The sequence below is a fragment of the Saccopteryx leptura genome, chromosome 1, assembly GCF_036850995.1.
Source record: "Saccopteryx leptura isolate mSacLep1 chromosome 1, mSacLep1_pri_phased_curated, whole genome shotgun sequence".
Classification (NCBI taxonomy): domain Eukaryota; kingdom Metazoa; phylum Chordata; class Mammalia; order Chiroptera; family Emballonuridae; genus Saccopteryx; species Saccopteryx leptura.
The window spans coordinates 249,382,342-249,604,068 of NC_089503.1; the positions used below are offsets into that span (position 1 = coordinate 249,382,342).

The 221,727-nt window shown below is 42.5% G+C and overlaps 2 protein-coding genes across 5 annotated transcripts; one reads left to right on the plus strand and one right to left on the minus strand.

Moving 5' to 3' along the window:
• Window positions 1-44,138: 44,138 nt before the first annotated feature.
• On the plus strand, window positions 44,139-136,580 carry ADGRE1 (adhesion G protein-coupled receptor E1). Of its 4 annotated transcripts, none has more exons than XM_066361003.1 (17): window positions 44,139-44,250; window positions 83,102-83,190; window positions 100,150-100,200; window positions 101,728-101,850; window positions 105,128-105,280; window positions 106,580-106,620; window positions 107,244-107,379; window positions 108,289-108,396; window positions 108,604-108,785; window positions 109,340-109,507; window positions 112,799-112,993; window positions 125,596-125,825; window positions 127,982-128,048; window positions 129,010-129,101; window positions 130,763-130,943; window positions 133,355-133,450; window positions 135,662-136,580. In XM_066361003.1, exons 2-17 carry the CDS (start codon window positions 83,160-83,162, stop codon window positions 135,770-135,772), a joined length of 1,965 nt encoding a protein of 654 aa, XP_066217100.1. In that variant the 5' UTR covers window positions 44,139-44,250; window positions 83,102-83,159; the 3' UTR covers window positions 135,773-136,580. The 4 variants fall into 4 exon arrangements, with proteins under 4 accessions (XP_066217100.1, XP_066217101.1, XP_066217102.1 ...); XM_066361004.1 differs by lacking the exon at window positions 135,662-136,580 and adding an exon at window positions 134,231-134,355; XM_066361005.1 differs by lacking the exon at window positions 101,728-101,850.
• Window positions 136,581-143,790: 7,210 nt separating this feature from the next.
• On the minus strand, window positions 143,791-209,116 carry CFAP92 (cilia and flagella associated protein 92 (putative); the record flags this gene model as incomplete). The annotated part of the gene is made up of 14 exons (XM_066360206.1): window positions 209,102-209,116; window positions 208,207-208,491; window positions 196,190-196,377; window positions 195,353-195,557; window positions 190,694-190,825; window positions 186,298-186,444; window positions 181,618-181,802; window positions 167,975-168,879; window positions 154,761-154,955; window positions 152,491-152,788; window positions 148,830-148,994; window positions 148,027-148,239; window positions 147,791-147,954; window positions 143,791-143,893 (listed from the first exon to the last, which is right to left on the minus strand). Coding segments are annotated over exons 2-14 (3,150 nt in total), but the record flags the coding sequence as incomplete, so codon positions are not given.
• Window positions 209,117-221,727: the final 12,611 nt, after the last annotated feature.

Here is a 221,727-nt window from a genome sequence, read left to right on the forward strand (position 1 = left end):
GCTTGATGTTGTCTGCCTCCAGTTTTTAATTGTGTTATTCCTAGGTCTTCTTGGGTTGGCATCAGCTGTTATTTGTAATCCACTTTCGGATTTGGGCCACTTTGAAGTCTTGATTTGTTTGTTTTCTTAACAGGTGATTGTCTTGTTTGCTGATCTCAGCAGGGGGCTTATTTGAAACTGTATCCTGGAATGCGGTGGGTGTAATCTGAGACTCTGAAGTCCTCTTCTGCCAGTTAATCTCTCTGGGGGCAGGTTGCTTTCTCAGCTTCAGAAGGGGGAGGTGTATCTCAGATCTCCATGGAGACCTGAGTTACTGCCCCTCCCCCCCACTTCTTGTTTTCAGCTGTGTCTTGTTGCACTTATTGGAGCTGGAGAGATGTCTGGAGATCTGTGACCTGGAAGTACTTTGTATTTTGTTTGGTGGAAGGATCAGCCCCTCCCCCAGCTATGGCCATCTTCAGCACTGAATGAATTAGCTTTTCAGGTTGTTCCCTGCATTCCTCTGCCCCTCACCGTCTGTCTCTCTCTCTCTCTCACCTTTCTTTTTGGAAGACAAGCTGGCCCTTTCAACACACCTCATTTCCTAGTCACCAGGCAAGTGGCTGTGAGCAGTATTTACTGCTCTTTTCCTTGGAGTGAGATCTCTTCTAGGCTCTCAGCCTCACCGCCCCCCCCCCATTCCTGTAAGCAGGGGAGATTCAGGCACTCCCTACCAGGTTTGTTGTGGCTTCTTCTTTGCTCCTTGGTTTTTGAGAGCTGTTCTTGTAGTCCAGATTTGGTTTTTCATGCTGATTGTTTATAAATTAGTTTATAATCCAGTTTGGTGGTATGAGCTGGGAGTCTGTGGGTCTGCTTACTCCGCTGCCATCTTCAGGTCTCTCTTTTTTTCTTAAGTGAGAGGAGAGGAGATGAGATAGAGAGACAGACTCTTTCATGCACCCTGACCAGGATCCACCTGGCAACCCCTGTCTGGGGCCCATGCTTGAATCAACCACACTATTTTTAGCACCTGAGGCTGATGTGCTCAGACCAACTAAACTATCCATAGCACCTAGGGCCGATGCTTGTACCAATTGAGCCACTGGCTGAGGGAGGGGAAGAGGAAGTGAAGGAGAGAGGGAGGGGAAGAGAAGCAGATGGTCGTTTCTCTTGTGTGCCCTGACTGGGAATCACACCTGGGACATCCATATGCTGGGCTGACACTTTATCCACTGAGCCAACCAGCCAGAGCCTATTGCCATTATCAAGATCAAACAACTAAGGCAGGCACAGAGAGGTAGAGTGATTTGCCCAAGGTCATGCAGCTGAAAAATGACAGAGCCAGAATTTAAAGTGACAGATCAGAACCTGTGTTCTTAGCACCTACTCTTTGCTGCTTTTCCAAAGGCAGTGTGCTAGGTGCCCTGGAGAGTTATAAAATAACTGGTGACGGTTCCCTGTTCTAACCACTGACACAGGCAGCTGGGGCCACAGGTCCTGGCATTGCTGCCCACCAGAAGTGGATGTGGCTACCATTGCTGAAGCATCCAGCAAGGATTCTTCTCCATTTTGTTTTTTTGTATCTCAGGTACTACTTTAAAGTCTGGGATAAGAGCACTGACTGGCTGAACCTAGGTTACCTGGCCTATCACATGACACCATACATAGCTGCAAGGGAAATGGGAGGAGCAAACATCTGGCTTCTAACTCCAAAAGAGGGACAAAGGTTTCTCCTTACCAACCTCCATGACTGATACCGCAAAGAATCCCCAAAATGTAGAAAGGGACTTCAAATGCCAAGTGACAAAAGAAGTGACAAATTCCTTTTACTGAATTACTTAGAGTAATTCTGTGAAATAGGCATTACCACCAGCCCCATCTCATAGCTGAGAAAACTGAGGCTACTTATGGGTAAATCACAACAGTTATAACCAGCATTGCAACCCAGGCAATCCTGTGTTACAACAGTCCATACATTTTCCATGGCATTACCCAGAACTGCAACCCCAGAGCTCCGCTCACTTTGAATGTTCGAGTTGTACAACTTGTCAGCCCCAATCCATCTCCCATCCCTAGAAATCTGACAGTTTCTGTCCATCAACTTGACGTTATGAATCAGAACACCTTGAAATTCAAGCAGGAAGCTTGTTATTTGAGGAAGTGTATTATATACCCATTCACCTTACCACGTTCTTTCCTGGGCTCCACCTTTGTTGTTGGCATGTGGAACCTACTAATAAAAGAACCTGTATACATCATTTTCCCATTGCTCCAGGTATCTCTCACCATGTAAGAAACTATCGCAGAACTTAGTGGCTGAATACAGCAACCATTGTGTTATATCAAATTGCATGATTCTATGGGTCGGCAATATAGGTGATTCTTTTGTTCTACGTGGTGCCGACAAAGATCACTCAGGAGCATTCAGCTACCATGTGTTTTGGTCCAGAGGGTCCATGCTCATGTCTGGTGCCTCGCTGCACATGGCTGGAAGGCTGAGCTTCTCTGAGGTCCCCCAGCGGAAGCTCCAACATGTGACTTCTCCAGCATGGTAACCTCAGGCTACTCGAACTTCTTACGTGGCAGCTCAGGTCTCCAAACACGAGGGTTCCAGCACAGAAGATGAATGCTGATGATGTTTAATGACCCAGCCTTAGAAGTCAGAATGTCACTTCCTCCAGACTCCACTGGGTGAAGCAGTCCCAGCCCATCCAGATCCATTCAGATCCAAATGAAAAAAACAGAGATCTCCCTCCACCTCCCATCTCAGTGGCAGAACTAAGAATTCACCATCTTGCCTTAAACCACTGGTTTTCAACTGCTGGTTTCTGGATCAGTGCTGTTCTGCCAGAAATTTCATGCCAATTCATGAAAGAGTTAATCACGCTGATGTAGGCGGTTGAAAACCACTGTTTTGAACCACCAATCTTCTACCTAGAGAGGCCCGATCTACCACCTGGCCTGTCCCTCTAAGCAAGGAGAAACAATTTCTGATCTCTGTGTTGACAAAGAAAAACAGAGTTGGGTCCTTACTCAGAGAACATACTGCTCTGTGACCTGCTTGTACCCAGACAGTGAGGGCATCCACCGGCACAAGCCGGAGCTGGGAGAGTCCTCAGACCTCAGGTCTTCAAGATGGACATTGTTGCAACTGAATTTTCCCCTCCTGCTCCTTCTCAGACCCTGACCTTTTAACTTGGAGTTACCCATCCTTCCCTGTTCAGCCCAAATCTCCCACTCTCTGTCTCAGGACTGAACAAACTCTCTTACTTGAAGACAATAGAAGACTTTACTATCTTTTCCTTCCTCCGGTGGGTCACTGTCTGCATGAGTCTGGATTACCCTAATGTGTTGTTACAGTAAACCCGGTAGGGCTGGGCTTGGCTCAGTTGCAGAAAACACTACAATTATGTAGAGCATGCCAAACTGAAAAAATCCTGGGGACACTCAGCAGTAGAGTGTTGCTGGGTGTGTGGAAATCCTGGGTTCGATTCCCAGTCAGGGCACACAGGAGAAGCACCCATTTGCTTCTCCATCCCTTCCCTGCCCTTCCCTCCTCTTTCTCTCTCTCTTTCCATCCTGCAGCATGGCTCGAATGGTAGAGCAAATGGCCCTGGGCATTGAGGATGGCTCCATGGCCTCACCTCAGGCTCTAAGAAGAGCTTAGTTGCTGAGCAACAGAGCAGCAGCACCAGATGGGCAGAGCATCACCAGGTAGGGGCTTTCCCAGATGGATCACGATTGGGGCACATGTGGGAGTCTGTCTCTCTGCCTCCCCGCCTCTCATTTTAAAAAAAAAATCCTGGGTTAATCAATTTCTTTTCTCCTCTGTTTTTTGTTGAATTCAAGAGGGGTTGGCATATTAATTAGCAAGGCCTTCAGGTAAAACATGGGCGCGTTGGAGGTAAGGAAGGCAGGCCCTGGACTCCGCAGTCACAATGACGTAACAGCTATTTCATTACAAGGCACCACGTTTGCCACCAGCCCATGGACACAGTGTGGACCTCCCATTGCTCTCATGGGAAAACGCTTACATTCAGAAAGTTTCCCCACTTTCTTTTTCTGAAGTCAGGATGCCCTGAAGACCTCAGGTTTCTCTATAGCACTAACAGAAGAATTGAGTCTGTGTTGTTCAATTACAGTAGCCATTTGCCTCATGTGGCTACTTAAATTAAAAGTAGTTAAAAATTTACCATTTAGTTTCTTGGCCCCATTAGAAACTTTTCCAGGGCTCAGTAGCAACACTGTGGCTAGTGGCTCCTGTCCTGGCCAGCACAGAGAGTGAATATTCCATTGTGACAGAAAGTCCCATTGTGGAATGCCGCTATCAACAAGCTCACAAAACCTCCTATTTTTCCTTTGGGAGCAATAGGAAGAGAAGTCAGGATGGCTCAATATGATCCATTGCTTCTACTGGGAAGAAAAGCCCGACTTTGTTTCTGTGGTGACGCTGCTGGTGCTCCCTGCCCAGCACCCATCATTTTCCTTCTGTGAGGCAACCCTCTCCTCACTACACACTGGCACATGCTCAGGTGGGGCTGATCCTTCTGCCCAGCCCCATGGCCCGGCCCAGCACTAAGCCTGACCAATAACAACATTCCTTTCGCTTGGCCATGATAATAGGTTCAGTCATGTTGGTCCAACAGGAGTAAACTCTCGGACTTTGGCTGGGATTGGTTGGGGTTGCCAAGGAGGTAGGATATAGGAAGGGAGCTGCTGGAAGCCATCATATGTGATCCTGGAGAGTTAGCCTGAGAATAACTCCTTTGCAGAAGAAAGCAGAGCAGAGACAGAGGGGGAAGAGAGTCCTGGTAACAATTTGACTTTTTGGGTCCAGCTGTGTTTGTTGACTGACCAAACCTGAATGTTCCAGTCTCATGAAGCTATTACCTTTAATCACTAGCACCTTGTGGTGCTAATGATTCTTCCACACTCTTGCTTAGGTTTGTTTGAACTTGAACGGGTTTATGTCACTCACCACCACAAGAATTCTGATTAATGATTATGTTTTGAGAATGGCAACCCATGTACAAAGGAAAAGGAGGTTATTTTTTTCTCTACCAACACATGTCTGTTCTCAAACTATTACTAAGATCCACTTTATGTGATAAAAAGGTATCAATTCCAGATGGGTCTCCTTGCTCCTGCCTGGCTCCAGGTAGCCCTACCTGGCTCATGCAGCTCCCTGAGCCTGGGGAGCCAGTTCACTGGACTTAGACTACACCAAGCAGATTCTGTATCTTGAGAACCGGGATAAAGTTGAAACAAAGACTGACTGAGTTGCTGATGGAGCCATATCAATGGGAGCACTAGACTGACAGGCCAAAGGACCCTGAAGTTGCTCCACCCTCACCCGGTCTGAGGCCTGTGACCTTTAAATAAACCACCTATATTTTATGTATGTATGTATTTTTAAAAGAGAGGAAGGGAGATAGAGAGACAAACTCCCACGTGTGTCCTGACCAGGCTCCACCTAGCATTGCCTGTCTGGGGCCGATGCTTGAATCAACCGAGCTATCCTCAGTGCCTGAGGCTGATGCACTCAGATCAAATGAGCTATCCTCAGTGCCCGGGGTGATGCTTGAACCAACCAAGCCACTGGCTACTGGAGGAGAAGAGAGAGAGAAGGGAGAGAGGAAGGGGGAGAGAAGCAGATGGTAGCTTCTCTTGTGATCCTTGACTGGGAGTAGAACCTGGGATGTCCATATGCCTGACTGACACTCTATCCACTGAGCCAACTGGCCAGGGCCAATAAACCACCTTTAATTTGAGCTAGTTCAAGTTCAAGTAGGTGTCTATTCCTGACAATCATATATGCCTAATTAAGAGAGTATCAAAAGTTTGCAAGGTGTTTTATTTGGATCAGGAAATTCTCTCTCCAAGAATTTATTCCCAGAAAATAATCAAAGTTTATAAATCAAGATTTTGAAGATTTCTTCTTTGTGCTTGTTTGCTTTGTTTTAATTCTGATATTTGGTGATAGACATTGCTCTTACTGTGTAACACTACAGCTTTCTCCTCTCCCATATAAAATAGTCAAGTGATGATGTCATATTAAAACAGTATTAAACCTTCAATTGAATTTAAATTCTGGGGCTACCAAGCAAGGAATTTCACTCTTAAAATAATTGGATGAACAGCACTCTTGGAAGGAGGGTCTTCTCCACCTCCCTTCCGTGCCCACTCCTATCACACCATGTGATTTGGGAGGAAGGTTGCCTGCAGCGAGACTCTAAAGTTCAAATCCCTGCTCCACCACTCACTAAGTGTGTAATTTGGGGGAAAGTTGCAGGACCTACATAGGCCTCAGTTTCCCCACCTGGAAAATGATGGTAATAAATGCATGTACAGCAGGAGTTACCAGAGGCTTTGATGAGTCGATGCAGATGAAAGTCCCAGCACCGTGTTGGCATAAGCCAGGGCTCCACAAACAGCATTATTGCCACTGAAAATAGAGGGATGGTTAAGAAAATGGAATTCTCATATGATCCAGTAATTCTACCGCTACATACATACCCAAAAGAATTAAAAACAGGGACTCAAACAGATACTTGTATGACAATGTACATTGCAACATTATTCACAATGGCCAAAAAGTGGAATCAACCCAATGTCCACTAACTGATGATGGATAAACAAAATGTGGCATATTCTTTCAGTGAGATATTAGTCAGTCCTAGAAAGGAAAGAAGTATTGACGCCTGCTACAATGTGGATGAATCATGAAAACATGAGCTCAGTGAAGGAAGCAGGACACAAAGGTCATGTATAATATGATTCCATTTATGTGAAATGTCTAGAATTGGCAAATTCAGAGTCAGAAAGATTAGAAGTTATTAGGGACTTGGGGGAGGGGGAATGGAGGGAAGTATTGCTTAATGTAGCGATTTTCAAATGGCATATGCCACAAGAAATTTTAAAATAGGTAATACCTGACTGTTGTGGACCGTAAATGGCAAAAAGCCACTGTAGATTCGAGGCTTAGCAAAAGGCTAAGTTCTCCTCCCTCCATCTCCATATTTGGCTTTGATGCTGAGTATTTGCACCCACTCACTTGCTTTCTTGGGTTGCTGGAAGCAATACACAGGCCCTTCCTCTGACTCTTTGTTTGTTTCAGATGTTTGTAAATTTCACTAATGTATTCTGTTTTTGCCTTGGGAGAGTTCCTGTCTTAGCCTTGGATGTGCAACTTTGTATCAGGGTCCTTGATTTGCATAGGTCTATATAATAAAGCGAACTGGGGCTATGAGGCACTCAGATACTGCCAGGCAGTTTGAGGAGTCCTCTCGGTTCCATCCGTTTTGTGTTGACAAAGGGTGTTTCCTTAATTCCGCACTGTTATTTGGAGCCATGCTGGTCCGCGGCACCTGACTATTTAGTCACAGGCACTGACCTTTCCCCCCTTAGCTTGTCAAATTAAAAAAATGGCAACACAAAAATAGCCATCCAGTGTGAATGCCCTGTCTTGAATCATAAATATAAGGTCATATAATAGAGTTGCATCTTATTGGCCATGTCCCATAATAAAGTTGCATCTGATTGGTTAATTCTTGGTACCAGAAATCCTTATATACAAGTATAGGCACCTGAACTTTTAGAAAGTCACTTTGGAGCAAAAAGGGTAGGTAACTATTAAGATTATTTGTAAATCAATCAAAATTTTATCTATTCTTTTGGTCAGATTGGCAAAAGCTATAATGTAGATATTTTTTGGAGTGCACTGCAGAATTTTATTAGTTAATTTCTGTGTGCCATGAGATGAAAAAGGTTGAAAATCACTGGCCTAGAAAGAAGTGAGTTTTCCTGGGACAGAAGGTTGGATCTGAATCTTTGAGGGATAACTTCATATTTACACTGTTGGGAAAGCAGCAAAACATGCTGTAGGTGGAGGGGGCTCTAACCAGCGGATTTCGCTGTGCTCTGAAGGCTCTTCCACTTCTTTAATCCCTTCCAGGGGCCTCCATGTGGGCTGTTGAGTCAGTACCCTGTATCTTCTGGAAGAGAAATATTTAATCCAAAAGAATGACTCTCTAATGGTGGCATTTCAATGATGTCAAACATGGGACAGATTTTTTTTTAAAACACCAGTTTATTGAGGTATAACAGACATATAGAACACTATGCCTATTGAATGTACACATCGCAATGAGTTTGGGAATATGTACCATATTTCCCTGTGTATAAGATGCTTTTATTAATAAGACACACCTTAATTTTGGGGCCCAAAATTTGAAAAAAAATTATTACATAAAGTTATTGAACTCAAGTTTTATTCATCATAAAATTCATACAACTCCTCATCACTATCAAAATCCCATCCATTAACTTGTCCTCATCGGTGTCTGATGATGAATCATTGTCAACAATGAGTATGAAAACAAGCCTGAAAAAACGGGAAATGCAAGTAAAAAAACTATAACTGCTGTATAAGATGCACCCAGTTTTTAGACCCCAAATTTTTTGAAAAAAGGTGCATTTTATACATGAGGAAATAAGGTATTTACTTGTGAAACTATCACTACCATCAAGGCCATAGTATATGCATCAGCTCCCAAAGTTTTATCCTGTGGTGGGTTTTCATGTAGGGCCACATCATACTTTATGGGGACTAGTGACGCCGTTTCCCCTATGTCTTGAGACTTGGGGGCTCAGGCTCCTTGAGATCTTTCCCCGTGGTGTCTCCGTAGCACCCATCTGAGGCTGTATGCTGCCCTCTAGTGGCCATCGCTGATTTGGCTTGCACCAGAGCATTTTGTTTAGAATGTTCCTGAAAAGACCAGAATGTAAGTGGGCGCTTGAAGTCAAGCTTACAAGTTTGAGCTTTAAAGTGAAGGAGACTGGGAACCATAGAATCAGTGGATCTTGGCGCAGCATTTGGCACCTTTCATGGTGTAAATACACCCACCATGGCTGATTTCAACTCATTGGTATCATCGCCACCTCTGTGTCCAGTCTCCCTCATTTCCACCTTACTTGGGAAAAGCACAGCCAACATCAGATTGCCTGGCACCAGCTGAATCCTTAGGATGGCCCCCAGTGCCTTATACAATTTGTATCTCCCTTCCTGTCTTGCACCGCCCCGCCCCAAAGCAGGAAGGGGCAGGAGAAAAAACTGAGTCAAGCTGCTCCTGTATGTGTCCTGACCAGGGATGGAACTGGCAGCCTCTGAGCTCCGGGGTGATGCTCCAATCGACTGAACTACCCAGCCAAGGCTTAATTTTTTTTTCAGAGACAGGGAGAGGCAAGGAGAGAGAAGATAGGGGGAAGGGAAGCATTCATTTGTTGTTCCATTTAGTCGTGCATTCTTTGGGGGCTTCCCAGATGTGCCCTGACCAGTGATGGAACCCACAAACCTGTCGCTTTGGGACAACACTCTTAACCAACTTAGCTAACCACCTGGGGTTACTTTTTAAAACCCCTTTATTGAGGTAGAGGAATGAGCGTGGTGAGATCAAGAAACAGTAATAAGGTCAGAGTGGCCCGGAGTGGAGTGAGCGAGGAGAGAAGCAGGAAGTAGGATCAGCAGGAACGGGCCATGGTGAAAACCCTCGTGCTCTAACTGTAATGGGAAGCCAGTGCTTGTGGGTACAGCTGTGTCCTGTGCACAGGTGCCTGACTGAGGCGATAAGTGAGGGCTGAAACTCATTCTGAGCTAAGCCAGACACGTTGGGATGGGGCTGCATATGCCAGGGTGGGGAGGGCCCATTTTCTAATTCTCACAAAGGCTGTGTAGTTCAACAGTGGCTACCATGGGAAGTTAGAGTTAATAACTTCATTATTTTTCTGCTGTGGTAAAATACACACAACATAAACTTTACCTTTTTTACTTTTATTTCTTGCGTGTGTGAGAGAGACAGACACAGAGAGAGGCAGTGAGAAGGAGGGAGAGACAGGAAAGGAGAGAGATGAGAAGCATCAGCTTGTAGTTATGGCACTTTAGTTATTCATTGATTGCTTCTTATATGTGCCTTGACCAGGGGGCTCAAGCCAAGCCAGTGACCCCTTGCTCAAGCCAGCGGCCTTGAGTTTCAAGGCAGAGACCTTTGGGCTCAAGCTGGCGACCCTGCAGTCAAACCAGGGACCTCAGGGTCAAACTGGGGACCTCGGGGTTTGGAACCTGATAACTCAGCGTCTCATGTTGATGCTCTATCCACCGTGCCACTCCCATCAGGCCCTTTTTACTACTTTTAAGTCTATAGTTCAGTAACATTAAGTACACTTATGTTACTTGCTATTTTCTAGTTGTTGTTGTTTTAATAATCGCCATCCTAATTGGTGTGAAGTTGTACCTCATTGCAACCATCCCCACCGTCCATCTCCAGAACTTTCTCATCTTCCCAAACTGAACCTCTGTCCCTATTAAAAACCAACTCCCCTTCCCTCTGCCCCAGCTCCTGGCTCCCACCGTCTGCTTTCTGTCTCTATGGATCTGACTCCTCTAGGGACCTCCTATAGGGACTCACACAGTATTTGTCCTCTCGTGTCTCATTTATTTCACTGAGCGTCATGTCCTCCAGGCTCCTCTCATGTCTCATTTATTTCACTGAGCGTCATGTCCTCCAGGCTCCTCTCATGTCTCATTTATTTCACTGAGCGTCATGTCCTCCAGGCTCACTCACGTTGCAGCAGATGTCAGAATTTCCTTCGTTTTTAAGGCTGGATAGTATTCCACTGCATGGATGGACCACATTTTGTTTATCTCTTCATGGACACTTAACTTGGGTTGTTTCTACTTTTTGGTTATTGTGAAAAATGCTGTTTTGAATGTGGGTGTGCAGATTGCTGTTTGAGTTCCTGTTTTCAATTCTTTGGGGTATGTACCCAGAAGTGGAATTTCTAGGTCATATGATAACTCTGTCTTGAGGAACTGTCATATTGTTTTCCACAGTGGCTCTACCACTTTACATTCCCATCAGCAATGCACAGGGGTTCTGATTTCTCCACATCCTTGCCAACACTTGCTATTTTCTAGTTGTTGTTGTTTTAATAATCGCCATCCTAATTGGTGTGAAGTTGTATCTCATTGTGGCTTTGATTTGCATTTTCCTAAATGATTAGTGATGTTTAGCACCTTTTCATGGATTGGAGGGTTTTGTGAGAGGACTCAGATTCAAAAGTGAAAGTGGTTGAAGTGGCATTAGAGTCAGGTGTCTGATCTATGGTTTCCAGGTGTGACCTTTGAAGACGGGGTGCAGAGTGTTTATACTTATGGATTCCTTCCCCTTCTCTGTCCTCCCATGACGTTCCCTGTGTCTTGTATTTGGGAGCTTTAATTCACCTTGGGTCTCACCCTTGTGGCCCTTTCTCTGCAGTAGAGATAAAAAGTAACAAACAGAACTGGGAAACTTTTGCTTTCTTAACTGTCTGTAACTTGGACCACAGCATCTCCCAGTGATGGGGCTGCCTTCTTCTGCTTCTTGCGCTCAGAGTTTGGGAAAGGCTCTTGTTTTCTCCATCAATTCTTGTTGGCCCAGCTTGCTGTAGGCTGTGGTCATTCTGAAGCCTCCTCTGGGTTCTTGTCACCCTGATGTCTTGGTCCTAGGTGTCTTCTTCTCCTGCTTGTTTTTTTCTCTACCTCCTGGCCAGTCTTTTAAAATCTATTTTGTGACTCTCGCTCTGATTCTGTCTTCATCTTTCAATGCTCTGCTTTAGAATTTCCTCTTTCCGCAAACACTCCGGGTGTTTTAGTTGGGATGGGTAGTGCTGGCTGCTGTTATAATCAATGCTCCAACCCCAAAGGCTTAAATGTCAGGCACTTATTTCTTATTCACTCAGTCATCTAATGTGGGTATTCTTGGTTGGGTGGCTCTCCTGGTAGCTTTCCCCCATTTCATGCCTTTGTCATCCCTAGACCTCCCCAGATGTTCTCTGTGCAGAGAGAAAGTGGAGGTTTGGAAGATGGCAGCATGTTTCACGGGAGGTGCTGGACGCGGGCCCACCGCTTCCGCTTGGTCCCTATTGGCTGGCTCTCAGCCACGTGGCCACGCTGCTGCACAGGGGGCTGGGGAGTGGACTACGCTGCAGAGCTCCAAGGAAGAGGGAACGTCTGTGAACAGCCACGGGTCTCTGGCCCACTGAGAGATCAGAGCCACATCACAGCTGCCATGTCTCTATGTGTGCCCTTCCCATTTTCTCTCTCTGTCACATTTCTGAGTCAAGATCTGAGGTGGGTTAAGGGTGGCTGTCTGCTGGCTGGGGAGAGGGGGCCTGAGTCCAGGAGCCAGGGGAGGAGAGAAGCTTAACCAGCATTCTGTTAACAATCAATGTCGATCCCATTGGACATTGGTGACAAGCATTTCAGCCAATCACTTAGGCAAAGAATGGGAATTTGGGGTATGTCTTGGCCTTGTTGTAGGTACACAAGGGGACATCTGTGAGTCTTAGATATATGGGAAACAGAATTTGCCTTTTAACCATTTTAAAACACAGTTCAGTGGCATGTAGTACATTCACCATGCTGTGCAACCACCACCTCTGTCTTCTAGTTCCAGGACATTTCCATCACCCCAAAGGAAACTTCATGCCAATTAACAGTTGCTCCCCATTTCTTTTCTTCACCCAGTCTCTGAAAACCACTTTTCTTTATAGATTTACTTATTCTGGATATTTTATATAAGTTGAATCATAATATGTGAACTTTTGTGTCTGGCTTCTCTCACTGAGCATCATGTGTTTAGGTTAATCCATGTAGTAGTGAGTGTCAGAGCTTCACTCCTCTTCATGGCTGAGTAATATTCCACCAGGGGCACACTGTGTGTATCCATTCATCCATTGATGGACATTTGGGTTCTTCCTACTCTTTAGTTATTGAGAATAGTGCTTCTATGAATGGTTTTTACATTTTTAAATGGTGGAAGAAAATCAGAAAAAGAATAATATTTCATGACATGTGAAAAGTTTATGAAATTCAAATTTTGGTGTCCACAGATCAAGTTTTAATGACACTCAGCCACTCCCAGTTGTATCATCTGTGGCTGTTTTACACTACCGCATAATGACAGAATTGCCACAAAGACTCTATGCCTTGTAGGGTCAAAGATATCTGCTCCTGGCCCGTCACAGAAAAAGTGACAGACCTTTGAGCTAAAGGGTCACAACGCTGGGTTGGCTCTGCTTGGATGATATCATAAAGCTTTATTATTGACTTTTATTGTTATGTTCTCCCAGATTTGGAGGCTGCAACCTAATTGAGAGAACACTATTATAATATCCTGTAGAAATAACGTATGTTTGTGCATGTAGTGTATCGTAATCAGGACAGTAGCTGATATGTAGTTACTGGGCACTTGTTTGTCTGCTAAGCACTTTCCACACTTTGCATCACGTGGTCCACATAATTATGTAACTATGAAGTTTTTAGTAAGTGAGAAAACTGAGGATCACAGAGGCTCTCACATCCTGAGGTCATATATTACACAGCCAGGGCTGGAATGTGAATGACACAAGCTGAGTTGCGTTTCCCCAAATGCGTATGTTGAAGCCCTCACCCCCAGGACCTCAGAATGGGACTGTATTTGGAGATTGGGTTCTTAAAGAGGTGGTCAGGATAAAATGAGGTCATTAGGGTAGGCCCCCCCGTCCAGTATGACTGGTGTCTTTAAATGAGGAGATGAGGACACAGACACTCACAGAGGGAGGACCATGTGGGGACACAGGAGAACACAGCTGTCTACATGCCAAGGAGAGAGGCCTCAGCAGAAACCAACCCTGATGGCACCTTGATCTTGGACTCCCAGCTTCCAGAACTGTGAGACAATACATTTCTATTGTTGAAGCCATCGAGATTGTGGTATTTTGCATGATAGCCCCAGCCAAAAAACCACAATGACCCTAGTACTCCCTGCTGGACAAGCCAGTTCTCTAAGCTCACAGAGTCGTGTATTGTCCCTTGCTGGTACTGTGTCCTTCTGAGGTCCCTCCCCATCCAGAACCTCCCTCTTTCTCAGAGGCCGAGGCCTGAAAGCCCATTTTCTTTCTTTTCTAGATTCTGGCGCCTGTTGCGGGGCCCTGTGTTTGTGTCCCGAGTACCAGTGCCTGGCCGAGGGTAGCAGATGTGATGATGGGTTCTTTTCTTCTTGAAGTTTCTGCACTTGCACATCCTCTTCTGGTTCCACGCTGGAGGCCCAGGGGAACAGCCCCTTCTTGTTTCTTTTGCCCCTTGTCAGGTACAGGGATAATTAAAGCCATTCAGGGAACTGCGTTTCTACAGCAATGTGCAGAGGGCAAGGATGTGCGGCCCTGCTGCGCATGCTGGGACTCCTTCCGAGAGTCAAAAAGCAAATCATGACATGGCAAGCCATAGAGACTCACAGAGCACGTCCAGGCTCTGATCATCAATGAGAAAGGCTTTCCGAGAAATTGGGAAATTGTACCAGTTTTGTTATTTCATTTATTATTATTATTATTATTTCGAGGAGAAGAGAGACAGAGAGACACATCAACTTGGTGTTCCACTTAGTTGCTTCTCATGTGTGCTCTGACCAGGGATCAAACCCGTAACCTCGGTGCACCAAGATGATGTGAACCACCTAAGCAGGGCTTGTAGGGACTCTATATTTTGGAGCCAATCTTATCAACTTTGTCACAGGGTGGTATTTTTGTGCAGCACACTGCTTCCTCTCACAGTAAAAACTTATGAGTGTTGACCACCTCTGCCACACTCAGCACACAAAACATTTCCATCATCCCCGTAAATTTTCTCAAGCCCTTCTGTGATCCATCCCTCCCTCACTCCTGGCCTGGGCAACCGCTGGGACTTGCCTCTTGCTTCCTCTGGACTTCCACCCAGGCAGCTTTTCCCTTTGTTGACTTGCTTTGTACCGTTTCATCGTAATAAATCATAGCCGTGACTTGCGAGGACGACTCAGTGCTGAGTTCTGTGAGTGTCCTGGTTGTATCCTTGGACCTGGGGATGGTCCTGGAGCACTGTAGACAAACCACCTCTGTTTGCTGAAGTCTCAGGAGGCCGGCTGGGGTAACTAGGAGTCCTCTGAGAAGGAAGTGGCCCTGCTCCTCAGTAACTGCTGCCCTCCCAGGACCCTGCCCCTTCTCTCCAATAGGTGGGCCGCTGCTGCTGTCTCCACCTCCTCAAACCCCTGGTCTTCTTTCTTGATACAAGGGAGGCTCGGTAGGTCTGGAGATTTATCAGTTTCTCTTCCTTTCTTCTTATTTGTTTTTTTCATTTTCTAGCATAGAGCAGCCAACACAATTCCTTCCTTGTCCCCAGGACACTCCCAGTCTTTGGTAGGAAACAGACATTCAAGCAAGTATAGATCATACCAAGTGTTAGAGGGAAGAATGCAGAGAAGTTCCCTAACTTTGGAGTGGGGTCAAGGAAAGCTTCCTGTTGGATGTTATATTTACACTGGAAGGCTCCCTGGTGGAGGTGATATTTATACTGGAAAGCTTCCTGCATAAGATGATATTTACATGGGAAGGATGCACAGGATTTAAGGTGAGCACCCATGTCAGACTAGGGGTCCAGAGACAGCTAAGTGTTTAATGGCTGGGAGCGGTTCTTAGGCCATGGCCCACTATCCTCCAGCCATGAGGATTCTTGTGCACGAGGTTAGTTGAGAGAGGATGTTTAGCAGAAAAGAGTGAGGGAAACAGGGTAGAACAGAGGCAGGAGCTCAGCCTGATTCCACAGGCAGCCTGGTGCCTGAATAACACCACCAAGTTGATCTCCCCTTGGGGTGAGGGATGCCTTTTGTCCCTCTGTGACCATGTGTTACTGGCTGTGGGCTAGGTCTGAGGGCTTGTGAGGCAATTGGACTGGAGGAGTTCTTTGGAGAAGGGCAGGCTGTGATCCGATAGCAGGGTGGATGTTCCAGCTGCATTAGTGGCTGGACGGGGCATCAGCAGTGCCCACAACAGGGACTTTGGTTAGTCTAGGAGAACTGGGGTTTGGGGGGTGGGTGGGGGTGGGGAGCAATGAGTCTAGAGGAGGAGACCACTGTAAGACTAAGCAGGGTCTTGAGTGTTGTATTAATGAGTCTGGACTCCATCCCAAGGTAATAGGGAGCCATGGGAGGACTTAGAACATAGGAGGGACAGGGTCAGGTTGGGTACAACTGCTCTGGAGTTCCCCCACATCCAGTGTAAGAATGCATGATGTATGTCTCTGGGGCTCCTCCAAGCTGACTTCCTCAACTGGAGCATCCCCAGACTTCTCCTCTGCCAGGGAAGTCCCAAGGGGATGAGGCTTCCACAAACAACTGTGCGCCTTCCCCTGCCGCGTTCTTTCCCATCTTCTCCTTTCTGCCTGCCCTCGTTCCTGCAGGATCTCTGCCGACCTGCTTTTATAGCCTTGCTCACCTCTCATGGGTTTGAAGAGTCACTGACATTTGTGTCCTCAATCACTGACCAAGACCCCAGACCCCCATCTGTGCTAAGCAAAATAATGAGGCTCCCACACCCCAAGTTGTCCACATCCTAATTCCCAGACCTGTGAATATGTGACCTTCCATGGCGAAAGGGACTTTGCAGGTGAGATTCAGTTAAGGGGCTTGAGATGGGAAAATTACGCTGGGTTATCCATGTGAGTCTAATGTAATAAAAAGAATATTTTTATTATATATATTATATTATATATAATTTATTATATTATATTATATATAATTTATTATATTATATATAATGTATTATATATAATTTATTATATATTATATTATATATGTTATAAATAATATATATATAACAAAAGTGAGATTGAGAGAGAGAGAACGAGTGAGAGCTGGACAAGATCAGGGATGAATTCTCCCCTAGAGCCTCTGGAAGGATGCAGCCTGCTGACGTTTGACTTCAACCCCAGAAGACTCATTTGGGACTCTGCCCTCCAGAACTGTAATATTATAAATTTGTGTTGTTTCAAGCCTCTAAGCTGGTGGTTTCTCCTCTGAGTAGCCACGATCATTTAGCATGGTGGATACTAATAATGACAATAATAACTAATATTAGTGAGCAGTTAATTTATGCCAGGCAAGGTTTAATGACTTTTATCACATTAAGGCTCAAACCTTCTGAAATTATTATTATTCTCGTTTTACTGGTCGGGGAAAATGCTTTGGTGTGTTGGTTGTCTCTTGCTGTGTAATAATTACTGTAAAAACTTAACAGCTTTTTCTTATCGTTTCTGAGGGTCAGGAATCTGGAAGAGGGCGTTGCTGGATGGTTCTGGATCAGGGTCCCTGATGAGGTGGCAGTCAAGCTGTTGTCTGGAGGTCTCAGTCCCTGAATGTGGGCTTCTCCATAGCACTGTGTGTGGTCACAGCATAGTGACTGGCTCTGCTCCCCCCGCCACGAATGATCCTGAAAAGAGAGGGCAAGGAGGAAACCACCATGACTTTTATCACCTCAGATGTCCCGGGTATCACACAGATGTCACACGCTGTCGCATGCTCCTTACCCTGCTCACTAGAAGCAAGTCAGTAAGCCCAGCACACACTGCAGGAGAATTTAAGCTCCCACTCTTGAAGGGAGGAAGATCAAAGAATTTGGGGACATACATTCAAATCACCACATTGGACTGTCTGCCTCTAGGGTCCACACCCCTGGATGCACTGAGCAAGGGTTAGAGAAGAAAGCCAAAGCCCCAGACACCCCACCTTGTTGACAGTATTACCCCACGTACTGTCCCCTCTGCAGTGATGCCTTGGAATAGAGCCTATTGTTACCTCCATTCTCCAGATGAAGAAACTGAGGCCCAGAGAGGCACGTCCCCTCCCAAGGTCACTTTGGGAATACCTCGCAGAGTCAGAATTTGATCCCAGCTCCTATCACTGTAACGGCCAACACGTGGAGCCTACACTGTGTCAGACACACCCAGTCCTCAGATGCTCACGTCAGCCCTGTGAAGTAGATCTTAGTGTTATCAGACCTATTTTAAAGATGGGCATGTTGTGACATAGAGAGATTAAGAACTTGCCCCAGGCCCCATGTGACTAGCAAATAGTGGAGCTGGAATCTGAACCCCACCCCAGGGGGGCGATCTGGTTCCAGAGTCTGTGTTTCCCCTCCAGTGTTTCTCTTAAACATCGCACAGCTGTTTATACTCCTTCATGGTGCGATTTGCTGTGTCTTCACACTGGCTCTTAATTGCAGCTTCACGGGGCAGGTCTGTAGATGTACAATCAGGGGACCGTGGATGCATCTACTTCACTGATCATAACTCCAGGATGGGTGATTTGCCTTGCAGAGAGCGAAAGGGAGAAGGCAAGACCCAGTGGCACTCTTCCTTCAGGGAACTCAGGAGTCTCAGCAGATGCTCTTGGGACCTCTCAACACCCCTCAGCACACACTAGACTGACATCTGTCTCTGGAGACCATTCTGTCTGCCTGGAGGCCAGGCCTGAGGTGTCCTGGGTTGATGCAAGGTTCAATATATGACTGACAGTAGCTGGTTGACCAATACCCCATTTCCCCCGCCTCGCAGGTGGGATAACTCTGAATAGTGGGTGGGCCCTACGTGCCTTCAAGTGAGCCCAGGTTTTTACTGTGTACATTGCTTGATTACACACCCATTGAGGGCTCGTTCCCTACCCTGTCTCACTTCCTCCCTCCCCAGTTAGAGTTTTCTGGGGTCATCTGCCTGAGAAATGATTGATACTTTCACTAGAATCCTTGTCTCAGCGTCTGCTTCTAGAGGACCCTAATGAAGGCATTCCTAGACCTCCATATGAATGAGATTGTCCGTGCATGCATGTGTGTGTTGGGTTGGGGGCTGGGAAAGTGGTGAGTCTTGCTGTGCATGATGGCTGTGACTGTGGTATGATCAGATATAGTGGAGGTATGAGGGAAGATGAGATAAATTCTCTAGTCCTTGGCAGAGGGTCCTGGATTCAAATCTCTGGTTCCCCAAGCAAGCTTGGACAAGTTACATCACTCCAAACCTCAGTTTCCTCTTTATTTTATTTTTGTAAAACAGGTGAGGATTGAAATTCCTACATTACGATGTTGACATGATAATGTAATAAAATTTTGTTAGCAATGTGTCTAGCACAGTGCAGGGAACGTGATAATGGAGATGGTTGTTTTTAGTGGGTCTGGTTGTGAAGATGCCCATGAGCTTGGGGCTTGCTTCCTTGGAAGCAGATGGCGGAAGCTCAGTTAGTATCAGCTGCAATAAAGCAAGGTGATAGAAATGAAAGACATTGGTTGGTTAGGAAAGAAAGAAGAACAGAAGAGAAGGGGAGAGAGGGCGAGTGAGACCATAGTGGCCCACCAGCCAGACCAACTTCTCTTCACTGGGGAGAAAAGAGAAAATAAAGGGTGTGCCACACTGTCTCCATTAGTGGCAGCAACTCAAGAAAAAGGTCCATAGTTCCCTGGCAGCAACTAAGCAGACTGGTCCCACGCCTCCCCCTTTCTGACACCCAGTGTTTATTTGGAAAATGCAAGGATGCAGAACAGCTTCTCCTCTTTGAATGACAGAAACAGCACAATGTGGACTGTCAGCCTGCTCCTCCTCAGGGCCAGTGTGAGAGAGTGAGATAGTGTCCCTCGGACTCTGAAGGCAGCTCAGGAGAGGCTGGCCACACCCTGATCCCACGGGGAGCTCTGCAGGCTGAGTTGCGCCAGGGAGGTCCACCTGCTCAGAGGCAATGGGCCAGGCTGTATCCCTGCTTCTGTCAGTCTTCAATGCCAGCCAGCAAAACAGCTGAGGGATGGCTGTGCCAACCTGGGAAGGTGGGTGGAGGGTGGTGGCAAAGTGTGAGAACTTATGAGCTGATGTAGGTCACTCCCCAGGGAGGGACTGCGTTTTCCTCGTCATATACCCACACTTCTGCTTTCATCTCTCTCTCTCTCTCTCTCTCTCTCTCTTTTATTTTATTTTTTTGTATTTTTCTGAAGTGAGAAGTGGAAGGCAGAGAGACAGACTCCCACATGCACCTGACTGGGATCCACCGGCATGCCCACCAGGGGGCGATGCTCTGCCCATCTGGAGCTTCGCTCTGTTGCGGCTGGAGCCATTCTAGCACCTGAGGCGGAGGCCATGGAGCCATCCTCAGTGCCTGGGACAACTTTGCTCCAAAGGAGCCTTGGCTGTGGGAGGGGAAGAGAGAGACAGAGAGGAAGGAGAGGGGGAGGGGTGGAGAAGCAGATGGGCGCTTCTCCTGTGTGTCCTGGCCGGGAATTGCACCTGGGACTTTCACATGCCGGGCCAACACTCTACCGCTGAGCCAACTGGACAGGGCCTGCTTTCATCTCTTGCCAATGAAATCATTGGCATTTAAGGAACTATGGAGACCGGCTGGGTGACAGTTTGGGTCCTGGAAGGATCTCAGAAGCATTTAATGACTTCTCTCTTCTTTGCAGGTTGGCAGCCCTGGTCAACACTGGTGAACTTTGGTAAGATACTCCCCCTGATTGGAGGCAGTTAGACCTTGGGCCTGTGCCTCTGCCTTTCCGTTTTGTCATTGGGTTAATGGGTATTGTGCTGACCTCCACCTAATGGGGTAGTTGTGGGGACTCACCTCCATGTGAGGTTGTTAAGAGGGGGCTCTGGGAGTCATACTTCCTGGGTTTGAATCTTGGTTCCAGTGCTCATTGCCATGGGGACCTCAGGTGTTTTAGTAAATTTCAAGGACTTCAATTTCCATGAAAATGAAGGTAAGAGGAGCTAATCCCACAGGGTTTTGATGAGGATAAAAGAAGTTAAGATACAGGTAGTGCTGAGAATGGTACTTGGAATACAGTAAGTGTGCAATTAAATTAGCCCCTCCCCCTCTTCTTTCACTTCTCCCTCTTCCTTTCATTTCTCCTCCTCCTCCCTTTTTCTCTCCTCCTCCTCTCCGTCATTTACCTTCTCCTCTTCAGAGAAATGTAAATGACCTGGTTCTTATTGGCTGGTCTGCAGATGAACCAAAGCTGGTAGCCAATGGGGCATAGCCAGGATGACGACTAGTCTCTTGGACCCCTTCTCAGCTTAGTTCATTCTGGTGCGCCTTTGTCTAGCATTCTGACATGTGGTGTGTGTGACCTGCGGCAGGTTGAACCAATGCTCTTGGGCATCCCTTTCCGCATGTGTAAAATGTAGTCATAGAAGTACTAGAGGTAGGTTGCCTCACAGTCCTGACTTGCCCAGACTGGGTGGGGCGGGAATTCAGGATGCTAGACTTTGAGTGCTAACACCAGGAAAGTCCTGGGAAAACCAGGATGAGTTGGTCACCTCACCTTGAAGTGTTACTGTGGGACTGTAGAAAAAGCACGGAAGAGACCTATGAAATAGAAATTCTAGTTATACTTTAAAAATTGTCTTTGCCTCTCTGAGTCTCCTCTTTTGCTTAGGTCATTTAAGTGACCATCTAGTAATTTGTTTTGCTCATAACTGAGCATCATGTCTGTGTCTCAGATGGACTGTTGAAGTGGCCTTTGGCCAGGTCTCCTGGCTCCCTGCTCTCCCAGCAGTGGCCAGACAGCACCTCTGAGCACCTGAGTTGGTTTTGTCCCTCCTCTGGCTAGAACCCTCTGGCTACCCCCCTCAGGGTAGAAGCCAAAGTTCTCCCTGTGGCTCACAAGACCCTCCATAACCTGTCCCATCCTCTCCCTGACCTCACCTTCTCCCTTTCTCCCCCTTGCTCATTCTGCTCCAGCCACACAGGCCTCCTTACTGTTCCTCCAACACACCAGGCATGGTTCTGCCTCAGGACGTTTGCACATGCTGCGCCTTCTGCCTGGAATGCTCTTGCCATGCATGGACACATGGCTCCCTCCACTACCTTCTTTCTGTTTCAGCTCATGTGTCATCTTCTTAGTGACTACTCTATTTTTGACATTGTATTCCTCATCCTCACGTCTCCAGATTATCAGCTCTGAAGGTTGATAATTTTGTGTTTCTTGTTTCTCTGCTGAATCTACCAGGCCTAAGAGAGTCCTGGAATATAGTAAGGGTTGTATTAGTCAGGGTTCTCCAGAGAAATAGAACCAATAGGACAGATATGTACAAATCTCTATATGTGTACTCATATATGTAAAGATATAAGGAGTTGGCTCACATGATTACAGAGGTTATCAAGTATCAAGGTCTGCAGGGTGAGATGTAAAGATGCTGAGACAGGAAAGCATTTGGGGAACTGAGCAAAGGTGAGCATGACTGATGGGACAGGACAGGAGATGAGCTGGACAGGTTGACAAGGGTTCAGGCACAGGACACTGGGTTGCTGTTCTGGTTGGGGTTGGACTTGAGCTGTGGCAGGTAGACCTGGAGGAAGAAAGCATTGGGAAGCTCAGAGTGCAGAAACTGCAGTGGTGATGAGCCGGAAGTCTGCAAAGAGAAAGATTGGCTCTGCAGATGAAAGAGGAAGCTGGAAACGAGAAGAAAGATACAATCTGAGTGTAGGGAAGAGAAATAAACAAGACATTGGTATGAGGCAAAAAGTCTGGCTTTCAAGATCCTAATCGTGATAGTTCATCCACCATATATATATATATATATATATATATATATATATTTAAAGATTTTATTGATTTTACAGAGAGAGGAAAGAGGGCAGAGAGGGGGAGGAATGAGAAGAATCAACTCATAGTGGCTTCACTTGAGTTATTCATTGATTGCTTGTCATAGATGTCCTGACAGAGCAAGCCCAGGGTTTCAAACCGGCAACCTCGGCATTTCAAACCTATATTCTATCTACTGCACCACCACAGGCCAGGTCTCATCCCTTATGTTTTTATGGCACTTTTTCCATCCTACCAAATGATGCCTGCAATATCATTGACTCCTTTCTTTCACACCCCCTACCCAATCCATTGGCAAATCCTGTTGGTGTTACCTTCAGACTAAATCCAGAATCTCATACTTCCTGTTTCTCCCAGATCGGTAGTATCTACCATCATTGCTGACCTGGACAAGTGCAGACACCTCCTGCCTTGTCATCCTGCTTTTGGCCCTCTGCAGTTCGTCTCCCCTACCAGTGGCCAGAAGATCACATAAAACCTGTCATACTGTGCCCCTCCTCTGCTCTGCTCTAACCCTCCCATGGCTCCCATCTCTCTCCAGTAAAAAGCTGAAGCCTTACAATAGTCTCACAGATCCTGCATGACCTTGCTGTGTCACCTCTTCTGACTCTTCCCCCAGTCCCTCTGTTCCCACCACACCAGCCTCCCTGTAATTGTTTTAAATCACCAGGCACCGTCCTGCCTCAGGGCCTTTGCCCTTGCTGTTTTCTTATATAGTTTCTTTATTTTATTTTATTATTATTTTTATTTTAGTGAGAGAAGAGGAGGCAGAGAGACTGACTCTTGCATGTGCCCCACCAGATCCACCCAACAAGTCCACTAGGGGCGATGCTATGCCCATCTGTTTGTCTGTTGCTTAGCAACCGAGCCATGTTTAAGCTCCTGAGGTGAGGGCCATGGAGCCATCCTCAGAGCCCAAAGCCAACTTGCTCGAACCAATCAAGCCATGGCTGTGGGAGGGAAAGAGAGAGAGAAAAGTGAAAAGAGAAGGCATGGAGAAGCAGATGATCACTTCACCTGTGTGCCTTTACTGGGAATCAAACCTGGGACATCTACACACCTGGCCAACATTCTACCACTGAGCCAACCGGCCAGGGCCTGCTTACATAGTTTCATAGCTCACTCTCTCACCTCCCTCAGGTCTTTGCTCAGATGTGACATTCCCAGTAGGGTCTTCATGACTGAGCAATGCCAGTGTACTAGGCACTGTTCTGTGTACTCGGGACATAGCAGTAAATAAGACAGACACAAACCCCTGCTTTCTGGGAGCTCACAGTGCATCAGGACAACAGACTTGAAACAACCAATTCTAAAAGTTTTTTTTTTCTTCTTTTTTCTGAAGCTGGAAACGTGGAGAGACAGACAGACTCCCGCATGCACCCAACCGGGATCCACCCGGCACACCCACCAGGGGCAATGCTCTGCCCACCAGGGGGCGATGCTCTGCCCCTCCGGGGCGTCACTCTGCCGCACCAGAGCCACTCTAGCGCCTGGGGCAGAGGCCAAGGAGCCATCCCCAGCGCCTGGGCCATCTTTGCTCCAATGGAGCCTTGGCTGCGGGAGGGGAAGAGAGAGACAGAGAGGAAGGAGGGGGGATGGGGGGGGTGGAGAAGCAAATGGGTGCTTCTCCTATGTGCCCTGGCCGGGAATCGAACCCGGGTCCCCCGCACGCCAGGCCGACGCTCTACTGCTGAGCCAACTGGCCAGGGCCTCTAAAAGTTTTTTTATAGAACTGTCTTAAAATTGCATGAAAATTTACTCCATTTCCTGTCAGACCTACCTCTTCTTGTGTAGCAGTAGTGAAAATCATGTACTCTGGGGTTTGACAGGCCCTGGGGCTGCGACTTACCAGCCGTGTGTCTTTGGGCAAGTCACTTAACCTCTCTGAGCTAATTTCTCACATTCATACAGTGGGAATTGTATCAGTCTCCTGTTGCTGCTGTAACAAATGAGCACAAAGTTCGTGGCTTAAAGCAACAAAAACACTATCTTATAGTTCTGGAGGTCAGAAGTCCAAAATAGGTCGCTCTGGGCTGAAATGAAGGTGTTGCCAGGGCTGCATTCTGTTCGGCAGGTCCTACGGGAGAATCTCTTTTTTTGCCTTTTCCAGCTGCTGGAGCTCAATGTTATTCCTGGGCTCATGTCCCCTTCCTCCATCTTCACAGTGAGCAACAGCTGGTCAAGCCTTTCTCTCATTGCATCATTTTGACTCTGCTTCTCTTGTCTTCCTCTTCCGCTTATAAAGACAATTTGATTGCACCAACTCCTCCTTGATAACACTGGGGAACAAAATTTTTGTTGCATCCACAAAAACACTTGTTCTTACCTAATTCAAGTGAACTGATCTCAAATCTGACATTAGTTTTTCTCTGTAAGCTACAGTTTTTTTGCAATTCAAGATTTTAGGTTTTCATCTTATTGTAAAATTTTTAACATTTAGTTTAACATAATGAAGTAGAATATCTTCTTGGGCATCATCTTTGTGAAAATATAATAACTTATAGAATGCAGTAAATACACTAATACACTGAAAGATATGATTGCATCAGAATTTGTCTACAATTTCAAAATAGAACATATTAAAACACTTATTTTAATAATAACAGTTTGCGCAAAACTTATTTAAATTCTATTCAGGCAAAAATTTGCGTGTGTAGCTCTTGCGTTTGTGTACTTGTTGAGGACAATCTCATTGATGCTCCAGCAGTAGTCTGCCATTGTTTAGAGCTGTCAAGAAATAGCCATCATTCTGTTGGACTGTAAGTGATAACACCTAGCTGGCTGAGAAGACTACTGATATCATGACACTAAACAAAGTGTTTGTCTTCGGAAAAAAGTCCACAAAAATTTATTCACACTTCCTGAAATGGGATACTTTAGCTGACTGGTGAAGTACATTCTTTTCTTGAAGCCTGGAGGCTAATAACTCAGCTGCTTTCTTTGATAAATCTCTTACTAAGTCATTCAATTCGGGTTGGCTAAACTGCTGAGGGGTTAATGACTGCTTGGCATCAGAAGAAGACCCTTCAGATTCTACAACCATTTCCTCATGCATCTTATCAAAATACACTTGATCACCATGTTCACTTTCTTCATCCTCAGAAGAAATAAACAATTGAAAACTGGAACCAGGAGTGTCTCAGAATGTGGGATAGGTCGTATTGCTGAAGGAATATTAGGATATGTGATCATATGCCATTTTTTTCTTGCTGATGCCCTTTGTATGGATCAGACAGAAATAACAGTCACTGCTGTGGTCCTTAGGTTCACGCCAAACCATGGGAATACCAAAAGGCATTCCTTTGCATTTTCCTTTTGTCCAGTCATGAAGCATTTCCTCACAATTATGACACACAATATAAGAAGCCCAATTCTTGTCTTGATCACCAAGGGGAACTTGAAAATAGGCAATATATGCACGTGTCACAAATGATAAAATATTGCACCTTTGACGTTGAAGTGTGTAACAGCCACATATATAACAGAAGGTGTCCGGACTATTTTTTTTTTTTTTTTTTTCTTCTGTTTCTTTTTTTTTTTTTTTTTAAATAAATTTTTATTAATGGTAATGGGATGACATTAATAAATCAGGGTACATATATTCAAAGAAAACATGTCTAGGTTATTTTGTCATTAAATTATGTTGCATACCCCTCGCCCAAAGTCAGATTGTCCTTCGCCACCCTCTATCTAGTTCTCTGTGCCCCTCCCCCTCCCCCTAACTCTCCCCCTGTCCTCCCTCCCCCCACCCCTGGTAACCACCACACTCTTGTCCATGTCTCTTAGTCTCATTTTTATGTTCCACCAATGTATGGAATCATGTAGTTCTTGTTTTTTTCTGATTTACTTATTTCACTCCTTATAATGTTATCAAGATCCCACCATTTTGCTGTAAATGATCTGATGTCATCGTTTCTTATGGCTGAGTAGTATTCCATAGTGTATATGTGCCACATCTTCTTTATCCAGTCTTCTATTGAAGGGCTTTTTGGTTGTTTCCATGTCTTGGCCACTGTGAACAGTGCTGCAATGAACATGGGGCTACATGTGTCTTCACATATCAATGTCTCTGAGGTTTTGGGGTATATACCCAGTAGAGGGATTGCTGGGTCATAAGGTAGTTCTATTTGCAGTTTTTTGAGGAACCACCATACTTTCCTCCATAATGGTTGTACTACTTTACAGTCCCACCAACAGTGAATGAGGGTTCCTTTTTCTCCACAGCCTCTCCAACATTTGCTATTACCCGTCTTGTTGATCATAGCTAATCTAACAGGGGTGAGGTGGTATCTCATTGTAGTTTTGATTTGCATTTCCCTAATAACTAATGAAGCTGAGCATTTTTTCATATATCTGTTGGCCATTTGTATCTCTTCCTGGGAGAAGTGTCTATTCATGTCTTCTTCCCATTTTTTTATTGGATTGTTTGTTTGTTTGTTGTTGAGTTTTATGAGTTCTTTGTAAATTTTGGAAATTAGGCCCTTATCTGAGCTGTTGTTTGAAAATATCATTTCCCATTTAGTTGGCTGTCTGTTTATTTTTATATCAGTTTCTCTTGCTGAGCAAAAACTTTTTATTCTGATGTAGTCCCATTCATTTATCTTTGCCTTCACTTCTCTTGCCATTGGAGTCAAGTTCATAAAATGTTCTTTAAAACCCAGGTCCATGAGTTTAGTACCTATGTCTTCTTCTATGTACTTTATTGTTTCAGGTCTTATGTTTAGGTCTTTGATCCATTTTGAGTTAATTTTAGTACACGGGGACAGGCTGTAGTCGAGTTTCATTCTTTTGCATGTGGCTTTCCAGTTTTCCCAACACCATTTGTTGAAGAGGCTTTCTTTTCTCCATTGTGTGTTGTTGGCCCCTTTATCAAAGATTATTTGACCATATATATGTGGTTTTATTTCTGGGCTTTCTATTCTGTTCCATTGGTCTGAGTGTCTATTTTTCTGCCAATACCATGCTGTTTTGATTATTGTGGCCCTATCATATAGTTTAAAGTCAGGTATTGTAATGCCCCCTGCTTCATTCTTTTTCCTTAGGATTGTTTTGGCTATTCGGGGTTTTTTATAGTTCCATATAAATCTGATGATTTTTTGCTCCATTTCTTTAAAAAATCTCATAGGGATTTTGATGGGAATTGCATTAAATTTGTATATTGCTTTGGGTAATATGGCCATTTTGATTATATTTATTCTTCCTATCCAAGAACAAGGAATATTTTTCCATCTCATTGTATCTTTTTCGATTTCCCTTAACAATGCTTTGTAATTTTCATTATATAGGTCCTTTACATTCTTTGTTATGTTTATTCCTAGGTATTTTATTTTTTTTGTTGCAATCGTGAAGGGGATTATTTTTTTGAGTTCGTTTTCTAATATTTCATTGTTGGCATAGAGAAAGGCTATGGACTTCTGTATGTTAATTTTGTATCCTGCGACCTTACTGTATTGGTTTATTGTTTCTAATAATCTTTTTGTGGAGTCCTTCGGGTTTTCGATGTATAGGATCATATCATCAGCAAAAAGTGATACCTTTACTTCTTCTTTTCCAATATGGATGCCTTTTATTTCTTTGTCTTGTCTGATTGCTCTGGCCAGAACTTCTAGCACCACGTTAAATAAGAGTGGAGAGAGTGGACAACCCTGTCTTGTTCCTGATTTAAGGTAGAAAGTCCTCAGTTTTTTGCCGTTTAAAATGATGTTGGCTGATGGTTTATCATATATGGCCTTTATCATGTTGAGATATTTTCCTTCTATACCCATTTTGTTGAGAGTCTTAAACATAAAATTGTGTTGTATTTTATCAAAAGCCTTTTCTGCATCTATTGATAAGATCATGTGGTTTTTGTTCTTTGTTTTGTTGATATGGTGTAATACGTTAACCATTTCGCGTATGTTGAACCATCCTTGAGATTCTGGGATGAATCCCACTTGATCATGATGTATTATTTTTTTAATATGTTGTTGTATTCGGTTTGCCAGTATTTTGTTTAGTATTTTAGCATCTGTATTCATTAGAGATATTGGTCTGTAGTTTTCTTTCTTTGTGCCATCCTTGCCAGGTTTTGGTATGAGGGTTATGTTGGCCTCATAAAATGTGTTTGGAAGTATTGCTTCTTCTTCAATTTTTTGGAAGACTTTGAGTAGAATAGGAACCAAGTCTTCTTTGAATGTTTGATAGAATTCACTAGTATAACCGTCTGGGCCTGGACTTTTATTTTTGGGGAGGTTTTTAATAGTTTTTTCTATTTCCTCCCTGCTGATTGGTCTGTTTAGGCTTTCTGCTTCTTCATGACTCAGTCTAGGAAGGTTGTATTGTTCTAGGAATTTATCCATTTCTTCTAGATTGTTGTATTTGGTGGCATATAATTTTTCATAGTATTCTACAATAATTCTTTGTATATCTATGATGTCTGTGGTGATCTCTCCTCTTTCATTTTGGATTTTATTTATTTGAGTCCTGTGCCTTTTTTCCTTGGTGAGTCTTGCTAAGGGTTTGTCAATTTTGTTGATCTTTTCAAAGAACCAGCTCCTTGTTTTATTGATTTTTTCTATAGTTTTTCTGTTCTCTATTTCATTTATTTCTGCTCTGATTTTTATTATCTCCTTTCTTCGGCTGGTTTTGGGTTGTCTTTGTTCTTCTTTTTCTAGTTCCTTAAGGTGTGAAGTTAAGTGGTTTATTTCGGCTCTCTCTTGTTTGTTCATATAGGCCTGAAGTGATATGAACTTTCCTCTTATTACTGCTTTTGCTGCATCCCAGAGATTCTGATATGTCGTATTTTCATTTTCATTTGTCTGTATGTATCTTTTGATCTCTGCGCTTATTTCTTCTTTGACCCATTCATTTTTTAGAAGTATGTTGTTTAGTTTCCACATTTTTGTGGGTTTTTCCCCCTCTTTTTTACAGTTGAATTCTAGTTTCAAGGCTTTATGATCAGAAAATATGCTTGGTACAATTTCAATTTTTCTAAATTTGCTGATATTGTCTTTGTGGCCCAACATATGGTCAATTCTTGAGAATGTTCCATGTACGCTAGAGAAAAATGTATACTCTGTCGCTTTGGGATGAAGTGTCCTGTAGATGTCTATCATATCCAGGTGTTCTAGTATTTCGTTCAAGGCCACTATATCTTTATTGATTCTCTGTTTGGATGACCGATCTAGAGCCGTCAGCGGAGTATTGAGGTCTCCAAGTATGATTGTATTTTTGTTAGTTTTTGTTTTAAGGTCAATAAGTAGCTGTCTTATATATTTTGGTGCTCCTTGGTTTGGTGCATATATATTAAGGATTGTTATGTCTTCTTGATTCAGTGTCCCCTTAATCATTATGAAGTGACCATTTTTGTCTTTGAGTACTTTTTCTGTCTTGTAGTCAGCATTATCAGATATGAGTATTGCTACACCTGCTTTTTTTTGGGTGTTGTTTGCTTGGAGTATTGTTTTCCAGCCTTTCACTTTGAATTTGTTTTTATCCTTGTTGCTTAGATGTGTTTCTTGTAGGCAGCATATAGTTGGATTTTCTTTTTTAATCCATTCTGCTACTCTGTGTCTTTTTATTGGTAAGTTTAATCCATTTACATTTAGTGTAATTATTGACACTTGTGGGTTCCCTACTGCCATTTTATAAATTGCTTTCTGTTAGTTTTGTATCTAGTTTGATTCTTCTCTTTTGTTTTTCTATCATTTGTTTCTGTTTGTTTGTGTTCCATACTTCTTTCCTCTGTTGCTACCTTTTTTAAGTCATGTGTTTTTGTGGTGGTTTTTTCTAGGGTGGTTACCATTAAGTAATGAAAAGGGTACCTACCATATTCATTGTAGTACCCTATCTTATAAGTATTTCTGCACTTCATCGTCCTTTGCTACTGTTAATCTCCATTCTCTCCCCCCCTTTTTTTTTTTTCTTTGTTGTCACAGTTTAAGTTTGGTTTTATTGTGTTCTTGGTGGAGCTGTTACTTGTGGTGTTGTTTTCTTTTGTTCTTTGAATCTGGTTGGAAAACCCCCTTTAGTATTTCCTGGAGTGGGGGCTTTCTCGTGATAAATTCTCTCATCTTTTCTGTATTTGTGAATGTTTTTATATCTCCTTCATACTTGAAGGATAGCTTTGATGGGTATAGTATTCTTGGCTGAAAATTCCTCTCTTTCAGGGCTTTAAATATTGGGGTCCACTCTCTTCTAGCTTGTAGAGTTTCTGCTGAGAAATCTGATGATAATCTAATAGGCCTTCCTTTATATGTTGTACTCTTCTTTTCCCTGGCTGCCTTGAGAATTTTTTCTTTGTCATTGGTTTGTGTCATCTTTATTATGATGTGCCTTGGAGTGGGTTTGTTGGGGTTAAGAAAACTCGGTGTTCTGTTTGCTTCTTGAATTTGAGGCTTTAGTTCTTTCCACAGGCTTGGGAAGTTCTCGTCTATTATTTGTTTGAGTATATTCTCCATTCCATTTTCTTTCTCTTCTCCCTCTGATATACCTATTATTCTTATGTTATTCTTTCTGATGGAGTCAGATAATTCCTGTAGGGCTTTCTCGTTTTTTATTATTTTTGAGTCTCTTTCTTCTTCTCTCTGTTGTGCCTCAAGTTGTTTGTCTTCTATTTCACTAATCCTATCTTCAATCTGGGTTGTTCTGCTAGCTAAGCTTGTTACCTCGTTTTTCAGCTCGTGAATTGAGTTTTTCATTTCTGTTTGATTTGTTTTTATAGTTTCAATTTCCTTGGTAATATATTCTTTGTGTTCATTGAGTTGTTTTCTGATCTCCCTATATTGCCTTTCCGTGTTTTCTTGTATATCTCTGAGTATTTTTAAGATTTCTATTTTAAATTCTCTGTCATTTAGCTCCAAGGCTTCCAATATGTTAAGTCTTTTCTCCATAGATTTTTCCACATCTATTTGTGTTACCTCTCTTTCTTTTGTATCCATAATATTCGATTTCCTCTTTCTTATTGGCATCTGAGGGTGGTCTTGTTGATAGCACTAATTAGAATTAATAAAGAGTAAAAAGTAAAAAACAAAAAAACAAAAAAACAAAAAAACAAAACAAAAAAACAAAACAAAAAACAAAGGGTAAAACACCCCACAAAAAAAAGCAGTAATAATTTATTATTTCCCCCTTTTTTTTTTTTTCTTTGTTCTCCTTCCCTCCTCTCCCCTCCTCAGGGAAATATCATGCCTATAATGGAGGGCCTGGTTTGCGGTGTAGAGTTCAAGGGGGCAAAAAATAAAAATAAATAAATAAAAAAAAAAAAAAAAAAAAAAGGAAGAAAATCTTAGACAAGCATAAGTTGATCTGCCTGCGGGTGACGGTCAACCAAGAGATATAATGAGAGGGACAAGAGTGAACCAGAAAAAAGGACAAAAAAAGGAATAATCAAGAAGAAAAAATAAAAATAATAAGTAAAAATACGTTGTATTAAGTGGAGCAAAGACCAAATACAATGGAGACCTTGGGTTGGGAGGACCCAAAATGCCACAAAAACAAACCAACCAGAAAAAAACAAAAACAAAACCGAAAAAGAAAAACAAAGCCAAAAAAAAACCTTGAGTCCCAAATTAACTAATTTGTTCGTGATTGAGGATTAAATGGGAGGAAAGTAAAACGAGAAAAGAAAAAACGAATAGAAAGGAAAAAATAAGAAAAAGAGAAAAACGAAGGAAGAAATAAAAAAGGAAGAGAAAAAACCAAAATAAGGCAAAAAAAAAAACAAAAGAGGAGAGAGTGAGAATTAAGTGTCCTGGAGTATAACCCCAAAGGAGGGTGAGGATGAAGAAGAGAAATAAAATGTAACACTTATGGGTAGTGTAGTTCAAGAAAAGGGAAGCATAAGATGGGCAGAGAATAGAAGGACTGAGGTGGAGGAAATAAAGGCAATAAGATAGAAGGAACAAACAACAACAACAACAAAAAAAAACAAAACAAAACAAACAAAAAAAAAAAACAGAAAAAAACAAACAGTGGAACAAGCTGCAAAGTCTGTGGATTTTTCCTGATTTTGAGATGTCAACCTCTTCCTCCTTCTCCTCTCTCCCTCTTCCCGGTCGGCGACTCTGCACCCCAGGCCCTGCCCCTGCGCCACACCCAGGCAGGGACTTGCAATTGATGAGGTTCTACGGCAATGTCACACAATTGGCTTTAGTCTTGCTGGTAGTCAAGGCCTGCCGGCGTCTGCAGGGTCTACCGACGAGAGAGTTCGCCTTCGTGGATTCTCTCTCCCAGTCCCCCCTTCCCGAACCAGCAGCCTGGCGATCCAGCCACAAGGCTGCCACTGCTTCTGCCTGGGGAGTAAGAGGCTCAAAGAGCTGGGAAATCCCCACTCTATCCCCACTCAGTGCAAGGCTCTGGGAAGGGCTCTGACAGTCAGGGCCTCCAGTGTAATCAGGCGGGGGTGGGAGTCAATTGTTGTCAAGGTGACTGTTCAGCGCCTAGCATTCAGTTGGACCTCTCAACCCAGGCTTTCCACACTTTGTAGCCTGTTTTGGCTGGTAAGAAGAGGCACTAGTCTCTGCTTGCGACTAGTGTGCTATAGATCTTATTATCTGCCAAGTCCTTCTTGTTAGCGTTTATCCCTGAATATGGAGGCTCTATCAATCAGAAGTTGCCCCCGCCCCTTTAGCGAGAGGCACCAAAAAATATCACGCCTCTTGTCTTGGGTCGGTGAACTGAGAGAGATCTTATCAATTAGAACCGAGGGTGCGCAGATTTCACGGGTTAAGTTAATTTTAGTAATTGGGTCGCAGCTGTGCTCCCGAAGGTATTTCAGGCTGCCTGCGCGCGCCCCTCCCCCAACGCTTGATTGTTAGCTTGAATGGCTGGGTGAGGTGCCCCGCCCGCGGAGAGAATCTCCCAAGTAGGGAATACCGCCCTGGGGCCTCTCCCGCTCCCCGTGCGCGGGCCGCTGGGAACGTTAGCGGTGCTCGGTCTGCAATGCTCGGTCTGCAACCAGACCGGGAGCGCGCCAGCAGCTGCTCGCCGCTCGTTCTGCAACCGTCCCGGGCTGGCGGCGGCGGCTGGCGGGGGCGGCTGGCGGCGGCGGCTGGCAGCGGCAGCAGCGGCGGCGGCGGCTTCCGAGTGCGGGATGACTTACCACAGGCGCACTTTCTCGTGGCTTGAATGAACGTCCCTGGGGTAGCTTCCTCCACACCCTCGTCTCTCAGATTCGAGTGATAACAGTCCTATTGCTTTCAGTTTGCTCCGAAGATAAATTTTCCTGTTTCTAGTTGATAAATTTGTTGTGATTTTGGGGAGATCTGTCGGACGCGCTGCTCACGGCGCCATTTCCGTGACGTCACTCCCCGGACTATTCTTACATTTATGCCTACTTGAAGAAGCCATGATTCAATCTTAAAACAAAATAATAGGGTGTTTTTATCAGATAATAATATTTTACATTTAAAAACAACTACAATTATGTAAAAGTGATGTTTGTAAAACATTAATTGCCTGGTGGTTATGTTCAATCCAAGAGTCATTGCCCTTTAACTCCAATTTAAAAACCAATGCATGCCATTAACTGTAACAAAAAGAAATTAAAATTGTATAAAAACTAGAGCATGCACCAAAAAACGGATTTCAGATTTGGAATCATCGATGCAGAAATATGTAGAAACAGTTCTAAAACCTCATGCCACAGAAAATGAAAAAAACAAAATTGTTCCCCAGTGATTCAGGATGACCCCTTCATCTCAGGGTCAGCTGATCAGCAATCGTAATTCTGTACTGAACCTTAATACTCTCTTTTTGTGTAGCTTGATATATTCACCTGGTCCAGGGATTGGGACGTGGTCATCTTTGGGGGAACCATTATTCTGTTGACCCTGGGAATGATAGTATCAAATTAGTGTCTTCCTTAACACCTGGAGCCTGCTCCTACCTGTGACTTAGCCCCCTGGATCAGTGTGGTGGAGGTGATGATCACTGAAGAGCTAATCACACAAATAATTGAGCAAGTATAATCATGATAAATGTTACAAGGTAAAGTCAGGGAAGACTTCTTGGAGGGAGTAACACTTACACAAGACCCAAAGAATGAGTAAGAGCTGGTCAGGCAAAGCCAAGGCAAAGAGAACAGCACATGCAAAGGCCCTGTGGTGGGAAGGCTAAGAATAGAGACTGATGTGAGATGAGGTTTGAAGATGTGGTTGTATCTGATCACTGCAGGCTTTTTGGATCATGTTAAGTAATTTGGATTTTAATTCTGAGTGCAACAGGCAGAGTTATAAGGAGGGATGGGATGAATGACCAAATTTGCATTCAGAGATGATTGCAGGGGACAATGGGGGATGTAGAACCGACTGTACAATCCAGAGAAAGATCTGTATCAGCATAACCATGGAGATGGGGTAATGATATTTGGGAGGGAGAATCAGTGGGAAAAGGACTCACTGGATGTGAGGGTGAGGGCAAAACAGCGAAACTGAGGTACAGAGAGGTAAAATTGCATGTCCCAGGGATGGACTGGCTAAAATGTATCTTAGCCCTCCCCAAACCTGCTGACTCAATATCTGATACTTTAAGCTCTCTTGCAAATCCTAGAGGAGGCAGAAGCTACTGATCCGCGGGCCACACTTGTAGTAGCAAGAGTCCAGGTCAGTGACCCCCACACCCCCGTGGGCCCACATATCACTGAGGATCTTGCTAAAACGCAGATTCTGATTCAGCAGATCTGTGGTAGGGGTTGAGATTTTGCTTCCTTCAAACTTTCCTGCTGGTGCTGCTGGCCCACGGACTACTACACTTTGAGCAGGAAGGGCCTCCGGTCTTTAGGGTCCTTAATGAGCACCCTTGGTCACTGTATCAGTTTCCCAAGGCTGCTGTAACAGAACCGAGATTTATTCTCTCACAGTTCAGGGAACCAGGAGTCCAAACTCCAGGTGCTTCCTCTGAAGGTTCCAGGGGGAAAATCTATTCTCGGCCCCTCTTCCAGCTTTGAGTGTTGCTGACATTCCCTGGCTTGTAGATGCATTGCTCCATTGCTCCAATCTTTGCCTCTGTTGTCACATGAATCTCTCCCTATGTCTTTGGACCCCTCCTCCACTTCTTATAAGGACACTAATTATGTCAGATTAAAGGGCCATCTTACTCCAGTATGATCTCAACTTACATCTTAATGACATCTACAAAGACCCTATTTCCAAATAAGGCCACATTCTCAGGGACCCCAGTTTAGGACTTCAACATGTCTTTACAGGGGTCACAACTCAACACATAAGAGCTGCCTTCATGCTCTCACGCTGGCTTTCCTCGCAGCCATGCTCTGGGCTTTAACTCCACCTCTTCCTTCTATGCCGCCAAGGGGTGAATGAGTGTGTGGACACCACCACGTGCCCAGCCTATGCCACCTGCGCCAACACAGTGGAAAGTGTTTACTGCACTTGTAAACGAGGCTTCCTGTCCAGCAATGGACTGACTCAGCTCAAAGGCCCAGGAGTGGAATGCAAAGGTGAGTTCACACCCTCTCAAAACCCTCCAGCATTCAGTAGAAAATTAGGTGGAGCTGGCAGAAGTGGGTACTTGGTTTTTTTCCCCTAAACATTATTCTTTCCCTCCTTCCTTTTATCTTCCTTCCTTCCTTCCCTTCCCTCTCATTCTCCCTTCTTCTCTCTCTCTCTCTGATGAAGATGATTCCTGGTCAATAAAATTTCTAATGAGTAGACATTAGCTTTATAATGAAAATGAAAATAAAGATCATGTTATTTATCAATATCCAGAAATAACCACTGATTTTATTTTGGGGGATTCTCCACGCAGATAACAAGATTTTCTAACATTTATTGAGTGTCAGCCCCCTTGTGAAGGGCTTTAGGTGCATTTTCCCATGGAATTGAGTGTAGCTGTGGATGCTTCTCCATTGGACAGATGGAGAAACTGAGGCTTGAAGAACTGAAGTGACTTGTGTTGGGTCATGCAGTCGAACTGGAATTTAAACCAAGGTCTTTCTGACTCTAGTGGTGGTCTCTCAACCACAGTACCTATTTGCTACGCTCTAGTTGTGAGATGCTGGGGAAATGTATTTAATCTCTTTAGACCTCAATGTTTCTATTTGTAAAATGGGTGTTTAGGAGCATCTACCTTCAAGGGTAGTTGGGAAGATTAAATGCATAATGTTTGCAGTGTGCTAAGCACATATACAATCCCAAGAGCTACTATTAACATAAATAATATAAACTCAAATAATACCCAAAATGAGCTAAGTCCTTTGTCTGCATCTAATATTTAGACCCCAATTCTACTCTTGACAGTAAAGATTTTTCTGTGCCTTTGAATAACATCAGGAGTCAGGGGCCAGATAGTAAATATTTTAGAGGTTGCAGGCTGTATGATCTCTGTCATGACCATTCAGTACTCCAGCTGTGTGGCAAAAGCAGCCATAGATGATACATAAATGAATGGATGTAACTGTGTTCCAATAAAACTTTATTTACACAAACAAATGGTGAGCCAGATGTGACCTGTGGGTTATAGTTGACTGAATAAGATTATTCATTCCTATCATTGTAGCTCCCAGGGAGCCCAAACATCCTTGTTTGGGCTACAGTTCACGGGTTATTCAGTGAACTGAGTAGTGCTGGTGGGCCCTGACTTTTAAACTTGGGGTGAAATCAACATCCCTCATCTAGAAAATGATGGCTACTACAGTCAGGATTTTGTCCAGTCTATGTCTTTGAACCCCCAGTACAGTGCCTGATATAATGTGAGAATTCAAGAAATATTTGTTAAATGAAGGAACATGTTACTTTATTCCTTATGTCACTGCAGGTTTAATCATTCTGTTATTGACAGACCCTTAGGTTGTTTCTAATGTTTTACAACCTCAAGCAAAACTGGGATGAATATCACGTGATCTTATCTTGGTGGACAGCAGGCTCCAGATTTCTCTTTTGGAGAGATGAACTTTGCCAGGAGAGGGCTGTAGGAGACTTGGATCCAAGTTTTATTTGCATGGCAGGCGCAGCACAAGTGTTTATTTAAGGTGGTTTGATGAGCAGGGCTGAAGAAGCCTTGGGGTGGGCCATCTGGTGGTACCATGGCTAAACAGCTCTGTGGGTGCTTCCATGAGTAGACTCCTAGAGGTGGCTCTGCAAGGTGTTCTTGACTGGGTAATAGAACACTACAAGCTTAGTGCATAAAACAATAACAATCATTTATTTTGCTCATGAATGCATCCACATATGGTGAGGTTAGCTTGTCTCTGTTCCACAATGTCAGCAGAGTTGGCTCATGTGAGAGCCACTTTGAGGAAGGCCCATACATGTGCCTGACCAGCTGGTGCTGGCCACTGGCTGGCCGCTCCACAGTCCTGTGGGCTGCTTTGTCATGACTGGTTGGCCTTCCTCAAGGTATGGTGGCTGAGTTCTAAGAATGAGCATCTCAAGAGAACAATGCATGGCTTTTTATGACCTAATGTCATTTCCACCATGGACACAAGCATGCTCAGGTTCATGTTGTGGGACCCTAGACTTGCTGCTTGATGGAAGGAGTACCAGAATTGTCCTGCATCACAAAACTGGGAGTGTCCCTCCTTAGGTCAGGGCTGACTGTTTTGTCAGGAAACAGTGGTGACCATGTAGGGATGCCAGGATGAGGGTCCTAATGTTGGTGTTGGTAGAATAAGGCCTGGTACAGATGAAGAAGGATGATGTTATATGAAAGCTGGGAAGTTCATGGAAGGCATCCTGGAGAAGGTAGAATTTGAGCCTTAAAAGCTCTCCTGGAATATACACAAGCAAAGAGGAAAGGGGGTAGCAACACAGGTGAGAGTAAATGCTTGCCCAGGGAATAGAGCTCAAGGTGTATTTGAAGAACAGATGGATGGGATTGGAAGAAGGAGAGATGGGCGTGGGCTGTGACATTTGGAGAATACCTATAGGTGGTGGGAATTGCAGGATGTTTTAGGAAGGGAGGAGTATCACCGACTTCCTTCACGGATTTGAGATGATCTTTCTTAGGAAGCACTAGGAAGGGAGTGGGGAAGTAAGACAGCAAAGAGAAGGAACAAACACGGGGTGCATTCACAAGCAGGTTTAATACCATGGGTACCAATGGAAGACTGTGCATCACTGTTATCCCACCCCAGGGTGAGGGAGCTGTCAAATTTATCCCCAAGCCCCTCCCATCAGCCCTTTGCTGAGTGCCACTCCAGGGAAAACAAAGTCTCCAGCCTTTTAGTCTGAACGCTCTGAGGCACAGAAGCTGACGGAGGTGGATAGGGAAAGCCGGGCTTTAATTACTGGTTGTTTCTGGAAGGGTGTGGACGCCCCTTCTCAGGCTGCAAACATTATCTTGCTGTTATTTCTCGGCTTTTGGAGATACATGCAAGGGAGGGAACATGTGGTTGCTAGATGTGGTTATTTTCCTTTTTCGTGGAGGGAGAGCTACATCTGCTAAAGGAATATAGGAGTGCTGTTATTGAACGTTCTGGAATGACTGCTGTGTGCGGCAAGCTATAGGAAGAGGCGGTGCCTCTTGGTTTTCCCTCCCTTCCCCCCTTCCACCCTTCCCTTCTTCCTTCCACCTCTCTCTCCACTTTTCCCTCCCTGTCCATAACCTAGTATAGATTAAAAAAAACAAGTGTTTATGTTGTTTTCCTCAAACGATCTTTACTGGCTCTCTTTCTGAGTTCTTGACCGATCGGAGCACCGGCACAGCCCTTAATTGGCACCTAGAGCTCTACCGTGTGTGCAGGCCGAGTTTTAAAGCTGTAGAAAACCTGCCCCCTCAAAGGATATATGAGGGTGGGCAAAAGTAGGTTTATAGTGGTAATACAAATAAATAACACAATAATAAATAAATAATAATATGAGTAAACTGTTTCATGTACTCACAACTGTAAACTTACTTTTGCCCTTCCTTGTATTCTGACAAAATCTCTGTGTCCTGTTACTAGGTTGAGGTTTTGTTAACATTTCTTTTCTTTCTTTCTTTCTTTCTTTTTTTTTTTTTAGGTGAGAGGAGGGGAAATAGACAGACTCTCACATGTGTCCAGACCCGGATCCACCTGGCAACCCTATCTGGAGCTGATGCTTGAGTACAGAGCTAGTTTTAGTGCTTGAGGTTGATGTGCTCAAATGGAGCTATCCACAGTGCCTGGGCCACACTTGAACCAATAGAGCCACTGGCTGTAAGAGGAAAAGAGGGAGAGAGGGGAGAGAGAAACAGATGGTTACTTTTCCTGTGTGTCCTAACCAGGAATCGAACTGGAATGTTCATACGCCGAGCTGACGCTCTATCCACTGAGCCACCGGCTAGGGCTTGTTAACATTTCTATGGCCACATAGTCCTTTCTTAGTTTCCTGCTTTTGCCTAGTTTACCACCCATGAAGACAAAGAATGTGAAGGCCAGAAAAAAGCAGATTGGAACAAACAATACACCTTGCTTTTCTCACAGAAACAGTCTTTTTCATAAAGGGGCAGTAGAGAGCCAACCTATGTCCTTCCTCCAATATTTAAGTACGATTCTCACTGGAATCGCCAAGAAGGATATTAAAAAATAAAAACTCTGCCAGAATCAAATAAAACTATGCACAGTTTTTACATAGAGATAATAATTTTGAGCCTGACCAGGTAGTAGTGCAGTGGATAGAGGGTCGGACCTGAATACAGAGGACCCAGGTTCAAAACCCCGAGGTCGCCGGCTTGAGCATGGGCTCATCCAACTTGAGTGCAGGCTCACCAACTTGAGTATGGAGTTACTGGCTTGAGTATGGGATCATAGACATGACCCCATGGTTGCTAGCTTGAGCCCAACTGTTGCTAGCTTGAAGTCCAAGGTCACTGACTTGAGCCCAAGGTCGCTGGCTTGAGCAAGGGGTCACTTGCTCTTCTGTAGCCCCCCTACCCCAGTCAAGGCACATATGAGAAAGTAATCAATGAACAACCAAGGTGCTGTAATGAAAAATTGATGCTTCTTATCTCTCTCTCTTCCTGTCTGTCTGTCTCTATCTGTCCCTCTCTCTGACTCTATCACAAAAAAATTTGAATAATGAATTTTTTTATTTGTTTGTTGCAGAAAGAATCTGTCTACCTCCTCATAGCCCAGGTCATTCTAGCTTTTGAAAACTTGAATTCCACAGCACAAATACAGTTTTCCAAGAACCTCTGTCATAGTGCCTACTGTGGATACTCTCATAAAAGTGCTTATGAAAAGCTGCGACATACGCCACAGAAAGCCAAAGTATGACTTGTGTTATTAAACTCAACAGAAAACTCCAGACAGAGCAACAGGAGGCCAGAGGTGATTGACACTGTAAACTGAAAGGTTCAGAATCCTTGCATGACCTTTCAAGGTCAACACAGTTGCCCAGTCACTGCCTGCAATTATGCAGTGACTAGTTCATAGCAGAAAAACACCATATAAATATTTAGTAAAACAAACCTTGTGTTCATCAAGAGCTACTTTGCACTCTCCAGGCTCTATGTGAGGAGTTAGCTTTACAGAACACAAGGAGATTAAAGAGAAAAAATATTTGCTTGGCTAATTGTCCCCATTTTGTCCAAGCACTAAAACCAGCCTACCATATTTGCTAAGATGCAATGTTATCACATCATCCAATCTCTTTGTGAAGAGTGTCAACAATCTACTGTATAAAAGAAGCAATATGAAGATACATACCTGAGTGACTATGTTTGTGCTATTGCTAGGAGGAAGGAAGACAGATGTACCATTGCTAATTGGCCATTCAGAGGAAATCATAAAACTAAAGCTACTATGGAGTCATTCAGGAGATTGAAGGTAGTGATTAAAAGAGCTTTATCTAATGCAGGAGTAGTCAACCTTTTCATACCCACCGCCCACTTTTGTATCTCTGTTAGTAGTAAAATTTTCTAATCACCCACTGGTTCTAAAGTAGGGAAGTAACTTTACTTTATAAAATTTATGAAGCAGAGTTATAGCAAGTTAAAGCATATAATAATAATTACTTACCAAGTACTTTATGTCAGATTTTTGCTGTTTGGCAGAATAAATCTTTATAAAACAACTTACTATAGTTAAATCTATCTTTTTATTTATACTTTGGTTGCTTTGCTACCGCCCACCATGAAAACTGGAGCGCCCCCTACTGGGCAGTAGGGACCAGGTTGACTACCACTGATCTAATGAAAGCATACTATAAGCTCCAATTTCTTCGTTACTACTCATAAAACATTGTGAACAAAATGGAATGTTCTCCTACTAGCTAATATATTAACTTTTTACCTGAATCCCAAGGAACCTGAGTCTTGTATTTTTCAATGGTCATAACAATCAATTGCCTAAATAGGCCAGATTGTCACTGATTACAGCAAAGGATGAAATCCAACATATGCACGTGGTCTACACATTGGAAGTGGGTGGGTTTTGGAAATCTGACATAAATTTGGAGTATAATATCAATGTTTCTGGAGAATGTCATTTGTAAACCAGAATTGTATTCTCTGATGTAATGCATGGTTTATATTTTAACTATCAAGGCACATATTTAATAAAATCAGCATAGAGATATTAAATATTTCTATATACTGTGAAATATAAATATAGTAACAGGTGTCTAATTAACACCCAATACCTCACATAATTACACATTGTTTACTTGTGATGAGAACTTTTAACATGTAATCTTTTAGCAATTTTAAAATACACAATACAACATTGTTAACTATTATATAATCACCATGCTGTGCATTACATCCCCAGGTCTAATTAATTTTATAACTGGAAGTTTGTACCTTTTAAACCCCTTCACTCATTTCTCCCACGCCCACTGACAACAACCACCTATCTGTTCTCTGCGTTATGCGCTCGGGTTTTATTATTATTATTATTATTATTTTAAATCCACATATAAGTGAGGTCCTATGGTGTTTGTCTTTCTCTGTCTGACTTTTCTCAGTATAACGCCCTCAAGTTTCATCCATGTTGTTGCAAATGACAAAGCCCTTCTTTCCTTTCAACAGATAGTTATGGAAAGCAGTGTTCATACTAGTTCAGGGTATTCAGAGGTGAACAAACGTTCAAGGTCTAAATTCTCAAGCACCTCATAATCCAGTAGGAGAAGACAGACAATTGGCCAGTCAACAAACAACTAAACAAGATATTTACACTACCAATAGATGCTATAAAAAAAGCAGCAGGTTCTTCTAGAGAGGGACCAGGAGTAGGGACAGTATACTTAGTTAGGAATAGTCAGGAGTAACTTCTCAGAAGAGGTGACATTTGAGCTGAGATTTGAATGACAAATCAAGTATTTGGCTTTCTAGCTTCTAGAATGGAAGCTATTATTGGTGGAGAGTTTGAGATTGGCTCTTGAGTGTGCTAAGGATGCCTGCCATGCTAGGAATAATGACCATTAACATTTTTATGTTTATCCTTCTAGTCTTTGTTGCCATATTTATCTCTTTCTGTATTTAGAAGACCCATCCCCCTTATAGATGTGACTCCTGGAGTTATGATTGTATTAATCCTGCTGTTGATTCTGATTTCTCTCTCACAAGGTTAAAGCCCTTTCATGCTTTTCAGAAGAGGTATGGAGCAACATTCAAGGAAAGCCAAGTGCCTGCAGGAGCCTAACCTGAAGTCTTCTTTTCCTGACTTAATGCAGAAATACAGGATCCCAGAAGCCCCAGAGTATTCTGGGTAATATGAAATATGGATAGGTGGGGTGTTGAATGTACTGGTGAGAAACAAGGACAGTTTCATTTTCTGTGTTTTGCAACTCTGACTTTCCAGAGTTCTGTGGCACTAACACATCTTGGCATGATGTCATAAGCAAGATGATCTGGCTGCCATTTTGTTTGTTTTTTTAATATTTGTTGGTGCGTGGCTCCCAGCATGCCTCTCCAGCACTCATCACGTGCCTGACACAGCACAATGCTCAGTAAATGATTTGTCATCTGACTGGCTTACCCTTTGACAAGGACTCTTCCTGCTTTTAAAGAAATGGTCAGTAAAACTGTAATGACAGTCTTGGGGGACAAGTAAAACACATAGACATAGAAGCTACTTGGGCACAAACACTTGAGGTTATGCTGGAGATAAATCAGCCAGTGAAATTTCAGCAAACAGGAGTCAAACAGCGAGGTTTCAACATTGGGTGTACATTCCTTATTGTCTTTTACACGATTGATTTTGCTTGCTCCTGCACTCCTGCCTCCACCATGAGAACATGCACAGGCCAACCTGCTGGAGGGGTGTGAAAAACAAATGGAGGAAAGCTGAGTCATCCCATTATAGCAGCTGAGATTGTCTTTAACCAGCATGTAAACAGCTTGCAGCTCATGAGTAGGACCTGTGCCTGCCCAGTCCACCTGTGGACTCAAGATTGCTTTCTCATATGTGCCTTGACTGCGGGCTTTCAGCAGATGGAGTAACCCCTTGCTGAATCAGCGACCTTGGGTCCAAGCTGGTGAGCTTTTGCTCAAACCAGTTGAGCCTGTGCTCAAGCTGGCGACCTCGGGGTCTTGAACCTGGGTCCTCTACATCCCAGTCCAATGTTCTATCCACTGTGCCACTGCCTGGTCAGGCAAGTTTTATGGTTTTAAGGCAGAGTTTCAGGAGTGGTTTGCTGTTAAGCATTTCTGGGGCAATTGCTAACTGATTCAGCAACTGTACAAAGGGAAAGGTTTGAGTCTTCATTTCCTCTTAGCTATCAGGATGTGTATATCTATAGGCTTGACCAAACTTCTTTCTGACGGAGACTTGCACAAGGCTTTGTCTCTACCACAGGGTTACAGGCGGTGCTAAAATATAGTTGCTCTAAGAAACCCTATATTTCTAAGGTAATTGAATAAAGTTGTGACCTCCACAATAGGAATTTTTCTTGCTATACCATCAAACTACACTTGGTGAGTTTCTTTTTTTTTCTAATTTTTATTAATTTTTAATTTATTGTGTTTATATAGATTCAAGTGTCCCACTGAATATAACTCCCTCACCCCCACCCCTGTATCCCTTTGTATACCCCCCTTTACCCCCTCCCCTTACCTGCCTCCCCCCTTGCTTCTAGGATTTGCTGTCCTGTTATCTATATCTCTGTGTTATGTATATATAGTTTCACTAATCCCTTTACCTTCTCTGATCCCATCCCCTCATCCCCCTTTCTGACTGCTGTCCCTCTGGTCCCTGTGACCCCGCCTCTGCCTCTATTCCATTCCTCAGTTCACTCTGTTCATTAGATTCTACATATATGTGAGATCAGATGATATTTGTCTTTTCTGACTGGCTTATTTCACTTAGCATAATAATCTTCAGGTCCATCCATGCTGTCACAAAAGATAAGATTTCTTTCTTTTTTACAGCCATGTAGTATTCTATTGTGTATATGTACCTTAACTTTTTAACCTATTCATCCGCTGATGGACACTTGGATTGTTTCTGGATCTTAGCTATTGTAAACAGTGCTGCAATAAACATGGGGGTGCATATCTTCTTTTGAATCAGTGATTTTGTATTCTTAGGATATATTTCTAAAAGTTGGATAGCTGGGTCAAAAGGCAGTTCCATTTTTAATATTTTGAGGAAACTCCATACAGCTCTCCACAGTGGCTGCACCAGTCTGCATTCCCACCAGTAGTTCAGAAGGGTTCCCTTTTCTCCACACCCTATCCAGCACTTATTGTGTGTTTTGTTAATGAGTGCCATTCTGACAGGTGTGAAGTGGTATCTCATTGTGGTTTTAATTTGCATTTCTCTGATGATTAGGGACATTGAACATTTTTTCATATGCCTACTGGCCATTTGTATGTCCTTTTTGGAGAAGTGTCTATTCAGTTCTTTTGCCCATTTTTAAATTGGATTGTTTACCTTCCTGGTGTTGAATTTTAGAAGTTCTTTATAAATTTTGGTTATTAACCTCTTATCAGATGTATTGATGAATATGTTCTCCCATTGTGTGGGTTGTCTTTTTATTTTGTTCATGGTGTCTTTTGCTGTGCAAAAGCTTTTTAGTTTGATATAGTCCCATTTGTTCATCCTGTCCTTTATTTTACTTGCCTGTGGAGATAAATCAGCAAAAATATTGCTACAAGAGATATTGGAAAATTTATGCCTATGTTTTCTTCCAAGACATTTCATGACTTACATTTAAGTCTTTTATTCATTTTGAGTTTATTTTTGTGAATGGTGTAAGTTGGTGGTCTAGTTTTATTTATTTATTTATTTATTTATTTATTTATTTATTTATTTTTAAGTGACAGGTTTTTATTATTATTATTAAAAACAAAAGTCACGGATACAAGGTGGTCTCCATCTCTTGAGTCGTCGCCCTTTTTAAAGTGCTGTTACATCAAGAGGTTATAACAAATAATAGACAAAGCAAAATCCAAAAGGGACTGCAAAACGGGATATGAAGTAGGCCCAGGAGAAGGAAGCAAAATAACATACAGAATAAATAAATTAAACTCAATGCTGAACCAGGAGACTCACAGTACACTTATATCCATTGCACATAGCCACCTTGTCATTAGGAACAAGTTTCAGAAGTGGACGGATGGGAAACGCGGGACCAGCGCCAGCGAAGTCGCTACATTGTAATCACAATTGGGTGTCCGAGACTGTACAGGGGCGAAGAGAAGCCGCCTTCTTCCCTTTGTTATCCCCTTCTGTTCAGTTAACCCCAGAGGTCCAGTGCCCTGGGGTTCAACCGTGGGGCGAGTAGTATTTACATTTGGAAACAGAGACGGGGCCCTGGGTTGAGGCGCCTGGAGTGGGCGGTCATGGCCCTGGACCCCGGAGGAGGGCGGGCGGGAGGCTGTATTTACATCGCGGATCCCAATGGCTTGTTCCTCGCTCTCAGCCGCCTCGGCCGCGGTATTTACAAAAAGAGGCAGCATAGCTTGAGGGCGCGTGGGTGCAGCCGGGCCGGCCCTAGGGCAACAACGGGGGTTTGAAGGAGCAGTTGCCTGTGCAGTGGCGGGGAGTCAGCATCTTGCAGGAGAAGTGGTGCAGGGCATCGTGGGCTTCTTTTAACTTCTGCTTGATGGCAGAGCGCGCCTTCCGCTCTTGGTCGAGTTCGTTACACAGTGTGTCTCTGACAATTTGCAGCTGTTGCACCATTTCTTCTCGGTAAGCAAATTCCCTCTTCATTTGATCCTGAAAATTATCTTTGAGGCTCTGAAATTCTCGCTCCAGCTTCTTGCGGAGCTCCATTTGCTCCAGGAGCAGCTTTTGCAATTTGTCTCTGGCCAGGTTCTCGATATCTTTCTCCACTAGTTTGAGTTGCTGTTACATCCAGGGTGAGCCCATCTTCACTCGGTCTATATTTGCAGGACTTGGCTGGGAGATACTCCTTTGGTCTGGATAGGATTTCCTCGTTTCCAAATCGTCAGCAGTCAAGTGATTGTCTTCCTTATCTGGTTCTTAAGGCAATAAACCGAGTTTCAAAGAGAGGCAAAGAAACCGTGACCCAGATACAGCCAGAGCAGCCGCAGTCCTAGTTTTATTTTTTGCGTGTACCTGTCCAATTTTCCCAACACCATTTATTAAAGAGACTGTCTTTACTCCATTGTATGCTGTTACCTCCTTTGTCAAATATCAATTGACCATAAAGGTGTGGGTTTATTTCTGTGTTTTCTATTCTGTTTCATTGATCTGTATGCCTGTTCTTATGCCAGTATCAAGCTGGTTTGAGTACAATGGCCTTGTAGTATGACTTGATATCAGGAAGTGTGATACCCCCTACTTTGTTCTTCATTTTCAAGATTGCTGAGGCTATTCATGTTCTTTTTTGGTTCCATATAAATTTTTGAAATATTTGTTCTATATCTCTGAAATATGTCATTGGTATTTTAATAGGAATTGCATTGAATTTATATATTGCTTTGGGTAATATAGACATTTTAATGATGTTTATTCTTCCTATCCATGAACACAGTATGTGCTTCTACTTGTTTGTATCTTCCCTGATTTCTTTTATCAATGTTTTATAATTTTTCACATACAAGTCCTTTACCTCCTTGGTTAAATTTACTCCTTGGTACTTTTTTTGTTGTTGCAATAGTAAAGGGAATTCTTTCCTTAATTTCTCTTTCAGACAGTTTATTGTTGGTGTATAAAAATGTCACTGATTTCTGAATATTAATTTTATATCCTGCCACCTTGCTGAATTCATTTATCAGGTCCAGTAGTTTTTCTTTTTTAATTTTTTCTTTTTTTTTTAAGTTTATTATTTTTTCTTTTTTTCTTCACAGGGACAGAGAGAGAGAGAGTCAGAGAGAGGGATAGACAGGGACAGACAGACAGGAATGGAGAGAGATGAGAAGCATCAATCATTAGTTTTTCATTGCATGTTGCAACACCTTAGTTGTTCATTGATTGCTTTCTCATATGTGCCTTGACCGCGGGCCTTCAGCAGACCGAGTAACCCCTTGCTTGAGCCAGTGACCTTGGGTCTAAGCTGGTGAGCATTTTTTATTTTGCTCAAGCCAGATGAGCCCACACTCAAGCTGGCAACTTCGGAGTTTCGAACCTGGGTCCTCAGCATCCCAGTCCAATGCTCTATCCACTGCTCCACTGTCTGGTCAGGCTGGTCCAGTAGTTTTTTGACTGAGACTTTAGGGTTTTCTATGTACAATATCACATCATCAGCAAATGATAGTTTTACTTCTTCTTTTCCAATTTGGATGCTTTTTATTTCTTCTTCTTGTCTAATTGCTGTGGCTAGGACTTCCAGAACTATGTTGAATAAGAGTGGTGAAAGGGGGCATCCCTGCCTTGTTCCCAATCTTAAGGGGATTGCTTTTAAGTTTTGCCCATTGAGTATGATGTTGGCTGTGGGCCTGTCATAGATGGCCTTTATCATGTTGAGGTATGTTCCCACTTTGCTGAAGAGTTTTTATCATAAATGGGTGCTGGATATTATCAAGTGCTTTTCCTGCATCTATTGATATTATCATGTGATTTTTCTCCTTCCTTTTGTTTATGTGATGAATCACATTGATTGATTTGTGAACATTGTACCAGCCTTGGCTCCCCAGAATAAATCCCACCTGATCACGATGTATGGTTTTTTCATGTATTGCTGGATTCAGTTTGCTAATATTTTGCTGAGCATTTTAGCATCTAAGTTCATCAGGGATATTGGCCTATAGTTTTCTTTCTTTGTAGTGTCTTTACCTGGTTTTTGAATGAAGATTATGGTTGCCTTATAAAAGGAGCTTGGAAGTCTTTCTTCCTCTTAAATTTTTTGAATAAGTTGAGAAGGATAGGTATTATTTCTTCTTTGAATATTTGGTAAAACTTGCCTGTGAAACCATCTGGTCCAGGACTTTGGTTTGCTGGGCATTTTTTGATAACTGCTTCAAATTCATTTGTTGTAATTGGTCTGTTTAGGTTTTCTGATTCTTCCAGATTGAGTTTGGAAGATTATATGTTTCTAGGAATTTATCCATTTCACCTAGCTTGTCCAATTTTTTGGCATACAGTTCTTCATAGTATTTTCATACAATCCTTTGTATTTCTGTGGTGTCAGTTGTTTCTTCTCCACTTTCATTTCTAATTTTATTTATTTGAGTCCTCTCTTTTTTTTTTCTTGGTGAGTCTGGTTAAAGGTTCATCAATCTTGTTTACCTTTTCAAAGAACCAGCTCTCAGTTTCATTGATCTTCTGTATTTTTTTAAGCCTCTATGTCATTTATTTCTGCTCTGATCTTTATTATTTCCTTCCTTCTACTTCCTCTGAACTTTATTTGTTCTTTTTTCTTTTTTTAGTTCTTTTAGATGCAAGGTTAAGTTGTTTATTTGAGCTTTTTCTTGCTTCTTCAGGTATGCCTGTAAAACTATGAACTTCCCTCTCAGGACTGCTTTTGCTGTGTCCCATAAATTTTGAGTTGTTGTATGTTTATTTTCATTTGTTTCAAGGAAATTTTTTATTTCTTCCTTAATCTCATTGTAAACCCATTCATTATTTAATAACATGCTATTTAGCCACCAAGTGTTTGAATGTTTTTCAGTTTTTCTATTGTAGTTGATTTCTAGTTTCATGCCATTGTGATCAGAGAAGATGCTTGATATGATTTCAATCTTCTTAAATTTACTGAGACTTGTTTTGTGTCTGAAAATGTGGTCTATCCTAGAGATGTACCATGAGAACTTGAAAAGAATGTGTATTCTGCTGCTTTGGGGTGAAATGTTCTGAAGATATCTATTAAATCCAGTTGATCTAGTATGTCATTTAAAGCCACTGTTTCTTTGTTAATTTTCTATTTGGAGGATCTAACCATTGATGTTACTGGGGTATTAAAATCCCCTACTTTTACAGTATTGCTGTTGATCTCGCCCTTTAAATCCATCAAAATCTGCTTTATATATTTCGGTGCTCCTATATTAGGCACATAGATATTTACAATGGTTATATCCTCCTTTTGGATTGCTCCTTCTATCTTTAGGTAGTGATCTTCTTTATCCCTTATGATAGCCTTTGTTTTAAAGTTGATTTTGTCAGATATAAGTATGGGTATTTCAGCTTTTTTCTCATTTCCATTTGCATGAAATACTTTTTCCATTCCTTCACTTTTGGTCTATGCGCATCTTTTGTTCTGAGGTGTGTCTCTTGTAGACAGCATATGTATGGGTCCTGTTTTCTTACCCATGCAGCTACCCTGTCTTTTGATTGGAGCATTTAATCCATTTACATTTAATGTCATTATTGCTTTGTAGTTTTTTTTTTTGTTGTTGTTGTTTTTTTTCATTTTTCTGAAGCTGGAAACAGGGAGAGACAGTCAGACAGACTCCCGCATGCGCCCGACCGGGATCCACCCGGCACGCCCACCAGGGGCGATGCTCTGCCCATCCTGGGTGTCGCCATGTTGTGACCAGAGCCACTCTAGTGCCTGAGGCAGAGGCCACAGAGCCATCCCCAGCGCCCGGGCCATCTTTGCTCCAATGGAGCCTTGGCTGTGGGAGGGGAAGAGAGAGACAGAGAGCAAAGCGCGGCGGAGGGGTGGAGAAGCAAATGGGCGCTTCTCCTGTGTGCCCTGGCCGGGAATCGAACCCGGGTCCTCCGCACGCTAGGCCGACGCTCTACCGCTGAGCCAACTGGCCAGGGCGCTTTGTAGTTTTTTATTGCCATTTTATTCTTTAAATATACAATCTTCTTTATCTCGTTTTTTTTTTTCTTTGCTCTTTTTACACCAGATCCTTAACATTTCTTGCATTACTTGTTTGGTTGTAATGAATTCCTTGAAGTGTTTTTTTTTTTTTTTTGTCTGCAAAGCTTTTTATTTCTCCTTCAACTTTAAATGATAGATAGCCTTGCCGGATAAAGAAATCTTGGTTGTAGGTTCTTGCTTTGCATCACTTGGAATATTTCTTGCCATTCCTTCTGGCCTCAAGTGTTCCCATTGAGAAGTCAGATGTCATCCTTAGGGGGCTCCTCTGTAGGTAATTAATTGCTTTTCTCTTGCAGCTTTTAGTATTCTTTCTTTGTCTCTTAACTTTGACACTTTAATTATGATGTGTCTTTCTGTAAGCCTCCTTGGGTTCCTCTTTAATGGAACTATCTGTGTTTCTTGAACTTGTGTGACCTTTTTATTTTTTTTATCAGTTTAGGGGAATTTTCAGCTATGATTTCTTCAGATGGATTCTCTATTCCTTGTTTGTTCTCTTCTCCTTCAGGAACCCCTCTGATGTGGTTGTTGTTTCTCTTCATGTTGTCACAGAGCTCTCTTAGAGTTTCCTCAGACTTTTTTTTGCCTCTTTTCTTTTTGCTGCTCTGCTTCCATACTTTCATTTATCTTGTCCTCTAAATTGCTGATTTGATCCTCTGCTTCATCCAGCCTGCTATTAATTCCTTCTAGTGCATTCTTTATTTCTGGTATTGTATTTGCCATTTCTGACTGGTTCTTTTTTATGATTTCAATGTCCTTTTTGATGCTTGTTATCTTTTTATTTAGGTGCCCATTATGTCCATCCATTGTTGCTCTAAGATCCTTGAGCATCCTGAAAATCATTGTTTTAAACTCTGCATCTGGTATTTTGGTTACTTCCATCTCATTCAGTTCTTTTTCTGGGGATTTCTTTTGTTGATTCACTTGGGTCACATTTCTCTGTCTACCCATTTTGTCTGTGTATTAGGTAGTGCTGTTTGACTTTGAATTTTTTTTGTGTGTTTTTGTATTTTTTTTTTCTAAAGCTGGAAACGGGGAGAGACAGTCAGACAGACTCCCACATGCGCCCAACCAGGATCCACCTGGCATACCCACCAGGGGGCGATGCTCTGCCCACCAGGGGTCGATGCTCTGCCCCTCCGGGGCGTCACTCTGTTGTGACCAGAGCCACTCTAGCGCCTGGGGCAGAGGCCAAGGAGCCATCCCCAGCGCCCGGGCCATCTTTGCTCCAATGGAGCCTCGCTGCGGGAGGGGAAGAGAGAGACAGAGAGGAAGGAGAGAGTGAGGGGTGGAGAAGCAGATGGGCGCCTCTCCTGTGTGCCCTGGCCAGGAATCGAACCCGGGACTTCTGCACACCAGGCCAACACTCTACCACTGAGCCAACCGGCCAGGGCCTTTTTTTGGTATTTTTATGAAGTTGGAAACGGGGAGGCAGTCAGACAGACTTCCACATGCGCCCGACCGGGACCCACCCGGCATGCCCACCAGGGGGCGATGCTTTGCCCATCTGGGGTGTTACTCTGTTGCAATCAGAGCCATTCTAGTGCCTGAGGCAGAGGCCATGGAGCCATCCTCAGTGCCCGGGCCAACTTTGCTCCAATGGAGTCCTGGCTGTGGGAGTGGAAGAGAGAGACAGAGAGGAAGGAGAGGGGGAGGGGTGGAGAAGCAGATGGGTGTTTCTCCTGTGTGCCCTGGCCGGGAATCGAATCCGGGACTCCTGCATGCCAGGCTGACCCTCTACCACTGAGCCAACCGGCCAGGGCCTGACTTTGAAATTTTTGTGTGGTCTTTATGAAGAAGATGGGCTTGGTGGTACTGTCCTCTATGTCACTTGTTTTTCTTGTTCTAGGAATGCTTCTTGAGGGTACTGTTTTCCCTCTTGTTGTATATGAGTATTAGATGCAGTTGGTCTTTTTGTGGGTATGTTTATCCCTTCAGGCTGGCTGGCTCTAAGGGTCATCCTTGATTATATGTATTACGCACTGTGCAATATCTGTCCTGTTGGGCATATTTATTCTCCACAGTGTCTGGTGCCTACTAGACTCCACCTTTGGGTGTGCTGCTTGTGTAGGTAGTTGAGTCTAGGGTTGGTGCTGTCTGCCACCCACTACCAGTAGTGTTGGCTCTGGTTCTTCTTGGGTTGGTGTCAGCTGTTGTTTGTAACCCACTGTGGGCTGCCAGTCTGCAGCTGCTGCACTTTTCACTATATCTGCATTTTCTGTGTCTGGATACTGTGAGAGGGGCCAACCTTTGTATAAGGATCAGTTTCCTCTTGCTTAGAGATGAAAACAGCTCCATAAAAGCCCCAAGCTCTGTAAGCTTTGTCTCCACTTTTCAGCTTCTTCTCCTTCTCTTGCAGCTGCCTGATCTTCTCACAGAGTCTTCTGTAGTAAGACTGTAGTGTGGGCTCAGATTGGCCTCACCCAACCAACCCCTCTACAGGTTGCACACTTAGTGGGTTACGGCAGCTGAGGTTGTGAAAACAACATTTGTGGGACCCCTCAGTTCAGGAGTCTTTTGTTCAGGAGCTCAGTACAGGGAATGGCCCCTACTACAGAGCTTGATCCCTCAGGCACTGCTGGAAACTCAAATTTTATTTCTCCCCAATAAGGTGAACAGCAGGTTCAGACTGAGTGTGGCCGACAATCTACTCTGCAGAAGTTCTTTCAGCTGTTGAGACCCTGGTCTCAGGGAGAAAGACTGAGAGAGCCCTCTCCTGGGGCTGACTGTGCCCCTCCCAAAAGTGGCTAAGCCCCTTAACCAGATCCAACAATAGACTCACAGGGACCACACTTTAAATGTCCATACTCCAAACCTCTCTCCCTTCCCCCCTGTGGAATCTAGCCTAGCAGAATAGAATATCCAGTGCCCAGGCTGGCTGACTGTGAAGCTCTACCCTATCCAATGCACATGGGCTGCTGTGCTGGTGCTGATCACAGAGAGTGGAATTCGCCTCAGCTGGGCCTGATGTGAGGTGCTTTTCCTTAGGATACCACTCTAGCAAGGGTTGTTAGGTCCTGAATCGATGCTGTCTGCAGCTGACCCCTGGATGTGCCAGCACTGGGCCTCCCTAGCAAGATCCCAGCACAGACCATTGGGAGACACTGCCTGTGACTGGCCCTAAATCTTCTTGGAGCTACAAGCAATTAAGAGTTTGTGGCTGCCTTTACTGGGCCCAGGTGCACATGGAAATACCTAGTTGCATGCCTAGGCTGGCTTTTATCCACTCTGGTCCTGGAGGAAAGTCTGCTTAAACCGCCAAGTTTCCCTGATTCCCACCTCTTGCAGCCTCTGTCTGCTGGCTGCTTGTTAGGCTCAGCCCTGAAAAAACCTATGCTAGAGTCTAGAGGAGGGGTTGAGAACCTATGGCTTGCGAGCCAGATGTGGCTCTTTTGATGGCTGCATCTGGCTCGCAGACAAATCTTTAATAAAAAAAAATAATAACTTAAAAAATATAAAACATTCTCATGTATTACAATCCATTCATTTCCTACCGCTCATGTTCATGGTTGCGGGTGGCTGGAGCCAATCACAGCTGTCCTCCGGGACAACCCCAAATTTTTATTGGATAATGCGTAACATTCACGGGTCATTGTATAGCTCTCATGGAATTACATTTTAAAATATGTGGCGTTTATGGCTCTCTCAGCCAAAAAGTTTCTCGACCCCTGGTCTAAAGCCTGCAGCAATTCGGGGATTAGGAAGGGTGGTGGGTGTGGCTCCGCCCCTCGGCCCCTGGTGTCAGTCTGTCCAGACTTTTTTCACAGACTTCAATAGGGTGTGGCCCCAGGAGTCCAGTGGATGTGGCCTCTGAGACTCAGAGGTGCGGTCTGCCCACTCTCTGGACAGATTCAACTGAGTCTTTTGTGAGGTGGAAGCATCAGTCATAGACTCAAGAGTGTGTGGGGTGGGGTGGGGTGGGGGGAGCTTTGTTCTCAACACCAGAAAACTGAGACACTGACAGCACTCCCTGCTTCCTGGCCTCTCAGAACAACCTGTTGCCTGTCTGGGGTAGGAGAGACTCCCGAGGGCAGAGCAGCTTCTTTTCTCCAGGCAGATGCCACTCAGAGGGGATTGCTCCACCCAAGAAAGAGGGCGACTGCAGTACTAGAGTATGACTCAGCACAGGGGTTCCAGTTTTTGTCCCCCACAGTGTCTTTTCCTGAGCCTCCAACTTTACACTCTCCTCCCACAACTCTAGTCCTCTCAGCTCTCCCCGCCAGAGCCCTGGGTACGTAGCTATAAATGAGGTTTTCTGTGCGGGCCCTTTAAAACAGAGTCTGCATCTGAGAGGTGAGTCTCTTTCTCATGGACAGAAACTCGGCTCTTTTCACAGCTCAATGCTGTCTGGGTGCCTCTTCTAGGCTCTGGAGCTCTAGGCTAGGGCTCTGGTCCTGGGGCTGAGGACCTACACCTCTCAGGGCAACCCACCTTGCTGTGAGAGTCCCTCTGGGCTGCTGCTCGCTCCTGGGAGTGGGGAAGCCCTTTCCGTGTCTCTGCCCTTCCTACCAGTCTCTGTGTGGCTTCTTTGGTGATCCTTGGTTATAAATTCCTCTTAGTTTTAGTCCAAAGTTGGTTTTTCAAGATGATTGTTCTTAAATTAAGTTGTAATCCAACTTGGTCCTGTGTCGGGGTCCAGCCCCGGGGGGGGATCCAGGGGTCCCACAGGAAGAGACGGCGTCGGCGAAATCGAGTGAGAGAGCCGAATTCTTTTCTTTCTCTTTATTCTCCGGTTAGCATTTACTGCCAGGCATCTCTACCAAATGCTAGTATAGCTCCCTTTTTATACACGCACACCGAGTTACAATCACATGGTGTTAATTATTACTTTTGTTTCACTATGTTTTCATGTTTCGGGATAACAGTTAATTTACATCTATGAGTCACAAGTCAGGTAGCAAATTATTCAAAATACAAAATAACTTGAATAACGATAACAACATCAGTAAAAGCTTTTAGAGTATTAGTTCTAAAAGGCTTGCCTCTATAGAAATTAACATAACATCAAGAATAGTTTTCATCCAAAGATATGCAGAGTGCACTTGCAAGATAGCCCAGCAGCAACACAAGACATTCCATGGATTTCCCTACATTTTTAAATCTCATGAGAACATCTCATTGAGAAAGCCTAGCAATTGCCTTTAGTCAGAAGACAATTCTCTTAGTAAAACATTCTTTTCTTGCTGACTACGCTCTCATCCTAGGCCACAATGGGCCATCCTACTATACCTTACCTAAGATACTATTGTCTAATCAAATATTACTTATTTATTATATTTAAACACTAGTTAAGTTCTGACTCTATTCTTCTCAGAATATACCACTATTTGCAGATCAAAGAAGCAGGAAGAAAGGAATGTTTCTCTACTTTATCACATGAAAAGGCTAGGGAGGAAAAAATGTTAAGTGAAGGCCTAAGGGTGCTCTGTGCACAGCCACTGCTTCCTACCCATTCACAAGTCACAATCTATTCTTTTTAACATGATTAAGAAGGAATTCTCCTACAAACTTAACCCTTTATGAGGGATATCATAGCCAGCCTCTTATGTCTTATGAGCCCAGTTCAAGGGGCTTACAGGCTTTTCTGTGGAATTCACACCCTCTGTCTCATTTCCAAAGAAATCACTACGAATCTACAGGGAAAGCACGGTACTATTATCCCTGTGCCATAATTAATAGCACACACCCAGAAAAAAGGGGGGATATAAGGTCAGATTAATTTAAAAAGTTAAAGGGGGAAGTATCGTGCCTTTCCTTGCGGTGACTTTGTCAACCCGCAGCTGTTGGTCTTTACTGCGGTGACTCTATCTTCTTTTGCTGTGACTTTGTCAACCAGCAGTTGTGGATCTTCTTCTGCTGTGACCTAGTTAGCCAGCATTAGTGGATCGGCTCCCGACATCTCCCCCTTTTTTATTATTTAAATAAAGCTTTTGTATTTTCACCGCTATTTCCCTGTGATTGTTGTTTAAAAGTCGGAACATGACTGGAAGGACAAGAAGAGTGATAATTGCCACAGCTATTATTATGCCTATATCAGTAGCCAGAGAGGTCAGGCCATGCATAGAAAACATACTTTTAATGTTTTCAACAAATTGATTAGCTACTTCTGAGGCAGAGACTAAAGAGCCTGAATGTCCTAAATTTTGTATCTGCTGATGTAATTCCCTCAAATCTAAACTAATATCACTATTATTCCATACACCTAACAAATGATTCTGTACATTATTCCATGCTATGATAGACTGATTGTATTCTAAAGGAGTCACACATATCCACCTGAATCCTGCATGGCATCTAAGAGTCATTCTAGCTTTCATAGCTAACAACTCATTACATATGTGAATAAAAGCCTCTTCTAAAGCATTCACTTTCAATTCTAACTTCCTATCTATAGTCTCCTGTACTGCTAATGCAAGAGATATATTACGAGATAAACTATCCACATGATTTGCAGTGTGAACTGATTGAGCTAAAGCAGTGGTGGAAGCAGCTACAGATCCTATAATAGCAATAAGAGCAGTAATTCCCAAAATCAATTCGGCAACAAATCGCTTTCCTCGATGGTGAGCAAGCGCTTCAGAAGCAGCCTGTAGTGCATGCAACCCTGGGTCATCATACCAAGGCTGAGACAGACTAACAGGTAACATCACATAAGGTGGCTGCCGCAAAATAAACATAACTTGAGCTTTGGTGTCATAAGATAGACAGTTTGTTAAAACACAGCGAGAGCAGGAAATGCTAAGCATAGAATTATAAGTACTAACAGAAAGATTACTGTCCATTGTAGCAATCAAGAGTACATAAGGAGCCTGTACACAAGCCTGAACAAAAATATTCTGAGCAGGATAAGGGTAAGGCCTAACCAAATATGCTGGTGCAGCAGCTGCAATTAGCTGCCAAAGCTTTGTTTGATACCTGGTGGTTAATTCATCCTGATAAGTCAGCTGTGCAGGTATCCATCCAGCAGACTGCCAACGTGTGACGATTTTATTTAAAGGATTATATTTATCTGACCAACTGTAATCGTCTTTCATTTTCTGTACTAATTTTCTATAATCATATTCAGAATAAGGACTAGACCAATCTTGTACAGTGAAATTAACAGCATATGCAGTATAATTCATATAATTGTAATATGCACATTCTTGCCATGGGGGAAAACCAAATCTATTCTCCACAGACCACCAGTAAGGCTCTTGAGTTGCCTTTTTTGGAGGATAAAGTTCACATGGGTGAAATCCCTTAGGAGGCAATGTAACAGGATTATACTCATGGGTGTCAGGGCCTCCAGGCATTAAAATTGTGAGAGACCATAAGTCTCTTGTTGGGTGTCCAGGTTTATTACTTTTAGGAGAGTCAGTCAAAATAGTCTTAAGTGTAGTAGGAAAACACCCAGAAATCTTGTGAGTATTATTAAACATAAAACATATAGGTACCTTATCCGTTTTCCCATGAAATGAGAAATTTGAATTAGTTTTATGCATAATAAAAGAACTACATGATCCTCCCAAAAACTTAGTATGATTATTAAACACAGGTATATCATCTCCTCCCCAAGTAACAGGCTTAACTAATGGTGGATTTGGAATATAAGCCCAATAAGATTTGTTTTGTTCAGTAGCCTCAACATTAAGTACCTGAATTGAAAGTACAGCTAGCATAGCAATAAACATATTAACAGGGTTACCCTCTATATTTTGTTGACGACAAATTGAATCAGCTCTTTCAGACAACACCTTCAACTGGCCCCAGGTTGGTGGGTTGACAGTTCGAGTAGAGCGAGCCATCCGTTGATAGGGAGGTCGTCTAGCTTCCTGTAGTGACAATCGCTGTATCCCTCGAGTAACAGGATCATACGGAGAGCTCCTTGATGACCTCTGCTGGGAAGTCACTGATGACGCGGGTGGCACAGAAGTCTCCTCCGGACTGGATGGTGTATAAGGAGGAGGAGGAGGGAGATAAGGAGAGGGCGGCAGCGGCAGCGGAGACCTCCGGTGAGACATGGCGAATCAGCCGGTCTGGGATTCAGAGAGGCGAGTCAGCGTCCTGTGGAAATATACAAGCATACCCTCTCCCTTGAGTTAAAATTACATCTGGACCTTTCCATTGACCTGTCAATAAATCCTTCCACTTTGCCATTGGTTTAGGCTTATCCAGATCCAGATTCCAGTGTCTCAGGTGTTGTATAATCCTGTATATCAGCATTCAAAAAAAATTTTTTTAAAGTAAAAAGCATGATAAAGAAGATTTGCAGGAGTTCCAGTATATGAGTTTTCTATATTCATAAAAACATTTCTACTCCATTAATTAACAGGCAATTTAAAGAATACGTTAAAGCTGGAAAATTCTAGTGTGGCTTTCATTATTTTTCTATATTAAAAAAATCTACAACTTTGTTAGGCAAACCTACTCTGCTTCATGCTCTGTAGCGGCAGCAAGTAGCCTGAAGCTTGAAGCAGTTTAGTCAAAATCAACAATTCTTTAGGATTCATATTTCATACTATTTAAATTTAAATGAGCGCGCTTTACTTGTTTCAATTAAAATTATAAATTTGTAGGAATGATATTTTTATAATATTAGAGCCGGCATATTCAATTTTTGCATGCAAAAACTTAAAAAATTACATTTAGACAACATTAAACAAAGACCAAACACAAACAAGAATCAGACAAAGTAGACAAATCAGACAGATTAGAGAGAAACCCGGGATTTAGAGATTAGAGTATGGCCTGCTTGATTTTTACACAGGGCTATTTTGATTGGAACATTAAGGATAGAAACTAAACAGAACTCTCTCTTGAAAAGTTTCAAGAACGGCCGTTTATGAGATTTTGTTTAGCCATATTCAAACAGGTGTTCCCTTTGCCCTCTTTTCAGGCATAGAACAGGAAAGAAATAAAATGAGTTGAGAGAAAGAGGAGAACAAAAAAAAAAAAACTGTAATTTTTCCAAACTCTTAAGTCCTTCTATTTACTAAAGAAAATCAGATAATAACACAACTTTAAAACTCATCTCAGTCTTCTAATCATTCTTGACTTCTAATAGCTGCTGCAACCAGCAGCCGGAATCCCTCCATTTCAACCTCCACAAGAGGCTTGCTTCTCATATTTTGCATGGAGCCACGGGGGAGGCCCGAGTGGGGTCTGAGATGGACCGGAGTTGACAAATGGATTCAGGCTGGCCCCAATTGTTATCGGGGCCTGAGGCTGGCCCCCTTGCCAGTTTCCCTGATTGCTACTTTGATTACTTGTCAGATTTGAATTATGTGGGGGCTGCCATTCTATTCCTAAATTTGGTCCTAATGGCTGTCCGTTTTTGTGAAATTTAGAACGGCACTGCTTTGCCCAATGATATCCTTTTTGACAGCGTGGACACAAAGTCTTAGGCAATGGGACATTATTATTAGCATTATTAATTACGGGAGCTGTCCCTTGCACTCCTGGGCCTGCTTGCCCACTCTTGTTAGGGCATTGTCGGCTAAAGTGGCCCGTTTGATTACAAGTAAAGCAAGTAAGACTTCCCTTAGAGGAAGCTTCATTGACAGAAGGCATTTTTCCTTGATACATGGTCTTAATAAATTGAGGATACGTTTCTCCTTTTAAAGCTGCAGCAATAGTTACTCCCTGAACAAAAGCAGGATTTACATCCTGACAGGCTTTGATGAAATCTCCTATCGTTCCTTCTCTCCTCACTGACCGCAACATAGCCTGGCAAGTGGAATTAGCATTTTCATAAGCCAACTGTTTAATTATAATATCTCCTGCCGCCTCATTTGAAATAACTCTTCTTACTGCTTGAATCAACCGAGCAACAAACTCCTCATAAGGTTCATCACCTTTCTGTTTTACTCCTACCACAGTAACATCTCCACCAGACAAAGCTGGCAACTTTCTCCAAGCTGATATAGCACAATTATTCACTTGTATCAAAGCTGGTTTAGAAAGTTTTAACTGTTCACTAACATCAGCAAATTCTCCTTCTCCCGTAATCATTTCTCTAATCACAGGATTATGTGTCCTCCGATTCCTAACTGCCTGTTGTTTAGCTTGCTCCTCATATTCAGCTCTCCAAAGGAGATAATTTCCTCCAGATAAACAAGCTTTAGCCACTTGTTCCCAATCATAAGGAGTCATCCAATTATGAGAAACTGTTTCCATCAAAGACATAGTATAAGGAGAGGTGGGTCCATATTGACTGCAAGCCATTTTCAACTCTTTCAATAATTTATAAGAAAGCGGCTCCCATGTAGGATCCTCCTCATCAAATTCACCAGCCACAGCCACAGGGAAACATAATGCCAAATCAGTTTCCCCTTGGTCGCAAGAAGCTTGAATTGCCTTCTGCAACCCTGTTAACCCTGATGATTTTTTCTTTTCATTAACATCTGGTGATTGTACTGGTAGAGGCAAAGACATTTTAATAGCCTTATTTTCATCCTTTTTGTCAGTCTTGGAGGGATATAATATGGGCAAGACTGTTTTTGACTTCCAATCCTCATTATCCCTATTATATTTAGCTGCCTCATCTTCTAATTCAGCCTCATCTTTTGGAGATAAATGATTTTCACTATCATCCTGATGTTTACTTAATTTTAAAGAGGCCATAGCATGATTTGTAGTATCTTGAGACTGCCTTCTATTTCTAATTAACGGAGTCTCTTCTTTTGGAGGAGCAGTTGCCTTAGAAAGTCTATGCATCTCATGTTCTGGATTTAAGGCATCTTTAATCAAGCTCCATAAAGCAAATGTATCAACTGGAACCTTTTCTGGTCCATGTACCTCATAATAAAGTTTTAAATCTTCTCCAACTTGAACCCATTTCTCGAAATCAAGCGTTCCCTCATCTGGAAACCATGGAGAACATTTTTGTACGAATTTCATAAAACGAGCTACTTGTTTAGTGGAAACATTAACTCCTTTTTTAGAAAGTGTATACTTAATGACTTTTATAAAGAGTCTTCTTTCTTTAGACTCAGTATGGCCCATGACTTCTCAAAATCTTAAGTTCTGAAATTCTCCACCTATCTCACCCTGTCTTTCTTACAGGGGGGTCTGCAGCACCCTGAGTGGAGTCCTAGCCGTCCCGAGACAACGAGGGGGGATTACCTGTAGGTCCCTGTATCGGGCGCCAAATGCCGGGGTCCAGCCCCGGGGGGGGATCCAGGGGTCCCACAGGAAGAGACGGCGTCGGCGAAATCGAGTGAGAGAGCCGAATTCTTTTCTTTCTCTTTATTCTCCGGTTAGCATTTACTGCCAGGCATCTCTACCAAATGCTAGTATAGCTCCCTTTTTATACACGCACACCGAGTTACAATCACATGGTGTTAATTATTACTTTTGTTTCACTATGTTTTCATGTTTCGGGATAACAGTTAATTTACATCTATGAGTCACAAGTCAGGTAGCAAATTATTCAAAATACAAAATAACTTGAATAACGATAACAACATCAGTAAAAGCTTTTAGAGTATTAGTTCTAAAAGGCTTGCCTCTATAGAAATTAACATAACATCAAGAATAGCTTTCATCCAAAGATATGCAGAGTGCACTTGCAAGATAGCCCAGCAGCAACACAAGACATTCCATGGATTTCCCTACATTTTTAAATCTCATGAGAACATCTCATTGAGAAAGCCTAGCAATTGCCTTTAGTCAGAAGACAATTCTCTTAGTAAAACATTCTTTTCTTGCTGACTACGCTCTCATCCTAGGCCACACAATGGGCCATCCTACTATACCTTACCTAAGATACTATTGTCTAATCAAATATTATTTATTTATTATATTTAAACACTAGTTAAGTTCTGACTCTATTCTTCTCAGAATATACCACTATTTGCAGATCAAAGAAGCAGGAAGAAAGGAATGTTTCTCTACTTTATCACATGAAAAGGCTAGGGAGGAAAAAATGTTAAATGAAGGCCTAAGGGTGCTCTGTGCACAGCCACTGCTTCCTACCCATTCACAAGTCACAATCTATTCTTTTTAACATGATTAAGAAGGAATTCTCCTACAAACTTAACCCTTTATGAGGGATATCATAGCCAGCCTCTTATGTCTTATGAGCCCAGTTCAAGGGGCTTACAGGCTTTTCTGTGGAACTCACACCCTCTGTCTCATTTCCAAAGAAATCACTACGAATCTACAGGGAAAGCACGGTACTATTATCCCTGTGCCATAATTAATAGCACACACCCAGAAAAAAGGGGGGATATAAGGCCAGATTAATTTAAAAAGTTAAAGGGGGAAGTATCGTGCCTTTCCTTGCGGTGACTTTGTCAACCCGCAGCTGTTGGTCTTTACTGCGGTGACTCTATCTTCTTTTGCTGTGACTTTGTCAACCAGCAGTTGTGGATCTTCTTCTGCTGTGACCTAGTTAGCCAGCATTAGTGGATCGGCTCCCGACAGTCCTGGGGAGGTGGCAGTTGGAATGTTTGCCTACTCTGTCACCCTCTTTCTCCTGGAAGCCTGAATTTCTTTATCCCTGAGGTCTCACATGCCCCTACTAGAGGGAGAAAAATTCAAAATAAAATCTTGGCCCTGGCTGGTTGGCTCAGTGGTAGAGCATCGGCCCAGTGTGTGGATATCCGAAGTTCGATTCCCAGTCAGGGCACACAGGAGAAATGCCCATCTGCTTCTCCACCCTTCACCCTCTCACTTCTTTCTCTTTCTCTTCCCTTCCTGTAGCCATGGCTTGATTGGAGCAAGTTGGCCCCAGGCACTGAGAATGGCTTCATGGGCCTCCACCTCAGGTGCTAAGAATAGCATGGTTGTTGAGCAATGGAGCAATGCCCCATATAGGCAGAGCATCGCCCCCTAGTGGGCTTGCCAGATGGATCCCGGTTTGGGATGCATGTGTGAGTGTGTCTCTGCCTCCCCTCCTCTCACTGAATATAAATAGATAGATAGATAGATAAATAAATAAATAAATAATATCTGCATGGTTCTCAAGTTTCATAGGTAGGAATTGAAATAACTTTACACTCTTATAAGTAAAATAATTTATAGTGTCCAAAAAATACAGACCCATTCTCTCAAGTGATATTTATGGATCACCTACAATGTGCTTTTTTCTCCAAATATCAAAATAGTTGAAAAAAATTGAAAAACTGTTAAGAAAATCATTAGAAATATAGTAGTTAGAAGATAACATAAGATCTACTCACAGAAAAGATTTCAACTGAGGGTTCTAAGTCATCTGGTAGCCTCTCTGTGTTAACATTCTGTTCCATTGTACCTAAAGTTATCAGTGTGTTATTTGTAATACTCAGCATAATGGGTGATAATCAGATGTTATGGGTGATAACCAGATTTCCCATTAGTTTTTTGGCTCATTCATCTCTGTATGCTCATAATATAACAGAAGATTGGGTTCACAGACTGACTCAATAATATTTGTTGAATGAATGTGTTAAGGAAAGAGAAACAGGACACTATTGTGGTATTCTAAATCATGAAGGATGACTCTTGGTTTTTACAAATACAGTCATCGTTGCTTAACAACAGGGATATGTTCTGAGAAATGTATCATTAGGCAATTTCATCCTTGTGCAAATATCACAAGTGCACTTACACAGACCCAGATGGTATAGGACCACCATGTCTTGATTCTGCAGAGTCTTCCAAATACCTTTTTGTTTAAGTTTCCACTAACAACACTCTAGTAATTTCAGTGCAAACACTATTCTTAAAATGAGAGTATGCAACTCAGGTCAGGTTCCTGAAGGTGGAGCCTGAGACAAGGATTTTGGTGCCCATGACTTATTGAAGGAGTGCTCTGAGAAGAGAGAGTGAAATCAGCATGGGGTCGGATGAGGGCCTGGGTCCTTCCTAATCCCAGTGAGCTCTGGAGTATGCATTATAACTCGGCACCGGTCCCATTTTGAGGCAGGGGACCAGCCTTTTAAATCTTGTGTCAAGTCAGTTATTGGCTATGTGATGCCCTTGTAGAGGGGAGGTGTTAACAGGTTATGTTAAGCTGAGGCTAATTTTCTGGAGAAGGGACACACTGGCCCCAATAGGGAATTAGAATGGACATCAATAATACTGACAACTTTGCCTCATCCCCATAATCATCCAATATGAAAACAGTCTTATTGTTTGAAGCTCATTATACTGAGATTTTGAACTCCCCTAAAAAATGGTTTGAATGATGCTGCAAACTTCTTAGAGATTTGAGTAAAGCCTTCCTCTTACTAAAAGATCTTAGAGCTTGTTTACCTCTCAGCTTTATTGAGCCTAAAATGCAATGGCTTTTATTTTTGCCAAGACACCTTCAATAAAGTTCTTTCGTCTTTAATTTTTTTGAGAGAGTTTTTCCATTGATTGGAGGAGAGAGAGAGAGAGAGAGAGAGAGAAAGAGAATGAGAATATGGGGGGGGGGGGGGAGAAGCATCAATTTCTTCCACTTAGTTGTACACTCATTGATTGCCTCTCATATGTGCCCTGACTGGTAATTGAACCTGTGACCTCAGTGCATAAGGATGATGCTCTATCAACTGAGCAATTGGCCAGGGCCAAAGTGCTTTACCTTAAAAAAAAAAAGTGCCAGCAGACATTTCTTTTTCTTATTAAGTGAGAGGCAGGAAGGCAGAGGCAGACTCTGGCATGTGCTCCAACCAAGATCCACACAGCAAGTCCCCGACTGGGGGATATGCTCTGCACATCGGGGCCATTGCTCCATTGCTCAGCAATTGAGCTATTTTAGTGCCTGAGGCAAGGCCATGGAGCCATCCTCAGCACCTGGGATCAACTTGCTTGACCCTATTGAGCCATGGCTATTGGAGGGGAAGTCGGGGTGGAGGGGGAAAGAAGCAGATGGTCGCTTCTCCTGTATGCCTTGACCGGGAATTGAACCTGGGACTTCCACATGGCAGGCTGACCCTCTACTACCGAGCCAACCGGCCAGGTCACCAGGAGACATTTCTAATGCTGATCTTAGGAGGAGGATGCCTTCTCTTTTGAAAGTCTATATTTATTGATGTCGCCCCATTAAAAAAAATAAAATTATTTGAAAAAAAAAAAGTCTATAACATACAACACCTAATAGTACTTGCCATTTCCCCCTGAATATTACATCACTTTATAATCAATATTTCATATATACCACTTCTCTGACCTTACTTCATGAATAATTTGCAACATTGATAAAATTATTTATTGTGTGTGTAATTTGAAATTCTCAAGCTGCATCTGTCTGTGCTACAAATATGAGCTAGCTCAGTTTATATAGCGAAGTTTTTGACTACAGGATCTCAGAGTGTATTCTTTCCTATTCCCTATTTCTCAGGAGTTTGTAGGTGTTGTGAAGTGCCATCTGGCTCCTGCTCAGCATCTGCTTCTGCCATCTTTCTCTGCCTCCTCGTCCAGGCCCCTCACATGCCTCCCAGGCATCTGCCCAGCTCACACAGCGATCTCTATCTACAACCAGGTCAAGTCTACTGACTGCTGAGACTCATTCTGACCTGTTTTTTTTTTTTTTTTTTTTACCAGGACAGAAAGAGAATCAGAGAGAGGGATAGATAGGGACAGACAGACAGGAATGGAAAGAGATGAGAAGCATCAATCATCAGTTTTTCGTTGCGACACCTTAGTTGTTCATTGATTGCTTTCTCATATGTGCCTTGATCGTGGGCCTTCAGCAGACTAAGCAACCCCTTGCTCGAGCCAGCGACCTTGGGTCCAAGCTGGTGAGCTTTTGCTCAAACCAGATGAGCTCATGCTCAAGCTGGCGACCTCGGGGTCTCAAACCTGGGTCCTCAGCATCCCAGTCCAACGCTCTATCCACTGCACCACCGCCTGGTCAGGCCTGACATGTTTTTTAAGAGTTGGTTTGTTCCCCCACTTGGGGCTGCGTTGTCTTCTGAGCCCCTGAGCTATTGTACTTGAGCCCAGATTCCTGTCTGACTCAAACGCTATGGCATCATCTCTCATTCTCTCTGTTCACTTTAGGGGCCTCCCTGTAGACACTGAGGTCTTCTGGATAGACTATACACCCTTCTGTCTTTTCTCTTTTTTCCCTCCAGTGCAATCTTCTCAAAACCTTTATGCATGTCAACTCATACAGGTTTTGGAGGTGTTATAAGGGTGTATCCAAATCATTTGCCAGAATTGTCTAATTCTATGTCTGGTCCAACCAAAACACCCTGCAACACATGGGCAAGAAAACCCAGGAGGCTTAGAGATGTTAAGAAATTGTTGGCCCTGGCCAGTGGCTCAGTGGACAGACCATCAGCCTGGCGTGTGGGCTTCTTGGGTTTGATTTCTGGTCAGGGCACACAGGAGAAGCCACCACCTGCTTCTCCACCCCTCCCCCCTCACTTCTCTCTCTCTTCCCCTTCTGCAGCCAGTGGCTCAGTTGGTTTGAGTGTGGGGCCCCACGAGCTGAGGATAACGCGTTTGGTCTGAGAGCATCAGCCTCAGGCATACTTCAAAATTGGCCCAAGACAGAGTTGCTGGGTGAATCCTGGTCAGGGCGCCTGTGGGAGTCTGCCTCACTATCTCCTTTCTTCTCACCTAAAATAAAAAAAAGAAAAAGAAAAAAAAAAAAGAAAAATAAGAAATGGTCACAAAATCATTTATTCATCCTACAAATATTTATTAAGTATCTACTCTCTAGAAACTGCATCTATGATACTAAAAATAAACAAGACATACACTGTCTTTCCTGTCACGGAACTTACATTCTTTTTTTTTTTTTTTAATAAATTTTTATTAATGTTAATGGGATGACATTAATAAATCAGGGTACATATATTCAAAGAAAACATGTCTAGGTTATCTTGTCATTAAATTATGTTGCATACCCCTCACCCAGAGTCAGATTGTCTTCCGTCACCCTCTATCTAGTTCTCTGTGCCCCTCCCCCTCCCCCTAACTCTCTCCCTCCCTCCCTCCTGCATCCTCCCTCCCCCCACCCCTGGTAACCACCACACTCTTGTCCATGTCTCTTAGTCTTGTTTTTATGTTCCACCAATGTATGGAATCATATAGTTCTTGTTTTTTTCTGATTTACTTATTTCACTTCGTATAATGTTATCAAGATCCCACCATTTTGCTGTAAATGATCTGATGTCATCATTTCTTATGGCTGAGTAGTATTCCATAGTGTATATGTGCCACATCTTCTTTATCCAGTCTTCTGTTGAAGGGCTTTTTGGTTGTTTCCATGTCTTGGCCACTGTGAACAGTGCTGCAATGAACATGGGGCTACATGTGTCTTTACGTATCAATGTTTCTGAGGTTTTGGGGTATATACCCAGTAGAGGGATTGCTAGGTCATAAGGTAGTTCTATTTCCAGTTTTTTGAGGAACCACCATACTTTCCTCCATAATGGTTGTACTACTTTACAGTCCCACCAACAGTGGATGAGAGTTCCCTTTTCTCCGCAGCCTCTCCAACATTTGCTATTACCCGTCTTGTTGATAATAGCTAATCTAACAGGGGTGAGGTGGTATCTCATTGTAGTTTTGATTTGCATTTCTCTAATAACTAATGAAGCTGAGCATCTTTTCATATATCTGTTGGCCATTTGTATTTCTTCCTGGGAGAAGTGTCTGTTCATGTCCTCTTCCCATTTTTTTATTGGATTGTTTGTTTGTTATTGAGTTTTATGAGTTCTTTGTAAATTTTGGATATTAGGCCCTTATCTGAGCTGTTGTTTGCAAATAACATTTCCCATTTAGTTGGCTGTCTGTTTATTTTTATATCAGTTTCTCTTGCTGAGCAAAAACTTTTTATTCTGATGTAGTCCCATTCATTTATCTTTGCCTTCACTTCTCTTGCCATTGGAGTCAAGTTCATAAAATGTTCTTTAAAACCCAGGTCCATGAGTTTAGTACTTATGTCTTCTTCTATGTACTTTATTGTTTCAGGTCTTATATTTAGGTCTTTGATCCATTTTGAATTAATTTTAGTACATGGGGACAGGCTGTAGTCGAGTTTCATTCTTTTGCATGTGGCTTTCCAGTTTTCCCAACACCATTTGTTAAAGAGGCTTTCTTTTCTCCATTGTGTGTTGTTGGCCCCTTTATCAAAGATTATTTGACCATATACGTATATGTGGTTTTATTTCTGGGCTTTCTATTCTGTTCCATTGGTCTGAGTGTCTATTTTTCTGCCAATACCATGCTGTTTTGATTGTCGTGGTCCTATAATATAGTTTGAAGTCAGGTATTGTAATGCCCCCAGCTTCATTCTTTTTCCTTAGGATTGCTTTGGCTATTCGGGGGTTTTTATAGTTCCATATAAATCTGATGATTTTTTGTTCCATTTCTTTAAAAAATGTCATAGGAATTTTGATGGGAATTGCATTAAATTTATATATTGCTTTGGGTAATATGGCAATTTTAATTATATTTATTCTTCCTATCCAAGAACAAGGAATATTTTTCCATCTCATTGTGTCTTTTTCTATTTCTCTTAATAATGCCTTGTAGTTTTCATTATATAGGTCCTTTACATTCTTTGTTATGTTTATTCCTAGGTATTTTATTTTTTTTGTTGCAATCGTGAAGGGGATTATTTTTTTGAGTTCGTTTTCTAATATTTCATTGTTGGCATATAGAAAGGCTATGGACTTTTGTATGTTAATTTTGTATCCTGCGACCTTACTGTATTGGTTTATTGTTTCTAGTAGGAAATTACATTCTAATGGTGGGGCAGAGTCAATAAACAAGGAAATGAATATCTAAGTGGGTTGGATATCTTCCGTAGACCCCTCCAAATCCATTTGGTGACTGGCTTGAATGCTGACATCTCTGAGTATGACTGTGGACTTCCTTGGCTTCTGGTTTCTAAGGATTTTGGCCAATGGGAAATTCCAACAGCATAGCAGAGAAAGGGAAGAGAGTGAGGTCAGCATATTTGTTCTCTTAGTTCCTTTCCTGTGGGTCGCGGGGGCTATCTGACCCTTGATCTGCTCCATGATCTGGTGCTCCAAGTCTTAACAACTATGATTTCTTACTCCTTGTCCATTCTGATGTTTTCTCAATAGCATTGCATATAATTCCTAAGCATCTTCAGCCAACTCTCTAATTTTATTTCTACATAAAATGAAAAGAAAATTTATAAAGCTTCAGTTATGAAAACTTTGGGTTAATATACATATTTTTTTTTTTGCGTGAATTACAGTGCATCCTACTCTCCCCACCAGCAGCTTGAGTGTTGTGATAACTGCATGATTACCATAGAGATAAATCCTAAGCCTATGTTGTATGGCTTTTATGAAAAACGGCATCTAGCAAAATCCATGGGTAAGGAACAAATAGGCTTTTGCCCCAATCCAAACAGGTCAACCAGGATCTCTATTTAAGCCTGTAGGAGATCAGTATTTATTTATTATATTAAAATATTTTTTATTAAGAGAAGTCCTATAACATACAAGTAACCATTTTAACCATGTTAAAGTATACAATTCAGTGGCTTCTGGAATAGTCAAAACATTCAGCTTTGTGGAGCCATATTTTATTTACTTTAAATTAAATTTATTGGGGTAACATTGGTTAATGACATTGTATAATTTTCAGGTGTACAAGGTTATAATTTGACACCTGTGTACTGTATTGTCTACTTCCTATCCGAAGTTTAGTTTCTTTCCATTTCCACATATTCAATCCTTTTACACCCTTTGTCCTCCCCCACCCTCTTCCCCATCTGGTAACCACCATTCTGTTGTCTGTATCTATAAATTTGCTTTTGCTTGTTGGTTACTTTTCCTTTAACATTCCACATATGAGTGAAATCATATGATTCTAGTCCTTTTCCATCTGACTTATTTCACTTAGCATGATACTCTCAAGATTCACCATGTTGTTGCAAATGGCAGGCTGTATTGCAATTCATGGATGTATTTTATCTTCTTATAAATGAGTAGTATTTCATTATACATACACATCACATCTTCTTTATCCATCCATCCATCAGTGGACACTTAGGTTGTTTCCATGTCTTGGAAACAGTGGGTAATGCTGCAGTGAACATAGGGGTACATATAAATGTTTAAGAAATTGGGGGGTAAATACCCCAGAGAGGAATTACTGGGTCATGTGGAAGTTCCATTCTTAACTTTCTGAGAAACCTCCATACTGTTTTCCAGACTGACTGCACTAATTTACATTCAGTGGGCTATGTTTTAAACCACCTCAAGTACCAAGGATAGTTGGCATGAAAGGTTTGTTTGAAACAAAAGTGACTATGGCGTTGGCCAGGTTGCACAGTTGGTTAGAACATCATCCTGGTATTCCAGGGTTGTGGGTTTGATTCCCGGTGAAGATCAGGACAGATACAGGAATCCACCAGTGAATGCATAGATAGGTGGAAAAACAAGTTGATGCTTCTCTCTTTCTCCCTTTCTCTCTCTCTAAAATCAACAAATAAAATAATAAACAAAGCGAATGTGTATTCTAGGGGCAAGATTCTAGGGGATTTCCAGTGAACCAGTGAATGGGAAAGAACATTGTTATGAGCTGCTCACCTGGACCTTTTGGCATCAAGTCCAGGTTGCCATTTTGATAGGGCACAAATACTGGGCTCTACTGATTCTTGTGGCCTCTTCTCACAGGGTGGAACAACTTTGCCATATTTTCAGCCACTCCTCCTGTGGAATACCACCAATTCAAGAAATGGGAAGTTAGTTTGTTGAGAAACAATTGTTAGATGACTGGCAAAGAAGGAAGTGGCATTGACGTTTGTGTTGGGGTCCCACAGTTTGGTGGAAGATGATGTTTCCTTCTTTCTTTTGAAATGTGTCTTCCTCTTCTGTCAGTTATTAAAAAGTGTTGTCTTCTTGTTAGGATGGGTAGAGCTGGTTATAGTGCTAGGTGTGTGTATGAGTTGTCTACTTGGCAAAAAGCAGCCGGCCCAGATAAAGGATTAAGTAGACACTATTTATATAGGTGCAGGCAGTTAAAAGTGTTTGAACCCAATTCCAATGTGTGTGTGTGGGATGTTTCCATACCAGCAAGCAATTCTCCAACACCAGCTAGATGTCCTATAATTCACCTCAGGTCTGATACCATTGACCTGGAGACAATGTCAGATCCCACAGGTTAAGGGCTCAGTCCCACAAGACTGCTCCCCTCCCCCCAATTCAAATGCCAATCACAGGTCCAGGTTGTCATATGTGCTTCTGATATTCTGACTGCAGCTCAGAGGTTCCCATGAGCCTTCCTCCTGAGTTTTGTTAATTTGCTAGAGTAGCTCACAGAACTCAGAGAAATGTATTACTTATTAGATAGCCAGTTTATTATGAAAAGATATAACCCAGAAACAGCCAGATGGGAGAGATGTGTAGGGCCAGGTACAAAGGATCTGGCAAAGGAGCTTCCATGTACTATCTGGTCACCACTCTCCCCCAATCTCCACGTGTTCAGAACCCAGAAATTTTCTGAACCCTATTCTGTTGGGTTTTTTTTATGGCGGCATCATTATACAGGCATGATTGACTAAATCACTGGGTGCTGATAATTGATTCAACCTCTAGTCCCTTGCATCTTTGGGGAAATGGGGGGATACTGACAGTTCCCACCCTTTATTCTATTCCTGGTTGGTTCCCCTGGCAACCAGCCCCCATCTTTAGATAATTCCCAAAGGTCACCTCATTAACACATACTCAGTTGTGGTGGGAAGGGACTTACTATGAATTATCAGATACCAATTTCACCTTTATGGCTCTGAAGTGATATTAGGAACTGAAGACAAGACCAAATATTCTAACAGAAGATGCTCCCATTGCACTTATCACTCAGGAAATTCCAAGAGTTTTAGGAGCTCTGTGCTAGAAACAGAACAAGACCAGTCATATATTTCTTATTACAAATCACAATCTCACAGCGGGGCGGAGAGAACTGACAAAGGATGGTGGGCACCCTGGAAGTAGCAATGGTGGGTGGGGGAACTCATCAGTTCTTGGCTTAAAGGGGGGGGTAGAGAGAGGGAGCAGTAATAGAAACTCAGAAAGGGCCTTAGCCTGTGACGGAAGACTCCAATCACCTGGGAAGAGAAATATCCCCACCTTTCTCTTTCCTCCAGGTTTCTTCTCTCCGTTCACAGCTACTGTTGGTCAAACCTAGCTGAAGACTGAGCACAGGAGGGTCTGGGAGAGGCAGTCCATACAGGATAACCTTCCAGTTCAGAGCAGCGTAGAGGAGGATGGGGAGCCGTTTCTCGCACAATGGCCCAAAGTGAATTGTTACGTGCTTGATAGTGTTTGAGAGGTGGCCACACTTCTGGTCCTCAGACTGAGTATTTTGGCCCTGGGTTTGTGAGCCTGACCAGAATTCTTTGATGGTGATGGCCTCCTGCTCTACCAAGGGAAGGTGAGTACCTGCAGTCGGAAGTGGAGAGGAAGGTCAGCCACAGAGTCCTTTGCCTGACGGCTCCACTATTTGTATGTATCCCTCTTTGTGGCTTAGAATTCAAACTCTCTAAGAGAGCCAGAAGCCAGATAGATTGGTCAGTCAACATCCAATAGAGAGACCAGACTTCTCTGCTGGGCCACCTCCTATTCCAGTCAGCTGTGAATGGGAGCTGAAGTCATGTGGTACCATGCCTGAAACATATGTGTAAAAGTGCTCCTTCCAGTTTACTTTGTCAACTGAAAAATAATATCAGCTAGGTTTCATCACCAAAGAGGATTTATTCAGGAAAAAGAAAGGGTTGCAAGCCAGGTGTGGCATGGCCCGAGTGCCACGGTGTCTAGAAGGGAAAATAAAGTGAAGGAATGGGAAGCTAGAACCCTAGAGCTTTATTATAAACACAAAGTTCTTCCCACAGGGATCTCTCAGTTATGTTGTAAAAACTTCCAGAAGCCCTAGCTCCTCCTGTAGAAACCTCCTAACTGATTATGCTTGCTTAAAGTTCCAGTTATCAACTTTGTGAAGTATGTTAATAAGCCTTGGCCATGTAACAAATCAACACCAAATTTCTTTTTCTTAAAACAATGGTTGTATTATTTTGATCATGGTTTTGTGGGTTGGCTAGATATTTCTTCTGGTCTCTGATGGGTTCTTTCAAGCATTTCTGGTCAGTCGGTAGGTCAATGGGGGTTGGATGATCTAGCCTGGCCTCACTCCTACATTGTGGAGGCGAGCAGATTGGCAGCCAGAGTTCTGGATTATTGACTAGTGAGACTGTTTCTCTTCCACGTGGCTGGTCTTCCTCCAGAAGGTTAGCTCAGGCTCATTCACAGAGTGATCTCAGGGTTTCAAGTGGAGGAGGGAAAGGCAAGCCCCATGTGCATGCACTTTTCAAATCTCTGCTTGCATCCTGTTAGTTGTTTCTTTACCAAAGCCAACCATGTGGCCAAGTTTAGAGTCAGCATGGGAGGACTGCACACAAAGAAGGGACATTCTGGCATCTGTTTGTGCAAATTATGTCACAGGCAGAATTAGGCAATAAGGGCATGGAATGCTCAGAATGTCAGGAACTATTGGGCACTTCGGTTTAACATTCAGTTTTCACTTAAGCTCAGCTGACAAGGACAGGCTCAAACCCTTTTCCTTTGCCCTGCAAAAGAAACATGTTGAGTATCACATGCAGCTAACATTTTGAGTCTGACATGGAGGGGCTGAGGGCCAGCTCACCTAGACAACTATATCTAGGTGATAATTTAAATATTTTATTGCATCAGTTCTAATTTATAAAAAGAAATGGGGGCCCTGATCAGTTAGCTTAGTCAGTTAGAGCGTCTTCCCGAAATGACAAGGTTACAGGTTTGATCCCTGGTCAGGGCACACATGGGAAACAACTAATGAATGTACAGCTAAGTGGAACAACAAATGAATGCTTCCCTTCCTCCTCCTCTCTCTCTCTTTTCCTCTCTCTGTCTCTCTAAAAAAATTAATACATAAAAAAATTAATCCCTGGCTGGATAGCTGGGTTGGCTGAAGCATTGTCCCCAAGGAACAGTGGTTGATGGTTCGATCCCCAGTCAGGGCACATATAGGAAAAGCTCAATGTTCTTGTCTCTTTCTCTTTCTCTGCCTCTCTCTAAAAAATAAAATAAAATAAGAAAATAAAAGAAATGGGAAACTGAAAAAGGAAGATATTCATGTTTAGAGATAGTAAGGCAATATTTCATAAATGTAATAAAACCAAGACAAGGAGTAAATCATTAGGTGTTTATTTGGACCTGTCAAAGTAGAGGATATTTATCATGTTTTCCCATCTTAAGATTCTTCTATGTGAATGAGAAAAAATTTCAGGACATTGTGCTAATGAGACCAGTCAAGAATTTTATCAGCCAAGTAGTTAAGTATGATTATGTTGGGTGACCCTATCTCAAAGACCGAGAGTATAAGCCTACCACTTTCCCAAAGCGGTAAACTGAGGGAGAATGGGACAAAAGGAAATTGGGTAGTATGTAGATACACTGACTCTCTCCCATACTCTGGCCTTCAAGTGTCTCACTAAGTTCACAACTTAAGGAGCATCCTCAAAGCTGAATTCATGTTGGTGTCTGTGGAAGTTGGCACATTTCCACTCTGTCCATTGCCTGATTCCCCCATTGGACACCATCACCATTTCCAAGTTCATTTTCTAAGGCACTTTAATACCTCAGTAATGTACTATGTAATGGCCCTTGCATTTCGCAAACTCTCCCAACAACACCCCAACCTGCTCCACCCACAAGACCCTTTGAGAAACTGGTGCTAAAGATAATAAGCCATGTACTTCCTTTTTCTCTCTGCTCTGAGACGCTGCCTGGCTGGGTGAGAGGCGAGGGGTTTGCGCCGTGTGGGTAAGTAGGAACTGGGTCAGTGTCTTTCTGTAGGAAAAAAATAATACTGTTTCATATGTGATCTTGGGTCTAAAAAAAATGTCCTGGCACTGGAAAAATATTCAAGGAGACCTCATTACATGTCCTGTGGCTTTATTTCTTGAAAGCTGCTTTGCGGGCATCTGTCTCACGTCTATTTGCCCATCTCTGCTTGGGTGAGGAGTGGGCATTAAGTGGTAAGGTGCCTGAAATGCTTTTAATATGCTCCAAAAAGATGATGAATTATGTATTAAAGAGCTTAAGAGAAACTAAATAAGAAAGGTGCAAGACAGTCTGAAACAGGTGTTACTAAAAATGAGAAAACAAGATCTAAAAGTATGAGTGAGTTTCTTGAGGTGTAATTACCACTCTTTTTCACCCACTGCACACCTCAACCCCATAAACATACCAGCACAGTCAGTGCCGGGCTCACAGGGAAAGGCTCATCTCTTTTATTTGTAGCCAAAGTCTCTACAGGTTGGTGTTTATTTCAACCAGCTGCTTGTGACCCAGTGGTGAAGGATTGGGTCATGAAACTGAGTTAGTGGGTTTTAAAACCCACCAGCATTTTAAAAGAAACAAAAGGACTATAGTTATAAAATATTGGAGATTGAGTATAGTTAATACTGATTTGTGAAACTTGGCACAGTTCTCTTTTTTTCTCCTTCTATCTCTCTGGTGCAAAATGTATTTCCTACAGTGCGTCATGGCCAAAATTCTCTGCAGATCAGCCTTGACATGTACGTGAAATCAGCCAGACACAGAAAGACAAATACTGTATGATCTTGCATACAAGTGGAAGCTACAGTAGTCACACAAAAGCAGAGGGTAGAATGGTGGGTGCCAGGGGCTGGGGAGAGGGAAATATGGGAGAAGATGGCTAAAGAGTATAATTTTTCAATGTTAGGAGATGAGTAAGTTCTAGATCAGTGGTCGGCAAACTCACTAGTCAACAGAGCCAAATATCAGCAGTACAATGATTAAAATTTCTTTTGAGAGCCAAAATTTTAAAAATTAAACCATATAGGTAGGTACATTCCTTACTGAGGTAGCTCCCACATGTGGTATTTTGTGGAAGAGCCACACTCAAGGGGCCAAAGAACTGCAGTTTGTCGACCAGGGTTCTAGATCTACTTATACAGAATAGTGCCCATAACTAACAATACTGTATTGTGTACTTAAAATTTACTAAGAGGGTGGATCTTATGTTATGTGTTTTTGCTATGCACATATACATGCACACATACATCATGAAGGGGACAGGGGGGCACACTTGAATAGATAGATGGTGGATATGATTATGGCCTTGATGGTAATGACAGTTTCACAGGGTGTACTTTTCTCCAAACTCATCAAGGTGTGTACATTAAACATGTACAGCTTTTAACATGTCAATATACCTCAGTAGAGTAGCTTACAAAACAAACAAACAAGCAAACCTAAGTCAGCATTACTAGAGGTCTCAGAGGTTCTGGAAAACATTGTCTCCCCTGGAGTAAAGAGGGACAAATATGCAGTGACTGAAAATGATTTGACTTTGGGTGATGGGCACACAACATAATCAATAGTTCAAATGCTATTGAAATGTTTACCAGAAACCTATGTATTCTTATTGATCAATGTTCCCACATTAAATTTAATTTTCTAAATAAAATTAAAAAAATACTTTATTTAAACTTGTGGCAAATGAGATCTCAAAAGAATTGTCCTTATCCAGATAGGGTATTATTATTATTATTTTTTTTTTTTTTTTAATTTAAGTGAGAGGAAGGGAGATGGACAGAGTCCTGCTTGTGCCCTGACTGAGATCCACCTGGTGACCCTCGTCTGGGACCATGCTCGCAACTGAGCTATATTTAGTGCCTGAGGCAGAGGCTCCACAGAGCCATCCTTAGCACCTGGAGCCAGTGTGCTCAAATCAATTAAGCCACGGCTACAGGAGAAAAAGAGTGCAAGAGAGAGAAGGGAGAAAGGGAGGGAAGAAGAAGCAGATGGTCACTTCTCCTGTGTTCCCTAACTGGGAATCGAACCCAGGACTTCCACACACCAGGTTGACACTACTACCGATTCAACTGGCAAGAGCCCAAATAAGGTTTCTTTATGCTGGTAATTTCCACAGTGTATTTTAGAGTAGGTTTCTGGAAGGAGAGAGAAAAATGAACCAAAAAGGGAAACCAATGTTGAGAGAAGGGAAACCATGTTGGAAGTGAGACCAAGTATAACTCCTTGAAGACTGAGCAAAATTTAATATTCAGTCAGACAGTCTGTCTACTGGTTTTGCATTTAGGGAAAAAGTGTATTTGAATGTCTTTAGGTAAAACTCATGGTTTACTGCTCTGCACAGTCCCCATTACTTCCCCAAATGGCCTTATTTACATTCCATGTTCAGCTCCTAGGAGGCATTGGGGTTTAAGGTCTTGATGTGGAGGTTAAACAATGGCTTTGCACTCAGCCCAACTTTGTTCAAGTCTTAGTTGAGCTTTTTTAGCAGCAACACTCTTGAGTAAGTGACACAAATAATAGCATCTCTCTGAGTCTCAATTTTTTCATCTGAGAAGTGAAGTTGTGAGAAGATGTACGTCATAGAATGGCTGTGAGCTTTCAATGAGATGACAGCATCAACGCCCTTAGGCAACTCTTGGCCTGTCATAGAACTTCATGTTTTTAGGAAGTTATGATGAAAGAGTTGAGAGAAGTAGTCGCAGCAAAATTTGATTTGCATGTTGGGTTACATGTGCATAATGAGTGATGAGCCTGTTTAGGGCCATCAGGAATAAGAGATTTTTCTGGGATGGGCCTTCTCAGACCACTGCTTAGTTCCCGTGGGAGCTTCACAGGACCCTTGTTAATTCTCCTCACCACTGAGTAATGGATCAGTCCTTAACATGCAAAGTCACGGTTATAATTGGAGTCATGGAAAGAATGTGAGTGATCTCTTAGACTACCATGGTCACAACCACCACCATCACCATCACTGTCATCACCAAAACCAGTCCTTCAACTGTCGCTACTACCATGTACACCATTTTCATTCACCAATACCATTGTCATCATCATTACCATGCCAACATAAGAACGTCCAAACCCATGTAGAATTTTTATGAGTTTATGCGGGACAAACAGAGAACATGCCTGGAAGCAATATATCAGAAGACTGAGAAATGTCTTTCCCAGAATGACAGCTGGCAGTTTCTTTTATACATTTGGAATTAAGGAGGGATGTAAGCATAAGGAAGATTATATGAATATGGGAGAAAGAAAGACAGGGAAATCTCCATGATTGGATTATAGGATAGTTAACAAAATTATGAGTTCTCTTGAGGGTGGTTACACCTCCTAGGGGTCTGAGAAAGAGGCACTTTAAGGGTGTGTTAACCTAGATGCACAAGAACAATGCTTGTTTATGGCAAAGATAACCTTTATATATACCTGAGGTGTGACTACCCACCATGACCTGCCCAGTTAAGACTTTATGACCAGATCAACCTGTGAGGTTCTGGTTGGATTTGTTACAGAGCCCCTTTGTTGCCCACAGCCACCACCTCCACCTTCACTACCACCATCGCCATCGTGTCCACCCTCCCCCTGCCATCACCTTCATCGCTGTTATCAGTATCTCCTCCACTACAACCACCACCACTGCCATCACTGTGTCCTGTCCTCATCATGCTCACTTTACTCAGCATTTGCCATGTGCCAGGCAGGTGCCACATACTGTGAACGGTCATCTCACTGAACCAACATGACAGTACTATGAAGTATATGCTTTTTCTTAGCTCCATTTTACAGTTGAGACAACAGACTCAGAGGCAAAGTCACTACTTCAGAATCACTGATCTAGTGATTGCGTCTTTACAATTCAAACTCAGGTTGTCTCGGGCACTGCCAGCACCTGCAAGAGAGAACTGATCCATGGGGAGGCCCTGAAGGAGTCCAGACTCAATGACAAAGCAAAGGGTTATGCCACCACAGGAATATGAAGAAGAGATAGAGCTGCTAAGAGAAACCATATTTTAAGCCATTTTGTTTCCTCTCCTATTAAAATATTCCATGATTTTATTGTTTTCTTTTTTAAAAAAATTGATTTTATTGGAGTGACACTGTTTAACATAGTTATACAGGTTTCAGGTGCTCAGTTCAATTCTACAACATGTCTCTGTACACCATACTGCATGTTCACCACCCTTCATATTGCTAGTCAAGCCTTCGTCCATCACCATTCATCCCCCTTATCCCCTCCTTTGTACCCAGCTATTGTGGAAAGCAGTATGGCATTACCTCAAAAAATGAAAAATGGAACTACCTTATGACCCAGTGATTCTACTGGGAATTTATCTGAAGAAACCCAAAACACTAATTTGAAAGATTATATGCACCCTTATGTTCTCTGGCATGTTATTTACAATAGCTCTTGGAAGCAGTCCAAGAGCCCAACAGTAGGTGGGTAGGATATTATTTTTTTTATTGTTAAAGTAATGTGTAAAATTTATAATTACAGTTAAACAAAAGAAATGTAAAATCATTCACAATGCCATTATCTTATTAACACTTATTATTTGTTTAAATGTGATATTCTATATTTTGCTCTATTTCCTGCTGTTCTCCTAATATCACAATGTATCTCCTATATCACAATTGCTTTCCATGTTATTTTTTATTTTTTGTATTTTTTGTATTTTTCTGAAGCTGGAAACGGGGAGAGACAGTCAGACAGACTCCCGCATGCACCCGACCGGGATCCACCCGGCACGCCCACCAGGGGCGATGCTCTGCCCCTCCCGGGGCGGAGGGGATCGCTCTGCCGAGACCAGAGCCACTCTAGTGCCTGGGGCAGAGGCCAAGGAGCCATCCCCAGCACCCGGCCATCTTTGCTCCAATGGAGCCTCGGCTTCGGGAGGGGAAGAGAGAGACAGAGAGGAAAGAGGGGGGGTGGGGGTGGAGAAGCAGATGGACGCCTCTCCTGTGTGCCCTGGCCGGGAATCGAACCCGGGTCCCCCGCACGCCAGGCCGACACTCCACCACTGAGCCAACTGGCCAGGGCCTTTCCGTGTTATTTTAAATAGCCTCCTCCAACATAATTTTATTTATAATATTGAATTTTTTGCATTACACATATTTAAATGTTGCCTTTCTTTCTGCTGACATTTTATGAAACCATTTAGCACTTTTGCTATATTTTCCCCATGGTGCCTTTAACATCACTTTTGGATGGCTTAACAGATTTACAGAGCATAGCGTCTTTGCTAATGTGCACTGGAACTTTTATCCTAACCCTCAACTGCCTATGGACATGAACTTGATAACAGCACTTTTTACATTTAAAAATGATGCTCATATGGCAAACTCTGCTACATTGTGTCTTGAAAGGCTCTTTCATAGAGATGTCTAGTACTCCATTATTCTCTCTTCTAGAATAATTAGAATGGATAGAATGCAGCTATTCCAATGTACACTGCTCACAAAAATTAGGGGATATTTTATAGATTCATATTTGTTTTGAAACATCCCCTAATTTTTGTGAGCAGTATAGAAAATTAAGAGTAAGTAAAAGTTCATATACAAGTCTTCAGTTTCAACAAATGTTAGGTTATGGTGGTGGTGGGGAAGTGACTTATTTTTTCAATATGAAATACCTTCACTTGGTTCAAACTCCACATTTTGAAAGGGCAAAATGTGAACTGTCTCCTTGTTCCTGGAGTCTGGTTTCCCCAGCCCTTCCTTCCTTCCTTCCTTCCTTCCTTCCTTCCTTCCTTCCTTCCTCCCTCCCTCCCTCCCTTCCTTCCTTCCTTCCTTCCTTCCTTCCTTCCTTCCTTCCTTCCTTCCTTCCTCTCTCTTTCCTTCCCTCCCTCCCTTTCCTCTCTCTCTCTCTCTTCCTTTCTTTCTTTCCTCATTTTCTTTGACAGAGACAGAGAGGTCAGAGAGAGGGACAGATAGGAACACACAGACAGGAAGGGAGAGAGATGAGAAGCAGCAATTATTTGTTGTGGCTCTTTAGTTATTCATTAATTGCTTTCTCATATGTGCCTTGACCTGGGGGCTCCAGCAGAGCAAGTGACCCCTTTCTCTCTCTTTTTTTTTTTTTTGCATTTTTCTGAAGCTTGAAACAGGGAGGCAGTCAGACAGACTCCTGCATGCGCCCAGCCAGGATCCACCTGGCATGCCCACCAGGGGGCGATGCTCTGCCCCTCTGGGGCATTGCTCTGTTGCATCCAGAGCCATTCTAGTGCCTGAGGCAGAGGCCACAGAGCCATCCTCAGCGCCCGGGCCATCTTTGCTCCAATGGAGCCTTGGCTGTGGGAGGGGAAGAGAGAGACAGAGAGGAAGGAGAGGGGTAGGGGTGGAGAAGCAGATGGGCGCTTCTCCTGTGTGCCCTGGCCGGGAATCGAACCCGGGACTCCTGCACACCAGGCTGACGCTCTACCACTGAGCCAACCGGCCAGAGCAGACCCCTTTCTCAAGCCAGTGACCTTGGGCTCAAGCCAGCGACCCTGAGCTCAAGCTGGTGAGCCTATGCTCAAGCCAGATGAGCCCGTACTCAAGCTGGAGATTTGGGGTTTTGAACTTGGGTCCTCTGCATCCCAGTCCCATGCTCTATCTATTTGTGCCACTGCCTGGTCAGGCTGCCACTTAATTTTCAAAGGCAACGAGTGTTATGAATTTCTTAGGCAACTTGTAGGAACATTTTTTTGCCAATACAAACTCATTATGCACATATACATGCATTTGATGCACTTACATGTTTGTGCATAGGCCTGTATGACTGTGTGTGCCAAAGTGCACTCACACATATACAACTGTAGAGAGAATAGATAACATTGGTGTAAAACAGAGATCATTTCCCTGATATATAAATATATTATAAATATATTGACACATAGTTTTAACTGTGTACAATATGCTAACATTTTCCTTATTATCTCCCCTCCCCTATTACACAAATGTTAGCATACATACAGATTTCTGCCCTTTGGCATCTATCTACTTAATGGTACACCTTGAAGACAATTTTTCCTGTCCCTTTTAGTAAGGAATTTTTTAAACATATACTAATTTAGTGAAAATAACATTATGTACTCCACAGATCCTTCACCCACTCTAACAATGACCAATTTTGTTTCATCTTTACTTCCACTTACTCCCCAAACCACTAACTTCCCCAGTTAGCTTGACATAAATTCTATGTATCACATTATTTAGTACATGTCTCCAAAGAGCAATAGTCTTTAAACATAGCCCTTTTTTTAAAAAATCATACCTATAGCTTTCTTTGGAGAAGCCACCTGAATTCACAGGTGAGGAAAGTAAGAAGGAATTATATTTATGAAAAATGCACAATCATTCTTAAATGTCATCATATCTCCAGCCTTATAACCTTTTAAAAATTTATTTTTTTGATTTTGGGATCCAGTTAGGATCTGCAATTTGTTTATATGTTTCTGTCTCTTTTAATCTAGGAGCTCTATGTGTTTTTTTACTTTATATATATATATATATATTTTTTTTTTTTTTTTAAATGAAGAAACTGGATAGTTTATACTGTGTAGCTTCTCAGTCTGGATCATGTTGATTGCAACAGACTAGGATTTAAAATTCTAGCAGCCTATTCCATTGGGTGTATCTTGTGTTCTTTATGAGTTGGGTTGTAAGCATGTTCTCTATAAGCTACTCTGCTCTGATCATCCATGTAGGAGCCTGTCCTGAAAGCAATTTTCTAGATATGGAATTGTTGAGTCAAGAGATGGGTAGAAATTAAAGGGTTTTGGTGAACATCAATCATGTGGCTTCTAAACTCTGTGACCACCAGAGATTGATTTCCATGGTGCTCATTCATTCCAGGAACGCTTGCCACGCCCTGCTGGAGAGCATCTTAGACCTTTTCTGGCATCTCAGAGCAATGGGAAGCAGGGGCCTGCCCCTGCTCTCAGGTAAGTGGGACAAGGAATTCCTCACTGCTCTCCCCATGACCCTGTGTCTTAGCTTTGGTTGCTTCCCCAAATTTGGCACTTTCTGCAGAGATGCCTGCGAGTGCCTGTCCTATTAGAGACTTCTGAGTCTCTCGGTTGTTCTCCTGAAGCAGAACTGAGACAAAGACTTGGGTAAACAGATCCAAGAGGCACCGGGAGGGAGTGGGGAGTGTCAGAGGGAAGAGAGGAGAACGAACGAATGAAGAGCATTTTAGGGAGGGGTTACTGCTGCAGTAACTGTTACTCAATCCTGCTGGGGACCTTTCAGGAGTCTTTATGTAATGTGCCTTTGAAGGGCACGGAGTCGGAGCTATTTATCCTGCAGTCCTCATCTCACTGTTTGATGGCCATGCCGAATGAAACTCCCAAACATTTCTGGCTTGCCCTCCCAGGCTGAAGAAAAATGTCCTTTTACAGAGAAAGACAATGAGTTATCTGCGTGCATAGAAACCCCTCTGGGGTAGGATAAGGGAACATTTAAGCATCTGCTACACTGATGACCACCAAGAGGGTCCATGCTTGGGGTGCCTTAGCTTAGTATGTTACAATGACCTGGACCTTCTACTCTTTTTCTTTTCTTTTCTCTCTCTATCTTTTTTTTTTTTTTTTTTAGAGAGAGAGAGAGACAGAGACAGAGACAGAGAGACAGGGACAGAAAGACAGGAAGGGAGAAAGATGAGAAGCATCAACTTGTAGTTGCATCACTTTAGTTGTTCATTGATTGCTTTCTCATACAGTGTCTTGACTTGGGAGCTCCAGCTGAGCCAGTGACCTTGGACTCAAGCCAGCGACCTTAGGCTTCAAGCCAGTGGCCTTTGGTCTCAAGCAGCAGCCATGAGTTTATGTCTATGATCCCCCACTCAAGCTGATGACCCTGTGCTCAAGCTGGTGAATCCGTGCTCAAGCCAGCAACCTGAGGGTTTCGAACCTGGGTCCTCAGCGTCCCAGGTCAATGTTCTATCCACCACTGTTCCACCACCTGGTCAGACTGGACCTACCCACTCTTCAGCTCTGGGCTTTAAGGTCTTTAGGGTAATAAAAAAAGATACCATTGGATGAGTCAAATACAAGCTAGAAGTTTGTTTTTTTTTTTTTTTTTTCCTGTATTTTTCTGAAGCCAGAAACGGGGAGAGACAGTCAGACAGACTCCCGCATGCGCCCGGCACGCCCACCAGGGGGCGATGCTCTGCCCATCCGGGACGTTGCTCTGTTGCGACCAGAGCCACTCTAGCACCTGGGGCAGAGGCCAAGGAGCCATCCCCAGCGCCCGGGCCATCTTTGCTCCAGTGGAGCCTTGGCTGCGGGAGGGGAAGAGAGAGACAGAGAGGAAGGAGAGGGGGAGGGGTGGAGAAGCAGATGGGCGCTTCTCCTGTGTGCCCAGGCTGGGAATCGAACCCGGGACTTCTGCACGCCAGGCCGATGCTCTACCACTGAGCCAACCGGCCAGGGCCACAAGCTAGAAGTTTTGAAAGAAGATCTAAGTGAGCCTGTGAAGTCCAATACACTATGTCAGGAGTGAACAATTTTTTTTTTTTTTTAATTTTTCTTTTTTTTCTTTTTTTTTTTTTTATAATTTTATTTTTTTAATGGAGCGACATCAATAAATCAGGTTACATATATTCAAAGATCAACAATTCCAGGTTATCTTGTCTTTCAATTATGTTGCATACCCATCACCCAAAGTCAGATTGTCCTCTGTCACCTTCTATCTAGTTTTCTTTGTGCCCCTCCCCCTCCCCCTTTCCCTCTCCCTTTCCCCCCTGCCCCCGTAACCACCACACTCTTATCAATGTCTCTTAGTTTCACTTTTATGTCCCACCTACGTATGGAATAATGCAGTTCCTGGTTTTTTCTGATTTACTTATTTCACTTCGTATAATGTTATCAAGATCCCACCATTTTGCTGTAAATGATCCGATGTCATCATTTCTTATGGCTGAGTAGTATTCCATAGTGTATATGTGCCACATCTTCTTTATCCAGTCATCTATTGACGGGCTTTTTGGTTGTTTCCATGTCCTGGCCACTGTGAACAATGCTGCAATGAACATGGGGCTACATGTGTCTTTACGTATCAATGTCTCTGAGTTTTGGGAGTATATACCCAGTAGAGGGATTGCTGGGTCATAAGGTAGTTCTATTTTCAGTTTTTTGAGGAACCACCATACTTTCTTCCATAATGGTTGTACTACTTTACATTCCCACCAACAGTGGATGAGGGTTCCTTTTTCTCCATAGCCTCTCCAACATTTGCTATTACCTGTCTTGTTAATAATAGCTAATCTAACAGGTGTGAGGTGGTATCTCATTGCAGTTTTGATTTGCATTTCTCTAATAACTAAAGAAGATGAGCATCTTTTCATATATCTGTTGGCCATTTGTACTTCGTCCTTGGAGAAGTGTCTGTTCATGTCCTCTTCCCATTTTTTTATTGTATTGTTTGTTTGTTTGTTGTTGAGTTTTATGAGTTCTTTGTATATTTTGGATATTAGGCCCTTATCTGAGCTGTTGTTTGAAAATATCATTTCCCATTTAGTTGGCTTTCTGTTTATTTTGTTATCAGTTTCTCTTGCTGAGCAAAAACTTCTTAGTCTGATGTAGTCCCATTCATTAATTTTTGCCTTCACTTCTCTTGTCATTGGAGTCAAATTCATAAAATGCTCTTTAAAACTCAGGTCCATGAGTTTAGTACCTATGTCTTCTTCTATGTACTTTATTGTTTCAGGTCTTATGTTTAGATCTTTGATCCATTTTGAGTTAATTTTTGTACAGGGGGACAAACTGTAGTCCAGTTTCATTCTTTTGCATGTGGCTTTCCAGTTTTCCCAGCACCATTTATTGAAGAGGCTTTCTTTTCTCCATTGTATATTCTTGGCCCCTTTATCAAAAATTATTTGACTATATATATGTGGTTTTATTTCTGGACTTTCTATTCTGTTCCATTGGTCTGAGTGTCTATTTTTCTGCCAATACCATGCTGTTTTGATTGTCGTGGCCCTATAATAGAGTTTGAAGTCAGGTATTGTAATGCCCCCAGCTTCATTCTTTTTCTTTAGGATTGCTTTGGCTATTCGGGGTTTTTTATAGTTCCATATAAATCTGATGATTTTTTGCTCTATTTCTTTAAAAAATGTCATTGGAATTTTGATGGGAATTGCATTAAATTTGTATATTGCTTTGGGTAATATAGCCATCTTGATTATATTTATTATTCCTAACCAAGAACAAGGAATATTCTTCCATCTCATTATATCTTTCTCAATTTCTCTTAACAATGGTTTATAGTTTTCATTATATAAGTCCTTTACATTCTTTGTTATGTTTATTCCTAAGTATTTTATTTTTTTTGTTGCAATTGTGAAGGGGATTATTCTTTTGAGTTCGTTCTCAGTTGTTTCATTGTTGGCATATAGAAAGGCTGTTGACTTCTGTATGTTAATTTTGTATCCTGCGACCTTACTGTATTGGCTTATTGTTTCTAGTAGTCTTTTTGTGGATTCTTTGGGGTTTTTGATGTATAGGATCATATCATCTGCAAAAAGTGATACCTTTACTTCTTCTTTTCCGATATGGATGCCTTTTATTTTTTGTCTTGTCTGATTGCTCTGGCTAGAACCTCTAGTACCACATTAAATAACAGTGGAGAGAGTGGACAACCCTGTCTTGTTCCTGATTTAAGGGGGAAAGCCTTCAGTTTAGTGCCATTTAATATGATGTTAGCTGATGGTTTATCATATATGGCCTTTATCATGTTGAGATATTTTCCTTCTATACCCATTTTGTTGAGAGTCTTAAACATAAAATTGTGTTGTATTTTATCGAAAGCCTTTTCTGCATCTATTGATAAGATCATGTGGTGTTTGTTCTTTGTTTTGTTGATATGGTGTATTATGTTAACCGTTTTATGTATGTTGAACCATCCTTGAGATTCTGGGATGAATCCCACTTGATCGTGATGTATTATTTTTTTAATATGTTGTTGTATTCGATTTGCTAGTATTTTGTTTAGTATTTTAGCATCTGTATTCATTAGAGATATTGGTCTGTAGTTTTCTTTTTTTGTGCCATCCTTGCCTGGTTTTGGTATGAGGGTTATGTTGGCCTCATAAAATGTGTTTGGAAGTATTGCTTCTTCTTCAATTTTTTGGAAGACTTTCAGTAGAATAGGAACCAAGTCTTCTTTGAATGTTTGATAAAATTCGCTGGTATAGCCGTCAGGTCCTGGACTTTTATTTTTGGGGAGGTTTTTAATGGTTTTTTCTATTTCTTCTCTACTAATAGGTCTGTTTAGGCTTTCTGCTTCTTCTTGATTCAGTCTAGGAAGGTTGTATTGTTCTAGGAATTTATCCATTTCTTCTAGATTGTTGAATTTAGTGGCATAAAGTTTTTCATAGTATTCTACAATAATTCTTTGTATATCTACGGTGTCCGTGGTGATTTCTCCTCTTTCATTTTGGATTTTGTTTATATGGATTCTTTCTCTTTTTTCCTTGGTAAGTTTTGCCAAGGGTTTGTCAATTTTATTGATCTTTTCAAAGAACCAGCTCTTTGTTCTATTAATTTTTTCTATAGTTTTACTGTTCTCTATTTCATTTATTTCTGCTCTGATTTTTATTATCTCCTTTCTTCGGCTAGTTTTGGGTTGTTTTTGTTCTTCTTTTTCTAGTTCCTTAAGGTGGGAAGTTAAGTGGTTCACTTGGGCTCTCTCTTGTTTGTTCATATATGCCTGAAGTGATATGAACTTCCCTCTTATCACTGCTTTTGCTGCATCCCATAGATTCTGCTATGTCGTATTGTCATTTTCATTAGTCTGTATATATCTTTTGATCTCTGCACTTATTTCTTCTTTGACCTATTCATTTTTTAAAAGTATGTTGTTTAGTTTCCACATTTTTGTGGGATTTTTTTCCTCCTTTTTGCAGTTGAATTCTAGTTTCAAGGTTTTATGATCAGAAAATATGCTTGGTACAACTTCGATTTTTCTGAATTTGCTGATGTTGTTTTTGTGGCCCAACATATGGTCAATTCTTGAGAATGATCCATGTACACTGGAGAAAAATGTATACTCAGTCACTTTGGGATGAAATGTCCTGTAGATGTCTATTATATCCAGGTGCTCTAGTGTTTTGTTTAAACCACTATATCTTTGTTGATTCTCTGTTTGGATGACCGATCTAGAGCCATCAGCGGTGTATTGAGGTCTCCAAGTATGATTGTATTTTTGTCAGTTTTTGTTTTAAGGTCAATAAGTAGCTGTCTTATATATTTTGGTGCTCCTTGGTTTGGTGCATATATATTAAGAATTGTTATGTCTTCTTGATTCAGTGTCCCCTTAGCCATTATGAAATGGCCATTTTTGTCTCTGAGTACTTTTGTTGTCTTGTAGTCAGCATTATCAGATATGAGTATTGCTACGCCTGCTTTTTTTTGGATGTTATTTGCTTGGAGTATTGTTTTCCAGCCTTTCACTTTGAGTTTGTTTTTATCCTTGTTACTTAGATGAGTTTCCTGTAGGCAGCATACAGTTGGATTTTCTTTTTTAATCCATTCTGCTACTCTGTGTCTTTTTATTGGTGAGTTTAATTCGTTTATATTTAGTGAAATTATTGACACTTGTGAGTTCCCTATTGCCATTTTATAGATTGCTTTCTGTTAGTTTTGTGTCTTGTTTGATCCTTGTCTTTTGTTTTTTTATCTTTTGTTTTTATTTGGTTGTATTCCATACATCTTTCCACTGATGCTATCTTTTTTATCTCATGTGCTTCTGTGGTGGTTTTTTCAATGGTGGTTACCTTTAGGTAATGAAAAGGGTTCCTACCCTGTTTATTGTAGTGCACTATTTTGTGAGTACTTTTGCACTCCATCGTCCTTTGCTACTGTTAATCTCCATCCTCTCCCCCCTTTCTTTTTGTTGTTGTCACAGTTTAAATTTGGTTTTATTGTGTTCTTCTTGGAGCTTTTACTTGTGGCTTTATTTTTTTTTGTTCTTTGTATCTGATTGGAGAACCCCCTTTAGTAATTCCTGGAGAGGGGGTTTTCTGATGATAAATTCCCTCATCTTTTCTGTATCTGTGAATGTTTTTATTTCTCCTTCATATTTGAAGGATAGCTTTGATGGGTATAGTATTCGTGGCTGAAAGTTCCTCTCTTTCAGGACTTTAAATATTGGGGTCCACTCTCTTCTAGCTTGTAGAGTTTCTGCTGAGAAATCTGATGATAATCTAATGGGCCCTCCTTTATATGTTGTATTCTTCTTTTCCCTGGCTGCCTTGAGAATTTTTTCTTTGCCATTGGTTTGTGCCAATATCATTATGATGTGCCTTGGAGTAGGTTTGTTGGGGTTAAGAAAACTCAGAGTTCTGTTTGCTTCATGAATTTGAGGCTTTAGTTCTTTCCACAGGCTTGGGAAGTTCTCATCTATTATTTGTTTGAGTATGTTCTCCATTCCATTTTCTCTCTCTTCTCCCTCTGATATACCTATTATTCTTATGTTATTCTTTCTGATGGAGTCAGATAATTCTTGTAGGGCTATCTCATTTTTTTAAATTTTTGAGTCTCTTTCTTCTTCTCTCTGTTGTGCCTCAAGTTGCTTGTCTTCTATTTCACTAATCCTCTCTTCTATCTAGCCTGTTCTATTAGCCAAGCTTGTTACCTCGTTTTTCAGCTCTTGAATTGAGTTTTTCATTTCTGTTTGATTTGTTTTTATAGTTTCAATTTCCTTGGACATATATTCTTTGTGTTCATTGAGTTGTTTTCTGAGCTCCCTAAATTGCCTTTCTGTGTTTTCTTGTATATCTCTGAGTATTTTTAGGATTTCTATCTTGAATTCTCTGTCATTTAACTCCAAGGTTTCCAATATATTAAATTTTTTCTCCGTAGATTTTTCCTCTTCTATCTGTGTTACCTCTCTTTCTTTTGTATCCATGATATTCGATTTTCTCTTCCTTAATGGCATCTGAGGGTGGTTTTGTTGATAGTATTAATGAGATTTAATAAAAAATAAAAAGTTAAAAAAATAAAAAATTGAAAAAAGTTTTTTTTTTTTTTAAAATTAATAATGAAATAAAGAAAAATAAAATAAAATAAAAATTTTAAAAAAGGAAATTATTCCCCCCCTCCTTTTTTTCTCTCCTCTCCTCTCCTTTCTTGAGAAAATCTTGTGGTGAACTGTGAATTATATTGTATTTAATAGAACAAACAATACCTGTAATGGAGGGCCTGAATTGGGGAAAAGTAATAAAGGGGCAAGAAAAAAAAAAAGGGGGGGTGGGGATATGGACCCACAAAAAGCAAATAATGAAAAAATTTGGATCAAGAATAAAATGATTTGCGTTTAGGTGTTGGTTGACTAAGAGTTATGATGAGAGGAGTAAGAGGGAAACAGGAAAATGGGGGGACAAATTAAAAAATTACTATTGTATTTAGTGGAACAAGAGCTTGATAAAATGGAGAGCCAGGGATGGGAGCACTGCTAGTGAGTTAAAAAGGTGAAGTAAAAACCCCCCAAAATGCCACAAACATACGTTTGAGTCCCAGATAAAATAATTTGTTTGTTATTAAGGTTTGAATGAGAGGAGATGTAAAGGAAAAAGGAAGAAACTAATATAGAGGGAGAAAAGAAGAGAGAGAGAGGAAAAAAAGAGGGAACCACTAAAAGAAGAAAAAAGAAAAAGAGGAGAGAGAGAGAGAGAGAGAGAGAGAGTTAAGGATTTTGGAGTGCATCCCTTATAGAGAGAAAGGAAGAGGAAAGAAAAGATAATGGGAGACGTAACACTTATGGGTAGTGTAGTTCAAGGAGAGGAGAGAGTAAGACCGGTAGGGAGTTAAACGACCAAATTGGAGGAGGAAAAAAAAAAAAGAAAAAAGAAAAAAAAATCAAGGATGAAGATAAGAGAAACAAACGAACAAATATAATAAAATGGGATAGGTTATAAAGTCTGCGGATTATTCTGATTTTGAGAGGTTATCTTCTTGCTTTTTCTTTTCTCTCCCTCTTCCTGGTCGGCAACTCTGTACCCCGGGTTCTGCCCCTTTGGCACGCTCAGGTAGAGGTTTGCAGTTGATAAGTCTCTATGGCGATGTCATGTATTGTGCTTCAGTCTCGTTGGCAGTCGAGGCTCATTAGCGTTTATAGGCTCCGACAGTGAGAGAGTCCGTGTTCCAGGAGCCTCTCTCCTAGTCTTTCCTTCCTCAACCAGCAGCCTGAGAATCCAGCTATGGGGTTGCTGCTGCCTCTGCCTGGATAGTAAGAGGCTCAAAGAGCGGGCAACTCCCCACTCTTATTTCCACTCAGCACAGGGCTCTGGGTAAGGCTCAGTCAGTCAGAGCTGCTGGCATAATCGGCCGGGGCTTTCGCCTACTCAAAGACCTCTGGCTCTGTCACTCTGTCCGGTAACATGGGCGGGTCTGCGCGCGCAGACCAGGATGTTAGACCGGAAGTCTCGCCCTCTGAGTGAAACCCCCCGCCCGCACTGAAAAGTTTCAATGTTGGAATTGGCTCTCGCTCGTCCCCGTGTGCCGCTCTTTCAAGGCGCTGGGGCGGCCCGTGACTCCGCCCTCGGCCCACACAAAGGCCCCCAACTCTGCCCCTCCGTGGTACAACACGGGCTCCCACTCCGGAGGTGCTGGGAGGAGTCTCCTTCCCACTCTCCGTGCGCGCAGACCAGGATGTGAGGCCGGATTCTCGCCCTCTGAGTGAAACCTCCCGCCCGCACTGAAAAGTTCCAGTGTTGGAATTAGCTCTCGCTTCCTCCCCGTGTGCGGCTCTCCCAGGGCACTGGGGCAGCCCGGAGGCTTTCGGCCCACACAAAGGCCTCTGACTCTGCCTCTCTGTGGAGTAACACGGGCGCACCCTCCGGGGGCTTTGGAAGGAATCTCTCGCCCACTATGCGCCTACCAGGGGATCAGGTAAAATGGCTGCGCCGCTTGTCTTTCTTTTCTGGGTTTGGCGCGAGTGTTAGCTGTATTGCCCAGGTTTTCACAGGTACAGTTTTTCCTTGGCTTAGATCTCCGTGCCACAGCCTGGTTCGGCCGTTTGTGCCGCGGCCTGGATCTATTCACCCCCTTTGCCCGCCTTAGTTTCTATATTCTCAGTTTCCAGTGAAAATCGCCCTGTTTAGGTTAGTGAGGAAGGCGGAGCATTTCTTACTCCCTATTTCCTTCGGGGTTTGGTTATATATTTAGCCAATTTCTCACTCGATCATACCTTTGGGTGTATTGTGAAACATCTGGAGGCTCCAAGGATAGGTTTTTCTGTTTCTGGTTGAAGATCTTGTTGAGGTTTGGGGGAGATTTATCGGTATCGCTTCCTACTCCGCCATTACTCTGACGTCATCTTGTGAACAATTTTTTTCTGCCAAGGACAAATAATTACTATTCTCAGCTTTGTGGGCCATTTGGTCTTTGTCTTAACTCTTCAACTCTGTTTGCAAAAACAGTCACAGACTTTATGTGAACTGACCGGCATCACCACATTCCAAGAGAACCTAATTTGTAGACACAGAAATTGGAATTTCATGTGCTGTGAAATATGCTTTTTCTTGACTTTTCAAAAAAAAATACAAAACATTTAAAAACCACAAAAACCACTCAGCACAAAAATAGAGTGGTCTGGAATAGGCCCTAGGGCTACAGTTTGCTCACTAAGAATTAAGTAATATTTATTTATTTTGTGTGAAAATAAAACATTCACAGGGAAACTGATGTTTGAGAGTTTTTTGATTTTCACAAGTGGCCGTGCTATATGATTCAGCCTCATAGTGGGAATCCGTAATCCTTAAATATGGTGTTTTTGCCAGGACTCATGATATAGAGCAGAGGAGGTCAGAAGAGCAGGTGTTGACCTCATCTTGACCAGGGGATTTGTCTTGTTTTGTGATAATCCTAATGGGCCAGTTCCTTGCTCCTCCCTTTTCCATAGGATATAAATACAATTCCATAGGATTATTATTATTATTTATTAAGTGAGAAGTGGGGAGGCAGGGAGGCAGAGAGATAGACTCCTGCATGCACCTTGACCAGGATCCATCTGGCAAGCCCACTAGAGAGTGATGCTTACTCTGTTGCTCTAATGGAACTATTTCAACACCTGAGGTAAGGTAAAGCCATGGAGCCATCCTTAGCGCCTGGGGCCAAATTGCTTGAACCATTCAAGCCATGGCTGGAGGAGGGAAGGGGAGGCGGGGGGGGGGGAGAGAGAGAGGGAGGGAGAGAGAGAAAAGAAGGAGGAGGAGGAGGAAGAGGGTTGGAGAAGCAGATAGTTACCTCTCTCATGTGCTCTGACAGGGAATCGAACCTAGGACTTCCACATGTTGGGCTGATGCTCTACCACTAAGCCAACTAACTGGCCAGGGCCCTTAGGATTTTATTGTATTTAAGGTTTTCACTTTGAGGCCTTATGTTGGCTATGACAGCAGATGCCTCCAGAATTTAGGAAAGTTTTTTTAACTCAACCCCCTTGCAGTAAAAAGGATAAGGGAAAATCCTTTTGCCAGTGCCTGGTTATCCAGCCCACCTACCAGGAGGGAGTAATATTTGGAAATTTATGGCCAAGTTGTCTGCATGTCTGAGTTTTTCTCCAACTTCAATATGAAGCTCTGTCTAGCCATATTGTAGACATTTTTAGGTCATCCTCACAACATATCATCCTGAAAACATCCTTATCTGTTCCAAATTTTCCAGAGTCTTAAACTCCAGAGATTTTTTTTTTTAATTTAGTAAGAGGAGGGGAGGCAAAGACAGACTCCCTTATGTACTCCTACCAGGAATCACCCAGCAAGCCCACTGGGGGGTGATGTTCTGCACATCTGGAGCTCAGCAACAGAGCTCTTCCTAGTGCTTAAGGCAGGGGGCCATGGAGCCATCTTCAGTGCCCAGGGTCAACTCGCTCCAATCAAGCCATGGCTGCAGGAGGGGCAGAGATAGAGAGAGAACTGAGAAGGGGAGGGGTGGAGAAGCAGATGGGCATTTCTCTGTGTGCCCTGACTGGGGATTGAACCTGGAACATCTACACGCTGGGTTGATGCTCTACCACTGAGCCAACCAGCCAGGACCGACTCCTGGGATTCTAATGGTCTGTGCTATTTCACTCTCCCCTTATTCCAGAGAATGTGCTGGTTACTAAGAGGTTAGACCTGTGCTGTCCATATCATAGCCACCAGTCATGTGAACTTACTGAGCGCTCGAAATGCCAGTCAAAATGCATACTGGATTTCAAAGACTTAATATATGTAGCAAAAACCAGAAAATACTTTATGAATAATTCATTTTATATTCATTATGTGCTATAATGAATGATAACATCTTGGCTATAGTGGGTTAAATAAAATATATTATTGAAATTAATTTTACCTGGGTTTTTTTGCCTTTTTAAAATAGGTGGACCTAGAGGGTATTACAATAAGTGAAATAAATTAGACAGAGAAAGACAAATACTGTATGATCTCAATTATATGTAGAATCTATAAAAAACAAAACAAATAAATGAATGAAACAAAATAGAAATGCACCCAAAGATACAGAGAAGAAGCTCATGGTTGCCAAAGGGGAAGGGGGTAAGGGGATGAGAAATTAAAAATGAGTTTACTAGAAAATTTAAAAGGAACTATGTGGCTTGTATTATATTTCTATCAAACAGTGGGGGGTTAGAGATCTGGACTGGTCATGCTAGACTGTTGCAAACTTGGCCTTTTGGTGCTAGACTTGGACAGGAGGTTTTATGAGCTGCTGGATTTTCAGAAATTGGTACACACAGCTTGTGATATTGTGATTTATAATAAGAAATATACATTTGGTCTTCGTCCTGGTTTCTGGCACAAAGCTTCTAAACTCTTGGAATTCCCTCCGACGAGGCCATAATGTTGCCTTTTGTTGTGGTAATGAACTGACCTTTAGAGCTCACTGAAGAAGGGGGCTAGTGGAACTCTCCGTGTCTTTTTTTTTAAAATAATTTCTTATTTTTCAATTACAGTTGACATAAAATATAATGTTAGTTTCAGGTGTACAGCACAGTGATAGTACACTTGTATAACTTACAAAGCGATCACCCCCAATAAATCTAGTGCCAGCCTGACACCATACATAGTTATTACAATATTATTGACTATATAGTCTTTAAGCTATACTTTACATCCCAATGAGTATTTTGTAAGTTCCAATTTGTACTTCTTTAAAAAAAATTTTTTTTAAAGATTTTATGGGGGTGGGGGTGGAGGTAGGAACAAGAAGTGGTTGCTTCACTCTAGCTGTTCATTGTTGCTTGTCATATGTGCCTTGACCAGGCAAGCCCAGGATTTCGAACCCACAACCTCAGGGTTCCAGGTCGGTGCTCTGTGCACTGTGTCACCACAGGCTAGGCGTAATTCTTGATCCCTTCACCGTTTTCACCCAGCCCCCCACCCTCCTCTTATCTAGCCACCATTAAACTGTCCTCTGCATCTATCTGTTTGTTTCTATTTTGTTTGTTTATTTTGTTTTTTAGATTTCACATATAAGTAAAATCATATGGCATTTTTCTTTTTTTTGTCTGACTTATTTCACTCAGCATAATGTACTCTAGGTCTATCCATGTTATTGTAGATGGCAAGATTCTTTTTTATTTTTGTAACATATTCCATTGTATATATGCACCGCTTCTTTATCCATTCATCTACTGATGGGTAGTCACCTTGTTTCCATAACTCGGCTACTGTAAATAATGCCGCAGTGAACATAGATATACATATATCTTTTTAATTTAGTGTTTTGGATTTCTTTGGATAAATACCCAGAAGTGGAATTGCTGGGTTTTCCTTTGTTTCTTGTGATAGCCTTAGTTTTAAAGTCTATATTGTATGGTACAGGTAATGCTACACCAGATTTTTTTGTTGTTGTTTCCATTTTCATGAAATATCTTTTTTTCCATTTCTTTACTTTCAGTCTGTGTGTATCTTCTGATGTAAAAAAAGTCTCTTGTAGACAGCACATGTAAGGGTCCTGTTTTCTTATCCATTCAATCACCCTATGTTTTTTGGTTAAAGCATTTAATCCATTTGTGTTTATTTTATTATTATTATTTTTTTTCATTTTTCCAAAGCTGGAAATGGGGAGGCAGTCAGACTCCCGCATGCGCCCGACCGGGATCCACCTGGCATGCCCACCAGGGGGCGATGCTCTGCGCCTCTGGGGTGTTGCTCTGTTGCATCCAGAGCCATTCTAGCACCTGAGGCAGAGGCCACAGAGCCATCCTCAGCGCCCGGGCCATCTTTGCTCCAATGGAGCCTTGGCTGTGGGAGGGGAAGAGAGAGACAGAGAGGAAGGAGAGGGGGGGGTGAAGAAGCAGATGGGCACTTCTCCTGTGTGCCCTGGCTGGGAATTGAACTCGGGACTCCTGCATGCCAGGCTGACACTCCACCGCTGAGCCAACTGGCCAGAGCTAATCCATTTGTGTTTAAATAAATTGTTGGTGGATATGTTTTTATTGCTATTTTATTATTCATATTTTTTAATCTTTTTTTTCTTCTTCTTAAAGACTTCTCTTTAACACTGTGTGTGTGTGTGTGTGTGTGTGTGTGTGTGTGTGTGTGTGTTTGTGTGTGTTTCTGAAATGAGAAACGGGGAGGCAGAGAGACAGACTCTCATATGCGCCCGAACGCGATGCTCCTCCCATCTGGGGCATTGCTCTGTTGCAACCAGAGCCATTCTAGCACCTGAAGAGGAGGTCATGGAGCCCTCTTCAGTGCCCAGGGCCAACTTTTGCTCCAGTGGAGCCTCGGCTGCAGAAGGGGAAGAGAGAGAGACAGAGAGAAAGAAGAGGGAGAAGGGTGGAGAAGCTGATGGGCGCTTCTCCTGTGTGCCCTGACTGGGAATCAAATCCAGGACATTCACATGCCAGGCCGATGCTCTATCACTAAGCCAACTAGCCAGGGCCCCTTTAACATTTTTTGTAATACTGATTTGGTGATGATAAATTCCTTTTACTTTTTTTGGTCTGGGATGCTCTTTATCTCTCCTTTGATTCTAAATGATGGCCTTGTTGGGTATATTAGTCTTGGTTGTAGGTCCTTGCTTTTCATCACTTTGAGTATTTCATGACAGTCCTTTCTGGCTTGTGAAGTTTTTGTTGAGAAAATAGCTGACAGTATTATAAGAGTTCTCTTGAAGGTAACTAACTGCTTTTCTCTTACTGTCTTTAGGATTCTCTCTTTGTCTTTAACCTTTGCCATTTTAATTGTGACATATCTTGGTGTTGAACTTTTGGGTTCATCTTGTTTGGAATGTTCTGTGCTCCCTGGATTTACATGTCTACTTCCTCCACCAAGTTGGGGAAGTTTTCTGTCATTATTTCTTTAAACATGTTTTCAATTTCTTGTTTTCTCTCTTCTCCTCCAGCACGTTCGTGATGCAAACACTAGTATGCTTCCTGTTGATTCCAAGGCCCCTTAAACTATCCTTATTTTTAAAATTATTTTTCCTTTTTGCTGTTCTGATTGTTTTCTCTTACCTTGTCTTCTAAATTGCTGATTTGATCCTCTGCTTCATCTAATCTGCTGTTGATTCCCTCTAATGTATTCTTCATTTCAGTTATAGTAGTCTTCATTTCTGACTGGTTCTTTTAATATATTTTAATCTATATTTTATGTTTCCTATCACTTTAAGTTCTCATTGAGTACCTTGAGCATCCTTACAAGCAGTGTTTTGAATTCTGCATCTGGTAGATTGCTTATTACCATTTTGTTTAGTCCTGTTCTTTCATTTGGGACATGATTTTTTGTCTCCTCATTTTGGTTGCTTCCCTATGTCTTGTATGTATCAGGTAGTACTGCTCTGTCCCCTGGGATTTATAGAGTGTCCTTATGTAGAGGTGTTCTGTAGGGGTCTACTGGCATAACCTCCCTAGTCACCAAAGCTATGGGGCTCCAGGTGCATCCCTTGTGGGGGTTGTGTGCACCCTCTTATAGCTGAGCCTTGATTGCTGTTGGCATGTCAATAGAAGGGATTGGCTCCCAGGCCAATTGGTGCTGGGACCAACCATCTACAATACAAGAACTGCTGTGTAGGGGCTCACCCCAAGGAACAGAACTCATTTCAGTGGAGATCTGGTGCTCGCTGAGTCAGCACCTTGTGTGTGTGGCTTGTAGAGATGGTTGGCTGGTGCTGCACCATAATCTAAAGCTATACACTGGATGTACTGGCTCTGGAGCTTCTTGGGAGATGCAGGTCAAGGTCAGCTGCTACCTGTGACTTGCCTGGAGCTACATGATATGAGCTATAGTGATCTTTAGATGGCTGCCACTTGTGCTGGGCTTGGAGGTACCCAGGAGAAGCCAACCTACAAACCAAGTCCAGTTGCCACTAGTGTTGGGTAGAGGCTGCTTAGCAAGAGGTATGGGGTGTGCCAAATCCAGATGCTGCTTGTTTGGGGTTTGTGAAACTTTGACAGATTTTAGTAAAAAGTGTACAGCCTGAGCCAAGACAGGTTGTTTATTTGGAAAAATCACTGTAAGTGGCTTGGGTGGGTCTGAAAATTGGATGTGGCAGGGTCTCAGGGAATCACCAGGGCCAGGTAAACAGTGTTAGCCAGTTTGATGGAGACTCAGATATGGTGCCTACCTGCATCTGCAAGGGAAGGGCTCAGCAAAGGAACAATGAATGGCTTCTGCCAGCATTTCTGTCTGGGGGGAGCTGCCTCTCCAGTGCTTGCCTCAAAGCCAGACAGTTTAGTTATTCTCCACATGTTCCTGTGACCTTTCCAGCTGCTGCCTAGCCCTGGAGCTCAGAGTGAATGAGTCTGAGTGAATCCTTGTGTGGGCCCTTTAAGAGGAATGCCTGGGTCTCCACAGCCTCTGTCTCACTCAGTCATGATTCCCACTGGTTTTCACAGCCAGAAATTATGGGGACTTCTTCTCTTTCCAGCACTGAAACCCTGGGCTGGGGAGCCTGGTAAAGGGCTGGGTCTTATCACTCCTTAGTGGGGACCTTGGCAATTGAGATATCTCTCCCAATTTTTAACTGCCAAACATGGCTGTGGGATCCTGCTTTGTATCTCCACCCCTCAGACCAGTATTGATGTAGCTTCTCCCTTATATTCTTAGTTGTAGAACTTCTGTTCAGTAAGATTTCAGGTAGTTCTCAATGATGGTGGTTCTGTAGTTTACTTGTAATTTTAATGTGGTCATGGGAGGAGATGAGTAACGTGTTTACCTACACTGCCATTTGACCGTGGAACTTTCAGTTTCGCCCCCTGATTTCCAGGAATGAGGGAGGGGCTGGAAGGTGGCTCAATCACCAATGACCAATTAATTAATCAATCATGCCTATGTAATGAAACCTCCATAAAACCCGAAAGGATAGGGTTTGGAGAGCTTCTGGGCTGGCGAATAGCTGGAGGTGCTGTGAGCGTGTTGCCCAGAGAGGACACAGAAGCTCAGTACCCTCCCCCATACCTGGCTCTCTGCATCTTTTCTATCTGGCTCTTCCTGAGTTATATCTTTTTACAATAAACCAGCGATCTAGTAAGTAAAATGTTTCACTGAGTTCTGTGAGCCACTCTAGCAAATTAACTAAACCTGAGGAGGAGATCATTGGACCCTCCAGTCTACAGCCCTTAACCTGTGGAATCTGATGCTATCTTTGGGTAGACAGTGTCAGAACTGAGTTTAATTAAAATACCCAGTTGGTGCTCACAAATTGCTTGTTCAACACATGTACACATGCACATTAGAATCGGGTGTAGAGCTTCTTATAACTGCAATCAGATGTACCTCTCATACTGTAGTGATATATAATATCCTTTCAACCCTTGTGTTTATATTAATAGTTTAGCTGGAAGAACATACAGTAAAGTGAACAATGGGAGATGAAGCCTCTAACTTACCCAGGCCTCTGCCAAATAGAACCCCATGGCCTCCGCAATCTGAACTATCCCTTCTCTCTCTGTTCCAGGTCTCATTGCCTTGCTAGCTCTGTCAGGATCAGAAGCAAAGAATTCTGGAGGTGAGTCTACGATTGTCAAAGTCAAGGAAAGGAAACTGGGGTCTTTAACCTGCCTCCAGAGGAGGAAAGGGGTCCTTTTCAAGGGAGAGAATATTAATCCCTGATGCATTCTGCTTAACCCTTGAAGCTTTCAAGGACTACTCCTTCCTTATCCACCATCACCACTATCACCCTCATTTATTTAGGTCTTGTATTGCACCAGGCTCAATGCTAAGCAAACTGCACACTCCATCTCATTCAATTTTCATGACATTTCTGCAAAGAAGGTTTTGACACTCACTTGACCAATGGCCCTCTAGAGAAGTACCTGGCTCAAGGTCACACAGCTGGTGGACATTGGACTCTGCCCTTTCTTTCCCAAAAGCTTCTGTTGCAAGTCATTTTGGGTGATAGTTTGCCTTTGCTCAATGTCCTGAGATAAGGACTTGAGAAAAAATAATTTATCTGGAAGGTGATCTTAGGAGGCACCAGTTGGGAGTAGGAATTCAGGTGGGAAGGCAAGGAGCCAATACAGGGTCTATTATCCAGAGAGTTACATGTGAACTCCTGGAGCTTGATTCTATGGGGACTGTTGGACATAGTAAGAAGCATGCACCTCAAAGTTATTTTCCCCAAATCAACATTAATTATTTATTTTCCCTCTTCTAGCCTTTGGCATGCTCCATTCTACTTTCTGTCTCTATGAATTTGACTCCTCTAGGGACATCACATAAATGGAACCATAGCATTTGTCCTTTTGTGGTGAGCTTTTTTGGTTATCACAGTATCTTTGAGGTTTATCCATATTGTAGAATGTGTTGGAATTTCTTTTTTTAGGCTTAATGATACAGTATTGTGTGAATGGGCCACACTTAGTTTCTTTATTCATCCATTGATGGATACTTGGGTTACTTCAATCTTTTGGTTACTATGAATAATCTTGTTATGAACGTAAGTATACAAATATCTCTTCAAGACTCTGCTTTCAATTCTTTTGGCTATATACTCATGAATGGAATTGCTAGATCGTATGGAAATTCTAATTTTCATTTTAGAAATTGCCATACTGTTTCGCACAAGAGCTGTACCATTTTACATTTCTACCAGCAATGAATTAAGGGTACAGTTTTGTCACATCTTATTCCGTTTATTTTTTGATAATAAGAAAACTGTTTTGTTTTTTTTTAATGCACTGACTCCTGTCAGTCATTAATTGAGATGCTCCTGGGGGGAGAAAGCATTACTACCTGTCATGTGGTAAGCAAAGATGACTCTGGTGGCCCAAGAATGCCCCCAAGTAAAGAAACACAAGTGCTAGAGATATTATACTGTCAAGCAAAAGTGGTGCTGGTGGTAGAGGTTGGACATGGTTTGGATACTTGGAGCATGTGTGTTCAATAATGGGATGGGTGCAAAAAGGATGCCAGTGGAGCTATTCCTAAGAGAACACTCTTTTGACCACAATGTCTGGTAATCATAGGTGCTCAATGAATATTTCTTGAATAAGTGAATAAGCAAATGAATGAAAGGATCTTGTGTTCCTTGCAGCTTTCTGTCCTCCATGCCCTGAAAACGCCAACTGCTCCAACAGTACCCACTGTGTTTGTAAATATGGTTATCAGTCCATGTCTGGGAAGAGGCATTTCACTGAATTTTATGAGAAATGTGAAGGTAGGATGCAATCTACATTCATCTTGGAGTTTGGAAAGGGGCAGGGGCATCTTTCTATGACCCAAACCTTGGATTACATAGGGATGCTAGTGCTGCAAAGATTCAAGAATATTGCAAAATAGCCCCAAAACCCTTAGAGAAATCCCTGCCCTCCTACTATCATTCTGATGCTGGCTTGATGATCCTTTTTTTTTTCCTTAGAGAAAGGTAGAGTTCCAGGACCCTGGACTCTTAAAATCTCAAGCACTGGTGTTTTGGTTTGTTTGTCTGACAACTTCACAAAGGCAGGGATCATCTCTGTGTTGTCCATTGCTGTCTGACAGAGAATAGTGTTGTCACATAGAAGATACTCAATAAAAACACATTGGCCAAGACAACAAATACATAAATCAGTATCTTGGCACTCACTATCTACTGTAATCTGCCCCAAACTTAGTTTTCCAGTGTCACTTCTCACTACTCCCATCTCCAGCCCCAAATCCTTTTTCCTTTTACAAATTCTAAGGGTCAATTTGAATACCAAAGAAAAAGAGCACTCCTGAATATCTGGTTGGTGGAACTAAACATCTTACTGATGGAATTGTAGTGTCAATTCAGAAGGCAAAGCATACATGGTAGACTACTTAGGATTTGTTTTATTTTATTGTGGCAAAATAGACACAGCATAATATTTACTATTTTAAACATGTTTTGATGTGTCTTTCAGTGTCATTAAGTACATTCACATGGTTTTGCAACCATCACGATCATCCATCCACTGAACTTCCTCATCTTCCTAAACTGAATCTCTGTTCCCCTTAAACAGTCACTCCCCCTCTGCCCCCCTCTTTTCCCAGCTCCTGGTTTCCACCATGTACTTTTTGTTTGTTCATTTATTTTTTCTTAGGGACTTCCTATGCGTGGGGTCATACAAAACTGGTCTTATCTATTTTTTAAACTTTTTATTTTCAAATGGTTTTAGACCTAAATAAAAATGGAAAAAACAGTACAGTGAATTACGTATTTCCTTCACCCAGCTCTCCTAAGTTTCATCCAGGTCCCCTACAGTTAACCAAGGACATGACCACAGTACAACAATCAAAACCAGGGATTGATATTAACTAAATTACAGACTTTTCAAGTGACATTAGTTCTTCCCCTAATGCCATTATTTTTCTGCCCTGAGAATTATTTCAGAAACCCACACAGCCTGTAATTGTCATGATTCTTAATTGCCGCGGACCAGCTCATAATTCTGGGTCTTGAGTGAGAACAGTGAAGAATTAAGAAAACAGACTTATTAAGAAAAAAGGATGGGATCTGGAGGCCTCTTCAATGCTGATGGCAATATCTGAGTGCCCCATAGCCCCAGTTTGCTTTATTATATAGCCATATGCAAATAAAGGAAGTCCTTGATACAAAGTTACACATCTGAGGCAAAACCAGAAACTCTCCCAAGGCATAAACAGGAATCCTCCTACCATGCATAAGTGAAATCAACCAACATCTGAACAAACAAAGTGTAAGAGGAAGGGCATGTAAATTGCTTCCAGCAACTTAAAAAAGCAAGTGAAGTGGGTGCAAATACCAGCATAATAGCCAATATGGAGGTGGAGGGGGGGAGAATTTAGCCTTTTGCTAAGCCTCAAATCTACAAAGGCTTTTTGCCATTTATGGTCCACAACACAGTCTTGTCTAATCTGTAATAGATCCTCAATCTTCCCTCGTCTTCCGTGACCATTTGATAGGACACCATAACCTTTTGCATTTTGCTTTTGTAGCTTAAATATATCCTAGAAATTACTCCAAATCAACTCATAGAGATCTTCCCCATTTTCTTTTTTATAACTTTGGGATAAACCATAGTTTATTTAATCCTCTCCTAAAGTATGGGCATTTAAGCTGTTTCCTCTATTTAGGCTGTTTTTAGTATTTATGGAAGAGTGTCTTTTTTTTGTGTGTAACAGAGACAGAGAAAGAGAGAGACAAAGAGAGGGACAGATAAGGACAGACGGACAGGAAGGGAGAAAGATGAGAAGCATCAATTATTCATTGCGGCACCTTAGTTGTTCACTGATTGCTTTCTTATATGTGCCTTGACTGGGGGCTACAGCAGAGCAAGTAACCCCTTGCTCAAGTCAGCGACCTTGGGCTCAAGCCAGCAACCATGGGGTCATGTCTATGATCCCACACTCAAGCCAGTGACCCTGTGCTCAAGTTGGTGAGCCTGCGCTCAAGCCAGAGACCTTGGGGTTTTGTACCTGGGTCCTCTGTGTCCTAGTCTGATGCTCTATCCACTGTGCCACTGCCTGGTCAGGGTGTGGAGGTATGTCTTTAGGGTACAGTCCTAGAAGTGCAATGGCTGAGTCAAGAGGAAAATCCCTATGTAGCTTGATCAGATTTTCCAAATTTAATTCCAGAGAGGCTGTACTAATTTGCATTCCTACCAGCAATGTGTGAGAGAGTACCTCTCTTCCCAGTATTGTTCAGTGATTTGACATATCACCGTTACCAGATTCTAAAGTTCCATGTATATTTAGGTCTATTTCTAGACCTTTAGTCTCTTCCACTAGTTTATCTCTTCATTTTCCAGTATCTCATTGTTTTACTAAAACTTTGTAGTATGTTTTGATGTCTTGGAAGGCTACTTTCCTTCATAGTTTTTCTGGTTATTCTTGAATGAGAGTGGCAACTCATCTCACTCCATAAAACACTTGTAGATATTTTTTGTTGGGATTGTATTGAATTTATAAATTGAGGAGAACAATCATCTTTTTAAAAACTTTTCTGAAGTGAGAAGCAGGGAGGCAGAGAGACAGACTCCTGCACGTGCCTGACTGGGATCCACTCAAATGCCCACTAGGGGGTGATGCTCTGCACATCTGAGGCATTGCTCCGTTGCAACTGGAGCCATTCCAGCACCTGAGGCAGAGGCCATGGAGCCATCTTCAGCGCCTGGGCCAACTTTGCTCCAATGGAGCCTTGGCTGTGGGAAGGGAAGAGAGAAGTAGAGAGAAAGGAGAGGGAGAAGGGTGGAGAAGCAGATGGACGCTTCTCCTGTGTGCCCTGGCCGGGAATTGAACCCAGGACTTCCACATGCTAGGCTGATGCTGTACCACTGAGCCAACTGGCCAGGGCTGGAGAACAATCATCTTTATAGTATGGAGTCATTTTATGTGAGAATAGATGTTGTTCTGGGTAAAGTTATTAATGACATTGGTTAATAGAGACCCCATGGGCAAGGGAAAATGGTATAGTTTTATGAGAATAAAAAATGATATTTTCTCTTGATTCACAGATATTGATGAGTGTAAAACTGGGCTGGCAAAGTGCAGGCAGCAGTCATATTGCAGAAATGTAATCGGAAGTTACTACTGCAGCTGTTTCCTAAAATATCCTTTTTTGAACCGTGTGGCTGGTTTTTTTCAATGGAATCGTTCAGAATGTTTTGGTAAGAACCTCCAATACTCTCCACCATGAACATAGAGGGGCAGGGGAAGACTTTGTGAGTCCCACCAATGTCAGATCAGAGTAAGAGAGCAGAGATCTGTCCTGGCCCTTGTCCTTCAACCCACTGTTGTAATCTTTTCCCAGGAGATCTTATTTAAACCCAGATTATTACTTACCGCCTCTTTGTCATTGCCTTATAAATTTTTATCTCTTTTCCAAGCTTCCAAAATGGCATCTCTGAATGTCATCTTAGTTGGAAATAGGGTCTTTGCAGATATAATAAAATCAGGACAAGGTCATACAGATTAGGGGGTGCCCTAAATCCAATATGACTGGTATCCTTATAAGAAGAGGGAAATCTGGGCACAAGGACACAACACAGAGGGATGGGACGTGTAATGAGAGAAGCACAGATTGGAGTTAGGCTGCCATAAACCAAAGGACAGCCAAGGTTGCTGGCGACCACCAGACACTAGATGTAGCAAAGAAGGATATATTTTAAAACCTTCAGAGGCACCACAGCTCTGCTGACACCTTGATTTTGGACTTTTAACTTCCAGAACTGGGAGAGATTAAATTTCCATTGTTTAAGCCACTCAGTCTGTGGTACTTTGTTACAGCATCCCTGGGAAACAAATGCACTTGACCTATGGTTATTAGGTATGTAAGATATTAGTGCAGTGCTAGGCACCTAGAAGGCTTTAATAATATTAGCTACTATGCTACATAACTCTGTTCTAGAACCTTCTGAGTTCCTTAAATGAGATAATGTATATGAAGGTACTTCACATACTGTGCTTTGTAGACAATGGCAGATATTCTTACTGTTTCTATATTATTAATTTACTTAATATCCATTCCATTGGGAAGCCTTCTCTACACCCCTGATGTTCTGGGACCTCTTCTGTATATTCCCAAGTCATCTTGTTCTATTTATTAACATCTTGGACCCTTGTAATCACTTAAATGTTTGTCATTACCAGCTTACTGACTCTTAGCAGCCTGAAAACTCTAAAAGGGAATTCCCTTTGCCTCTATATCAACCTCTATCCATAAGGTTTAGCATTGTGCCTGGCTTTCAGAAGTTGCTCAATAAATACTATTGACTGAATGATTGAGCTGGAAGTCCCATCCTATTTGTCTTTTATTCTACTGTGGAAGACATTTAGGACTTCTCAGAGAGAAACTAGGATAAGATGTGGAAGCATCAGGGACCCAGCTTGGGGGTGCATGGAGAAAGTATGTGAGCCAGGGTGTGTTACCTCTCATCTTTGATTAAATGGTTACTTTTCATTCCCAGTGGACCTTGATAAGGAGACACAGTCATCACAGACCATTTGGGTGAGTAATGGGAAGCTAGGTTTGGGACATAGCAAATTTCTCCTCAAATACTTCCATGGTTCCCTATGCCTTTTAGGATACAGCAGTTCTCACTCAGGAGTTATTTTGTCTCCTGTCCATTTTTGTTTGGCACAACTACGGTGTTACCAGCATCTACTGGATGGAGGCCAGGGATGCTGCTAAACATCTTATAATGCCCAGGACAACCATTATCCCACAACCATGATCTCATCTCAAATGTCAATTGAGAAGACTAAGAAACCCGGGGAAAGGGTTTACATGTCTCAGTTGCCACTCAGAGACCTGCATCAAGTATCCAGAGCCTCATTCCCTCCCCTTGCCACTTTCCACTCCCCACCTTCTTCTGTAAGAAGCTCTTTGTAGGTTCCAGGTAGCTCATTTCTTAAGCCTTTGTGTCCTCGTAAAAACAATGAGGCTAAGTGTACACTTCTCACATGGCTGTGTATGATAAATGAGAAAAGTCATATCAGGTTGATAGCACAGAGTCTACCAGCACCTTAATAAATGTCATTGTCTTCTGGGCGTACCCAACTGCACTTACGAATATTCCTGCTTTCTGAAGTTTATGCAAGTCTACCTAAATAGCTTTATTTCTTTGGAAGACAATTCTAAAGAACAATGGAAGCAAAGAGTACATTTCAAAAACCGCTACCCAACTACTTCAAAGCACGGAATCAAGCATATGGAATGAGAGTTTTGCTTCTCCAGGAAAGCACGAAAATTCTGAGCTTGATGTAGGTAAGAGACACTGAGCATTCTCCTTGTGACCAAAAGTTTATGAGGAAGAGATCTTTTGTCAGACTTTGTGTTTCTATGACATGGAGAGAGTTCACTCGAGGGATTCTTCCCAGGTGGAGAAGATTTGCTCCACAGACTATTTCCTTGGAAATCTTTTAGGAGTGGAATTTCTTTTGCTTAAGAAATGAAGTTTCCCCTTCTCCAGCTTCAACACACATTATTTAATTATTTCTGCCCTTTAAATATTCTGTGGTAGGAGTTGAGCTTGTCTACCCTGGTTCCAGCTCTGGGGAGCATGGCTATCACCTCTGTCTCCCGGAGTTGGGTGGTCACTGTGTGTTACTCAGACCATTTTAAACATTTTATCCCCACCAGCCAGAGAAGTGGAAGGGAGTGCCATCTGGTCTACCTTGCATGCAGAAAATAAAATCACCAGTAGGGAATCTGTCACAGGAGGGGTTTCTCCAGCAAGTTCCTTAGGCTTGAGAAGTGAACCAAGCAGGACTCATTTGCTTTTTTCTTTTATTTTTTAATTAATTATTTTTGAGAGAGGTAGGTAGAGAGAGAGAGAGAGAGAGAGAGAGAGAGAGGAACATTGAGCTCCTGTATGTGCTCTGATGGGTAACTGAATCCGGCAACCTCTGAGCTCCAGGGCGATGCACCAAGCAACTGAGCATCCAGCCAGGGCTTAATTTTTATTGATTTTTAGAGAGAAAGAGAGAGGAAGGGAGATAGAGGGGAGGGGGAAGGGATGCATTTGTTGTTCCATTCAGTTATGCACTCCTCGGTTGTCTCCCATGTGTGGCCTTTCTAGGGATCGAACCTGCAACTTTGTTGTTTTGGGACAAAGTTTTTTAACCGATTGAGCTAATTGGCCAGGGCCAGCACTCACTTTCTTAATGTTTTCAGTCTATGAAACCAAGAGGTGCAATGAGACAAGTGAGAAGATTGTTCTGGAAGCTGGAAATAACACAATGGATATTGACTGCATTGATACTTTCAAAAGAACTACAAGAGGTACTGTGTCTAAAATGGACTCTCTTGTCCATCAGATTCTAGGCACTGTTGTCTCATTTCTGGTGACTGGGCCAAGGTGTGGGGAGTTACATTTTTATTTCAATCCACAAAACTGCAGATTCCCCTGTTAAGTGATTTCTAGGTTTTATTTATTTTTTATTTAAAAAAATTTTTTTTGTGTGTGTGTGGTTTTTTTTTGTTTTTCAGAGAGTGCAGTTGCATTTATCACTTACTGGTCTCTTGGGGATATTCTGAATGGATCCTTTTTCAGTGATGGAAGAGGAGCACTGGACATGAAACTGAACTCTCGTATTGTGAGTGGTACCATTGGTGTGAAGGAGAAAGTGTTTCTGTCTAAACCTGTGTTCCTGACTTTGAAACATACTCAGGTGAGCATAACTCAAGGCTGGTTCTCTATGTGTTACCTTAAATGTGTGTGTTATCAGGGTCCTGTCCAGGTTCAGAGAACCAACAAGAAATATTGAGACCTCCAAGAAAGCTACTATCACATTTAAGCCTAAAAGGGCAATGGGGGTGGGGAAGATGAGCATTATTGAGCCCAGTGAGGCTGGAGGAATGGAGGAGAGATTGCCCAGCTGGAGACAGAGATAGCCTGGAGCAAAAAAGAAGTATGGGAGAAACACCTGAGCTTCTTTGACTCTCATCCAACCATTTCTCACCAGTTCCTCTCATTGGTTCTATCAATGACAAGCAGCCTGGGTAAAGTTCATAAGGGTCAATTCCCAGGGCTCTGACATGACCATACCAGGGCAGAATCAATGAGAATATAGCCCTCACAGATGTGGTATAAAAATCTTCCCCACACGTGTTCCAAATAATGGGGTTTCCATGCAGTTCCCAACTCAGTGCATCCTTGACCAACCTATGAAGTTGAAACAGTAAAATCAGAAAATGAGTCACTTTTATGCTAATCTCTTTCTAGCCTGGTGGTATGAGAACAAAATATCTGTGTGTGTACTGGGAAGAATCAGAGGAGGGAGGCAGCTGGTCGACGGAAGGCTGTGCTCATGTGAGGAGCAATGGTTCTTATACCACATGCAAGTGCTTCCACCTCTCCAGCTTCGCTGTCCTCATGGCTCTTATTCCTAAGGTACCAAGATTCATGGTCTCCTGTGAATCTGAGATCTGGATATGTCAAGGAAGCTGGTTGGTCATCTGTTCCTTGTCTTAGAAAAAGACTCTTAAGATGTAGAATCAAGCAAAAGTAGCTTACTTGGGAAGTAGTTCCAGGAAGCACCAGTAGGGGTCTAGGGGAGTGAAATGGGAAAAAGAAGCCATGCAGAGAGCGTTATCAAGCCAGCTACCAGTATGGATAACGAGCCTACTTCCCTCTGGAGAACTCCGGAGGTCAGTGTAGTTTATTCTGACTGAGAGAGCTGAGGGTATTTATACACACCTCTCTTCAGCCATTAGTTGAAGCTACATCCAGGGGACCATAATTCTCTGATACTTCCATGGGCATGGGCAGGGTGATCTCAGGTTAGTAGAGGAAGCCCTTAGACATTGGGAATTGGGTTGTCAGCCATTTTAGTGGGAAAGTCCAAGGTAATCAGGGATCAAAAACATCTGTTCCTCTGCAAGGGAGAGTTACAGCTAAGCCTTCCTGGTCAAACCAGAAGGAGGCAACTGACTATCACCAATGATAAAGTAAAGCCTCCTGAATTTCCCAACCATGTCTAGGATAACTGAGGTTTAAAGAAATTCATCTAACTTCTTCTCTTATTTGTTTTTAGCTCCCATTTATTAATTATGTCAACTATTTTATTATATAATTAACACATGACCTCATTTTATTCATTCAACAAGTTCCTATGTGAGTGCCAACTATGTGTCAGATGTTATTTTAGACACTGGATAGACAGACAAAGCCTAATGTTTACAAAACTACTTCTGAGTGCTATGTTTTCTAATAAGATCACCAGATACATGTAGCTTTGGAGCACATGAAATGTGGCTAGTGTGACTGAAGAACAAAATTTTAATTTTATTTAACTTATTTAAATTAAGAAGCAGTGTAGAGTTCCAGTCAAGATACTGGAGTAGATGGATGCTGTGCTCATTCCATGAGCACATCAAACTTACAACTGAATTACAGAGCAACCAACCAGAGAACCATCTGAAGACTGGCTGAACAGACATCCTATAAATAAGGTTATAATGAAGAAGCCACATCGAGACTGGCAGGAAGAGAGATGTGAAATGGGCTGGCCCCAAACCTATGTGTGGTTGTCGAGAATACATAAGGATATCTTAGCTGCAGATGTCCCCACTGAAGAGTTAGGGGTCTCAACCTCACGCTGGGCTCCCCAACCCAGAGCACCAGTATTGAGAAGAGGAGCCCATAATACAACGGGTTGTGAAAATCAGCAGGGATTCTCTCCATGGGGGTCAGACAGAGGCTGCTTGAAACCCAGGTGTCCTTTTAAAGGATCCTATCACAAACTCTCGCTTGCAGGCACTTGCCTTGGGCTCTAGTGAAGGGAGGGGCTTGGGGGCCACCAGAGACATACAGGGAGAAACTGAGTTATGTGGTGTCAGGGCAAGGGCTGGAAGGATGGCAGCTTGTCTGTGTTGAGCCCACCTCATACATCCAAATCTGAATCTACATTAGCTTGGTGAATGCCAATTACCCCACCCTGGTGACTACCTGGGACCCAGTCTCACCCAACAAGTACCACTCGAGGCTCTTCGGTGGCTGAGCATTACAGGCAGCCAACAGGTGGTGGCAGATCTTGAGATGGTTTGTGCCTTTTGCTGACCCACCCCAGGTCTGGTGCTGGTTGAGGCTGGCCTAAATTCTCAGCATGATCTCTCCCACGTCTACCCAAGCCCAGCACAGGCAGCTACCAACCATGGATCATTTTGTAGCTCCTAACAGGAAGCCTGGGCTGAATGTGCATCTGAAACTGGCCTGCATCAGAGTCCCTCAAAACCAACACACCTGGTGGCCGGCTTCAGACTACAACAGAGCACCACCCGATTAGCTCCACAAAAGGCACTCCCAAAAAGTGGTCTTGGCAGGCACCTGACCTTGCTGGGGAAAACTGCATTCCATAGGATTAGCTCCAGACAACAGCTCATATGCTGTGGTCATGGCCAATCCTCACAGCCAGTGGTCCTGAGAGTCAGTTCATCCACTGACATTCCAACAACAATCAAGGCTCAACTACAACAAGAGTGCACACACAACCCTCATAAGAGACACTCTTGGAGCACGAAGCTCAGGAGAATAGAGAGACTGTACCATTGGACCCCACAGGACCCCTACTATGTAAGGCCACCCTTCCAAGACTGGGAGATGTAGAAGATCTACCTAATGCATAGAAACAAACACAGAGAGGCAGTCAAAATTGGAAGACAAAGAAATGTGAAAGGACAGAAATCCCCAGAAAAATAATTAAATAAAATGGAGGCAAGCAATTTACCAGATAGTATAGTACAGCATAGGGAATATAGTCAATCATATTGTAATAACTATGTATGGTAGCAGGTGGATACTAGAATTATTGAGGGATCACTCTATAAGTTAAAAAAGGTCTAGCTATTATGTGCACCTGAAGCTAATATAAAATAATATTGAGTGTCAGTTGTAATTGAGATATTAAAAAAAGCAGTGTAAAATATTTTCTTGTTAAACTCAACTTTATTTTTTGGTAGGATGACATTTTGCTTTCACCATTAAAAATAGAGCACCTGAATTGAGATGTGCTGTAAGTGTAAAATATACACTGGATTTCAAAGAGTGGGAAAAAGAATATCAAATATCTCATTCATAATTATTTTACACTAATTATAGTTTGAACTGATTATATTTCTGCTGTATTATATTAACTATATTCAACACATTGAACTGATATTTTGAACCATTAAATAACATCAAATTAATTTGACTTGTTTCTTTATATATTTTAAAAAGTATGGTTATTAGAAAATTTTTTTTGTTTTAAGACTTTATTTATTCACTTTAGAGAGAAGATAGAAAGAGGGAGAGAGAGAGAGAGAGATATAAGGGGGGGGGAGCAGGAAGCATTAACTCCCATATGTGCCTTGGCCAGGCAAGCCCAGGGTTTCAAACTGGTGACCTCAGCATTCTAGGTCGATGCTTCATCCACTGTGCCACCACAGGTCAGGCTGGTTACTAGAAAATTTAAATTGCACACGTGGCTCACATATTGTTATTGGACAGCTTCCATCTAGTGATTTTGGTTTTTCAACAGCCCTGTGCTCTTATGTATGTCTCCACTTTGAAGAGGTAATAGTAAGTCTCAGAGGGGTTTGGACACTCATTTGCGGGGCTGACCTGGAAAGCCCATCTAACTCCATCAGGAACACAACTGCAGAGCTGCAAACTAAAATGGGTCCCTCCTTTGGTGGCTTATAGGCAGATCCCGCCCTCGCTGTAATCACCTACATAGGACTGAGCCTGTCTCTGCTGTGCCTCCTCCTGGCAGCCCTCACCTTCCTCTTGTGCCAACCAATCCAGAACACCAGCACCTCCCTCCACCTGCAGCTCTGCATCTGCCTCTTCCTGGCCCACCTGCTCTTCCTCACGGGTATTGATCAAACTGAGCCTGAGGTAGGTCATTTAACCCAATTTCCTTGTTATCATAATCAAATCTATCATCTTGTCTTGAGGAAAAATGGGGAGAGACCAGGGGGAAAATGCAAGAGTCCTCTTCAGCTCTCCTCCTATATAATTGTGACAAGACTCATACTTTCTGAGTGGTCATTGAGCAATTGAGACATTAAGAATCAGACTGTTGTAACAAATGAACTCCAAAATGTCCTGGCTTATCACATCATTAGTTTACTTTACCTGAATGTATCAGTAGGGGGTGAGCAAACAGGTGTGAAGCATGTCTACCCTCTAACCTCAGGCTGATGGAGGTTCTTCTATGTCCCATACCCAGCTTCCAAGGTCATCCTGGGGTCCTTTTCATTTTAGTCAACTGGAAAGAGAAAAGAGCATGGCAAAGTCCCATGAGTGAAGTTTATATGGGCCACCTCAGGAAGTGGTGCATATTACTTCCTCCCATGTGCCATTGGCTAGATCTCTGTTGCATGGTCACACCTAGCTGCAAAGCACGCTGGGAAATGTAGTCTCTGGCTGGGAAGTCATTTCTTGAAGACAAATTTAATTGAAGGGTGGTGGGAGGTTTTCATTTTTGGTGGACAGTGTCTTTGCCTCACAATCTACACTTGAATATTAGCTCTTCATCCTACTTGCTATGTAGGACTTTGTTGAAGTGACTTCCCCTTTTTAAACTTCTTCTCTAAAACAAGCATCATCATAGGGCTCTGGTAAAGGACTTAGCAAGATAAAATGTAGAAAAAGTCTGGATTAATGACTCAGAGAACAATGTTAGTTTTTATTTTTGTCATGATCATCATGATCACATCCAGGAAGAATTGGTGCCAGATCTTTTCCAAGGTTTCTTTAACCCTGAGAGACTATGATCTTGCCATCAAAAGGTTATGAAAACATTGTTGTTTTCCCCCTAAAAGGCAGTAAAGTGCTATGGTTAACAGTAAGTACAATCTCTGCAAACAGTTTGGGTTTCAAATACATTTTGTTTTTCACTAGCTGTGTGATCTTGGGAGAGATTTTAACTTCTCTGGGACTCAGTTTTCACATTTATTTTTTAAATAAATTTTTATTAATTTTAATGGGGTGACATCAATAAATCAGGGTACATATGTTCAAAGAAAACATCTCCAGGTTATCTTGTCATTCAATTATGTTGCATACCCATCACCCAAAGTCAGATTGTCCTCCGTCACCTTCTATCTGGTTTTCTTTGTGCCCCTCCCCCTCCCCCTTCACCTCTCCCTCCCTCTCCCCCCCCCAACCACCCCACTCTTGTCCATGTTGCTTAGTCTCATTTTTATGTCCCACCTATGTATGGAATCATGCAGTTCTTAGTTTTTTTCTGATTTACTTATTTCACTCCATATAATGTTATCAAGATCCAACCATTTTGTTGTAAATGATCCGATGTCATCATTTCTTATGGCTGAGTAGTATTCCATAGTGTGTATGTGCCACATCTTCTTTATCCAGTCATCTATTGAAGGACTTTTTGGTTGTTTCCATGTCTTGGCCACTGTGAACAATGCTGCAATGAACATGGGGCTACACGTGTCTTTACGTATCAATGTCTCTGAGTTTTGGGGGTATATACCCAGTAGAGGGATTGCTGGGTCATAAGGTAGTTCTATTTTTAGTTTTTGAGGAACCACCATACTTTCTTCCATAATGGTTGTACTACTGTACATTCCCACCAACAGTGAATAAGGGTTCCTTTTTCTCCACAGCCTCTCCAACATTTGCTATTACCTGTTTTGTTGATAATAGCTAATCTAACAGCTGTGAGGTGGTATCTCATTGTAGTTTTGATTTGCATTTCTCTAAAAACTAATGAAGATGAGCATCTTTTCATATATCTGTTGGTCATTTGTATTTCTTCTTGGGAGAAGTGTCTGTTCGTGTCCTCTTCCCATTTTTTTATTGGATTGTTTGTTTGTTTGTTGTTGAGTTTTATGAGTTCTTTGTAAATTTTGGATATTAGGCCCTTATCTGAGCTGTTGTTTGAAAATATCATTTCCCATTTAGTTGGCTGTCTGTTTATTTTGTTGTCAGTTTCTCTTGCTGAGCAAAAACTTCTTAGTCTGATGTAGTCCCATTCATTTATCTTTGCCTTCACTTCTCTTGCCTTTGGAGTAAAAGTCATAAAATGTTCTTTAAAACCAAGGTTCATGAGTTTAGTACCTACGTTTTCTTCTATGTACTTTATTGTTTCAGGTCTTATATTTAGGTCTTTGATCCATTTTGAATTAATTTTAGTACAAGGGGACAAACTGTAGTCGAGTTTCATTCTTTTGCATGTGGCTTTCCAGTTTTCCCAGCACCATTTGTTGAAGAGGCTTTCTTTTCTCCATTGTGTGTTGTTGGCCCCTTTATTGAAAATTATTTGGCCATATACGTATATGTGGTTTTATTTCTGGACTTTCTATTCTGTTCCATTGGTCTGAGTGTCTGTTTTTCTGCCATTACCATGCTGATTTGATTGTCGTGGCTCTATAATATAGTTTGAAGTCAGGTATTGTAATGCCTCCAGCTTCATTCATTTTCCTTAGGATTGCTTTGGCTATTCGGAGATTTTTATACTTCCATATAAATTTGATGATTTTTTTGTTCCATTTCTTTAAAAAAATGTCATTGAAATTTTGATGGGAATTGCATTAAATTTGTATATTGCTTTGGGTAATATGGCCATTTATATTATATTTATTCTTCCTATCCAAGAACAAGGAATATTTTTCTATTTCATTGTATCTTTTTCAATTTCCCTTAACCATGCTTTGTAGTTTTCATTATATAGGTCCTTTACATTCTTTGTTATGTTTATTCCTAGGTATTTTATTTTATTTTTTTTAACATTTATTTATTTTTTTTTAAATTAATTTTAATGGGGTGACATTGATAAATCAGGGTACATATGTTCAGAGAAAACATCTCTAGGTTATTTTGACATTTGATCATGCTGCATTCCCATTACTCAAAGTCCAATTGTCTTCCATCACCTTCTAACTGGTTTTCTTTGGGCCCCTCTCCTACCTTAACCCCCTCCCACTTTCCCCCACCCTGTAACCCCCATACTCTTGTCCATGTCTCTGAGTCTCATTTTTATGTCCCACCTCTGTATGGAATTTTATAGTTCTTAGTTTTTTCTGATTTACTTATTTTTCTCAGTATAATGTTATCAAGGTCCATCCATGTTATTGTAAATGATCCGAGGTCATCATTTCTTATGGCTCAGTAGTATTCCATAGTATATATGTACCAAAGCTTTTTAATCCACTTGTCCACTGATGGAAACTTTGGCTGTTTCCAGATCTTTGCTATTGTGAACAATGCTGCCATAAACATGGGAGTTCATTTCTTCTTTTCAAACAGTGCTATGGTGTTCTTGGGGTATTCCTAAAAGTGGGATAGCTGGGTCAAAAAGGCAGTTCGATTTTTAATTTTTTGAGGAATTTCCATACTGTTTTCCACAGTGGCTGCACCAGTCTGCATTCCCACCAGCAGTGCAGGAGGGTTCCCTTTTCTCCACATCCTCACCAGAACTTATTCTGTGTTGTTTTGTTGATGAGCGCCATTCTGACTGGTCTGAGATGATATCTCATTGTGGTTTTAATTTGCATTTCTCTAATGATTAGTGATATTGGGCATTTTTTCATATGCCTATGGCCATCTGTATGTCCTCTTTGGAGAAGTGTCTATTCATCTCTTTTGCCCATTTTTGATTGGATTGTTTGTCTTCTTATAATTGAGTTTTACAAGTCCTTTATAAATTTTGGTTATTAACCGCTTATCAGACGTATTGTCAAATATATTCTCCCATTGTGTAGTTTGTCTTTTTATTCTATTCTTATTGTCTTTAGCTGCGCAAAAGCTTTTTAGTTTGATATAGTCCCATTTGTTTATCCTGTCTTTTATTTCACTTGCCTGTGGAGATTAATCGGCAAATAAATTGCTGTGAGAGATGTCAGAGAGCTTACTGCCTATGCTTTCTTCTAAGATGCTTATGGTTTTACGGCTTACATTTAAGTCTTTTATCCATTTGAGCTTATTTTTCTGAATGGTGTAAGTTGGTGGTCTAGTTTCATTTTTTTGCAGGTAGCTGTCCAATTTTCCCAACACCATTTGTTAAAGAGGCTGTCTTTACTCCAATGTATGCTCTTATCTCCTTTGTCAAATATCAGTTGTCCATAAAAGTGTGGGTTTATTTCTGGGTTCTCAGTTATGTTCCATTGATCTATATGCCTGTTCTTATGCCAGTACCAGCCTGTTTTGAGTACAATGGCCTTGTAGTATAACTTGATATCCGGAAGTGTGATACCTCCCACTTTATTCTTCCTTTTCAAGATTGCTGAGGCTATTTGTGTTCTCTTTTGGTTCCATATACATTTTTGGAATATGTGTTCTATATCTTAGAAGTAAGTCATTGGTATTTTAATCGATATTGCATTGAATTTATAAATTGCTTTGGATAATATAGACATTTTAATGATGTTTATTCTTCCTAGCCATGAGCACGGTATATGCTTCCACTTGTTTGTATCTTCCCTGATTTCTTTTATCAATGTTTTATAATTTTCCGAGTACAAGTCTTTAATCTCCCTGGTTAAATATATTCCTAGGTACTTTATTTTTTTGGTTGCAATGGTGAAGCGGATTGCTTCCTTAATTTCTCTTTCTGACAGTTCATTGTTAGTTTATAAAAACACCTCTGATTTCTGAGTATTAATTTTATATTCTGCCACCTTGCTGAATTCATTTATCAGGTCTGGTAGTTTTCTGACTGAGACTTTAGGGTTTTCTATATACAATGTTATATCATCTGCAAATAATGAAATTTTTACTTCTTCTTTTCCAATTTGGATGGCTTTTATTTCTTTTTCTTGTCTGGTTGCTGTGGCTAGGACGTCCAGAACTATGTTGAATAAGAGTGATGAAAGGGGGCACCCCTGCCTTGTTCCTCATCTTAAGGGAATTGCTTTTAATTTTTGCCCATTGAGTATGATGTTGGCTGTGGGTTCATCATAGATGGCCTTTATCATGTTGAGGTATGTTCCCTGTATTCCCACTTTGCTGAGAGTTTTGATCATGAATGGGTGCTGGATTTTATCAAATGCTTTTTCTGCATTTATTGAAATTATCGTGTGGTTTTTCTCCTTCCTTTTGTTTATGTGATGAATCACACTGATTGATTTGCGAATATTGTACCAGCTTTGCCTCCTCAGAATAAATCCCACTTGATCATGGTGTATGATTTTTTTCATATATTTATAGATCCAGTTTGCTAATATTTTGTTGAGGATTTTAACATGTAAATTCATCAGGGATATTGGCCTATAATTTTCTTTCTTTGTGTTGTCTTTGCCTGGTTTTGGAATCAGAAGTATACTCACCTCATAAAAGGAGCTTGGAAGTCTTTCTTTCTCTTGAATTTTTTGAAATAGCTTTAGAAGGATAGGAGTTAGTTCTTCTTTGAATATTTGGTAGAATTCACTTGTGAAGCCATCAGGCCCAGGACTTTTCTTTTTTGGGAGTTTTTTGATAACTGTTTCAATCTTATTTGTTGTAATTGGTCTGTTTAGGTTTTCTTCCTGATTAATTTTTGGAAGATTATGTTTCAAGGAATTTGTTTATTTCATCTAGGTTGTCTAGTTTTTTGGCATACAGTTCTTCATAGTATTTTCTTACAATATTTTGTATTTCTGTGGTGTCAGTTGTTATTTCTCCACTCTCATTTCTAATTTTATTTATTTGAGTCTTCTCTCTTTTTCCTTGTTGAGTCTGGTTAAAGGTTCATTGATCTTGTTTACCTTTTCAAAGAACCAGCTCCTGGTTTCATTGATCCTCTGTATTGTTTCTTTAGCCTCTATGTCATTTATTTCTGCTCTGATCTTTATTATTTCCTTCCTTTTACTAGCTCTGGGCTTTACTTGCTGTTCTTTTTCTAGTTCTTTTAGATGCAGGGTCAAGTTTTTTATTTGAGCTTTTTCTAGCTTCTTAAGGTATGACTGTAATGTTATGAACTTCTCTCTCAGGACTGCTTTTGCTGTGTCCCATAAATTTTGAGTTGATGTATGCTCGTTATCATTTGTTTCTAGGAATTTTTTATTTCTTCTTGATCTCATTGTTAACCCATTCATTATTTAATAACATGCTATTTAGTTTCTAAGTGTTTGAGTAATTCTGAGTTTTTCTGTTGTGGTTGATTTCTAATTTATGCCATTGTGTTCAGAGAAAGTGCTTGATATGATTTCAATCTTCTTAAATTTGTTGAGACCGCTTTTGTGCCCTAACATGTGGTTTATCCTAGAGAATGTACCATGAGCACTTGAAAAGAATGTATATTCTGCTGCTTTAGGGTGAAAGATATCTATTAAATCAAGTTGATCTAGTATGTCCTTTAAGTCTGTTGTTTCTTTGTTGAGAATTTTCTTTCTTGAGAATCTATCGAGTGATGTTAAACATAAAGTTGTCTTGTATTTTTTCGAATGCCTTTTCTGCATCTAGTGATAAGAGCATGTGGTTTTTGTTCTTTGTTTTGTTGATATGGTGTATTATATTAATTGTTTTACATACGTTGAACCATCCTTGAGATTCTGGGATGAATCCCACTTGATCATGATGTATTATTTATTTAATATGTTGTTGTATTCGATTTGCTAGTATTTTGTTTAGTATTTTAGCATCTGTATTCATTAGAGATATTGGCCTGTAGTTTTTTGTTGTTGTTTTTTTTGTGCTGTCCTTGCCAGGTTTCAGTATGAGGGTTATGTTGGCCTCATAAAATGTGTTTGGAAGTATTGCTTCTTCTTCAATTTTTTGGAAGACTTTGAGTAGAATAGGAACCAAGTCTTTGAATGTTTGACATAATTCACTAGTATAACTGTCTGGGCCTGGACTTTTATTTTTAGGGAGGTTTTTAATAGTTTTTTCTATTTCCTCCCTGCTAATTGGTCTGTTTAGGCTTTCTCCTTCTTCATGACTCAGTCTAGGAAGGTTGTATTGTTCTAGGAATTTATCCATTTCTTTTAGATTGTTGAATTTTGTGGTATACAGTTTTTTGTAGTATTCTACAATAATTCTTTGTATCTCTATGATGTCTGTAATGATTTCTCTTTCATTTTGGATTTTGTTTATATGAGTCCTTTTTTTTTTTTTCCTTTGGTGAGTCTTGCCAAGGATTTGTCAATTTTGTTGATCTTTTCAAAGAACCAGCTCCTTGTTTTATTAATTTTTTCTATAGTTTTTCTGTTTTCTATTTCATTTATTTCTGCTCTGATTTTTATTATTTCCTTTCTTGGTTGGTTTTGGGTTGTCTTTGTTCTTCTTTTTCTGGTTCCTTAAGGTGTGAAGTTAAATGGTTTACTTGGGCTCTGTTTTGTTTGTTCATATAGGCCTGAAGTGATATGAACTTTTCTCTTATTACTGCTTTTACTGCATCCCAGAGATTCTGATATGTCGTGTTGTCATTTTTATTTCTCTGTATATATCTTTTGATCTCTGTGCTTATTTCTTCTTTGACCCATTCATTTTTTTAAAGTATGTTGTTTAGTTTCCACATTTTTGTGGGTGTTTTTTTCCTCTTTTTTGCAGTTGAATACTACTTTCAAGGCTTTATGATTAGAAAATATGCTTGGTATAATTTCAATTTTTCTGAATTTGCCGATGTTATTTTTGTGGCCCGACATATGGGCAATTCTTGAGAATGTTCCATGTACACTAGAGAAAAATGTATACTCTGTCGCTTTGGGATGAAATGTCCTGTAGATGTCTATCATATCCAGGTGCTCTAGTGTTTTGTTTAAGGCCAATATATCTTTTTTTTTTTAATTTTTATTTTATTTTATGTATTCATTTTAGAAAGGAGAGAGAGAGAGAGAGAGAGAGAGACAAGAAAGAGAGACAGAGAGAGAGTAGGGGGGAGGAGCAGGAAGCATCAACTCCCATATGTGTAAGGCCAATATATCTTTATTGATTTTCTGTTTGGATGAACAATCTAGAGCCATCAGCGGTATATTGAGGTCTCCAAATATGATCGTATTTTTGTCAGTTTTTGTTTTTTAGGTCAATAAGTAGCTGTCTTATATATTTTGGTGCTCCTTGGTTAGGTGCATATATATTAAGAATTGTTATGTCTTCTTGATTCAGTGTCCCCCTAATCATTATGAAATGACCATTTTTGTCTCTGATTACTTTTGGTGTCTTGTAGTCAGCATTATTAGATATGAGTATTGCTATACCTGTGTTTTTTGGGATATTTTCTTGGAGTATGGTTTTCCAGCCTTTCACTTTGAATTTGTTTTTATCCTTGTTGCTTAGATGTGTTTCTTGTAGGCAGCATACACTTGGATTTTCTTTTTTAATCCATTCTGCTAGTCTGTGTCTTTTTATTGGTGAGTTTAATCCATTTACATTTAGTGTAATTATTGACACTTGTTGGTTCCCTATTGCCATTATATAAATTGCTTTCTTTTAGTTTTGTATCTTATTTGATTCTTCTCTTTTGTTTTTCTATCACTTGTTTTTGTTTGGTTGTATTCCATACTTCTTTTCTCTGTTGCTACCTTTTTTAAGTCATGTGCTTCTGTGGTGATTTTTTCAGGAGTGGTTACCATTAAGTAATGAAAAGGGTACCTTCCATGTTCATTGTAGTACACTATCTTATGAGTGCTTCTGTACTCAATCGTCCTTTGCTACTGTTAATCTCTGTCCTCCCCCCCACCTTTTTTTGTTGTTGTTGTCACAGTTTAAATTTGGTTTTATTGTGCTTTTGGTGGAGCTTTTACTTGTGGTTTTGTCTTGTTTTGTTCTTTGTATCTAGTTGGAAAACCCCCGTTAGTATTTCCTGGAGTAGGGTTTTCTGATGATAAATTCCCCCATCTTTTCTGAATCTGTGAATGTTTTTATTTCTCCTTCGTATTTGAAAGATATCTTTGATGGGTATAATATTCTTGGCTGAAAGTTCTTCTCTTTCAGAACTTTATATATTGGGGTCACTCTCTTCTAGCTTCTAGAGTTTCTGCTGAGAAATCCCATGATAATCTAATAGGCCTTCCTTTATATGTTGTATTCTTTTCTCTGGCTGCTTTGAGAATTTTTTCTTTGTCATTGGTTTGTGCCATTTTCATTATGATGTACCTTAGAGTAGGTTTGTCGGGGTTAAGAAAAGTCGGTGTTCTGTTTCCTTCTTGAATTTGAGGCTTTAGTTCTTTCCACAGGCTTGGGAAGTTCTCATCTATTATTTTTTTGAATATGTTCTCCATTCCATTTTCTGTCTCTTCTCTTTCTGATATAACTATTATTCTTATATTAGTCTTTTTGATGGAGTCAGACAATTCCTGTAGGGCTTTCTCATTTTTTAAAATTTTTGCATCTCTCTCTCTTTTTCTCTCTGTTGTGCCTCAAGTTGCTTGTCTTCTATGTCTCTAATCCTACCTTCTATCTGGCCTGTTCTATTAGCTAAGCTTGTTACCTCGTTTTTCAGTTCATGAATTGAGTTTTTCATCTCTGTTTGATTTGTTTTTATAGTTTCAATTTTCTTGGTAATATATTATTTGTGTTTGTTGAGTTGTTTTTTTGAGCTCCCTAAGTTGCCTTTCTGTGTTTTCTTGTATATCTCTGAGTATTTTTAGGATTTCTATTTTAAATTCTCTGTCATTTAGCTCCAAGTTTTCCAATATATTAAGTTTTTCCCCATAGATTTTTCCTCATCTATCTGTGCTACATCTCTGTCTTTTGTATCCATGATATTCAATTTCCTTTTCCTTAATAGCCTCTGAGGGTGATTTTGTTGATAGCATTATTGAGAATTAATAAAGAATAAAAAGTAAAAAAAAAGAAAAAGAAAAAATGGGAAAAAAGAAAATTTATTATTTCTTTTTTTCCTTCTCTCCCCTCCTCCTTGAGAAGATATCATGATAAACTGTGAATTATATTGTGCTAAATAGAACAAAAACTACCTATAATGGAGGGCCTGAGTTGGAGAGAAGTGATAAAGAGGCAAAAAAGGAGGTAGGGACCCACAAAATACAAAAAAGGAAAAAATTTGGGACAGGAATAAAATTATTTGCTTGTAAGTGATGGTAGGCTGAGAGATACAATGAGAGGGATAAGAGGAAAACAGGAAAAAGAAAAAAATTATTATTGTATTAAGTGGAGCAAACATTAGATAGAATGGAGAGCCGAGGTTGGGGGGAATGCTAATGAGTTAAAAAGTGAAGTAAAAAGCACCCAAAATGCCACAAAGAAAAAATTTGAGTCTCAAGGTGCCTTTCTATAAGCCTCCAGGCATGTCCAGTATGCCTCAGCATTCTGTGGGACCACTCTCCCCAGGCTTTTTGCACTATGTAACCTGTTTTGGCTGGGAAGAAGATGCCGTAATCGCTGCCTGTAGAACAGGATATCTTAAAAGCTGCCACGTCCTTCTTTTTTTGTTGTTTTTGTTTTTTGTTTGTATTTTTCTGAAGTTGGAAATGGGGAGGTAGTCAGACAGACTCCCGTATGCGCCCAACCGGGATCCACCCGGCATGCCCACCAGGGGGTGATGCTCTGCCCATCTGGGGCATTGCTCTGTTGCGACCAGAGCCAATCTAGTGCCTGAGGCAGAGGCCATAAAGCCATCTTCAGTGCCTGGGCCATCTTTGCTCCAATGGAGCCTCGGCTGTGGGAGGGGAAGAGAGATACAGAGAGGAAGGAGAGGGAGAGGGGTGGAGAAGCAGATGGGCGCTTCTCTTGTGTTCCCTGGCCAGGAATCAAACCCAGGACTCCTGCATGTCAGGCAGACACTCTACCACTGAGCCAACCGGCCAGGGCCTAAGTCCCTCTTTTTAATGTATAGCCCTGAGTATGAAAGCTCTGCCAATCAGAGCCACCAGCTTAATCAGGTAGAGGGGCGTGTTGATTTCTGTTCAGTTCCCCAGGTATATCTAGTTAAATTTGCCCTAGCATTCCGTGGTATTACTTTCTGCAGGCTTCTTCCTTGTTAAAAAGCCTGCAGCCTAGCCTATTTAACTACTGCATTGTTCTCTGAGGTTTGTTCTGTGGGAGTGTGTTTTTCACCCTGTATTGGCTGACAGGAAGTTGCCCCTGCCCCTACGTGCATAGCAAGAGGCACTAAAAAATATCATGCCTCTTGCCGTAGATTGCTGAACTGAGAGAAATCTTCTCAGTTAGAGCCGCGTAGGTCAGTTGGGAGGTGAGCAGACTGTGGGTTAAGCTAATTTCAGTGATTGGATCAGCAGATATTCTCCAGACAGACTGCAAGCTGCTCGCACACCCCCCCTCCCATTGCTTCCATATTTTTTTTTCCCCGGGATGTTAGCCTGAATCCTGGGTGAGGTGCCCCGCCCACCCGGAGAAGTTTGGGTGTAGGGAAGTTCGCTTTCACGCACTCCCCACACGCCACTGTTCAGGGTGCAGGGACCGCACCAAGACTCTGGTCACAGCCCACGCAAAGGCCTCTGACCCTGCCCCTCTGTCCAGGAACACAAGCACCTGCTCCCGGGCACTAGGAGGAACCTCTCACACACTACCGCGCTTGTCGACCAGGATATCGGGTCGAATGGTGGCTGCCGCTTGCCCGTCTTTGCTGGGTTCAGTGCGGGTGTTAGCTTGAGTGGGCTGAGTTGCTGCAGGCACACTCTTTCCTCGGCTTGGACATCTGTGCTGCAGCCCAGCTCCCTTCACACCCTCAGCCCTCACTCTATCTCAGTTCCAAGTGAAAGCAGCCTTTGCTCAGGTTATTGAGGACGGTGGAGAATTCCTTTCTTCATCTTATTTCCTACAGGGTTGATTATATATTTAGTCAATTTTTCACTCGATCATACCTTCGTGTTCAGTGTGTGGGACTTCTAGATGCTCCAAGGGTAGATTTTTCTGTCACTGGTTGAGAACTTGTTGAAATTTTGGTAGTGCTCCTCACAGCGCCATTTCTTTGACATCACCCTTCACATTTCAAAATGGGCAGAAGTTGGCCAACTACAGTTCTTAGGCCAACTCTGGCCCATAATCTGTTTTTGGCCCATTTTATTGGAACCATAACTGCTGATGTCCACAAGGGTAAAGAAGATGGTTTCTCAGCTCAAGAAGAAAAAGTGGATTTGCCCTCCTTTAACCTTTTTGCTCTATGCAGGCCTTTTGTAGATTGAATGATACCCACCCTTATGCATGAAGGGAATCTTCATTACTCATCTACTGATTCAATTGCTAATATCTTCCAGAAACACCTCCACAAACAGACTCAGGAATGTTTCCCCAGCTATTTGGACATTGCTTAGCCCAGTCCAGCTGACATATAAAATTAACTATCACAGTTTTTCAAAGGCCAAGAGCAGTGGGGCATTTACATACCAATACTCATTTACCATGGATTTGAGGGCTGTTCCCATGGCATTCATTCCTTGGTGCTTTTGGCCTGCTTCATGCATGGGCAAGTGGACTTCAATGGCCAGAGTCCCCAGAAAATGTGTTACCCCAGGCCAAATGTCACAGATGTTGGAACTGAAATTCTAGCCAGCATGCAGGAAATGATAAGTGCTGAGGATATACTCAGGTACAGACAACATTGGCCCCATTCCTAACTCTTGTCTCCCTTTCAGGTGCTGTGCTCCATCATTGCAGGGGCACTGCATTACCTCTATTTGGCTTCTTTCACCTGGATGCTCCTTGAAGGGCTGCACCTCTTCCTCACTGTCAGGAACCTCAAGGTGGCCAACTACACAGGCAGAATCAAGAAGAGGTTCATGTACCCTTTTGGCTATGGAATTCCAGCTCTGATTGTGGTTGTGTCTGCAATAATAGGACCCAAACATTATGGAACATATACTCAGTAAGTGTGATGAGAGTGTTTATGGTAAAATTGGTACCTGTGGCCAATACATGATCTGAAATAAAAAATCATTGCTTTAAATTTCATTTTCCAATTGTGAATTATACTTCATACCAATCCTTCCTTAAGCCGGAATTCTATTTTCTCCAGGAAATCCCTAGAGCTGTGGTTCTCAGCATCTCTGAGGTTGGATCCCTTTGAAAATTTTGATGAAATTCAGGACCTATTTCCCTCCAAAAATGTACACACACACAAAATTTTTAATACAGCTTCATGAAATTTAGGGGCAAGAGAACAAACCTATGATCCCACATTAAGAACCTGTGGGCTTTATTCTGTAGGGTTCTGAAAGAGTATGTCGACTGGATTGAGGTTAATCTTCACAATATAAAGAATAGCATCAATAGCAAGAAATCTGGAAGGTTCGTGCTATGTTGGAAATAGTGCTTTCTATCTACACAATCTCATCTCCTCCTCCGTGAGGTTGGCACTGTTTACCAGGTGATGCACAGGACATCTGCTTGTGTGTCTTAGTTTCTCAAGGTCATATCTAAAAGAAAATCAGTCAGAATTCTCAAGGCAGTGTTTTTAATAGCCATATTTTGCTGTCTCACTAAAGAAGTTTGCAAAGCACTGCAAGGTTAGTTGAAGAAGTTAGTATTTTGTCAGTGGGTTTTGAGTTAGAAAGTAGATGTGCTTGTGCTAAAACAACATGTAGGAGGCTGTCTTAAAACCAGAAAATGTCCTGTGTCCAGCTTGATCCCTATGTCCTGCTGAAATGGTTCTGGAGATGGTAGGGTAGATCAGGAGTGGGCAGGTTCAGATGGTAACTGTTTTTATTTTTGCAGGCCATGTGGTCTTTATGACAATGATTCAGTGTTGCCCTTTTGGTATAAAAGCAGCCAAGTAATAGAAAATAATGTGTAAATGAATGGGTGTGGCTGTATTTCAATAAAACTTTATTTATAAAAACAAAGGATGAACTGGATTTGGCCTGAGGGCCATAGTTTGCAACCCTTGGGATAAAATTAAGAGTGGGAGCTTTTCTGCTCACTGTGTGTTTGGCCATTGCTTGTCATTTTTGCCAATTTTATACTGCCAGGTCTGCTTTCAGAATAAGTTTGGTAGTTTTTATAGCTATAGTTAAATTATTTTTATAGTCTTTTTTTTACAGCTTTATTGAGATGTAATTGATATACAGAAAATTGTGCATGTGTAATGTATATATGTTGGTGAGTTTGGATATATGCATACACTTGAGACCATCACCCACAATCAAGGTAATAAACATATCCACACCTCCACAGGTTTCCAGGCCACACCTAAAACATTCACACTGAAGCAATCTACTGATCTCATTCTTACTCAGGTTTTACTTGTACTCTTTTGTGTGTATTTAGTTCTGTGCAATTTTATCACATGCATAAAGATGTAATCACCACCAGAAGGTTACTCTCCATATGATTCTCATTCTGTAACACTCCTGAAATGACAATTATTTTTACTCTCTTCCTTGTTATAGTAATGATTGTTATTAGGGTACCTACATTTATTGAGGCTTAACTCTGCCAGGAAATGTATCCAAAAGCTGTAGATTAAATTATCTCATTCAATATTTCCTATAAAATCTATACAAGGAATACACTGATGAAAGAAATCAAAGAAGGCTCAAATAAATGGAAAGATAGTCCATGTTCATAGACAGTAAGATGGCATATTGTGAAAAAGTTAGTTTTTGCCAACTTGATCTATAATTTCAATGCATTCAAAATCAAAATCCTAGAAAATTATTTTGTGGAAATTGACAAACTATTTCTAATGTTGATGTGGAGAGACAAAAGACCTGGGATAGTTTATACAATCTTCAAGGAGAAAAACAAAGTCACAGGATTGACCCAGTATGACTTCAAGGCTTGGTAGATAGCCACAGTAACCATTCAGTTTTTTTCAATACATTTTAGCCTTACTTTACACCTGGGGAAACTGAGGCTCAGAGCATATGGCCTGTATCAGATGAAACCCATGTCTGATTTCAACTAAAACCCAGGTTTGAACTAAACAGCTCTTGGCACTGTGCAGATCTTGGCATGGGAGTATGATTGAAATTCTTTTTCTTCTGAGAAATAAGCAACAAATTCTTATCTTTCTCTCAACAGCTGTTGGCTCAAGCTTGATAGAGGGTTCATCTGGAGCTTCATGGGGCCAGTGGCCATCATAGTTTTGGTAGGTGACCATTGATGGTTATCTTTTGATGTGCCTGCCCTTGGTTAGCTAGCATAGAGAGTGTTTCTTGTCTGTTAAAATGGAAATGAGATAAAGATAAAAAAAATATAGCCTAATGTGACCAACATCTCCTACCCCTTATTGGAAGTAATGCCTGCATGTGTCTTTCCTGACTTTTGCCTAGTTTGTTGGTTGCTTTGATATAATATAACCCTCTACCAGGCATTCTTTTAAACATTCTACATTCATTTACTTCAACAAATATTTAATAATTATTTACTCTGCATAGAGTAACATATTTTTCTGTTGGCCAGGAACTTTCCATTTACATTCATTGTCAGGGTATAGACTTAAAAAAATTAAGTGAGAGGAAGGGACATAGAAAGTCTCCCGCATGCACTCTGATTGGGATCCACCCATCAGCCCCTCTCTAGTGCTGATGCTCTGCCTATTTGGGGCCCAAGCTCACAATCGAGCTATTTTTAGCACCTGAAGTGGAGGCTCCAGGGAGCCTTCCTCAATGCTTAGGGCCAGTGCACTCAAATTAATCGAGACATGGCTGCAGGGGAGGGAAAAAGAGGAGAGAGAGAGAAGGGGGAGAGGAGGGGAGGAGAAGCAGGTGGTCACTTCTCCTGTGTGCCCTGACTGGTAATTGAACCTGAGACTTTCACACACCTGGTCGACACTCTACCACTGAGCCAATTGGCCAGGGCCTGGTATAGATATTAATAGCACATTTTCTACTTTCAAGGTGTCCTGGTTTGAATGATAAATTACCTCGATTAAGCACCAAGTGTCCCTGGTTATATACTGTGTGCTGTTTAGACCAGAGCATATGTCCATACCATCCTTCTGAAGCCTGTATCTTTTGGGAAAAGATTCTTAGGTCTACCTCTAGTTGGGTTGTGTGACATGGCCTCAAAAGAAAATTTCAAGTCAATTTTTCCTGCTGTTTCCATAGATAAACTTGGTATTCTATTTCCAAATTCTGTGGATTTTGAGAAGCAAACTTTCCTCCCTAAATAAAGAAGTTTCCACCATTCAGGACACCAGGTAAGAGGGTACCAGAGTCAGTGGTATTGAGATTTTCCTATAGGACAACCCTGCCTTGAAGAGAAAAACCCACATAAAAATGTGATATAAAATTTCCCAGTATTAGCTAAAGAGTACATGAGAGACAACTGATAGAAGTAAAAAGTATGATTTTCAGGTAATTTTATGTATTCCCTTGTCTCTTTATTCAATAAATATTCATCAGGTACCTCATCTGTGTAGCTCACTCTTAATATAAATTAATGCCAAGAGTATCAGCATTATCCTTTTGTCCTTGAGAGTCCACCCACTTTGTAGTCCGTTCTCCCTGGATGTAGAAACTCAGTTTTCATTGGTGCTGGCCTAAATTATTAAAAATATGGATGAGACAAGTAATATTAACAAGGAACTTGATAGATTCTGGGCATTTACATGATTAGTTCATGGAGTGCTCACGACTCCAAGCTCTCTGGTGGGTACTACTAATGACTCCATTTATAAGAGGAACAAATTTCTCATCTTACCCAAGAATGGGTAAGAACCTTGCATTGGTGTGTCATGTGAACAAAACTTAGAGGAATTTCTGTCCAACTTCAGACTCTGCCTTTGATCTTGACGTACATATGAGACCAACCTAACATCTCAGCCTTGGTTTCTTTGATCCTGGAGAGTCAGAGTGTCACCCTTCTTGGTGTTTCACCATACCTCTACACATGCTCATACACACACACACACACACACACACACACACACATGCATACAGATGTATATGCACACACATTCACACACATTAGCTTACCCAGACTGTGGCCATCAACAACTCCATTCAAGACACAATTTTTGGCCTGACTTGTGGTGGCACAGTGGATAAAGCATCAACCTGGAATGGTGAGGTCACTGGTTCAAAACCCTGGACTTACCTGGTCAAGGCACATATACCAGTTGATGCTTCTTGCTCCTTCCCCTTCTCTCTCTCTCTTTTTTCTCTCTCATTCCCCTTTCTAAAATGAATACATAAAATCTTAAAAAAGGACATACTTTTTGTTTAAAGAAATCCAACACTGTGTTATGTTCTGAAGTCATAATATTTTCATCATATTTTTCAGTTCAAATTTCTAGAATTCACTTTCCACAAATCTTCCAGTAAGTCTAGGTAAGAAATTTCACAGGAAAATAATTTCCAAGAGTGGGAGAAAGTGTCATTCTCAGAGACAATAATTGAAAACATGGGTTCTGCCTCATCCTCAAGCTACGTACCTTTGTGGAAGCCACTTAACCACCTGAGGTTTTTATGAAGTTTCTTTTTTTTTAAATTTAGAAATGAAATCTAATGGGGTATCATTGATCAATAAAAGTGCAGTGGTCTTAGGTAAACATTTCTATAACATCTGAACAGTTGATTGTGTTGTGTGCCCATCACCCAAAGTCAGATTATTTTCCATCACCGTATATTTGTCCCCCTGTACTCCCTCCTCCTCCCCCTGGCAACCACTTCACTTTTATTTATGTCCTTGAGTCTCAGTTTTATATCCCAGCTATGTGTGAAATCATAGAGTTTCTATCTTTTTCTGATTTACTGATGAAGTTTTAATAGGTGATGCATGTGAAGCATTGAGCACAGTGCCCAACAAGCAGTGAGTCCCTAATAAATAGTCGTAATTATTTCTCTTTCCCCTTTTCAGAGTCATGACCTTTAAAGCCATCGCTCAGCTGTTTATGCTGGGCTGCTCGTGGGGTCTTGGTTTTTTTATGGTTGATGAAGTTGGGAAGACAATCGGATCAGTCATTACCTACATGTTCACCATCATCAATGTCCTGCAGGGGGTTTTACTCTTTGTGGTACACTGTCTCCTTAATCGCCAGGTAAAGCTAATTACATAGTCTCTGAGCCTTATTGAATGGTCATTAATTTCTTGTCTTTCTCTTACCTTTTATATGTTGGGGTTGCCTTGATTTGGAGAAGAAAGTTTAGCTGTTGCTTGAGTTTGCCATGTGTGCTGGGTTTCATTTAGTCTAACATTTATCATTTGAATGAATCTCTTAAGAGATTCACCTACTCAGGTGGCCATAACAAAATAACAGAGGCTGTGTGGCTTATACCAGTGGTCCCCAACCTTTTTTGGGCCACAGACCGGTTTAATGTCAGAAAATATTTTCCCAGACCAGCCTTTAGGGTGGGATGGCTAAATCTATCACGTGACCGAGACAAGCATCAGGAGTGAGTCTTAGACGGATGTAACAGAGGAAATCTGGTCATTTTTAAAAATAAAACATCGTTCAGACTTGAATATAAATAAAACAGAAATAATGTAAGTTATTTATTCTTTCTCTGAGGACCGGTACCAAACGACCCATGAATGGGTACTGGTCTGCGGCCCGGGGGTTGGGGACCACTGGCTTAGACAATGGAAATTTATCTTCTCAGAATTCTGGAGGCTGGAATTCTGAGATCAGGGTGCCATTATGGTCAGGGTCTGGTGGGACCAATTATTTTGGCTTGCATATGACCACCTTCTTGCTGTGTTCTCATGTAGGAGAGAGAGTGGGGGGGAGGGAGCTTTCATGCCTCTTTTTATAAGGACACTAAATCTATTGGATCAGGGCTCTACCGCTATGACCTGATTTAACTTAGTTATTTGATAAAGGTCAGATCTGTAAATACAGTCACATTTCTGGGCTAGAGTTTTAACATATAGATTTTAACATATGAATTTGGGGAATGGAAGACACAAACAGTTCATAGTAGGGCATGTTATCAGTCAGGATAAGGTAGATTATGCTACAGTAACAAATAGCTCCCCTCCGCTCATTTCAGTGGCTTTACAGCAGTAAGATTTATTTCTTGCTCATGCTACCTAGTTACATTGTCTTAATTTGGGGATGTGGGCTGAAGAGGAAGCCCCTCTGTTGAACACTGGTGTTTTCATGGCAAACAAAAAGGTGATCATGGCAAAGCATAGCTTAGATCTCTTTCATTGGCCAAAGTAAGTCACACGGCCAAACCTGAATTCACCAGAGAGAGGATGAGTAATCCCTGGTATGGGGATGCACTACATGGAGGATGCTGGAATTGTTGGCAAAAGCTACCATAAACTCAGAGAGACTTCAGCTTTAATCCAAGTTTTTCCACTGAGTGGGTTGCAGTGTGACCTTGGCCATGTTGCTTCTCTCCATGAGACTCAATTTTCTCATCTGAAAATGTAGTAGTACCTACCTTATAGGAGTTGATAATTAAATCAGATAATTCAATATCAATCTCCTAGCACAGTCCCTGGCATATACCAAGTTCTCAGTGAAGGTCAATATTATAATTTTACTCTTTACATAAGATTAGGAATGATTTTCTTAGTCTTTATCCTTTGCTAAAAGCTACCGGCAATTAAGGTACAAGTGACAAAAAGACATTTTAACACTTCATTAATTTCTCTTTTGTTTCTTAGTGCCTTCTTAATGCTTGGTACTCCTTACACACAGAAGAAGTACAATACAACTTATTTTACTAAATTAATGTTGAGTATTAAATATTCAGATTATCTTTTATAACATGTTAAGGAGGCCAAAGGAAGGCAATTCATGAAATCACAATGGGTGGCTTAGTCTCAGGGCTCTGGAGTAAGAAAGACAAGATTTTTGACTGCTAACTGGATTTTGAATATGACCTTAGACAAGTCTAATTTCTTCATCTGTAATAGGGTGGGGTATAAGAAGTCCCTTCCTGATTGGATTTATGTAGGGATAAAATGATATATTGTATATAAGTGCATTAGACATCACCACCACCATCATTATTATCACCACCATCATCACCATCACCATCATCTGTGGCATAATCACCTCCACCGTCATTACCTTGCTACCATTATCATCCCCACCATTTTCATCTTTATCATCATTATCATCACTATATGACCATATTCACTTTCATTATCACTACCATCATCATCTTTACCACCCTCATTATTTTCATCCATACCCTAATTATCATTATTATCACAACCATCATAACCTTTATCACCATCATCACTTTCATCCTCATTGCCATATATAGAGTCCTCATGGTGCTTGACATTTAGTAAACACCTTTTCTTCAACTGAAGATGTCAAATTTAAATAAATCAACATGAGCGTGGCCAAGATTATACAGAAAACCAGCGAAAAAGCTGTAGAAAGCAGGACTTGGCACTTACATCTTTAGTTTCCTATTAATTTAGGGTTTTTTCTTCTGAACCAAGCTCTGGATATAACGCAAGCCTCTTTATTCCTCAAACTTCCAGGTGCGAATGGAATACAAGAAATGGTTTGGTAAGAAGCTGAAAGGGGTTGAAAGCGAAAGCACTGAGGTCTTTCGCTCTACTACCCAAACCAGATTGGTAAGACCAGCTTCTCTGCAATACTGTGAACTTGTCTGAACCCAACAGCTCATACTACTATGAACATCCTGGTTCTCTGATCTGAAAGAAAAGGGAAATTGCATTGGGTTCTCGCTTTCTGAACCTGAAGTTTCTGGTTTTTGAGACCCAAACCTGAAAAGCTATTCTTCCTTTCTCTCCTTCTCTTCCTTCCCTTACTCCTTTCCTTCCCTTTTTTATTCTCTACATAGTAGTCAGAGTGGCAATGAAATATGCAAATCAGATTATTTTACTTCCCTACTCAACACTCTGGCTTTACATCATATTTAGAATCAAATTGAACCTCTTATCATCACTTAAAATTAGCTCAACACCCTTACATAGCTGTGTTGGATCCTTTTCAGTTCCCTGAACTTGCCAGGCTCATCTCTGCCTCAGGGCCTTTGTGCCAACTGTTTCCTCCAGCCTTTTCCTTTTATCCTGCCAGCTTGTCTCATTAATGCTTACACTTCAGCTGAAATGTCACCTCCTCAGAGAAGTTTTCCCTAACCACTCATTTTGTGATAGTCTCACTCACTCTCTGTCATTACATTCTATTTTAATTCTCTGCATACATATCTCATTATTTGGTATTTATCTTAAAGACATCAAATTGATTGCTTTTCGTCAGTCTCCATCCTCTGTAAGTGAGATAGAGAGAGGGACACAGACAGGCAGGAAGGAGAAAGATGAGAATTTACAACTCATAGTTGTGCCATCTTAGTTGTTCATTGATTGCTTTTTCATATGTGCCTTGACCAGGGTGTGGTCCAGCTGAGCCAATGACCCCTTGCACAGGGCAGCAACCTTTGGACTCAAGCCAGTAACTATGGGATCATGTTTATGATCCCAGGTTCAAGCCAGTGATGCTCAAGCTGGATGAGCCTGCGCTCAAGCCAGCCACCTCGGAGTTTTGAACCTGGGTCCTCAGCATCCCAGGCCAATACTTTATTCACTGTACCACCTCCTGGTCAGGCAGCTTGCACTACTATTATTTTCCTTTTGCCTAGAGCAATGCCTGGCCCATAGACTTAATTTGATGAGTGTCTAAATTTCCTGTTTAAGGATGAGGAAACAGTAACTGGGAAAGCTCAAAGGTTTGCTTAAAGCTACTCAACCAGTTAGAAAAATTCTAACACAGGTCTGTTTTCCTCCTAAAGTTGACAACTTTTCTTGGTTGCCACTAGAATTATTGTTACTTCAGAAGAACAATTTTGGGGACCAGCTGTTCATAGAACATGCAGTTTCACATCAAGGATAATTCTACTATGTGGCTACTGTCTGTGTCCTAACATTACCCTGTTTTCCTGGTATATGCCACTGGTCACCCTTTGGTTGAAATTACCAATGGTCAAAGGATATGTTGATCTGAACTGTGTAAATGAAGTGTCCAACATACATGGTCACCAAAAACATATCACATGGTAGAATTCATAGTATAGATTCTGTGGTTACTAGATCTAAGTTTGAATCTTGATTTTTTGGGGGGTTTCTGGCTGGTAGATACTGGGCAAGTAGCTTAACCTCTCTGAGCTTCATCATCTCATCATTGAAATGTCTGATTGATTGAGGACAAAAATAATGTACACAAAAGTACTTTATGTTGAACCATGTCAACATTACCTTTATTAATTCCAAATGATCAAGATTCAACTATATATAAGAACTTGGCAATGACTGTATGCCTTTGACTTTGAACAATACATTCTAAAAAGCACACATTCAATCTTATAATCTTTAATAATCATCTGTATCATTTAAGTGATTTATCATTGTCGTGTTTAAATGGAACCAAAGCGCCTGGGTTCAAACCCCAACTATATCACTTTCAAGCTCTGTGGCCTTGCACAAGCCACTTAATGTCTGTGTGCCTCAGTTTCTTCATCTGTAAAATGGGAAGAACAGTACCCATCTCCTCATGAGAATTACATGAGGTCACATGCATTAAGTGCTTAGAATGCCACCTGGAACACGCTAAACACTGCAAATGTTTGTAAAGAGATGCAATAAGTAAAAGGCCATCTATGATGGGTTGGGGGGGAAGCTGTAGAGTCAGACGGCAGAACCTCTTTATTCAGCTTTGTACCTTAGAAATCTTAGCTTGTCAGCCCCAGGCATGCTAGACTTTTTGGTTGATTTCTGAGGTGTTCATTTCTTTTCAGCTTCTTCTCCATATTAATTTCTCCCAAATAGGAGGAACGAGGGAAATCATTGGAAACCTCTCACAGAGGAGACACTGCATCTGTCCGACTGCAGCCTGGGACTCAATATTTCACTCTCTTTTGGGGAAGAAGAGTCAACTAAGCTGCTTACGGATGGTGCCCTGTGGTGGTCACAGATGACTTGTAAAATTGCCATCGTCGGTATCTTTCTTGTGAAAAGGAGTCCTGTTGCCTTCCCTGATTTTGGTTTCTATCACCACAGACACAAAGGGACACATGGGAGAATTCTTAGACCAGAATCCAGAATTGCATGTCATGTGCAATTAAGGGCTTGAGGGATCCTTTTAAATGTCTGACAAGGGAAATAAGCAGATTTTCTTCTTCTAGCTGTTGCTGCCCCGCCCAACATGAACTGACTGGCACCTGGCTTCAGCTCACAGTGTCTCTCTCTGGATTTCTGTTGCATTTCTTGCTTGACTTAGGGGGGTGAGCACACAGTATGGTGTCCAGTAGATGTCTTGTAGGACTGTGCACCTGAAACCTGTATCATTTTGCTAACCAGTGTCGCCCCAATAAATTAAAGAAAAGATCTTACATCATTTAACAGCTGTGTAATTTAATAATTCCCATATGAATAGATATTAAAAAGGGGGTTGCATGCTTGGAGAGCAAACACACACGTCCTTGCTCAGTGCTGCATTGTCCCCAGGAAGGAGCTTGTAGCCAGGTCACCAGGACTTCCCTGTTTTTGTTTCCTGATGATGATTTTGAACCCATCCTGGTTAAAGAAAATTTTGTTTTCTTAGTGTCATCTTGAGTATGCTCTAGTTTAAGTGCTCCTAGAACAGTGTGATGTTTCAAAGTTACTGGATTTTAGGTGTGTTTTTCAGCACTAGAATGAGTAAGTGCATGGATAACTTTGTTACCCAGTATTTTAAGAACAATTTTAAATTATAACAGTAAATGTTAAAACAGCCAAGAGTCATCATAGCTCATTTGAAGAGCTTCCATGTGTAGTTTTTAGGTCGTGGACAAAGGATTGTGTCCCTTTTCTGCTCAACCAGTTCAATGTATCCACCATGTGGTAGTGATATAACCAGAGGGTACAATTCACTCCACTGCCTGGCTTTGAAATGCTGATTCCCTTGACAAGTTGAAATTTAGGGAAACTCATGTGGTTTTTAATGTCATGAAATTACAAGTTTACATGAATAAAATTTGTATAAAATTCAGGTTTTTTCTTTCTTTCTCTCTTTTTTATTGAGAGACCGAAGGTGGAGATAGACTCCCACATGCGCCCTGACCGGATCCTCCCGGCAAGCCCCCTACACATCTGGACTGCTGCTCTGTTGCTTGGCAGCCCAGTTATTTTAGCACCTGAGGCAGGCCATGGAGCCATCCTCAGTGTCCCAGGGCCAACTTTGCTCAAACCATATGAGCCATGGCTGTGGGAGGAGAAGAGAGAGAGAGAGAGATAGAAGGGGTGGTGGTGGAGAAGCAGATGGTTGCCTCTCCTGTGTGCCCTAACCAGGAATATGAATCTGAAACTTCCACACAAGGTCAATGCTCTGCCGCTGAGCCAACAGGTAAGGACCTTAAATGCAGGCTTTTTCAAGAAGATGTTTGGTACTTAGTATCCAAATTAATGGTACAAATTTACTAATCTGTTCATTAAAAAGTTATTGCTAGGAATTTATCCCAGGGATATTGTGATAAGTATGACTTGACATATAAATTCAGGGTGAAGTGATGTATTCTACCAGCCTGGACTATTGGCTACGATGGGTTGGATGGAAATAAAGGAGAATTTTGTATGCAGACATGTGACCGTAAACCTGTATGTATACTCACAAGTCCACTAGGCTGCTGCCCTTACAGGGAAGACAAGTCAGCAGGGCTTGCTCTTGCCTGCTACCAAACACTGGAAAACAGCACCAGTGTCTCTCCGTCTCTGCAGTGTGCCAGACCATTGCATGGAGCCCACGAGTCACCGTGACACTCTTCTCTGCTGAGGAAGACAAACATCCACGAGCAAGGTTTGTTCTGACACAACAGTTGGGAGCAAAGAATGGCTAAGGCCAAGAAAGACTGACCACATCCTGGATGTGGGGCAGCCCAGGGCTTTATTAGCTCTCATTGCTGCGGATGGATCATTTCTGATTGCTTATTAACTTGTCGAATGAGGAAAGGTGTGTGGCAAGCAAAAAGTGGGTCATGGTTTTCTTCATTGCCTCTTCAGATTGATGTTTTTGAACAGATTCTTGGTTGTCAGCCAAGCCCAAAATCTCCCACATGAAATAATTGGTGTTGGGTTTAAGCAGACCAGACACATTAACGAATGTTCACCAGCATGTTGCTGCCCCACTTTCCATCCCTCTGTTTCTATTCCACTGTTGTCATGGAAACAAGGTGTCCATCAGGATTGTTACAGTAATTAATAATGTATCCACAGAATGTAATAAGTAATATGAAGTCAAGTTTTTAAAACGAGGCATATTTCCAGGTGCTTTTATAAAAAAGACCTCCAAAATGTATGGGTCATATGAAAAAAACTGTGTGTGGGTCAGTGAGTTTAGTATAATACATTAGGTAGTATAATATAGAACATATGAGAAATAACTGAATACACTCTGCTAGTGGATGGCCCTTTTTTTTTTTTTTTTTAATCAGAAATTCAGACCTGAACCATTCTCTCAGACTATTTAGAAGAAGGAGTGTGCCAATGTTCTCTGAGGTTTGTGTTCCCTGGCTGAGCAAGGGGAGAGTGGTCCCATGCCAGGTCCCTGGCCATATGTGGTCTCTTTCTCTGAGGTCCCCACCGCTCCCCAAAGCCACTCCCCTGGGCTTCTGAGGCTTCGAGCCTCACCTCCACCACCTTCTCCCCACCTCCCACCTCAGAAGCTCAGAAACCCATGTGGCCTGCACAGCCCCTCCCTGCCCAGAGAGATCCTTCCAAGTCAGCACTTCTTGTCCACACACTTTTTTTTTTCTTTTAGAGAGAGGGATAGACAGGGACAGACAGACAGGAACGGAGAGATGAGAAGCATCAATCAATAGTTTTTCTTGCGCATTGCGACATCTTAGTTGTTCATTGATTGCTTTCTCATATGTGCCTTGACCGCGGGCCTTCAGCAGACCGAGTAACCCCATGCTTGAGCCAGCGACCTTGGGTCCAAGCTGGTGAGCTTTTGCTCAAACCAGATGAGCCCACGCTCAAGCTGGCGACCCCAGGGTCTCGAACCTGGGTCCTCGGCATCGTAGTCCAATGCTCTATCCACTGCGCCACCGCCTGGTCAGGCTCTTGTCTACATACTTTGACTCTGCAGGAGACCCGGGAGCAGCCCCCACTGTCCCTATCTTAGGACTGATTAACTTCTGGCTCAGTGGTGAATGTGGCTTGATCTCTGGAGCAGATGGTCCCTGGCCAACTGGGTATTGGGAGCAAAAGTTCTTTTGGTTCTACCAGGAGCCAACTCCTAGAGTTTGTACCACTCAGTGAAAGCCAGAGCCCTTGGAACCCAGCAGATTGGGGGTCCCTTAGGAGTCAGAGGCAGAACCAGTGGCCCTGGGGAGTCACAGAGTCCAGGGGAGGGAGGGTTCTGGACCCCCCATGAGGTGAAAGAAGAATACCCTCTTCCATGACAGGGCAGCACAAGGGAAGGAGGCCAGAATCAAGTGCATGGCCAGGCTTAAGTCTAGCCAATCTGTTGGCCTTTTGGGTGTTTACTGTGGGCTATGCTCAGGCTTCAGGAAGGCCCAGTGAACTGAGGGTGGCCAGGCAGGTGTGAAGGGCTCTGCTTTTATCCTGTCACTATCTCCCTGCTGCCTAGGGGACTAGTTCTCTCTTCTCCAGGGACCAGGCAAGGGCTCCATGCAGGCTGAGCTGTCAGAGCAGGTCAGGTGGGGACAAAGGGCACGTACGAACTCCTGGTACAGAACATGCAGGGCAATGGGAGGGCATGAAGGAACCGCCCATAGTAGTGGTCAGGGGACAGAATTTTCTTCCTGCTTCCATGATCCTGGGGATCCCTATCTTCTTAGGCCCTTGGTGCTAGCCTGGGCTCACCAGAACCAGCATGACTGAGTAGAAGGAACCCCGTCACTAGCTCCTAGTGACCCTCCCTTTCTTAGCTGTTCCTGACCCCTAGACTCTCCCATAGGGTGATGCCAACCCCTGCAGGGATCCTGTACCAGTCAGAGCCCTGGTTTCCAGCTAGCCCTCAACACTGGCCCCAGGATGGATCATAATGGCCGATGTTTATGGAGTGATCACTAAGTATCAGGCACTGTTCTCACACGTCATATGTGGTGGCATGCTCAGCTCTCAGTTACCCTCTGAGGTCTGTGGAGACTCAGAGAAGCCAGGTGACTGGTCCAAAGCCACACAGCATGCTTTAGGAGCAGGTCTGTCTGATTCTGGAGCTTTGGCCTTGGGTGTGGCGCTGAGCTGCCTTTCACGGAACTGGCAAAAGGCTAGAGGCAGGTGTACTCAAAGCCCCCAGGAAGGCAGGGCCAGATCATCCCCAGGGAAAACAGGGCAGATGGCCTGACACCCTGGTTCCCAGCTAGCCCTCAACTTGGCTCCAGGATGGATCATAATGTCTGATGTTTGGATTGTTTGTTTCACCTGAGGGAAAGGGAGGGCCAGCTGCTCGGGGAAGCCCTCACTGCCCTGTTCCTGTGGTCACTCCCCTGGCAGCTCCTATGTCCCGCACTGCAGGGAGCTGTGTTTTCAGAATTTGGAGGATGAGAGGTGCCCATTGCAGGGTCCAAGGCCAATGCAAGACCAATCTGTTTCTTCTTCCCCTCCCTCTCTCTCTCTCTCCCTCTCTCCCTCTCTCCCTCTCTCCCTCTCTCCCTCTCTCCTCTCCTTCTCCCTCTCCCTCTCTTGCTGCCCTTGCTCCTCATCCTGGGGCTGCAGCAATCAGAAATCACTGCTGGAGCCCGAGCACCTGTTGCCGAGCACATTTTGCAGAATGCTGAATGGGAGGATGACCGGGAAGCCGCTGTGACTCAGCTCCCTGTGGCGGGAGCACATGGGCGGCTCCTCAGAGCCCGGCTGATCTCTGGTGGGCTGAAAGGGCTCAGCCTGCAGCCAGGAGTCAGCGTGCCCAGGCCAGGGCGGGGGCACGTCGGGGCATGGCTTGGCATAGTCAGGGAGAAGAAATGGGTGCCCTAGAGCTCTGGGGCCATGTTTCTGGACAGTGAAAGCAGCAGCAGGGCCTCAGGTCAGGAGATCATGGGCTTTCTGCAGTGAGCTTAAATGGGGCAATGTGGCCACTGTTTCGGAGGCGGGTGGCTGGAGGCTTCAGGACTCCTTGGGTCAAACCATGGACCCGGGGCGGACAGGGATCTGGGAGCCTTGCACCCAGCATTGTGCTGAGTGAGCCCAGCAGGTGTAGCTTATTGGATATCTTTTTCCCAGAAGGGATGTGACCTGAGGTGTAAGGGAAGACCAGGCAGTCTGAGGGACAGCTGGTGTCCCCTGTCTCCACCCTGTCATGGTGGAGAACAGCTCAGCATGGTAGCAGGGCCGGGCCCTGGAGCCCCTGCTGTGCCCTGTGCCAGGGGGACAGGATGGGCACCACGAGCAGAGGTGCTGTGCTGAGTCCTCTCTGGCCTCCAGGATGGTGTCAGTGAGCTCAGGAACGTATATCACTTTGGCTGCACATAGAGATGTTGCTGCTCCGCTTTGGCAAGACCCGGGGATGGCAGGCCCTCCAACCTGGGGGTCTCTGAGATGACATTTTAACAAATGTCCACCTTTGGGACCAGGCCTAGAAAGATATCTTACTCACCCTGGGGGTGGGGTGGCGTGGGGAGGCAGGGCTGGCTGTGGCTGCCTGTCCCAGGAACCACTCAGGTAGGTGGATGGGGGCCCCTGCTGGGCAAACACCCTCCCGGTGAAGGAAGGCGTCTGCAGAGGCTGGGGCAACCCTGATCTCAGGACCTGGTCTGGGAGGCTCTGCTGCTGATGGTGCGGTGAGCATTGGCCTCTGCCAGTTCCTGGGACCTGGTCATGCCTGACCCTTGCCCAAATCTAGATGGAGTGGAGGAGGCACAAGACAGTTGTGAGCCAATCTTCCACAACACACAGGGAAAGGCAATATCAGACCCTTTTCCCTGAGGCATAGAATGAGGCTCGGCTATGGGTGAAGATGTGCCCGAGGCGGCACTGTGTACGAGGTGGAGCCGAGGTAACCAGCCTTCACTCTGGACCACTGTGGAGGAGTCGATGGTCTTGAAACTGGTGGCCAACCAACATCCATCTCATGATGGCATGACAGCTGTGCTGTCTTAGAACAGCCGCTTCATGGAAGCAGGGCTCCCGAACTCTGGCCAGGAGGCGCGCCCAGCCCGCCCTGCTCCTGCCCGGCCCGCACACAGGCAGCCTTCCACTGACTTTGTCCTGCTGCACTTTAATGAGGCCCAGTGGTAGGGGCATGGTCACTGGGTGGCATGGAGCAGCCCCAGGTGGCAGAGGTTGGTCACCCAGCTGTGATCTCAGAGAGGGTGAAGCACAGGGTCTGAGCAGCCGCTGACCAGGAGGCTGGCGGGTTGGCTGAGCTGTGGCCGTGGCCTGTGTGAGCGCTCCAGCTTCGATCGGAGGGTCCGGGTTGTTCAGGACAGAGGTCACTCCCTTCTGTCTTCCTGCCTGACAGAAAAGGGTGGGTTAGTGACAGGGTCCCAAACCTAGTGCCCTCACCCTGTCTGTCCCCCTCACCGTGCCAGAGGGGGTGGAGCAGTCCTAAGTGTTTGGTATGTATGTGCATTGACCCAGAGTAGCCTGTGGCCACAAGGATTATAACGTTCCTCTCACAGAGGAGACTGAGGCTCAGAGATGTTGAATACTTTGCCCTTGGGACAGCGCTAGTTGTAAGGTCGGTGGATAACAGGAAAGGTCAGACCTGCGAACTTTGGCTAGGACCGCCCACAACCAAGCCGCCAAAAGAAACTTCCCTGGAGCCCTTTGGAAAACAGCGACCATCTGCCAGCCAGTGAGATTTCACCACGTCATATTAGCTAGACCACCCTAGGGACCCTTTAAATATCTCCCACACGGATCACCACTTGTGACTTCCCTGGCCTCCATCTTTCCTTGGTGTGTGTGTGTGTGTGTGTGTGTGTGTGTGTGTGTGTGTGCGCGCTCTGTACTCAACAAAGCCTTTTACCATTCCACACTTCATGGCTCCAGCCCCTTCCTTCCTTCTCGGTGGGGAAAATTACCTTACACTAGTTTGGCTCAGAGCTGGAATTAGAACCTAAGACTGTGTGACTTCTGAGCCAGGCCTCTTGTTTCCAGCCAAGCTGCCCAGGAGTTAGTTCCTTGAAGCTTAGAGGTCAGTCACCAGGGAAGGGGCGCCCTATGGCCCAGAGATCCCAGGGCTCTCTCTGACCTCGCTTCTGACAGGTTCTTATGGCCAATATCTTCTCTATGGAAGCTTCTTCCCAAAATATCTTCACCTTATTTCAGCCAAACAAATGTGACTATGGTTGCTTGGGAGAGGGAGGAGAGGTCTGATTCTGGGTAACTGTTGATGGGGGGCTGTTTCTGGACCCTGCCTGGCTCTCTCCGTGAGGCAGGAGTACCTGCCTGCAGTGAGAGAGAGCTCTGTCAGAGCCCTGCCCAGCCCTGCTGACCTTTCTCTGGGGAAGGGTCACAAAGGAAGAGGCACTCCCCCTGCCTCCCCCGCCCCCCTGCACTGCAGCAGAAACGACTGTCTTCCTGCAGATGTCCCAGGCTGCTGCCCTAGACGTGCTCGTGCTGCTCAGCTTGTCCGGAACGCTCTTCCTCTTCCACAGCCATATGGCCATGACTCAGAATGTGCAGCTCACATTCTCCTTCTGACCCTCACAGTCCTTGCTGGTCTTAAGGCCTCATGTTATGTGTCCCCTGCAGAGACCGAAACTGCTGCCAAGAGATGGTGGAGAGGGGCAGAGGCGGATTCAACGGCAGGCGCACCGGGTGCGCCCTCGGCCCCGACTTCTGAAGGGCCCTGCAAAACCCCAGTTTTACACTTTTTTCTAATGTAAGGGCCCCAATATTTTCTTCTGCGCCCAGGGCCTCAACTGACCTTAATCCGCCTCTGGAGAGGGGCACGTAATTCTGTGCGGCTCTGGCTCTGGATGCTGGCCAGGTGCCCTCCCAGGTGCTGACCTGACTGCCAGGGTGCTGCGGAGAGTGAGGAATGGCTTCTCCTGCAACAGGCTTGAATCGCAAAGGGGTCTTTTGTTGACCATCTGAATGCCTACTCCCACAGATCTGGAGGTTTCAGGAATCAACAGTGAGCCTTTGTGGTTCAGACTGAAGCTTCTATCTACAACACACTCAGAATCACTTCCTGGGGTTCAGGGGTTAGTGGGGCCGCCCACAGGCTGACTGTTAGACAAAAATGCTCTAACTATATTTCTTTATTCTTTATTCTTTCTTTCTTTCTTTCTTTCTTTCTTTCTTTCTTTCTTTCTTTCTTTCTTTCTTTCTTTCCTCCCTCCCTCCCTCTCTCTCTTTCTCTTTCTTTTTTCTTTCTTTCTTTCTTTCTTTCTTTCTTTCTTTCTTTCTTTCTTTCTCTCTTCTCTCTCTCTTTCTTTCTTTCTTTCTTTCTTCTTTCTCTCTCTTTCTCTCTCTCTCTTTCTTTTTAGCAAGAGAGAGAGAGAAAGAGAAAGAGAGAAAGGAAGAGAGATGAGAAGCATCAACTCATAGTTGTGGCACCTTAGTTGTTCATTGATTGCTTCTCATATGTGCCTTGGCTGGTGGGCTCTGACCGAGCCAGTGACCCCTTGCTCAAGCCAGTGACCATGGGATCATGTTGTTGATCCCATGCTCAAGCTGGTGAGCCTGCAGTCAAGCTGGTGACCTCATGGTTTTGAACCTGAGACCTCAACATCCCAGGCTGATGCTCTATCCACTGTGCCACCATCAGTCAGATGCTCCAGCCATATTTCTATAATCACAATGCAAAACAATCACCCATGGTCTCTTTTTCCCTCCCAGATCGAAATGAACAGATGGAGAAGGTGTTCCAGAAGGTTGTAGAGAACAAGCGTACATCTGTGCCCACCCTGCACCAGATGTTCTGAAGCAGAAGGACAGTGGTCCCTGCTGCCATCAGACCTTGGGTCACAGCCTATTGCTGGACAATTCTCACTTATTCCAGAAGTTGTAGAACATAAGATATTCTAAGTTCAACTATTCTCAGTTTTCACCAAAGGGCTTTCTCCTGGCCTAAGGGAGCCTCTTCCAGGCTCTGACCTGTGGGCACTGCTGCCTGACATGTCCCCACATTCTGAGTAGAGACAGAGAGAGAGAGAGAGAGAGAGAGAGAGAGAGAGAGAGAGAGAGAGAGGACTTGCTGAGACCTGGGATTTGGGTATCTGCTGCTAGTTCAGGAGACTTCACAGCAGAAGCTGGGGCTTGTGCCACCACTCCCACGGCCCAAGGCTGCGGGGACCTGTTTCAGCACGGACAGCGTTCCTACTGGACCACACTTCCCCACAGAAACAGCTTGAAAGCTGTGTACATATCATTCATTCAAAGTGGGAGCAAAATGCACTTAAAACACATGCCAGGAACCATCAAACAAAGGCAATATAAAACGGCACAGTTTGTGTTTACCCCTCTAGTCACGTTTTTACTCTTTAATGGATGGTAGCATGACCCTGAGAACCACCCTTCGGTGACAGCTTCCAGTCCCTTTCGTCCTCACCCAGCGAGAAGAAGGCCCTAAAAGCTGAGGAGCAGGTGCCCAGTGCAGGGCCACAGGATGAAGGGCCCTGACTTTGATTCCTCCCGAGTGATGGGTGGAGAACCGCATTGCTTTGTATGTGACAACATATGCTTGTTCCCATCTGTACTTTTCTCTCTGCTTTCTTTGCAAGGATTGCCCTCTACTCCTGAAGCGAGGGGAGAAAGTATCTTCAGACAGTACTCACAGCTTTTGCCTTTTTCCACGCTCCCTTCTGCTGCTACTTGCTGGATGTATTGTTCCTGGCAAGTTTCAAGTTTTGGTCTGGTTCCCGAGTAGGTTGGGTCTCCCTCTAAAAAAGCCCATTGTAGGCCCTGGCCGGGTAGCTCAGTTGGTTAGAGCATTGTCCTGCTATGCCTAAGTTGCAGGTTCTATCCCCCGTCAGGGCACATACAAGAATCAACCAATGAATGCCTAAATAAATGAAACAAATCAATGTTTCTCTATCCATCTCTCTCTTTCTCTTTTTCTCTCTCTTCCTTCCTCTCTTACAAAAATCTAAATCAATAAAAAGCCCATTGTAGATGTTGCCTTGAGGTGAAAGGAGGAAGCCAGGCTCACGCCTTTTCCTCCAAGTCTTTTGAGTTGCTTTTTGCTGGAATGAGAGAAATAGGCAAAGAGGAGACAGGGTGTGGGGCCCTGAGCTGGCTCAGTGGGGTTGGCCTGCACATCTGCCAGGGTTTTGGTAGCTAATCTACAAAAGGTGAAAGTTCACAAATATTGTAACTTTTGAAATAACTTTCCAATGAAATTCAAGTTCTTAAATGTTGGCAAGGAGGCATTTTGCACAAAATGGAGAGTGTGGAGAGTACACACGCTCTCCCAGTGCAGGGTGGCGAGGGAGGCAGGAGGAGCTCCTCTGTGGAGAGAGCTCGGCAGACCTGCTCTGCGTGGGTGGCCCTCGGGGAAGGGCTTCTCTCTAAGCCTTGTGGCAGGTCAGTTCCCCGTCAGCAACAGGTTCTCGCTTCCTCCGGTCGAGTTTAAAAGGCTGAGGTCACCAGTTCAAGTCTTCCCTTTTCACGTACCTTTTCTGAGTTTCCCCAAGCGTGTCATGGGACGGATGGCCCGACCTGTGCTTGTTTCATGCTTTCAGCAAATGTGCCTGGACTACGTGAGCTGCCTGGGGAACTTGTGCTGAGAAGGCTTGTGGTGAGTCCACCAGGGCACTCTGGCCAGTGAGGCAAAGCCCAGCATTCCTGGGCTGGACCACACCAGTCACTCAGCCTGGGACAAACCAACAGGTAGCAGGACATCATCACACAACCAGGGCCTATTTTTAATTTTTATTTTTTTGAAAGAGACAGACAGAAAGGGACAGACAGTTAGGAAGGGAAAGAGATGAGAAGCATCAACTCATAGTTGCGGCACCTTAGTTATTTGTTGATTGCTTTCTTATTCTTGCCTTGACCCCGGTGGGGGGGGGGGCGGTCCAGCTGAGCCAGTGTTCCTTTGCTCAAGCCAGCAACCATCGGGTCATGTCTATGATCCCATGCTCAAGCTGGTGACCCTACGCTCAAGCTGGTGAGCGTGCACTCAAGCCAGATGAGCCCACGCTCAAGCTGGCGACCTCAGGGTTTTGAACCTGGGTCCTTAGTGTCTCAGGTCAATGCTCCATCCATTGAGCCATCACCTGGTCAGGCAACTGGAGCCTATTTAATGGAGGCAGTAAGGTCCAAGTGAGGGAACAGAGATTTCAGGAGCTTTCCAGCACTCCTCCTGCTCACGAAGCTGTCTCCAGCTGTCCTGAGGAGGATGGGGAGGGGGCGGCAAGAAGGAAAGCCATCCTGCTCATTCCATCTTGATTTCTGGGAAAGGGTCCTCTGGCAAACTCATTGCCAGAAAACTCATCTCTTTTTCTCTGAACAAACATGCTGACTCTGTTAATCAACAAGTTTGAATTCTCTATCAACCAATAAATGATTTTGAGGTCTTTCTTTACAAATGGAGGGATGGAAAGAAAGAAAGAAAAGAGGACTCAGAAGGATGATGTACCAAGACCTAGGTGTCCTCTCAGAGGGAGATGGCAGCATCTTGAGCTGGAAGGAAGTTGGAAGGTTCTCGTGAAGCCCTGCCTCCTGCTGTTGACTGGGTCTCCCCAGGCCGGTCATGGGGTAACACAGTGTTGAGGCTCAGAACACCCTTAGATCTATCTTCCAATTTCTCTTTGTATAGTTAAGAAACCAGGCACAGAGCAATGAAGGGACCTGCTCAAAGCCACATAGCAAGTTAACAGTACAGCTGGAATAGAGTTCAGGACTCCTGTGTCCCAGCCCAGCATTCAGGCTGCTGTGCCGGACCCATTCGGATCTTGCTTTCCTCTCATGAGTGTCTTGAGCAAAACGGATACACTGAAGATAGAAAGCCGCCGTGAGCTCCTGTCGACAGTGTCAGGAAGCTCAGCTCTGCAAAGGTCTCACCTGCTCCCTGTTCCTGGGTTCAGTGATGGGCAAGCAGGCAGCCTGAAGAAAGGAGGTGGCTTCTTGTACAAATCAAAGTCCTGATGGCGCCGGTCCCAGCTCCATCTCTCTCGGTCCAGCACGGGCTCCAGCACGTTAGCAAACAGTGCATTTTCTCTCCACTCCTAAATCGGGACCCATACGTTAGGAGCACGGTCTCCCTCCTACCCCACCTGACACCCTGCTCCTCCCTGTACCTCAGCCAGCTCTGTGGTGGTGCCAGTGGGCAGCAGCTTGAGGCGATGGCTGCTTTCCGTGCTCTTATGGAGACCTGTCACTTGGAACCCATCGATTGTGAGCCAGGCCTGGCGAGATTTTTCCTTGGCTTTTTTCTCCTCTTCCTTTGAATCCTGAGGCTCCACCGTGGCTGAGAGGTAATTCTGTGAATATGTGAATCTTCTCCCGGGCACCTGGATGTGAGGGGCAAACGTGTGGATGGCAGGGTGGGTGGGGCTGGAATGGTGCTGACTGAGCCTCAGGTTTCTGAGAGGGTGTCAGAAACAGCTGAGGGCATAGTGACAGTTCCTGACAATGTAAACGGGATGTTCAGATGAACTGAACTGTGCGTCGCCCTGCAAGGTTCACATTTTTGTCCCCTTTGGTAGGAGACGCCCTTTTCTAAATTCACCGTGTGCTGAAATTCTAAGCCAGGCTCTTCCTTCAGGGTGATGGCTGCTCTTCAGAAACAGCAACAAAATGTTCTCTAGAGGCGAGGCCCCTGCAGCGGTTTGCAGCTGTAAACATCTGAGCACATGCTGAGGACCCCCGGCTCACCCGTGTGTGTGGAGGACGCACACCTGGCATGGCGATGGACCCTCTCCCAGCACCTGCTCCCTTGCCTACTCCCCCCGCTGGTTGGCTCTCCTCCACACACTGGCGCTCTCCCGCTGACTGCCAGGCCGATGGTCAGAGAGGAAGGGGTTCTTGGGATTAGCTCACTACCATTATTTTGTCTGGAGTACAGCATATGCCTGTTTCCCACTCTGAGCTTTCTGCTCACCTTGGCCATCTCATGATACAGCTCCTTCTTGGCAAGCTCTGTGGAATTCAGGGTCTGAATACTATAGTTATAGATGGCATCTTTGGTAGGGGGTGAACTTCTAATCACCTCCACCACAGACTTTGGAGGCTTCTTGCTAACCTGGTGGGCTCCTGTGATATTTTTCTGAAGAAAGAGACACCAGTCATTATCCACATGAGTCCCCCTCACCACCAACTACCTGTTCATAATCCGCTCTGGGCCATGGCTTTAGAGTGGGTATTGATTCTTGAACACAGTATTCCAGCTGTACTGTTAACTTGCTATGTGGCTTTGAGCAGGTTCCTTCATTGCTCTGTGCCTGGTTTCTTAACTATATAAAGAGAAATTGGAAGATAGATCTAAGGGTGTTCTGAGCTTCAACACTGTGTTACCCCATGACTGGCCTGGGGAGACCCAGTCAACAGCAGGAGGCAGGGCTTCACGAGAACCTTCCAACTTCCTTCCAGCTCAAGATGCTACCACCTCCCTCTGTGGAGATGGCTAAAGGGCCATCTAGTGCAGCCCCTGACTATCTGCAGTAGAATTCAGTGGACCAGAAACTTGACAGTTGCCTAAGATTGTGGGAACTGGAACACACAGCACTTGGCAAGAGTTGATGGCTCAGATGGTCAGGAGTGGGTGACACTTGAGGCTTTCATGGTCCTGACAGGAGAGCTACGAACTAAAGCAGCAAGGGCTGCCATCCTTGACCATCGCCGTGTGTATAGGGGAGTGTTGCCCTCTCCTCTCCATAGCCTCAAGATGCTCTGTTGTCTTCCCTTGTGAGTAAAAACAGCAATGAGGAAAGACATAAAAGGGAAAACAGTAGGTTGCAGAGAAAGCTGGCTGGGACCCAAAAATTAGTTGGCTTTTATTATGTTGAGATACTTTCCTTCTATACCCATTTTATTGAGTGTTTTGATCATAAATAGATGTTTTGTCTTATCAAATGCTTTTTTTTCTGCATCTATTGATACGATCATTTGGTTTTTATTCTTTATTTTGCTAATGTGTTATATTACATGATCTATTTGTGTATGTTGAACCATCCTGTACCCCTAGAACTGTGATGGTGAACCTATGACACACGTGTCAGCGCTGACATGCGTAGCCATTTTTGATGGGGCCACATGCTGAGAAGGATGTTTCATCCTCGGCTCCTGCATGGCCAGGTGCAGTAGCCGAGGATAAAACATTTGCTGTAGTGTAGACACTCTATGCTGGAGGTCTGTAGGTTAAAACATTTTTGTTAAACTATAAATATCGCGAAATTGTGGTTTTTTTTCTCAAAGTGACGTGCCACCCCAGTTATGCTCAGTTTTTTGGTGAATTTTGACACACCAAGCTCAAAAGATTGCCCATCACTGCCCTCGAGTGATTAGCTGACAGTCTTATGGGAGCACCTTAGTAGGTGACTGTTTCTCTTGCTGCTTTTAATATCCTCTCCTTGTCTTTAACCTTTATTTATTTATTTATTTATTTATTTGGTATTTTTCTGAAGTTGGAAACGAGGAGGCAGTCAGACAGACTCCCGCATGTGCCCGGCCGTGATCCACCCAGCACGCCCACCAGGGGGCAATGCTCTGCCCATCTGGGGCATTGTTCTGTTGCGACCAGAGCCATTCTAGCGCCTGAGGCAGAGGCCACAGAGCCATCCTCAGCGCCCGGGCCATTTTTGCTCCAATGGAGCCTTGGCTGCGGGAGGGGAAGAGAGACAGAGAGGAAGGAGAGGGGGAGGGGTGGAGAAGCAGATGGGCGCTTCTCCTGTGTGCCCTGGCCGGGAATCGAACCCAGGACTCCCGCATGCCAGGCCGACGCTCTACCACTGAGCCAACCGGCCAGGGCCTGTCTTTAACCTTTTTAATTTTACTTATGATGTGTCTTGGTGTGGGCCTCTCTGGGTTCATCTTGTTTGGGACGCTGTACTTTCTGCACTTGTTGGTCTATTTTTTTTTCCAGGTTAGGGAAATATTCAGTCATTATTTCTTCAAATAGGTTCTCATTCCCTTGCTCACTCTCTTCTCCTTCTTGTCCTCTATGATCAAATGTTGTCCCAAAGGTCTGTTCAATTTACTCATTTTAAAAAATTCTCTTTTTTTTCTCTTTGCTGTTTCTATTGGGTGTTTTCTGCTACTTTGTTTTCCAAATCACTGACTCAAGCCTCTGAATTAGCTCATCTGTATTTAAAGCCATTTTAAAGTAGAAATGACTGAGACAATAGAAACATAATTTTCTAAAATTCTGGGACAATATTTTCAAGTGATTTCAACAAAATAAAAGAGAAATGGAGATATTAAAAAATTTTACAAGTACATTATAAAATTATGTACAACCATATTATTTTAAAATTGTCATAATCCATTGTTATATCACATTTAACAAAACTGTATAATCCATAAGAAGTATATGACTATTATATATTACAACTACATTGAGAAAGTAGGATGTGGGAGTAAGGGAAGACTGCTGATACTCTAAATATTGTTTGAATTTTTTATAGACATGTACCTAGGTCTTGCTTTGCAATTATAAGAAATTTAAGGCAAATAACAACCAGAATATACAGTACATATAAAATTTTACAGAATATGGCCCTGGCCGGTTGGCTCAGTGGTAGAGCATCAGCCCGGAGTGTGGAAGTTCCAGGTTCGATTCCCAGCCAGGGAACACAGGAGAGGTGCCCATCTGCTTCTCCATCCCACCCCCTCTCCTTCCTCTTTGTCTCTCTCTCTTCCCCTCCTGCAGCCAAAGCTCCATTGGAGCAAAGTTGGCCCGGGCACTGAGGATGGCTCCATGGCCTCTGCCTCAGGTGCTAGAATGGCTCTGGTTATAGTGGAGCAACGCCCCAGATGGGCAGAGCATCACCCCCTGGTGGGCGTGCTGGGTGGATCCTGGTTGGGAGCATGTGGGAGTCTGTCTCTCTGCCTCCCTGCTTCTCACTTCAGAAAAACACAAAAGCAAAAATACAAAAATAGAAACCTTACAGAATATGGCCCAGGATATATACAGAGAAAAATGCATACATACTTTTCTTATTAAACAAGAAAGAATAAAAATGAGTGAAAGTCCACTTAAGAAGCTGGAGAAAACATAACTTTTAAATGTCAGGAAAAAAAGCTAAAGTTAATGTGTTAGAAAAACAGAAAAAGCAGATCAATAAATTCAAGAACTAATTCTTTTAAAAAAACAACAACCTAAAAACCTAAACCCTAATGAAATGAAACAGCCTCTTTTTTTGATTTTCATAAAGAACCACCACAGACAAACCTTACACACACACACACACACACACACACACACACACACACACACACACACACACACACACAGCAGTTCTTCTGCAGAGATGAAGTCTGGAGCCAAGGTAAAGGTAATACACCTAAGAGCATTCCTTTCTACCTCTCAGACTGACAGGGCATGCCGGGGCCATGAGCGAGTGCTTCTGGTGTGCTTCAGCCCTGCACCCAGCACTTTTTGCCCATCCCATCTGGGATCCCAGGGCAGGAGATAGATACAGGCCAGAGGCAGATGTCCCATCGAGGTTTGGCCATCTGCCCTCTAGCTCCTGGGGTGTGACTGGACAACCCAGGTGTGGCAAAGGCGTGGGACCTCTCAACCGCAGAGAGGAGAGAGTGCCCACCTGGATCAGACTGTGTTTCTGGCCTTTCTTCTTCTGCAGCACAGACTTCCACCACTGCAGGTATTTCTTCTGGTGGGCAAGGATTTCGTAAGTGAGGGTGAGATACGGGCATCGAGAGCCCTCAAAATTGAAAGTGGGATGAGGTGGAATAACCAGGAGTTTAATGTTTGTGAGTTCCTCTTGTGAAATGGGTAATCCCAGCTCTTGGCTCAAGTCTTTGATCATGGCAGAGGAAGGCAGCAGGTCTTCTGTGATCACCTCCTTGAGCTTGGTGCTGTAATGGCAGATGCAGTAGATCCTAGAACACAGAAGAGCCACCCTGCTCAGTCTCAGCTCCCTTGTATGACAGATCATACCGTCCCCCTTGTACAGGAGGAAATGAAGACTGAGAGTTAATCAGCTGGTAAATGTGAGTTCCCAGGAGAAGGAAAGTGTCTGAGAGCCGCCCAGCCCATGTACTCTTCCTTGTCATCTTAGTGGCAGGAACGGGCTCTCTGTGGGTGTGCTGCTGCGGGTGAAAATGGGGAGGCTCCCACCCAGCCTGGGGAACATTGTCACCCCTCTTTGCAGGGACAGCTCAGGCTCAGGCAGTGGGGAGCTGAAGGAGACCAAAGAAAATGGGACTCAGTGGGTATGGACTCTATCCTCCTCCCTTCCCTCCTTCCTCCTCCGGAGCAACTTGGACCCAGCAGGGCTGGACAGCTGGGAGGAGGGAGAGCAGATGGGTCCCAGGCCCGAGGGCCCTGAGCTATTTGGGCAGTCACTCTTCTTGACCTTTTTCTTTGACCTCTAAGTAAATTCCGAGTGCACAGGTGAAGGACTTCTCTCAACTCCCTGCGCAGACCAGGCGCATTTTGGGTAACGGTGATCTTTGGTTTCCTGCATGAACCCAGGTCCCCCCCCCCTCTGTGGAGCTCCTGCACATTAATGGATTGTCACCTGGAACTGAGTGACAAGAGGACTGCATCTGTGCCTCTTACATGGGAGGTCTCGTTGTTTCACTGGTACCTGTTTTGCACGGTGGGCAAGAAAGGCTGACAGGTGGCATTCAGGGTGCTCCTCCCTGGCTGGCAGCACAGGGAAGGTTGACCTAACGCCTTCCCCAGGCTTGTGTGGGGCACGTGTGATGTGAAAACCAGCAGGGCACGATTTCGGGGACCAGGGCCTCGGTAGGTAATCCTGCCCAGAGAGTTTCCAGGGCCCCTGCAGCTGGAGCAGGAGCAGGTCAGGGGCTTGTGCAGCATGCAGCAGGGGACAGTCTAGCCGCTCCCATGATGTGCCGCCCCCTCCTGCTCTCAGGGCAGCCCCCTGACTGGCTCTAGGACCACTAGTCTTTTGTCCACATTAAGCCCATCTGCTCCTTGCAGCTGACCTTGGGCTCCACCAGGACATGGTGGGTGGCTTGGGTAGGACCACATTGATGACTGACAACAGGGAGGCACAGGGCACAGGCTCCCTGTGGCAAAGCCACACTCATCCTGTGCCCACACTGTGCCACCTCCCTAGCGTATAGCCTGGCCTGAGCCCTGTGGCTACAAAGCGCCCAGGGCTCATGTGGCACCCCCATTGCACTCTTCATTGTCATTCTACTCTAACAGGGCCAGCGTCTCTCAGCTCCCCCTCCCAGAGCAGGCACCGGGAAGTGCCCATTCTACACACAACAGCGGGCTCTCGGGTAAGCAGGAGCCCCGCAACCCAGCAGGAGCACACAGCTTCCCAAGGCGGGGAAGTGCCCACCCCTGAGGGCCTGGGAGGTCACCGGTGTTGGAGCAGAAGGAAGAGCACAGGCAAAGGGGTGCAAGTGGTTAGATATCCAGATCTTTGGAGAATGGTTTTCTGAAAACAGGGAGGGAGGGTGGAGCAAGGGTCAGGGGAGAAGCACACAGAAGAATACACATTGTATTGAGAGGGAAACTGCTGCTGGTCCGGTGAATCTGGTGGTTCCCCATCTCGCACTGGGAAATGGGTTGTATCCAGTTTCTCCTCACTCAGGTTGTTCTAGGGTGTTTTCCAAGTGCAGCAGATAGAGTCGCGTGACATGTGTTTGAATAAATGGTCTTTATTTCACCAATATGTTTCTCAAACTCTCTTGGACAGGCATGTGGAACAGTGGAAATGACATAGGCTCAGGGACCCCTGGATCTGCACTCCACTCAGCTACTTTGGGCATAAAGACTAGTAACCACCTGAAAGGACCACTACACTGCCCATGGTCCCCACCGTGAGGCAGGCCGGCAGCTCCCATCCCTGCAGCAGGTTGAGGTGTGTACCTGGTCAGGGCCTGGAAGGCATTCTGCATCAGGGTGTCACGGAGGTAGAGCGTCACGTGCTTCATGAGCTGTGACAGTGGCTTGCAGAGGTGCACGTGGTACAGCATGGTCTCCAGGTCTGCGTAGAGGCGGCGCTGAAACAGCAGCTGCGAGTTGTAGAGCACCTTGCATTTCCCGGGCTCTGATTTGGTAACTCTGCAAGAGAAGACCATGGAACCGGGCCTTAACACTGCTCTGCAGGCTCTCGGAACACTGTTCTACCCGGCTCATGGGGCTTTTTCTCTTTTTCCCTTTTTTTTTTTTTTTTTTTTTTAATGCTTGTTTGAAATCTTAAAGGGGAGATTGGCAGTGAAAATGCTGAAACCAGCCTCCTGTCATTTGTGTCCCACTGCCCCTCCCTGTCCTCTACCCTGGCACTCACTTTTGCATGCTGGCTCTACCGGCCTGGCAGTCTCTATACACATCCCTGCTATGCCAGCTCCTGTGTTGGGCACACATTGTTCCCACACTTTGTTTAACCTGGTGAGTCTACACGTAACCGGCACATACTGACAGTGGATCAGTGTGTTTTTCTTGGAGTTTCTTTCCTCTTTGTGATACATGTGTTTGAAAATTTTTGCCCATCCTTCCACTGTGACATATATATATTGCTCACAAAAATTAGGGGGTATTTAAAAATGAATATCAAGTGATAAAAGAAGCATTTGATTTTTTTATTATATTAAACAAGAACAAAAGCAAACAAGTCAAAGAAAGTTGTTTGATTATGCAAGTGAGATGCAAAACCAACTTTTATTTCATTGGTGAAAATGCACTATACAAAAGACTGAAAGTACTGGAGTATCTGCACATTCTCTGATCCCCTAATTTTTGTGAGGAGGGTAGGGGGGAAGGAGCGGGAAGCATCAAGTCGTAGTAGTTGCTCCTTGTATGTGTCTTGACCAGGCAAGCCCAGAGTTTATAACCGGTGACTCAGCATTCCAGGTCGATGCTTTATCCATTGTACCAACACAGGTCAGGCTACACTGGTCACTGGTGTGTGTGTGTGTGTGTGTGTGTGTGAGAGAGAGAGAGAGAGAGAGAGAGAGAGAGAGAGTGTGTGTGTGTGTGTGTGTGTGTGTGTGTGTGTGTGTATTTATTTATTTATTTATTATTAAGTGAGAGGCAGAAAGGCAGAGAGGCAGAGAGACAGACTCCTACATGCATCCTGACTGGGACTCACCTGAAAAGCCCTCTACCAGGGGATGCTCTGCCCATCTGGGAACATTGCTCTGTTGCTCAGCAACTGAGCTATTTTAGTGCCTGAGGCAAGGCCATGAAGCCATCTTCAGTGCCCAGAAACAACTTGTTCGAACCTATTGAGCCATGGCTGTGGAAGGGAAAGAGAGAGAGAAAGAAGGGGAGGGGGAAGGATGGAGAAGCAGGTGGTCATTTCTCCTGTATGCCCTGACCAGGAATCAAATCTGGGACTTCCACATGCTGGGCCAATGTTCTACCATTGAGTCAAACTGGCCAGGGCCTCCACTCACTGGTATATTTTTATTACCTCTTTTTATGTGTTCAGCGTACTAGCTCCACACATTGCAATTTTTTTTTCTGTTTGTGGCTTGTGTTTTCACAATTTTAATGGGGCCTTTGGATGAACAGAAGTAATTCACTTTATTTTATTTTTTTATTTTATGTTTTTAAATTAATTTTAATGGGGTGACATTGATAAATCAGGGTACATATGTTCTGAGAAAACATCTCTAGGTTATTTTGACATTTGATTATGCTGCATACCCATCACCCAAAGTCCAATTGTCTTCCGTCACCTTCTAACTGGTTTTCTTTGTGCCTCTCTCCTCCCCCAACCCCCTCCCTATCCTCCCCCCCTCCCCATAACCCCCACACTCTTGTCCATGTCTCTGAGTCTCATTTTTATGTCCCACCTATGTATGAAATCATATAGTTCTTAGTTTTTTTCTGATTTACTTATTTCGCTCAGTATAATGTTATCAAGTTCCATCCATGTTGTTGTAAAGGATCCGATGTCATCATTTCTTATGGCTGAGTAGTATTCCATAGTATATATGTACCAAAGATTTTTAATCCACTTGTCCACTGACGGACACTTGGGCTGTTTCCAGACCTTTGCTATTGTGAACAATGCTGCCATAAACATGGGGGTGCATTTCTTCTTTTCAAACAGTGCTATAGTATTCTTGGGGTATATTCCTAAAAGTGGCATAGCTGGGTCAAAAGGCAGTCTGATTTTTAATTTCTTGAGGAATCTCCATACTGTTTTCCACAGTGGCTGCACCAGTCTGCATTCACACCAGTAGTGCAAGAGGGTTCCCTTTTCTCCACATCCTCACCAGCACTTATTCTGTGTTGTTTTGTTGATGAGCGCCATTCTGACCGGTGTGAGGTTATATCTCATTGTGGTTTTAATTTGCATTTCTCTACTGATTAGTGATGTTGAGCATTTTTTCATATGCCTATGGCCATCTGTATGTCCTCTTTGGAGAAGTGTCTATTCATTTCTTTTGCCCGTTTTTTGATTGGATTGTTTGTCTTCCTGGTATTGAGTTTTTCAAGTTCTTTATAAATTTTGGATATTAACCGCTTATCAGACATACTGTCAAATATATTCTCCCATTGTGTAGTTTGTCATTTTATTCTGTTCTTATTGTCTTTAGCTGTGCAGAAACATTTTAGTTTGATATAGTCCCACTTGTTTATCCTGTCTTTTATTTCACTTGCCTGTGGACATAAATCGACAAATATATTGCTGCGAGAGATGTCAGAGAGCTTACTGACTATGTTTTCTTCTAAGATGCTTATGGTTTCATGCCTTACATTGAAGTCTTTTATCCATTTTGAGTTTATTTTTGTGAATGGTGTAAGTTGGTTGTCTAGTTTAATTTTCTTGCAGGTAACTGTCCAATTTTCCCAACACCATTTGTTGAAGAGGATGTCTTTACTTCAATGTATGCTCTTACCTCCTTTGTCAAATATCAGTTGTCCATAAAAGTGTGGGTTTATTTCTGGGTTCTCAGTTCTGTTCCATTAATCTATATGCCTGTTCTTATGCCGGTACCAGGCTGTTTTGAGTACAATGGCCTTGTAGTATAACTTGATATCCGGAAGTGTGATAACTCCCACTTTATTCTTTTCAAGATTGCTGAGGCTATTCATGTTCTCTTTCGGTTCCATACACATTTTTGGAATATGTGTTCTATATCTTCGAAGTAAGTCATTGGTATTTTAATCGGTATTGCATTGAATTTATAAATTGCTTTGGGTAATATGGACATTTTAATGATGTTTATTCTTCCTAACCATGAGCACGGTATATGCTTCCACTTGTTTGTATCTTCCCTGATTTCTTTTATCAATGTTTTATAATTTCTTGAGTACAAGTCTTTAATCTCCCTGGTTAAATTTATTCCTAGGTATTTTATTTTTTTGGTTGCAATGGTGAAGGGGATTGCTTCCTTAATTTCTCTTTCTGACAGTTCATTGTTAGTGTATAAAAATGCCTCTGATTTCTGAGTATTAATTTTATATCCTGCCACCTTGCTGAATTCATTTATCAGGTCTGGTAGTTTTCTGACTGAGACTTTAGGGTTTTCTATATACAATATCATATCATCTGAAAATAATGATAGTTTTACTTCTTCTTTTCGAATTTGGATGCCTTTTATTTCTTTTTCTTGTCTGATTGCTGTGGCTAGGACTTCCAGAACTATGTTGAATAAGAGTAGTGAAAGGGGGCACCCCTGCCTTGTTCCTGATCTTAAGGGGATTGCTTTTAATTTCTGCCCATTGAGTATGATGTTGGCTGTGGGTTTGTTATAGATGGCCTTTATCATGTTGAGGTATGTTCCCTGTATTCCCACTTTGCTGAGAGTTTTGATCATGAATGGGTGCTGGGTTTTATCAAATGCTTTTTCTGCATCTATTGAAATTATCATGTGGTTTTCTCCTTCCTTTTGTTTATGTGATGAATCACATTGATTGATTTGCAAATACTGTACCAGCCTTGCCTCTCAAGAATAAATCCCACTTGATCATGGTGTATGATTTTTTTTATATATTGCTGGACCTGGTTTGCTAATATTTTGTTGAGGATTTTAGCATCTAAATTTATCAGGGATATTGGCGTATCATTTTTTTTCTTTGTGTTGTCTTTGCCTGGTTTTGGAATCAGAATTACATTTGCCTTATAAAAGGAGCTTGGAAGTCTTCCTTCCTCTTGAATTTTTTGAAATAGCTTGAGAAAAATAGGAGTTAGTTCTTCTTTGAATATTTGGTAGAATTCACTTGTGAAGCCATCAGGCCCAGGACTTTTCTTTTTTGGGAGCTTTTTGATAACTGTTTCAATCTCATTTGTTGTAATCGGTGTGTTTAGGTTTTCTAATTCTTCCAGATTAATTTTTGGAAGATTATATGTTTCAAGGAATTTGTCCACTTCATCTAGGTTGTCTAGATTTTTTGTGTATAGTTCTTCATATTTCCTTACAATATTTTGTATTTCTGTGTGTCAGTTGTTATTTCTCCATTCTAATTTCTAATTTTATTTATTTGAGTCCTCTCTCTTTTTTCCTTGGTGAGTCTGGTTAAAGGTTCATCGATCTTGTTTACCTTTTCAAAGAACCAGCTTCTGGTTTCATTGATCCTCTGTATTGTTTCTTTAACCTCTTTGTCATTTATTTCTGCTCTGATCTTTATTATTTCCTTCCTTCTACTAACTCTGGGCTATACTTGCTGTTCTTTTTTATAGTTCTTTTAGATGGAAGGTCAAGTTGTTTATTTGAGCTTTTACTAGCTTCTTAAGGTATGCCTGTAATGCTATGAACTTCCCTCTCAGGACTGCTTTTGCTGTGTCCCATAAATTTTGAGTTGATGTATACTCGTTATCGTTCATTTCTAGGAATTTTTAAATTTTTTCTTTGATCTCATTGTTAACCCATTCGTTATTTAATAACATACTATTTAGTTTCCAAGTGTTTGAGTATTTTTTAATTTTTCTGTTGTGGTTGATTTCTAGTTTCATGCCATTGTGATCAGAGAAAGTGCTTGATATGATTTCAATCTTCTTAAATTTGTTGAGACCGCTTTTGTGCCCTAACATGTGGTCTATCCTAGAGAATGTACCATGAGCCCTTGAAAAGAATATATATTCTGCTGCTTTAGGGTGAAAGGTTCTGAAGATATCTATTAAATCTAGTTGATCTAGTATGTCCTTTAAGTCTGCTGTTTCTTTGTTAATTTTCTTTCTTGAGGATCTATCTAGTGATATTAGTGGGGTATTGAAATCCCCTACTATTATAGTATTGCTGTTAATCTCACCCTTTAAATCCATCAAAGTCTGCTTTATATATTTAGGTGCTCCTATGTTAGGTGCGTAGATATTTATAACGGTTATATCTTCCTGTTGGATTGCTCCCTTTATTATTATGTAGTGACCTTCTTTATCTCTTACTATAGTCTTTGTTTTAAAGTCTATTTTATCTGATATAAGTATTGCTACCCCAACTTTTTTTAAATTTCTATTTGCGTGGAATATTTTTTTCTATCCTTTTGTCTTCAGTCTATGTGCATGTTTTGTTTTAACGTGTGTCTCTTGTAGACAGCATATGTATGGGTCCTGTTTTCTTATCCATGCAGCTACCCTATGTCTTTTGATAGGATCATTTAATCCATTTACATTTAAGGTTATTATTGATATGTAATTATTGCCATTTTATTCTTTAAAACTGTATTCCTCTTTTGCTATATTCTTTTCTCCTTTGATCTGTTTACAACAGGCCCCTTAGCATTTCTTGCAGCCTTGGTTTCATTGTAGTGAATTCCGTGAGGCTTTTTTTTTTTTTTTTTTTTTGTCTGAAAAGCTTTTTATTTCTTCTTCCATTTTAAATGATAGCCTTGCTGGATAAAGTAGTCTTGGTTGTAGGCTCTTGTTCTGCATTACTTTGAATATTTCTTGCCATTCCCTTCTGGCCTCAAGTGTTTCTTTTGAGAAGTTGTAAGTTATCCTTATGGAGGCTCCTTTGTAGGTGATAGTCTTTTTTTCTCTAGCAGCTTTTAATATTTTCTCTTTATCACTTAACTTTGGTATTTTAATCATGATTTGTCTTGGTGTAGATTTCTTTGTGTTTCTCTTTAATGGATTTCTCTGTGCTTCTTGAACTTGTGAGAGTTTCTTCTGCATTAATTTAGGGAAGTTTTCAGCTATGATATGATTAAACAAAGTCTCTATCCCTTGTTCTTTCTCTTCTTCTTCAGGAACCCCTATGATGCGGATGTTATTTCTCTTCATGTTGTCACAGAGCTCTCTTAGAGTTTCCTTAGACTTTTTGAGTCTCTTTTCTTTTTTCTGCTCTGCTTCCGTGCCATTATTTATCATGTCCTCTAACTCGCTGATTTGATTTTCAGCTTCATCCATCCTGCTTTTAATTCTTTCCATTGTGTTCTTGATTTCTGATATTGTATTTGTCATTTCTGACTGATTCTTTTTTATTATTTCAATGTCCTTTTTTATATTTGCTATCTCTTTATTTAGGTGTTTGTAATGACCATCTATTGTTGTTCTAATATCTTTGAGCATCCTAGCAATCGTTATTTTAAACTCTGCATCTGGTAATTTGGTTATATCTGACTCGTTCAGATCCTTTTCTGGGGATTTCTCTTGATTCATTTGTGTTGCATTTCTCTGCCTTCTTATTCTGTCTGTGTAAAAGAAGGTTTTGGCCACTGGAGTCCACTGGGTGTGGCCTCTGTGTTCCCTACGTCTGGTCTGTCTGCAGGCCCACCACTCCCTCTGCTGTTGCTGCCTAGGTCATTTGGGGTATGGGCATTGCTGGTGCCTGCCCACTGGGGCTGTTGCTGTGGTCTACGCCTCTCCTTCATGGGAGTGGCTGTGATCATGTGCCCGGGTGTACAAGCCCCGGAGGCTTTGACTTTCGCCCTGCCCCCGTGGGTGGCATTATGCTCGGCCCTGAGGGCAGGGGTGAGCACCTTTGCTCAGCTGCAGGTCTCTGCCTGATTCCGGGCTTTTGCCCTACCCTTGCAGGAGAAGCCCGCTTGTGGGAGGGCTGCAAGCCTTGGCTCCACAGGCCTGGTGGGACTGTGTGCCCATGCTCCTTAGCGGGACTCCGCCTGTTCTGGGCTTTTGGCTCCACCCTCATGGGAGGATCCGGCTCCCAAGTCAGGCCACAAGCCTCAGTTTCATGGGTGGGGCAAGGCTGTGCTCCTGTGCCCTTGCTCAAGGGCAGGTCTCCACCCCTTCTGGGGCTCCTTCCCTTCCCCCACAGGCTGGATTACAGGCGGCCCACAGCTTGGCTTGACAAGTTTTTCACGTCCCCTCCTCCCCAGCCGGGCAAGACTGAACTTACACCTGGGCCTTAGTGGTGGCCAGCCAGCTTCCATCATTGCCGACAGAACCGCACTTCCATGTCCCGCCGCCACCTGCCCTCTGGCGAGCCCTCAGCCGTGTGGGTTGGGGTGCTGCAGCTCAGACCCTAAGACTCACTACTGTAGTCCTGAAAACTCCTTCCTTTTAAGCGACTCCGCTCCAAGTACCGCAGGAGAGCTTGTTTGGCTGGTGTCCTGCTTTCCTTTGCTGGTATTGCTGTTTCCAGAGGAAATATTTGCTTCAGATTTGGGGAGTGACTCGTCCCAGAGGTTAGGGAGGCTGTCTCTCAAAATGTTTCTCCCTGTGCCTCCTAGATTACACTCTCTTCCTGCTACTCTGGTCCTCTCCTTTCTCCCTGTTCCTGGAGCCCCGGGTGAGTGGTTGTGAGAGAGGTGTTTTGTGCGGTCCCTTTAAGAAGAATTCTGGGTCTGAGAAATCAGTCTCTTTCTCACAAACAGTATCCTGACTTGTTTCCAGCTAAATACTGTCCATATGCCTCTTCTAGGCTTTGGGGCTGCAGGCTGGGGCTTTGTTCCTGGGACTCAGGACCCTCCTCTCTCTGCTAAAGTCACTTCCCACCACGTGAGCTCTCCCGGCTGCCGTTTGCTCTGGGGAGCTGGGTAGCCCTCTCTGCGTTTCTGCTTTTCCTACCAGTCTCAGTGTGGCTTCTTCAGTGTTCTTTGGTTGAAGAGTCCTCTTAGTTTAGTCCAAAGTTGGTTTTTCCAGATGATGATTCTTAAAATTAGTTTGTAATCCACTTTGGTTCTGGGAGGTGGAAGTTGGTACATCTGCCTACTCCATCGCCATCTTGTCTCTCTTTATTTTATTTTTTTGAGGAGGGGAAATAGTGAGATATACTCCTGCATGTGCCCTGACTAGGATGCACCTGGAAACCCCTGTCTAGGGCCTATGCTTGAATCAACCAAGCTATTTTTAATGCCTGAAGCTGATGTACTCCAACTGAGCTATCCTCAGTACCTGGGGCCAGTGCTTGAACCAACTGAGCTGGTGGGAGGGAAATAGGAGAAAGGGGAAAGGAGAGAAGGGTGGAGGGAAAACGGAAAAGGGGGAGAGGGAGGGTTGGAGAAGCAGATGGTTACTTTTCCTGTGTCCCCTGACCAGGAGTCAAACCTGGGACACCCATATGCTGGGCTGATGCTCTTTCTACTGAGCAAAACTGCCAGGGCCAGAAGTTATTCATTTTAATATAGCTGAATATATCATCATTTTGCTGTATTCTTTGTACTTTTGTCTTACTCAAGGAATCTTTCTTGCCAGATCTGTGGTGGTGCAGTGGATAAAATATCGACCTGGAATGCTGAGGCCACTGGTTCAAGACCCTGGGCTTGCCTGCTCAAGGCACATATTGGAGCTGATGCTTCCTGCTCCTCCTCCCTGCTCTCTCTCTCTCTCTCTCTCTCTCTCTCTTTTCTCTCTCTCCCTCTCTTGCAGTCATTGCTTGACTGGTTCGAGTGCATAGGTCCCAAGTGCTGATGATAACTCCATGGAGCCTCCACCTCAGGCACTAAAAATACCTCAGTTGGGAGCATGGCCCCAGATGGGCAGAGTATCAGCCCCCAGCTGGGGGTTGCCAGGTAGATCCCGGTCAGGGCACATGTGGGAGTCTGTCTCTCTATCTTTCCTCCTCATGCTTGGAAAAAAAAAGTGAGCACAAATTGGCTGTTACAAAATAGTCAGGGTGATGTAAAGTATAGCACAGTTGACAATATTGCAATACTGTATATGATGTCAGGTGAACCCTCTAATTAGCGGGGGGGAGGTTACCTCATAAATTATATAAATGTCTAAACACTATGCTGCACACTTGAAATTAATATAATATTAAATGTCAACTGTAGTTAAAAATAAATTAATAATAAATAAATGAAAAATTAAAAATATGTACAATTTAGTGGTTTTAGTGTATATTCATTTACCACTTATTTTGCAATATCACACATCATATGTCAAGTGACCATTTGCATTGTGTATATTTTTGTATTTTCTGTTATATTCCATAGATCTGTTTTTATGCGCCTGATCTGATACTACACAGTCTTAGTTACTATAGTTTTATAATCAGACTTGAAATCTAGTGGTGCAAGTTCTCCCATCTTGTGCTTATTCAGGAGTGTTTTTTTTTTTAGATGTCTGCATTCTGATGTATAACTTATTTATTTAGCAAGAGATAGAAAGGGGGACAGAGAGAGAGGGACAGGCAAGGACAGACAGGAAGGGAGAGAGTTGAGAAGCACCAATTCTTCATTGAGGCACCTTAATTGTTCATCAATTGTTTTCTCATATGTGCCTTGACTGGGGGGCTCCAGCAAGTGAGTGACCCTTTGCTCAAGCCAGTGACCTTGAACTTCAAGCCAGCGACCTTTGGGTTCAAGCCAGCAACCATAGGGCCATGTCTATGACCCCACGCTCAAGCCAGTGATCTTGCGCTCAAGCTGGTGAGCCCACGTTCAAACTGGTGACCTCGAGGTTTCGAACCTGGCTCCTCATCATCCCAAGCTGACACTCTTTCCACTGTTCCACTGCCTGATCAGGCTTTGGTGTATATTTTAAAGTCAGCTTTTCAAGTTCCACACTTTAAAAAAGAAGTTAGTATTTTTAAATTGGAATTGCATTGATTCCATGGATCCAGTTGGGGATAATTGACACCTTTATAATATTGAGTGTTCTAAATTGTAAACATGGTGACTGTCTTCACTTACTTTGGTTTTCTTTTAATGTGTCTAAAAGTTATATAATATTCATGCAGAGGTCTTTTGCTCCTTTCTGTAATATTTATTCCTATCAATGTCATTTTATGATACTTTAAAATTGTTTCCTTCCTTTGTATGTAGATGGTATTTAGAAATTTGATAGATTAATACATTAATTTTTGTAATGAGAAACCTCATGGAGCTGTCTAATTTGAAAATATTTTTGGTAACTTTCTAATAAATTTTTAAACTGATCAACATAATTAAAAACATTTTAATATCTGCAACATCTCAGTAATTTTCAGCCTTTCTTCTTTTTGAATATAAGCATTTAAGACTACAAAGTTTTCTCTAAATAATGCTTTAACACCATCCCATAAATTTAGATATACTATTTTCATTATTGTTCAGTTAAAAAATGTCTAATTTCGCCCTGGCCGGTTGGCTCAGCGGTAGAGCGTCGGCCAAGTGTGTGGAGGACCCGGGTTCGATTCCCGGCCAGGGCACATAGGAGAAGCGCCCATTTGCTTCTCCACCCCTCCGCCGCGCTTTCCTCTCTGTCTCTCTCTTCCCCTCCCGCAGCCAAGGCTCCATTGGAGCAAAGATGGCCCGGGCGCTGGGCATGGCTCTGTGGCCTCTGCCTCAGGCGCTAGAGTGGCTATGGTCGCAATATGGCGACGCCCAGGATGGGCAGAGCATCGCCCCCTGGGGGGCAGAGCACCGCCCCTGGTGGGCGTGCCGGGTGGATACCGGTCGGGCGCATGCGGGAGTCTGTCTGACTGTCTCTCCCTGTTTCCAGCTTCAGAAAAATGGAAAAAAAAAAATGTCTAATTTCTATTACAGTCTCTCTTTTGACCCCTGGGTTATTTGGAAGTATTTGCTAATTTTTAAGCATTTGAATTTTTTTCTTGTTTATGATTTCTTTTTTATTTCTAGCTTAACTGAACTGGGATCAGTGAAAATATTCTGTTATTTCTGCCATTGGAAAAAAAAACTTTTCATTGAGACATAATTCATACACTGCATGACCCAAGTTAGCCAAACTGCAAAGGTTGAAGGCACCATCCCCCAAACTGCCCTGACTTCTGATAACAGCAGCAAGTTTCATGGGTTCCTAAAAGCACCCTCAGGTTTATCAATTTCTTAGAAAAAAACATGGGAAGCTGTTTTGCTCACATACCTTGTTACAGGGAAAGAATGCATCAGCCAAAGGAAGAATTACATAGAGCAGGGTTCAAGGTGGTTTCAAATACAAAGCTTCCATTGGCCTTTCCTCAGGTAGTCTGGATGTGTTGCCCTTATGCTGTTGATTAGAGACGATACGCATGGAGTACCTCTCCAAGCTTTGGTATCCAAATTTTTTATTGGGGCTTCATTACAGAAGGATCACTGATTGATTTATTGATGGCCCATGTGGCAATCTGTTTCTAGGTCAACTGACACTGTGTGATCTAAGGCTCCCCACCCCAAATCCCGTTGTTGCTCTTCCGAGCACAGCCAACTTGCACTTATAATGATTGGGGGAGGCTGCTCCCACTCTAAGATCCAGTGTGGTCAGCTCCCAACCTAAACAAACATACTCTTAAAAGGTATAACATAAATTACCTTCCAGAAGACAGGGGCAAAGGCCTGACCTCTCAGCAAAACCAAATTCTTTTTATCATAAAGGTCACCCTTTTAAACTATATAGTTAAGTGTGGTGCCATAACACTGTCTAATTCTAGAATATTTTCATCATACCCCCCAAACTGTACTCTTAACATTCACTCCCCACATCTCCCTCATGCATCCCCTGAGATCTTGGTAACCACTCTATGGATTTGACTATTCCTGACATTTCCAATGAATGGAATCATATAATATTTGACCTTTTATACCTTGCTTCCTTTACTCAGCATAATGTTTTCAAGGTTCATACATGTTGAAGTATGTGTATCAGTACTCTATTCCTTTTTCTAAAAAAAATTTTCCATTGATTTGAGAGAGAGAGAGAGAGAGAAGCATCAACTCATTGTTTCACTTAGTTGTTTCATTAGGTTTTGCACTCAAGTGTTGCCTCTCATATGTGCCCTGACAAGGGATCAAACCTGCAACCTCAGTGCACTGGGATGATGCTTTAACCAATGGCTACCTGGCTAGGGCCTTCATTCCTCTGTATGGCTGGATATTACTCCATTGTATGGATATATCACATGTTGTTCATTGGTTGATGAACGTATAGGTTGGTTTCAGTTTTTGATTACTATAAATAATGCTGTTATAAATATTCATGTGCATGTTTTTGTGTGGACATATGTTTTCGATTCTCTTGGGTAGACAACCGGCCATGAAGCCAGTTTTTCCCCAATGTCTCTAGGCCCGTCAGCACATCTAAACAGGCCACCACAGGGCTGCACTCCCTTGTTGGGTGGATAGTCTCAACCTCAAGACTTTCTGCTGTTATCAATATCCCGGTCCTGTCATATCTGAACTCTGAGAACAAACAGGGGACCTGCAGACTGAATGAGGGCAGTCCTGTTTACCCAAACTAGGACACTTGAAAATCATGAAAGGAAAAGAGAATTATTATGTTATCAAAACTAAAGAATGGAAAGACTATGAGGGGCCACTTGATGCAAGCCAGATGCCTCTAAATGTCCCCACTAAGTGGCCATCAGTGGCTCCTGCAGGCCTTCAGGGAAGAGGAATTTTCTGTAGCCTAGGCAGCCCCACTAGATTCAAAGCAATGAGCTATATCTTACCTGAGGAAGTTGAAATCTATTTCTTTGTGGTGTCTACTGCAGGGCCATAAAGCGCATTTATTTTTTGCGATTCAGTTTACTGACCCCATAACCTTGGACCAGGACCATACAAAACATTCTGCTCCTTGTTAGCCAAGTAGGCCCCTCAGAACCCTGAAGGCCGGACCCATTTTCCTCAACCAACTTCTCTTCTATATATCCATTCAGTGAAAGGCAATCAGTTCTTCTTGTTATAAAATCCAATTATAATACACCCCAAGAGAAAATGATTGAACATGTCCCTCTCGCAGAGGAGGACCAGGAACCTTGGTTTGGTTTTGACAAATCTCTCCACTCCCTCAGCATCCAGATGCCACTTACCGGCTTTGGTGGCTTTCCCATAGCTGCTTCAAGCCGTGGTCAGCCAAGCCTTCCAGAACGAGGATGTGGATCCTCCCATCCAGCAGGTGAAAGCCCGTGAGCACATCCAGGTCCTGCCTGTCCTGGATCTTTACCCGTATCTTAAAGGTTGACAGGATCTGCTGGATGTTTTCAATAGAGTAGGACTCCAGCTCGAGGGCCTTGGCATTGATCATGGTGATGTCCTGCAGCAAGTTATATAGGAGGGAGAACTTCCAGGATTCAAATACAAAAATGATGCGGCCAAACTGGCTGCCCATGAGGCCTGGATTGGGGGCTTCTCCTGCGGCCCGCAGTGGCACTGTGATGTCCACTCGCAGCTTGAGCACGGAGTTGGCCTCTAGGTAGTTGCCCATGGGCATTGGGGTGTGAAGGAGGACATCTGTAGGGACCCTAAACCCTACAACCTTCCTGCTCCTGCTGCCATGGCCATGGTGTATGGGCTTGGACTCACAGTTGTGGATGGAAACAGCCAAGTTCAAGTACCTGTGGCCGAGAAGGAGGTCAGCAAAACTTACTCGGGCCACTCCATAAGGGTCCCACATCTTGTTTTGGGGTTCAAAGGGGTTGTCCTCTGTTTCTTTGGGAGAGATGAGGGCCTGGAAGTTAAGGTACGAATCCAGAGGGTCCTCCCCAAACAGGGTGGGCTTCTGGGAATACTCCTCTGACTTTCGGTCCCGGTCATGAACTTCTACCACCATGGGAGGGCCCTCCAGGTACTCTCTCAGGTCACTGGGGTGCATGGCCCCAAGGAAGATGACATTGATGTCCTCGAAGGAGATGTGGCTTCCATGAGGCTTCCCCTCCGTTTGGTGAACTGGAGTCTTATGAAACTGGTACTTGCAGTACACAGGGTTGCAGAGCCTCTATGACAGAACAGGGAGACCACAAGTCACCGGCTGCAGTGGCCGTCACCCTGTCTCTCCTCTAAAAGAAGGCTCCCAGTACAGGGAGCTCAAATTTCAGTGCCACATGCCACCTATAGCCCCTGCCGTCTGGGTTCCCTCATCCACAAAATACCAGAGAGAGACCCTGCTCTGCGAGGTCACTCCCAAGACTGAGTGACATGTGTGAAAGCACCAGGAGGTGACTGGCACAAGAAAAGGGCTCAGAAGTACTGGTCACTATTTCTTCCTCCTAAACTGTGAGTACCATAAAGACGGGCCATGTGCCTTTTCCACATACACACTCTACTCTTAGCCATGGCTAGGCAAAGGTGGGCACAAGTAAACCAGACTGTCCAGACATATGTTGGAGGTGGGGAGGGGGCAGAGGTCGGCACAGACTCATCTTCATCAAATTAAGCAGCCAAGCAGAAAGCTGTGACAAGGGGAAGAAAGACTCGAAGAGGTTTGGGGCACACGAGGGCAGGGAATGAAATGCAGAGCGGGGCCGAGGTGGCTGCCACAGACAACAGGGAACCTGCATGTTTTTACCGAACAGGCACTCTCCCGAGAAGACATGCCAATGGCCAACAGACATGAAAAGATGCTTAAATTCACTAACTATAAGGAAAATGAAAATCAAAACCACAACGAGGTATCACCTCAACTTGTTAGAATGGTTATTGTCAAGAAGACAAGAAGTAAGTGTTGGGACAGGATGTGGAAAAAAAGGAACTCTCACAATGTAAATTGGTGCAGCCACTATGGAAAAGAGTTATGAAGATTCCATGAAAAATTAAGAATAGAGCTACCATTATCTGGCAATCCCTCATCTGGGTATCTACCTGAAATTTTTGATAATGTTTATTTGTAAAGATATATGTACCAAAAAAAAAGATATATGTATCCCTATATTCACAATAGGAATATAGGGATATATTCCAAAACATGGAAACAAGCTGTGTCCTGTGAATGATTGGATAAAGATGTGGCACATATATGCAATGGAAGATTACTCAGCCATAAGAAAAGATGAAATACTGCTATCTGTGATAGCATGGATGTATCTTGAGCATATCATACTAATCAAGATAAGTCAGATAAAGCCAAGAACCACAGGATTTCACTTTTATGTGGGACATAAAACTGAAAGCACCAAATGAACAAATAAGATAAACAAACAAAGAAAAACACGCAGACACACACAACAGTATGGCAGTTACCAGAGGGAAAGAGGGGTGGAAGGGAGGGAGTAAAGGGTAAAGGGGTCAAATATATGGTGACAGAAGATTTGACTTTGGGTGGAAAACACACAATGCAATATATAGCTGGTATATTAATGAATTGTACACTTGAAACATATAATATTATTAACCAGTGTTACCCCAATACATTTAATAAAATAAAAATAATTCAGTAGCTAAATTTGAAAACCGCAGTGAATGAACAAGACTAGGTTACCAAGTTTTACCACTTCTAGTAAGCAAAATATTGAAAGTTCTAGACAGAGCAATTAGACAAGAAAAATTAAAAGCACTCAAATTTAAAAAAAGGTAAATTCTCCCATTTCATATGAGATATGATGTTATATGTTGAAATCCTAAAGATTTCACACACAAAACTATTGTTAGAGCTAATAAATAAATTCAGCAATGCTGCAAGATAAAAAATGAACACACAAAAATCAGTTACATTTTATACACTGACAAGAAACAAGCCCAAGAGGAAATTAAAAAAAAATTCATTTAGAATCACATGAAAAAGAGTAAATTATTTAGAAATAAATTTAACAAAAGAGTGAAAGACCTGCTTACTGAAAACTACAAAATAGTCTTGAAAAAAAATGAAATACCTAAATAAATGGAATGACATCCTGTGTTAATGGATTAGAAAAATTAGTATTATAAATATGACAGCATGACCTACAGATTCAATGCAATCCCTATCAAAATCCCCAAACTATTGCTTTATGGAAATAGAAAACCCATTCTAAAATTCATACAGAACCTTAAGGGACCCCAAACAATCCTGAAAAAGAACAAAGTTGGAAGACTCTCATTTTCTGATTTCAAAACTTTCTATAAAGCTGCAGTAATTAAGATAGCATGGGAGGATCCTGTAAGAAGCGGCAAGAAGACAATGGAGTAGGCGGACATTCCGACTCCCACCTCCCAGAACCAAAGTAGATCACAACTTAATTTTAAGAATAATCATCTGGAAAAAGCAACTTTGGGTTAAACCAAGAGGAATCTATAACCAAAGATCACTGAAGAAGCCACACTGAGACTGGTAGGAAAAGCGGAAACGCTGAGAGGGCTGCCCAGTTTCTGGGAGCAAGCGGCAGCCTGGAGGGACTTACGTAGTGGAAAGTGAGTTTAGCGAAGAGGAGAGGGTCCTGGGCCTCAGGAACAAAGCCCCAGCCTGCAGTTCCAGAGCCTAGAAGAGGCGTATGGACAGAATTTAGCTGCGAAACAAGGCAGGATACTCTTTGTGAGAAAGAGACAGATTTCTCAGACCCAGGATTCATCTTAAAGGGACTACTACGCAGAAAACCTCTTTCATAACCACTCACCTGGGGCTTCAGGGGATGGGGTGAGCTGAGAGGGCTGGAGTAGCAGGAAGAGTGTAATCTAGGAGGCACAGGGAGAAACACTTTGAGGGACAGCCACCCTAATCCCTGGGCTGAGTCACTCCTCAAATCTAAAGTGAATATTTTTCCTGGAACCAGCAATACCAGCAAAGGGAAGCAGGTCACCAGCCAAACAGAATCGTTCTTGCTGCGATCAGAGCAAAGAATTGCTTAGAAGAAGGAAGCCATCAGGGATACAGTATTGAGTGCTGGGGTCTGAGCTACATCACCACCCCCACACTGCTGAGTGCTCGCTGGAGGGTGGGCGGTGGCGGGATGTGGAAGTGCAGTCCCATTGGCAGGGGCAGAAGCCAGGAGCTGCCACAACTGCAGACAGGGCGCACAAAAGTGGTCCAATCCGCGGCACCTGCCAGCCAGGCGTGCAGAGCAGTCTCGCCTGCAATCCCACCGGCAGGGACAAGGCGGAAGCCGGGGAACCGGCTGAGGCTTGTGGCTGGGGTGCAGGTGCAGCCCCACCCGCAAGGCCAAGGCTTGTGGCCCCAGTGCGTGAGCACAGTCCCACCCGCGGGGGCTGTGCAGAGGCCGGGGGTGGCCAGGGTTTGCAGCCCAAATATGTGAATGCAGTCCTGCTTGCAGGGGCAGGGCGGAGGCTGGAGGCTGGCCAAGACTTGCAGCCCAGGCACACAAACACAGTCCTGACCGCGGAGGCAAGGTGGAAGCTGTAGTGACCACAGTGGTGGGCCGGCGCTGCAAGTCTGAGGCCTTGGCAGAGGGGGTGGTGGGCCTGCAGTGTAGTGGGCCTGCAGTGCACTGTAGTGACCACAGTGGTGGGCCTGCCTGAACGCCTGAGGCAGTGGCAGAGGGGGTGGTGGGCCTGCAGACAGACAGACCACACCTAGGGAACACAAAGGCCTCACCCATTGGACTCCTGTGGCCACACCCTTCTTATACACAGACAAAATGGGAAGGCAGAGAAATGCAACCCAACTGAATCAATGAGAAATCCCCAGAAAAAGATCTGAATGAAATGTAAATAACCCAATTATAGGATGCAGAGTTTAAAATAATGATTGTTAGGATGCTCAAAGATCTTAGAGTAACAATGGATGGATATAACGAGCACCTAAATAAAGAGATAGCAAGTATCAAAAAGGACATTGAAATCATAAAAAAGAACCAGTCAAAAATGACAAATACAATATTAGAAATAAAGACCACACTCGAAGGAATTAAAAGAAGGATGGATGAAGCTGAGGATCAAATCAGTGATTTAGAGGACAAGATAAAAGAAAGCACGAAAGCAGAGCAGCAAAAAGAAAATAGGCTCAAAAAGTCTGAGAAAACTCCAAGAGAGCTCTGTGACAACATGAAGAGAAACAACATCTGCATCACAGGGGTTCCTGGAGGAGAAGAGAAAGATCAAGGGATAGAGATTCTGATTGAAGAAATCATAGATAAAAGCTTTCCTAAATTGATGAAGGAAAAAGTTACACAAGTTCAAGAAGCACAGAAAGTCCCATTAAGGATGAACCCAAAGAGGCCACACCAAGACACATCATAATTAAAATACAAAAATTTAGAGATAAAGAAAAAATACTAAAAGCTGTAAGAGAAAAGCAGTCAATTACCTACAGAGGAGCCCCCATAACGATGATATCTGACTTCTCAGAAACATTAGAGGCCAGAAGGAAATGGCAAGGAATATTTAAAGTAATGCAGAACAAGAGCCTGTACAACCAAGACTTCTCTATCCAGCAACAGCATCATTTAAAATTGAAGGAGAAGTAGAAAGCTTCCCAGACAAAAAATAAAACAAAACAACAGCCAAAAACCAAAACAACTCAAGAAATTCATTACAACAAAACCAATGCTACAAGAAATATTAAGGAGTCTCTTGTAAACAGAACAAAGGGGGAAAATCTAGTAAAAGAGGAATGTAGATATAAAGAATAAAATGGCAATAAACAACTACATATTAATAATATTCTTTCATGTAAATCAAAAGACATAGGGTAGTTGTGTGGATAAGAAAACAGGACCCGTACATATGCTGTCTACAAAAGACACATCTCAAAACAAAAGATACACATAGACTGAAAGTAAAGGGATGGAAAAAAATGTTTCATGCAAATGGAACTGAAAAAAAAAAGCTGGGGTAGCAATACTTATATCTGACAAAATGGACTTTAAAACAAAGGCTATAGTAAGGGATAAAGAAGGTCACTACATAATGATATAGGGAGCAATCCAACAGGAAGATATAACCATTATAAATATCTATGCACCAATATAGGAGCACCTAAATATATAAAGCAGATTTTGATGGACATAAAGGGAGAGATCAACAACAATACTATAATAGTAGGAGATTTTAATACCCCACTTACATCACTAGATAGATCCTCAAGAAAGAAAATTAACAAAGAAACAGCAGACTTAAAACACACACTAGATCAACTGGATTTAATATCTTCAGACCTTTCACCCTAAAGCAGCAGAATATACATTCTTTTTCAAGTATTCATGGTACATTCTCTAGGATAGTCCATATGTTAGGACACAAAACGAGTCTCAATAAATTTAAGAAGATTGAAATCATATCAAGCATCTTCTCTGATTACAATGACATGAAACTAGATATCAACTACAATAGAAAAACTAAAAAACACTCAAACACTTGGAAACTAAATAGCACGTTATTAAATAACAAACGGGTTAACAACGAGATCAAGGAAAAAATCAAAAATTTCCTTGAAACAAATGAAAACGAACATACAACAACTCAAAATTTATGGGGCACAGCAAAAGCAGTCTTGAGAAGGAAGTTCATAGCACTACAGGCATACTTTAAGAAACTAGAAAAAGCTCAAATAACAATTTAACCCTGCATCTAAAATAACTAGAGAAAGAACAGCAAGTAAAACCCAGAGGAGGTAGAAGGAAGGAAATAATAAAGATCAGAGAGGAAATAAATGACATAGAGGCTAAAAAAACAGTACAGAGGATCAATGAAACCAAGAGCTGGTTCGTTGAAAAGATAAACAAGAATGATAAACCTTTAACCAGACTAACCAAGAAAAAAAGAGAGAGGACTCAAATAAATAAAATTAGAAACGAAAGAAGAGAAATAACAACTGATACAGCAGAAATACAAAGGATTGTAAGAAAATACTATGAGTAACTGTATGCCATAAAATTAGAGAACCTAGGCAAAATGGACAAATTCCTTGAAACATATAATCTTCCAAAAATCAATATAGAAGAATCAGAAAACCTAAACAGACTGATTTTATCAAATGAGATTAAAACAGTTATCAAAAAAAATCTCAACAAACAAAAGTCTTGCTCCAGATGGCTTCACAGATGAATTTTACCAAATATTCAAAGAAAAACTAACTCCTATCCTTCTCAAGCTATTTCAAAAAATTCAAGGCCCTGGCCGGTTGGCTCAGCGGTAGAGCGTCGGCCTGGCGTGTGGGGGACCCGGGTTCGATTCCCAGCCAGGGCACATAGGAGAAGCGCCCCTTTGCTTCTCCACCCCCCCCCTCCTTCCTCTCTGTCTCTCTCTTCCCCTCCCGCAGCCAAGGCTCCATTGGAGCAAAGATGGCCTGGGTGCTGGGGATGGCTTCTTGGCCTCTGCCCCAGGTACTAGAGTGGCTCTGGTTGCGGCAGAGCGACGCCCCAGAGGGGCAGAGCATCGCCCCCTGGTGGGCAGAGCGTCGCCCCTGGTGGGCAGAGCGTCGCCCCTGGTGGGCGTGCCGGGTGGATCCCGGTCGGGCACATGCGGGAGTCTGTCTGACTGTCTCTCCCCGTTTCCAGCTTCAGAAAAATACAAAAAAAAAAAAAATTCAAGAGGGAAGACTTCCAAACTCCTTTTATGAGGCAAGCATAATACTTATTCCAAAACCAGGCGAAGACACTACAAAGAAAGAAACTATAGACCAATATCCCTGATGAACTTAGATGCTAAAATTCTCAACAAAATATTAGCAAACTGGATCCAGCAATGCATGAAAAAAATCATATCATGAGCAGGTGGGATTTATTCTGGGGAGACAAGGTTGGTACAATATTTGCAAATCACTCAATGTGATTCAACACATAAACAAAAGAAAGGATAAAAATCCCATGATAATATCAATAGATCTAGAAAAAGCATTTGATAAAATCCAGCACCCATTCATGATCAAAACTCTCAGCAAAGTGGGGATACAGGGATCATACCTCAATATGATAAAGGCCATCTATGACAAACCCAAAGTCAACACCATAATCAATGGGCAGAAATGAAAAGCAATCCCCTTAAGATCAGGAACGAAGCAGGGGTGCCCCCCTTTCAGCACTCTTATTCAACATAGTTCTGGAAGTCCTAGCCACAGCAATCAGACAAGAAGAAGAGATAAAAGTCATCCAAATTGGAAAAGAAGTAAAACTATCATTATTTGCTGATGATATAATACTGTACATAAAAAACCCTCTTAAAGTCTCAGTCAGAAAACTACTGATAAATGAATTCAGCAAGGTGGCAGGATATAAAAATCAATATTCAAAAATCAGTGGCATTTTTATACACTAACAATAAACCATCTAAAAGAGAAACTAAGAAAACAATCCCCTTCACTATTGCAACAAAAAAATAAAGTACCTAGAAGTAAATTTAACCAAAGAGGTTAAAGACTTGTACTCAGAAAATTATAAAACAATGATAAAGGAAATCAAGGAAGATACAAACAAGTAGAAGACTATTCCGTGCTCATGGTTAGGAAGAATAAACATCATTAAAATGTCTATATTACCCAAAGCAATCTATAAAATCAATGCAATTCCTATTAAAATACCAATATATCTTCTATATCTTCAAAGATAGAGAACAAATATTCCAAAAATTTATATGGAACCAAAAAGAACACAAATAGCCTCAGCAATCCTGAAAAAAGAAGAATAAAGTGGGGGGTATCACACTTCCTGATATCAAGTTATACTACAAGGCCATGTACTCAGAACAGCCTGGTACTGGCATAAGAACAGGCATACAGATCAATGGAGCAGAACAGAGAACCCAGAAATAAACCCACACCTATATAAACAATTGATATTTGACAAAGGAGGTAAGAGCATACAATGAAATAAAGACAGTCTTTTTAACAAATAATGTTGGGAAAATTGGACAAGTACTTGCAAAAAAATGAAACTGGTTCACCAACCTACACCATTCACAAAAATAAACTCAAAATGGATAAAAGACTTAAATGTAAGTCGTGAAATCATAAACATCTTGGAAGAAAACAGGCAGTAAACTCTCCGATATCTCTCATAGCAATAGTTTTGCTGATTTATTTCCAGGGGTAAGAGAAATAAAGGACAGAATGAACAAATGGAAGTATATGAAACTAAAAAGTTTTTGCACAGCAGAAGACACCATTAACACCATTAACAAAATAAAAAGACAACCCACACAATGGGAGAATATATTCGCCAATATGTCTGATAAGGGGTTAATAACCAAAATTTATAAAGAACTTGAAAAACTCAACACTAGGATGGTAAACAATCCAATCAAAAAATGGGCAAAAGAAATGAATAGACACTTCTCCAAAGAGGACACACAGATGGCCAACAGGCATATGAAAAAATGTTCAACTTCACTAATCATTTGAGAAATGCAAATTAAAACCACAATGAGATATCACCTCACACCAGTCAGAATGGTGCTCAATAACGAAACAACACATAATAAATGATGGAAAGGGTGTGGAGAAAAGGGAACCCTCCTGCACTGTTGGTGGGAGTGCAGACTGGTGCAGCCACTGTGGAAAACAGAATGGAAATTCCTCAAAAAATTAAATGTGGAAATGCCCTTTGACCCAGCTATTCCACTTTTAGGAGTATAGTCTATGAATAACAAATCACTGATTCAAAAGAAAATATGCACCCCCATGTTTATTGCAGCATTGTTTACAATAGCTAAGATCTGGAAACAGCCCAAGTGTCCTCAAATGGATGAGTAGATTAAAAAGCTTTGGTACGTATATACTATGGAATACTATGCTGCTGTGAGGAAGAAGGAAATCTTACCTTTTGTGACAACATGGATGGACCTAGAAACTATCATGCTAAGTGAAATAAACCAATCAGAAAAACAAAAATATCATATGGCCTCACTCATTTGAGGAATCCAATGAACAATGTGAACTGAGGGAAGGAATAGAGGTAGAGGTGCGATCAAAGGGACCAGAAGGAAAGCAGACAGAGGGAAAGTGGAAGAGAAGATGGGATCAGAGAAGGGAAAGAGATTAGTGAAATTATTTATACACAACTCAGCATTATAGAGAACAGGACAGCAAATCCTGGAGGGAAGGGGGGAAAGCATTGGGGGGGAGGGGGCAAAGAGAGGAGGCCGAGGGGAACACGGGGGTGAGGGGAGATATATTTGGTGGGACACTTGAATTTATGTAAACACAATAAATTAAAATCATAAATTAAAATATAGCATGGTACTATTATAGTGTAAGAATAGATATATAGAAAAGTGAAATTAAAATATGAGCCCTGCAAAAAAAACCCTTACATATGTGATTAACAGATTTTTGGCAAGGGTGCCAAGATTACTGAGTTGGTAAAAAATGGTTGTTTTAAAAAATGGTGCTGGGAAAACTGGATATCCACATGCAGAAAAATGAGGTTGGACTCTTACCTTACACTATATGTAAAAATTTATTTAAAATGACCCAGAGGCCTAAACTTAATAGCCAAAACTCTTTGAAGAAAACATGGGGCCCTGGTTGGTTGGCTCAGTAGTAAGGCATCAGCACAGCGTGTGGAAGTCCTGGGTTCAATTCCTGGTCAAGGCGCACAGGAGAAGCAACCATCTGCTTCTCCAACCCTCTCCCTTCCCCTTCTCTATCTCTCTCTTTCTCTCCCTCTCCTACTGCAGCCATGGTTCAAATGGTTTGAGCAATTTGGCCCTGGGTGCTGAGGATGGCTTCATGGCTTCACTTCAGATGCTGAAATAGCTCGGTTGCCGAGCAGCAGAGCAGCAGCCCCAGATGGGCAGAGCATCGCCTGCCCAGTAGGGGACTTGCTGGGTGGATCCCAGTCAGGGCATATACGGGAGTCTGTCTGCCTCCCTGCCTCCTGTCCTCCACAGAAAGAAAGAAAGAAAGAAAGAAAGAAAGAAAGAAAGAAAGAAAGAAAGAAAGAAAGAAAGAAAGAAAGGAAGGAAGGAAGGAAGGAAGGAAGGAAGGAAGGAAGGAAGGAAGGAAGGAAGGAAGAAAACATGGGAAGTCTTAATGACATTTGATTTGGCAATGATCTCTTGGCTATTACACTAGAAGCATAGGCAAAAGTTTTTAAAAAAATCAAATAAACTGACTTCCTTAAAATTAAAAAGTTTTGTCTTGTTGATAACAGCCATTCTAACAGGTGTGATGAGGTAATATCTCATTGTGGGTTTGATTTGCATTTTGCTAATAGCTCATGAAGTTGAGCATCTTTTTATATATCTGTTGGCCGTTTGTAGGTATTTTTGGGAGAAGTATCTGTTCAGGTCCTCTGCCTATTTTTTAATAGGATTGTTCATTTTTCAATGTCGAGTTGTATGACTTCTTTATATATTTTAGTTATTAACACCTTCTTAGAGGTATTGTTTACAGTTACTGTCTTCCATTTAGTAGGTTGCCTTTTTGTTTCGTTGGCTGTTTCTTTAGCTCTGCTGCTTTTTAGTTTGATATAGTCCCATACAGTTATTTTTGCTTTTCCTCTGCCTTTGGGTTCAAATTCATAAAATCTTCTCTAAGATCAAGTTGAGCAAAAAGTATTAGATTATATGTAACTCCACAAAGGTCTTAAAGTTGTCCCCATGAACTCCTACAACCCATTGCTGAAACTATCAAGCTATTTGTCAAAGGATCCTTATGACCATTAACATCATCCAAGTCCATATTCATTATTGTACCAATCCTGGGCCGTGGCCAGTTGGCTCAGTGCATAAAGCGTCAGCCCGGCATGTGGATGTCCTGGCATACATGAGAAGCAACCCCAATCAAGGCACACATGACAAGCAACCAAACTGGCCCTCATCCTTACTCTTAATGATATCAATTACACTGCCCATACCCTTCTTATTAATTAACATAAACCTAGGCATGTTACAATGCTCACGAAAATTAGGGGATATTTTATCACTCCATATTCATTTTGAAATATCCCCTAATTTTTGTGAGCAGTATATTTATGCTGGCCACATTGAGTCTAGCTGTTTACTCTATCTTATGACTTGGTTGAGCCTCAAATTCAAAATAGGTGCTGATCATGGCCCCCTGAGCAGTTGCACAGACAATCTCATATGAAGTAACACTTGCAATTGTCCTTTTATCAGTACTGTTACTAAAAGGTTCCTTTACATTATTAGCACTTATTATCACCCCAAAACATATTTCACTAATTCTTCCATCCTGACCTCTAAGCTATAATATGATTTATCTCAACTTTAGCTAAAATTAATCATGCCCCCTAATGAAGGTGAGTTAGAATCTGGCTTTAGTGTTTATTATTACTATTATTATTATTTTTTAAAGTAAGTGAGAGGAGGGAATGCAGAGACAGACTCCCGTACATGTCCTCACTGGGATCCACCCAGCAAGCCCCCTTCTGGGTGATGCTCTGCTCATCTGCATTGTTGCTCAGTTGCTCAGCAACCGAGCTATTCTTAGCACCCCAGGCAGAGGCCACGGAGACATCCTCAGCATGCCCAGGCCCACTTGCTCCAAAAGCCATGGCTGAGGGAGGGTAAGGAGGGAGAGACAGAGAGAATGAGAGAGAAGTGAGAGGGGTAGCGGCAGAGTAGCAGATGGTCACTTCTCCTGTGTGCCCTGGCCGGAAATCAAACTTGAGACATCCACACACCAGGTTGATGCTCTACCACTAAGCCAACCTGCCAGGGCAAAGAAAGATCTTTATGGTGATGGAATAGTGCCATATCTTGAGTGCTGTGACTCTATATATTTCAAAATAAAAATATAATATATAGATATGGGTACATCCACACTAAGACATAATTAAGCAGTTTCAGAACACAAAAAGAAGATTCTATAAGCTTTGAGAAAAGTAAAAAACACATACAAAGCACATACAAAGGTTCAACGTGAAACATAAAAAGACAGAACAATGATTTCAAGACTGAAGGAAAATTAATTTTAACATAGAATGCTATAATATATACCCAGCCAAGCTATCAGTCAAGTGTAAGGGTAAATTAAAGGCATTTTTCAGACATATGAGATCTCCAAACAAATATTTTCTATCATTTAACATTTTCTCAAGAAGCTACAGGAGGATGTGCTCCAGCAAAACCAGAGAGAAAACAAAGCAAGAGTAAGACACAGAATCCAGGGACAAGGATCCCACTGAAAGAGAGAAAAGGGAACTTGCAGATGAACAGCAGTGCTAAACCTGGCTGGTTAAAAATAACTGAGCACTGCCTGACCAGGCGGTGGCGCAGTGGGTAGAGCGTCGGACTGGGATGCGGAGGACCCAGGTTCGAGAGCCCGAGGTCACCAGCTAGAGTGTGGGCTCATCTGGTTTGAGGAAAAGCCCACCAGCTTGAACCCAAGGTCGCTGGCTCCAGCAAGAGGTTACTCGGTCTGCTGAAGGCTCACGGTCAAGGCACATATGAGAAAGCAAGCAATGAACAACTAAGGTGTTGCAATGCGCAATGAAAAACTAATGATTGATGCTTCTCATTTCTCTCTCTTCCTGTCTGTCTGTCCCTGTCTATCCTTCTCTCTGACTCACTTTCTGTCTTTGTAAAAAATAAATAAATAAATAAAAATTAAAAAAAAAATAACTGAGCACTGCTGCTGTCACAAGGAAGTCGAAGGGCTCTTTCTGAAGGGAGGAATCACTGTCTTTATTTGAAGAACACCTGTGGTGTAGAGAGAGACCTCAAGACTCAGTAGCTCTTAATCTCAGAAACCCAATCTCTTTTATTTCTTGCTGTGAAGTCTTATAGGGTGAAATGGGGATGATTAACCATCTCATGTAGGGCCACTAGGGGGAATAAAGGGTGACATGTAGTGGGGCATTGGCTGGGAAAGGGAGCTCTCAAATCAATTCATCTGGCTCATTCTTACCTCTAGTTCATGGATGGGCACAGGTTGGGATGGAAGGCAGGAAACACATTTGATCTTTATGATCAGGGGGTTTAAGTCCTGCTTTTGCTCCTCTGTCATGATAGGAACTTCCGTTTTAAAAGTCAACAAACAATCTAAAATGTTGGCAGACTTTTTACTGCCACGACTCACGACAGTTTGCCATCCTAGTGGGGAGAGGGGGATACACATGGTATTAGAATATTACTCATGACATTCCCAGGACAAGTTCAGAAGGATTAGACAAGTTGAAAAGAACCAATGATAAAATTACAAACATAAAGAACTTGAAAAAAAAAAGAATTAGGAAATACATGCAGACAGCATGTTATACACGTTTCTCAAATTGAGTTTCCGTCAGTTCTCAAAGAGAATTTAATTTTTGTAGTTTAATCTTGGCGATCAACTTATGATATAAGCAGTTTCTGAATCAAGCAGTTCCTGAATCTCCTGTAGGTTACAATAAGGAATATAGATACTTGGGTGCCAAGTGACTCTGTCTGATTTACTTGACTTTCATGTTGCAAATCTAAAAGCTCACCAGGTGATTTGGAACCACCATCCTAGACTTGTGCTGTCTAGTACAGTAGCCACTAGCTAGATGTGGTTACTTAAATTTAAATTAATTAAAATGAAATACAGTTTAAAATGCAGTTCCTTCTTCACACGAGTCACATTTCAAATGCTTAGGAGCCATGAGTGGCTATGAGCCCCTGGATTGGATAATGCAGATATAAATCATCTTTATCCCTGGAGAAAGCTTTATTGGGGAGTGCGGCTCCAGGTTATTATTTTAGAACAGAACACATTCAAGAGTGCATTAACTGCTGTGGGCCAATGAGAAAAGCGTAGATATTGATGTAGAATGTAACTGATACACTGTAGCCAAGCGTGGCCTGCCTCCCACTATGTCAGTTTTGCAACCAGAAAAAGGGCAGGTGAATTGAGCCATTGCACAACACATGGATACTACCGAGAATACTTTTCTCATAAAAGGTGTCCATTCAATTTACCAGGTGGAGACATACTAGTGCAAAAGAAAAAAATGCAAAAAGCTCCAGTTTTGTAAGCAGAGAGACGTAGGTTCAAATCCCAGGTTTGAGCCCTGGCCGGTTGGCTCAGCGGTAGAGCGTCGGCCTAGCGTGCGGAGGACCCGGGTTCGATTCCCGGCCAGGGCACATAGGAGAAGCGCCCATTTGCTTCTCCACCCCTCCGCCGCGCTTTCCTCTCTGTCTCTCTCTTCCCCTCCCGCAGCCAAGGCTCCATTGGAGCAAAGATGGCCCGGGCGCTGGGCATGGCTCTGTGGCCTCTGCCTCAGGCGCTAGAGTGGCTCTGGTCGCAATACGGCGACGCCCAGGATGGGCAGAGCATCGCCCCCTGGGGGGCAGAGCACCGCCCCTGGTGGGCGTGCCGGGTGGATCCCGGTCGGGCGCATGCGGGAGTCTGTCTGACTGTCTCTCCCTGTTTCCAGCTTCAGAAAAAAAAAAAAAATGAAAAAAAAAATGAAAAAAAAAAAAAAAAATCCCAGATTTGACTCTTAGTAGTCACCTGACTCACAACAAGTTAGTGACTTTTCGAGGCTTGGTTTACTCATGTGCAAAGTGGGCACAGATATCGCCTTTCTTAGGGTTATGCTTATGAAGGTACCAGGAACACTGCCTGGCACCTAGTACATGCTAAAAAATAAATTGGTCTTATTCTTTTCAAAATGCTTGCAAATATATTTCTAGGGCACATCAAAACCCAGTCACTCATGTTCAGAAAGAATAGGCACTTCCGAAACCCTTCCAAAACGGGTGGTGTGCCAGCCGCGCGCAGCTGTCTGCATAGGCAGTGAGCATCCTACCTGATTCTCTTCCACAGAGCCGATTCAGACGGCAGTAGCTAACTATGAGTGTGTTCTAGAAGTTTTAAGCCTTTTCATATAAAAGACTGCCCAGTTTAAAAAAAAAATCTCCAGAGCAAACATGTAGTCAAGTCATTACTCAGAAATTTAGGGAGATGTCAGCTTTAATTGGGGGTAGGGTTTCCCAAACTCAGTACTATCAACATTTGGGGACAGATAATTTTTTGTTATGGGGACATGTAGAGCAGGATCCCACTAGATGCCACTAGCATATGGCTCCCATCTCCCATCTGTGACTCCACCCACTGCCAAATGTCCTTTGGCAGGGCAGGGATTCAAGAGCCTGAGCTGAGAACCACTGTCCTAGGATAAGGGGAAGGCGCAGGGGACTGGGCATGGCGGTTTGTACCCCTCTGACAGCTAGACCAGAACACGTGGTAATGCCATTTAATCCTCAAACAAGGTTGTGTGGTGGCTATCAGCTCTGCTTTGCAGGTGGGGAAACTGAGGCCCAGAGATGGTAAGGGATCGTCCAAGGTTTCCCAGCTAATAAGTGTTGGAACTAGTGTCTAAACCAGTCCTGTGTGGCTAAGATTGGCCCTTCCCCTCTGCAATGAAAATAAGCATTTATTTCAAACACAGAATCTTTCCGGAACTTGCTGGGTTACTAGAGAATCAGTATTTACCACTAAGGCATGCAAAATCTTGGACTGTTTTGAAACTGAAGATGATTACTGAAAAGAATCCTGCTGGTCTGGGAATACAGCTTATGCTACTGCAGCAAACACAAACATACACTTGGTCTGACGGGCCAGATCTAGTCTCAGTTTGTCACCATCAGCCCTGACATCGGCGTAAGGGAGGCTCCCTTTCTGTGTTCCTTGCTGGAGGCCCACCCAGTGTCTGCCAGGAGCAGCTGCCACCTCCAGGCCAGCTGCTTCTGTGTCCTACTGCGAGCAAGGTTTCATGGTAAGCAGCTGACACACATCATCTTTTGTAATCCTAACTACAGCCCTCGGGGGGTGGGAATTACCACCCTCGATTTATGAATGAGGAAGCTGAGACTCAGAGAAAGCAGGTAACTTGCCGGTTAGTGGCTGAACCAGGATTCAAAGTCTGCTTGTCGTTGTATCTCTTGCAATAACTGTCACATTACACAATCATGACAGCACAGGTTGAAGGCAGGAGGCCCCAGCACCCCTTGGCTCCACTCTGCTGGACACAGTCGTAGCAGGCAGGCCAAGACCGTCCAGGTTTCTCCTTCCTCTCACAGCAAAATTAGGGAGCAAAGTCAGGCCCGTCACCCAGAGCTCACCCACCTAGAGGACCACTGGTTTCCAGTTGAGATTCAAGGACCATGAAGTCCCTACTCTGACGTGCGCTCCAAGCAGAGGTGTGCAGCAGCTGTGTGTGAGGCCTGGTCCTCACAGAACACAGCCCGAGAGTGGGGACGAATCTCTGAACCCGTACTGCTCTAGAAAAGATTCTGATGTGGAGAGGAAGCTAAGGCAGTCAGTCTGAGAAACCCCACTTCAGGTGAAAGCTGATTTTCAAAAATCCATTTAAAAATTAAAAATAAAAAAATTAATAGCATTTCCTCAAAATGTATCAGTATCAACCCAAGAGCCTGTGAGAATTATGATTTTCTCAGCACCTGTGGAACTTGTTACTGAATTTAATCCGTTCCATCTCAGAAAAGACCTAAGCCTAAACTTCTGAAGATTGGCCAGTAGATGGCGCACGTTCATCATGGTGGCCTGTATCTATATATGAATAGGTTTGACATTATTCTCTAAGGAGAAAAACTAAGAGGATTCCCTCTGCCAAATAACCCTTTCCAAAAAAAGTCACATTATTTTACCCAAACTATATTCTGAGCTTTCCATAATAAAAACATATGAATTTAACCTGGCCTGTGGGGGTGCAGTCAATAAAGCATCAACTTGGAACACTGAGGTTGCTGCTTCAAAAACTTTAGGCTTAAAAAAAATAAAAAAATAAAAAATAAATAAAATAAAAACTTTGGGCTTGCCTGGTCAAGGCACATATGACAATTAGTAAGTGCATAACTAAAGTGAAGCAACTGTGAGTTGGTCCTTCTCTATCCTCCCACCCATCTCTCTCCTCTCTTTGTAAAATAAAAAAATAATACCTTCAAAAACATATGGATTTAATAAATACCTATTTATTTTTTATCAAACTGTAGAAGACTTAGTTTATAACTTGTAATAGACCTTACAAAACAAAGCAATCAAACCCCTATGCTGCCATTGAGCTGTGTGACTTCAGGTAAGTTACTTAACTTTTCTGGGCTTTGACTCCACACTGAAAAAATTGGTGACAATGGTAACCACCCTGACACTATCACCACCAGCTCATTGGGAGGATCAGAATTTGTCAGGAGAAGTAAATGATGGGAGATAAATACTGGTTCCCTTTTCCTAGTTTCCTTTACTGGATGTTTTTGTAAAAATCTGTAGAATCAGGTTTATGAAAAAGCAGCATCTTAAGTATTAAAATTGTGACATTTATTATTCTCACAGGTTTCCTTAGACTTTGAAATTAGACATGGGTTCAAGTCCTGGCTTCCCACCCACTCGCTATGTAATCTTCAAAAGTGCATTTAACCCTTCTGTGCCCCCACTTCCTCCATGTAGAACAGAGACACTTACCCCCACTTTGCTAAGGTGGCTGTGAACAAAAAATTTGGTAGCACAGAGCAGGGATTTGGTCACCATGAACATCCTGTGATGGGTTTTTGGTGGCGGCACATGTGAGCGACAACAGCAGGAACTGCTGGGAAGAGGTGTGTCTACCTGCGAGGAGCGGCATCAGCGTCAGCTGCATGGAGAAGACGCCATGCTTCCAGCGGTCTGCCAGCTTGGGGTCAATTTTATCTTCCACACAATATTTCTTCCTTCTTTTCTGGTTTTCCTTTTCCCTGTCGGCTTCTTTCCATTTAACTGTGAAATCAAAAAAGGGAAATAAACAGGAAGAGGAGCTCCCCTGCAAGCTGTGACATGTGAATGCAGACAGGATGCAGAGGTTCGGGAAGGCTCGGGAAGCTCCTTGAAGGCAGTTGTTGTTCTTGTACTGCTGCTCCTTCCTGGCAACCAGAAGAGATGTTCTAACTGTGGGTAGCTGACCAGCTGCCAGTGATATGCAGGGTGAAATCGAGTGGCGTCTTGACTCCCCCACTCAAGGACATGGGCAGAGGGGGCTAAAGTTCCCATGAGCTATTGGTTCCGGGGATAAAGGCCAATGGAACAGACTAGAAAGCCCAGAACTAGATCCATACACACAAGAGGATTTAATAGATGGCAGAGATGGCAATTCAAATCAATGGGAAAGGAAGAACCAGTTAATTATTATATTGACTATCCATTTGGAGGCAAATGAAACTATTGGATACCTCATGAATATGCAAAAGGAATTACAGGCTAAAGGCTAAATAAAATCTTCAATATTATTGGAAGAATACATAGGAGATTATACTGACATCTAAATGAGGAAAGATTTCAGAAACATTATCAAAAGTACAAAATAGAAAAGAATAGTTAAACAACTGTTTTACTAAGTAAAATATTATACATATATAGAGTAAAAGGATAAGTTAGAGATCTTAGGCTGTGATGTTTATAATGGATGTAACTGACAATGTATGATTACCCAGAAGATATAAAGAAAAATAAGGCTTATTAATGATAAGAAAAATTTGAAACCCAACAGAAAAATAAGCAAAGATATAAGAATAAACAAATCATAGAAGAGTGTGATCAAATAAGCACGTGAGATGCTCTCAGTCCCACTAGGAATCAGTAATTGAACCTCTGATTGTGTCAAGGATGGGAGATGACGTGGAGAAACAGGCATTCTCAGGATTGCTGTCAGGAGGGCAGAAGGTACAACGCAGAGAGTACACTGCTCTGGCCAAGGGTGCAGTGGATGGAGTACTGTCCAGGAGCACTAAGGTTGCCAGCTCAAGCCTGGGGGCATCATCTTGACCATGAGGCCACCGGTTTGAGCTCTGGTCAGGGTGAATATGAGAAGCAGTTAATGGTGCATAACTACATAGAACAATGAGCTAATGCTTCTTTCTCTCTCTTTCCCTGCCCCCTCCAAAGAAAGAAGAAAATAAGGACCTTTTTCACATTTTGTAATGTGAGCCCCAGGCAGAAGGTCTGGTGTGTGGTGAGGATTCAGTAAAAAGCTTTGTTAATAATAAATGAATACTGTATTTCCCCATGTATAAGATGCACCTTAATTTTGGGGCCTAAAATTTGCAAAAAATGTATTACATAGAGTTATTAAACTCAAGTTTCATTCATCAGAAAATTCATACAACTCCTCATCAGAAGCGAATTAAGTTTGATTGAGGCCCCGGGTTCAGAAGAAAATATTGGGCCCTTTAAAAAAAAGAGTGAGACAAGGAAAATAAAAGTTAACCATATTTTTAAATAAATAAAAAATACTATGTACTATTAATGTTAAAATTGCACATATGGAACTAAACTTGGTGTCATTAGAAAAAAGTGTAAAGTTGGGATTTTGTGGGGCCTTTCAGAAGTCGGGGTCCAGGGCGCATGCCTTGTGCGCCTGCCGTTAAATCCGCTTCTGCTCCTCATCACTGTCAAAACTCCCATGTGTTAGCTTGTCCTCATCTGTGTCTGAGGATGAATCACCATCTTCATATATGGCTTCATCCTCAGTTCCATCTATGGCATTTGAAATGTCACACTTCTTAAATGACTCAACAACAATCTCAATCTTGATATTATCCCAGGATCTTTTCACACAGGTACAAATTTCTTCTATAGTTGGTTTCTTCATTCTTTCTGCTGGTGTCAAATTGTCCCCAGAAGACTTCACTCATTGGTTCCATTCATCTCTCATGGCAGCTTTGAAGGGTTAATGCTGACATCAAGTGGTTGGAGCTGGGATGTCAAACCTCCAGGTATGATAGCAAGTTTTGTTTTTTGCTCTGCAGCAATCTTCTTTGTGTTTTTTGTTATGTGTGCCATGAACCAATCAAGCACCCATAGGACAGGTTTGCATTAAGAGCCCACCTGGTCTCCTCCTTCTTCAAACTTTCTCAAACCAGATTTTCATCCCATCCTGATCCATCCAAACCTTGTCGTGAATGTAGACAATCACTCCTTGAGGAATGTCTTCTTTTGGCACTGTTTTGCATTTGAGAATCAGCATAGAAGCCAGCTTGGTTCTGTTGGCACAACAAACTAGAACAAATGTATAATGGCTCTTTTCATGTTCACTTGTCTTCACAGTTAGAGTTTTCACCCCCTTCTTATCAACAGTTCTGTTACTTGAGACTTCACATTGAAGGGGGACTTCATCCATATTTGCAATCTGTCCCAACTCAAACTGATGTGTCTTCCGACATTGAATGACAAAATGGTGAAATTCAAGGACCTTCTGCTCATAGCTTTCAGGCGTCTTTTGGGCAAGTCTGGTGCACGTACACATGCTTAGTCCATTCCATTTCATGAACCTGAAACACCAATTGTGCTCTCCCCTTTGAAATCAGTAACTTATTTTTCATCAGCAATTCTTCTTGCCTCATGCTGAACCATCTTTGCGGACATAGGAATTCCAATTGCCCTTTGCTCTTCAATCCACATCTTCAATTCCCTCTCTAAACTAGGCCATTCTGCTGACTTGCCTCTCATGGCCTTCTTCGGCCATGGCATTTTCAGTAGGGTTTCTTCTTCCCATAGCCAGTCTCAGATTGATTTCTCAGTTGGAGGAGGACCAAACTTATGTTCAATAGCATGATTTCCATTCACTTTTGCAAACTGGATCACTTTTAACTTGAATTCAGCACTGTACGAAAATCTTTTCTGAGCCATTTCTGGGCAGAACATGGCAAAATGTAAACTACTAACTATAATATGCCAGTAACAAGTGTGAAACAATGAGCGCAAAGACAACAAGCGTGAAAAAGCGGGAAATGCAAGTAAAACCCCCTCCTACAACCACTGTATAAGACACACTCAGTTTTTAGACTCCAAATTTTTCGAAAAAGGTGTGACTTATACATGGGGAAATATGGTAAGTGATTGAATATCCGGACTAATTATAATTATTTGGACAAATGGAAGCAAGAACGGGCCTCTGGCCCTTTATATAATACCCCACTAAGACTGAAAAAGGAAAACCACCTATTATCTATTCAACTGTCCACTTTGGCACTCTTTACATTAGAGAATACTAAAAACACTTCCAGGTTTTTAAGTTCCCACCTATACAGAATAATTAAGTATATTATAGTATTACCAGCAGATGAAATATTATTTAGTCACCACAAATAAAGTTTATAAAAAGTTTTGAAGAAAATTGGAAAATGCATGTAATGATGAATTAATCTCAGAATACAAAATTATGTCTCCAGGATAACCTCATCTACATAAAAAAAAATCTTAGGAGAAAAAAAAGGAATTTGCCATAATATGATAAACCAAAATATTACAATGCTTGTTCCTGGTGATAAAATTATAGACTATTTCCTTAGTTTGTTTTATACTTTTTTTTACATTCACTGAATTTTCCAAAAAACACATATAGAACTTCTATAATTAGAAGGTGGGGTTTTTTTTATAAGCTACAAAATAGACACAAATTAAATAAAGGAAAAGAATAAACCACACAGAGTGATTTGGGCAGAGAGCAGCGCATGCTTTGGCAGGTGAGTCCACACCTGCAGAGGTGGGAGGGAGACAGAGGGACAGCAGCGCACACCCATGACACCAGAACCATCAATTACTGTAAGGTGGGTGGATAATGCAGGATTGTCACGTGAGGAACTCAGACCCGCGAACTTTGGCTAGGACCGCCCACAAGCAAGCGCCAAAAGAGGCTTCACAGGAACCCTTTGGAAAAGAGCGACCGTCTGCCAGCCAGTGAGATTTCACCACGTCATATTAGCTCGACCACCCTAGAGACCCTTTAAATATCTCCCACGCGGTTTAATCCTTGCGACTTCCCTGGCCTCCATCTGGCCTCCATCTTTCCTCGGGGCCAGGGAACCTCGCTGGGTGGGATACGGGCTCTGTATTCAATAAAGCCTTTTGTTATTCCACACTTCGTTGCTCCGGCCCCTTCCTTCCTTCTCGGCGGGGAAAAATACTTTACAATTACCTCCTTTCCCGGCCATAGTTTCTGCTCAGCTTGTCCACAAAGGTCATCTCTACTCACCATGAAAAGACTTTAACTCTTCTCCTTCTTTTTCTGGATTTTCTGGTCCATAGTCCTGGTTCCAGTCTTCTCTGAGGTGAATGCTTTGTTCAGACAATTTTCTCTGATTTAAAACCAAATGTCTCACTTCCTCTGTAACACAGGGGAAAAAAAAGAATCATCAATTCAATCAACCAGCAACACTTACTGGATGCCTACTGCGTGACAAGCACTCTCCTGGTGCTGGAGACGGAGCAATGGAGCAGAGAGGCCAGGCTGCTGACCTGCTGTGCTTGTTGCTTCGGGGGCTGCTCCTAAATACTGGACCAGGAGACTCCAACCGCAGCTGCTCCAACCGCAGCTGGCAGTGGCTTCTTCCAAATCAGACCATCAGGTACCTGATACATGTTACTCCATTGGACCATCACACTTCACTTTAAGGAAAGCATCTCCACTTCCTCATTTCACAGATGAGGAATCTGACACATTACTTTCGCGTGGTCAGAGAGCTTGCTTTAGCCAAGCCAGGACCACACCCAGAGCTTTTTGTTCCCAGCTGTGGAGATGACCTCCTCCTGTGTGTCTTTCACTTCTGCCTGTGGGGGGCTTTGCAGGCACAGAACAGCAACGAGCCAGTGTGGGATAATTAATGGGCAGAGGAAGTGGGTGAAGGAGTAGAGATAAGGAAGCTATCAGAAAGACGTGGGGGGGGGGGGTAGAGGTAAATTTTAGCTCTATTAAATAATAAATAAGAACTTTGGAGAAAAGAGGAGGCTAAGAGCCCCTTATTTATGACCAAAGCCTGAAGGCAAGCCCTACAATGAGGAAGAGCCTAGTGTATTCAGGGACCAGGGGAAGGACAGGTATGAAGCATGAGAAAGGGGCTGTGGGAGCAAATACTAAGATGCGGTTGAGGTTAGATTCCGGAGTCAGATTTGGTCTCCGCTAAGGCACTGGGCAGCCATGAGAAGCTTCAGGGCAATGAAGTGCCAGGCTCCAGGCTGATATAGAAAGGTCATGGAACAATGAGAGAAGAGAAGAGATAGGGAAAATGTAGGATGCACAAAGAGGAGACAGCTGAGGGCAATAGAGCTTTAAGAACCACACATAGACAAGGATACCATCTAGGTGTTGGTGGAGTGGGTAGACATAGCAGGACTCACCTATGACTCGGGGAGCTTCAAGAATGATGCTGTTTTTATCCAATACTGAGAAACCAAGAGACTGAGCAGATTTTATAGAGGAGAACTGTTCATTCTTGACTGGGATTCTCCATTCAACACCAGCTGGCAGAAAGCTAACGAATTCTGGCATGTGACCTACAGTGCATCCAGGTAAATTTCCTTTCTCCTTTGTAATAAACCTCTACGGTATTTCTGCACACCCCAATAAGAAGAGTTTCTTTTCTTTTTTTTATTTAGAAATTAAATTTAATGGGGTTACATTGGTCCATAAGGACATATAGGTTTCAGGTAAACCTCTCTATAGCATTTGAACTGTTGACTACATTGTGTGTCCATCACCCAAAGTGAAATCATTTTCTATCACTCCATATAATTGTCCCTCTTTACTCCCCTCCCGTCACCCTCTCCCCTGGTAATAACTACTTCACTTTTATTTATGTCCATGGGTCTTAGTTTTATATCTCACCTATGTGTGAAATCATAGAGTTCTTAGCTTTTTCTGATTTACTTATTTCACTTAGCATGCTAGTTTCACTTAGTAAAAGAGTTTCAAGAAGAAAGTTTTTATATTAAAAAAGGGAGGACTTGCCCTGGCCGGTTGGCTCAGCGGTAGAACGTCGGCCTAGCGTGCAGAGGACCCAGGTTCGATTCCCGGCCAGGGCACACAGGAGAAGCGCCCATTTGCTTCTCCACCCCTCCACCGCGCTTTCCTCTCTGTCTGTCTCTTCCCCTCCCGCAGCCAAGGCTCCACTGGAGCAAAGATGGCCCGGGCGCTGGGATGGCTCTGTGGCCTCTGCCTCAGGTGCTAGAGTGGCTCTGGTCGCAACATGGCGATGCCCAGGATGGGCAGAGCATCGCCCCTGGTGGGCGTGCCGGGTGGATCCCGGTCGGGCGCATGTGGGAGTCTGTCTGACTGTCTCTCCCTGTTTCCAGCTTCAGAAAAATGCAAAAAAAAAAAAAAAAGGAGGACTTAAGCCAATGTGTATAATAGATTTTTTGTTAAAATTTTGTACCCACATGTAAAATAGCAGAGAAATGTTAGCAATGGCTATCTCTGGTCAGGCATCCTGTGACTTTAATTTTTTTCTTCTTTTAGCTAGCCTATTCATAAATTATTTTACAGAGTGAACACACAGTGATTTTTCCAATACATAAAAATCATTTAACTTAAGATGCAGGTGACACTAAACTTGGGACAAGGTTCAAGGAAGGGCAGGTACTCTCATTTCAAGAACACTAAGCAAAAAGCCATGGGCCCTTCCTCAAGGGCCTTCAATACCCTTCCTCTCTCATTTTTTGGCCAGCTAATTCCATTTACCCTCTCAATCTTGGTTCCCATGGCCCCTTCTCCTGGAAGCCTTCCTGATACACACGCCCAGCACCCTTGCTCCAATGTGAGCCCTCTGCAGGACAGATGTTTACCAGAAAGTCTGGCTCAGCACCTCTGGGACTGGCCCTGGGATCTGCATTTAGGCAGCACTTCAAGTACATCTAATGCAAGTGATTTAGAGCCCACACTTTGAAGACAGCCTTTTCTCTGGCACAAGTGAGAAAAGTCACCTTGAATTAGACAGGAACAGATAAACAGGAAAGTAGAAAGATGAGAAGTGTTAATTCGTTGCGGCACCTTAGTTGTTCATTGATTGCTTTCTCATATGTGCCTTGACTGGGGGTCTTCAGCTGAGGCAGTGACCCCTTGCTCAAGCCAGTGACTTTGGCCTCAAGCCAGAGCAATGGGGTCATTGTCTATGATCCCGTGCTCGAGCTGGATGAGCCTGCGCTCAAGCCGGCGACCCTGGGGTTTCAAACCTGGGTCTTCAACATCCCAGGCCAACACTCTATCCACTGCGCCTCCACCTGGTCAGGCTGAAGAAAATTTTTGATTCTCACAACCGGGAGGCTACTTCTGGCAGCTAGAGAGGAATGCTGCCAACCATCTTGCAGTGCACAAGACAGCCCTGCAACAGGAAACGATCAGAAGCCTGACCTGTGGTGATGCAGTGGATAAAGCATCAACTTGGAATGCTGCGGTTGCTGGTTTGAAACCGTGGGCTTGCCTGGTCAAGGCACATATGGGAGTTGATGCTTCCTGCTCTTCCCACCTCACTAAAAAAAAAAAAAAGACAGAAACAATCAGACCCAAAATGCCAACAGTGCCAAGAATAAGTAACCCTGGGTATAAATGAAAGATGAAAAGGTGGAAGCCCTCAGCACCCAGTGTCAGAAAGGCTCCTTAAGAGGCTAGGTTGGAATCCCAGAGAAAGAACTGATTTTCAAGTTATAAAAAACTGGATTCTGATTGTGGCACTGCCATTTACTTCAAGGATGCTTACTATAAAATAAGAATCATTGCACTCATCAGCAAGCAATAATATTATACTCCATATCTTCTCAGTTGCACACTGCTTTTACCTTTTAACATCTCTAAAAATGGGGATGCATCTTTGCAATTAATGCCATGGTATAGTTTAATTGACAGCACTTTATTACTGTTTTTAAATTCTCTATAGACAATGCACACTCTCCTTTTTTTTCTTTTTTGTTTGTGTCTGGGGGGACCATGCCCACTGCCCTGCCTTCAGGCCTCTGACCAGAAGAAGTAGGTACACGCACAAGGTCAACTGCTAGTTCAGGATAGAGAAAGGATTCAATTCAGATGCCTGACTTCAAAGCCCAGAGTCTTTAAATTCCACCCAACACTCTTTTTCAAGGGGAGTAAAAATGGAGACTTTCTGGGATTGATATGATATTGACACAAGTAAGAGTCTGGAGCAGTGGTGGTCAACCTGGTCCTTACCATCCACTAGTGGGCGTTCCAGCTTTCATGGTGGGCGGTAGCGGAGCAACCAAAGTATAAATAAAAAGATAGAATTAACTATAGTAAGTTGTTTTATAAAGAGTTATTCTGCCAAACTTAGTGAAAATCCGTCATAAAGTACTTGGTAAGTAATTATTATCATATGCTTTAACTTGCTGTAACTCTGCTTTATAAATTTTATAAAGTAAAGTTACTTCCCTACTTTATAAATCACCATTACTGTGGAACCGGTGGGCGGTTAGAAAATTTTACTACTAACAGAGATACAAAAGTGGGCGGTAGGTATAAAAAGGCTGACGACCCCTGGTCTAGAGGGTCTATGGGAAAGTGCTAACATGGTGTCTCGGCGTGGTGGACTTGGTATCCTCTAGTTTTTTCTCAGCAAACACACAATACTCATCCAGGGAGACAGACTTGGGGTAGGTGCGCATGTTAATACCGCTCAGGGACAAGAAGTCCCAAAAGGTGACAGAGGTGGAGGTGGTGGCTAATGTGTATGCACACAGACCTCAGGTGGCCCTTCTAAGCTCCAAGGCGTCCTGGATGCATGCTGATTCAGAAACCAATGTGAGCCCAGGAACACGCGATCAAGGGGACATTGGCTTTTCTCCTGTTCCCAGTGAGAAGCCACCACCACCCCTAGAAACATTTCAGATAAAACAGGAATACCCGACTTACCCAGAGATCCTTTATCTTCCGCATACGTAGCAGTCTTGAATCGGTAATACTTGACTTTTTTCGAAACCTTGTCTGTAGTGTCCCAGAGCCTCAAGGTTATTTTGTAAAAATTTATTTTCTTTAGCAATTCCTTTGTCACGTTGATGTTAAAACTTTGGGACCATGACACCCAGACTTTGTCCTCTTCCTGCCATGGCCTCACAGTCTGTGTAAAAAAGATACCAAGAGGCTTTCATTGTGGGGAGCCAGGAGGCTCAGCAGTCCAGGGGTGCCTGCTGCCGCCAGCCTCCCCCTTTTGGCAGTGAAGCTGGGTCCTGGCCGCCACCCCTCTGACTGCTGTGTCCGGCTCTCTTCCAGGTGCCAACTCCCTTAGGAAAATGGGTGTCATGAACTGGGCCCTGTCACACTTCTGGGTTCCTTGGAAAAAATGAAGTTAAAGCAATCACCTGCAAATAATGTCTTTTCCAGGGATTCTAATCCCTGACTGAGTTGGGCCAAAGGCAGGGGTGTGTGTGTGTGCATGCGTGTGTGTGTGTGCAGGCATGTGGGTGTGCACACATATGTACTCACATGCACACCAGGAAAGGAATCGCAAGAGCTATAAAAACATTTGAAACACCAAAGAAATTATTAGGCAAAATATCTAAATACAAAGTCATTTAATTGGCATTATCTGGTTAGTACAGATTCTCATTCAGTTAGGTCTGGGGTGGGTGCCAAGCTCCTAGATTTCTAACTAGTTCTGGGGGAAGCTGAGCACTTTGTGTAGTGTTAGGCTGTATGTTATATGTGGGGCTACGCATGCGCACACACAGACCCACACCCCTGCACACTTACCTTTATTCCTGAATCCAGGAACACTTTGACCACTGTTGGAAACACCACCATGTCAACTTTTTTAGGCTCTTCATCATCCGGCAGAAGGAAATACTCAACGTGGTAGAAGCGGTGACTCTTTGCAGGTTTGTCTGTTTTATGATGTTTCCTATATTTTTCAATCAAATTTGGATATTTTCCTTTATGACCTAGAAGATACAGATTTAATGAGTCTTGTTTTTACCTCGCATTGAAAGCAGATCCATTCCCCCTCTCCCCTCCAGTTCCCAGACGCTGTGGGGGGCTGCAGGTGCCACCCTGCTTGCCTGGCTTGGGGGATAAGATGCAGGCTCAGCCCTCCCAGCCCTCCCGGAGATGAGGAGGCTGCTCTGGACTCGGACTGGGCACACAGGCACAGAATTCCCGTGCCTCAGAGAGTGATTGCCTCCTTGGATTTTGTCACCTTAGGCACTTTGCCTGCCTCACCCTCGTCTCAGCAGTAAGAAGCACATAAAAGAAAAATCACAGTCCAGTATGATTTGTGTAGTATCAGCAGCAAGAGTGAGGTTCTGAAGAACAGAGGAAGAAGCAGGGGTAAACTCTGCCCAGGGTGGTAGGGGCAGCTCAGCAGAATCTTCCACAAGAAAAGAGGATAGGCATTCCAGGTAGAGGGCAGAGCCCAGCAGGGCCTCTGGGCAAAGCTGCCCAGTGTGGGGTGGACAGGGAGAAAGGATGCAGAAAGTGAGGATGGGCTTCAGCTAGAGACGAAGGCCTCCACGGCTGCCCTTGACCTTAGACTGAACTCTCCAGGCTGGGGCTTTGCACACCACAGGAAGATGTTTCAGGAGCTACGTAACTGTTTAATCCAAATTTCATTATATAAAAATATGACTACTATATTTAAAGCTATAGTTTTAAAATGTCAAGTTTTTAACCCCCAGGAGACTGCTTCTGTATGAATTTTGTGCCACCAGAGGAGTTAGCTTTCAGGCAGAGCTTGGAATAAAGTTTTACTAGCCAGTCCGTGGAAGGCATTAGACTGTCCTAAGAAGGTACAGCTCATCAGAAAGCTTACTGCATGTCACAAGTCCAAGTTCTGATTCAACCCAAGATGGGCCAGCAAGTGGACATAGAAACCCTCCCATCAATAGGAGAAAAAACTGTTACAACCCCTTTGGTGGGCAATTTGACAATATCTACGAAAAGTGTAAATGCTGACAGTAAGTTCTACAATATCATTGATAAGTTCCAGGCTTTAAATGAAACCAATTTTACCATAGGCTAATGGACAGAAACAGAAGTTTTTAGGCACCTCATCAATGTTATAATAGAATGACACTGATCAAAACAGCATTATTCAAGGACCTGCTCTACCTTACACTCAGCAATTCCAGTGCTTGAAATTCAGGCTACAGAAGTGCCCACAGACCTGAACAGAAATGTGTATACAAGCCAGGCTGATTTAGGATTGTAACAGAAAAAATTTGGAAAACAAATGTCCACCAATAAAGGGTGGGATAAATTAGAGACATACTACATAGGTGTTTCAAATAAAACATCAGCAAAGTAAAAAACTCTAAGACATTGATGACATTGTTAAATATTTTAAAAGCAAATTTTAGAATAGAATGTGTAAGATCTCATTTCTCTTACAAAATTTGTATAAATAACATTTATAAACAAATCCATAAATACTCAGATATTGAAGGGAAAAACACTGTACTTAAAATTTTATATCTAGCCAAAGCCATATTCTTGAAAGGTATTGGCATGATAAAAAAAAAAGACTGTGTAAAAAAAATAAATAGGATGACATCAGAGTAATGGTGGGGTAGGAAGCGATACCGATAAATCTCCCCCAAACCTCAACAAGATCTTCAACCAGAAACAGAAAAACCTATCCTTGGAGCCTCCAGATGTTTTGCAATACACCCAAAGGTATGATCGAGCGAAAAATTGGCTAAATATATAACCAAACCCCGAAGGAAACAGGGAGTAAGAAATGCTCCGCCTTCCTCACTAACCTAAACAGGGCGATTTTCACTGGAAACTGAGAATATAGAAACTAAGGCGGGCAAAGGGGGTGAATAGATCCAGGCCGCGGCACAAATGGCCGAACCAGGCTGTGGCACGGAGATCCAAGCCAAGGAAAAACTGTTCCTGTGACAACCCGGGCAATACAGCTAACACTCGCGCCAAACCCAGACAAAGAAAGACAAGCGGGGCAGCCATTTTACCTGATCCCCTGGTAGGTGCATAGTGGGCGAGAGATTCCTTCCAAAGCCCCTGGAGGGTGCGCCCGTGTTACTCCAAAGAGAGGCAGAGTCAGAGGCCTTTGTGTGGGCCGAAAGCCTCCGGGCTGCACCAGCGCCCGGGGAGAGCCGCACATGGGGAGGGAGCGAGAGCTAATTCCAACACTGGAACTTTTCAGTGCAGGCGGGAGGTTTCACTCAGAGAGCAAGACTCCGGCCTCACATCCTGATCTGCGTGCACAGAGAGTGGGCAGGAGACTCCTCCCAGCACCTCGGGAGTGGGAGCCCGTGTTGTCCGACGGAGGAGCAGAGTCAGGGGCCTTTGTGTGGGCCAAGGGCGGAGTCACAGGCTGCCCCAGCGCCTTGAAAAAGCTGCACACGGGGACGGAGCGAGAGCCAATTCCAACGCTGGAACTTTTCAGTGCAGGCGGGGGGTTTCACTCAGAGGGCGAAACTTCCGGTCTAACATCCTGGTCTGCGGGCGCAGACCCACCCGTGTTACCGGACAGAGTGGCAGAGCCAGAGGTCTTTGAGTAGCCGGAAGCCCCGGCTGATTATGCTAGCGGCTCTGACTGACTGAGCCTTACCCAGAGCCCTGTGCTGAGTGGGAATAGAGTGGGGAGTTGCCAGCTCTTTGAGCCTCTTACTATCCAGGCAGAGGCAGCAGCAACCCCATAGCTGGATTCTCAGGCTACTAATTGAGGAAGGAAAGACTAGGAGAGAGGCTCCAGGAACACGGACTCTCTCACTGTCGGAGCCTATAAATGCTAATGAGCCTCGACTGCCAACGAGACTGAAGCACAATACATGACATCGCCATAGAGACTTATCAACTGCAAACCTCTACCTGAGCGTGCCAAAGGGGCAGAACCCGGGGTACAGAGTCACCGACCAGGAAGAGGGAGAGAAAAGAAAAAGCAAGAAGATAACCTCTCAAAATCAGAATAATCCGCAGACTTTATAACCTATCCAATTTTATTATATTTGTTCATTTGTTTCTCTTATCTTCATCCTTGATTTTTTTTTTTTCCTCCTCCAATTTGGTCGTTTAACTCACTACTGGTCTTACTCTCTCCTCTCCTTGAACTACACTACCCATAAGTGTTACATCTCCCATTATCTTTTCTTTCCTCTTCCTTTCTCTCTATGAGGGTTACACTCCAAAACCCTTAACTCTCTCTCTCTCTCTCTCTCTCCTCTTTTTTCTTTTTTCTTCTTTTAGTGGTTCCCTCTTTTTTATCTCTCTCTCTCTTTCTTTTCTCCCTATATATTAGTTTCTTCCTTTCTCCTTTATGTCTCCTATCATTCAAACCTCAATAACAAACAAATTATTTTATCTGGGACTCAAACGTATGTTTGTGGCATTTTGGGGGGTTTTTACTTCACCTTTTTAACTCACTAGCAGTGCTCCCATCCCTGGCTCTCCATTTTATCAAGCTCTTGTTCCACTAAATACAATAGTAATTTTTTAATTTGTTCCCCCATTTTCCTGTTTCCCTCTTACTCCTCTCATCATAACTCTTAGTCAACCAACACCTAAACGCAAATCATTTTATTCTTGATCCAAATTTTTTCATTATTTGCTTTTTGTGGGTCCATACCCCCCCTTTTTATTTATTTATTTTTTTTAATTATTTTTTTTCTTGCCCCATTATTACTTTTCCCCAATTCAGGCCCTCCATTACAGGCATTGTTTGTTCTATTAAATACAATATAATTCATTCACCACAAGATTTTCTCAAGAAAGGGGAGACGAGAGGAGAGAAAAAAAGGAGGGGGGGAATAATTTCCTTTTTTAAAATTTTTATTTTATTTTATTTTTCTTTATTTCATTATTAATTTTTTTTAAAAAAACAACTTTTTTCAATTTTTTATTTTTTTAACTTTTTATTTTTTATTAAATCTCATTAATACTATCAACAAAACCACCCTCAGATGCCATTAAGGAATAGAAAATCAAATATCATGGATACAAAAGAAAGAGAGGTAACACAGATAGATGAGGAAAATTCTATGGAGAAAAAATTTAATATATTGGAAACCTTGGAGTTAAATGACAGACAATCCAAGATAGAAATCCTAAAAATACTCAGAGATATACAAGAAAACACAGAAAGGCAATTTAGGGAGCTCAGAAAACAACTCAATGAACACAAAGAATATATGTCCAAGGAAATTGAAACTATAAAAACAAATCAAACAGAGATGAAAAACTCAATTCACGAGCTGAAAAACGAGGTAACAAGCTTGGCTAATAGAACAGGCCAGATAGAAGAGAGGATTAGTGAAATAGAAGACAAGCAACTTGAGGCCCAACAGAGAGAGGAAGAAAGAGACTCAAAAATTTAAAAAAATGAGATAGCCCTACAAGAAATATCTGACTCCATCAGAAAGAATAACATAAGAATAACAGGTATATCAGAGGGAGAAGAGAGAGAAAATGGAATGGAGAACATACTCAAACAAATAATAGATGAGAACTTCCCAAGCCTGTGGAAAGAACTAAAGCCTCAAATTCATGAAGCAAACAGAACTCCGAGTTTTCTTAACCCCAACAAACCTACTCCAAGGCACATCATAATGAAATTGGCACAAACCAAAGGCAAAGAAAAAATTCTCAAGGCAGCCAGGGAAAAGAAGAATACAACATATAAAGGAAGGCCCATTAGATTATCATCAGATTTCTTAGCAGAAACTCTACAAGCTAGAAGAGAGTGGACCCCAATATTTAAAGTCCTGAAAGAGAGGAACTTTCAGCCACGAATACTATACCCATCAAAGCTATCCTTCAAATATGAAGGAGAAATAAAAACATTTACAGATACAGAAAAGATGAGGGAATTTATCATCAGAAAACCCCCACTCCAGGAATTACTAAAGGGGGTTCTCCAATCAGATACAAAGAACAAAAAAAAAACAAAGCCACAAGTAAAAGCTCCAAGAAGAACACAATAAAACCAAATTTAAACTGTGACAACAACAAAAAGAAAGGGGGGAGAGGATGGAGATTAACAGTAGCAAAGGACGATGGAGTGCAAAAGTACTCACAAAATAGTGCACTACAATGAACAGGGTAGGAACCCTTTTCATTACCTAAAGGTAACCACCATTGAAAAAACCACCACAGAAGCACATGAGATAAAAAAGATAGCAACAGTGGAAAGATATATGGAATACAACCAAATAAAAACAAAAGATAAAAAAACGAAAGAGAAGGATCAAATAAGACACAAAACTAACAGAAAGCAATCTATAAAATGGCAATAGGGAACTCACTAGTGTCAATAATTACACTAAATGTAAACAGATTAAACTTATCAATAAAAAGACACAGAGTATCAGAATGGATTAAAAAAGAAAATCCAACTGTATGCTGCCTACAGGAAACTCATCTAAGTAACAAGGATAAAAACAAATTCAAAGTGAAAGGCTGGAAAACAATACTCCAAGCAAATAACATCCAAAAAAAAGCAGGTGTAGCAATACTCATATCGGATAATGCTGACTACAAGACAGGAAAAGTACTCAGAGACAAAAATGGCCATTTCATAATGGCTAAGGGGACACTGAATCAAGAAGACATAACAATTCTTAATATATATGCACCAAACCAAGGAGCACCAAAATATATAAGACAGCTACTTATTGACCTTAAAACAAAAACTGACAAAAATACAATCATACTTGGAGACCTCAATACACCACTGACGGCTCTAGATCGGTCATCCAAACAGAGAATCAACAAAGATATAGTGGCCTTAAACAAAACACTAGAGCACCTGGATATGATAGACATCAACAGGACATTTCATCCCAAAGTGACTGAGTATACATTTTTCTCCAGTGTACATAGATCATTCTCAAGAATTGACCATATGTTGGGCCACAAAAACAACATCAGCAAATTCAGAAAAATCGAAGTTGTACCAAGCATATTTTCTGATCATAAAGCTTGAAACTAGAATTCAACTGCAAAAAGGAGGAAAAAAATCCCACAAAAATGTGGAAACTAAACAACATACTTTTAAAAAATGAATGGGTCAAAGAAGAAATAAGTGCAGAGATCAAAAGATATATACAGACTAATGAAAATGACAATACGACATATCAGAATCTATGGGATGCAGCAAAAGCAGTGATAAGAGGGAAGTTCATATCACTTCAGGCATATATGAATAAACAAGAGAGAGCCCAAGTGAACCACTTAACTTCACACCTTAAGGAACTAGAAAAAGAAGAACAAAGACAACCCAAAACCAGCCGAAGAAAGGAGATAATAAAAATCAGAGCAGAAATAAATGAAATAGAGAACAGTAAAACTATAGAAAAAATTAATAGAACAAAGAGCTGGTTCTTTGAAAAGATCAATAAAATTGACAAACCCTTGGCAAGACTTACCAAGGAAAAAAGAGAAAGAACTCATATAAACAAAATCCAAAATGAAAGAGGAGAAATCACCACGGACACCGTAGATATACAAAGAATTATTATAGAATACTATGAAAAACTTTATGCCACTAAATTCAACAATCTAGAAGAAATGGATAAATTCCTAGAACAATACAACCTTCCTAGACTGAGTCAAGAAGAAGCAGAAAGCCTAAACAGACCTATTAGTAGAGAAGAAATAGAAAAAACCATTAAAACCCTCCCCAAAAATAAAAGTCCAGGCCCAGATGGTATACCAGCAAATTTTATCAAACATTCAAAGAAGACTTGGTTCCTATTCTACTGAAAGTCTTCCAAAAAATTGAAGAAGAAGCAATACTTCCAAACACATTTTATGAGGCCAACATAACCCTCATACCAAAACCAGGCAAGGATGGCACAAAAAAAGAAAACTACAGACCAATATCTCTAATGAATACAGAAGCTAAAATACTAAACAAAATACTAGCAAATCAAATACAACAACATATTCAACAAATAATACATCATGATCAAGTGGGATTCATCCCAGAATCTCAAGGATGGTTCTACATACGTAAAACGGTTAACGTAATACACCATATCAACAAAACAAAGAACAAAAACCACATGATCTTATCAATAGATGCAGAAAAGGCTTTCGATAAAATACAGCACAATTTTATGTTTAAGACTCTCAACAAAATGGGTATAGAAGGAAAATATCTCAACATGATAAAGGCCATATATGATAAACCATCAGCTAACATCATATTAAATGGCACAAAACTAAAGGCTTTCCCCCTTAAATCAGGAACAAGACAGGGTTGTCCATTCTCTCCACTGTTATTTAATTTGGTACTAGAGGTTCTAGCCAGAGCAATCAGACAAGACAAAAAATAAAAGGCATCCATATAGGAAAAGAAGAAGTAAAGGTATCACTTTTTGCAGATGATATGATCCTATACATCGAAAACCCCAAAGAATCCACAAAAATACTACTAGAAACAATAAGCCAATACAGTAAGGTCGCAGGATACAAAATTAACATACAGAAGTCAATAGCCTTTCTATATGCCAACAATGAAACAATTGAGAATGAACTCAAAAGAATAATCCCCTTCACAATTGCAACAACAAAAAAAAAATACTTAGGAATAAACATAACAAAGAATGTAAAGGACTTATATAATGAAAACTATAAACCATTGTTAAGAGAAATTGAGAAAGATATAATGAGATGGAAGAATATTCCTTGTTCTTGGTTAGGAAGAATAAATATAATCAAGATGGCTATATTACCCAATGCAATATACAAATTTAATGCAATTCCCATCAAAATTCCAATGACATTTTTTAAAGAAATAGAGCAAAAAATCATCAGATTTATATGGAACTATAAAAAACCCCGAATAGCCAAAGCAATCCTAAAGAAAAAGAATGAAGCTGGGGGCATTACAATACCTGACTTCAAAGTCTATTATAGGGCCACAACAATCAAAACAGCATGGTATTGGCAGAAAAACAGACACTCAGACCAATGGAACAGAATAGAAAGTCCAGAAATAAAACCACATATATATAGTCAAATAATTTTTGATAAAGCGTCCAAGAACATACCAGAAATAAAACCACATATATATAGTCAAATAAATTTTGATAAAGCGTCCAAGAACATACAATGGAGAAAAGAAAGCCTCTTCAATAAATGGTGCTGGGAAAACTGGAAAGCCACATGCAAAAGAATGAAACTGGACTACAGTTTGTCCCCCTGTACTAAAATTAACTCAAAATGGATCAAAGATCTAAACATAAGACCTGAAACAATAAAGTACATAGAAGAAGACATAGGTACTAAACTCATGGTCCTGGGTTTTAAAGGGCATTTTATGAATTTGACTCCAATGGCAAGAGAAGTGAAGGCAAAAATTAATGAATGGGTCTACATCAGACTAAAAAGTTTTTGCTCAGCAAGAGAAACTGATAATAAAATAAACAGAAAGCCAACTAAATGGGAAAAGATATTTTCAAACAACAGCTCAGATAAGGGCCTAATATCCAAAATATACAAAGAACTCATAAAACTCAACAACAAACAAACAAACAATCCAATAAAAAAATGGGAAGAGGACATGAACAGACACTTCTCCCAGGAGGAAGTACAAATGGCCAACAGATATATGAAAAGATGCTCATCTTCTTTAGTTATTAGAGAAATGCAAATCAAAACTGCAATGAGATACCACCTCACACCTGTTCGATTAGCTATTATTAACAAGACAGGTAATAGCAAATGTTGGAGAGGCTGTGGAGAAAAAGGAACTCTCATACACTGTTGGTGGGAATGTAAAGTAGTACAAACATTAAGGAAGAAAGTATGATGGTTCCTCAAAAAACTGAAAATAGAACTACCTTATGACCCAGCAATCCCTCTACTGGGTATATACCCCAAAAACTCAGAAACATTGATACGTAAAGACACATGCAGCCCCATGTTCATTGCAGCATTGTTCACTGTGGCCAGGACATGGAAACAACCAAAAATCCCGTCAATAGACGACTGGATAAAGAAGATGTGGCACATATACACTATGGAATACTACTCAGCCATAAGAAATGATGACATTGGATCATTTACAGCAAAATGGTGGGATCTTGATAACATTATACGAAGTGAAATAAGTAAATCAGAAAAAAACAGGAACTGCATTATTCCATACGTAGGTGGGACATAAAAGTGAGACTAAGAGACATTAATAAGAGTGTGGTGGTTACGGGGGAAGGGGGGAAAGGGAGAGGGAAAGGGGGAGGGGGAGGGGCACAAAGAAAACTAGATAGAAGGTGACAGAGGACAATCTGACTTTGGGTGATGGGTATGCAACATAATTGAAAGACAAGATAACCTGGACTTGTTGATCTTTGAATATATGTAACCTGATTTATTGATGTCGCCCTATTAAAAAAATAAAATTATAATTAAAAATATATATATATGATATATATAATACATATATATGTATATATTATATACATATGTACAAACATATTATATATGTATTATAGATACTATATTATATACTATATATACATATATATATGTATATATGTATTATATATATAAACATAAAAAGAAAAAATTGATTTAGTCTTTTTCAAAGCAGGTGTGGTTTTTGGGTTGCCTTCTTTCAAAGGTAGTTCACTAAAATTTCACTAGGTGGCAGTAACATGCTGCTTCCACTGGTATGTTCTTGACAGGAATAACATTGTTTTCCAAGTTAGTTTTGAGATTTCTGAGGTATTTATTCTGATCATCCTGTTTTATCTAAATAAATATCTTTGAATAATAAATAAATAAATAAATAAATAAATAAACAAACAAAACAGAAACAAACTCCTTGACACAGAGAACAAATTGATGGTCACCAGAGGGGAGGGATTGAAGGGACGGATGAAAATGGTACAAGGAATTAAGAAATACAAATTGCCAGTTATAAAAATAGTCATGGGGTTGTAAAGCACAAGAAGTATAGTCAATAACATTGTAATAACCATATATGGTGTCAGTTGGGTGCTAGACTTATTTTATACAGCATGTAAATGTCTGATCACTATGTTTTACAGTTGAAATTAATGTAGTATTGTTTGTCAATTGTAATTGGAAAATAAACGAATAAAAAGACTCTCAGACATACAAGTCCTCGTCAACTTTTGCTGCATAGAGCTCTGTTTTGTAAAGGCCTTTGGGAGAAGACCCAAAATAAAACAAACAAGTCTAGGAGATGCTGCAAGAAACATGAGGGTTAGTGATCAAGTGAGCACTGATTTCCTTTCAGATGGCGTTTTCCAGATGTCTCTTTCTGGGATCTTTTGCTTGATATCAATAGACCCAAGATAAAAAGCATCATTAAGACAAAAAGTTCAATTCACCAAGAAGACTGATCTGATCAATTCCAAACATGGTATACACCTAAACAGTCTTCAAAATATCTGAAGCGCCCTGGCCGGTTGGCTCAGCGGTAGAGCGTCGGCCTAGCGTGCGGAGGACCAGGGTTCGATTCCCGGCCAGGGCACACAGGAGAAGCACCCATTTGCTTCTCCACCCCTCCGCCGCGCCTTCCTCTCTGTCTCTCTCTTCCCCTCCCGCAGCCAAGGCTCCATTGGAGCAAAGATGGCCCGGGCGCTGGGGATGGCTCTGTGGCCTCTGCCCCAGGCGCTAGAGTGGCTCTGGTCGCAACATGGCGATGCCCAGGATGGGCAGAGCATCGCCCCCTGGTGGGCAGAGCGTCACCCCTGGTGGGTGTGCTGGGTGGATCCCGGTCGGGCGTATGCGGGAGTCTGTCTGACTGTCTCTCCCTGTTTCCAGCTTCAGAAAAATGCAAAAAGAAAAAAAAAAAATATCTGAAGCCACAGCTGACAGATACAAGGAGAAGCTAAAATTAATCATCATAATGGGGGCAATAGTTTAAGTAGGCATAAAAGGTATACAAAAGTGGACTACTTTTTTCTGCCCCTAATCTTGGAATTCAATCGTGTGATTTGCTTTAGCCAATAAAATGTTAGCAGGTGGGAAGTGCGAATAGGCTTGAGTGCTTGAGTGACAGGTTTGCTTCTGCTGTGTCTCTGCCTTTCCCTAATGTGAATGTGTCTGGATTGGCCCACGTGTCTAGGAGGAGGAGGATAGGCTTGTAAAGCAGAGCAGAATCCCTGCAGGGAGCTCAGGCGGTGTCAGCTCATCCCAGGGACAAGAGATCATTCTTTGAAGCCAATGAATTGGGGGGCTTGGTTGGGTTTGTGACATAGTGTTGTTGCAGTAACAACTAATCAATATACCTTTACAATACACTTGGGGGTCTGTATTTTTTTTAAGATTTTATTTATTCATTTTAGAGAGGAGGGAGAAAGGGGGTAGAGCAGGAAGCATCAACTCCCATATGTGCCTTGACCAGCAAGCCTAGGGTTTTGAACCGGCAACCTCAGAGTTCTAGGTCGGCTCTTTATCCACTGTGCCACCACAGGTCAGGCGGGGGGTCTGTATTTTAAAATAAGGAAAATAGGTGATGCACCATTAGTACCATAAGAATCAAGGCCTTAATCTCTCTGTCATTTCTTCATCTGTAAAAAGCAGAAATAACACCACCTACTTCTTAGGAGCATTGAGAGAATTAAGTATGGGAAGGTCACGTAACAGCTTACTGGCCTGGCTCACAGTGGGCCCCCTAAAATTGTTGTTTCTTTCTTGACCTTTGCTTCTGGAATCCACCACCCTGTTTGGGAAAGCTGATGGAGGGAGCATATGTGTCCCTGAACTCCTGGGAGAAAGTCATTAGTCTACCCACCTCCTTTTTGCAGAGAGTGCTGGGACTCCACTCTAGCACTTACCAGCAGTCACCGGGAAGGCCAGGGAGACGATGAATTTGCAGGGGACAACCTGGGGCACGTCGGAGCTGAAAGTGCTGGCAGGCCCATCTGAAGACATGGTACTGCTGCTCTGGGGGGCCTGGGCCCTGCCCTGCAGGTACTCTTCTTCCATATCATACTCACTCAAAGACTGGCAAAAGCTGCCCATGGAGGGCATGGGCCCCGTGGTAGCCCTGTCCTCATCCTCCCAGTCCCAGCCATGCAGTGACATGCAGCAGAGCACCCCACCTCGCCCAGCACTCCTGGCTGGAAGAAAAGAAAGGCACGTTTGTCACCACTCTGCTCCCAGGAAGTGAGCCCGGCTTCTTTCAGGAGCAAGCATCATTCTCCCTCTTCCCTTCCCTTGTCTTTTTCTGAGTTGAATGGCCAAGGCCTCAGATACTGCCTGGCACACAGTATGTACTCAATAAAGTTAGGCAACGAGTGGATGAACCACAGAGAATGGTCTTGCCAGTCATTCTGATAATGAGCAACCCCAGTTTCTCCAACTGGAGTATCTGCCCGCCCCCCGTCCTCTGCCCCAGCTGCAATAATTTGGCACTTCTGGAATGCTACATCAGGGTGTGCAGTTCTCCAGGAACCACAAGCGGTGGGAGCAGAACACTGGTGCCCCCACTAGGGAGGCTGGGTGAGTGGCAAACCGGGCTAAGGGACAGCAAGTGTAAATGCCAATCGCCTGGAGAGGTCAAGGACAGGACAGGGAGAACCCCAAAGCAAGGCACAAATGGGCACTGAGTGCTAGGCTCAAGACCTGGCTAAAGCGGAACCTGGCAGAAGCTCAGGAATGGATGCAGCGTGGGGTGACGTGCAGGGGAGTAGGGGGTGGGAAACACGGCCCCTCAAGGTGCCATGGTACCTGAGAGGGGATGCACTGAACAGGAACCTTCTAGGGCCGAGGCGTCAGTCAGGTCGCACAGCCACTGCGCAGCCGCCTGGGGTCAACTGTGTTTGACAGTTGCTAGGAGACGGAATGGATACGCAGAGGGGGAGTTAGGGGGACTGGGGGCGGGGCGGACTTCCCTGGGGACAAGACTTCCTGGCTCAGCCACTAGTTTCACACCAGGTGTACAGACGACATCTGGCAAATAAGCATATTCAAATTCAGGAATCCATTGGTTCAGTCATTCATCCGCTCATTTATTCAATCTTTAAAAAACTACTGCTCTGAATGTGAGTAGCTATAACACGCCCAACTCTTACAGTATGGGATAAAGGCAAGGGACCGTGGACTCTGCAAACTCAGACCACCAGCCGTCCCAGATCTCTCTCACACAGACTGCTTATGACGCTGATGTCTTTTTAAGCTTTCACGAAAATTCCATGATTGTGAGCCCAATCCAGAGATGAAGAAACCGAGGCTTAGAGAGGTGCAATGATTTGCCTGAGGTCACACAGGCAGTGTGTGGCAGCACTGGATTGAAATCCAAACTATCTGACTCCAAAACCTGGGTTCAGCTGTAAAATCCCCCCACACCCACACCCTCGCGGCGAGAGCCCTGGCTGCTGCTCCCTGTGTAGAAAGCCACAGAAGACTGAAGGGGATGGGTAGAGGGGCCCACTGCAGAGGTGACTGGAAGGCAGGCTTCATGAAGGAGGAGACAAAAGCCAAACTTTGGGGATTGCTGGGCAGTAAAAGCAGCCCCCCCCCCCCCCCCCCCCCCCCCCCCCCCCCCGCCCACGACCTCGGTACATGGTCGAGGAAGACAGGAAGGGGACTAAGGCTGTGGACAATAGGGAGTCATATTAAGTTTTCTGATCAGAGAGAGAGTGGCACGGCTCAGCAATAGTTTGTTCAAGAGAATGAGAGTTGACGTTCCACACACTTAACTGTTGGGAAAACTTAGACTTGGAGCTGATATATAACCAACCCATGGTCAAAAAGCAAAACTGTGGCAGAGCTGTAGCTGGAACTCAGGTCTCCTGCCTTTCATTATCTGCCTCCTTAGATCACCCTCAGGGTCTGGAAGCAGCCCCTTCCAGAATACTGCCCACTGCTTGGGCTCTCCAATATTCCTCAGGTTCAATCAATCTAAAAACAAAACAAAATAAAAACAAAAGCTCTGCGCCTTAAACTCTCATTACTGAATGCCATAGTGTAGGTACCACCAGCAGCCTGGAGATTACCAATTACAAATGGGGAGGTATAAAGAGATGCACAGAGGCTTGTAGGGAAAAAAAGGCTACTAGATTACAGCAGCTCCCAAAGACCCTACTAACAAGGGCAAGTCGGTGACACCTTGACAGACAGCAGGCCTCTTGATATTCAGGCCCCCTGCTGGCCTGAGGCTAGTTTCCCTCCAAAGGGTCCTTGGTCACATTATCATCCAAGGCAGCAGCCAATCTCTCCAGCATCTCCTGCTGGGACAGCCCTGAGTTTAGGATTGAGAGGTCAAAGGAACAAAGGGCAAATGCCAGGTCCTGGATATGCATCAGAACATTTCATCCAGGAACATTTCAAAACTTTAATGCTGACACTTCACTCCAGACCTGAAGGATTGATTATGTAAAGGTGGGGCTTAGGAACTAGTAACAGATTGTATTTTCAAAATAGAGCCACCTCAATATATTTCCTTCCACATGTTCTTCTTACAGTGTGATGTCAATACTCCTTCTATCTGGTGGTGGGCATAATCTTCTCTCTGTAAAGCCTAGACAGACTTTATAACCACTTCAGCCAGCAGAGTATGGTAAAAGTGACACAATGTGATTTTAAAGACCAGGTCATATAACTACCATGTACAAGTCCTCACTTAACATCATCAATAGGTTCTGTGACTTTAAATAAAAGGACATATTAAAAAAACAACTTTATCATATACTAACTGATATAAACAGCACTTAAGTTCCTATGGCATCTCATTGATGTTATACTGAAATGACATTGAACAAAATGACATTGAAGACCTACACTAATTTTGCCTTGTTCTCTTGGGGCACTCACTCATCCTAAAATAATCCAGCCACCATGTTGTGAGGAAGCACAAGCAGCCACATGGAAAAGACACATGTAGATGTTCTGGCCAACCACCCCAACTGTTCCCAGATAACTTCAAATAATTCCAGCTCCCAATCTTTAAGTCACCCCAACTGACACTGTGTGTAGCAGAAACCAGCTGCCTTGACCAAGCTGTCCCCAAATCGCAGAATTATGACCAAAGTAAATTATTGTTGTTTTAAGCTACTAAGTTTAAGGATGACTTGTTACACAATAATAAATAACTAGAGCAGAACTCATATATTTTAAAGTTACCTCCAATATTTTATTGCACAGCTAAGATCTGGAACCACTGCCCTGAGAAAGTGGTATTCTAATCAAGACCCAGGGCATCATGGGGTGGAATGAGGGCAAAGGTGCACCTAGTTCTCAGGTAGAAGAGGTGGGTCCATACCTCACCTCACCTTAGCTAAGATGGCTTCAGGGTTGGCATAGTCAAAGAAAAGGGGGCATCTTTAGTTATAGGATTTCTGTTCAGCTAGTCTTCAGGAGGTTCTCAAGGGTGGTTGTTGTAGAATTTATTTGTAATCTTGATGTGGTCATGGGAGGAATGAGCACAGTGTTTACGTACTTGGCCAGCTTAACCAGAAATTCTATCTTTACCTACTTTTCTCGGACAGATTTATCACTTTCTGAGAGTGATATGTTAAACAATGACAGAGTATCTGTATTTATATATTCCCTATAAATAGGTTATTTTTAATTAATTCTTTTCTCCCCTATTCTCTCAGGTAAATCTTTTTAAAATTTAGTAGACTGCATTTTTAATATGTTTTTTAAATAATACTAATTTTCATACAATTATTATTTTTTCTTTTCCTCGTGACTTCTGTTATGCTTTTCTGGGTTCACATTTCTTCATCCTGATGTACATTCTTTACTGATTATCTCAATAAAGACCTAGAGGAGGCCAACTTTGAGACTGTATGTCGGAAAATATCTTTATCTCTTTCCTTGACAGATAGCTTGGCTAAGTGTTTAGTTTCTTAATAATAATTTTTTCTTTCCTTATTATTTAATATTTCTCTTTTTTTCTTTTTTTTATTCAGTGAGAGGAAGTGAGGTAGAGAGACAGACTCCCGCATGCACCTTGACCTGGATCTACATTGCAAACCCACCAGGGGGCAATGTTTTGCCCATCTGGGGTGTTATTCTGTTGTTCAGAAACCAAGCTCTCCTTAGCACCTGAGGCAGAGGTCATGGGGCCATCTTCAGCACCCAGGGTCAACTTGCTCCAATCAAGCTATGGCTGCAGGAGAGGAAGAGAGAGAGAGAGAGAGAGAGAGAGACAATAAAGGGAGGGGTGGAGAAGCAGATGGGGGCTTCTCCTGTGTGCCCTGACTGAACCTGAGACATCTACATGCCAGGCCGATGCTCTATCACTGAGCCTTTGGGCCAGGGCCTATTTAATATTTCTTAACCTCCATATCTTTAAGGGAATAAAATGGGAATGAAGTCCTAAAGATGGTAAGATGCTTTCTGACCTTGTCAGTCAAGCTGCTTAGCAGATATGAAATTGTCAAAAATGACAGCTATTATTGTCATTATTATAATATAACCTTCAGAAAGTACATTCTCAGAGAATAACTGCTTAAGATTGGGAAGCAGAAATTCACACTAAAAAAAAGGTCAACACTCCATCCTGCCCAGGGAAGACCTTACCCAGCCTTTTCTCCCCCTGGGTTTGGGCTTTCTCTAATTTTCTTCATTCAGCTTGTTAAGACATCCAAAATTTTCTTTCCTGACCTGGCGGGTAGCTCCACTGGTTATAGCGTCTTTCCCATACACCGATGCTGCTGATTTGATCCCCGGTCAGGGCACAAACAAGAATCTGCCAATAAGTACATAAATAAGGGCACAACAAACTGATGTTTTTGTCTCACCCCCTTCCTCTCTCTCTCAAATCAATAAATAAATAAATAATTTTTTTTAAATTTTTTTGTTTTTGGCCTGTTTTCTCTTCTATAAAAAAAGGAAGTAAAACTACATGATCATCAAGGTTCCTTCCAGCACACGTAGGAAGTTATGTGACTTTTCTCTACTACCTTCCCAGCTCATTCCCCTGAGAAATGAAGGACATCAGTGTGGCATTCATCTGTGCCCAGGTATTTAATAGCAGAACTCAGCTGGGATAGGCATTTAAAATACAAAGCACCATGGAGACACAGCAAGAAGACTCTCTCTGAGAGTTAAACGTTGTCAGGTACATAAGGTGTGTCCTTGAGCAAGTTACTTCAGTTCTTCATGCCAAATTTCCTCATCTGTAAAATGGAGCAGTAAGAGAACCTGTATTTATTGGGTGTTGTGAGGATTGAAATGAGAGAATGAGTGAAGCATTTGGAAAGGGACTTGGTGTACATAGAAGGGATCCTGCAAATGTGATTTTGGCAACTCTGAGGCTGGCAGGTTTTCTTTTACTAAGTGGTACATGCTGAGAAAAGTTGTTTGTAAATGAAAGATCTTTTTCAAAAAATACAAACCTTTTAAAAAATCTTTGTTGACTAGCTAATGTGAAAGTGTAGCTTGGATTTCTTATTTGGGTTTCTTGTATTGGTTTTCCTGGATCTGGCTTTGGTTTAGTTTTTCATATCTTCAACCACTAAGACAATTGTTGTCAATGGTAGCCACACATTAGAATCATCTGGGGGACTTAAAAATCTCTATGCTTGAACTATCTATCTAAAAGTCTGGATAGTGGGGGGGGGGTGAGGTGGGGAGGAGGAGTGACTAGAAGGTATCTGGAGGCATGCTTCTGGGGTGCCTGTGAGGGTCTGATTCTTGAGCTGGGTGGTGGTATCTTCAGTTTGTAAAAGATCATCACCATGTATACTTACAGCATGAGCACATTTCTGCATGCATCATATACTTCAATAAAAAGTTAAAAACAAATCTCTATGCTGAAGTTGCACTGAAAACCAATTAAATCAAAATATTTAGGGGTGGAACCTTTCAACATTTTTGAAAAGCTCAGGTGATTTCAATGTGCAGTCAAGGTTGAGAACAGCTGTAGAGGTTCTTTTGGCCACAGTGGGCCAGATCTTGGAATTGGCATTCATGCTAATCATGGAAAGGCCCTTGGAGTAGCCAGGAGTTGGTGGAATTGACCAAGGATTTTTTTTAGGCAGGTCCCAAGTACAAACGTCATTGGGCAAGGTGACGAGGGCAAGAGTTCTGGACCTGCACAGAAATCTGAGACCAGTGCCTGGGTCTCTCACTTACAGAGAGTGAGAGACTTGGCTCGTCATGTAGGTAACCTTCCTCCTTTGTTAAATGGTTCCTCCTCACCCCCGTCGGATGGATGTCCCTTCCCATATATCAACAACTCCATAAATGATCTATTAAGATAACCTGTTGCAAATTCTCAAGAGACCTCCCAACCCCCCAAAATGTATTTTGTCTTTGCCTCTGATTTCCATCAGAGGCTAAGCAGTATTTTGACATTTTTCACTGCTATTTCTCCTCCCACTCACTCTCTTGCACCCAACAGATAAGGAAAAAGAGGCACTGATTTGAGTTTCTCTTGCAATCAATGATTTTCTCATTAGACATTAATTTGACCAAAGTGCTCGTGGATGGAAAACTGGCCACCACATGTCGGCCCAGTCTTCAGCATCTGGGTGTTCCCTTTGATGGGGATTAATTAAGTCAACCTAGCTTTGCATTCTTTGATAGATGAAAAAAAGAACCATAGCTTTTTTTGTTCCTGCCCTCTACTTACCTCCAGCAAGATTCCAGGAACCCTAAAGTAAAACAAAACAAAACAAAAAATTCTTTCTTGCCTGGCCTGTGATGGCACAGTGCATAAACTTTCAGCCTGGAATGCCAAGGTTGCTGGTTCGAAACCCTGGGCTTCCCTGGTCAAGGCACATAGGCAAGCAAGCAATGAACAACTAGCGTGAAGCAACTCTGAGTTGTTACTTCCCATTCCATGCTCCTCTTTCTCTCCTGTCTCTGTAAAATCAATAAAGTATTCAAAAAAAATTCTTCCTTACATGCTTCCTGAATCTTTATTTTATTTCTACAATTGTACCTGCATTTCCTCTTCTCTTAATCTTTGGGGAAGTGAAGAATAATCCTGCTTAACATACCTCCATACAGTTGAACATCATTAATATATTCTTTCTTTTTTCCTCTTTTGTCCTATATTTCAGCATTTTGAGAAATTTGGATGGTTTCCCTGGACCTTCTTCATTTCCCTATTTTAATTTTTTTATAAATGTGCCTCCTTAAAAATATAGTTATCTTGAGCACTCAGTAAGTCTTATTAGATATTTAACAAATGAACTCAACAGTACTTATTGAGGCTTGCTACATAAAAAATTCTGGGCTAGGTAGTAAAAACCACTAGTTTCTGCCCTAAAGGAGCCCCCATCGAGGTAGATTAAAAAACAATTTTAGCACAAGATGGGCTGTCAGATGTTCTGTGATACAGTTACAAACAACCAGCCATGGCAGTATGAGGTCAAGAAGGTTAATCCTGTAAGTGACAATTACAAAAGTTGCTTGGTATAAAAGAACTGGGTATATAGTTGAACAAGGGTTTACCCTGGCCAGATAGCTCAATTGGTTGGAGCGTTATCCCAAAGCTCAGAGGTTCCTGATTCAATCCACAGTCAGGGCACATATAGAAACAGCTTGATGTTCCTGTTTCTCTTTATCTCCCTTCCTCTTTCTAAAATCAATAAACAAACAAATAAACCAAAAGAACAAGGGTACCTGGGAAATTGCCATCTTCTACATGTCCACAAACAGTTAGAACTTGCTTTTTTTTTTTTTTTTTTTTTTGTATTTTTCTGAAGTTGGAAATGGGGAGGCAGTCAGACAGACTCCCGCATGCTCCCGACCGGGATCCACCCAGCATACCCACCAGGGGGCGATGCTCTGCCCATCTTGGGACATCGCTCTGCCGCAATCAGAGCCATTCTAACGCCTGAGGCAGAGGCCACAGAGCCATCCTCAGCGCCCGGGCAAACTCTGCTCCAGTGGAGCCTTGGCTGCGGGAAGAGAAGAGAGAGACATAGAGGAAGGAGAGGGGGAGGGGTGGAGAAGCAGATGGGCGCTTCTCCTGTGTGCCCTGGCCGGGGATCGAACCCAGGACTCCTGCACGCCAGGCTGACGCTCTACCACTGAGCAAACCGGCCAGGGCCGAACTTGTTTTTCTTTTATTCTTCCTTATAAATGCCATTGACAATTTGAAGTTTCTTACGTTAAAGTCAAAGAACTTTAAAAACATATATTTAACTTAACTGTCTTTTTAAAATAAACCAGAGTTGTTTACCTCTGATTCTGCGTTAGAAAGACTGGAATGGTTGAAAAACTTTGTTAGAAAGACGTGAATACTTTGCTACCTTAGAAAATTCTCTTATTTAATAAATTTTCAAGGATAAAAGGAGCAATGATATATCCAAAAACTAAATCTAAATCCTTCCTTCTCACAAAGGTCAAACTGGTGGGTCCATGCTGGCAGATGTGTCCAGGACACAGTCAGCACAGGGCACTGAGACAGAGGCAGGAAGGGTCTGCAGATCTTTGGTACTTATGGTTTGGGTTGGCGCAGAGCTAGCAGTCACTTTCACACGCTAAATGTACCGCTCATGACATCTCCCCAGGCTTTTTCAAGCTTTCTTCGGGAGTCTAATGATCTCTTCGAGTTTTGTTTCCCAGACATTGAAACACCCTTTTAGACACCACCCGAAAAACACAATGCATGAAAGAAAAACTGGTAAGTTGGACTTCATTAAAATTAAAAATGTCTGTTCTGTGAAAGACAATGTAAGAGAATAAGAACGCCACGGACTTGGAGAAAATATTTGTAAAACACATATCTGATAAAAGACAATGCAAATATACAAAAAACTCTTATAATTCAGCAATAAAAAAATTTCAATTAAAAAGTGGTTAAAAGATCTGAATAGACACCTCACCAAAGAAGATATACAAATGGCAAATAAGTATAAGGAAAGATGCTGTACATCAGATGTCATTAGGGAACTGGAAATTAAAATGATGAGAGACCACTACAGGCCTATAGAATGGCCAAACTCCAAAAGCCTGACAATGCCAAATATTGGCAAGCATGTGGAGCAACAGACACTTTAATTTATTGCTAGTGGGAATGCAAAATAGTACAGCCTCTTTGGAACAGTCTGGCAGTTTCTTACAGAATTTAACGTACTCTTACCATACAATCCAGCAATCACACTTCGTGATGTTTACCCAAAGGAGTAAAAACTTTAGTCAATACAAAAACCTGTACACGGATGTTTATAACAGTTATTAAATTGAGTTTATTGGGATGACACTGGTTAACAACATTATACAGGCTTCAGGTGCACAATTCTACAACACATCATCTGTACACTGTATTGTGTGTTCACCACCCCAAGTCAAGGTTCTGTTTATAGCAATTTTATTCATAACTGCCAAAACCTGAAAGCAACCAAGGTGTCCTTCAGTATGTGAATAAATAAATAAAATATTTTACATCCAGACAATGGAATATCATTCAAGCTATAAAGAAATGAGTTATGAACCTGTGTCATCAGCGTCCTAGGCCAATGCTCTATCCACTGTGTCACAGCTTGGTTAGGTGAGGGGTTTTCTTGAGAATACTATTTTATTAATTTCACTGCTGTTATTCTCCTACTTGGAGTCTGCCATTTTCATCTAAGATTTTATACCCTCCAAGAATTATATGAACCTCAAGGTGTTTTTTTTCTGTGCTGCTTTTTTTTAACTTTGCAAATAAATTCTGTTGAACAGGGCCTTGTCATGCTATTTGTTGCTATTGATAGAGTTTGTCAACCCTGAGCAGTGAGAAGCAATCTGTCCTCCCAATACATGGTAGCCTTTCAATAGTGGTGATTCTGTAATGAGTTTTAAAATGAGAGGCAGATCTCCCACTTGGGTTAGAAAGTGAAAATTTAGCAAGAGAAAATAAGAGGCAGAGCAGAAGAAATGAGTTTGAGTCCTCAAAGTTCTAAGAATCACAACTGTTGGAGAAGTATTTAGCAGACCAGACAATAAGCGAAGTGAGTCCAGGCTGACAAGACTGCATGCGTCCCTAAGCCCCACATGGCGACTGCTTTTTCCTTCTGCATGGCGAAGAAGGGCTAGAAGACATTTCAGACTGAGATTTGCCTGAATAGTTCCTCCTACTGCATTTCTCACTGGGACAATATTTTTTTTCCTCCCGAAGACACCATGCAGCAGAAGCGGTCACCCCACCCATTTATTCTCATCTCTTGGCGAGAAACTGTCCTATCACCAATGTTCAGCAATGCCGCTGTCAAATCGATAGAAGGCAAGACAGAGGAAGCTCTAGGAATGCATCCCCAAACCAAAAGAGCTCAGGGTGCAAGAACTGTCACTTAATAGTTACAGCAGGGATTTATTTTTGGTAATTAAAGCCTAATGTGGATTCTGTTTTTGGAAAAAGATAACATTTGTTTTCTAAAAACTAGAGGATCTTTTTAAGGGGGAGAGTTTTCTCTCCAGCCCCACTCTAGAGGTAAAGGCACTCTTTAAAGCACCAACTATTTCTTCCCAGGAATTCAGGTAGTAGATGTTTTGAAATAACTAGCAAAAACACAGAATTCATTGAATGTTACAGGCAAAAAGTTACCACAGGACTCTCTGGTTGAATCCCCTTATTCTATAATCGAGGAAAATTAAGTCCAGAGAGACTGAGTGTTGTGCCCAAGGGCACACAGCTGGCTCACACGATGAGACTTGAATCCAAGATTGTCCATGAACTAGTCAGTGTTCTTCCCACTATACTGTGTTCTATTGAGCAGATACTCCTCGCCTCTTATAGAATTGAGAGACTCTTTTTTACAAACCTGGAACTAAACTTGTGACTAATTAGGATATTGTGCTCCTTCACCTGTAAGTCATCAGCATTGGTCTGGGTTACTGAGGACCCAGGTTCAAAACCCCGAGGTCACTGGCTTGAGTGTAGGCTCACCAGCTTTAGTGAGGGGTCACTGACCATGTTTATGATCCCATGGTCACTGACTTGAGCCCAAAGGTCACTGGCTTGAAGCCCAAGGTTGCTGGCTTGACCTCGAAGATTGCTGGCTTAAGCAAGGGATCACTGGCTTGGCTGGAGACTTCCAGTCAAGGCACATATGAGAAAGCAATCAATAAACAACTAAGGGACTGCAGTGAAAAATTGATACTTCTCATCTCTCTCCCTTCCTGTCTTTCTGTCCCTATCTGTCCATCTCTCTGTCTCAGTCTCTCTCTGTCTCTCTCACAAACAAAACAAAACTAATACTAAAACCTATATAGATTTGACAGATGCTAAACATGGTTCTAAGCCCTTTACCAGATCAATTTATTTACCCGTCAGTGCAAATCTATGAGGTAGACAACTATTTGTAACTCCATTTACAGATGAGGAAAGAGGACCCAGAGCTGTTAGGTGTTGCCTAACGTGGCACAACTGGTTAAGGAAGAGCCAAGGTTTGGACTCATGCTGCATTTAACAGTGTATGACCAACCTCAGATACAGTTCATAAGGTAAGCTGTACTCAAGGATTCAATGCCAGTTGCCAAAGTTTAAAAAGTTAATCTCAGTTATCATTCATTCATCCATTTATTTCATAACTTTATTGAAGGCATCTAATCAAGACTGTTCCAGTGTCTCAACAGAATAATACATGTATAAATCAACACAAGTCTAGTAAGAATAAAAACACTGTCACTATTCCCTGAACACAGAATCCAAAACCAATACTTCAAAACTTTTGAAATGTCATGCATTTACTCAATGGGATAGCCAGTTAGCATCATCATCTGTATTTTCATCAATTAATAAATATACCCTGGATAACAATTGAAATTTAATTTCATGAATTTGGCTTTGTAGAAACATGTCTAATATAGCAGTAGTGTCTTTAACTCAGAAATTGGTGTTTATTGAATGGATGGATGAATGGATGGATGGAAAACTATTTGAAAAAATTAATAACAAGAATGTTTGCCAATGTTTGGTGTTTAGAATGCATCTTAAAAATAATTTAGTGTTTTCTAGTTTGTTGGATAATAATTATGACTCAGGAGAAAATTTGATTTCTACCCTTTTCAATGACTAACTTCAAGTAAGTCATTACAGTGCCAGTTTTATCTGTTGTGAGGATTAAATTAGCTAACACAAACAAATTATTTAACACCGTGCCTAACACCTGTTAAACAATCATCATATTTTAAACTGTCTTTAAATATATGTAAAAAAAGCAAACATTCAAATGATATAAAATGAAATATACAATGAAAAATAAGTCTCTTTTGATGAAGTTTTATGCTGTTATTACTAATCAAGCAAAAATAACATTTTGCTATTGATTAAGCAGAGAGAGGTTTACAAACCAGTACGTAACATTGTTTGAGTCAGAACCATGTGAAATAACACACGTATTCTCATAAATTCCAGCGAGAGTGATTAACATTCTCCAACTTCAAATAATTTTTATTATTAGCCAACACTTGTCCACCCCCAATAATATATGCGTTGCATGAAGGACACAGAATCAGATCGCCCTCCCCTGGCATGTTCACAGTCTGCACATACTTTTCACTGAGGGTTTCCCTTTCTTTATGACTGTTATTTCATGGCTTTTCAACTCCCACTACTTTCAACCCTGGGAAGTTTGCTGACCCAAAGTGCCAAGTATTTCCAAAAAAACAAAAAATAAAGTATGGACACCTGTAGAATTCCGGGGAATCAAAGACTTAATGTACATGTAAACCATATTTATCAGTAGTTTCAATGTTTGTGATGCTATTGATATTTATTCCTTTTAACTCTGAGGCTGAGGTTAATACACATATTCTTCGTTATTTCTCACTGTACAGCCAGTAGCCACAGCCACCATCACAGCCGCCTGGCCCATGCAGGTTTAGGTTCAAATTTAATTTGGACAGATCATAAAGAAAACAGTGGAGCCAAAAACTGGTGAGCCATTTTCCTTTATTCCTGCTCGCAACCTGTGGGTGAGAAAATACACATGGGGGGGGGGGGGGCACTTTCCATTCAGGACTTCCAAGGCCACTGACTTTTTCCGTTTTTTTCCTAGAATCATAGTCCCTCACCAGACTTACTCGCCTCTGTTCCCCATCTCCTTCTCCTGCACAAACTGGCTTCTCCTTCAGCATTCTGCCAGTTTGGCTGGCTCCTCTCCACCATGTGGCCTCTCTACCCTGCTACAACATGAGGTCCTCCTCTCAGCTTAGAAGAACGTGGTCTCGTCTCCCCAAAATGGCCTCCTAGCTCCTCCTTTTAAAACTTTTTGAGGGAGCAAAAGCCCTCCCACAACACATATTAGCATAACCAAGCCCCTTCCCGGGCATAAAAGACAATTAGCTGTAAACCTGAGAGCAGTGGCCATCTTTTTTTTTTTTCTTTTTTGTATTTCTCTGAAGTTGGAAACGGGAGGCAGTCAGACAGACTCCTGCATGCGCCCGACCGGGATCCACCCGACATA

Excerpts from the sequence above, each read along its gene's own strand:
- ADGRE1 (XM_066361003.1), top strand. The coding sequence starts at position 83,160 with ATGGGAAGCAGGGGCCTGCCCCTGCTCTCAG. Across the intron at positions 83,191-100,149 it reads GGGCCTGCCCCTGCTCTCAG|GTCTCATTGCCTTGCTAGCT; the intron begins GTAAGTGGGACA and ends TCTCTGTTCCAG. Across the intron at positions 105,281-106,579 it reads GAATCGTTCAGAATGTTTTG|TGGACCTTGATAAGGAGACA; the intron begins GTAAGAACCTCC and ends TTTCATTCCCAG.